This window comes from Sturnus vulgaris, chromosome Z (assembly GCF_052056855.1).
Source record: "Sturnus vulgaris isolate bStuVul1 chromosome Z, bStuVul1.hap1, whole genome shotgun sequence".
NCBI classification, from domain to species: domain Eukaryota; kingdom Metazoa; phylum Chordata; class Aves; order Passeriformes; family Sturnidae; genus Sturnus; species Sturnus vulgaris.
Window position 1 is genome coordinate 77,956,279 of NC_142283.1, and position 260,386 is coordinate 78,216,664.

Consider the following 260,386-nt stretch of genomic DNA (forward strand, 5'->3'; position numbering starts at 1 on the left):
GTTGCTAAAGGAATTCTTCCCTGTGTTGTTGGTGGCACAGGATGCCCAGAGCAGCTGTGGCTGCCCCTGGATCCCTGGAAATGTCCCAGGCCAGGTTGGATGGGGCTCAGAGCAACCTGGGATAGTGGAAGATGTCCCTGACCATGGATGGGCTGGAGGTGGATGATCTTTACAGTACCTTGCAACCCAAACAACTCAAAACTTTCTATAATTTTATGTATGAGTAGTAAAACCAAATATGCATAATTTGCTCATTCAACCTGCCCACACTAAGAGTTCCTCCCTGAATGCACTGATCCTCTAATACAGAACAGCACTAATTACCAGGCAGGGATTGTCTGTGATTTCCTGACATGATTAATGAGCCTGATTTTCCACTCTGTGATTATTGACTGGAACCACAGTGGTTTTGCATGGATTTACTACTCCAACTGCTCAAACTTTTCCTAAGATTCATACAAGCTATGGAAAAATTTAAGTCATGTTTAAGTCAATGGATCAGAGGTTAGCTCACATGCAAGAAATTGCAGGGCTGATGTTGAGCACAGCAGAACATTTGCTGCCATAGTGTGGCCTGCAAGAACTGGTGAGTGCAGAACACTTCCAAAAGGTAAGAAAGATCCTTCAAATCCTTCAAGCTTTCTATGCAGTTACTGAAGATTTACAGGATATATTTTCCATCTTTTGCAAACAAGGTTTTGCAGTAGAAATGAAATTGGATTGGACCAGCAGCTGGCTCCATCAGGCATAAGAGCTGAATTAAAAAAAAAAAATAAGGAAAAAGAAAAAATTGTTCTCTGTAAGCTTAGCCAGATGGCTGACAATCCAGACTCATGTCAGAGTAGAAATATATATAGCTGATTTGTCCCTGCATTTTTTTATTTATTAACTAGAATTGTCAGTGGAATAAAGACAAGGGGAAAATGAAGATGCAAAACCACAAATTATATAAATACACCAAAAAGGATCATATCAGAGCAGATAGTTCACTTGTACTGGCACCACACACAGCCATGAGGAAGAAATGCTGCAAATTGTCAAGAAAAATATGTAAAAAATGGATATGCAGCTGACTTAAAAAAAAAAAAAATCATATCAATGCCTCAAAAAGACAAAGAAGCCTGACCAGTGAGATTTCTACAGGAAGAGAGATACAGAAAAAGAGATGGCAAAAAGATAAAAGATGCTGCAGATGTTGTAAACAGTGAACTGGGTAGAAAGACACAAGAGAAGGGCATCAGAGAATTGAAAGGATTAGAAAATATAGGTGTAGAGGAAAGAAATGTTAGGAAAGCATTGTGTTGTGTGTGCCATTAGAGGTTTGATCAGTTCTCAGGAAACAGCTGCTTCAATGCAGCCCACACCACTGCTTGTATAATGGGTAAAAGAAGTGACAAAAAAGTGAAAAAAAAAGTTAAATCAGTAAGAGCTCCATAAAAGGTACTGGATTTGAGGTGATGGTAAATGGAAAGAGGAGGTGTCTGAGCTGTTAAAAAAAGAGGATGTTTACAGAGAGAATCAGCACCTGCCTTTTGCTAGTCAACAGAGACTGGTTTGAAGCCCAAGGGAGGCATTTTGAGCTGGACAATGACAGAAACCATCTCATTTCCCAGCAACAGAAAGACACTGAAGAGTAGAAAAGATGAGTTATGCACATTGTAGAATCTCAGTGAAGGATATGATACAATAAATAGCAGGAACAACTGAGGACAGGAGACCAGAACATGACAATGATGTTGATCACATCATTGTAAAAATCATGTCCATATAGCTCTGCCCTTCCATAACGATCCAGAGACAATATGAAAGACAGAGGAAAATGGTCTTTTTATGACAGTGGCTATTTCTCACATGGGGAAAATCCTGAGAAGAAAAATAATAGTGTGAGTTGTTTTCCAACAGCTGGGAAAAGTTTTGGAAAAAGAAAATTAAAAAAAATATATACATAAAAAAATAGATACCTAAAAGAAGTTACCATAGCCAAATGCTCCTTAGCTCTCTCCAACTGATTCACAGAAATTTGATCTCAACTCTACTGAAGAACACAGAAGCATTACTCTACTTCTGACAGCTTCTCCTTTTAAGTGTGGAAGCAAAGAACACATCCTGGTAGGTAAAAGCAATATTTTTCCCTGTGTGTAACATAAAGATCCACATCCATCTTGATAAAACTATCCCCTTCATTTAATGTTGCACTAACTCAATCTCCCTACCATGGATAATCATGCTTAATTGTAAATGTTTTTAATTATAGCAGTAAAAATCCAATACAAACTATGTATTTGCAAGTAAAATGCTTCAGCTCAAAAACTGTACTCAGCACAAGGAAAAATCTTGACTCAAGAAATAATGGCTAGAAGCCATAGGTACAGGAGTAAACTCTCTCATCCAGTGGTCTTTTCCTACTTAAACAAAATCATTCTTTAGCATACCATTATTTATACCACTTGTTTACATCTACAGTGGGTGTTAACATTTTTTCACATATTTTCAACTTATTAATTTTTCTCTTTTACTTCAATATTTCTACTTCTTCCTGTCAGCCCTTCTTCCATTTTGAAGCTAAATTGCATATTTATGCCATAATTTGTCATGGTAGAAAAGGAAAAACTTGCAAAAAACCAGAAATGCTTATTATCAAACAGGTTCAATAATAATTAGAGGTTGATTTGTGAGTAAAGAATTTAATGAAACTAGCTAGTCTTTTATGTCATTCATCTCCTTTGCCACTTTTCTGGCAAAAACCCCTACCCATTCTACTGTTTCCAGTGATTCTCAGTTTTCCATTTCTGTCAGTACTCCTAAGCTTATCCATAAATAAGTACCATACATAACTCTGCCTAATTTCTCCTCACAATGTCTAAACTCTGCCCCTCTTCTCTGTGTATAGATTTTTTGGCTTATACCTGGGAAAGATTTGCAGGCAATTTGCAAGCATGCAGATTTTTATCTTCTATTAACACACAAATTTAAATGGATTAAAGCTGAGGGGGTTTCTACCTTTTCTCCAATAGTAGCTTCCAATATTTTCTTCACCTAGATGTATAAGAAGTTGATGTCTTTCAGAATGCTGTCTTTCTCTGAAATTTCATTGAATCTGACAAGAACATTAAAGAGTATTAGAGGAAGTTAAATTTACTGACAGTTGGACAGGCAGAATGAGATCATAACTTCAGGAAACCTTTTCCTTTAGGAAACCAGGCTAAAATATGTCACTTCAGAAATGCAAGGTCTGGTTCTTCTGGGCTGCTGAAGAATTCTTCCAGAGATTAAATACTTGGGAATGATGGTGCAGTGCTGTCAGGATTGGCTGACAGACAAAATGATTGCAACTCCTTTTTGGGAGGCTTCAAAAACCTGGAAAAACACACCCATGGGAATCTTGTGATGCTCAGCAAACGGAAATGCAAAGTCCTGAGCCTGAGACTTACTTTTCTCTGTAATAAAGGACTTCAGGGTGAACAGCAAGTTGAATAAGAACCATCAATTTCCCCTCTGTGGAGCTGCCATAGAAAACCTGAGGAATAAAAAGTCCTCCTCAATTATGGTACTAGTTAAAGAGGGCTACGAAATATTCTTTATGTTCACAGATTTTATGATAGCGTATTCTAAAAAAATTTGATCCTAAAGAGAAAAATAATAAGGAAATAATTTCAGCTTTCAATAAAATTTTCCTTTCCACGGTACATTTGTGCTGTCAAATGTTTTAAATAAGCAACTTTGAGGTTGGGCTTTTTTCTCATGTTGCCTTGCACACATAGGAAAAGCTCAACATAATGAATATTTGCTGAGACACTTCATTAACCTCCTTGAAGCCATCTTAAAACCCCTGCTGATGTAGAAAACTGAGATTTCAGCAGCTGTATGCTGAGCTGACTGCTCCAATTGTCTTGAACAAGTAGCCCCTACAAGTGGTTTTGCTCAAAAGGTGTGATTTAAGATTTTGGTGTGGACTACCCTCTCTTTTTCTGCACTTTAAGCCACGGTAATTATAATAATCATAATAATAAGAAACGTAATAATAGATTTTCTGCAACTCTGCATTGTATAATTTTAAGTATACTATTTGAAGACACTCCTGTTAATTTCTAAGAAGATTACAGTCAGAAACTAAGAAGGTTGCAGTCAGAAGCTGCAAAAATTGTTACGAGTGAGCCCCTCTAATTGCTCTCCATAATCTTCTGTTCTTCCCCAGACCTACTTTTCTGTTCACATTTGAGTTACTGGGTCCTTTCCTCTTCCTCAGTGGCCAGCAGTGGCATATTTGGTACAATTTTGGTTACAATTATTGCATATTTGGTACAAAGTTTTCTTTCTGGCACTTGTTTTCTCTGTGAGAAAATGTCAGAGACATAATTTAAGAGGCTTTATCATGGAATCACAGAATGGTTTAGATTGGAAGGGACCTTAAAGATCATCTATTTCAAATCCCTTCCATGAAGGCTTCACCTACTGAGCTGCCAGGTTAAAGCAATGCCCTGAAGGTCAAAAGTGTTAAGAGAGTTATTGGACTGCAGCACAAGGGGCAAAAGCTCCTGTTTACCCTGATATGTTTTGTTTAATCAGAATTTCTCGTCCTCTAATGAACGTGTGCCATTCCATACATGGGGCTAGAAAAGGAAGAGCTCTTGGCCTCACACAAAGGCACTGACCTTGATCTCCACATGGAGCATTCCAGAGGAAAAGTTGGCAGTGGTGTCTGGCCACTCCACAGGACAGTCAGGCTGACAACAACAGCCTGAGAGCAAGACAACCCCACCTTTTACATTTTCATGGATTCAGACGAGGTCACAGTGAGTATGTAAATACCTGCATGACCCGAGGGTGGAATAGGGAAACTTGGAAATCCTCTGGGAGATTGTAAAATCCATGTGCCTCCAAAGCTGGGAAAGCAGAAGAGCTTGCTGTTTGCATGCAAAGCATTTATGCACTCTGTAGGCAGAAGATATTTTTGTACCCTCTTTCATTAGAAACTCTAGGTACACTACCATCTTTTCAGGAATGATTTTCTCTTCCTTAACGTTCTCTGAGGTTGACTGGTCATAAATCCTTGCTGGAAAGGGACAGAAGTAAAGGGATCACAAGCAATGAGCACAACTTAAGCTTTCTCTGTTTCTCCGTGGAATTCTTCAGTTTGAGGGAGATGCAATGAAAGAATGCAGCACTCCCTGCTCTAATAAATATTTAGGATATTTTTCCCATGACTGAAGAGCTTTGATACAGATTCTTGCCTTGCTGAGAGAAGTTGTGGCTCCTCTGTCACTTCAGGGAGCAAAACTGTGAGACTGAGCTCCTGAGAAAGTGGCAGGAAGGGAAGAAACATTCCCTGAGGGTAAGTGAGTGAAATTACAAGTCCAGATATCATACATTTTAGCGCCTGCTGTTTTACGGCAATAAACAATTGTTTTTTTGTTTCCATCACAACCCTCATTATAAGAAAATTCTCTTTGCTATTCCCTTTAGGAAGTAAGTACCACCTATCAGCTTCATGGAGAGTCATCCCAGTGAGACCTGGGATGAGAGCACAGCTGGCTGATAAAACAGAGTTGCTGCTGAGCAATTTCACCACTTAGGCTTTTGGCTGGCTTGATGCAAATGGGATGCTTCAGTAGCCACGTGGCACAAGGGCTCCTATCATTAGTTTCTTGTGCATGTGCTTAGAGGAAAAAGGTCTGAAATAAGAAGCTTTTCTTCCACAAATAATGTTTTTGATGTTTGGGGTTGTGTGGGGGTTGTTGGTTTTATTTTGCTTTGTTTTGTTTTGTTTTGTTGGTTGGGTTTGGTTTGGTTAGTTGTTTTGTTTTGTTTTGTTTTGTTTTGTTTTGTTTTGGTTTGGTTTGGTTGGGGTCGAGTCAGGTTGGGTTGGGTTTGTTTGGTTGATTGGTTTTTGGTTTTGTTTTTTGGTGGTTTTTTTGTTTATGTTTATGTTTATGTTTTGTTTGGTTGGTTTTGGTTTTGGTTTTTTTTTGCTGTTGTTGTTTTGGGGGTTTTTGTTTTGTTTTGTTTTTGTTTTGTTTTTTGGGGTTTGTTTTTGTTTTTGTTTTTTAGTTTTGGAGGTTTGGGGTTGGGTATTTTTGGCCTGGAGATAATATTCTATCCCAGTTTTCTTCTAAATTTAGGAAGTGCAGGAAAAGGAGGTGAAAGAAAAAATAAGACAATCAATATTATCACACTGGTCTACATCCAACAGATGGAGAATATGAATAATGATTAGAAATTGTGTTATCATGGCATTTTAAATCTAAAGACCATGACGTTTATCAGCAAGTTCTTAAAAAAGGAAAAACAAAATCAAAAATTCAACCAAAGAAGCAAAATAAAAAACCGCAAACTTCTGAAAGAGGCAAATAAATACCAACTCAAAACCTAACTAGATTTGAATATCCACGTTTTGGATGTCTAACTTCATATCACCAAGTACCTTTGTTTTTTTTAAACATTGGATGTCCCTTTTACATTCTGATGCAGCAAAAATTTAATGGTCACAGCAAAAACTAAAATGCCAGGTTTACAAGATATCGATACAGCAAGTTATAGCCATCTGTATTATAACTTCTCTATTAACAAGGACTCCAGATTTGCAATTAGTTGTGAATCAGGCTTTAATTTTTAGGGAGAAAATACAAAAAAAACCCATAAATGGATCAAATCTCCATTAAAATTGTTGGTGATGGGGTCTGAAGTACTAAATTAGTGTGCAAATGAGGCTGGCAATAGAAAAGGTCAGTCTTTTGCATATATACCTAAGTATAAATAAGAAAGAAATATGCAATGCCCTACTAATGCAGAGATGGCATAGTCTGCCTTGCACAGAATGCACAGCATGATATTTCTGAAAAAGGCAAAAGTTCCAAGTGTTTTTTTACATTGAACCATAGGCCTGGAAGCTTACCTTCAGAAATTTAACAAATAAGGTCATAGAAGAAGCCTTGCTATAATATTTAGTAACAGATTTGAACCAAGCTGAACTAGCGGGATACCTTTCACTGAGAAGATAATTGATTTCATCTGGGGAATATGTTAGATCTCATTTGTTTGGACTTCAGTGAAACACTTGATATGGTATGCATAGGAAATACCAGTGATATTTGAGAAGAAAAGCATGAATATTATAATTGCCTAATGGATAATATGTTGGCTAGCTAGGCACCCATTATCTTTTTGAAAGCTGAATTGTATTACTAGAGAAGAGTTATTAATGGTTCTTCTCCAAGACTATTCAAGACAGGCATTGATGGTGCTTTTTATTTATTTGTTTATTTTATTTTTATAATAAAAAATTGAAATTAAGTCAAATTAATAATATATGATGAAGTTTAGTGAAACAGTGGTAAACATTGCAGTGTCTTTCTAGTAACATGTAAGTGTAAAGTCTGGATGTCATCTCTTTTTGATTTTTTTTGTCCAATAAATTAATTCATTAATAAGAATTCATTCTCTCAGGAAATAATTTAACAAAATTCCTAAAGACCTTAACTATAGCCTTTACTGCCTGTGAGTCCTGGGTCATAAAAATTTAGTTGCATACAAAGCATGAAGGGAGATGAAAGGTTTAGCCAAAAATGACAATGATAACTTGAATATAAATAATATTAAATGAACATATCTAGGCTGAAAATTACAATGCTCCTTGCAATAAAACCAGTGAAGATAAATATACCCCATTTTAAGGAGTGATTTGTTTATGAAAGGGATTATATGAAATGGCTGTTGGAAAACTGGTTTTGAGGCAATCTTTGTTTCTCATTATTTTTAATGTTTCTGTGTCTTGCAATTGCAGAGTTCTAAAATGTGCCTAAAGAGGCTTATTTAGAGGACTTTTACTTACTGAATTACACCATGAGAAGTTTTACTGGTAATTAACATGCTCCAGACACTGCCGGAAATTAATTTCCACAGAGGCATCCTATGGCTGATGGGATCTCTGAGCATTTGCTGTGTCTGGTCAGCCTTTGGCAAGACATCAACTTTGGGTACTCTCAGTGGAGGCAGGCAAAAAGGCACGTGTTTTTATTTTCTTTTGAGATTAGGAAGGTTTAGAGATCATAGATGAGTCCCACTTTCAATCAAGGCAGATTTAGCACCTCCGAAACGTGGTTAAATTATTCACATACTTGGCTTAAACAAATGCCAACTTTAGGCTTGATGCTAATATATGTATTATTATCTGCTTATTTCCTCACTGCTTGTTTGCAGCTGTAACTCAAATTAGTATAGTCAAAATTATTTCAATAACTCTAACAAATTATGGATGTAATTATTACGGCTTGCATCTCAGAACTCAGCTTTATTTACAAAGGACACAGCGTTGATTAAAACAGCTTGAATTATGCTAACTACAACACTGAGCTCTCTTTGCAAAACCATCTGAGGAGCACAGTAATTTGAGTTCAAGGGAGAAGCAGTATTACAAGAAGGCTAATGATAATCGTGTTTAAGGTCATTGGCAACTAAAGTACTTACAGTACAGGAGCCTTCTGTCAGAGACAATTATAGTGAAGGGCCTTTGAATGGGGTCGAAACACTCCGAGTGTGTTTCTGTGACAGCTTTGTTCTTACAATATTTATTCTGGTTTATCTCTAGCTCAGTATTAAATTTAGAGTGTCACGAGCCGAGGGGCTCATGCAAAACCAAATTGACAGTATGCAATGATGTGGTAGTTACACCACAGTCTTTCTAATAATGGCACTGCCTTGTTAGATCAAAAGCATCCCCCAGGACCCAGGAGGCAGCACTGCTAGTCCTGTTCACATGGATTATGAAAGCACTGTTGACTGCACAAAGCTGTCAGAAATAAAGAAATGTCTGCTAGGATCACTTTCTTTTATGTCTGGTCATCAGCCCACAATAGATATTTTTGAATGATGTCCCGTTTTTGCTTGTGGTGCATCTATTTTATTTCATTTCACTTTTGTTTGTGGGGAAGGAGGAAGTGGGTGGGCTGTTTTAGCTTCACGTGTTCTGGTGTATCTAAACATCTTACAGCCTTCAATTAGTTTAACCTCATCACAAAACTCGATGGCTCTGTGAATATTTCAGATTCTTTCAAAAGTTCTGAACTTTGGAGATTGTTGTTTATATTACTTGCTATCAAATAATGACAACAATGTTTGATGTAACCAAATTGTCTATCAACATATATTATTTTTTTGTCTTTGAAAATAAATATATTATTATATTACTGCTTGTCTGTTAAAATCAAACACAGATCCAAGTGAGGGTTTTCATGGGAAACTCATTAGAAGCGAGCTTGCCTATTCTGTTTTTACAGCAGTCATTTTGCAAACTTCAGTCTTTGCAATTTTCATGAGAAAAATTTACTCACCCGGGTCTTGTCCTCTATGAGGATTAGTCAGAATTGAAAGGAAAGATTAAAAAAACAGTCTATCATTTTGACAACAGCTTTTTAATTAACATCTGGATATACGGATTTAAAAGAACCTCAGTATTGTAATGAAAAAATAAGGAAACTCATAATAATGTTGATTCATCTTCAATCAGGTTTAGGATTAACTTTGAAAAATTAAGATAGCATTTTCAAATGTCTGACCAACTCCACTGTTTGTTTAAAAGTCTTTAGTGCAACCTGATTTAGCTTGAATTCTTATGCTTATATCACAATTTTGAACCAGACTGTCTTATCAAATAATAATTTCCATTATTTTGCTCCTTTAGAGAAGTGAGGGAAATAAGTGTTTCCTTGAGCATGTGCTTCTTAACAGACTGTACACTCAGAAGATATGGGAAGACAAGAAATAAGAAAATTATTTCCATAATGAAATGCAAAATTTTTTTCATACGTTTGTCACCTTCAGTCTTCAGCCAGTTTACTGGGGCTTTATTTAAAAACAAAACAAGCTGGACTAGCAAAATGATACTTTTCATCCTGGATTTTTGAAATTGAAAAATATAATTAATAAAAAAAGTAGTTTTCCATCTAAAAACCATAGTGACAGGCTATGTCACTATGGGTTTTAGATTTGAATTTTCTTTTTTACAGAACCTAACATGAACACTTATTACTTTACAGCAAACTTTGATACACTTAAACATAAAGATATGGGGAATTATTCTACTTTTTAAATTTTAAGCAACAACCAAGAAGAGCAAAATCTAAAGTACATACATTACAGTGTGCATTAGCCACAGAAATCAAAAAATCAACCACTCCTACTGTAGCAAATTCATACAGAATGCTAGGAAAAAGTTGCTTTTTTTCCTAATGGTATATAAGAAAAAAAAAGTAAACTATACTTGGTGTTCCCTGGTGAATGAACATAATTTCCCTGTGTTTAAGCCTGAATACTTTTTATACTTTTTTATGCATTTACACAGTCCCATTTACATGGTTTTGAACAGATGTCAGGCTCAAAAATAATACACATGGCCAGGGGTTTATTATTTCATTGAATGATCCATTTCCTTCTCCAGAGGGGAAAAAAAAAAAAAAAAAGAAAGAAAGAAAGAAAAACAACGCGGGGAAAAGAGGAAAAGAGAAAACAAGGAAAACCTTATCCTTTAGTGCTTGGTCATAAAGGCTGAGCTGGGAGGGTAGAGCCATTTGAGGAGGTTTCACTGCAAGGTTTCAGGCAGCTCTGGGATGCACACACAGCGACTGGCATTTGGTTTCATCCTTAATGGTGCCATCTCCTCAGCACCGACTGAGAGGCATTAAATATTCATGAGTTTCTTAAAGGCTTTTGGGAAGAAAGTGCTAGAAAGGAGCATTAACATGCTGATCTTTTTTTACTAGCCTGTGTCAATGAAGGCATATTAAATAATTAAGTCAATCTAAGCCATTTTTTGCACAGAAGGAGGTTAAGATTAGCAGCCCCTGTGTGCTGGGAGATGCCACCTTTTCCACTGCTGGTGCTTTTAGGATAAAGAAAACAAACACAGAATGAAGGGGACAGGTTGAGTCTCAATTAAACAAGGCACTAAAGCACCATTTGTTCCATTTTGTGAGCCCCTGTGTTAGATTAGGAGCGCCTTTTTATGGCTCCAGATGGAAATGTGACCTCGTAAAAACCTCTCTGTAGACAATACATTCTCAGACCTCCACCTATGAAAAGGCTCATGCAAAAATTAATCGTGCAGAAATTACTTGGTTTACTTGTGAAAAAATACTGATTCTCAAAGGGCTGTCCTCCCCATTCCTGCCTCCTGACACCTTTTATTTTATTTTCCTTTTCTGTGCTGAGCCTCAGAGAGTTGAAGCAGATGGTTCTCAGAGTCTGAACATCAGAGACGCCAAATCTCCAGGAGGGTGCTTCAAATGCCTTGGGGCATTTGTATCAACAGGACAGGGATAATTTTAACTGAGTCAAAAATGGGTAAAGCATGTGTATCTAAGTCATGCAAACACATTTTGGGGAGGTCTACTCCTACAGGCACTGACACAAACACGCACACACACATGAAAAGGTCAGAACTACAGGCTGTAAACCATCAGGCACTTTCAGGAATTATATTCTATAGTTTGAAATTTTATGTCCTCAATGAAATTGAGCTACAGAATGCAAAAGATTGCCTTGGAATAATTCTTAAACCTTATCTCATGTTGACATCTGGCTTAGTTTCCATCTTTAAATAATATTCAACTGTTTGGATAAACTGGGAATATTTCATGTAGGAGAGTTAGAAACCTCTTTCTCTTGTAGTTCATATTTAGAGTTTGATACCCCACATTGGAAGGTTCAAGGCTTTGATCTGTAAAAAAGGAGAAAAGAAATGTAAAATATCTCTCTGACATGGCAGGTGATAGTTGGACTATTAGCTGTTATGGATAGATTCAGGTCTCTAACCCTCATTCCTCACAGTAAATTTGACAGCTCTTACAACAGTCCTGAGACAGACTGGAGGAGGGGAGAAATATTAGATGGGAATTGGTTTCCTCACAACTCTTCCAAATGGTTCTGTTGCAGAACAGAAAGCATTTGAAGTCGATCAACACATTTTTTTCCCCTCAAATATATTTATAATACTTGCTTGATTTATATCCAACTCGTTAAATTCCACATATTTAACTGAGAAATAAAAATAAAATAAAATAAAATAAAATCATATAAAATAAAATAAAATTTAAAAAACCTCACCAAACTTCGCTTAAAGGGACTGATTCTAACTGCATTTAGACCATAGCTAACAGAGAAAACAAAACAAAAAATAATACTGTATTATCACAATATTAAATGCAATATTAGCTGTAAAAACGGAAATCTCTGTTTTAAGGATGATCTAAGACAACTAAAGTCAAGTTTGTGACATGGGTATCAAATCAATCATTTTGTAACCAGGCTGCTGGCTGGAGAGGTTGCTTCTATGGGTGTTATTTTAATGTTTTCTAAACGTGGGATTATTTCTATACCAGCCACAGGAGCACAAGTGCATATTAATAAAGAGTCCTTTTTACTCAGCTTGTGATTTCTATGCAGCATTGTTACCTTCAGCTTTCTTTTTCATTAATATTTAAGGAGAAAGTCACTTCACTATGATATTCACATTCCAGTGAGATCATTCCTGAAATATTTAAAGTGAATAATGCAAGTTTCCAGAAATAGTGATAAATATAGCCTCAGTCTTCTGACCCCATAATACCTGCAGGTGGGGAAATATACTGGAGGCATTTTTAAATCCACATGCCAGATTGACCCCATTTTTTATATCAAGAAAGAGAGACAAACAAGGACAAAGCCATCAGAAGGTTGTCTGATGTATTCTGGCCACTGTGAAGGTCTTTGCAATCTTTTCTGAGAGCATTTGCAAAGAAAGAAATCTTCACTGTGACATTGGGCTAGAAATATAATGTCCCTGTGCTTTGGTTTTGCATCAGAAGTTGGTGATAATAACTACATCATATTAGGAAGTGTGGATTTAGTATTTATCATAAAAAGAGAAGAAAATAATGAACTTTTTTCAGAGATCATCTGTTCTGGATGGTCTTCAAATATATCTTGAAATACAGCTTTTCTTTATTAGAAAACTTCATTTTCCTGTTTCTTCCCCTAGAGAGAGAGAAAATAAAATAAAAATGTATTTTATGTGCCATAGGGGTTTTTTGGTACTCTCTTCCCTGCTTTTGTGTCATAGGTTTTTACTGTAGTGTTCACTACATATCTTTACCTGATTGTGGTTAAATTCCAGGCACTAAAGTAAGAAATAAAATTTTAAGAGATGGGTAATCATCCATCCATGAGTCTAAACTCAATCCGTCTGGAGCTGATATAAAAACTAGAAAAGTCATCCTGAAACTCTGCGCCCCTCCAACTCCCCTGGTGGGCAATATGAATCTCTTCTCACATTTTTTTCTGGTCTGTTTGAGAGAAACATAAAAACTGATTGGGAAAACTGTACAGAGGACACAGAACTCTGAGGGGATGTCACATCCTGGAGGGAAGAGATGCCATCCAGGGGGATCTGGACAGGCTGGAGAGGTGGGACTGTGTGAAACTCCTGAAGTTCAACAAAGCAAAGTGCCAGGTCCCAAACCTGTGTTGGAACAATCCCAGGCACACCCACAGGCTGAAAAAGTGATCAGGAGAAGGACTTGTGTTTGTGAGTGTAAAACCAGTATGACTGAGCTGTGTGCACTGGCTGCCCAGAAAGCCAAATGAATCCTGAACTGCATCCTGAGGAGCCTGGCCAGCAGGTTAAGGGAAGGGACTCTCCCCCTTTTCTCCAGTGAGATCCCACTTGCAATACTGCCTCCAGCTCCAGGGCTCCCAACACGAGGACATGGAACTGTTGGGACAAGTCCAGAGGAGGCCACAAAGATGACAAGGGGGCTAGTCTACCTCCTGTGTGAAAGACAGGCTGAGAAATTTGGGCTGTTGAACCTGGAGAAGGGAAGGCTCCAGGGAAACACTGCAGAAATATTTCAGTATCTGAAGGGGGCTTGCAGGAAAGCTGGAGAGAGACAATGCATGAGGCACTGTTGTGACAGAACAGCAGGAATGGGTTCAAATAGGGTGAGGGAAAATTAAGATTATACATACACAATAAATTGTTGTCTGTGAGGGTGGTGGGGTCCTGGCACAGGTTTCCCAAAAAATCTGTGGCTGCCCCATCCCTGGCAGTGTCCAGGCCAGGTTGGATGGGGCTTAGAGCAACCTGGGATAGTGGAAGGTGTCCCTGCCCATGGCAGAGGGTGGAACCTGGTGATATTTCAGGTCCCTTCCAACCCAAACCATTCTGGGGTTCTATTACAAACAACCTGCTTTAAAAGTACCTTTATGTTCAAAAGAATAAATAATACATTTTGGAGGTTTTTGGTTTTCCTGGCTGTTTTTTTGTTTGACTGAACCCTGTTTAGTGCTAAAGTGTGCTCAGGGAATCAAGTGGTTAAAGACAAGAAATTCATGTCATTATTGCTGTTCTGATGCTGGATTTTTCAGGTTTCTGGGCTCTGGCTCAGTTTTAGCAGCTGCAGGTGTGAGACGGTGTGAAGCCTTTAAGGAACATGTCTTTTGCTCATGACTATATGAAGTATTTTGCACTCAGCAACATCTCATTTGGCTGAATAAATAAAAAATTCTAAACAAACATCCTTTGCAAAGGCAAAGTGCTGCATATTTTTGTTTGTGTTTTGGACTCAGCACTTACTGAATGCATAAATATGCATCAGCATGGTTTGTGGTATATGTGATTAGATGCTACATGGGGAGTTTTATTGTTTTATAGTTACTGCAGCAGCAGCAGTGGAGCACAAAGTACATGAAATTTAGATAATTGTGGATAGGAAACAAGGAGCATTAGTTACAGATACTGCCTTATCCATAAGTGAATCTATAGCTTTTTGCTGCATTGTTTGAAACAAGGACTTTTAGAAGAGCATGGCTAGAACTCAGTGATATTTTCTGCCTCTCCTCCTGTATGAACATGCAAGTATAACCCATTGGTACAAAAATATGGGACACTCGTTTCATGTAATATGAAGTTGACAAATGACCAGATACTTACATAAATCCTTTAAATGACTAAGGGAAGCTTATTTAATGGTCTCAACTGACATCCTCATTACTGCTGTTCAACAACACCAGGCTATTCATGCAATCTGGCTCACATGCCATTGTTTGGAAACCATCAAAACCACAGACAGCCACACGCTGAGATACAATAATTATCAAGTCTATAGTGCATATTTTCTAGAATTGTTTAATGCTGGCACAGTGTGTGTGCCAAAAAAATGCATAATCAAACAGGCAGCACTCTTCACTGTGGCCATCCCATTGAGGTTTGAAAATTGCTCAAATCTGACCCAGTAGCAGAAAATGACAAAGGGGAGACACATTAGGACTTTGGATAGAATCTACCTAGCAGAAATTGCAAGTATACCATTATGTCAGAAGGTTTTTGATCCATCAGTGGAAAAGTTCACCGTTGTGTGTGGATGAAATCAACTGCTAGTAAGCAAGGGTAAAGGAAAGTCTTTCAAATTTCAAGTTTAAAGGAACAGATGGAGGTCAGCCAAAAGTATCAATTATTGTCACAAGTCCCCTGAGGTGCCTTGGCCCGGATTTTGTGGATCATTTCAATGATTAATACCTGCCAACAGCTGGTATTACTGGATGATATGAGCAGATCTATTTGGGTTTTGCACACAGTTTGGTATCTCTTGTTCATTTGTCCAGGACATATTAATGATCAGTCCCAGGACATCTCAGCTCATCCACATCTGGGATAAAGGAGAGAGTGACATTCATCACACTTCTTTTTAGGATTGTCTTTTTTTGTAATATCTTACAGTAAAAACTGAAAAATAAGCCAGTTGTTCATCCTGTCTGTGCTAAATCTAAGTCAGAGGATAAAGGTGCACAGGATCATACGGCCCTAAATAGAAATATTGACCAATGAGCTCCAGAAGGTTTTTAGGCTCTCTGGAAGATGAGGAGTACAAAGTCAGCAAAGACGGGAATTTTCCAGCAGCATGGTTTTATGTTTGGCCTTTTTTTTTTCTTTTTCCCCTCTATCTGAAAAAGCTGAACATGAATGGAGATTCTATTGTTTGGCTGGAATTTTTTCTCCATGAGGAAAAATTTCTTCAGCATGGCTGCCGGATAAGGAAGAATTTGTGACATATGCCCAACACGTGTGGAAAAGAACTCTACACACTCACAATTAGCCTGACACATCTGGGAAATGTCAGACTTGCAGAACAAAATATCTGTGCATCATGGATGTCTGAGCACAAACAGAGGACACAGGAAGAAAATGTCCTGCAGCTGCAAACCACTGGACCCACTGAGTGCCCCAAGAATGAGCATACATTTGTTTCTGGGGTTTAAAGGGAGTCAAGAGACATTTGAAGACAGGACTTACCTGACCAAGATCCCGACTCAGCACAAATACAGCTTCATCCAGATCTTCCTGGCTTTCATTCAGGCAACTTCAGGTATTAGAAAATTCCACTGAAACTTCTGTTGGAATTCAGCCTCCAAAGTTTTTGCTGGTTTTAACAATTTATCTATTACCATTGCACAATGGCCACGAAGATTTTGTCCCAGGCTCGCTGTGAGTGATATCACATATGCATAAGACTGAAGATGGAGAATTTATTATTAATATAAACTAGCAGACCAATCAAAAAAGGATAGATTCCTTTCAGTAGATTTATTTTCGTAATGAAATAAATAAACACATTTTCCCCTCAAAAATGTTCAGAAGACTGAAATAATAAGAATTAAATTTACTTTTTCTGGGTTACTTACATAGATGGAAGTAGGTCAGAAACGAGAATGTCTTCACCATTATTTGTCTTTTAAAGCTAAAAATCTTCAGCTTTCTCAAGAATTAAAAAAACCCAACAAATCTTTCTGGTAACAATACCAAACCTTTTTACTTTTTTTTCCAGTGGAGATGAGAAAATGTTGTGTTAACCTTTTTCTTGAAATTTTATTATTTTCTTCCATTTTCTTCCATATGTTTTACTTCATGCCTAGCCTAAGGAAAAAAAAAAAAAGAAAAAAAAAAAAGGCAGCTACAAGTAGAGAACATTGTCTGTCTTACCAAAAAAGAAAACATCAAGAAAACAAAAAAGAGAGAGAACACTCTTCTACTCGTTTGAAGCCTTACAGATAATTCAGAATATACTGTAACACAAGTTTAATTTGCCACGGAGGAGAGAAATTAAAGTGAAGTGCCTGTTCACCCATGTGTAAACCTAAGGTTAATAATTCATACTCCACAGAGTTGTTCCAGTGAGATGTGATTAATTAATGTTTATAAAATACTTTATAAAAATCCTTGAGTTTCCAGAGTCTTACTATATATAAATCTGGGTGATGATGGAGATTAATCTTGTGGATTTATTTCTGCTGCTCTTTGTGTCTGATCTCACAAAACTTCTGAAATTTTAAGTTCAAATTGAAATGTTAGTTGTCATCTGATTTTGGCATCTTTGCCTATGGTTTCATCAGTTAAGAGGGCACTAGAAAAACAGATTAATTCCAAAAAACTGAAATGACTCATGTTAACACTACAGTCCCAGAGCAAGACAGATCTTTATAAAGAGCTTTGATAGAATGTGAACAGTGTGACAGCTGTTTTATACTATATTATATTCTATCTCACTAAGCCTCAGAGATTCTATCCAGAAGTAGAAGTTGAAGATGTTAGTGAGCTTCATTTGTGGACCTCCAAAGAACAATAAGTGACAGAACAAAATTTTTTCACTCTTTTTTTCTTCTACTTTTTATTTTTTACAATTTTAAATTTTTTGCTATATGAACCATAAGCTAAAAGACAACATTTTAATTCACCAGTGCGTGTTAACTTTTTTTTTTTTTTAAACAGCTAATGAAATCTTCAGTGTTATCATGTTGGAATAAAAGACTCTGAATAAGCTAGATAATAAAAACTGTAAGAGGATTTGTCATTTGCTAAATTTTCTAATTAAAACAATTCTTGTGTGGCCCAGCTCTGCACAACTGCACATGTGGCTATGCCTTTTTTGATTTACCTGCTGCTTTAATAACTTATAAATCAATTTGCCAAATAGCAACCATATTTGATGAAAGAGTGGGTACCTTAGATAGAGAAATTTTAACAAGGTTCATCAAATTAAGTTGGCAGGGAGATGAGAGAAAGCCTGCCAGTATTCTAGCTAAGGTTTAGCTGCACTGTAAGCTCTACTTTTCACACACATAGCACACAAGGAACAGCTCAAAAAGTTTATGTGTATGAGAATAAATTTTTCGTTCTTTCATTCATTTTTGCCCTGGAAGAAATTAAGAGATTAATTACCAACATCAAACAATGCCAGAAAGTAAATCAACAAGGCAGAAAGTCTCCTTGCTTCTGATCCTTCTTCAGAGACAGACGTTTTGTTTTGCTTTGTAAGTGGATGTGAAGAACTGAAGTCAAGAAAGATCCAGAGCAAGAGAATTTCAGGTCAGTCCAATATCATATATTGAGTGTGCATGAGAATATTCTCGGACATGGAGGTCAACAGAAACCAAATACCCCATCCCTAACCCAGGAAATTTTAAAAGCAGGGAGGCAATATGTTAATTGTTTACAAGGAAAGGTCCTTCAACTGTTCTAATTGCCAAATGATGTCTCAGAGTCACTTATGGAAGGTGTTCGGAATAAAGCAAGCTGGTAAATATTTTGTCAGATCAGTAGCATAAAAAATAACCTTCCACTGCCCATGAATATTTCCCATCTCATCTCAATTTCTATTGTAGACACAGACAATGCATATTAAAATGTTTTTAACTTAATCTAACATTTACTTATCTTGATGGCATTTTGCTGGCTTATGATGGGTTTTGTTAGCTGTAATGAAAAGGAGTAAAAGTGGATGATAGAGGGAAATAAAAGCCCAAAATGGGTGTTAGGAAAACAAGAAAGATTTGACATTCCTGCCACCACCACGACAATCCTTCATGGGCAAGGAGATTGCATTTCCTTCCCTTCCTTTGAAGCCTGGGTTTGCTGATGGGAAAAAAATAACTATAATGGATTGCAACCAGACATACTCAAAACATAAACTCTGTTTGAATGGAACTGAACTCCCCTCCTGAAAATAAAACGCAAATCAGGAACTTTTGCACATTCTCCACAATCCTTTGGATCTAGTTTTGGAAATATGCTAATGGAGTGGTCTTAGCAGTGCTGTGGAAATCACTGAATCACTGAGCAGCAATAGTTTGAAACATTCCCAAAGGTGGTGCAAAGTGAGCCAGGATTGCGCAGAACTAATATTTGACTCAGCTTTATTATGTGATGTCTCAGACTCAGATCCCTTGCTGGCATTTAATCAAGGTTATTGAACATTTTGGTCTCAACAAAATGAGGCTGAAATTTGGAAGTCCTAAGAGATCTGACTCCATGTAATTATTTGTATCAGTATTGAAGATAATAAAATACACATTAGAGTGTTTTTGGCTTATAGAAACATAGCATGCTTGGCTAAGGTGATGAGAAAGCTGAATTTTCTCTGCATTTTTGGATTTATTGTTAATTACTATGAAGTTTTGCTCTATAAATTGCACTGACACTTAGAATTTTGAGATGGACGCCAATTTTCTGTAATAATTTATTAAAAATGTGCAGAAATGCTTCACAGAGGAAAATAATAAAACTATTTAGAAAAGATTTATTGCACTTCACATGGTGGAGAATCTATGGCTTAAGATCATTATTATTTTGCCTTTCTGCTCCCACATCTGACAATGCATTAGGGCAGATTTACCAGTGGATATTCAACAACTAAGGCTTACAAAACACATAGATCATTTGTGAAAGATTGTTTACAATGACAAAAAGTATGCTGAGACTCATCTCTTTTCCTCCCAAAACTCTCTTGTTCTTGTATTTAAACATTCCCCATAACAGAGGTGCACAGACAGACACATTTAGGTGCAGAACTGAACCCCATCAGGGCAAATCCCATAATGAAACAGTTCCTTAGTCATCAGGCAGAGCTGGGGGCAGGAAAATAAATAGTTATAAACTCATGAAGAATTTATGAAAATAATGATAATAATGCCATTGAGATTAATGAAGTACACAATGTTCCTGTTCAGGGTTCACTTGTTTTACTCCAAAGAGGGAAATTAACAAGAAAGACTAGAAGACAGAACTGGCAAATTTAGTAAAAAGGTTGAACTGGTAGTAAAGATTTTAGGCTGAAAGAGACAAGAAATGGATGGTCTTTTGCAAAGAGCTCTTTTCACAGGTTTCTGACCTTTTCAGACACAAAGCTTCCTACATTGCAACAGGATGCAAAAATTTGCCAACATCTTGGTGAATCTTCCTCACTTAATTCTTCCCTAATTTCCTTAGCACAGTCTTTTTTTTTTTTTTATGACTCAGAAATAAAATCTAGGATTCTTTTAAGCAATTTTTTACCCTTTTAAAACTGTGTCACACCTATCCAGTGTCCACTTTTGGCTGCTCTCCTCCCCTTCAAAAAGACATGATGAAAAAAAGACAACCCCAAAATACACCCAGTCAAAGGAATTATTATAAACTGCAGTTGCATAAAGCACCTGCCTTGATTCCTTTCATACTGGTGTCAAGAGGAAATCACCTATTTACTTTGGTGAAAACAGAGTTAAATCACTTATCAAATCCTTGTTATAGGAGCACAAAATATTTAGACAACATCATCTACTACCAAGTGCTTGGTTTAGAATGTTGGATGAGCTGCAGGAAGTATACTAATGAAATTACTGCCATTTGGGAAACAGCCCACTCTCTGGAAGCTTGCCTGGATGATTTGATCTGAATCCAACATAACTCGGATTTTTTATCTTTTTTTTAACTGAAACATACAGTAATGCAAATATGTTAATGAACACTATCTTCATAAAAACCTGCTGCTGTACTAAGGTACTCCAGGTTGTTCAAGAATTTTAATTTTTAAGTCTGTAGGAAAATCAACTATTTTTGGCCCTCTTACCTGGAATTATCGTAGTAATGAAAGTCCCAGTTTCTCAGCTGAGAGTTGAAATGAAGCTTTTGTGCCCAGCAAGATTTAAGCCTTTGTATTATAGTGTTTTTGTCTCACCATATGTTTAGAATATCACAAAAAACAGAATCACCTTGGCAACGTTATTTCTACTGCTCCAGTGAGATAGTGGTTTTATGTAACTGCTAGTAGTGGTCAGTGCCTCAATTACAGCAGAGACCTGATAAAAATGAAACATGTTTTTATAACAGGCAGCAGCATCCTTAAAAAATGCTTCTAATCTTCATTTTCACATCTAACTGTTTATGGTTTTCTCTTTAGGAGAATGCCCAGCCAGGTAATGTCATTTGAAACTTTGCTAGGAGCTGCAGAATGGAACTACAATGCTCCAAGTCAAGGCATGTGAACTGGAGGGTAGCAAATATTCTATTTCTGCCATGGAATTTAGAAACATAAATACACGCACCAAAATGCTCGCCCAGCTCCTTTGTTGCATGTCATGTTTACTTTCATAGTTGTCTTAGTTTGGTGTATGCCCAGACTCTGAGTACAGCAGAGTCTGGAGCCATCTCAGATGCGTGAATCTGGACCCGTGGTTGGATTAATTCTTTGCCTCATAGCCCATGAATCAAGAGTGATCTTCATGTGCTATCCCAGTCTGCTCTTCCCAGTCCAGTTCAAGGAAGAATAAACATTTTTAGGTTATTAAATACAGCAGAAGGCACTAATACAGGTGTTTAACTCAGAGTTTTAAACAAGCCCCTAAATTATTAAATGAGCAGGATCTCATACACTGTCCCTGAACACTGTTTTCTGTTGACTACCTCAATTATTTTTTCAGGCCTGGCTTTTAAATCCCATTGGTCATCTCCCAGCACTTTTTAGGCTTTGATTAGAGTTTAGAAGCCCACTTTAGACACCAGATTTGGCAGATTTGGAGTAAAACTGGAATAGCCTCAAGCTGAGGGAGAATACGTTTACATTGGATATTAGGAAGAAATTCTTCCCTGTGAGGGTGGTGAGGCCCTGGCACAGGTTACCCAGAGAAGCTGTGGCTGCCCCATCCTTAGGAGTGTTCTAGGCCCCCTCTACTTTCAATGGAACACTAAAACTAAAATCCTTCCATGTTTTCTATGTAAAACTTGAACTGGACGCAAGAAAACATGCAAAAAAACCTCCTCTTTAATATTTTCAGTCAAAAAGTAAAAGATTTCTAGTTAATATATTGATTTCATGCATATATAACTTCACATTTGTAATGTTTATATCTGATGTGCAAAAATTATGCTCTTAAAATCATATATGTCAGAATGCAGAGTTAAGTCACTCTATATTAAAAAAAAGGAAAATTCTCACTGAACAGACTATTGTCATTAAAAACCTTCAAGAAACCAATACTAAAATTAATTTTACAATCCTCTCTCATTTTTCACAAAAGGTTTCCTATTGAAGTGGTTACAAAATCAAGAACTTATTGAACCTGAATATTCTAGCTTCATTCCTGTTTTGTCAAAAAAAAAAAAAAATCTTGCTATTTTATGACACTGTTGTATATTTATATTGCTTACATGTTTGGGGGATTTTGAGGTACTTTGAAGGTAAATAGCAGAGAATATTTTTATTTTATTGGACAGTGACCTTATTTGACTCTTGGCTTGACCTCTGAGGAAAGGACACCTTCCCCTAACAACGTGATCTTGTGGAATATGTCCCTGCTCATGGAATGGGGCTGGAACTGCATGGTCTTAAAGGTTCCTTCCAACCCAAACAATTCTGTAATTCTATGATTCCATAAAGAGTCATCACTTCAATGAATTCCCTGATAATTTTATAACTGACTTTGAAAAAGCTCTAGTAAACAGAATTTGGAGAGGATTTTTGAAATATCTCTAAAGCTTGGATTACACAACCCACACAAATAATGCTGTGTTTTTAATTTAAATGCTCAGATGAGGCAATTAGAACTAAGGTAAAATAAACATTACTGGAGAAAAGCTTGCAGAGATATCCAAAGCCAGTGTGGAACAGGACCTCAAGATTCACTCAAGTAAATGAGTAGCTGCTATAAACATTTTTTGTCCATTGGAGAAAGCCATTTATTTTTCAATGAGCTTGCTCAATTCAGTGCTTCTTCTAGACTCTGTAGTATTCGTTTTCAAACTGTAAACTCAAAGGCTACTCATATTTCTTCCTGATGGCCCAAAGAAACTGAACTTCTATCACATCTCAGAGTGGCTGCCACAATTCTCTCAAACTTATTCTGTATTTACAAGGCAACGAAAGACACATAAACATCTTTGGCATAGTGTAGTCACTTGGAAATATGTCAGTAATGATTTTGTGGCTGCACTGGTCCTGCACAAATGTCACACATGCACTCAAAGTTTATTCAAGGAGCTGACAGGAGAAATGTGAGACAACTTCTTCCCTTTGCAGTGGGAAAAACAACAGTTTTGAGTTTTTTGATAAAGATTATTTTATAGTGTTAGAGTATATGGCCCCGTGGCACAGAGTGGGTGGATTTATATGAGCCTGTGAGGATGGTGAAGCCCTGGCACAGTTTGCCAGAGAAGCTGTGGCTGCCCCATCCCTGGAAGCATCCCAGGCCAGGTTGGGTGTGGCTCTGAGCAACCTGATCTAGTGAAAGGTGTCCCTGCCCATTCTAGGGGCCTTAGAATGAGGAAATTGTTAATATCCCTTCCAACCCAAACCATTCCACCATTCTGTGATCTAACTCCTCTCAGAGTTTTGAGGGTAAATCCTTCTCAGTTGGGTTTGGCACTGTTTGAACACTGTCATGGGTCAAGAATCATCCCATGTAAGCAGGACACGATGAAACTCCTTCATATGGTGGGGTTTTGTTTGTCTCTTGTGTTCTCACAAATACCTACCTGCCCAAGAATCCTATTGGGATGCCTCAGGATGCTGTACAGAGCTTCCAGCTTCTTCTATGGAAAGCCTTGTGTCCCTCAAGATGCAAAAAAAGACCACACATAGCTATGGAAATCACGCTCTAGTGGTTCAAATGCTGTTTTCTGCAGAGAAATTTGTGAACTTATATGCCACTTTTGTTTATTCTGAAATCAGATAAAAAGAGGAAAATCGTTTGTGCTTCTCAAGGTTTCTCAGGAGGGTCTTGTGCAACTTAACTGGATACAAATGGTTTAGTCTTTTGCTTGGATGCCAAAGTTTTTACGGGTCGAAAAACAAGTTGCAAAACAATTTTATTGAAGAGTCTCACTTGAGAATCCCTGGTTTCTCAGATATAACTTCTGACTCAGGTGGTTTCTACTAAACAGTGAAGGAGAATAGACAACATACCTGAGTGTCTTTTAATCTGCTTTCTGGGAATTATACTTTGGCTTCAGCAGTAAAGGTCATTTAGGTGGATACAGTATGAAACATACATTCTGTTGTATTGTAAACCTTTAATTAAGGTAAGAGATTGGGAAATATACCAAAAAGAGAATCTACAGAAAATCTCATCCCTTAAAAAGGAAATCCATGGTAAATATTTGCATTACCTAAGTCACTGCAATTGCTGAAACCCAAAAACGGAACCAAAAAATATTCTGCAAAATATATTATGAGTTGGAGAAAGTGAAGTATACCCCTACCCTTTTCATCTTATCATTTTCTAAAGATAAAAGCAATTTATTTTTAGTTAAATCATACTCAGATTTATTTCAAATCCAGCCATTGTTTTGTAGGCAGCAGCACAGCAGTCCTCTGCAGAAATGTGAAAGCTGGGTAGAGAAATGATCTATTAATCTGGGACAGTTCTTAGTAGGACAAGACATAGTGCTTTATCTTGTCTAAATATAGGTGACCTAAATGTAAAGGCCTTTACCAGTTCTCTTGCAAGCCTTGCCTACCATCTAATGTGTCTCAACAGTTGGAAGTTAGCCAAATATTGAACCCCTATTTAATTTTTTCTGCTAGCTCTGATTAATGTACATACCTAAAGTCATCCCAGCAGACTCCACTCTCTCACTGGCATACTTTTGTTACAGAGATTAAAAATATCTAGGAAAAATCACATGCAAGTACTCCACCAAGTGCCAATAGCTTGCTCGTCTTCACCATGAATTATTGCAACCCAAATTTGATGCACTTGAACAAATCTAGTACTTATTTTAGGCAAATATGGCCACATTAAAGTTATACATTTAATTTAAGCATGTTTTTTCTGGATTTCTTTGCAATGAAAAGAAGAGTATTACAGTTTCTATGTTTAGAAAATAATGACTGAAAGATACCCGATGGGGCACATATAAAATAGATGCTGTGGGTGTTATTAGTAAAATTATGAACCATATGATCCCTTTTTCTTTCCTCGATTAGTGCAAAGATGTGAAAAAAAAAATAAGCCTAGTTTTACAATTTTACTTCAGATGCAGGCTGCATGATAGATTGTCACAGATTAAATTCTGGGGTTGGAACACAAGTGTTTGCATAAATGTCTCTGAGAATATTTGGGGTGTATAGGGTACATATTTTTCAGTGAGAAAGCAATCACATAGTGCCTGCCCTGCTTTGCAAGATAAAAAGAGCACATGCAGCTCTAAAATGGTAAAAAATGGTACATTTTATTTACTCTGCCCTTCTAACATTTTCTGAAAAAAAAAAAAAAAAACAAAAAACATGCCAAGAAGAGCTGTAACTCCCTGTTTGATCAGCACAGGTCAGGGACGGTTGGAAAGGGCATCTGCCTTCAGATGCCTTCCCAGTGGTGATGGTTCTCCTGCTCCTGTTCACACCCACCCCAGGGGAAAGGACCTGCTGCAGCCCAGGGGGTTGTGATGGATGAAATTCCTCCTCCAGCCTCTGACTGGGTGAGACCCACAGGTGGCCAACAGCAGGTTTGTAGGGCAGAGCCTGAGGTTCAGCACTTGCTCACTGCTGGTGAACCATTTGGCAACAGACAAATACATGGGGCTGCAGGTTCTGGGCAGTGTCTGGAAGATGCTGGCCAAGGAGGACAGGCTGGTTCACCATCAGGCTGACAAACAGCACAGTCACTTGAAGATCAGTGAAATAATTGTCACCGATTTATGTCCAAGGTGAACTGAAGGCTCTTAATTTACAAAATCTAAGTCATGGTGGGCAATCTTCAAACTAGTCAGACCTCCTTATCCATTAAAAGTGAAGATTTTTTGTGACACAATATAGCTTTTCCTGTCCCATCTATCTGAGCCACTGTGATTCCCTGTAAGGATTTTTATTACTCAGTGACAAGTGGATTGAAAAATCTCTATCAGGTGAAAGAACAGAGATAGTACTGAGTGTTCTCAAATTTCTCTGCAGTCCCTGAAGGTCTATCCTGGCTCAGAACTTTTATCACAGCAGTATTTTACAGCTTCTATAACTTAAGTCTTTCTGAAGTTTTTTGTTGGCAGGTATAGCATATTCTCTTAGGCTTTATGGTTTCATCTATTTTTCTTCTCATCTTTCATCCACATCATGGTAATCAACTCCTCACAGGTCAAAAAACTCTTCAAAGTACTCCTTTGAACATCTGCCTCCTTAAAGACATCCCTGCTGTATTCTCTGATAACTTGGATTTCATCCAGTTTTGCTAGATAAAGACTTAGGAGTATTCAGTGAACACCCTATTAACTAAACAGGAGAGCAGAAACAGGTTCCTACATTTTTCACTAACATCTGGTCTGAGCACAGTGGGAGGGAAAAAGCCAGCAGCGAAAGATCTGCATGCACTGGTTGCAAACTGGTAGCTGCTCTCCCAGATGAAACTATATATTTGAAGTATCATTTAAAATCTTCAGCAGGGAGCTATCATGCCATCTTTTATATTAGTTATGAGGCATACAAATGAGGGTTTTGCTACTATCCTTCCAAAAGTACAAAGCTGAGCATCCTACTTTTTCCCCAACTGTTCTGTTGAAAAGAGTTGCTTTCAGTTCCTGAAGCATTCACAGCACAGGGAGACAGCAAACACCATAGAGAGATTTGTTCTTTTAAGTGTCTAGAGAAGTTTCAGTGAGGGACCAACTTATTCCATAGGCATCTTCAAGCAGATTCTCATTAGAAACCAGATGAGTGCTGCAGAGAGGAAATGCAAACTTCCCATTCACTTAACTGAGTTTTGGTATTGTTTCCTTTCACTCAGTTTTTCCATTCTGTGCTGTGTTCTTTATATCTGTTTTACATTAAAATGTTCCTAAACCATCTTGCTTACTCACAGCAGTAGTAACTTCTCTGATCTCTCCCCTTCATTTTCTAAGCCAACCAAATTTCATCATTCACATGAAGGATGAAGCAAATCATCATCAATTTCTGTTTCTTTTAGTATCACTCATCCTGTCTTAATATCCTCCACCAAACTCCTATGGTGTGTGCTCTTGAACCAAATCTCTGGGGCTTGCTTTATATCTTTCTGTCATTTTATCTGCTCTTGATCCCCTTCTAAAAGCAGTTGTTAAGGCTCATCTAGAGTGAAGAATGCTGTAAGGCTTTCCAAGTTCAGTTGAGGTAAATGTTACTTACCGAGGTGGTAGATGCCACATTCCTGGAAAAATTCAAGGTCAGGTTGGGCGGGCTCTGAGAAAAGTAATCTAGTTGAAGTTGTCCCTTTTTAAAGCAGGAAGGGATGAACTAGATGACCTTTAATAGTCCCTTCCAAGCCAAACCATTCTATGATTTTACGATTTTCCGACATTAACTTATATTGTATTCTCCTCTACTCCTTCTGCCTATCCTTGTCATTACTAATAGTCTGTTTATTCTGTCTTCCTTAAATTGTCTTGTTTTGGGTTATGGATTTTGTAAGTTTTCAGTGACTGAAACCTCATCTTCCTCTGTGTGATTGAAGTATATTCATTATCATGCCATAATGTGCAATTTTGTTCTGGAGACGGATGTGAATCAACCATAAGATTTCCTTCAGAAGAGCTGCCCACTTATGCTGGCTGAATGTTTTATGTGTTCAAACATATTTAGTCAATGTCCTACATAAAGAGGCATCTGTGATTAGTCAGCAGTGTCTAGCACTGGAGGCAAATTCAGTTTTTATTCACAAAGTTGAGTGACTTTACAAAACTTTATCAGGGAAAACTTTGCTCCTTCTCCTCAGTGTAAATATTAATGAGAAACTTATGAAGAAGGCAGAAGACTCTGTCTTTGGTTTGTCAAAAGCATTTGAGGCTGCCTTTTAAATAGCTGGGGCTGATGCAAAAGAACAAATTAATTAAAATCATAGGATTATATAATGCTTGGGGATGGAAGGAATCTTAAAGCTCATCTCATTCCAACTGCTTGCCAGGGGAACATTTCACTGTCCCAAGTTGCTCCAAATTCCATCCAACCTGGCCTTGGGCATTGCCAGGGATGGGGCAGCCCAAGCCTCTCTTGGGAACCTCTGCCAGAACCCCACCACCCTCGTGGTAAAAAAATAAAAAAAATAAAATAAAAAAAAAAAAAAAAAAAATGCACCTAAATTTATTATAAATCTAATCTCTCTTAAATTTAAATTCATTTCCCCTTGTCCTGTCATGTACATGCCCTTGTAAAAATAAAAGAGTTTATCTGGATAGAGCTCAACAAGATAGGTTGCCCTTGGTGTTTTGGGAGTGCAGAGAGACAAATGGATGGAAATGCATAAGAAACTTTTTGAATGGGCTAAACGAAGTGACAACTATTATTTATAGTAAAATTCTTTAATCTACTAGTTTTATCCTGATTTTCTCTTTCCAGGAAAAATAATTTCAAACTATCTTGTACACAGAATGCAGGAAGGGCATAAATATATATGATTTTTCTCTGATGAATTTCACAGATGTGAAATTGGCTGCCTTTCTTTTCTGTTGATTATACCCAATCTACAATCTATTGATTATACCTTATCTATGATATTGGGCTTTTTTTATGCAACTAAGGCAACAAAAGATTATTATAAGACCTGCTTTACTTTATCCTTCTAAAATTATTCTTTTACTGGAATTCTGTTCCAAGAACACCATGAAAAATAATGGCTTTCTAGCTTGATCACACAGCTTTTGAAATAGTTCTAAGTCCAAAAACGCTGTAAGAAAATGATGCATGACAAAGTGCGAGAATGGGAAAATCTAATTGTCACATTAATTATCTATTGACAGAAGATATACAGCAGGTGATGCAATGGTTTTGGATGTTCTTGTCTTTATTACCTCTTGGGGAAAGAGTTCAGATCACAAAATGAGTTTGGTGCTCTTGAGTGGACATTTGTCCTCATCACAAAACAACCCCATAATTCAGCTCAATGTAACAAAATTGGAGAGCTCAAATTGAGGAGGTTTAGAGCCAAGAGCATCGGGGAGTGATAAATCAGGCTAGAGGTGCAGGGCAATGCCTCTTGGGGTGACTTTCACAGTGTCTGTGAGACAATGCCATCCCCATTACAAATCATTTTGCCAGGCAGACATCCTTACTCCACATGCTTGAAGGGACAGACCAAGCTAGAAATTGTACTAAGAGTGAGGTTGATCTGGTCTAAGACACCATTTCATTCAACTGCCATTAAGTTATGAGAACAGTGATTTTCATATGGCATTAAAGCCACATTCTGTGATTTTGCCATTCCTCTGCTAATTTTCAGGGATTTTTTTCAGAGTCATAAGTAATGAGCAGCGCGTGATGCACACTAAGATTCCCTAAAGGCAATGTCTAAATATGGCTAACTGCTGTAAGTATACTTAATTGAATTATATTAGCATAATTGCCTACGTTAGACATCCTTCTTTCGATTGCTAGTACAAATTCAGGCCAACACTAATGCATATAGCTAGCTCTAGGAGCTAACCATCAACCTTTTGTGATTTACATGAAATACATGGACAGTTTTCAGTTTAACACTCATTATTTCAGCATGACCTTCTGAGGTGGCTGCAGCAGGTACTTTTGTTTACTGTTTCTACAAGACGACCCATTTGCAGCTATTTTGCTTGTCACAAACCTCACATCTGGGCCACCAAGAGAAATGTTCATCCTGGGAGAAGAATTTGACAGAGTTGTCGGTTTTAAATCTTCAGTATGAGACCCTAAGCACTGCTGAGCCCCATCTTTTGCTTTCTGCATGTCTTTTGTTGTTGTTTTGTATTTCTGTGGGGTTTTTTTCTGTCATGATAGAGAGAGGGCTCAAATATCTAAGCTTCAAATAAGAGACATTCAGCAACTATATATATTATAGTGTATGCATATTGCCTATATATTTTTGTATATTATATATTTAGTGGACAAGATAAAGATAACTAGTTCTTTTCATTCTAGCTATGCAGTCTTACATGTCAGTCTCAAAATACGCATTTTTTGGGTGTATAAAGAAACTATTTTCAATCATTTGTAAAGACATCAGACTGCTAGCATAGTTATGAACTGCCAGTCTGAGGGAACAGAGGTAGATTCTACACAAGAGTTCTAAGACTAGTGTGCCAAAGCCACGTACAAAGGAAAACTTAAGTTCTGCAATATTCTACCTTGACTTACAGCCTTCCCCAGATCACTTCTCAACTAAAGGCAACGTGATCTGCCACAGCTGTGAAGAAGGGTAATTAACTGCCATATATTATGTATTTCTGAGAGACATCAAGGATACTTTTGCAAATTGTTATTACTTTATTTTATTTATTAGCTGGCTTTAATTATATTCCTGTAGGAACCTGAATTATGGTCCAATTGCAACATAGTCTGACGGTGGAATAAGTTATAGCTGCCACCTTCATGGGACTGTGGGCAACATAGCAAAATAAAATGATCTGTTTCCTTCTTCAAATCTTCCATACACGATTAGATGAGAGAATAGTCACACATAGAAAAGTCTTCAGACACAGAGCTGCTGTTTTTTAATTCTCTCAGTCAGCTAGGTCTGACAGCTAAATACAATCTTCTGTGATGGAATCAAAAAGATTAATTAGGTAAAGGAGCTGCACCCAGCCTTTTGTGCAGTTATGACTTATGTTATCCTCACTGACTCTAACCTCCATCAGTACTGCTCAATTAACTGAGGTTAAGCATTATAGATTATTGAGGAATTGGGTCATAGTAAATCAGAATTACTTTTGCAATTTATAAGTAAAGGATGGTGTGGTGTTTCAGAGACAATGCCTAGGATTTGCAGAACTATTCTCTGCTGTTGATATTGAGTGGAAAAATCTTTACGGATGGAGTTTATCCTACCAGAATTTAGACATCAAAATGGGAGACTGGTCTGGTTTTTGTGAAGTGAAATATAGCCACTGGAAAGAGACAGCCAGTTCAAGGGGGATTCCATGTGCTAACCATCCATGCCATAAGGGAAAAATCAAATCACCAAAATCACAACTCTCTGTATTAACCAAATAGAGGATCTGAATGACTGGATGTCATCCTCAAGTTCAACATGATCTAAGTGGAGGGAGATAAATATAGACTTTTCTGCCTAAGACATATTCAATGCCTGAAACTGCTCATAGAAGATGGAGCAGAATATCCTCAGAGGGTATGAGACTTCATTCTTCCTGAAGAGACTAACCTGGTACCAAATGTCTTTCAAAATGATCATTTTGGGGCTGATTGTGAAGACACGCAGAACCTGGAGTTCTCATGGGCTTGCTACATCTGAAAATATAATGATGCAACCTGTGTCTGTAGCACTAATTTGAACATATCCCAGGAGACAGCTGAGCACATCCATACTGCCAAAATGTTTGAACGATGCCTATATTGATTTCAGACTACAGAAGAGCAGCACTTTTCTGACCCACTGATCAGCATGGCGAAGAACCTGGCACAGTCCAGGAATCACTTCCAAGAGCAGCTTGTGTGTGGTAACCCTGCTGTGAAGGCTAAGAGAGTTTAACAGCACACAAAGATGCTGCTCTGTGCCAGATGACCTTAATGCCAGCGAATAGTTATATTTAATCAAGTTAATCCATTTAAGATTTAATGTTAGACTGTATCTATGCTGGCTTCTGCTTTCTTTCTTTATCTTGCAAACTGTCTTGTACCAAGGTACCCCTAAAAATGCAGAACCAAGTCCATACTGATATTATTTGTCCCTAAGTAAGGGGGGTGTGAAATGACATAACAGACACTAAATGCTTTCAATTGACACAAAACTCAGTCATCTGCCTGAAAAAAACAAAGACTATCCCTCAAGGTTTCTCAGGGTGGTAATTTCTATGGTCTCTTACACAGGGAATGACTGCTTCGTTCCCCTCTGTGCAGTGTGCAGGATTGGAACAAACACAGATGTTTCCCCTTGTTATTTATTGTCTCATAGCTGCCATCTGTTCAGTGCAGCCTCTTGTTGTCCCTCCACCAATACTTGGCTCATAAACCCTTTGGACAAGTGCATCTTTTCGTCTCTAGGACACTTGACCTAAAATTTCGGTGGCAATATAGATAAAATAATAATAGTAATTGCAATGGTATAAATGCAGGCTTCAGCTTTCAGAGGCAGGAAACAAAAAATTTACATTGAATGGGTATAGGTGTTTGTATTCCTCCAAAATATTCTTTCTCAAAAAGAAATATAGCCACATAGGATCTAAAAACATACAGCAAAGCATTACTTTTGATGAAGGATTTTTGACAAGTTACAAAATATCTCCCTTAAAAGGAAGGGAGAGTGGAGAACCAAACATCAGATTTTAATGAACTAAAGTTGTTCACAATACCATAACATTTACAAGTTTTTACAGAGGAAAACAAGTCCACTCCCACCCAGATTATGCAAAATATAGGTGGTTGAAACTCTGCAAAATAATCACAGAAGAAAAGTGAAAAAGGAACAAGTAATAACAAAGATATGTGTTTTTTGTTTTAGCGATTATCACTCAGACACAAATGACACCGACTACTAGTATGGTTCCATGGAAATCACAATTTTTATTTTTGACAAAACTTATGCATATTCTATCTGTAAAATTTATAAATAGCAACAACATTAAAAGAACTCCAGAGGGAAAAATGTTTAAGAGCGTATACTCTACTTCATGCTAGCTTTAAAAAGGAATATTTAAAAAGACTTATCCAACTGCTTAATCAAGTAGTTCAGTTGGATGGTCAAGGACTGTGAAAATGGTGACTGAGCTGATGCAATTCTCTAGTAAGTCAAGGGCTGGATGCTACATCACAGATGCTATTACATGCTGGGACAGAGCTGCACTGCTCCAGGGAGGGCTCTGGGACTCATTGGACTGACAGAGCAGTTGTGAGCTCCTTGGTGGGACAGGGGAGTGTGGCTGATGGTGAAGCACTGGCACAGGATGCCCCGATTGGTGTTGGATGCCCCATCCCTGGAAACATCCAAGGTCAGGCTGAACAGGGCTCTGAGAAACTTGATCAAGTGTAGGGTGTCCCCGTTCATTGCAGGGGTTTGGACCAGGTGACCTTCAAAAGTTCCTTTCCAGCACAAACTCTTGCAGGATTTCCATGCATATCTGTAGGACATGGCACCTCTGCCAGCCAGCCCTGGCAAGTACAGATCAGAAGAGACAGAGCAGAACCCCTGTAGCCTCTGCAGGGCTGGTGCTTGCAAAACCTGCCTGCTGACTGGAGAGGACACCACGGGGATGGGGCACCACGGGGTCAGAATGGTGAGTCCCCAGGGTTCCCTTTGGGCCTGGCTCACAGACACAGTCACACACAGACATGGGAGTGCAGGCGAGCACACTCTATCTAACCCTAAACCTACATGGGAATGCAAAGCTGAAGGTCACATCCCAAAGTCCTTAAACAGTCAAAATGTCCATTGACATCAACGTCATTCATTCGTGGGATGGTGAAATGACCTGTGCATGCAGAGGAGGAGGCAATAAGTGTATCCATTGCCCTAGAGCTGGTGTAAGCTGGTTCTGCCTTGGCTGCTGGCGTAATTCATAGCATTTCAAGACCAGCCATGGAGCACATGTTAAAAAAACACAGTATTTTCTCCACTCAGAGTTGCAGAAAAAGTATGAGAGGGTATGCTAAATGACACTATAGAACAGAAGAGTCACAGGGAAACCATGAATTGGGCTCTCAAGGAGCAACTTCTGTGTGAGAGCTGAAGGGAAGGAACTCCAGGACCTGGCCTGGAAGATGCTGTGTCAATGCTGCCTTTTTGAACTATTACAGGTTACTGTGGTCAGCTCTTGATGAGTGGTTCATGGAGAACTGCCATCAGGTTGTACTTTCCTTTTTTTTCTTCAGGGATCCCTTCAGTTTCCGCCACAGACTATCCTTCCTCTTTATCTTCTTCTCTATCATGGACAGTGAGGACTCTTTCCTTCGAATTTCTCTCACTAATCCGTGAAAAACATCGTCAATGTAGAAACGGAGAGCAGCTGAAGTCTCAAAAAAGGAGCAGGAATATTCTCTGGCTAAGCTCATTCCTTCTTCCGTTGAGACCTACAAAGAAAAGAAAATTCCATAAATATTGGCTAATGTACTAAACATTAATCAACATGAAAACATTAAAATACATATAGTCTGACTCCTTAGATCCTGCAAATAACTGACCAGGAAAATAATCTGGCAGCATCCAACAGATAAGATTCAAGGGTGAAAGGATCAGGCTGAATTCATGAGGTATTTTAACACAGTAGACTGGCAAGATTCATTTGCTCATGTAGGCTATGTCCCTAATTCTGATGCATCAATTTTTCCATGTATTTCCTCTCTTTAATACAGTAATCCTTTGGTTTGACAGTGCCTGTACTTTTATTCTATAGGCTGGAATGGATGACTAGAAAGACTTACAAAGAATTAAGGCCCCAGAAAATCCTGTTGAGCATTAATCTAATCCTGGAGGCAACTTGACTCTTTAAGCACACCTGCTTTCATACCCTTATATTTCTCAGTCACATTAATTTCTGAGCATGCCTTGGAGTGCTTTGGTCCTTGCAGGCTGTAATCCTATCACTGAGCTCATACCTGAGCAATATTTAGATCCAAAATCTATTTGTTTTTCAACTCATCTTCCCTAAATGGCCCTGTGTACTTATTGTTCTTGTAGAATATGTGGGAAGTGTGTCTGTATTTTGAGGAACTGTACAAGCCTAGAGGGAAACAAGACAGTTTTTTTCACTGACTTCTGAAGCAAGGATCATTTTTTCTGAAATTTCCATATTGGCTACCTCTTGGCATTTGACCTGCCAGCCTGCTAAATGGAAGGGTGCTCAGAATGATGATTAATGTGTGCATCAAGTAAAGCTTAAATGCTTATCATAAGGGCTGTCATGCCTGCCACTTAAGGTACTTTCTACACTTCGAGATCTCATCCAATAACATGCAGGAAGTCCACAGCAAAACAGAGCAAATCCTGTGAGCTTCTAAATGTTAACCCACCTTCCCAGCCAATAGACTGTCCTTTCTTTTCAGTATTTGGACATAAATCTGAATAAATGAATTGTACAAATTGCATGTATGATGCCTATTCAAATTCTAGGTCAGAAATCCCAGGCTTTGCTTTTATTTATATTTGTATATCATGATTTATTCAAGTCACTTTGCAAACATCCTTATGAAAAGGCAAAACAGTACTTTGAGATGGCCTTGTGAAAGGCTACATTATAGGATGTGAAAAGTCCTAATTGCTGCTGTCTGCCACAAGACTCATCTTAGTGCTTTGTTTTTGTTGTGTTTGTTTTGTTTTTTTCTGATTTCTAGCTTCATGCACCCAAAATCCCATTTATCTTTATTAGGGAAATAAAGTCCTGTGACTCCAGATACAAGCACATTCTCTCATACCTAAGAAAATGCCTTTTATGATTAAATTATGACACCACCTCATTGCATTTATTCCATCTATGTGTAAGGCTGAATATGGTGAGAAACAGGATTTGAGATTAAACAGAAAATTGGTTCATTCCAGCCTGGAGGTAAATCTGCACAGAGCATGTACCTGCATAACACAGAGCTCAGAATTCCTCACCATCACCTTTTGCATCGAGTTACAAACTTTGTAGAATTTGCAATGATCAGGCCTCTATGCTCCAGGTACAATCTTAATTTAATTAAGAATATTGTGAAGGTAAGCAGGGAGGTTGTATGCCAACCTGAGTAATACTTACTGACACAATGAAAGATGGTTACCATTTTCCAAGAGCTATAATTGTCAACCTTTTGCAAAAAGGGATGGGTAGCAATATGGTTCTTGTTTTTCTCTGGGCTGCTGTGTAAGCAAAATGCATGATTCAATATGTCTATTGGGCACCATTGAGAAATTGATTGCCTGAATAGAAGACTATTTCGGTTTATTTTGGACTTCATAATGACTTTTTTTTTCCTTGCTATGCCTTGTTTGAGCTGAAGGAAGAATTTTTAAAATTTTGTTAAAGATGCTGCAGTTCTAAGCAAATGATTGCTCAGAGATGCAGTTTCAATGAAGATTTATATATTCATTACCTAAGAGGAAGAAAAAATCCACGTGAACTAAAACATTCTTATGTTAAATAATTGCAAGGTCATAAATATAATAACGGTGTCAGTTCAAGCATACTCAAATTAAAAATTGCTCATTCTTTTTCTGTATGAATTTCTAGTCTTACCCCACTTTGCTCCTCCTTTGTTCCACTTTTTCTTTCTTTCTTTCTTTCTTTCTTTCTTTTTTTTTTTTTTTTTTTTTTTTTCTTTTCTAAGACTAAAGGTATGCTTTCTCCATCCTATAAGGAAGAATAACTGCAGGGAAGACATGCTATGCTCTGTAATGAAACAAGACTGCTAAGAGCTGTGAGAAATGGAGAATACTCAGGAGAATTAAATAATGCAGGAAAACTTCCTTCCAATATCTTTGTGGCTGGAGGTTAGCAACTTGGCCAAATTTGGCTGGATTTCTTTAAAAAGCAAGAAAAGTTTGGTTTTGGACTCCAGTTTCCTGCCAAATTACAGACACAACGTTAAAGTTATTAATGGTGATAGTTCATTTCAAAGCATGGTATTTTTCTTAAATCTTGCCCTCAGGAGATGATTAACTGCTTCAGCAAAATTTTAAGAGCTAGTTCACCATGAGGAGGACACCTGGCACAAACAATTTCAGGATGATTAGCTGATGTTTTTCAGCTTCAAGGCTGAAAACATAGTTGTTTTTTTAAATAAAACATTTTAATAATTATCATTACTGCTTCTAGCACCAATGAATATAGCTATAGTAATTTAACTAATCTGGTTGCTGAAGAATCTGTAAATATAAATAGATGTCTAGTAAAAAATACACATTTTTCTCCTGGTTCATCATTCGGTCAAGGGGCTAGACACCTATGGAATGAGAAACAAGGGATAAAGCTTGATGAGGTGACTGAGGCCCACATAATTCCGGGGATTTAGCCTGTTCCCATCTTATAGCCAGAAGAGAAACTATATCATAGAAATCCATTCCAGATCTGGACAGCCCAGGGACTTGTTGACAAATTGCAGTTTCCATGGGTCTGTATCAGTGGAAGATAGGATCTGTCAGCATGACATGGACAGACAGGTCAGGGAGAGAGGTCATTCTATTGAATATATATCTGGGAAACAGAGCTTTATATCTCATCCTTAGAGTAACCCTTCTTGATTGAATCTGGCATTGTTTCCAAGAGTATAATTCTGGTCATATTGATTCCAGCTTAGCTCATTTCTGTGCTGGTAAACCTCAAGAAGGGAAAGAAGGTGGAAGATAGGTGTAGTGAGCACAATGAAAAATGAAAATTTCAGAGCTGGCAGAAGTTTCCTGAATTTAGTTCAAACTTTTAAAAACTGTGTTTGTCTGGGTGGGGTTTTGATCAGGATTTACAGAAGGACTTGAAGCTTGCAGTACAATCAATGAGCAAGATCTCCCAAATCTATAAAAAGGGAGTGAAGCCGCATGGATATGATATACCATTGCCTGGTGTCTTGGTTGAATTTGAATTTCCCTGTCAATGCACCAAATAATGTCAAAGTTTTGATTTGCCAATTTAAATATACTCATTTTCCTGTTGTGAGACAGAACCAGGAGTAAAAGAGCAAGGCAGGCCTAAAACTTAAAAGGGGTATAACAAGAAATTTATTAACTACACAAAGAAAGAACGAAAGAAACAAATTCAGAATAAGATTTTCAGACCACTCCCTCCTCCCTCTTCCCATTCCTTCTTAAGAACAGCACACAAAGACACTTCAGTCAGTTCCCCACTTAAATAATCCTATTCAGCTCACTTCGGAGAGAGAAGTTTCTTCTTGTCATGCCACAGGAACTTCTCCACAAGGAGGGGAAAAAACCATTTCTCTCGTGGTTTCACTTTCACAATTTGTATCCGCCCGGGAAAGAACTTGCAAGTCAGGAAGCTCCTCCCATTTTCACAGCTTTCCCAAAGCTGTGCTTATGGGCCATGTTAAACTCATGGGGTATTTATTTTTAAGAATTAACTGTTCCAAAACAAAAATTCTCTTCATCTCTCTTTCTCTCTGTTCATGCTTCATCTCCAGAAATAGAGATCCCCTTTTCTCCTCGGGGCAAAGGATTGTCAACATAGATGCTTTTGATTAACAGTCTATCAAATGGAACATCTCCAACCCTCCATGTCTTTCTCCATGGTTTATAGGAATATTCAGTGCAATATCAGTTCATCTCTACAATCTTACAAAAGGATTTTACAGCCATCTTCACATAATCTCCTCATTCTCCTTCCATCTAAAGAAACTTTAGCTCTTTTATTTTTCCCTTCTCACTCCGGGGAGTATTGAAAAGTCTGCAATGCTCTTATCTGAGCATTGAAAGAGTTAAGATTTCACACGGGGAAAGCAAGGCTGCAATGGTGGAGCTGTGCCAGGATCTCGGAAACTCAGGCTGCGCTGGAAAGGGGAGGAAGGGGTGTAGCTGGGAACTCACTCAGCCTCCCTGGGGCTCAGCTACAGTACCCACTGTCCATGGCCACCCTTCTTCCCTGCTGGGCCATGCCAGCTCCCCAGACAGGGGGGCCCACCCTTGCCCATGGCCACCTCTCCTCCATGCCAGCTCCCCAGACAGGGGGGCCCACCCTTGCCCATGGCCCCCTCTCCTCCATGCCAGCTCCCCAGACAAGGGGGCCTGGCCTTGTCCATGGCCACCTCTCCTCCATGCCAGCTCCCCAGACAGGGGCTCGGCCTTGCCCATGGCCACCTCTCCTCCATGCCAGCTCCCCAGACAGGGGCCCGGCCTTGCCCATGGCCACCTCTCCTCCATGCCAGCTCCCCAGACAGGGGGCCTGGCCTTGCCCATGGCCACCTCTCCTCCATGCCACCTCCCCAGACAGGGGCTCGGCCTTGCCCATGGCCACCTCTCCTCCATGCCAGCTCCCCAGACAGGGGCTCGGCCTTGCCCATGGCCACCTCTCCTCCATGCCAGCTCCCCAGACAGGGCCTCGGCCTTGCCCATGGCCACCTCTCCTCCATGCCAGCTCCCCAGACAAGGGGGCCCGGCCCTGCCCCCTGCCAGGCCCACAGGCCTGCAGTGGAGCCAGGCCCGGGCCCTGTTACCTGCACTGCTGCTGGAAAAGAAAAAAAGCCTTTTTTCCAGGTTACCTCCTTCAAAATGTGTGTTCACGGTGCGGACTAACTTTCTCCAATTGGTTCCTCAGGCTGTCAATAACCAAACCAGCCCCCAATTGGTCCCATCAACTCACAGAGGAAGTTCTCATACAGAAAACCTCTCTATGAGTCTGCCCTTTCCTGGTGAAATCAGGACAGCTGAAAAAATCTGCTTTTGTGAAGTGCAGAATTCTGAGTGCTCATTTCTGAGAGCACGTGTGAGTTGAGACAGAAGTACACCTGTGACAACATAGAACTGAATCTTGTCTAGAAAATGTATACCTGTTCCAACAGCACGTGGACAGCACATGGGACTGTAGGCTGAATTGGGAATTTCCCATCTCTGCAGAGCTGAGGGCAGCTAGAGCACATCCCAGCTTCCTCCTGAGGGGAAGCATTCACTGGCTACTAACCTCATTATATAGCATTAGGATTCTGTTTGTGGCTTTTGCAAACCTCCCCTGGAAAATTACAAGTGAGATTAAATGCAACGCTGACAGCCTGCGAAGGCTGTGATGGATGAGCTGCCATCTTTACGACAGCCAGCTCCCCACTAAGGTCAGCCCCTGCACAAAAACACCTGGGCTGGGTGGTGGGTGTGGAGGCACTGGCAATCACTGGTCCCCATGGGCAGACATAAAAATACCTGAATACCTGTGTCTGAGATGGAAAATGCACAGAAACTAAACTGATCAATAGTCTGCCTCTGCCCTTGGACTGTCATTAGCTGGAAAACCTCCATCAAGATCAGATTATTTTGTGTTCAGCTTTGTTACCTCCATTGGTCATGGCAGCATCAGAAGGATCCCAAAGTAGATTTCATTGAAGGGGATTTTACTATCAGAGTCAACAGCTTGACTCTGGGTGAGTTAGTGGGGGTCTTCAGGCTTGGAAGCAATGAATTTCCACTTGTGCATCTCATCCTTTCTACAGTATGGTCTACTTCAGATGGCTTTTGCAGTTTTCCCCTCATAACTGGGACCTCCAGATTGCCATGGAGAAATCTGGAGGCTGCAGGTGGAGTGCTAAACATTGCAAGAACTCGACTAAATTTTTCTTACAGACTTCTACCCTGGTAGTCATCATATAACTCAGTTATATAATTCCAGATAATTAAATATTGAGAAACCTTGTTCTGTAAGTTGTTGGTTTTTTTGGGTTTTTTTTCTGTAGGCACGTGATCTAGATCAGAGACGGGTACACGTTGCTAGAAAGGGTGCTCATCTAAATCCCACTGAAGGAAATAGGAGGAATTTCCATTGGTTTTGATCATGATTTGCATTTTTGACAGGCAGTAATTTATGAGAGTTGTAAGGAAAAGATACTGAATAGGGAGGAAAACAGCATATTGAGCAGCCTTGTTTGCATCAGTAAACAGTAAATAATAAAAGAAATAGGAATATAAAAATAATAGGAATAGTCACGAATAGGAAAAGGAAAAGTTCCGAGTAATGTCCCAGAAAGATCAACACCTTTCCCCTTCATGTCTGGTGGGTTTTTTTCTGTGTTTCTATAAGTCTCATTCCAGAAAAGAAGAACCAGGTGGCAAATTGTTTATTAGCACCTAGGTATCAGTTTAGAGATAAGCAGGCAACCAAGAAGAGTCCACACACATGTTTGGGTCCCTCCTCATCAGCATATCAGGATAAATATAGTCAGCTTTTGGTACAGGTGCAAACCCATAACATATTAGTGGAAAGACCTGTGGAGATGAAAAGTATTCCCATTTTTCTCAGTCTCTAATAAGTAACTTGCTCAAATAAAAAAGTAATCTCATGGATCTAGAAAAAGAATGTCATCCTGGAAACAAAATGGAAAAGAATCGCTGTAGACTGACATGAGCAGTGATTTTTTAATCCTAGCACTGACCACCAATATTATGCTTAAGACACTCCCACAGAACAACTGTGAGTTTTCTCATTAATCTTATAATCACAGAATCATTTAGGTTGGAAAAGACTTCTAATATCATCAAATCAACCCGTTAATGTAACAGTGGCAATCTCACCATTAAACCATGTTCTGAAGTGCCTCATCTACATGTCTTTCCAACAATTACAGGAACAGTGATTCCACCACTGTCCTGGGAAGCCTCTTCCAGTGCCTGACCACTCTTTCAGTGAAGACATTTTTATTAATATCCAATCCAAGCCTTCCCTAGTCAGCTTGAGACCTTTTTCTCTCATAATTCTGCTTGTTTCCTGGAACGGGGAAAAGCTCTTCACTTCGATGGATGTGTCCAGCAAAGGCTGAGCTGCCTGCTCCTATATTGCCTCCTGCCTTTCTTTCAGCCAAAGGCATTCATTGTAAAAATTGGAATGGTGTTTTGAGAAACATGCAGTGTAAACCACTAACCAAAGAGCAGATCCATTATACCTATGTCAGTTTTGACAGTTATTAAATTTTTTCCTTGGACAAGCGTTGTATCAAGAGGCGTGGTGGCAGAGACTTCCTACAGGCTGGTATAGGGATCTTTCCAAGTGTGAAATGCTATTCTTCAGGTCAAAGCTCAAACATTTGGCTATTACAACAGTGTCTGGGGTTGAAAACATGAGCAGAAACATTAAAAAACCCAAGAAAAATCAATCTTTCTGTCTTAAGACAAGCAGTGCTGTTATTGTTCACATAATACATGCCATGGAATATCTTTTTAAAGAAAATGAAAGAAAACATTCCAAGGCATTTTACCCTTCTCTTTCTTCAGATCTTTGCATTTACAAACTGCCTATCATATTCTTGCCACTGAGCAATGATGTTTCTGAAAGAACGGGAAAAACCAAGATCAATTAAAAATCAATTTAGTCTGAAAAAAATGTTGAAGACTAGAGCTTGTGTGGAACCAGCATGACCTTTTGTGGCCAGACATTCAATAAGACCATGTTTCAGTTCTAAACAAGTGCACAGCAAATGCAAAAGTTAAATGGAAATCCTTTCCATTAAAACCTCCAGTTTCTGTCTCCCTCAACATCAAACATTTTCTTTTCTTAATTTTAACTTAAAGGGAATTACTGTTTAAAAGTATAATGCTGAAACTTTTTCTTCTGAAAATAATAAAAATAATAAACATTTTAGCTTAATGTATAGTCCCATCCCCAAATGTAAACACTGCAGTTAACCATTTGATTTGTCCAGGATTCCACTGGAGTTCACAACTAGTTTCTACTGTCACAAAACAGCATTTTTCATTCAACCAAACAAGTGTACCTTACTTTTTCCCCTCAGTCCCTGGGCAAGCAGTCCTCTTTTCAAGAGCCTGCACAGTTAATGAGTAACATGGTACAGAAACGTGAAAAGAGAATTTCATGTCAATACCATTACTCTTAAATGTATTTGGAAATCTTCAGAAGTAATTAGTTGGAGAAACCTCACTCCGACTTCATGGCAGGCAATTCTGCAAGCTCATCTTTGCAGGCATTCAGGACTATGAGACCACAGAATTCATTATTATCATGAAGGTGCTGCAGTTAGCTCTGTTCCTCTTTCTCCCTCTCTAGAGTGACATGTCTTGTAAGAGTTTTCCATGTTTTCCTTTTGCCCTTGTCACTCTGTGACACTTTTTTGCTGTTTTACACTAAAGCATTTTTGGTGACCAGAATGGGGTCCAGCTAGAATAGCCATGGGTGTAGGCAGGATTGGCAGACTGGACCATGGAGAAGATGAAGTTTTGCTGTGTGAATTTGTGCCTGAAGAGCTTGGATGACATGGGAATAGCACATGGCCCAGCAATGCACATCTCATCCTCAATTGCTCAAACCTCTGAAGAAATTCACATTACAGAGGCTCAGAAATTCCTTCCTTTCCCCTCATAACTTGGGGTTTGCTTTAGGAAGGAAGGAATGGACAGGAAGGAAAATGCAGCTTTAGCAATGCAGAAAATAAGAGAATTCTGTGATGATCTTTGTGCATTATTTTTAGTGGATGGAGTGTGGAGACTGTGGGATTGTAAAATTAATTGGTCATTTTACTAAAGGAAAGCCATAAATTTTTTTAGACAAAACCAGAGAGATTGATCTGTTCCAAATAATGTACTTCTCACCTGGTTAGTCACAAAGGTGTGACATGAAACTCTACCTAAAGTCTGTTCTGAGCACAGAAGAAACATATTTTATTTGATCCAAGGGAACTGCAAATTGTTGGGGGTTTTCAAAGAAATCTGATGAAGCATCACTGAACACTTGTTCTCATGCAATTCACTATTGACCCCTGTTAGATTAGACTGACACTTTCTCTGCTATAGTAATTTCTATACTCTTGTGAGAAAACTCTAAGCTAACACTAGCTATTTTATTTAAATATATATCTCATGCATTTTCATGCATATAAAATTCTAGATTCAATTTAAATTTTGATAATTCCTGCAGATTTTTAGCATCTTTTGTGATGAAGATTACTGTATAGTCATTCTCTTATTTTTGGAATTTTATTATTTTTCCACCTTTTGGATCCAGAATATTCTTGTGACATAGGAGCTATTCTTCCAGGTAATTTCATGCCTGCTTTGGGCAAAATAAAGATAAACATCTTCCATGCAGTTGCTTAGCTGCAAATTTAGCAAAATACATGTTTTGGTCTATTGTTTCCAACTGGTAACAATACTATTTCATTATTTCACAGATAAAACACTAAATAGCAATCAACATCTCATTTCATGCAAGAATCACAACAAAATCAGGGTGCTGTCTGCAGGTTAGACTTTGAAGTTGTTCTTCTCCACTACAGACTGTACTCTTTTGACTTTATCTTGTCAAAAGCATGACTGATGAATGGGTTAAAGCATCTTTACATCAGGAAGTGTTTCTAAAGAGATGGCCTCAGGATCTGACTGAATTGGATACTCAAAGCCACATGATCCTGCATCAGTCAGCAATAGCTCTGGGTCTAATTTGAAGAGAATGTGGAAGTGTTAAATCCTTAGCATCTGTCTTCAAGATGAATAAGTTCAGGTCAATTGCTAAAAGCATTTTTCAGAGATCTGACAATTTTCTAAATTGTCCATCATCTTTAAAGGTTCTTTGATTGCAATGCTCGGCTAAAGGCATAGATGGCCATAAGATGGTTGCAAAAATAAGACATTTCTGCATCAGTTTCACATGGACGTCCACTGCTTTTTGTAAGGGGGAAAAAAAATCTAGGAACTGCAGTGCTGTTTTCACAAGAAAGTAATTTTTTCTTTTTTTTTTTTTTTTTTTTGAGCAGCAAGAACAAATAAATCAATTATCATCTGCTCATGGCAGATGCTTGTTTTAAAAAATTACACGTAAAAGGAGCTGCAAATGTACATTTTAGCCTTCTTTTTAAGCAAACGGAAAATTAGTGGCATTCAACTCTTATTTTAACTCTTGAAGTGGTTTCTATTGCTTTGTGAGCACAAGTTGACTATCAGTCCAGTAGAGACAGCCTCCATATCTTTTATCTATCTGTAAACTTGTGTAAGGTATTTTCAGTCATGTGTTAGGCATTAAATTTCCACTCGACTTCAGTTCTTCATCAAGACACAGGCACTAAGCACACTGGGAACTGAGTAAATAAACTTAATTCCTGGTAACCTTTACAAATCTCTCTGAGATTATATTACTTTGCCTCTAACACCAATATTTTGTCCGAAAACACTAAATTGACATGAAAAGATAAGACAATAAAGAAGGAGTTAGTAAGAGGGGAAGATCAGGAGTCTGTTTTCAGTGTTCTATTCTCCTCAGTTGTCTACTGAAGACTGAGAAATGTGATTCAAGAAATTTGGAGGGAACCAGAAAGAAATCTGGAGACCTAAATGCAAATCAAGGAAGAAGCAGAAACAGGTATATACTTATTTGTGCATGTTTATACATATAAACAAGAACTGTAAATTAAGAAAAAGAGAACCACCCAACAACCAAAGTATTAGTGATTCACAGCAGTGGAATAATCTTTTCAGCCAAAGTAGCCAAAGCTTATGTTTAGCTGTCTCGTTTTTAGTCACATGGACAAACTACTCTAATTGAGTTCTGAAAATCCTCTTTTTCCTCAGCTGAATATGAGTTTCCAACACTGGAATAAAAGGGTCACAAAAAAAAAAGCAGTAAGGAGTGTTTGTCCTAACAGCACACATTGCTTCCCATCACTTTTGAGTGCAGCACACATATATTCTGGTATACAGTTTTTACATCTAAACATACTCTCAGATCCAGACTGCAGGCAGACAGGGAACATCATCTTAAGTTTCTGGCAGTGAAAAGAAAATTGCAAGAAACTCTCCTTCTTCCTTTCATTTCCACACGGTTGTGGTCTGCTGGTATTCAGAGATTCTGTCCAGGCTGCTGAAGGAAGTGTTTGACAGAGGGAGGCAGAGGAAGAATTTATAATAGATTTATAAAGATTTGGGCTACAATGGAATTTTTCTTTTTTTTATAAATCATTTACTGAAGCAAACACATTCTGAAAAATATGAAGTATCAAAGTGTCTTATGCATAGGCTACAGAATAATGTTTCACTCTTCCATATTTACCTTGAGTTGCTTTTTAAAGAAAAAAGTCAATCAATGCAATGAGATGAGGATTTACTTGAGTTGCTTTTAAAAGAAAAATATTACTGGATGCAATGAGAGAGGGATGAGCTGTCAGAAAATGGGAGTGGTGAATCATTGTGGTTGTTTGTCCTGGAACATGTAATTAATTTTGAGGGTTTAGTAATTTTGAAGTTTATTAGAAAGGTCTGTCAAACAATCTCATTACAGGAAATATTGCAGAGTATCTTTATTAAACTAATGGCAGTGATGTTCTCCATGTCAATATTAATTCAGGGAAAGTTTTACACTTTTCAGAATATGAATTGATTGAAAAAATTATGAGAGCTTTATGGAGCCTTTCTTTTTCAGCTCCTTTCTAGTGTGATGAAAGGAGAGCTTCATGGAATAGCAGAGTGGTTTTTTGTGGTCAGGGGAACATTTGAAGCAAGAGACCCATGGCACAGGAATGTCAAACCAGGAATGACAGCTGAAAAAGGAGCATCAAATTCCATCGTGTGATGTGATCTGCCACGTGGACAATGCATAACAAAAACTTGAATCTGGGCAATTGCATATGAAGGGGCTAACAATGAGAAATTAATGCACAGAGGGAGAAAAACTAAAAATCTTAAATGGCCGATGGGTAGGAAGAGCTGCAAGTACATATTTAACTAATTAGACATAACAAGCTCTCTTATTGCCTGCTAACCTTGCTCAAATTACCTGGCGTCTGTGGCAGGTTAGGATCATGGACTTGGATGGTTTCCATGGTTACTTGTTCACATGTCCATGGTTAACTTGTCCTGTTCAGGGCAAGCTCCTGTGCAGGGGCCACTTTCTTTGGAATAACCCTTCTGTGGTCCCTGTCCATGGGTTTTGATTTGTAATAAGACTGAACACCCTAAAGTAACCAAAGTGGCAGCTGACAGCTGGCAGACTCTTACCTTTCTGCAATATAGCACCAAACTTGCTTGCTTACATCCCCCAGGAGGCGTTGGATTCTTTACTAACAGAAACTTAAGCAATGGTGATGCTTGAGGGTTAATGAGTATATATATATATATATATATTTTTTTTTTTTCTGAAGCCAAACCAAGAATTCTTCTTCTTTTTTATTGCCTCAAAGAAAAGATATAATAAGCAAAGAGAGAAGCAGAAAAGTGAAGGTAGAAAGATGGCAGGGAGGAAGACAGATTACATCTTTATTATTCTAGCTTGAGGGTAGAATGAGAAAATAGAGTCTTAACAAACAAAATGGAAGAAATTCCTTGCTAGAAGCATCTGTTTAACCTCTTCTATCTGTGATGTATCCTTCCAATTATGCAGATACTCTTGATATATAAAAGCTACTATGTTAATACACCCTGCAAGCCCAAATCATGAGTATAACTGATAAATTCATATTTTTATCCAGAGTAGTAGACTTTTCAGCCCACCACTGATAAAGCTGTAGCTCAGTTTACCCAGCAGCACCTGTGAATATGCATCTACACACACCAACACACACACACACCCACCACAAGTGCTGCTGGGATCTGGCTGAAACTCTCTATTATACCTGGCAGAAAAGGTTGGCCTTACAACAAAACTTTGGTGTGGATTCTGACAAAAAACAATTCTAAAGAGTCCCTTCAGTACTGGGAGGCATTCAGCATTAGCTGCTCTACAGATTAAAAATGGTTTCTGACATTTATTTATTTCCCATGTTTCATGCAACTGATTCATTCCATGCCTTCAGTCTGGACAGGCTCTGGAAATGGCAGTGAAAAGGTGAAAGCACCTTTCAGAATGGGAAGAAAAATATATCACAATGTGTAGATGATGCAAGACAGGATGCCCTTTTCTCAAGGTTTTCCATAATTTTTTTGTAAAGGTAAAAATGGTTAGCTGTAACCAAGTGAACCATTTCTTCTGCTTCCCTCCATAGAGAAAAGAGTGAAAATGAAAAAAGAAAAAAAAAAAAGTTGACAATGAAAGACAGGAAACAGATTACACAGAAGATACGATAAATACATAAATAATACTATTAAAATAATACGTTAAGTTGCATATTCCAATAATACATTAAAACATGAGTAGTATTAGGGTGGGGAGATGAAAGATCTAATTTCTCAGGAGTAACGTGATATTATCAATATTTAATCACCAGCAATCACAGTGGGTTCTTAAAAAATCTGGAACCTGAGCAGATTGACTTCCACGCCTGAATGAGGAACACCACAGCTCAGACAATGGAGTGGAAATCACAGAATCATCATAGAATGGTCTGGGATGGAAAGGACTGAAAAAATCACCTTGTTCCAATCCCCTGGGCAAGACAGACAAGACACCTTCCACCAGACCATGTTGCTCCAAGCCTGTCTCATTTTTTTTGATGCAGCCCAGGACACAGTTGGGACTTTCTGGGCTGTGAGTGCACGTGGTTGGGTCATGTGGAGCTTCTCCCCAACCAACACCCCCAAGTCCTTCTCCCCAGAGCTGCTCCCAAACCATTCTCTGCTCTGCCTGTATTTCTGTGTTGGATTACCCCTGGACTTGGCCTTGTTGAAGTTCATGAAGTTCCATGAGGTTCACATGGTCCCACCTCTCCAGCCTGTCCAGGTCCCTCTGGATGGCATTCCTTCCCTCCGGCAAACTTGTGACATCCAGGTATGACAGTGACAAACATTTTTTTCCCCTTCTTTTTATTTTTTTCTTTTCTTTCATGAAGCTTTCTTACTTTTCCCCAATGGCTGTTTTTCTCTAATTTTCTTAAACACTTAAATAAGAGTATATTTGGGGGAGCAAAATTGCTGGTGCTAAAAGCAACAACTAGTGAAAAACACTAAGTGCTTGAAGACTTAACAGTTACTGTCACTAGCAATTCAGTACATGTTATCACCCCATTATTTTTTTACCTGTAGAAATAAAATGAGTGTTATCAAATGGTTTGGAAAATGACAACAGCCTGTAGTAAAGTTTTGTTTTATGTGGTGAAAGGAATATTAATAAGAGGACAGGAATAATATCTTTGAGAAAAAGATGTAGAAAAGTAAATGTAGACCCTGAGATAGAGAGGAAGCAGTCGCTATGGTTGACACAAATTTTCAAGGTGCAATTAAATATTTTCTGCTGAAATATGTATGGAAATCAGAGAATCATAGAATAGTTTCATATGGAAGAGAACTCAGTCGGTCATCTGTGTTTGTTTTTCTTTTTCTAAATACATGTCACGCTTTAAAAACTTCAAACCCTTTTTTCTTGATAGTTTTTTTAATCCAAAAGAGTTCAAATCAAACCAAATCACATATTATCAAGGAAGGCAGACCTTGATAACATGAGAAAATAGGCCTCAAAACTGGAGTCATAAAAAAATAGAGTAGAAGCACTCAACTGTCCTGCATATGGGCATGAAAAAATAAAGCAAAATTACTGAAGTAAATGGAAAACAAGTGCTGTTTCACCTTAGTTCAGACCCTAAAGAAAAAGCAATGGCCCTTACACCTGTCCATAACAAATGAAAATGGGTAGGAACATGGACACAGGGAAAGAAAGGAAGAACTTCAACCATAGATGGCTGAAGATGATCCAAGAGAAAATTTGTTTTATATCCAGAATGACTGCACCTTTTTGTCATATTCAACCCTGGACATTGAGGTCTACCCACATTAGAAAGGTTTGTTTGCCCTCGTTTTCCTATGTAGATTTGACATTTATGGCAACAGTCATTTTTCTCTGATGTCTCTGGTGAAAGATGAATGATTTTGATCTATATCCACTGTTCAATACTACTTTCATTCTGGAACATACACTGAACTTTGGGCACCATAATGTGATGGTGGGACACACTGCAGACTGCAGAAAAGCTGTACCTATGGGATAAGTCAATAGCTTAAATGAAAAGTATACTGTAGCTCGTCCACAATAGGATTTAGCAGTTTTCAATTTCTTTGGTCTTCTAGGGATTAGGTGGCTGATGATGACTCACTTCCTTTTCAGTTACTGGTGTTTTCTGCATTTGTAAGCTATGCAGTGCTGTGAAATCAATAAGGCTACTCCTAGAAAATACAAATGTTTAACTCTGCCCATCAGTTATACAAGTTTTCTTGTCTTGGGTAAGGATCCTTTTAGCTGTCTTAGGTGCAGCCCAAAAAAGATTTTCTGAGCTGGTTGTCAGCAGTTACAATGCACTGATAACAGGAGACTGAGAGATGAACATCAGCGACATTTTTCCTGGAGAGGAGAGGTTTGTGCTCCATTTGTTTCTCAGTGAACAACTGCTCTGTACTGTCATGAGTGGGGCAGCAATCACCACCTAACTTCTAGGCAGATTGTGTTCCTTGCAAGGAAGCTGCCATTAGATATAATTCCATCATTGTCCTTTTGTTTTGAATCGTTCTTTCTCACAATTCTTTGTGTTCCATCGCTTCTTATCAGCATATATGTGTACTTTTTTCACATTTCGACTTTCATTTACCTAGGCTAAATAAATTAAACTGTCTCTAATTTTCTCTGATAGGACCAGCTTGATACACATGCTCTACATCTGTTTCAATTTGAACTTGCCATCATCATCCATAAGCATCTACACTTAATCTTAATTGAGTTTTCACTTATATATTTTATAATACCTTCAATGCTTCCATGTCCCTGATAGACAAATCACTCCAAACATCTTCTGAAGTGGCATTTATTTTATGCACAATTTCATGATGTTTGTAGTCTATAATTACCCTGCATGTGGCTGATATATCCAAGATTTCTCTCCTGCCTCCAAACTGATGTGTTATAATAAACAGCCTTGCTATTAGTCCTTAAGGACATGGCCTTGCACTTTTTACAATTGCATTTAATTCTACTTCTATCACTCCTCTGGGTCACACAGCTTTTCCTCTTCAATAATCCTGTCTCTTCTAGATAGAAAATGTTCCCACTTTGTGTTATCAGCAAATTGTGTCAGAACTCTCCTGCATTTTTATGCCTAGGTCATTAATGAAAAAGTTAAAGATCAGCAAATTGAAGGGTAATGCCTAATATTCTTAGGGCTAGATCCAGTTCCAACTAGTGGGGTCAAAACCAAATCCTCTCTTTCTCAAATATTACTTAAATTTAAGAGTGTGTGTGGTTTTATATGTGTGCAATCCAGCTGTCATAATTTTTTTGCCAGTAAATCACTCGTTTCTGTTGGCCGATCTCAACTAACCCATCTGTTACGGTTGTGCAGAACATGGTGGAGAAAAGGCTGATTTATGAAATGCTGGATGGCTGTCCCTATTTTTATTAATGTGTGATTATAACTTCCCAGCTACACTGAGTGAAAATAGTCTAATGGCATTGCTTTCCATGTAAAAATGCCGAGCTGACAGAGACTAAATGCTGGATGGCAAGGAGCCATAAAGCTGTTCTGCTCCAGACACCCCACTCTGAGAGTAGCCCTCCATTTGGCTCCCAGCACTATGGGGGGCCTGGTTCATGACCCAGGCTGGTCGTCAGCACAGCTTTAATTCCAATAATCCAACGCCTTCAGGCTTCTCTGTGAATTAACTGCACAGGCTTGCCATTTTTTGGAGATGGGGATGGAGCAGATGGGGAGTTGGAGAGGCCAAACTGTTGAAAGTCAGTGATAAGGCAATGGAGGTGGGGGGAAGGAAAAAAGAAAAAGAAGGACTGGGGATTAAAAAAAAAAAAAAAAAAAAAAAAAGAGCTGTGAAAGACAACCCTGTGGTTTGTGTGCCACCTGCCAACCCCAGGCCTTCTGATCTCCTCTCAGTGAACCGTAGAGGCAGCAGTTGGAAAGATCAGATACACGCTCAGGGCAATCTGTCAGAAACAACTCTGTCACATTCCACAACACTAAAACCCACAGAAATAAAATCTGTGTGTTTAAAACTACTACTGCCCCGTATATATGAGAAGTACTCTTTTAACATAGAAAAAAAGCCATTTAGACCACTCCTATCCTGATATTATTTATTTTTCTTTTTAACATCAGTAAAATAGTGCCTCTTTTTTTTTTTTTTTTTTTTTTTTTAATCTCCCTTAATCATCTGTACCATGTTTGTTTGCCTCTGGCAATGCAGTTGTAATGTCATTCTCATGACACTACACTGAATTCCATTATACAATAAATGAATTAAGAAATGGCAGAACAAATCAACTTATAAATCCAGCAGTTATGATTTAAGTTATTTAAATACATTATTTTTCCACATTTTTTACACACTATCAGCCATATTTGGGTGAGTATTTGGCTATACTTTGTTTTTGTTAAGACGTAAGACAGATAAATAATGTGTGTGTTTGTTTTCTTAAACTAACTGCTGGATTTTTTTTTTAAGATATATTTAAGAATGTGCAGACTGTCCTTGAAGAGCCAAAAAGTTGTGAGCAAATTCCTGGCTTTTTTTTTTTTTGTTCCAGAACACTTCCATGCAGCACACACAATACACAGAATAGCACACCTCCTTTCAAGTTCAGAGCCCTCTGTAGATATCAAATCAAGCTTTATATCAACCTGTTGAATGAGATAGTCTTATAATACCTGTTAAATATAATTTTAATTATCCAAAGCATATTTTGATAGTGAGCATTAAATAGCAGGAAATAAAATAATTTTTGATCTATACAGTGATCCTTAAAAAAAAAAAAAAAAAATTAGCTATATTAAATGGAGCATTCCAGCTGCAGTGGTGACCACTTCACACTGGTGAAGCAGAGTACAATGTCATACCTTTTTACCTGTAGAGTAAATGAAATCCCCATCTTTATATTTATACCTTGGGGTGGATGTCCTATCTACCCTTCCATGTGCTAAGTGGGGTATAGGAATATTTTCTTCTCCCTCAAACCTAATTTTGCCTGGGTCGCCCACAGGAATAAACTTGGCATTTCATCTGAGTCTCTATAATGAGACTATCTTGAGCTGGCAGAATTTGGCAAAGCTGGACTGTTTTTGTTGGAGGGAATATAGGAATTATAATGAGGTCAGGGCTGGAATGTACAAGGCTCTATATCAGAATGTTTTTACAGCATTTCTACAAACTGTGCTGGAGTATGCTCAGGATGGTTCAGTGAGTTTCAGTGCTTCTATGATGCCTAAATATAGTCACATCTTTTGAAAGGTAAATTTAAAAGCCATCACCCAAGCAGTGTAACCTCTTTGGCAGTCCTTGCTACACAGTGTTGTTCCATAGTGCCCAGAGATCCATAAATCTACTGATTGACTGCACTGTCTAATATACTCTCGGTAATATAATTTCTTTTATTTTGTACTAGAAAGTAGCAGATTGTTAAAATAATTATCAAGTCTAGCCATTCTTCAGAATACCATGGCTTCTGAATAATGTAGTTTCACTGAAATTTATGCAAGGTGAGTTCATCTCTGTGAGAATATAATTTCAATTTCTTCTCATTACTGAAGCAAAATTTAACATACGTTTTCAGAGTATTATTATTTTTTTTTTTAAGTATTATTATTTCCATGTCTTGGCCAGTACTTTCAAAAATTACTATTCTGAACATCTCAAATCGTTATACTGGTGAACCTCTGACTGGTTTTAATTTTCAAAGGTCAGGTTCAACTGTGCTCTAGATAGAAGATGGTTTTCAAGTATTCCCTGAAAAAAATCTCAAAATATATTGTGCATGGATTTTTTTTTCCCCTCATTTACTCATCAGTGACTTAATTTTACTCTCACTACAATTGTGTTATTGACCTGTAATACTTAAGAGTGAGGCCAACAAGAAGTGTTTTTGAAAATCAAGCCACATATCACACATACACCATCATCAGAGTCACTGTGAAATCAATGACAGTCATCAGTCACCCACAGAAAACCTAACCAACCAGCCAAAGGTCAAAAAGACAGTCAAATTTATTTAATTGTGTGGTGTCATGCATATTGTTGAAAAAAGTAATAAAATTAAGTGATTAGGCAGCAATATTAAGTCTTTTATCAAAAAAGATTTAATCTTTACCATATTTTCTTTTTATTTTGTGCAGTCTTTGTGATGCATTAAACTAAATTATATTTTCATAGGCTGGTTGTCCTCCCCAACCCCTTTTCAGATATTTGGTGGCATGTAGCACTAGGAAGAAAAGAGAAGTAGAGTATTTTAGAGGTAATATAGATCATATCGGGCTCTGGTTAGTTGTCCTTACATAGAAACATGTCACTCTCCATTTCCCATTGCCAGTAATCGTGGTTATCAGATAAAGCAGTCATCAAAAAAGTGTTTTATGAACCATTGTGCTTATAGAAAGAAAGCTGCTGCTTTCTTGCTGAAAAAAAATCAGAATTATCCATTTTATATAGCCTGTCACAGTTAGTTTCTTAAGAGTCTGTAGATCTGCTTTCTAAGACTTGCAGATGTCTCCCTCAAAGCAAAAGTCTCTCCAACAAAGAAAAATGTGGTAAATTTTGACCTCTATGACTGTGCTTGAAGCAATAACAATAATGATCCCAGTAAGTAGCTCTTTCCACTGAGACTCTTTGCTCTTTTGGACTCATTAAGCCTCAGATTGAACCTATTTATTTACTAGGGGTTTCTCTACTCAAATATTAAGAAATAGAGGTGCCAACGAATTTATAATCTGTTTCAGTGTTTTTCTCATTAACAGAGTCTCAAATGCACATTGTATGTAGACATATTAATATATAATATTTTCAGGTTTTAAAGTACAATTAATTAATCGGACCACCTCCAGAGAAACACAAAGGCTCTACACTTTTATTTTTACAGTTTCATCTCAGCACCTTGAAAAGAAGGAAGATTTGAAGTTTCTGGGGTGTCACATTGTCGTGGTCAAGCACTTTAGAAAAGGCTGAGCCTCTTCTCAAGTACAAATGGGCTTCAGCTGCAATTTAATCCAGCTTCCAGTCATTGCTGCTTGTTCCAATACTGGATGTAGCAAAGATTTTGCCCACATCTCTATTTCCACTAGGGTATTTAAACTAAGAAAGCAAGCCACCCCCCAACCTTCTGTTTAATAAGCAAACAGACTGAGCTCTTTTAAGTATCTCATGGTAATATGGCCTCATCCTTGGGATGATGATATATATTTTATTAAATTAAAAAATATATTTTTTTTTAACCCATTCTGTTTCAATACAGTGTGCTATAGAAGCTGTTCTAGCAGTCAAAAAAGTCGTGTTCCAGAGTAATACTGGAAAACCAAAGTAAGGACAACTCAGTTTCACAGCACAACGTGAAAATGGGTAGATCTCTTATTGCTGCAGGGTCTGGAGACTGCACCAGTGTTAGGCTGGATTTCATACTCCATTTCATACTTGACACAGCCTAGAGACTGGACAACTTGGTCTGCAGAGGCCAGAGAAAAGAAAGATGAGCAAGAACAAGACACAAAGAGAAAAGAGTGTCCATTTGATTCACAGGAAAAGGTCTATATGAAGGCAGAGAATTAAAAAAAAAAACAATTTTCCTAACTCCTGGTGGAATGCCCCACCTGCTTCCATATTGCTTAAAATTAATTTGCAACTGTGTTCTACAAAGTGTTGCTGAGATTAAGATCTCTTTAGCTCAGTCGCTGTGCTGGCATATGGCCCTTTGGGTTTTTGTAGTGCATGTGTCTGATTTTGCTCTCTGAGCTGCTGCCTTTGGTCTTGGCTATATTCCCTGCATTTCTCTGGAGCACGATTGAGGAGAGCACAGAAGGAGCAGTGGTGATCTACTCTCCTTTTTCACCAAGGCCAGTATCTCCTCTGCAGTAGTAGCCAGCTGATACCAGAAGAGGACAATAAATACGCTGGCTGCATTACAGCACAATTTGTAAGCTGAGGTTTTAGTTCTTTTTCCTATATAACGTGCTATATACACGTTGCTCCTGATGTGTGTACTGGAGATTTTCTTCATTTAGTCTCCTGCCCAAATTCTTCCCAACCATTGAGTTGTGGGTAAACAGCTTTCAGGTAAAAAATTAATTCATTTTTCCACAGCCAACAAAGTAATAAATTTTTAAAATATCTATCAACCCACTTTGGCTACTTGGTGAGCTGGTGCAGAGGACTTATTGAAATTGCTTGTACTGGGCAGTATCCCCATTATCAAAACCTTTCAAATCACAAGAATGGCAACGTTTTATTGCTTATGTATCACCACAAAAGTTAAATCCCGTGACTATGTCAGGCAGTCCCTGAGGCAGGGGAACAAAATGTGTCGACCATTTATTACCTATTGCAGATTCAGTTTTTTGTTTCAGAAATTACTTGCCTCATCTAAATCTATCTCAATAAATAAAAGAGACCGTTCTCTAGCTCTAAAGTGATGCCACTAAACTAATCCTGTACCCCAAAGAAATTCCTTTTGTCTATAATACTTTGCTGAGATAGCCTGTAGCCTTGCACTCCTTCAAATTTCCCATGGACATCATCCTGACAGTTGTTATTCCCATGCATCATTGTTTCTGTGTGCCATGGAATGCCTTGGATTGTTGTGGCAGATGTTTGGGTGAATTTATTGTAATTTTTTACTTTATTTGGTGCTCAGGACTGTTTTGGGGGAGAAGAGACAGAGGAGAGCTGCAGACACTGGGATGGCTCGTGTTGATGTGCAGACTCACTCATCAGTCCAGGCAACATCTCTGAGAGTTCTCAAGTCTTCCATTCAGGAGACCTTGTACTATCATGATTGTTTTAATTTATTATTATTGCTATCACTGTTGTTATTATTATTTCTCATACATTTAGTTAAAAGTAGAGTCAGCCACTTTTGTGGACATTACCACAGACTTTGCTTCTGTCAGGGAAGCTTTTGCACCTGGTATTTGCAACTATGAAGCACATCCTTGCTTTAAGTCACTGGCATTTTCCCTCACTCCTGGTGGGAACTATCAGCTCAACACAGCCTTCTTACAAAGCATTTTTGTCTTATCCCTACCTTCACTATGAAAACAGGTGCTGAAAGCTTAGGAACGTGCATTTTACAGCTGTACTAGATTTGATAGTTGCTGCACCAGATCCATTTAACACATGAGACTGAACAACCAATATCCAATAAAGCTGATAGAATTATTATTTGTTGCACTTTTACTACAGCAAAATGTTTCACAATGTGCAATATACCCTGATTCATATCCTGTCATTTATCAAGAGACATCCTCTTCTTAGACCCTGTTAACCAGAAAATAAACCTTTTTTTCCACTTTATGAGGAGTGAAACACGATAAATAATAATGGGAGAAATAACTGTCAAGCAATTTACAAATGATATGTTGTGAAAATATGGCACCTTGATGATTTCTCCTAGGAAGACATATGCTGCAGCAATACCGTGTTTCAGAAGGTCCTTTGCTTATTGGGGATAAAATGATGTGGATGGACAAATATCAGCTTAAAGTTCAAGTTCAAGCTCACAGAAACACAAAATTATTTGAATTGGAAGGAGCCACAGTGAGGTTATCTGACCTCGCCTCTTGTCTCAAGCAGGGCCATCCCAGAGCTCAGGGCACAGGGTTGTGTCCAGAGGGGTCTGGAATATCCCCAGGGAGGGAGACTCCATCCCCTCTCTGCACAATCTGCTCAGGGCTCGGTCACTGCCCAGGACAGAAGTTCTGCCTCATGTCCAGGCAGAAATTGCTGGGCTCAGTCCCTGCCCGTGGCTCTGGGGCCATGGCTGGGCTCTGGAGCAGAGCCTGGCTCCTGCTCTGAGCCTCCCTGCACACAGGGACACCAGGGATGGGGTCCCCTCTCAGCTGGGGCTCCTCTCCAGGCTGAGCAGCCCCAGCTCCCTCAGCCTTTCCTCACCAGGGAGATGCTCCAGGCCCTTCCTCACCTTTGTAGCCCTCTGGACCCACTCCAGGAGCTCCCTGTCCCCCTGTCTGAGGAGCCCAGAGCTGGACACAGCACTGCAGGAGTCTAATGACAAACACGATGTTAAAATCATGGTGTTTATTATACCTGTTTGTGTTACGTACACAAGAAAAGTTATGCAGACATAATTAAGGAGGTGTCTGTGTAGTCTAATGATTTTTTTTGAAGGCTTAAATAGGCAGAATTCACATCAGATCCTGCTGTGCTCCACAAAACTGCCTCTCCTCTCAGTGCTTTTGCACTTATAAGTCTCTTAAAGTTTGCACAGTGCTTGGGAAAGGCTTTTCCTCTACATCAGAAAAAACAAAAAAGTTGCTTCGCACAAGATTACAGAGAATTGAATGTGTCCACCTTATTTTTCTCTTGAAGAAATATAGGAAGCCAAAGTGAGAACCTTATTCTGGATGCCTAATCAAATTATACAAGATTTTTTAATACCTGAATAATGAAAAACTATTTCATTTAGTCATATTCATATTCAAATGAGTAAAATTATTAAATTAATGAAACATTAAGAACGTCAATAAAAATTCATATTTAGACTCTGACTTGGATTATCTGGACAACTTTCAGGTATTGGTAGTCTTAAACAGGTCGCCTATACCCTTATACTAAATTGACTCTAAGAACTTTACAAAATCTTTATCACAAATATGCTATTTTATGTAATTTTTTCAAATGTGCTTACATACACACACACACACATTTTCAGGAGAAGGGAGGAAGGGAGAGAAAAGGAAGCTCAAAAGCAAGGCAATGAAAAAGTAATTAAACAGAAAGCAATTTGGGGCTTGTTGAAATGTTGGAGGTGGTGGTTTGTATCTGTTGATTGCTTCCACAGTATCCAAGTGGAGTACAAAGATTAGTTTCTTCTACCTTCTTTAGTGGTAATTTTCAAACCATACTGAAGATAACTTGAGTTCCCTAAAGCACAAGATGATCCTGACAATTTACCCCTACAAAAAAGCTGTATGGCCTGAAAACAAAAAAACAACATTAGAATCTTATTACTGACTTGGGACCACTTTGGGGTGTAATGTTATTATACCGATTCTTTTCTCTGCAGGATAACAGAGAACTAAAAAATATTATCTATTGTCTTCAAGATTGCAGTACAGCAGAAAGGAGGAAAAAAACCTCAGCAAAAATGTAGCTATATCTTTATAAGAAAGTAAGAGTTCATGAAGGTTTCATTACCTATTATTTAATATATTGAATAAAAAAGACTTAGATGGTGAAGAGAAAAACAATTACAATTTCTGGATCCTCACCCTGGTATTTAAGTACTTAAATTTTAATGTGCTTCATTATTTCATTTTCCTTTGTCTTTCAGAAGATGTCATTTAACATTTTTCACTTAAACTTACATATTTCTGCTTTATGCATGCAAGGTTATTCCTGTGCTTTAGAGCTGACCATGAATTAAACCACAGAGAACTTCTGAGATATAGAATACTTAGATTAAATTTCAGCTAGGGTCCCCATATTGAGAATATCCTTGATCCAGAATACATGCAGAATGCAATGTATGTATCTGTTTTGATCCCATGATCTTTCAGGACTTAAGTAATTTAATGGTGTAATCAGTTCTGGCTGCCTCTATAGTTAAGAACAGAACACTCAGTTCACCTTACACCTGAATTGCTCTTTCAAGGACCCATGTAGCCCTGTAAAGGTTTTAAGCCACAGTGACTTCATTCTTAATTGCATATAATATTTTAATTATCTAAGAAATTATCTAATCTAAGCTGAAGTTCATCTCTATTTATATCTTTATGAACACTCATGAAAATAGCATCTGTCATAATGTTGTATCATGAAATATCAAATCAAATTTCTTCATCTAGGTGCAAATAAGTGGATTTGCATTTCTCAGATTATTGTTCTACTCACATTGCTGGAATAGATCTAATTAGGCAAAGGAGGAGCACGGAAGGGAAGGGAAAGGAAGGGAAGGGAAGGACAAAAGGGAATAAGAGGAAAAAAAAATAAAGGATGAAAAAATAAAAGGGGAAAAAAGAAAAAAGGAAAAATAGATTTAAAAAACAGATAGTTTTGGGGGTTTTATTCACCAACTATTTTTAATGTCCTTATGTCTACTCAGAAATTCATATTGAAAACCAAGCATATGACTTTCTTTGTTTTTATAGATCCAATCTTCCCTTTTCTTTTATAATTAGCACTTAATATGCTTCATCCAACAAGCAGCCCTAGGAAAAAGGGAATAGATCTTGCAATATTTGTGAAAAAAGAAACACAAATACACTTCTGGGGCTATTTAAATAATGGAAAATGTTAAAATAATATATGCAAGGATCTTGACCTGTATCAGAATACATTAGACTAGAACTTTACTGGAAATGTGCTTTGCAGTTTCACTGGAGATTCTTTTTCTAAATGAAACAGGTTTTAAATTTATTCCACTGATCTTTTGGGATGAACTTTTATTGTGATGGTTTTCTACATCCATAAAATAGCACAAATACATCTTTCTTGCCCCTTTGAAGTTAGATTCCTATTGATCTGTTCATATTTATGCTTCTGCCATGTACATTCATACTTTTCACATGTATTGGAACCATTGCTAACTTTCAAGTTTTTTTCTGACATGGTTGTTATCAAAAGCAAATACAGAACCTAAACTTGATTGAATTTCCACTTGGTTGTTACAGTAAAGATTTTGCACGGGTTTTACAGAAAGGATTATTATGTGTTTCTTATCCTATCCCTTTTGCAATATCTTTCTAAAACAAATTGAAATTACAGAATTTCCTGGAGTGATGGAAGAAAAAATAATCAAAGTTGCTACCTTGAAAAACCTGACCACTGACCACTGTAAAACTAGATTTCTTATACTTCTGGCTGCACCTGAACTCATTATTTATTTATCTGAATCTGAAGAACTTCTAGTTAAGGACAGGGTGAGATGGGCTTGGTGAAGTTGCAGGTATTTTTTAACCCTAGTGATTCTGTGATTCTATGATTCTTTACTGTGAGTGTGATGAGACAGTGGACAAAAATGCCCAGAAAAAATTATGTGTTCTCTGTCCTTGCAGGTATTCAAAACTGGACACAACCCTGAGCAGCCTGCTGCAGTTGACTCTGCTTTGAACATGGATACTGGTCTTGATGATCTTCAGAGGTCCCTACAAGCCCTAGGTAGGGACACTTTGACTCTATGAATAAAATAAATTATGAAATTAGTCACCTGTTCAGAAAGAAACACATTCTATAATAATCTCTTTGTACTCTTTGGAACTATTCCATATACCTGAAGTAGTAGGTCATTGCAAGGATAATTTGCCAAAAAAAGCTTTGTATTTAATTTTTTATTTTAGCTGAAAACAATGTGCTCCAATTGTATCTGGACAAAGAAAAGCCAAATAATTTTTCCACAGTGCCAACAAGATTCAAGCCTCCTGTGCTATGATGATTCCCATGTTCTGTGTTTTATTTATATGGAGATGTTTTTTACAAAGTAAATATGTCATGAATCTGAAGACACAGGATAAATATGTGCAGAACCAGAGACCAGTATTTGATGAAAATAATTTTTCCAGTCTCAAGGTAGATTTGAAATCAAAATCCCAGAGAGCATCCTGCTGAAGTGCTGTACCAGAAATTTACAGTCTGGAATTATTCATAATCTTTGAAGAATGTAAAATTAGGAATGGGCCACTTGCAAAGAGTAAAACCAATCTAGTGAGAACAAAGAGATGGATTTTTGGGTTCACAAGGTAAGAGGAAATCTCCCATTAATCTTGTTAATTTACTGCACTAGCAAGTGTTGTGCATCTTGGTTCATTTCTACAGGGATTACAGGGATGTATGGCTTTGGCAGAACCGCTTTAATTTGCTTGTATAAAACAAAACTGTATCTGAGATACAAACAGTGATTAAAGACGGCAGTCACACAAATGCACAAGTTATAGAAGATAATATGCTTTTCTGCAACATATGTGCAAAATCCCAGAGAAAATCCTAGGGACCTCAATCCGAATAGGATAAGAACATATTAAAAGAAGTTGTCTCTGAAATTAAAATATGTTTTTTCATAGTTTTCTCATGACTGTGATTACTGAGGAAGAGTTAACAGCAATGTTCAGCTGCACAATTTTCCTGAGTTTTCCACCCAGTGCTGTCCAGGGTAAGCACAAACCAATGTCCCTTCCCTTGAGAATTTACAGAGTGATGTCCTGAGGAGTCAAACAGAAAGTGAGATGAAGAAAACACTGAAGTAACTGTACACAAGGCACTGACATTTCCAAAGGTCTATTGCATAGGCTTTTATGTTCTTTTCATTGTTATCACTGACAGAGAAAATACTGAGATGAACAAATAATTTATTCAATAAGAATATATTTGTTATTGCTTTTCTCTTAGGTAATCCACTTCCCTATGTGCATTCTGTAAGTAATGACACTCTTTATCTCGATCAATTCTGAAACCTTTTTTCCTTTTATGTATGATTTTTGTGTTCACTATCTAAAACTATCTTCACCCTTTAGTTTTCATAAATCAGGGATATGCATTAGCCCTATTCTCTAGCAATGACACTTTTCTTCTAATTCGTTTTCCATGAAGCGATGCAAAACTGTCAGGATATTACAAGAACAGATTAAAGTATCATTTGGTAAAATTACAATTGTTTAATGTTTTTTAAATACCTATGAAATACCTGCAATCATATAAGATAGATACAAAAAGGGAAAAAAAAAAAAAAACTCCAAAAAGTTATAACCTATTTTTAGAACTCTGTATATAGTTTATTCAGTTGCCAAATTAAGCAAAAGAGAATATGTTCCTGTTATAGAAAAAGAGAAAGAAAGATTAAAATGTGTCTTGGTCAGTGTCCAAATACATGAATGTTTAGCTGTTAAAACTATATTTTTTCTTTTATTTTCCCTCCTTCTATATTCTCTGTACACCTAAGAGTTTTAATTTTCTGTTCTCAGTGCTCAGTCTGGCACTCAGTCTGGTGCTTGAGGTTGTACACTCATGGATGGACACACATGGTGATGGAAGGTAATGACATAAGTTATGTGGTTCCAAGAGTATATTTCAAATCCAAATATGTGATTTGATTGAAGGATTTAAATTTCTGGTGTCTGGTTTCACCAGGTGTCTGCTAAGAAGATTCATTTACTGGACTTAAGTGCCTGGGTTTATGTCATTCCAATGACCACCACTTTGATGGAGACACAGACTGAGTAACTTCTCATTAAAATCAGTAGTTGTAACTCTCCTTACACCTCCTGTGTTCTATCCCTCCTGATATTCTTTTTGTTCCTCTGTGAATTCTCCAAGCCTTTATCTCTGCAGAAATCTCCCGAACCTTACAGCCTTTCTGTTTCTTATACTGAGCCTGTTTTTCTACCCTGTGATACCACTGGTTCCATTTTCCAATGTTTTCCACTTACTATTGACCACGACCAGTCACATTATTCAGTGTAATTTAAGTGTTTGATGCACGTAGCCCATCCTCTATTTCTCTGCTTGCAAACACATCCCAAGCAGAGTCATCATTTGTCATTGTACACCAGCAATCTGCAGCCATCAATTTGCAAGGCAAGGTTTGCTCCTGAATAGTTTATCTCAGCAATTACGCACTTTGAATTCAAGGAGTGTAATTTCTAACCTGCAGGAAAGAGATTGAGTTCCAAGAGGAAAAGTTCTGAGGTCCTTGGGCTAGGAATCTGCATTCCAGGTCACTCTCTGGGATAAAAAAAGTTTTTGCTGTTAGTGTTCATATTTCTTCTTAGTCAAGATGGCAGAACTGAACTAATGTTTTTTTTCACCAAATCTTGCTTGGCATAAATTATCATCAATTTTTTATTTTAGCAGTGCCAAAAAAATTTCCAAAAAATTAACAGTACCTGGATTTTTTTGTCTTTCTATTGACTGAATGTAGGAAAATAAAACTTCCTACTCTGAACATTTATTTTTCCTCTTTGGCCTTATAAGAATAATCATTTAAAATCAACACCTTAAAAGCTCCTAAAACCTGGAACTGGAATTTCAATTCCTGAACCAGAGAAGCATTCACCTGAAGTTCACCACATTGCTATTAACTTCCCATTAAAAAAATCTGTCTGGGAAACACATAGATATGATTATTTAGAAATATTTCTAAGTAGTGATATGACACTCTCCATTGTGCTTTCTCCTCCTTCTTTAAGGACACAGTGTGAAAAACAAATATCTACCAAAACAAACAAACAAATCTGTAAATAAAATCACCTGGGGAAAAATAATACAAACAAAACAAAACCACATCACTTTATCAAAATGCCTAAAAATTGAATTTGCTTTAAAATCTATTCCAGTAACAAAATTCATAGTATTATTTTGTTGTAGAACTCAAGGTCAACCTTGAACATCTGAAGTAATGAGGTTGCTGCATACATTAATTACCCTTTAAAACAAACTCGTCTTACAGCCTCAATTAATATTTACTGCCATGAATATTTTTGAGTGACATCATTCAGGAACTATTGTCCATGGTGTGATTCTTCTGATCAAATGTTTATTTAATGGGGAACTAAACAGTAGAGTTAGATTTAGAAGGTTCTATGTGTAATAAGAGAGGAAAAGTCAGCCCTTTTAGGATGGGTTTGATCCTCTCATAATGTAATCATCTAAATCAGTGAAGAAGTGAATTTGTAATACTGTGTGTTTCTTGACAATCGAATACTTTAAAAATTCCCCCTTAAACTTTTAAGTCTCCAAGTTATAAGTTAGATGATTTTCAGCCCTTAGTTGTACAGAAATGTTGATTATTTAGCTCAGTGAAACAGGGTGATTGCTCGTGCCCCTGCAAGCAAATTTAAATCATCACCCAAATTGTCCCTTCTGCATTGTACAGTGCCATCTTTTATGGCACTGCTTTGAACTGCAGTTCAAAGCCTTGTTCAGGTCCTCTAATTATGTTTTAAATTTTCAATTTATTTTCATAGAAATACTAAATAACAAAAACATTTCCAAAATATTAGAAATCTGACCTCTGTACACAGGGGAAGTATACTTTGACATGAAACCTGCAATAAAAATAAATGCATTGATGTACACATGTAGATCAGAGCATGCAGAAACAATTTTATTTTCTTTGCTCAATGTCATATTGTAGATAGAAAACAACATGTATTTGATGGTCATAGATCTGCACAGACCTATATAATTTTTCCCCTCCACTGTTTTAAATAAAGGCACTTAGAAAAACAATCATATGTGTCTTGACAGGGGAAAAAAAAAAAGGAGATTTTAGTTTTACAATGCTATTAGCTTCTCTGATGAACTTCTAAAGTAATCTAGGAAAGACATGTTCATTAGAGTCTCATTACTTGGCTGGGTAATTGCTGTTCGTATCAGAAACACAAATCACAAGAAAGGCTTATTAAAACAACCTATTAAAAATCTCAGACAGACAGACTGCTCTGCACTATCTGCCACTAAGTCAGGTAAGTAGTCCCAAGGAAATTGCAAAATTGGAAGGCCTTGTTAAGGGTATTTTGTTGCCTTTCTGCTTTAAAAAACAGATCTTTTTCTTCTCCTACTATTGTCTGTTTATGAATACCTTATCCCATCTAGTGTGCAGTGAGTCAAAAAAATAGGATATCTATAATTTCCTATAGCAAATAATTTCATACACCTAATAGACTTTGGTGCTAGGAACTGTATTCGTGCTGTCTAATCTTTATTTTTCTTGGTTTCATCCTCTCACTTATTAACTCTTTTTACTCTTATCTATCTGCCTGCTTTAAGTGATCATGCATTGTCACAGCTGGTCACTGCACATCACCTGTCCTCCTGCTGATCTAACTCTCTCTCTATCTTTATCCTCTTAACTGGTTCATATTTAACATATATAGTCTGATCCAACAAAGCAAATAAATACTGATAAATGTTAAGGCACACTCCTTATATTCCTTAATAATGAGGTGATGTTAGTTGTTGTGATATTTTGTTTTATATATTCATTAATTAATTGTATTTAATTAATTAAAGGACATAATTGTGTCTGCCTCTCATCATTTAAGTACTGAAAGGTGTCAATAACCCTCCTATCCAGTATTCCCGAGCACCACCCCAACACTTTAATGTGTGAAGAGGACACCTGGCACATGTGAAATCTAACTTTTAACTCAAAAACCTGCAAGACCTGCCCACAAAATACCAGAGGGACATTCTCTTCTTTTTTTTTCTTCACAGGTTTAGTGCATCATGACAACATTTATAGGTAATGTAATGATTTTGCAGTCAAACTTATAACACTGTTGACAGCTTTTAAATGTTTCATCAGTTACATACTAAGATGATGTGGAAGGACACATTTGGTAAATATTTGATGAATGTCATCAAGGGCAGAGTTGCATTTCAAAGAGCTTTAATATTAGTAAAAGAAAGTTGTAAGATTTTTTTCCCCAAGCCACAAATTTTCTACTGTACAAAAGGTACTAAGGGTTATTGTAGGAAATGTTTACAAGGACAGTTGTTCATAACTAAATTCATGCTATTATGTCAGGAAGGAAAATGCTGTTATTTTGATCTCACTGGGCACTTTAATGAGATTTAAAATGTCGGAGGTAATAAACATTCTTCATAATCTCATGATAAAAGTTTAGCATGGCATTAGTTTATCATAAGACTACAGACAGAATTTCACTAACAAACTGTTTCTGTTCTGATAAAGAAGTAGCAAAAGTGAGATAAATTTGAATTTTCTTTTTATTTTAAGATGAATTTTTTTCCTCTGCAGCAAACAAGGTATGACTCTGCTATTTAAACAAGAGATCTTTTTACTTGTTAACAGTCATTATTTGTAGGTAAAAATGATTTTAAAAATAACTATCAGAGATTATAGTTCCATTAGTAAAAATAAAAATGGAGTGGAGGCAGTTAATGCAGAATAAGCTTAAAGATCTCAACATGAGATCAATAAAATTAATTAAAAGATACAAAGTTTTATCCTTAAGCTATAGCTCATATTCAGGTATTCCACTAAGGTTATGTTCCTTTTTTCCACAGTCTCTGACCATCAATTATATTTGATTTTAGGAAAGTAATATGAAGAATTTTACAATGCACATTCTTATGCAAAAATTATTATTAATAAAATTCTTATTTCTCATATGTCCACTTTTGTATATGATTATGTATCATATTTTCCATGAAGACTGCCCATCTATCTGCTCATTCAGCCTCATTATCCAGATCAATAACACTTTCTTAGCTGAATTACTCATAAAAATACTCCTCACTCTAAAATTTTGTGAACCATACTTTACAAGGTTGTTGGATAGAGACTTTTACCTTCTGGAGAACCATGTCTACCAATGAAAAAATGCAGCACCAGCTCCAAAATGTTCTATCTCAATGCTAGGCTCTGCTGAGGATCTGAGGTTCTTTGTACTGCCAGCTGGGCCCAAAATTAATGTGTAAAGATACTTGAAAAGCAACACAGCAAGAGACACCCAAAATGTTAGAAAGGAAGAATACTCTCTGACACTCCAAGACCTATCCATGGATCTGCCTTCAGTGCCTGATGAAAAAAGGTCATTTGGACTCTCTCTAAATCTGTTTGGCAAGAAAAAAAAAAATGTTATCTGCAAGTTCTTGCTCAGTAGGTAGACGTTAAAATTCACAAATTTAACACAAATGGTGTTTTGCAATAATTATTTGACTAACTTGAGCAGCTACTGTATATAGTGCCCATGGTTGAAATTAAAAAGAGACAAATTGAAATGAAAAGCTGAGTCTTAGCCAAAGCTGAAGGAATGCTGCTGATACCATCTGCTTGTACAGCCCACAGGAACCAGGAAACCACAGAATTAGCTTTATGTGAGGAATTATGTTTCATCTGCTTTTTAGAGAAGATTAACAGGAGCCTGTTGTCCTATTGCAATATCAATACCGATTTAATATTGCTTCTGATTTCCCTAGGAGTGATTTTTAAATCTCAGTTGAGAAATATAAATGCTTTTTCCAAACGACACAACTCTTGCTGCATTGAAAACCTAGGTGAAACCAGTTGTCCTGTAAATTTTCCAGATGTGCTACTAATTATCCAGTCCTAGGAAACCAAAAATTATTAAAATCTTGAAAACTGTTATATGCGAGAATGAAGGAGCTATAGTTTAGAGGATTTTTTGTTTCTTTCTTTCTTTCTTTTTGTTCGAGTCAAAATAATTTTTTTCAGATATGAGGTTTATTATTACAATAAACATTCTAAAGATGATTAAAAATGTTTTTGGTAGACTGTGGTGAAGTAAGACAAAAAAAAGAAAAGTAGGCTTTTAGTTCTTTATGAAAATGATAGAATATTGTAATCCCTTTGATTGAAAAAGACCTCCAAGATCATTGAGTTTATCACTGCTAGATACACTGCCAACCTAAGTGTCACATCTACCCTCCTTTCAAATCTCCCCTGGGATGACTGGTGACTCCACAGCTGCTCTGGACAGCCTCCTCCAATTATTGACAGCTCTTTCTGTGGAGAAATGTTCCCTAAGATCCAATCTAAACCTCCTCTGACATGACTTTAGACCAACCTCCCCTCATCTTTCTGCCTCTCCTCCTGTCCCTGTCCCCTGGGATAAGATCCCAAATCCCCCCCGGCTGTCCCCTCCTGTCAGGGAGTTGTGCAGAGCCACAAGGTCCCCCCTGAGCCTCCTTTTCTCCAGGCTGAGCCCCTTTCCAGCTCCCTCAGCCTCTCCTGGGGCTCCAGCCCCTTCCCCAGCTCCGTTCCCTGCCCTGGACACGCTCCAGCCCCTCGGTGTCTCTCTTGTCCTGAGGGGCCCAGAGCTGTCCCCAGCACTGCAGGTGTCCCAGCAGTGCCAGCACAGGGGACAGCGCTGCCCTGGGGCTGTGTCACACCCTGGCTGACACAGCCCAGGGGCCTCTCGCCCACCTGGGCACCCTGGGCTCCTGTCCATGCCCTGTCCCCAGCAGCCCCAGGCCTTTCCCAAAGGGCCCTTTCCAGCCCCTGTGTCCCGGCCGGAGCTCAGGGCTTGGTGAGAGCCAAGGGCAGGAGCCGGCCCTGGGCCTTGGTGCCCTCCCAGCACTGAGCCCAGCCATGGATCCAGCCTGGGCACATCCCTCTGCAGAGCCTTCCTGCCCTCCAGCACATCCACACTCCCACACAGCTCGCTGTCCTCCGTGGATTTACCACGGGCACGCTCGATATCTTCATCTGGATAATAAACAAAGATATTAAACAGGACCATCCCCAATAGTGAGCCTTGGGTGACACCACAGTAATCAGCCACCAACTGAATTTAATTCAATTCACCACCACTCCTTGCTTTGACCAGACAATTTTTTACGGCACAGCTCTGAGGCTTGGGGGTTCAGATGTGTCAGCCCAGGCCTGCTGCAAAGAGAGCAATGGTGCTCTGTGCAAGAATATAAAAATTCCTCCAGTGATTTGGGAGACCAGCAGAACATTAATACGAAATGGATATGTTATAAAAAGAATGGGAATAACTCTAGTCGTACTTATAAAATAAGCAGAGGAGGTGACTGGAAGAGATTTTTTGGCTAGTTTTATCATGGAAGACGTAAAATGAACTTTACATGGGCAGAACATTTCCAACTAAATGTCTGATGTTGAACCTGAACCCCAAACTCGTGGATTCTGTCTCTGATGGCTCAGTGATTTGAAATGGGGCCTGAATTATGAACAAAGCTGGATACTGGCCTTGGCCTTAAGAGCTCCAGGAAATCTATGTCATTCGACTCCAGAAATTCACAGGGAATAAGTGAGGTTTATAACATTCAGCACTGGGATTTATGTTTTCCTAGCTGTGCTAATATCATGTGCTTACCCAAAAAAGCATCTGACACAAGGTAAAGTGTGAGCTAGGCTTTTTATATTAGTCACTGCCAGATGCTGGTTTCTCAGCTAAGTGAGAGCTCCTGCTATCTCCACAGTCGATTTTGCTAACTGCTGTATGGGTGCACTTTTCTCCCAGAGAAAGGCCCTAAGGCTTATTTTGGTATTCCCTTGTGTTGTGCTTTTGTTTTGCTTTCTCTTCAAGATTAAAATCTTTACTTAAATGTAACTGTATTTCTTTGTGTGTTTGTGGAGTGGGAAGACTTTTAAAAATCATATTTCGGGGTGTTTCCCTTCAGGGAATGTCCCAAGCCATTACAGACTGTAGGATAAATAAGACTTTGTGTTATTCATCTAGAAATGGATGTGGAAACCCCGGTGGTGTTGGTATGGGACAAAATAAGTTTTCAGCAAAGAACAGTCATGGTTTGCAGAATCACATTCTGCTTTTCTAATAAATTTGCACATAGAAACCCATCAGGAGTTAATCCATTTTCTGCACAAGGTCTGCATTCCCATTGCACTATATTTTAAAGAAAACCAGGACTGGTACAAAATGGGAAAACTTTCACCAAAGGAAATAAGACCTAAAATAAGGCATTGTGTCAAGAATAGGATAAATTCAGGGCTCCAATAAAGTCAATTGCCAAATTTTGTAAATTATTAATTAACAGCACAGCAGACCTTTTTGTCTGCTTATTCTCAGTGTGAAAAGATCTCTAGCAGTAAGAGCCAGGCTTCTGACTTTCATGCTGTATAAAGGGGCCTACAACTTCAGTAATTACTAACCCTGCAATTCCTCACTTGCAAAAAATGTTGCCAGTAATTTTTTTCTCACTGCTCAGGGTCTGGTCAAGATATTGTTCTTACCCACAAAAGATTTTTACCTAATGTACAACCTGTAAGATTAATATCCTTGTGCTCTTTTATGGGTAATATACAGTTTTCAGTTTATTTATTAGCAGGTATGGACTACATTGACTAAGAATGTTGCTGAAAAAAAGTTACTGTATAGTAAATTATTTTTGAAGTACCCATTTCCTGGATTTCCATTAAACAATGAAACTATTTAAAATTACAATTACCAGCACTATGATATCTTCTCTCAGGTTATGTTAATCACAGAAAATTTAACTCAGAGTGTTGCTCCCTTTTCTGGCAACCTAATTGAAATAGTACCTAGAAAATTCCTATTTCTTTTCCTTTTGAACCTATTTTAGAAGTTGCATAAAATTGTATAACAATCAAAATATTAAACAGGAACATAGTAACTGACATTTCAGATCTACTAATGCATAGTTGTAAATCATAATTTTATATCTCAGCAGATTTATAAATCTGAACAAAAATAATTTGAAGCAGTGGAATTTTAATAATGATATTCATATTTAATTACTTTCTGAGCCTGACCTTATCTCTAAATATTTTTTTAATTCTTTAATAAGCAAGAAAATTAAACAAGAAAAAGAAAAAATAAACAAACAAACAAACAATAATAAAAAAACGCAAACCAAACCAAAACAAAAAAAAACCTAAAGAGCATCACATAACCACATTGTTGTAATTTTTATGAATAAGGTACACCCTTGTTTCACCAGGCTGTCTGTGCTACTTTAAGCCCATTCAATATTAGGAACAGGGACTTCTCATCACACTGTGCTAACGATAGGTGTGGAAGATGGGCTCAGTTTAAGACATGGGACTGTTTTCACTGACTTCAGTGGAGTTGGGATTTCTCCCCTTGAATTCAGCTTTTAGTATCTTCTTGTTTTCACTTCACATACAGCCAAGAGCAAGGGCTGATGTATGAGTAGCACTTAGACAGCAGTAGCCTGTGGAAGTATCACTACACATCTAAATCATAACATCTTTCCTGTTTCTTCCTTGCTTTAAGGGGTTGTAATTTGCTGGTCATCTACAACAATAATAAATTGCTTTATCCATCCTTCACACACAATGAGCAACTCAAGTTCTCTACACTGAATAGTGGAGATATAGGTTAGTCTTAAACTTATTTTCAGCCTATTCCTCATATGAGCCTTTTTAATCTCTGGGAAAGGAATTAGTAAGCTCGATTTGCTTTAGAATGAATGCAATATCTTCAAAGCCAAATAATGAATTGGGACAAAATATTCCAGGACAAGTCTCCCTTTCTCCTACTGTAAAACCATTTCCAGAATAAAATAAAATTAAAAAAAAAAAAAAAAAAAAAAAAAGTTTTTTTCAATAGTTTGACTACTTCAAGAAAAAGAAAATTAAAATTGCTTATATTTTATGTGGATCTGGTAGTAACTCTTGCTTCTATTGCAAATTAATGCAAAAGCTTTATATGATATGGAAACTGCTTCAAAGGGAATTGTAATTCTACTCCAAAAGATTTCCTTTTCCTTGATATACTCTTTAAGAAGAAAAACTGCCAGTTTCAGCATACTGGGTTCCTCATTTAGAGACTGAATCTAAGGTAGGTAAGTAGGATCAATAACACCTATCATGACTCACGAACATGTGATGAAATCTGTCCTATTTTAATCCTTTTGCATCTGAAATATTTCCAGTCTCAAGGAGTCATGACAGCAGTAAATACATAATCTACATTCAAGTCTTCTCTTCAATACTGTAACAGCCAAGCCACACTGAAGAGAAATATTTTATTCAATTTTGAAGTGAGGTATCTTCTTTTAATGTTATATTTATTGAATACAGTGACTTAAAGGAAGAAATATGAAAGGCATAATTTGAAGCCAGTGCTGGAGTTACCTGAACTGTACAGAGGCAGATAGAAGAGCAAATACTCTTGGGGAATGATGTGGTACTTCAAACACTGGGGATGTCTCCAAGGTATCTCACTACAAATTGACCTGATACTCCACAGGTCATGCTTCAATAAAGTGGTTTTATTACATGTTTTGGTATGTAGGACTACACTGACAGTCAGGTCCTTCAGTGTTCTATGAAGGAATCAAAAGAACTAAAAAGAAATAAATTTCCTTCTTTTCATCTCCTGTGCCCATTCTGAGACTGTTATGGAAATGATCCTTCCATGGTGAATGAGAAGTGTCTCAACACAGATTAAGAACTTAACATGAACATTTATTTACAGAAAACCCCCAAAACTTCAAGCTCACATGTACATTTCTAGTCATTTTTAAATACCTAATGTTATTTGAAATATTCTTTTAACTGGGAGTCTGAATCTTCCTGGATGAAAATTTTTTAAATTGGTGCTGAAGCATTTAAATTACTTTGACATTCTTACAAATATTAACCATGGCCAAAAAACATGGCCACAGTCCAAGTGAAATAAATTAGTCATAACTTTTCATTCGGGTTCAACACTGTATTCCATGGCAATGACAACAACATTGTCAATGTCATATGACAGCTATCTTATAAGCCAGCACACGTTCTTTTCCTGATACAATAGAAATTCTCACTAGGTTTTGTCTTCTTATCTGACCAGGAAAAAAAAAAATATGAAATTGTATGTTACTGCACTATAAAAGAAAAAATGTAAAAGGATTTTCAAAGATAGAAAATTATAGTAAGTTCTCAAGAAAATCTACTTTGTATGTTGAAATTCTGCCATATTTTTGTTTCTAACATATTTTCTAAGTAGAAAATATATTTTTTATGCTTTGCTTGTTTAAGTATGCATCTGTGTATTGAATGGCTGGTAACTAATGCCATACTGGATGCAGTCCTTCTGAAAAAGCAATCTTGACATGTTTGACATAAATTAGTCATATAAAAGGCATCACTGCTAAACTGTCTGAACATAAAACAAAGTTCACTTAATATTACTGAATGAGCTGATGAGGTGAAAGTCCTCTAGGTGACCTTATTCCATCAGTAAATGCAACTAGGTAGAGCCCAGGCAAGATGCAATATACCTTTCAGATCAACAGAGTTTAGTGAACCCAATCTAGGGTCTGGTGCTTCATTTTGGACAAGGCGTAGTGGGAAGAAGTTTAAATCATCAGTAAGAAATTCTCCAGGTGCTGAGGCCCTGGCACAGGTTGCCCAAAGCAGCTGTGTCTGCCCCATTCCTCAGAGTGTTCAAGGCCAGGTTGGATGGGGTTTGGAGAAACCTAGGATAGGGGAAGGTGGCCCTGGCCATGGCAGGGTGTGGAATAAGGTGGTCTTTAAGGTGTCTTTCAAAATATTGGTCCCAAACCATTCTATGACTCAATGATTCTTTTTTTCCAAATGTGCTTATAAATCGATGGCAGTTCTTGAGTTCTGGGCACATGAGATTTTTCATGCTCTTTAGTACTTAACAATATGAGACTTCTAGTAAAGTCTGTAGTGATATATTTACCAAACAAATTCTTTATCTTTGGATGTGTGACCAGGATAATCTGATAGATAGTCCTAAAAGGAACAAAGCTCCATCTCATACCTGCAGCAAGAGGCTGTGTGAAAGGGTGGCTGAACAAGTTCAGGGTCATATTTTAAAAAATACTTTGCAAATTGAATATCTTTCAAGTCTGTCCACTTGGAAATTCAGAACCACTTATTGACTCCTCTAGGTTCCTTTCTCACTTAAGGCAAGAGCTAGATACAACAGGGCCATGTGCACCACCTCTTGCTACTTTTGGAATCTGTACTTTTGGAATCTGTACTTTTGGAATGATTGGGTTATCCTCTGAAAGTGCTTGTCTCCATTGAGAAAATTATCTTGAAGCAAAATATTTGCTTAGAAATATATTTTAAACCTTCTTAAATGCAACGGCATGATTTCCAACTTGGGTGTTTTAATATTGTTTTCCTGATAAGACAGCACTGTAAGATAATTTAAGATACTGTAAGATAATGCAGTGAAAAATGCATTTTTCAGGCACCCAAAGAACAGGCCATCTGATTTTTTTCAAAACCACTTAGAGAGCTGAGACACATTCTACTTTGTTGCTCTGCCCTAATCCTAAGAGAAGTTGCTATCTGCTGACCTCAGCCACATGGGCTCATAGTCAGGCCCTTTCAAACATTTCTGCAGCCAGGAAATTAGCTGGCATCATGTATAAGCAAAATAACTCTAAATAACTTAGAGGGTATTTTCAGTGTATTAAAATATTCTTCTTATAGAAGATATTTCCTTTCCTTAAGTAGCTTTCTTAATGTGTTTATTAATTTATGTCCCCTTTCTATATTTTGTAGTCTACATTTCTAAAATTTCTGCTTTGATTAATCACTTTAACTAGAGCTCATTGAGTCCTGAAACTGAATATAAGTAACAGCAGCTGACTGTTGGACAGAACGAAAAAGCCTGATTTTTTCACGCTACAATGAACAATGTGTTACCTCTGGCCCACACATTTAGCACAAGAAATCATTTTATTTTCTGCAAAATATCCCACAGGCATATTTAGTTTTCACAGGAGGCTGTTACGTAACAGCAGTCGAGGCATATTCAGATAGCTAATGAAAGGGAGTCATGCACTAATTCTGTTCTTTCTTTGCAACAGCAAGACTAACATCAGTTCTGGTCCAGGAAACATGTATCTGTGGGCAAAATTTCAAGTTAATGTGCTCTTCAAAGAGGAATTGGGTTGTTTTTTTACCAGCTAAAATTGTCTGTCCATGTCTGACTCTATAGCTACTCTCCCAGAGGATTAAGAAAGTGTCTCCTAGTGTATAGCTCTTTCACAGAAAAACTTTCTTAAGATGGGTGACTCAAAAGGCAGAGGTTAATGTTAAGACTAGGATAACCTAGTTATCCTAGAGACCTATGTGAATCTCTAATGCACCTTTATTTTTTCTTTTTTTTTTTTCCTTTAACTTTATTTTGTACATAGTAGCAGGAGTAAATGCTTGAAGGGATTTTCACAGTTTTTATAAAAGAAATATGACACTTTGGCCTTCCTCAAGAAACACATTCTCATATGATTTGTCATGTCCAAAAGATCCACAAAAGGCATGTCATGGCCTTAAAGGACAAATTAGAAAGGACTCAGTTTGACTGACGAGAGGAAAGCAGCTTTTGTCTGCCTGACCCATGTCAAGTATGGACAATGAGCCAATGTAAAGGTCAGTGTGAACAACAGCCACAGGGAATTCCAGCCTTCCAAAGACAAAGCACTGTAGCCAGTAGTTCTGAAGTCTGGACAGCCTGAAATGAATGAAACACTTTATGAAACCTGTTTTATACTTAGCAAAGACTCAAGAGACAAACATGTTTCAATATATTTTCTGTTTGGTTTTTTTTTTTTTTTTTTTTGAGTTTGCATCATTTGTGGCAATTTAGGTCAAAATATCCTTACTGATAAAATTATGTGCTTAATTATTTTCTATGTGTAAGTCAGATATCTTCTACAATGATCCTAATTCACAGAGATGGATTCAATGTTCCCACAAACATGTCCCGACTGCTTAGTCACTCTTTAAGCCACCAGTAATACAGTTCTGAACTGCCTGGAGAAGGAGACAACTAGTAATCATTTTCTGTGGAATGTATGAACACATTCATAGCATAGAGTTACATAAAAGACAATCCAGATAAGAATTTTTTTTAATTGTTTCATATGAAGAAAAAACTAATTTGTGGAAATTAAAGCAGTTTTAGCTGTCTTTCAGGTATCTCTGTTCCATGAAATGTAGATATCCTTTGTCTGTGTGGTCATGAAAACTCAGTTAAACATAGAAGTCTGTAAAAAGCAAAATAATCTCTGATTAGTTTTCTTGCCTCTAAAATTGCCACAGAATCACAGAATGAACTAGGTTGGAAAAGACCTTTCAAGATCAAGTCTAGCCTAGGATGTAACACCTCCTCATCAACTAAACCATGGCACTGAGTGCCATGTCCAAGCTTTGAAAAACACATCCAGGGATGGTGACTCCACCACCTCCTTGGGCAGATAATTCCAGTGCCCAGTTGCTCTTTCAGTGAAGAATTTTTTTTCCTGATGTCCGACTTATATTTCCCTTGGCGCAGCCTAAGTGTGTGTCCTCTCGTTTTGCCAGTTGTTATCTGGGAGAAGAGACCAACCCCTACCTGGCTACAGCCACCTTTCAGGAGTTGTAGAGAGTGACAAGGTCACCCCTGAGTCTCCTTTTCTCCAGGCTAAACAACCCCAGCTCCCTCAGCTGGTTCCTCACAGGGTTTGTGTTCCAAGCCCCCCACCAGCCTCGTTGCCTCCTCTGGATGTGCTCAAGCATCTCAAGGTCCTCCCTAAACTGAGGGCCCAGAACTGGACACAGCACTCAAGGTGTGGCCTCACCTGTGCAGAGTACAGGGGAAGAATTACCTCCCTGCTCCTGCTGGCCACACCATTTGTGATCCAGGCCAGGATGCTGTTGGCCTTCCTGGCTATCTGTGTACACTGCTGGCACAAATAAACAAACAAACAAGCAAAAACCCAAACAAACAAAAAATACACACATACACACACAAAACCAAAACAAACAAAAAAAAAGCAAAAAGACCAAATCCCCAACATTTTTGCACCCAGTGCCATGTTTACTACAGAAGCAAGATCCCCAGACCCCTCTCCCCACAGGCCCTCAGCCCAGGGCTGTATGTCACCCACTTCTGTCTCAATTCAATGGTTGAATAAACTCTATTACTGCTTATCATAACTTCTGTGGCTGTGTCATCTCAAAGACAAACTTGGTGATGATCAGGTCCCTGGTGTGTTTGGTCCATTATAATGTGAATTGGAACATATGACCTCTCCCTGGAAGTACTCAAGATTCAATTTCAGACATAGCAGATAAGTGTAACAAATAATATCCCCATCTCATGATTTTATCTCTAATTATTTGCTTGCAGAGTTTAATAATTTATTGTGGACCCACACTTCAGTAGTAAATTAATACTCCCACACCCTATGCTGGCTCAACTTTTGCAACTATAAGTCCAGAATTAAAGTTCTGACCCACATTTTCAAATACAATCCTATCCTACTCCCACTTCAGTAGCTTCTTTAAGAAGGTGAATTCACTATTTATTCTTTTATGAGAGGAGAAGTAATCTGAGTTACATCCTATCAATTGCCTAAAAGGGAATCAAATATAAAAACAATATTTCTGAGGGTTTTTTTTCTTTTTTGCAATAATCTTCTTTCTTTTATTTTTGCACTTTAGATTTTATGCAGAAAAAGCATATTGGATTCTTGAAGACCAAAATATAATAACAGTCGAAATAGGTATTCCTGAAAGAACTTATAAAGTTGAAGTTTCTTCACGGGTTGTAAACAACTTAAATATTGCATGACATGTAAAAAGGCACAAAAAAAGGAAATCAATCCCAAAACTGAAAATGAGAAAAACAAAATCCCAATAAACTAAATTAACAAAAATCAAGAAGGGCAAGTTGGTACTGGTGACCTTAGCTGACCTACATTAGAGGGTAATTACTACCCAATCAATAGTCCTTATGCAAAACTACGGACATAAATGGTCAATGGAAAGTGATAAAGGAAGGTGATCAATAAACATTACAGTCTAGCATGCAGTTGTCCAAGAAGTGGGGGAAAAGTTATTTTTGGATTGCCAATATACCAATCAGGATCCATCAAAACTTGGGATTTGAGCATTTTCTGCGATATGCTACATCATTGTTCTGTTTTAAATCCTTCCCATAAAACTGACTTAAAGGACCTGCTTTACAACGTGGCTACTTAGTGATCAGCTTCAGTGCAATTCCATATTATTGGCCTATGAACTGCCAACATTCCTGAAGAACATCTACAAATATTGTCTTGGTGCTTGTAAAAATAGACATGTTCCTGTTAGCAGTTTGAGATCAGAGTCAAATCAAAATATTTCTTTGCCAGGACAAGAGAAAAGAAAGAAGTAACCCCTTGAGCTTAAGAACTTTTATTAAGATGCTGAAACTCCTGTTAATGGGTGATACATAATTTCAGGTTTCTAATACAATCTGCAGTAAAATACCTGATGAAGGAACTTTTAAAAATGGAATCCAAGCAATCTTGAATCTGGCCCTTGATGAAGACCCAAGGGTGCAAAATAAGTTAATATTTCTCCCTGATCACTGCTAGTGAATCAGCCATGAGCAGTTATTTATAGCTGCACATAATATTTCAGAAAATATTCCTGATTTTTAATTTTTTGCGGTCTAATTTACATTCACTGAGAGACACCAGTCAGTCAGCTATGTAATATGAAACATAATTTACCACAGCTTTACACATATGCACTCTTCCTCCTGCAATCTGAGAACGTTCAATGAAATTATATCCAGGATGTGTTTTCTATAAAGAGTACATGAACTTTTGTACAGGAGATGTTTAAGTATTCCTTGTGATCCTGGCTAGGATCACTCCTAAATGTGTGTTTCATCTGAATAAAAAATAGAACCCAAAAGTGTTCACATAGAAGGATTATGATTTTATCAATTTAGAGCCAGATTAAGAAGCTTTTTCCCACAAAGATGACACACTTACTTTTAGAAATAAAGCAATCTGGCCAATGGATCTTTCTAAAACCTTCTCATTGTATGTTGTCTCAAAAGGATCTTAGATGATTTCAAAGTAGATACACTGCTTTATGTCAAGAGAACATACACCCTCTTGATCTCCTCAAAAATTACTTTTTAGAAGAATTTTACCAATTTAAATAGTCACCACAAATTATACTATAAATAAAATTACAATTCTATTGTTAACACTGCTTTTAGATCTCATCCGTTTGGATGCCCAGAGCACATTACCCTGATTCTTTAGTTACATTAATAACATATTCCATATTCAGATTGGCGAATGTTGACCCACTGGTATGGTTCCAAGAACTTCAGCAAGACTAGTTGCCTGCCATGGGAATAAGAGTTACAATGTTCCAATATCAAACAAAGCTAAATAAATTTACCTTTTTCCTCCCACCTGGTCAGAGCAGATGTACTTGGATTTCAGAATATGACAACAACCTTGATTGTACTTGGATTTAGAATGACAACAACTTTGATGATCACCACCCCCCTCCTCCTTCCTTTGGCTTTCCCGTGATTAATTTGTTGTTATGAATATATATATTATTTGTTATTATGAATAGTCAGCTTACATCTGGGTATGAAGCTCAGAGTGACACAAGCCTCTGAACCATTTTACCCTGCAGTAGGGCTAATGTCCCTTCCACCATGACACACATTGTCTAAATTGCTTGAACATGTTTATGCACAGCTAATGCGTTGTGTTGTAAGGAATAATGTTTTGGCTACACATAAATCTGCCTTTATACCTCATTCCATGATAAATATGTTAGTGGCTTTTGCACATGATTTGTTTGTACCTCAACACAGTGCACAATTGGCAGGCAGCATGGTAGGTGACTGATAGCATCCTTATAGCGTTAGATTTGGATGATTGTGGCCTTTGATTAAAACACATTAAATTTTATGTGTGTGCTATTCCCTGTTTGGGGATTGATTAAAGAAGTTATGATGTGCTTTATTGGGTATGGATATAGAACTAATTACTGGTGGTTCTCTTTGGAAAAAACATGAAATAGTTTGACCACGATTTACAAACTTAATTTTTGTGATTTTTACTCAGTAAAACAAAACTTAGTCCTGCAAAGCCAACAGGGCTGCTTCCATGAGCAGCCTTAGACAGACTCAGACAACTGAGTTTCTCCGTCCAGAAAAAAAAAAAATGACAGAGATTTATTTAAGGGTAACATATGCATTTGATAGGAGCTCTAAAAGGAACATATTTGCCTAAATCATGGCAATTTTCCTTGGAGCCAGTGAACAGACCATGAGGCCTTTTCTTTCCTGCATTCTTCACCCCTCACTGTGAAATTTTATGCTTCCAGCACTGAAATGCCCTGTTTGTTCCATGTCATTACATTACAGTAGTAGCCTCTGTATCTCTTAACTAAAATTAAATTTTATATATTCACATATGCATATATTTTTCTCTATATATAGTACACGTATACGTGTGTGTGTTTTATTTTTCAGTGGTAACTTGCAGATCCTCAGAAAAGGTGGTTCTGCATGCTTTCAATATGGACTTGCAAAGCTAGGTAAAGATGATCTCACTATCCCCCAAGCATTGCTAGACTCCTCACCAATAACAAAGTTCCAGATGTGAGTTTACAGAGGAGCAAATGTTCTGTAGCACACCGCACTTAGTGTGCTTCCATTACTCCTCTGTGACTGCAGTTTCTGAGTGTCTTCATTTTTACTGGGACAACATTCCTCCCATCTGTCCACTAACTTGGTTATTAGCAACACACAGTGGATATTTATAATCTAGAATAAATTTAGGTCTTTAATGTAAAGGCCATTATGATCAAATGTGACAGTACCATGAGAAGGCATTATCTGATAATATCTGTAATGTGTGACAAAAGGAAATGTGTGTTCCTTGAGCATTTATGAAGTAAAATCAACCTTCTCTTCCCCACTTTCCATGGATCAAATATATGTGCCTTGCTGCAGATGAGTGATAGGGGAAAGCCAAAGTATACAGACTATTAAAATGTTCTATCTCCTTTCTTCTATTGCTCTTCCTAATTGCTGTAATTGGATAATGTCATTATCTGAAAACTGCCAAATGACAATGTTTCTCTCAAAGAATAACACTCCCTTTATTTGTTAATATTTTCAATGCAAAGACCTAATGTTTTAGAGAGAAAAATCACCCTGGAGGTCAGAACTCAGGCAAAGTAAAAGCAAACAGTTTTACAGGCCAAATATTTTAATTGTGCTAAACACTTCTGTAATCGTGACTTGCAGCATCGTTGCTTTCTTTAATTTTTCAAGATTACTGCTCAGGGGTAGCATTGTCTGATCACAATGTGCACTTAAACATGACCTAACTTAGTTTTTTACTTCACTGAAAAGAGTCATCTTTGATTTTGTATGCAAGGAAATAATACACTGAATTCCTGTGAATTGCTTTGCATCCCAGGAACAAGTCAAACAAGTCACACACTATTGAAAGAGGTTAAATGTCCTCTGAACAGCCATAATTCACCAAATACATCAGGCAATAAAATCCTGTGATAATTCACTTTTCATGACAAATCCTGTAATGAGAAGTGAAAATGGGAAAAATTCATCTATTCACTTGACATAGATTGCAACTAGAAAGAGAAAAGCTAGACCAGAATTAACTCATTCATGCAACGATTACACAGGTGCAAACAGACTTTTCTCCTCGGTTGCCTTCTTGACTTTTTTAAAATTTATTTACCTTTTTTATATATTTTTTTTAATTTATTCGTGAATAGCTCTTTAGCAACATTACTAGAGAACAGTAACTAAAAATTAATAAAATGGAACATTTGAAACTGTCTACCCAGCTAATGTCTATTTCCATTGAGCAGAAGAGCAATCCAGAATTCCATTGAATTTAAATGCATAATTGAACCACTGCCTAACAGTTATTTCCCCTTTAAAGAAACCTGATTTATTTTAGAGTTTATAACTCACTAAATCCACATATGCTTAGCTGCCACAAACAGATAACTTCTCCCCATTTTATGTAGATGCTGGAGGTACAGAGCTCATGATGCATTGAATAATGGACTGCAAGGTAATAAGAAAATGAGGGAATTAGTCACACTCATCTTTAAAAAGTATTGTGCCATGATCCAAATGCCTATAGTGAGATCCTAATACTGCGTAGATGATGGAAATAAATATGCCAGAAATCAACAGATATGAATAATGCAAATTCTTCATATATTTGCAAGAAGCCATACAAAATGCTGTTGAAATAAGGCTGTTTCTGACACCTTTGCTGTATACAGCATTAAAAGACTCTCAAGGGGGCTGTCAAATGGCGAGAGGGGCTTTTACACCTTTTTCTCTATAAACGAGAAGGTCTAAATGCCTGAGACACCTCAGGAGAGCAGAGCGAAATAGTGCAGAGCATATCACAAAAACGTGGGGATGAAGCAGGTGTCTCAGCTTCATAAAATTATATGACAGCAGAAAGCTTAAAAATTATTAAGACTATGGCGTTCCTGGCACATTTCTAGAAAGCTGCATCATGTAGTATCAAAGTGACCTCTGCCCATCCTGTCTCACCACATCAGCCTGTCTTTTGTTGCTATGCCTATTGACAGCACGTTCTGTGATGAAGCATGACATAGTATGGAGGACAATGAGAAATGAAAAGCTAACCTTTTGTGGCACATATTGCATTAAAACACCAATAATACATTTCCATCTCCTCATAGGATCAAAATGAATGCCTCCCATTGTGGCACAGGAACACATGTTTACAGATTTGAGTTAAAATAGGTTTTCAAGGGAACAGTCCAGTATCCTGTTATTTTGAATGAAAGTGAGATCCTCTTACACTGAGGATTATTTTCTCTCACAATATATGCCATTCTGATCTCTTGTATGGTGTCAATAGTCAGATCTGTTCCCTGCCTTACCCCTTTTCAGGGGAGAATAGAAGTGATTTGATATCTACTGTGATATGTACAGGAAACTTCTGAATGGAAACCACAGGAAAAGGTGTCCCACTCTCTGCAGAGCTGGAGTGCTCAGAGGGGCTGAGCAATCCTCTCTCTGCCTTTCACATCCAGTTAAAGACACATCCAGTGTCTGTATCTGGGAAATTTTATGGGCATGAGTGAAAAATAAAGGCAGAAACAAAAAGAAGAGGAAGCAATACAAAAGAAATATCAGGAGAAGAATGGTGCCAAAGCAGCAATAAGGAGAATGAAAAAAATTCTACTTATTGGACAAAGAATAACAGAGAAGCATGTGACAGAATTTGGAAAATGTAAAAATGTGCTTGGAAGCAAGCAGTACAAACAAAAATGCTGATGTGAAAAATAAAGCTGGAAGAACAAGGGGAGTCAGAAAGATTGAAATATGCAGAAGAGAAAAAAAGATTCTGGTAGCCTGTAGCCCAGAGGTTCATATTTCAACTGCTACTTACACCTCATCAGGTCTATGTAACAGCAAGTAATACATTATAACGCATTCTTTTTAATTTCACTATTTCTCAACTACGAAACAGAACACTGGGACAAAGTATTCTATCATGAAATACTTCATTTATTACTAGATGATTTTTTTTCTAGATTTTCCTGACACAGTCTACAAGAAACTGGTTGTGTTTTCTTCCTTCTTTTCTCATGCACGGCTAACCTTCAGTGCTATCCTTAGAATGCATACCTTATTATTTAGTATGCCACCATTATATATATTTTTGTTTGTTTCTGAGGAGCCTACAATTTTTTCATAAATCTTAAGTGGCCCTAAAGAAGCCATTTCTGAAAAGCCTGATCATTTGCAAGGGCAATGATACAGCTTCTATTATTTGACCTCTCTTTGCATTTGTTATTTGAACAATTAAGTTTAATGCTATCACAGGCATAAATTTATACAAATATGAGTGGTAGGAAGAACAAGATGAAAGAAGGACAATGTCTCACGTTCAAAAGGCAAACAGAAAACAACAAATTAAACCCGGATAATGATTGTGTAAAAGCATTGCTTTAACCCAAAAAGAGTTTGAACAGCCTCCTATGAGAAAAATTCACTGAGGACTCGTACATGCAGAAACATTCACTTGTGACCAGAAGCTGTTTGAGGACGAGATTTGTCCTGATAGCAAGGTCATTATCAGTTTTGCTGATGTCCCTGGGCTGTGCTGGAGGGCACTCTTGGAGGCTGTGGTCTGCCCTGCAAGGTCACATCATCTGGGCTGTGCCACAGGGAGAAGTGGCTGGCAATGTCTGGGATAAAGACTCATGTCCTGCAAAGCAGAAACAACCACCCTAAATCCTTAGCTGCCGCCAGAGCTGGAAAGAATATGGCTCTATCAACATGGCTCTGAACACAGTGTAGTTAAGCAAGACTAATTAGTGCTTTGGGCAGTGTCTTACAGAAGAGGCTAAACTGTTTCTGGACTACAAATTATCTCCATACTTCTTATCTGTACAATTTCTGTTATTTTATGTGAGGTCTGATGTCCTTGCCATGACATTTTTTTTTACCTACCAGTACTTAAATGAAGAAAAAATTAATTTAAATTTGTGTATCTAAATATTTTACAATATATGTACGCTTAGCATTATCTTGTGTATATTCTTCTTCAGACAGGTTTCCAGTCTGCATTAACTAAAACTGTCATCTTATATATAAAACATTTTTCAGATGTTCTTTCATCATTTGCAGCATGAGTCAAACTATTCATCAAGCCAAAAATGGATCCCTTTCATTTCAAAAGAATTGGCATTCATTTCTTTTTAATGGACTGGCTGAATAACGCATATGATCATTTTTAGGAAATGGATTTTTTTGTAAATTGTTTTCCACAAAGGTTTGGGCTTAGGTGATAGAGTTATTCATCTTACATTTTGTCTTTGTTGAAAGGGTTTTTTTAAATTAATTAATTAGCATTTAAGAATTAATTGTTTAAGCAGATATAAGATAAAAATAGTTGCATCTCCAATTATGGAATTAGTTATAATTCAGAATTATATTTACCTTTACTTTTTGGACTGTATAATTTTACAGAAAGGAAATAAAGACATGCTGTTAAACTGCAGTAAATTTGGTCATGTATTTTGCCAAGCTACAACTCAAGTTCTATAATTTTATTTTTTGTTTTGTGAATTCATCTTCTCTACATGAAGAAATGATGGTGGCAAAAAAATAAATATCAGTCTCTGAAAGCGAATTTACTATTGAGTAGGAGAGCACACTTTTGGTGTCACTTTCCCTTAGAGCAAGGCTCTTTTACTTTGCATTTCAAAGCAGGATAATGTGGACGATTACAATTGCTCACTTTGAAGACAAGATAAATAGTTCTGAACAGGAGAAGAAGAGAAAAGAACACATTTATTCTGTATGAGTTCAACTCCCCTTAACCCCATCATGTCTAAAAGATAGCCTGAGTTCTGAGGCAGATAATATTTTTCCCCAAAAATTCAGACCTTTTTGCAGCTTTGCTTTTCAAATTGAAGAATCATGATTTTATTAATGCTGTCTTCAATGGCTGTAGTGTAATGGCTTCAAACTGACAGGGGGCTGGGATGGATGGGAAGAAATTCTTCCCTGTGAGGATGCTGAGGCTTTGGCACAGGTTTCCCAGAGAATCTGTGGCTGCCCCATCCCTGGAAGTGTCCAAGGCCAGACTGGATGGGGCTTGGGATGGTGGAAGGTGTCCCTGCCCATGGCAGGGTGCTGGCATGAGAGATGAGCTTTAAGGTTCCTTTCAACCCAAACCATTATAGGATTCAGTGTGAATTGGTAACTCCTTTTAGCATGAGCAAAGCCACTCCAATGACTATTAGGTTTTCACAAAATACGCTGAGTTAAAAACATCCAGAAGGAAATAAACCCACATTGAATGAAAGAACTGGAGAACAGCCAATATCTCAAACGTTTAATAATTAAACCTAACTGCAAGTGCTTTTTCTGGCCCTAGCCCAAGCCCAGCCTTGTTATTACCTTGGTCCGTCTAAGCTGATGTAATATGCTCTGCATGTTATTTCAATCCTCAATAAGTTGTTTAACATATAGTGAAGTAAAGAATTTTTATAAATTTGAAGTTATGAGAGCGGGATGGGGAAAAAAGAATTCCCGGGTCTGATGAGCAGATGAGAAAGTAGAAATGAGACTATAACGCTAAATATTTAACCAAAATATCAGTTTCTCTGAGAAGGTTGTTTTGTTTTCATTAATACTTATATTATACCTTTATACTATACTTATGCCTTTTTTCTTCAAAATTCCTTTACAATCTCTTCCTTTAAATACAGCTGGAATAATTCCTTCTGTTTTTCCATTCCTTGTTTCCTCCATATTAGGATAACAAAGCAGCACTATGGCTTGCCTGAAGCTGCAAAAGCTGGGACTGACTGGGTGTAGAAGCCCTGTGGGCACAGTGATACTTGAAAACACAATTTAGTTCTGAGGCTCACGTTTTGCATCATTAAGAACTGATGCTTGGGTGGCATTATCTAATCAATGTTCCTGTCTGAAATGTAATTAGTCTTAGGACTGAAAGAAGCAAACTCAAGTCATCATAAAAGTCAATCATCCAAGATATCATTTCTGTAAAACTACTAAATAGATGATTGTTTTCATTCTATATGAAGGTTTTAGATAAACTTTGGTAAGAGACTGTAGGTGCTTTCATTTTATTCTTTTTAAAAGGGCCATTTCTCTTCTGTATATTCTAACAATTAAGTGACGATGAAAGCTGTCAGATTGACAAGCCTGGAATCTGATTTTCTTCTTTCCATAATAATCTCCCATTAGCTTTTGTTCCACCAGAGTCAGTGGATGTGATCCTAAGAATTCCTGAGAGATGGATTAGCCCCTTCAATTTTTGTGACAGTATATCACATCCAGTGGAATTTTCTCCCTCTCCTAAAGTCTTTCAGTGCTTCAAGTTAGTGAATATTTGCTGAATAACTTTGCAGTTTATCCTTCTTTTTCTTTATGAGTCTGTGGTCTCTTGGCTTTTCAGGGGACAAGTGAACATCATGGAAAAGTGACATCTATACAACAAAGTGTTCTCTCTCTAAAAATATATATTATTATTAAAAATATAAACTAAGCTATTTAAATATATTAATAAATATTTCATTTAAGATATATTAAAGAATACATACTTTTGGTTTCCAAATACATTTCCAAAGCAATGCTTTTTTTCCGATAAAATTTGTTCATGGAAATTCCAATTCCTCAAAACACTATGAATAGAATTATTTAAAATTTTATGGTACTATCATCCTGTTTCATGTTGGTTAATGAAGCAATGTTAGATTCTTTCCTGTGTTATTGCAGATTGCCATGATCTCAAAATGCCCTTTGAAAGGACGTTATAGATTTCAGTCTAAACCCGAGATGGTGGAAAAAGCATCTCATCACAATAGGCTCCACAGATCATGGCATAATTAACGGATTGTTGTAACATTCTTGGGCTTGATTCTGAGGCTTTTTACTGCCAGACACAGGGTGTGATTAAAGTCACTGGAATTCCTTTCATTTACTTTGATGAGCTTTCTGTCAAGTTCATAATATTTACAGTGTTTGAAATTACATGATTCAGTCATAACTATAGCTGGCCAGAATATATTACTTTCGTTTCCAAACAAATTTCCAAAGCAATGTTTTTTGGTAAATGCTCTTAATTGAAAATCCAGCTTCCCCAAGTACTACAAATAGAATTATTTTCACTTTCTGATGGAAAAATTTGTGCTATTACTGTGAAAGGAGGTGAAAAGTCCTTATAAAAATTAATTCAAATCTCAGTGTACATTAAAAAAAATCCAGCTTAAGCAGAAATATTCCAGCCATACCTACCCATTCCAAGAGGCAACAAACTATTAAATAAATATAATGGCAGGATATATCCCAGCTGAACTGTTAATAGACAAGGGATCATTAGTTGTAGGGTTAGATAGCTTTTACAGCGATCCCTTAGCTTTTTACTAATTTCCTGGCCTATTTCACATGAACAGACAACAGTGTTTTTCTGGCAGCCACTCTCTACAGATGTCCTTTTGTCCCAAAACATCTGCAGTTGCAAAGGAATCCACTCATGTTCCTTTGTAGGTGCAAAGATTACAGGAGTGGTTAATGAGATTTTCAATTTGCTTTTCAATTTTTGCTTTTTTCACCTTAGGAATTTGAATAATTGAAAAAAAAGTTTTGTGAATTACAAGTCCCATTGAAACCCCTGTGTACAATAATCATTTAATTATTCGAGTCTTTCTACTGTTATCACGGATTCAGTAATTGGAATTTCTTTTGCACCCTGTATGCTGATTACATTTCTAAGAGAAGGAAAGCCTCTTTATTTTTTATTTCTTTGCTGTTCTTTTCCATTATTCTTTTTTTTTTTTTTTTAAAAAAAAAAAAAAAAAAAAAAGAAAGAATACTTGGAATCTGCCTGAACATTTCAGAGCAGCTAACCCTTATCATTACCCATAAGGCAAAATGTCCAGGCTATTCATACAAACAGAATCTATTCACAAATGGAGAAGGAGAAATGCTGCTATTGCCTGATTTCTGAGGACCAGGGAATTCAGTGTCACAGAGTGGGTTGGTTTGTTTGTTTTGTTTTTTTTTGTTTGGGGTTTTTTTGTTTGTTTGGGGCTTTTTCGGGGTTTTGTATTTTTTTGTTTGGTTTTGTTTTTGTTTGTTTGTTCATGGGGTTTTTTGGTTTTTGTTTTGTTTTGTTTTTGTTTTTGTTTTTTATTTTGGTTTTGGTTTGTTTGTTTGTTGAATTTGTTTTGTTTTGTTTTTTTTTTGTTTTTTTTTTTTTTTGTTTGTTTTTGTTTTTTTTTTTTTGTTTGTTTTTTTTTTGTTGTTTTTTTTTTTTTTTTTTTTTTTTTTTTGGGTTTTTTTGTTTTTATTGTTGTTGAATTGATATGTTCTTCAGTTGCCAAAGGTTGTACACATATGGTAAAGAGTAAGAACAAGTGAGATGATATTCTTTGGGCTAAAGGACAGGGGCTGACACTAAATGTGGTTACTTCTCAGAAGAGTGTGCTTTCACATCTTTGCACTGCACCTTGCATTTCACTCCACAGCAGGTCTAAAACAAATAAACAACCTCAGGTGAAAGTACTCAAAAAATCACTTTTAGCATGAGTTATTCTGCAAAACACTGGAGCATACCACCCTGCTGAATTGGCATCCCTGTCATGCATGGCCATCTTCCATGAATTTTAGAGTCCTGGCTTGAGCTATAAAGGAAAAATAGGTTTTAAAATTAAAAGGACACGGGAAAGGAAAGATAGACAGACAGACATGGAGATAGATACAAGAGAGGTGTAGATGGACTTTGTACATGGACCTGGAGTGACAGAACAAGGGGGGAAATCTTCACACAGACAAAGCACAGGTTTTTGGATAAGATATTTGGAAAAAAAATCTTGGCTGTGAGGGTGGTTAGGCATGGTAGATGTTGTCCAGAGGATCTTGGCTGCCTCATCCCTGGAAGTGCTCAAAGCCAGGCTGGATGTGGCTTGGTGCAGCCTGGTCCCTGCCCGTGGCAGGAGGGTGGGATGAGATGATTTGTAAGGTCCTTCCAACTCAAACCATCCCATGATTATATGAAAAGAGAGAGATGAAAAGGTGCTGTTTTGATTTCTGTTGCAGAGTAACACTAGCAACACTGTTCATGGACTAGCATGGAAACCTCTGCCACATGCAATGAACCCCTGAATGTCACTACCAGCACAAAAACCAAGAAAGAATGGAGTTTCATACCCATTTTTCTACCTGATTTACAGTTTTATCACTCTTTGCTACACAAGAAACCTGTTTAGAAAAGCCCAGGTGTCTATGGGCCCAGTGTTGGACCAAATCCCTGGCTGTGCCACCTGGAATTCCTGCACCCAGGGACTGGTTTCCTAATTTTCAGCACGCAGTGAGTCAGTCAGCTAGTTGTTCAGTAAAAATTGTTCTATGTTTAGAAAAATTCACAGTAGCCATATAAAACAGATTATCTTGTTAAGACCAGCAAAGTGAACACGAGTGCTTTTTATTGAAAACTGTTTTTTGCAAGAAATGTTAACTTCACCAGCTGATTGAGGGAGGGGAAAAGCTATAAAATGAAACTGTATCTACAGGACTGACTAATAAGAAGATGAAACTAGACTTGACATTCCAAAATAGTAAGGGTACCCAGATAAGGGTTGAATATATTAGCTTAAAATATCGAGATGATTATTTGTGAAAATTAAAACCCTAATTAAAAAAAAAAAATCACTTTGCCAAAATTATAAGATATAGCCTTGATCTCTCACTGGCTCTCCCTGGAGGAAGACTCTTTTTTATGGAAATTATGGATACAAAGCCAAAGCCTGCCTAGAGTTTATATCATTAATTTTGATATGGGAGAAATAAGAATAGTGAGATAACTTTTCTCAGACACCAGCATATAATTTTGCATTTGTATTATTATTATTATTATTAATAATAATAATAATAATAATAACTCAATTGTGAATATTTATGAATACATATTTAATAATTTTTTCGATTTTTGATTCAGACTTATCAGACTCTCTTAAAACTTAGCAACTCTTGGTAAAAACTCATGAGACTATTGTGAACCTTAAATACAGATTATCTATTTCCCACATCTAGATCTGCCCAACAATGCCTCAAGCAAAGAAATGAATACCAATATCTTCAGCTATAAAAATTCAATAAGAAACACTCTGAATAAGAGCAACAACAAAAATGCTAACTATAAAACATTGCAAAATGAAACAGCTACAGAAGCTCGCAAAATTGAGATCCTTAAATAATCAGAATGAAAGAAAAAACCCCTATTTTCATTTCTCAGATGATTTGAGCAGAAAACTCGTGTATGCTTGAAGCATGGGTCAGTTTTGGAGCTTAGTCATTATTTTTCTTTCAAGAATCAATTATGAAAAATATTGAAAAAAAATAAAAAGCAACAAAAAGCCCCAAACATTAAATGAGTCCAGATGCTGTACTGCAGCATTCTCTGTCTTGGGCAAACTGCTGGTAACAAATGATAAATCAACAAAACCCCATCTCATCTCTGAATTATTGAGTCCAGAACTAAGACCTTTGAGAACCTTTAACAATCTACCATTTTCCTTAGAAAAAAATATCTCATGATGTGTAATGATCTTGCCTATGTATTTTAATTATTCTTAACTTTTAAAATACACTTTTGAGTAATAACTTCTTAGCATTCACCACAGAAGGTAACTAAATCTTTAATGGACTCCTGGTGCAATCAGTTTAATGTTGCAATTTAATTGAGGTTTATGCAAATAAAGGAAAAAGGAAACCAGAAAAGAGATTTTCTTCCATAATGTCCAAAATTGTTTCTGTATTTTCACAGGTTTAGAGAATCACAGAATATCTTGAGTTGAAAACGACTCATCAGAATCACTGAGTCCAATTCCTGGCCCTTTCCAAGGCAGCCAAGAATGTATGTTAAAAAAGATATTTTCCCCTCTTCCTCCAGTTTATATCTGCTCAGCTTCATCTCCAATTGCACTTTGCCCACAGAGATTTCCTTCCTGCAGTGGAAAGAGGCATCTCTGTGTTTCTCCAGCATCACCTGACTTTGCTTCTCTAGAACACACACTTCCTTTTTTTGACTGAGCTCCAAAAAAATTCTGCTTATCCAAGCTAGCTTTTTGCTTTCTCCACTTGAGTTCCAACATTTTGCTTGTTCCTGTGCCCTTGTGAGGTCATCACAGCACCTTCAAAAGTATTTTTTCACAGGACCTTAATCAGTAGTTCCTTGTGCAGCCTGAAGCTGTCACAAAACTTAAAAAAGAAATTTTGGCAACTTTGTTGTTTTCTAGATCATCAAATAATGTAGCTTTAGTCAACTAATTTTGAGAATTTAAAAATATTTTATTTTATATACGAACTATCATTCAAGCTTACAGAACTTTCTCCCTCTTTTCCTTAAGTACAGACATGCTTGATATCAGTTTAAAGATATTTACTAAAAACCTCTTTGTGCCTGTTATTCCATCTTCCACTTAATTTTGAATTCTATGACGTAGATGTCCACTTCTTCTGATTCAAGGAGATTTTACTTTGCAGGTTTAGTTCTAAGCTTGGCTATGACAACTTTCATTTCCAGTCCATCAACTCCTGCACATATTTCTCATTTTCAACATGAATTCCTTTAAAATATGAGCAAAGTAAATTTCAGCTTTGGGACCACAATTCAGCAAAGTATTGTGTCTGCCAGTCTCTCAGAATGATGGATCCCAGTCCATCCTTTCTCATATTTTTTTCCAATTATCTTAGATTATTATTTTTGTACTGTTTATGTTGATTTATTTTTTTAAGACAGAATAAAATGTTTTTTGTCAGTTCTTCCTCTGTTTGCTTCTTGCCAACAGATTCTCATGACTGAATTAGTTTTGAAATAAGAATAGCTCTTCTTCCTCCCCAGCCCCAAGTGACCTCTGACACTTGTTTTTGAACCTGAAAAAATCCCAAGCTTTCCCCACCTTTTTTAGCCAGCTAGATGTCAGGTTTCACTCTTTGAGAATTGAGATAGTTCTGAGGAACCAGGTGAATCCATAGGTCGGAAAGCAAACCTGGCAGAAACAATATAGATGCAGACCAAATATTCTTATGTAGCCTCTCACTGGTGAAGGCAAGCATTTATTTTCCTAGCAGCTGACTGTATTTTTCCAATCACTCTAGCTGGAGCTGAATCCTAAAGGTTTTTCTGCTCAAGACATAAGTGGTGACCCATTGAGTGCACGGCCACCTGTGACTGCTGCGTTTCTGGGGCTTCACGGCCCATCTCTTGTGCTACATTTAAAAGATTAAACTACCTGTTAAACAAACTTGTGCAATTTCTGATGGGCCATGCACGGTGCTCGTTGGGGAAATCAGGGGCAGGCTTTTAGAGGCAGAACTCATGTTCCCATTTCATGCTTGTGATGCAGTAAACTTTAGCATGAAGCCATCAAATGTCGTCAGTTTTTCTTCTGGCAGAGATTGCACTGGACCTGCTTCCCAGCCCATGGCATCACCTTCTCAGATATCCTCAATCTCTGACATTATACCCAATGAGTTTGTGACAGAGATTTATAATTTCTGAAATATTCTGAGTCTGAATAGCAATGGTAGTTGATAATTTTAACTCTTAAATGCAATAAAGGTTTTTAAACTACCCCTAAGTTTCTCTCCAGGTACAACAAACCTTATGCAAAAAGCTCCTTGAGCCCAGAAATAACATTTTTGAGGATCTAAAATTGAAATCTCTTGTTGTATCCCAAGATCATTTCTCCTTAAACTGCTTTTTCTAAGATAAAAATAAAAGAGAATCTCTTTAAAAAAATCTAATAAAATGAAACATTGACAAAACAAAGCATATAACTGATCATGTATTTCTTCTCTTGTGCTGAGAATAAACTACATGAGGCAGATGGTGGATATTTTGCTTATTGTGCTACAGGAAACCAGTCAGACATGCATCAGTGAGAGTCACATAAATACATACTTGGAAAGGAATGAAATTAAATAACTTAATAAATTAAATAAATAAGTTATTATGGAAGAAAACCATTTCCTATTTGTACTGAAGAGCATGTAAATCTTCAGATTCCTAAAATAGTTATTATGAGGCCTATCACCAGGCTCAGGTAAAAGTTTTCATTCTGGTGAAAGTTCAAAGCCTGTAATGTTTTTCCCCTGTAGAAACTGTGAGATTTTGACAACTTTTTCGGAATTAAGGAAAAAAAATATAAAATAAAAGGGAACCTACCTGCATACAGATCACCCATATTTTGTACAGTAATCTGATGACTACCAGCAACAAAGGAGTTAAGTGGGAGGTTGATACAGCACTGATATCTTCATACCTTTTACTATTTTGGGAGTGCTATAAAACAATTTTCACATTGGTTAGATTGTCTCCTCAAAATACAATTTTTGTTGTATATGATCTTGAAGCAATGCATTATTTTGAGGTCACTCCACATAATTTAGTCACGTTCAATTTGAGCACTAAATTTAAAAAAAAAAAAAAATCATAATTGTTTCTTGCGCAGCATCACAAATAGCTCAGAGAAGAGCAAACTCTTCTTCAGAATGGAGGCTTTGGTGGTTAAAACCTTTAAATTAGAAGCCCATGCAAACCACAGACTGTTCAAGAGTCGCTTTAAAAATTAACAGAAAAATCTGTTTTCTCTTTGACCCACACGACTTCCTAATGCTATTATATAACTTCTTCACTGTAGTTTTGAATTTTTTGAGTCTGTTTATGAACTTCTTGTGATTCCCAAATGTTAGACTCAATATAAGTATGGACTGTTATTATTGCCATTATTCACATTTGTGGAACTTTTTTAAAATCTAATTCTGTCTCCAGGTGGTGATTGACTCAGAAAGGAAGTTTTGCAGGAAGCAATTAATGAATAGCGTTTTCATCACTGTCCTTCTCAAACCATAAGTGCACCTGAAATCAGCCACAAAGGATTTGCTCTGTATTGTTTTATTATTTCTGATCGTGTTTAACAGATGGTTTCTGAGACTCATTCAGAGTCTCCCTAATTTTTCTCTGTCTATTACAGATGCTCTTGAGTACATACTTATTGTGCTGTGCTCTTACAATTGTTTAATTTAAGCACAGCACACATACCATACTAAATTACAAACACAAAACCTCAGGAGGAATAATGCAGCAGTTTCTACCTGTAGGCTCTGACAGATGGGCTGCTGTAAATTTCATTTTCACTGGGATTTGATATGGTTTTATCCTAGTTTTTAAGACTAGTTAAGGCAGACAAGATTTTCAGTATTTGAAGGGCGGCAATAAGAAAGGTGGGGACAAACATTATCAGCACCTGTGGCAATAGGGCAAGATGTTATGGTATAAAGTTGAGGGAAGATCCATTTTTATTATAAGATAATGAAATATAAGGAATAATATTTTTACAAAGAGGTTGGTAAAACCGCAGAACAGGCTGCCCTGAGATGTGGTGGGTGCCCCCAACCCATGAAAGGTTCAAGATCAGGTTGGATTCAACTCTGAGCAACTGAATCTGTTTGAAGATGTCCCTGATTACTGTAGAGGGACTGAGCTCGATGGCTTTTAAAGGTCCTTTCTAACCCAAAGTATTCTGTGATTCTGTGAGTTTCTACGACAATAAAACATAATAACCTTCCATCTGAGCTAGTCATCTTGACTCCATTTTCTCTTTATCAGTGAAAGGAAATCAACATTCCCACATATGGTTTACCCAGAGAGGCTCTTTAGAGTGCCACTCATCCTGCTGTAGAGCTCTACATTTTAGATTTCCAAAGACAGGAGAGATTTTTCCCAACCCTAACGATGTTAAGGGTTGTGGATTTAAGATCTGACCCTCTGAGCACAGTATAAGGGCTCTGTCTGCTTAGGCAGACATCAGTTTCCTTCTGTGTACTTCCAGACACAGGTATTGAGGGAGGAATGAAGATTCATTTGAAATCTAAATACAAATGTGAACAGACCAGGGCACTTTATTGCATAAATATAATTATACAATACCCAGACAAGAGCTTTTGTCTGGATATCTTGCAAATAGGCAAATTTAGCTCTGTTTGTTTGAAACCACGGTTTTCTATGGTATCTTAAATTGTTAGCATTTAAAATAAGGGAGGGGAAATCCTTGCTAATCATAATTTAGTAAATGGTAGAAATTGCTTAATACATAGATAATAAAGTACATTATTCCAGCTGATTACAGCCTTGCACATTATCACTTCTCTTGAAAATGGTTAAAACAGAGTTTGGTGAGAGAGAAGCCAGACCCAGACGTCTTTTGTTGAAAAAGTGAAGGTTTTCTGTGCTGTGATAAAATCAAATGGCTCTTTGTTACCAATTTCCTGATGTAAGCTCTAAAATATTAATTTAACTAACCTGAATTTAGTTTTATGTGACAAACTACTAGTTTTACTGAGATGAAAGGCCCTTCATCTGCAATATAGGCTATAGGGTTTTCTTTATACTTTTCTTTTGTTTTCATTCTTAAATTATTTGAATATTTACTCTCCTTCTGGAGAAGAGCTATATTCCTCTGAGCCTATGTTAAACAGGATGTACCTGCAGGTCTAATGGACTCTCTTTTCTGAGGTAATTGCAAAGCAATGAAACTGTGTAGCCAATTTTATTAGTTATTAATAATCACTTTAAACAGATCACTTTCTAAATTCTATTTCTGCTGTCCTACAAAAAAAAAATCCCTCTGAATCTGCATATTATTGAGCCAGAGACACATTGATCTCAATAGCTGTCCTTAAAGTATAAATATTGATGCTGTCTGCACTGTGTTAGTCAACAAGACATAACTGTGAAGGCAACTTGGAAAGAAGGAAGTGAAGAGAGAGGAAAAAATCCTTTCTGCAAGTTTTTTTCATCATTTTGGTTACACTATCAGTACATGATAGAGAATGAGAATAAAATTACTACATGCAACAGAAGTTACATCATCTTTGTAAATATTTTGATACACACATAGTTTAATTGCTACTAAAAACAGGAGGCTGTCAGAATCACTAAAAGTGTGCAAAGTTTAGACATAGACCTGCTTAGTATTTAATGCAGTGCCCCAAAGCACACAGTAATTACTATAGTTTATCACAGATACCATAAACTACTATAATTTAGTATAACAACATGGATATTTACCATTCTAGAGTGCTAAGTTTGAAAGTAGAGGAGGGAAAGATGATTTGACATCAGAATTCTGAGATCCTGTTGTCAGCTTCACCAGCCTATTTGAAAGGCTACAATCCTGATGGTTACAAGGTGCTCTGAGAACCTTCCTCAGGGACACCACCTGCACACTGAAAATCTCTGTGAAGTGGATGCAAGCATATTCAGGTGCTAAAATCTAACACTGAATTTAGACTCCTTAAAGAGCTGGAGAACTTAAAAAACTGACGGCAACATTGGGGTTGCTATATCCCTCTTTAGAATATTGTTTTATGTGTAAGATACCCTCGAAATCTTGACTATTCTGTTTTCCTACATATGAAATAACCATCTCTGTGGCCTTTCTTGGTGATCTCTGGACAGGGGTTGATGCTGGTTGTTGTCAGACGTGATCCTGACCCTGCCTTTGGAATTCTTGCTTCTGTCCTCTTGGATGTGCCTCTGGACTCATCCGAGGGTCTGGACTCTGCTCACCTCAGGACTATGCTGCAGGACAGCCTTGTGCTGGTGTACTGCATTTGGCTGGGGTAGAGTTAGGTTTTTCCCACAGGCTGTGTTTTGGGTTTGCACAGAGCCAAGGCCTTTGCTGCTTTTGGCACTGCCAGGCTGGGCAGGGGATGGGGGTGCTCGGGAGATTAGGGGCAGACACAGCCAGGACAGGTGACCCCAAGTGACAACAGGGATGTTCCAGACCGTGTGACATCATGCTCAATGTGCAAAGCAGGGGGGAAGAAGGAGGAAGGGGCAATGTTTGGAGTGATGGTGTTTGTCCTCCCCAGTCACTGTTGCATGTGATGGGTTCCAGCTCTCTGGAGGTGGCTGAACACCTTCCCATGGCAAGCAGTGAACTAATTCCCTTTTTTGCTCTGCTTGTGTGCAAGGCTTATATTTTCCCTATTAAACTGTCCTTATCTCAACCCATGAGTTTTCCAGCTTTTACCCTTTCAATTCTCTCCCTGATCCTGCTGGTGAGAGAGTGAGCAAGATTCTGTGGGGGGAGCTTGGGGTTTGGATGGGGTTTAACCACAACAGTTGTCTAAGCCACAGCCTTGTGATAATGTGCAGCTCCTCACTAGTGATTCCTGCTTTCCCTGCCCTTACAGAGCATCCAGCTCTTGCAGCTGCCTAGCAGTAACTAGCCCAGCTCTGGTTTTTACACTGAACTCACTGATGTATGTAATGATCTTTCATTTACTTCAATAACAAGAATTCGTTCATGGGTGAATACTTTCCTTGCGTGTAGAAAACTTATTACCTGAATTCTCATCAGCTTAGAAAATGAGGGGAATTGGCTCTTAATCTCCACTATGAGGCTTCTCAAAATAAGAGAGGAGTCTAGCAGGACAACATCTCCCCAGGTCCCAGCAGTGGGGACATGCCTGTCTGCCTCTGCTTCAGCTCCTGCTTATGGGCCTCTTACTGGGGAAATAAAAAGAAGCAGAATCAGAAGCTCGTGAGTGATGCAATCCATTAAGCAGCAAGAATTTTAAATTGTGATGAGCCAGTATTCTTTGTAATAGTCATGGAGCAAATTGATGAACAGTCTCTAAAATAAACTGCATTCTTATTTTTTGAATGATAAAGAGATTCACGCAAGGAAAAGCATGTTCAATGATCAATCACAATGAGAAACAGGGATAAATTTGATGAAAATTCTACTGTTGATTCTCTCTTACGAGAGAATGCTGTTTGTTGTGAAAGTTCTATGTAAGGTAAATTTACGTGCAGTTGAAACAACAATTAAACTAGAAAGACAGACTCTGTTAATTTCTGGGGATAGGGCTGGGACTTCTTTTAGGAATCATTTCCTTTGGGCCAAAATTCACCAAGTCAAACTATTTTTTAAACTAAAGCCATATACTTTGCAGAACATACTTTTTTTTTCCAAAATATCAGTCTCCCTTCACAGCTAAGAGCACCAAAAAGAGTCAATGCAGATAGGTACTCACTACATGGCAAGGAATTATTTTTACATAGGACAGATGATTATATGATTGCACAGAACATTTATTGCTTCCCTGAAACAGTGATGGATTGGGTGAAAAGACCAAATTTACACAACTGAATCACAGATTTTTTAGGTTTGGCAGAACAGGGGAGTTCTACCCAATGAGGATCTACTTCTAACAGTATCTTTTATGCTGATGTCGATGTAGTACTGTAACAAACTCCAACATTTTGCCCACCATTTTTCAGTACGACTGGAAATTTTCATGAACTTCTCAATTAAGAATAAGATTGAATTCAAACAGCTTGTGCATGAAGTGAAATTTCACTCAGGACTGGAGTCTAATTTGTGCTCAGAATATAACTATATCCATCTACTGCTTCTCCCTGGTAATTAGTAGTTTTATAGAGATCATTTTTACAGTCATGTTCTTGCATTATGAGATACGTGGAATACAAATTTGCTTAACATTACTTACACTATAAAAAACAGAATAAATGCAGGGAGCTAGTGTCACTGCTCCTCACAATCCAGCACATTTTGCATATCGATTTAGAAGAAAATTCTAACTGCTTCTTTGAGTGATATTTTTTTTCACTGAAAAGCAAACGACAATATCACTTCAATGACAATGCATCAGCTAATATTCATCTATACTAAAACAACTCCAGCCCAAATAATTTTGGTTTCAGACAATCGACTCTGTACTATTAGCCATAGGATAATTAGAATACAACCAATCTTAGTATTATAATTACTTGCAGTTTAATTCTCACATTGACCTGATATTGCACACCACTATGGCTCATTACACTTGTTTTATTAACGCAGTGTACCAAAAATTATGTTAACATTCTTGCTAGCTACAACATAATCTTCTGGTTCACCCACACACAAAATAGCCTCTATTAAAGGTGAAATAATAATAATAAAAATATTGCAGTAAAATGTAAATGCTTAGTTAGATTCTGATTTCCAAGAGTCAAAGCAATTTACATAATTGCTCAGATATTTTTCGCTGCATATTCTTAACCATTATATTTTGCTTAGAAAAATATATTTATATATGCTTCTCCAACATTCAAAGACACTTTTTTTGTATGACACAAGGAATTTAAATAAAATGAGTTCATAAAATCAGTGATGCCAAAGTATTAGCAGTTTGCCCTCAATATTTCTCTATAATGGTTATCAAGACTGCATTAATCTCTCTCATTGAAAACTATTTATACACCCCTAATCATCATTAAAATGTTATTTTGTCTTCAGCACAACAAATTAATCTTCTTTTCTATGAAAAAGAAATAATCTGATTTTTTTTCTCAGGCTTTGCCCCTTAATGATGCTGTGAAGCAAACACAAGACAAAACTTAAAGATAAAAAATTAACAGAAGAAATGAAAGGAAGAAACTAGAGACTGTTAATAGAAATTGCAGACAAGGTTTATCAGTCTCCACATTAATGGTCTATTGTTGCTGAAGGCTCTTTAAGTGTAACACACAGAGATATTTACTGATTCTTAAAACTGATTAACAGGCAGGCCACAAAAGCAAAACCTGAGGATCAGTCATGGAAGAAGCCACACTGCCCACATGTCTGAGTAAAAGAGGACTGAGGCAACAGCTGTATTAAACTCAAAAGCTATTAAAATTCAAAGTTATTAGATTAGACTGATTTTTTTTAGGCCCAAGTCATTAATCTTGGTCAAGAATTCCAGCCTTTACTTCGAGACTCTAGAGCCAAGAATAATGAGACATAGTACATTATGGTACATTATAACACATGACAGTACATCCTGTGAACACCTGAAGTTATTTAGTAAGACTAGCAACTTAAGAAATTCACACGGGATTAAAAAAAAACACAAACAAACAAACAAACAAACAAACAAACAAAAAAAAACCAAAACAAAACAAAACAAAACAAAAAAAAAAAAAAACAAAAAAAAAAAAAACAAAAAAACCCCAAGCAAATACTGTAATATGCATTATACATATATATATGGAATTTTCCTGATAAAAAGTTTACAAGATGGCAGTTATTAGGAAAACAAACTATATAAAGAAAGAAGCAGTTAGAGTAGAACAAGCATCTTAAATTTGCCTGAAATATTAATATTTATTCAATAGAAGTAGTCTGCTTTTACAGATGCAGCATCTTACAGGATAATGACTACAATCATACAGACTCTTCCTGAACAATTGAATGCAGAGGTGGTGTTTACAACTTTGGGAAATGAGAATAAAGTGGCAATTGCCAACCATCTCTAATGTGTCTCTGCCGTTGAAAGTTCAGCTGAAAGGCAACCAAACATTTAAGTCTTAGTTTGGCAGCTTTAATTTGCCAACATCCAAAATACATTATCATACTGAAGATTCTGTTCTGGTGATCTTTTCATTATTCCTCCTGACTGAAGGAGCAAGGAAGTTGTAGCAAGCAAGTTGAATAAATTTTGCCTTGATGAAGTCGAGGACAGTAAAGTTAATTTTATTCTGACCCCCTGCCATGGGCAGGGACACCTTCCACTATCCCAGGTTGCTCCAAGCCCCATCCAACCTGGCCTTGGACACTGCCAGGGATGGGGCAGTCACAGCTGCTCTGGGCAGCTTCTTCTTCTCACAGGGAAGAATTTCTTCCTAGTACCTAATCTGAAGTTCCCCTTTTTTTAGTTTAAAACCATTGTCCTTTGTTCTGTCATCCCAGGCTCTTGTGCAAAATTCCTCTCCAATGATTCCCTTCAGGCACTGGAAGGGGCTCTGGATCCTTCTCCTCTCCAGGCTGAACATCCCCAGCTCCCCCAGCCTGTATCCATAAGAGAGGTTCTCAGCCCTGGAAGCATCTCTGTGGCCTCCTCTGGACTCGCTCCAGGAGCTCCACACCTTTCCTGTGCCGGGAGCCCCAGAGCAGGATGCAGCTCTGCAGGTGGGCTCTCAGCAGAGAGGGGCAGATTCCCTCCCCACCTCGACCTGCTGGCCACACTTCTTGTGATGCAGCCCAGGACACAGCTGGGGCTTTCAGGGCTGCCAGTGCTGGGTCATGTGGAGATTCTCCCCAGCCAACACCCCCAAATCCCTGCTCCCAGGTTTGCTCTCAAGCCATTCTCTGCCCAGCCTTCACTTGTGCTTGGGATGGCCCTGACTCTCCTGCAGGATAGATTGGCTTTATTAAACTTTGCAATTTTTAGACAGTTCCACCTCTTGTGCCCATCCAGATCCCTCTGGGTGGCCTCCCTTGCCTCCAGAGTGTGACTGCACCACACACCTTGGTGTGATCAGCAAGATTACTGAGGGTGCCTTTGGTTTCATTGCCCACGTCACTGACAAAGATCTTATCCAGACTCCTCATCCTAGGAGAAAAAATTATGTAACACAAATACCTTAGGAAATATCTTTGATTTTTCATTCCCAGCATGTCAGATAACTGGGATAATAGCTCTTTCTATGCACCTAGTATCTTCCCCACATAGCTATAAAGATCTCAACTCTGTGTTATGGGAAGCAAACACTTTAATGTTGCTCTATATTAGCCCTTAGATTCCAATTTGTCCCTCACTATCTCAGACAAATGGGATCAACGTAGATCTTTTGCCTTCTATTTGACTAGTCTTAATTATGTATTTTCTGTCATTCAGCTTTATGACTGGGTAATAAAAGACAGGTTTAATGGGCCAGTAGTCCAGGATGGGAAATCATCCAGCTAGTGAAGCATTGAGGACATCAAATTAGTGGCACTGCTGATCAGTTTTTTCCCCAGCCTGACATCTGTTTGTAAGCACTCATAGCCAAAATTGTTTTGAAAGGGAATGTCAGCCTTAGGCTTTGGAGCTTGCATCAGTGAATCTCTCCACCTCTTACTACTTGTTATTTTCTGCTGTGAAATGAGACAATGCATATAATCATGCATGAGGGAGACAAAATTATTTGATGTTTGATCTGATGAGTAGAAGTCAGGGTTCCTGGGTTGTCTTTAACACCATCCCCGATTCTTGTTTTATGTGTGTATTTAAAATGTACTTTAGGTTAGAGAACCTAAACCACCACACATGTAAGAAAGGTTTCTGGAAACGTTTAGTTTTAATTGAATTGGTTTTGTTATCTAATTATTTTATTTTTTTTTTAAATTTCCTTGCCAGAAATTATTCTAATAAATATGACTACTGCTAACAATCTCCCTGAACTTAAAGATAAAATGAAAGAGTATTAAAATATTCATAGACTTTTGCAAAGAAAGAACTCTTGGGACCAGTGTTCTGGACTGTTTTATAGTGCAGACTGAACATCTGCTTCAAGCTAACATTTGCTTGGAAAATAGAGTGCCTCAGAAAAAGAGACAAGGAAGAAAACTGAAAGAATCCCAGAGGAAACCCATACCAACCATCGTTAGCAGTAATTATCATACAATATCAATGATTATATAATAATCCTATGATCATAATATAACTACAGTGATTACTCTATATTAACACTGTGTTAATACTGCTGTACACATTAATGTATAATATATGAGTGCATGAAAATCTAAATACTTATGTAAATGAATGTTTTCATGAGACTTCTGTGTGTTTGCCCTCTCAAATTCAGTTGTTATGGTTCATTTTATATACGTGTTATAGCAGAACAGCAGTGACACTGAATAAATTAGACCACAGCTCTGTCTTGTCCCTCCATACTAACATTAACAGCAGCAACTTGCTCAGAGACAGGACATGAAAGTAGATGAAACATAGGAAATGCTACTGCTGTCTCCTTGCATCTTTGGGGAATCTAAGGCTCAGGCACTTCTTGAATTAGGAATGTCATGTTTTCCTTTAAAACTCCTAGCATATCTGGCTGAATTACATTTTTAACCCATAAGAAAGTATTTTACATTCATAATTCCTACAGCAAAGAATTTAATAGTTGAGTTTTGCACTCAGTAGGAAAGCATTTTCATTTTTTTAACATCTAATGTTCTTAATCAATTAATTCTTCCCCAATCTTGTCATGTTAGGAACAATGAATACTCGTTATATTAGAAATATTGAGAATTAATCTTAAACCTTTAAATATATTGAGAATTTATCTTAAACCTCATCATGACATTTTTACCACCCAAAATAGAGTTAATTTCTTACCAAAAGGGTTAAATAGAAAGTCTATCACCTTTTTGTCTGAACATTGATGGATCTATTTCAAAGAGGAATATCTATATCTACCTAGACTTACAAAAGTAATCACTTTTCATTTTCCACCGTTTATTCCTATCTTTGTTAGTTCTTCTTTTGGATATTTAGTTACATCTTGTTGAATCCCAGAAATCTGGAGTTTTTGAGCTTTCTGTGCTTCCAGGCACAGACCCTCTGAAAAACACTGCACAGGACCTGAAACCTTGGAGAATATTTGTAAATATAAATAATAAGTTAGAAATCATAAATGTGTAGTGGGTTAGAGGTGTGTATTTTCACTGAGTAATGGGTTTTAAATTTGAGGTTTTTATGTATAGTGGTACCTATGGGACAAGATGGAGAATTTCGGGTGGTGTCTTTCTTCTTGTTCATCTTCTCTTCCTTCTTCATGGAACTTAGGTAGATTCCTTTGGATTGGTCAGTTGAAAGTCACTCTAAGGATCATAGGAATCTATTATTGGGTCAAAAGTATAAATAAGATAGGTGTAAAACTTTTATTGGTCTGTTTAGCTTTAAAAGGCCTTGAAACAGGCTCAGCTTGGAGCCATTTTTCTTACTTCTAGCAAGGAGCTAGAAGTGCTGCTGTGCTTTCTGTAAATTTTGATAAGGTACAATAAATATCCAAGTCTGAACACGAGAATCCAGCTCGACTGCCTTTCTAATAATCCTGGCTCCAAACTGAAACAGACAAGACTGAGACAAACCACTAAATAGTGGTGCAAAAGCCTGGCATGCTCTTAGACATCTGACATATCTTCCTTCAATTTTTTTTTTTTTTTTTATTCTCATAAAACTCTTTGGAAGTTTATTAAACTTATGGCCATAATCCTGTTCTTTGTATGTTTGTTGACTCAATTTTTCAGGCGCAAGTTACCCTTCTGAAAGCCACAATGACTTTTGCCTGTAAATTTATATTTATTCACATATTTGTTATTCCTATTTATATGTGTATATTCATATATTTTTTATTCCTATTCTTTCTTGTAGTAGATATGAATTTGCTCAGCAGAACTCGGATTTACTGGTGTGCAGCTCCCCGGACTGCTCTGCACGTGCCATTTTCCATTTCCCTCTTGCTGATTCCATTTAAAGCACAGTTAATAGTTCAGCAATTTTATACTTGAACTCTTTTGGAACTCTTGGGTGAATACCATCTGTTCCTGATGATTTGTTACTAGATATATTATCAGTTTGTTCTAAAACCTCTCCTTTCTAGAATTTTTATAAGCTGCACAAGTACTGAATTTAGAAAGCCTATAAAAGAGCCCTCAAGCCTAAAGTCCTAATTCCAGATTTTGGGAAGCTTATGTTCTGACTGAAGATCTTCTATACCAACCACTCCTACCCTGAAATAAATAATGAGCAAAACTTAATTTAATTACACCATTTTTTAGTATGAAGAACCCACATTTCTGTCATTCAAAGTCACCTGTGATTGTTCAGAATACAATACCACAAAATCCCGTTGTTTAGGTGCATTATTCATCTAGATAAAACCACAGATATTGAGGCAGGTAAAGGCAGAACATTAAGGTCTGACTTTGTTCAGACTGCAGGATTTCAATGACAAACACACACAAGAGGAAAAAGGATATAATATAGGCACTGTTGATATTTCCATCACTATAGAAAAGTGGAGATAACCTAAATTATCTATTTTCAATCACTATCTAGACTAATAAAACCATGCATTGAAGAAGTTGAAGGCTTAATACATTTAAGTGGATAATGGCCTTATGGAGTTTCTGAGTAACAGGTCATTACTTAATATCAGGTACCATGGTAATTTTTTTCATTGCATTTCATTCATTGCATTGTGTTAATTTTCTGTGTAAATATAACTTTTTTTTTTTTTTGCAGTATTTTCTGCTGAAGATTTCAATACTGTGAAAGTTTACTGTTCCTTTATGACTTTAATTTTTGAAGGAAAACAGCTATTCCAATCCTATTTTGCTTTAGTGAAGCACACTTCTGAAGAAGAGCAGACAATCTAGTCACAAGGTTAAGGAATGTGCTGATTATAAAAATAAAGATTTCTGCAGTACTGTGTAATTTTGGCAAAACAACAAGCCTTTAATTTTATTGCACAAGTAGAATGAAACAGATTCCCATTGGAACTATTCCACTATTTTTTATGAGGTTTCTTTTTTTTTTTCATTAATTATCTTCAGTTTCCCTCATGGCCTTTTTACCTGTGCTCCATAAAAACCAATTTCTCTTTTTACTGATGCTCCATATTGAAAATGCCAGACAATTGGGACAAATATAAAATTATTTTTTATATGATAGGGATTTAAAAGTAGTCAAAGCAGTACTTTTTGAGTGTGTGAGTTAAATTTAAATGAAATCAAGTTGCCAGGTTGACAGCAATGGAAAGTATGTCAGTCTTTGTGTTCACAGAACAATGGTATAAACTGTGGGAGATTCTCCAGCAAGTTCTGAAAAATTAATGGTGCCTTAGATAGACCTGTTTTGGCATAAAGAAAAATCGGTTATTAATAATGTGAATGTCTTCACTCCTGTTAATAAGAATGTTGGGAAAGATTTCAAGAATAGAGTAGAAAAACATTTTTACCACTATGCCCCATCTAGCCATGGCTTTGTGCTCCAGATTCTACAGCAAGTGAGGAATAAGTAACACTGAGTACAACAAAATTCTTCTCCAGAAATGTAGTAAGTTCAATTCAGATTTTTTAATCTAGGAACTAGCCTTGCACAAAGTCATCTTACACAAAACTCCGTCCTTATAAAACACAAAGGACTGAAGTGTATGCTTTAAACAAGGAAAAACAGTAATTAATGAACTGTTACCTGTGAACCACTCCCATATTTGACTTCTCTCTCTTCACAAATAATCATCAAATAAAGTTAAAACCCTAGCAAGAGCAAAGACATCAGACAGTGAAAGACTCTCTGTCTCAAAATACTAGAGAATTTTAACATTTAATACTTTAAAATTAATATATTACAAGAAGACACGACCATGTTGGAAGCTCTTATGTTTCCCAAAAGACTTTAAGGCTTCAGTGCCACTGATCACCAAGAGTTTCTGACCCATCTATGATCTGTTTGACTCTACCATTCTTTGGTTTGTTTGCTTGTTTGTTTGTGGTGTTGGTGGTTTTCTGTTTGTTTGATTTGGTTTGGTGTTTTTTTTGTTTGTTTTTTTTTTTTTATTTTTTTATTTTTTTTTTTATTTTTATTTTTTTTATTTTTTTTGTTTTGTTTTTTTGTTTGTTTTTTTTGGTTTTTTTTTGCCTTTTTTTGCCTTTTTTGTTGTTTGTTTGTTTTTGGGGTTTTTTGTTGTTTTTTTTGTTTGTTTGGTTTGGTTTGGTTTGGTTTTTTTTGTGTTTCTTTTTTAATTTTGGTTTGGTTTTGGTGTTTTGTCTTGGTTTTGGTTTTTGTTTGTTTGTGTTTTGATGGGGATTTGCTTGTTTGTTTGTTTGTTTCTTTCGTGGCAGGTGTCAGGGGTTCTCAGCATTGCAGATCCTCAAAATCAAATCAAACCATTCCCAAGTTCTAACCCCCTCCTGGTTGTGAGAACATTATAAACTTGAAAAGGTTACCTGTGATGACCAGTGATCATCAGTGAAATCATATCATTCAGATGGGAAAGAAAATGGGGTTAAAAAGGAATACAACCAATCCTTCAGTGGGTTGCACTGGGAAAGGAGCTGCATGGGTCTGTACCCCAATTCAGGGCAGAGCCCACAGGTCTGGAAGTGCTCAAGGTGTATTTCACTCCAAGGAAAGCATAAATCATCTCTATTTTCTCTTTCACCCTCATCTTCTGTTTCCTTCTTTGATTACACAAATACCTTCAATCTCGTCCCGACCTCTAGCAAACAATCAATTAATAAAAACAATCGGGGAAAAAAAAAATCCCTATTTTTAATTAAACCGAGCAAATCCAGCCAGTTTTCCCCAAACAATATGCTGAGAAAGAGGGCAAAAATAGATCAGAGGGATGCCACTTGATGCCCACATTCCTGCATCAGTTCAGAATGAAGTGAAATACCTGGATAACTCTGAGGATTTGAACATCCCTCTCAGCCTGACCCCCTGCACCCAGTATAATCCTGGGGTTTGGCTTCAGTGGAAAATATTCCAGCACTCAGTGACAGTAGCTGGTGTGGGGTTTAATTGTTGGGAAGGATTCAAACAATGATAAGAAGGTCACGAGGTTTGGTCTTTAGTTTATGCAGCCCCAGACTAAGCACATCTGGTATAATATCACTCAGATATTGCAGCAGGCTGGGTGTAACACCCAACAAAACAATCACCTCATGCTTCCTCAGGTTTTAAAACCCAAGAAATTGTTAAGACCTAGAAACGAATGGAATCTAGTGATCCAAGGCAAATTTTACTTTTTTTTTTTATTTTTTTTTTTTTTTTAACTAAGATATTATTTTAATCAAATCTAGGAAAAGAATGAAAGAATTACCCCATGGTTTTGCTAATGAAAATCATCATTAAATGTAAAGACATTATATTCCCCACTAGCTCAGAGAAAATATAAGGTGAATTCAAAATTTCAGTGTCTACTTATGACAGGAATACCCCAGGGGTGGCCCATGGTGCTGATGAATATCCTGTACTGAGCACAGTGTTGGTGTTAGATTATGGTGTTAAAACAAGAAGACAGTCACAAGCACAGAGAAAACCCTGCATATTTGTGTCAGTGCTTGTACCAGATGACTGAAAATTTACAAGTAATTTTTTTCTCCTTCTTAACATTTTTTTAATTGTAGTCAGTAGGAAAAATTACATAGATGGAAACAGAGAGAAAGAACATTTCCTGAGTGACACAGGAAATAAATACAGTAGTGGTGTAAGAAAAGTCCCTCCTTTTCTACTTTTAGCAACAACACTCATCAGGAGAAGGTGGATGAGGATACCAGGCTGTATCAAACCCAATAGAGATTAATTTCAAATAAACAATACACAATATCCTAGCTCCCAGACACGCTCTGGGGCCCTGATCAGCAAAACTATCTGATTAGTAATGTAAATGACTAACACTGAAACTCAATTTTTGATATTTTGTAGACTTTAACATCTTGAGTTTCAAGTGCAATAATGTGCTTCCATTTCATGTTAAAATAGGCAATTTTCCTGGATCTTCTTGAAATAACCGTGCTATATCAAACCATTTACTCAGAGGTTTTGAAGTTGCCATTTTGCCTAGATTTTATATAGTAAAATTTGGATACTGTGGATGAGGTATTAACATATGTTTTCCCTTCATTTACTTTTTCCACTATGTATTTGGGAGGCGGGGGGGATATGGGAGGGTTTTTTTTTTAATTTTTTATTTCCATGACTGCATAGCTTAAACAATGTCACACTGCATGAAGTTAATGTTGCTATTCTTAGCCAAGTTGTTAGATATGATTAAAAACAAATCTTACGAACTTACTAACTCATCTGGGGGAAAAAAAAGTGAGTCATTAAGACGAGAATACAAGCACATCTTAAAAAAATCAAAGATTATAAACTGATTAATCTTCATTCTTTTAAATGATAGGTCATGCTCTTATTATTAATAACACTATAATGAGCTGTAATTAAATTCTGGTAAAGTTTCTACTTTCAAGTAGTTTGACCACCTACTGCAAAAAAACACTTAGGAAGTGTTGCCAGAAATTCACATTTTTGTACAAACGACTCACTCTGTAAATATGTCTGCCTATATTAATATGCTACTTTGCAAAGGTACTTTTATTTTTACAAAACTGCTCTTTACTGTCTTGCTTTCAGGACAGCATCTTCACTCAAGTGCAGATTAAATTGAAAAACACTTACATTAGCCCCACCCTAACTAAGCATATGCTCAATTTCCCAAACTGGAACTGTAGTAAATGACATGTAAAGGTTGGGCTGAAACCCTGATTTTGCTGATGTGAAAACAGCAACAAGTATGCCCATTTCACACATGGATGGGGAAGATGGCAGGATAAATCCTGAGGCATGGAAGGGCTGTGCTGCTTCCAGGCTGGAAGGTGCAGGGGCAGAGCTGTGCCCCAGCCAGAGCTGCCTGCTGTGATCCTGACCCTCCCTTCTCTGTGCTAGCAACAGGTTGGTGCCTGGCTTCTGCACACTGCTCAAGAGAGCTAGATTCACAGGGAAATGAGGACTTCAGCAAATGCGTGGAAAATTAATAAAATGGAATTTTGCACTCAGCTCTGCAGCAGGGAAAGAAGTGGAGTGAGAGCTCTGCACACAGCTTTTTCCTTACAGCTTGCTGCACCGGTGTAAGGAAAAATGAGCTATGGAAGTCCTTCAGGAACTTCCTGAAAACTTTCTCCAAAGTTTTCTTTTGTCCTGGTTTCATCCAGGTTAGAGTTAAATTTCCTTTTAGTAGCTGGTACAATGCTGTGTTTTGGATCTAGAATGAGGATAATGTTGACAACACGGTGAAATTTCAGATGCTGCTCAGCAGTGCTCACTCCAGGCAAGGATTTTTCAATGTCCAATGTTCTGCCCATGAGCAGGTCCACAAAAAGCCAGGGGAAAGCTGCCCCAGACTGGCCAAAGGGATACTCCATGCCATGGAATGTCATGACCAGGACATAAACTGGGGAATTTGGCCAGGAGCTGCCTATTCCTGTTTGGGGACACAATGGACATCGGTCAGTGGGTGGTGAGAATCACTTTTTCCCCTTGGGTTTTGTTCCTTCATCTCTCTTCTTTTCATCATTATTATCATTAATATAATTAAAAAAAAAAAGAAGTTTCAATTATTAAAACGTTTAATTTTTGTTTGTTTGCTTTTAATTTTCCTACTCACCAGGAGCAGAGAGGTATGAGTGAATGGCTGCATGATGCTTAGTTGCTGGCTGGAATTAAACCACAACAAATATCCAGCACAGGCATCTGTACAGGGTCCTGACAAATACTAGCCACCCAATAAATGATGACACTGTGTTTGTAACCAACATATTTCCCTCTGAGGGATCCTAAGGAAAGCTGCAGCACCCTGAACTCCCTTGCAGTCAAGCCCTACACTCCTCCAACTCTGCAGGAGTTTTGTTTGGAAGTTTTATAACATGACTTGCTTGCTTTAGTTACAGAAAAAGATCTTGCTGGCACGACTGTCCTATGTAAATCTCCACAAGAGTCAATCTGTGTTAATTTGCAGGACAGCCAGAGAAGTCTCAGCCCAAGTTCACCTTGAGGAGGAACCTCTATGGATAAGGTGGGAGAGATTCCCTGTACCTTCTCTTCCAAGGTGTTCTCCCACCAAAGTTGCACACAGTCATGCCAAGCCAGGATTCAGTACGTGGGGACAACAAAAATCTCTGAGGTGGATGCTGAAACAGGTAGAGATAAGAAGTGCTGGGAGCCTTTCAAAACAATATAAATTATGCTTCTGTTTAATATCCCTAGCAGAGAAGTGACCTTGCAACACCCCCTCCTGTGTATACCCTTGGTTACACGTCCTGCTTCAGCTACAAGCAATTAGATGTCTTTTTTAATCTCTGAATATCCAGGTTTTACATTATAAACATTTTATTATCTGCAGTGCAGCTATTGTTTTGCTATTGTTTCTTCTCCTACAGAGCAGCTTGTTATCTGAATCTTAGTCCCCTTCAAATGTCTTCTGCTCCATGTTGAAGAAATTACAGGACTTACTGGGTGGTTCACTAGAGGTTAACACAATTATAAATTGAGAAATGAGCCAACAGTTTCATCACAATTGTCTGTGTGTCTGATGACATTTACTGCAGCCTGGGTGAAGCTGTGGTTGGGAGGAAGTTGTAGAAACATGAAAGCATTGTAATGACAAGGAGGTAAACTCTGTATAAATTTGTATTTGCTAAAGACTGTTGATAATGATAGAATTTCGTTCCAAAAGACTACAGCTGCCAAATTTTCTACTACAATTTATTTGGCATGAAAAAACACATGCATTTTTAAATTTTCTTTTTATTTTCTTTTTCTTTTTATTTTCTTTTTCTTTTTCTTTTTCTTTTTCTTTTTCTTTTTCTTTTTCTTTTTCTTTTTCTTTTTCTTTTTCTTTTTCTTTTTCTTTTTCTTTTTCTTTTTCTTTTTCTTTTTCTTTTCCTTTTTCTTTTTCTCTTTTTTCTTTCTTTCTTTCTTTCTTTCTTTCTTTCTTTCTTTCTTTCTTTCTTTCTTTCTTTCTTTCTTTCTTTCTTTCTTTCTTTCTTTCTTTCTTTTTCTCAGAAGGGAAAACACTATAAAGATTCTTTTTTAAAAACTATATGAGAAAGACTTCTTAGGACAATGACCAGTGTAAAAGAAATGTTGAAAAATCAAAATCAGTATCAATTAAAAGTAAATAGAAGTTAGAGTCATAGGAGAACATGACAGAATCCAAGTATGCATTTTGATAATGCAAGAAAGTGATTATTCAAAGGTCTGACAGTTTTCTAGGATAATAAAACACCATGACAACTTCAGTAGTTTTAATTCCAAATATTCAGACAACTGTCATAGTTCCATCAAAACAGCAAAAACGGGTTATATTGTACAGACTTTGAAGATCAAACAAAGAATATGCTGTGATATCATGTGAGAAGGTAATATGTAGGCAAGTGCAGGCAACTGATGATGGAAACTCCTTAGAAATGTAATTCATTTTTGTCAGGCACAGATGGAAAATGGAACTACATGAATATGCATGGGAAATGAATAGTTAAATGGAATCAAAATGGAGGAAAGAATTAATCATAAATTCAATAAAAATTTCAAACAAATATAACCCTAGAATCACTGAGGCTAGAAAAGCCTTCCAAGGCCATTGAGTCCAACCATTCCCCCAGAACTGCCCAGCCCATCTCTAAACAATGTCCCAAATGCCACATCCACAAGGATTTTAAATCCCTACAGGGATGGGACACTTCCCACTGCCCTGGGTAGCTGTCCCAGGGCTGGACAGCCCTTTCCATAAAGAAATCTTCCCTCTATGTCCAGCCTGAACCTCCCTGGCCCAGCCTGAGGCCATTCCTGTCCCTGTTCCCTGGGATAAGATCCCAAATCCCCCCCGGCTGTCCCCTCCTGTCAGGGAGCTGTGCAGAGCCACAAGGTCCCCCCTGAGCCTCCTTTTCTCCAGGCTGAGCCCCTTTCCAGCTCCCTCAGCCTCTCCTGACCAGACTTTTGCTCCAGACCCTTCCCCAGCTCCCCTTTTCTGGACACAACATAGTTTTGAAGAATTTACTCTTCTGTGGCATATTCTCCTCCAGATTTTTTCCATTAAATTCCCATTATGATTTTGTAGTCATTGTCTAGGATCTTGTTTATTCAAAAATCAAAGGAAAGATGAGTACGTGGTTCAGAAGTACAGTCTGTAGTTAGCAGCAGCAATAACAGAATGAATCAGTAAGTTTGTATTCTGAACTGAAAAGATGTCAGAAACAATTTTATAAGTTTTCATCTCACCAAAACACCACGGCAAAAAGGCAAAGAAGATGGCTGTCTGAGCCTCCCCGTGCTGTCAGCAGCAAGACAGACTTCCTCCCAGGCAGATACATCTAATTTTATGAGACACTTCTATGGCATGTGATAAATCCTTGTTTTCTGCATGGATTTTACAGAGAGTCTGGCCAAGTCATTTAATCTCCCATTTACAAAGTCTGTAATTAACACAAATGTATACTATTCTTTGTCAACAGTCTGCAAAAAAAAAAAGTCGCTTGACTTGCTGTTCAAGTTCAGAAGAAAAATTGAAACCTTTCATACTTTGTGTAGAGAATTGGCCCGAATTCAGTCCAGAAACTTCTACCTACCTTGTGTGTAATGTTTTTAAGAGAAAGTGGAACTTCTGGTGTTAAAGTACAGCTACAAATTTCAAAGCAATTTTAATCCCAAAAGCAGCAGAATTCAGCCTGATGCTAAGGTAAGATATTCATAAAACTACAGTTTCATGATTCATAATATGAGTAATGGAGCATCTAGTAAACACTGCTTCATAGTCATGCACTGAAAAATAAAAATAAAAGTAAAATATAATATCATATTCTTGAAGTATTTTCAGTGTCTCAACCAGGCACCAGAAGGAACAGACTGACAATTTTTGATAAATATACCAAAAAGTTACTCACACAAAAGAAATCAAACCAAAACAAAATTTAAGGAAACAAAGCTAAACAAAACCAAAGCAAAACAAAACAAGCCAAAGCAAAAACTTTTATCTGTCTCAGACTCAACTGATATTTCAAGGTTTGAGAAGCATGAAAATAGAGCAACTGTCAAAATGAAAACCTAAAACTTGACACTCACATTTTCTGTTATCTTGAGCAAAATACAGTGTAAAATCTCATTCAAGTGAGAATATTCAGCTGGTTCTGATCATGAAAACTTACTGTAATCCTGTTTAGGGAATTATTTTCTGGTATAAAAAAAACTCAGAGAAAAAAAAATACAATGAAATTTCTGTAATAAATTTGCACTCCAAGTAATATATTAGTCCGTGTTAAATCATAGAATCACAGAACCACAGAATGGTTTGGGTTGGAAGGGACCTTAAAGAGCACCATGTTCCACCCCCTGCCATGGACAGGGACACCTTCCACTATCCCAGGCTGCTCCAGTCCTGTCCAGCTTGGCTCCAAACATTCCCAAGGATGGGGCAGCCACAGCTGCTCTGGGAAACCTGTGCCAGATCCTCACCATCCTCACAGGAAAGAATTTCTCCCCAATATCTGATTTAAACAGACTCTCACTTTAAACACCCTCCTCCTTTTTCTACCACTACACTTCTGAATGAAAAAGGGAGATTTCATGTTGATTTTTTTTTTTAATGTCATACTAAAGGAGAGGGTTGTAGAGGGAAATGCTTTCAAAGGCACTGCTCCTCTCAGATTTTGCTTGAAGCCAATAAGACAATCATGGGTGGAAGGGTAAACAACTGCATAATTATTTTCAGGAGCAAGACTGTAGTGGCAAAACTAACAGCTTTGATGACAGGCTTCCCAGAGAGGCCAGGAGCTGGAAGAAACATGAGCTGCCCTCCTAACTTCAGGCTAAAGGGACATGAACATATTACCCATGGACTCAACTGAGCCCATGGTTGATTTCTCTGGGGTCAAAAAAATACATGCAGGAAAAACTTCTCCATGAAAGGTATGATATTCCTGAATGGCTAGAATTTCCAGAGGGGTCCTAACATCCACATTAAAAGTGGATCAAAAGCATTTTTCTAGGAAAAAAACTTATAGAAAGAATGTTTTACAGCTCAGACTTACAGCACATTATTCAAAGGAGCTTAGCTCCCCTTTGAATTTGTCAATGTAATTAATATTTTGCAGTGATTACCAGGTAAATGCTTTTGCATATTTTCTAAACAACCTTTCAGTAATGACACAGGTCCTAACTATTAAATATTTTATATAAAACTGCAATTTAACATTAGTATGGCATGAGCTTGAATACTTTTAATGTATTTTATAATGATGTAGATACTCTAATTAGATATTTATCTGTCACACATGTTTTAAATAGTAGGAATCGGGTGTTCATCTGAGGTAAAGTGGCAAGGTTTACCTAAAGTGAAAATATCAGCATTTTGAAACACCTGCTCCTACGTGTTTCTGAAAATCCGATGGTAATTAATGATGTACAAGCATACATTTACTGATCTAATGACTTTGCTATTTGAAAACACTGAAATTAAAATGCTACCTTATAATTTAGTTATGTATTCCTTCTATCAAATGCCTATGGAATATATGGAATATAATGCATAGAATGCTTAAATATTTCTTACAGCAATGGCTGAAAAATCAGGGAATGGACACAGATAAATGTTCCAGGCCAGGTTGGATGGGACTTGGAGAAACCTGGACTAGTGAAAGGTATTCCTGCCCATGGCAGAGGTTGGAATGAGATGATCTTTAAAGCCCTTTCCAATATAAACCATTTCATGATTCTGTGAATGTCTTAGCAATTCACTAGTGGGGGATGGTGGATGCCTTGCCACCACATATACATCAAGATAATTATTTACTCTGTTTTCCAACGCAGTTTTTGCACAATTTCCCCCACGTTATGCAGAGAAAATTGAAAGTGTTTATTCTTTAGGCTGGTGAATATAACTAAAACTTGCTTTAAGGAGTACAGACAAAACAATTTCTTAGTACACTAAAGATCACAGGCACACATGAAGACTATAATTTCACTGAAGCCATCGTAAAATAAAAGTGTCATTTAAAAATAATAAACTCATTGTTTTTGTTTTCCAGCAGTATTTCTCTTAAATCACAATTTTAATTGCAGATTAGTTTTGTTTTTGTAGTCCTGTTGATAGATTTGAGGAAAGCAGCATACATCATTATCTGTACTGTGTAGGGATTCACATTTCAAACAACAGTTTTGTCTGGCCAAGCCACTACAGCCTCTCTGATTGTTGCAGAATTGTCATTAAAAGGAAATGAAGCCTGGGAATATTGAACTTAATGTTATGTCCTGAAATAACATGAATAACATTACAGTTGTTTTAATGAAATTCATAGGAGAAAAATGACATTAAACAAAGCAACAATATTAGCCCTGGTGCCCTGGTCAAATTCCAGCCTGGCTGATTGCATTCTGACACCCACTATTTTTCAGCTGTTTGAATTTGGTGTGCTTGTGTACCTCCCTGTTGTTCATTGATATGTTAATGCCCTGCATCACCAGCTCATAGCTGCCTGTCACTCCAGAGTTAGCTGGCTGTCACTCTCGACCATCCAAAGGCTTTTAATGAAGCTGTAACCTCAGAGCACGACCTTGAAAAGATCCCTTTCAATCTACCTTCCCATAGCTCGTCCAGCTACTTAGATATTGCTTAACCTTACAAGTGAGCACAGATAAAATTCACTTCAGTGTTTGTTAAACATACAGCACAGCCTCATGTCCCAGTTCTGGAATAATGAAACACTGAAGAGCATTTAATCTGGGCACAGAATTGTCCTTGCACACACTGGGGTTTCAGTTTATGTCAGGAAGGTACTCTGAGCAGAATCTGCTCATCACCCCCCACTTGACCATGACTTGCTTTGAACTGTGGAATGGAATCTGAAATGGATGAAATTTAGGCAAAGATACATTTTGGGAGCACAACTTATACACCTCAGCACCAACTAATTGTGCAGACAATAGCCATGGAGCAGAGATAGTAGAAATTTAAAAACAATATCCCAAAATACAGACTCTGTGAAATTTGCTTTTCTCTACAGCTGGTTCATGCTACTTGCTTATGAACACATAGTCATATTCAAAGGCTTTATTTAAACGAGCAGATACTCTTTGCACTACCTTACATTGCCAAATGTGTTGGCATTTGTAGAGGGCTTTTGGAGGAAAACATTCTGAAGGCCTAAATTCTGCTTCATTGAAAACTTTTAAAAATGTAGGACCACAATTTGGAATTTTCTTGTTCACATATTTAGGCAGGATCATCAGTGATGACTTCAGAGAACAGTTTTTAGTGTCTTAATCACATTTCACAGGCTTAATTTCAAATATTATGCCCAAGAGCCTCCCCATGGCCCTTGATCTAAAACGCTGTAGGTGAAATCCCATCCAGACATTCATGCACAGTAATTTTCCTGTTTGTGAGACCAGAGGAGATCACCAAGAAACATGTAAAAAATATTTAAGCCAAGCATAGATTTTTATATATGTTGCTAGTGATTAAAATATAAAAGTTGAACAAAAGGTAAGATCAGAAAGAGATAGTGCCAAAGATCAGTGAAAGAATGTCTTTGTACCAACTATGAAACAGAGCATTGCTGAAACTTCATCTAAGGGTAATTGTAGGTAATCAATTGTATCCTGCTTTGAGATCAAGTGAATGTCTAGTTCTCTCAGCAAAATAACTGAATCCACATCCTTCTCCAAACCCACATCCCTCCCTGGTGTATAAGCACATGGCACTCGTGTTTGAAGCCCCTGTTAAACTGCAGCTGGATTGTCACCATTAGGGTTTTGTCACAGCCTGATTTAGGGAGGAAGCCAACGGTGTGGAAAACAGATGTGAAGCTTTAAATGCACATAATCAGGTCTTTAAGACTAATTTCAGGCTCAATGCTGTCTTGGATTTTCTTCAGGTAGAATAAAGAAGACAACGAAATGGAGAGAAGAGTGACAGGATAAGTGGAAAAGAGTAGATAGGAATGTGTGAGCACAGATGCTAATGAACCAGAAAAACACCTCTTTATTTGAGTGTTGCATATGTCTGCACAGAAGTCAGATATTTGAAAGCAGTTCTAGTTGTAGATTTGGCATATTTTCTGTTCAGTATCAGGTCATAACCAAGCCATTCTAATGTGATCTCTCTGTGGCTCACCAGTACAAAGAGTAAGGAAGAAGTAGAGGGGAGCAAAAGGAAAAGAGTGAGCAAAAACTATTAAAGACATTGAGAGAGCCACAGTCGTTGACCCTGTAGTCGAAAAAAATCTGTTGGTCTATGGGGGATGGCAGCTGAAATTTTGTATACAAATCAAAGTGAATTCAAGTCTTGCATGTCCCCATTTTACCTGAACACTCTGGTAATGTAGTCATTGGATCTTCAGGCAAATGCAGTCATGTGTATATATATACATAAAAAATATATATGTCTATGTATACATATATATGTATATATTAAATATATATATATTTATTTTTTTTATTTTTATGTCTGAGGTTGAAAACTTTACTCAAATCTAATGTCTTGGTGAAAAAAGCAAACCTCTGTTTAATGGCTGGCAGCGTCAAAGAAACCCAAGGTTTTTTCCACAAAGATCCTGCTTGAAGCTCTATGTTGAATATATAGATTATATATGAATATATATATAAACCTTTTGACAACAGTAGTCAAAGTTTTTCAAGTAAACCCAGAAAGTTTAGATGTGACTTGCCAAGGCTACTTCAAGTTCCACAACACAGGAATGAGAAGCCCCACGAAGACTTTAATTCATTACAAGTTTGTCACTCTTCGGTTGAACCTCTTCCTGTGCTACTCATTCTCCGTAGCACTGTACAACATGTGCTGCAGAAAACCCTGAGGCAGGCAAGGAAAACCAAGCCAAAAACAGCAGAGAAGTTGCTTACCTGTCTGAACTCCTCCAGGTCTATTTTGTTCCCCACCAGCACCACGGGGATGTCGTAGGTGTGCCGGACACGATAAATGAGCTCCTTGAACTCGGCTGCTTCTTGAAAGGACTGGCGGTCTGTGATGGAGTAGCAGATAATGAAGCCTTCTCCTCCTCGCATGTACTGGTCCCTCATGGCTGTGAATTCTGCCTGCAGAACAGGAAGAACCTGCTCAGTAATTTGGCAAACAAAATTATCCATCTGCAAATAACAGACTTGCAGAAAACTTCCCCGATTCCCTACACGAATTCACATTGCTTGCTTTACTGCTTGCTGAAATTTTTGCATCCTTCTTATTATCCCCAATATCTTAGGTCTTTTTTTTTTTCCCCATCAAGGGAGCTCTGTCCTCTAAGAATATGAACTTATTATGCAAGTGACTGCATACAGAAAATACTGTCTCATGTATTACCAGAGACTTCTTTGGTGCTGCCAGTAAAAACGGATGACTTGCAACTGAATTAATATTAACAGGTGCAAAGTAAACTATGTCACTACCTAGGAATTGAAGACTGGTACAAATTCCTTATTATGTACTCAATTCAAAAGCTCAGTAGTATCAAAAAGACATTAATTTGTTTCCACAGCTTTGGAAGAGTACCTAAAAACCAGGAATCTGATCTGCAAAAAGTTTTATTTTTTTCGAAATGTCTCAGAAAAGACGGAGGTTTCACTTCAGTGTGGGATAACATCATTAAATGAAAATGAACAATTTCAAACCATGCAAGAATTGGCCCCATTTTCTCCTCCTGTTTCTTTCTCATTTTATTTAAATCTTTATTGTCACAGCAATGCTTCTTGTTACTGGTATGTTTTTTTGTTGACTTTTTTTTTTTTTTCAGAAGTTTTTAATAACTGCCACATTGTACAAAAAACCCCAAGATTTCTTTTTCAAAAACTAGTCTCAGGCACTGTGGCTTGAGAATATGTTTTAAAGCCAGTTTCTTTCTCAAGTTTGTTTGCTTTTCTTGATCACAGCCCAGAATAACCCAATACCATGGCAACAGTCGGTCAGGATCAGAATCCTCCTGACAGAATCAGTTCTCCAGAGATATTAAGATGCAGGAAGGTCTGATAAAAAAGGAATACACATATCAACATTGGACCATTTCTGTGAGCAGCAGGATGCAGCATCAAATCCTGTATTTTTTACTCAATTGAGAATTTAGGCTAGGATTTTTTTTAAATAGTTTAGTTTACATATCTATATATTCTCAGCCCTTGCTGAAAATTGAAGGGAAATGGATTTCTTATGCTCTTTTAGCAGTCTTAGCTTTAAATCTCTCTCAATAGTTGCTCATGTTGATTGACAATACTTCCTGTGAATAGACTTTCATGTTGACCATTATAATTTATTTATGATGTATCTTTTACCCAAGGGCTTTATATATCATTCAAAACATTTCACCTGCTGCAGGAAAAAGTTCATCCAACTAAGCTTCAAAATGGGAGACTAATAGGGAATTTAAGGGTAGGATTCTGCTTTGAGACTTGCTCAGAATTTGAAAATCTCTAAATTATCACCCCATAGCACCCCAGGAGAGTTTATTAACTACCAAGCTACAAGACAGAGTGGGTCAGGTCATAATGTAGCCCATCCTCTGGAAACTGGATGTGCAAAAAGTAGGGCAGCTGAACACTGAAGATATCAAACAGAAAGGATTCCACACTCTGTGGTTTAGACAAGACACTGGAGAGCTGTGTCTCTGCTGCCAGATCTTTCCCAGCCATCTTAGATAGCTACTAGATTAATAAATGATGCAATTCAAAACTATAGATCACATTCAAAGTCTCCAAGTTGAGAGTAGGGAGTGTTAAATGCCTAAACATAGTGATTAAATCCATTATTCACCCTCAGACCCCAGGCTTTTACACCAGAACAAAGATCTCACTGCAACCCCCATCCCATGTGATCCTGATTTTCTCCTCTTTGCACCAGTCCCTTAGAACTGTTCTACACCTTTATTAGGAGGCTAGTCTCCTTTACAGAACTAGTCCAGGATTCCTTCAGGCTGAGTAGGCAATAGAAGCCTTCAGGGAACTTAAATTTATGGATTAGGCTTCTGAATTTAGCTGGCTGTGCAGCTGCACATTGTCCAAGCTATCTTTGTAAAAAGTGGCAAACAATTTAATGCTATTAGTGGACTACAGGCTGCTTCTAAAGCTGGAGAATAGTTATACCATTAGTTATCTAATTATCTATTTTTTGCACCTATTATTTATATTTAGAGAGTTTATGCAACTGAGTGGAGCTGATAGGTAAAAGTACGTGTTTTCACAAGGAACATTACGCCCAGCCCAGATGACCTGTCTCCTTGATTTAGAAAATTCATATATCAACTACTGTAACCACTGTATGACAGCTCTGCACAACCTTTGACAAAGAATGAGCTCTGTTTAAGTGAGGTGATCCACCTCTCGGAAGTGCTCAGAACTTTGTACACTCATTTATAGCCATTTATGGCAAACCAAGAAGGAATTAGGTCACATACCCCTGTTTAAGTTGCTCACAGTAAGTGATGTTCTGAAGCACGAGTATTCCCAGGATCACTCCCCAGGGATGCTTAATGGCTTTCCCTGACTGACAGGAGGGCCTGGGTTCCTAATTTCACACACTGAATCATTCCAAAGGGACAAAGTTCTCAGCTTTTAGGGCTGACACTTCTGAGTCAGAATAATCTACCTACACTTTCTGGTTCATGCTGGGGCATAGTTAAGACTTTTGGTTATAAACTCATAGGCGAGTTTACCTATGCAATTTTTTATTATGAGACCTTATTACTGCTGATAAATTAGACTAAACAGGCAAAATACTTTAGAGTCATGTTTGCAATGATCCATTTTCAGAGACATTAAGTATTCTGTGCAAACTGAATTGAGGACATAGGCTTGGTTTTCTGTTGTTAACTCAGCTAGTAATTTCCATTCCAATTTTTTGATGTTGACTTTCATTTCTCAGCTTTTTCCCCTTGGCATGATTGCTCAATATAAAGTCAAGGACTCTAAGGTCAAATATAAATAAGCCTTTTTATTTCAAAAAAAGTGTTTTGTTTCTTTTTCCTTTTCACCAGGAACCTCAATATAATAATATATACTAAAAGAAAGAATAAATTTAGTTACCAACAAATATACTAAAATCTTTGCAAGTCTGTATGCATGTTATATATGAAAGACAAGGACTGAGAAGAAATTACATCTCTTTGTTAAGTTTTAACTTCAAGTCTTACTCCAAATTCCACTTTTTTCATGTTTCTCTACAGTAAGCAGAGCTAAAATCCAAGTTGAATGTTCAGATGTAGATAGAGACAAAGTCTAAGGTTTTACAGATTTTTCAATAGATTTATTTTTATATTTTGTCTGGTTCCCTTATAAAATAAGTTATGTATCTGACACACTAATATATTCTTTAATTGTTTTTTGCTGTAAAAAAGACCTCTTAAAAATCATTTGAGAATTGTACTGGATAAGAATTTCTACTCAATAAAGGTAAAATACAAAACATTCCCAAGTCAGTAAACACCAAGGGTAAAAGACAGAAGGAAATCACATCCCCTCAAAAGGAAATAAATTCTGAAAATTAAAGGGAAGATTTGTCATGCTTATAGCACTTTGCAGCTTCACATCAGTCTCGAGTACTCTCTTGTGTATTATGACTAAGACTTAACTGAAAAGTGTGGTAAAAACTCTTTTGAAACCAAATCATCATGCTTAGGAGATGTGATACTTGAGACTAAGCATCAAGTTTGGATAGAAACAAAACAAAACTTTTCTAAAAGTTGAAAGAAAGCATAATAACTTTTTCCTTTTCTTTTTCCAGTGTAATTGAATGCAGGAAAACAAACAAAAAAAAATCACTAATCCTCATAAGGCTGTATATTCCTATCTGTTGTTGAAGAAGGTTGACAAGAAAGCCTCTTGATGGTTGCTCCTAGAGAGATGTCACATTTGCCTTTCTTCAACAATCAAATATCTGACATGATTTTTCAAAGGTACCATAATGGCCTCGCAGTGATGTTGGGCAGCATCCTCAATAATCTGCCTGGATGTGTCTCATCCTCTGGTGCCAAACTGCCTACACCCAGCTCGATTCCCTTCTCCCTTCTACTCTCTCTCTTCCTCAAACCTTCCTGGGAGGCAGAGCTTGCCTCTGAGGGCTGGGAGAGAGGGAGCTGTGAGTGTATTTGTGCATTCCATGCTCCTCATGGACACTCCCTCCTTCCAGCAGCAGCCCCACATTGCTCCTGCTCTGTGTGGAATTGACAGCCTACCTGTAGAAACCTATCTCATTGCCTTTTAATCCCTCAAAATTCTAAATTCTAGCAACACTTAGTCTTTCATAGTCCAATCTATTAATACCAAAGGAATACTTCCATACCTACCTTTGCGAGAGTGTTCCTACTTCTGCATTTCTTCCTCCTGCATATTCTTGGCTTTTCTAGCAGCTTTTGAGAAAACAACTCAACAAAGACAAAATGCCTATCCTCCGTTTTCTCTCTTTCAACTTGATATATACTCTTTTATCTCACATGTCATAATGCACGAGAGAAAATGTTTCATAAAGAGCAATATTTTAATTAATTTTAAAATTCATACTGTTATCACAGATATATAAATAGAACTTGTATGTTGTTTTGCTTTTTTTTTTCATTAGATATCAGAATATTTTCCAAATAATATCACTATCTTAATGTCTCCAGAAGAGGAAACAAAGTAATTGGGCAGTAGAGTCACACTACACTTAGATATCTAGATCTTTATGAAAGATTGGTCTGTGTGTTGTTATCAAACATAACTCTGGGTCTCATGTTCATCTCAGGACAGCCCTGTCTTGCTGACTGAAAGAGCCTAGGATGATGTACAATAAAGTTCAACAAAGCCAGTTTGTTTGTTTATGTTACCAAAGTAATTCCTCCTGAACAATGCTGGAGAAGGAATGATGGGCTAGAAAAGCTTTTATGCAACTCAGAATAGAAGTTGTTTAGAAGCAGCATCTCCCACATCAGCACTTTACACCAGCAGAGCTCTAAAGTGAAGCCATTCCTCCCAAATCCCCATGCTGGGCATAGCTAAGAGATGGCTTTGTAAGCCCCAAAAAGGATAAAAGGGAAAGAAGAGAAAAACACACACAGAAAAAAACCCCAAAAAAACAAAAAAACAAAAAAAACCAAACCAAACCAAAACAAAAAAAACCCAAAAAAACCAAAAACAAAACAAGACAAACATACAAAAAAAAAAACAACAAGGCATGAGCATGAGCAAATCCTTGCCCCTCTTTTTCATTATGTGGTGATGTGTTTGAGCAGTAAACACAGCTTGGAAGTGCAGTCCTTCCCCACACTCCTCAGAAGTGTGGTGCTTAGAAATTTAAAGATGCGGCACCTCCAAAACAAAGGTGTCATGTTTTTCAAACTACACACACACACTCCACATATTTTGATGTCTGTTCCTTTTTTTTTTTTTTTATGATCTTGGCTTGTATCTCTGGAAGAGGTCAGAGCCTCCCCAGGGAGACCAGCCTCACAGTTTGAAGAATGTCACTTTCTATATCTTCTTGTCTTATGTTCTGCTTGACTTTAGAACCAGGAAACTGCTAACAGATGTTCTTAATCAAAACTGTCTCCCTGATTACCACAGGGGTCGTTCTTATTATAAACTGTTTTTTTTCATATTTATAGTGAACACTTGAGGGGTGGGATATGTTTTTGCAAACAGGCAGGATATTGTTCATCTATGGCAATGAACAAACAAGGATAAAATGAACTAAAAGGACACAGAAAACTCAGTGGGAGGGGAAAAAATCTTCAAACAGTGAGAGAAGAAAAAATTAAAACAATAAAAAATACGTGAAACTTATTTGTTCACTCAGAAATTTTTTATTAAAAATAAGTTGAAAATTTCTTCTGTCTCAGGAAATCTTTTGCTAATATGGTAAAATATTATTTTATTAGCAGCAAATATATTTCAAAGCCAAAATGCACACCTCCCATATCTCTCTGTTCGTAAATTCTCTTACACACAAAATCATCACAGTTGACTTCATCGGGATTGCATAACATCCACCTGGCACTGCTTGTCATAAAGTGTGCTTTTCTTTTACCTCTTGAAATAGATTTAGCTAATGAAAGTACAGCGGTGAGAAGTGCTGTGATAATTATCTGGTTTTCATGAACTTTTTTAGTGGTTTATTTTTTGTGAGGGGAAGAGGGGACAAAAGTAAGTGGTTTTTTAAAAACTTATTTGTAATAACAAGTAGTGAGAAACCTGCAGTAGTTACATTTCAAATAAGAAAACATCCAGATAAGATGCTAGCTCAATATTATACCTTATAAACATTGTAATACCAGTACTAATCTAGATGCAAAGGACAGGCCTTATTTCGTCTGGTTTCTGCCTCCTGAAGAGGAAGTCGGGTATTCTAAATTTAGAATCATAGCTTTATTTAGTCTTCAAATCTCTCTCTGTACAGTCCTTAGAGAGATAGGATTGACTCCAGAGAGTAACTTAACCATCCTCGGGGAAGTGTTTAAGGTGCCAGGGGTGTTTTTCTTTTGTACCTCTCTCTGTACTACCTCGACAGAGGCTAAATGGAGAGCCCTGCCTCTGATGTCCACAGCATCAGCCAAGCCCTGCCCAGTCATATCCTTCATGCATTTGCATGATAAGGCTACTCCTCCTCTCCATTCAAACTTCTCATGTAGCTTCTACAAGGCTGTTTCATTTCCAATGGAGTTCAAAAGATCAAGAGAATGTAGAATTTAATGCCTAAAGCCAGTCGAGGATTTTTCCCTTCACAGCACGCAGCAGTGGGAAATGCTGCTCCTCAGCATGGGCTGAGTAACACTATGAGATAATAAAGGTACACTTTTTCCACCACAGATGCCAAAGTTCCCAACCTGCTGCCTTTGCTCGCAGGAGCCCTGCCTGCAGCAGGAACATGCTCCCAGCAGTGACACAGCAGAAAACAAGAAAGCACAGAACACTGTCAACATCGCTTCACACTCTCTTCTTATCTCACTCATTTCCAGCCATCCTTTGCAAATGACAACAACAACAACGAGAGGGGATACATAGCAAAAGATAGCAAAAAATTTGCAGCAGGTGGTACTCAGCCACCTGTGCCAGCCTAAACCATCTGCCACATCACTGTGAGGAAGGAAGGGAGCTGAGTAACAGCTCAGAGACAGACCAAGGAAAATGCAGGGGCTCTGGCTTAGGCACTAGAGGACAGAGATTGATTCTCTACACTGCTCTGGTTGTACAGCAAACCCATCTCTCACAACCCTTTTTGCCCGTTCTAGTAATGATTCAGGAGCAGTTCAAAATGGGATTAGTATAAATGAGAATTAGCCCATGCGCCTGCAGTGGAAGTGGATTATTATTATAATCAGTCCCTTGATTAATGATCAGTCAGTGTCTCACGCCTTATAATTACAGGAAAGAATTCTTGCTTCTGTTGTAAAACAGCAATATCCCTTTCCTTCTGTGAATTAGTACTGGGGACAAAATGCACATCACTGATGACGGGAGAAGTATGAGGATAAAAAAGATTCAGTTCCAAGTTCCTAGCAGACTAATAGCTTTCTGAGCTTTATCTGACAGCCTTCCAAGGCAATATTACGAACTCCACATTGTACAAAATCAGTAGCCTTTTCTTAACTCTGGGAATGTACAAAGATAAAGCTGAGACAGGCACTGAAATTAATCTGTAATTTAGAAGACAACCGTCAACCCCATTTAAGCAAGTTTATTTATCTGGAAAGGGAAACAGAAGAAGAAGGAGAATATTCATGATAGGTGTTATTTCTGGAAGATACAGGTATGATATCTATTTCTGTGACAAATAGCAGCATCACTTTTTAGCTGCTGATTTTAGGGGTTTTCCAGGTTAGCTCACCTGGGTGGAGTGATTGACAGCACCTCAAGACCTTGCCTATGGGCAAGAAAATGGTCCAAGCTTAGTGAGTCAGCAGCTTCAGAAACACAATTAGACATTCACTGATTATGAAATTCAAGCATAGATTAACATCCCTGATTTTCACAAAATTTTGGCTGAAAACTTTCTAAAATTATTTCCCCCTCCTAATTTCCCCTTTACTTATGTTCTTCAGGAGAAACCTGCTTACGACAGAAACAGGTCTTCAGTCCCAGGAAGGAGATGATGTTGCATGAGACCTCTGTTCGAGATTCTTTCTGGAAACTAATGTGTTCTCATGGAAAGAGATGGATTCCTTCCCACTGGTTAATTCATCATTTATCTCTGAATACAGAAGAGACTTTATGCACAACTAAAGTTCTGAATGCAAAGAGAAATTAATTAAAAATAACGATAGCAGTTTCTTAATAAGGATTATTTAATCTGGGTAATTCATGATGACATTGCTCTCATCTTCATCCAGCTGAGTCTGAGACTCTGAACTGGTATGTTGAGCTTTCACCCTGTCTGAAAACATGGATTTGTGAGATTATTTTTCTACTGACTGTAAATCATTGTTAAACACAATCTATTTTCACCATCTGTGAAATCATGTTGTTTCCCACAAGTAGACTTATAGATTCAGTTCCCCTTCTCTTTTCAGCTGTGCTACTGCTTCCCATGCTATCTGGCACTGCTCTCAGTCACAGACCATGCAGGATTAAGCCTCATGAAAAACAGGTGTCAGTGTTCCTTTGCATCCTGGGCACTGATGGATGACTATTTCACTGCCCCTTCCCTAAGTGCAGAGCATTTTATATGCATTCACTATTCTGTATTCACATGTCCTGCATCATGACTTATGCAGAAAGATTGAGCCACACCAGCCTGATAGAAAAAAAAGTAAGTAAAGGGAAATAAATAAGGTGGAGAAAAAGACAGATTTGAGCAACTTCCAATAAAATAACTCAGGACTACAAAATATAACATCACTGAGTGACCATTCTTTCTTACTGAAGAACTAGTAAATAACCTGCACTGACGCTCAGACTCTCCCTCCAGATACAGCTTCTTTTCAGTAAGATTCCCAATGTTCTCACTCTAATTGCCCTCCTGCCTCCACATAATAATATATTTGCCAGTTTTCTGCAACTATGCTTTTGTTAACTTTATTAATCCTGCTCTTTCCAAGATGGTTTGTCATGTGCAGTAATGAAAAGATGCAGTCCATCACGTGGGAGATGATATCTACTTTTTATTCACCCCTAAATATGGATTAAATCACCATATCAATTCTCCACAATGCCAGTAAAAATTCCTCAGTGCTACACTCCCTAACTCAGAGAACTGCCTTTTTCTTTCATATTCATGCTAATGGTCTGTCTCTGAGGGATAAACACCTTAGCAATTTTCTTCTAAATGCAGGCACTGAAGCAATCTTCATTGTTAACTACCTCTAAAACCCCCAAATGCATTTGGTTTATCATGCACCACATAATACTTCTCCCCCACTCCCATTGATATGCAAAAAAGAAAAGAGCCAGTTTTCACCTTTTATTACAAATGCATCATAAATGGTTAAAGGGAAAAATTAATAGCTTGGTAATTACATTTTAGTAAACAGCAGAGATTAAAAAATAATTTTAAAAAGGAACAACAACCCACAAGTGAAGAGGTAATGACTGCAGCAGCAAGCAAGGGCTTTGCAAGGATTCAGACATGCTCTTGTCAGCTCCCATGGTCATCCCAGGGAGGGAGGCCTGGTGCAGCCTTGCAGAAGTAAACCAGGAGGCTCTGGAGTCAGACACCTCGTTGCTCTGATAAATGACTGCAAATTATACTCTGGCCTGCATATATGCTCTCTCATGATGCCTTGCCCAGCAAGTGTGTGCTGACCTTAAAAATTCCACCACACAAGTTTTTGTCTTCCATCCCCTGTGCCCTACTCATCAGCAGAGTTATAATTTAATCTGAGAACCTGAAAAAGGGGAAAGGAAGAAGCAAGCAATCTGCAGAGTGGCTATTTTAGACTTTTGTAACATTTAATCAATAGTGCACTCATTTCTGCAACTGAAATTTAGCTCAGTGTTTGTCTGAGGAGTGTGTTCCCTGAGGACCACATAAATCACTAGCAGAGTGAATGCAAAATACCTGTGTTACAATCCTGCATGCATTCGGTGTTGCTTAAAAAGAGAACTTGTGACACGAAAGGACTAAGTTGTCATGTCCTGTGACTTCCCAACATGCTTTTTCATTTCCATGTGAACAAATAATTGTTATTGCATTAGGGGAAAGAAAAAACAAACAAACAAACAAAAAAACCCAACCAAATAAACAAACAACAACAAAAAAATTAGGACAAAGGCAGAGCTCCAAAAAGTTTGGTCATGAGGTACCTTGTTTGGATCAATAGATGAAACAGAGAAAGTGAATGATCCAGGGAGACCTTGGCGGATTTCCAGGAGGGTCTACAAGAGCACTGGAGAGGGACTTGGGAACAGGGCATGGAGTGACAGGATGAGGAGGAATGGCTTTAAACTGACAGAGAGTTGGGTGGGATACTGGGAAGAAATTCTTCTCTGTGAGGGTGGCACAGGGTGCCCAGAGCAGCTGTGGCTGCCCCTGGATCCCTGGAAGTGTCCAAGGCCAGGTTGGACACTGGGGTTTGGAGCAGCCTGGGATAGTGGAAGGTGTCCCTGCCCATGGCAGTGGTTTTACAGTCACTTCCAATCAAAAACATTCCATGATTTTATGATCCTGAAAGACACTGAGTAACTTCTGAGATGTGCAAAATCTCTCCTACACAGGAGCAAAGCTCATCTTCATGTCCAAAACTTAGAGGAGTCCGACTCCCTCAGGTCTGTCCAAGGTGTCAGTCAGATACCACACTGATTTCTGTCCCAGGTATGGTCAACGTGGCCACTGCTAAGCTTTTGAGTTTTTCTGTCTTATTGCAAGAAAAGATAATTCCCTGATATGGTTTGTCTCACGTCATCCCACCTCTCTGATAACTACATGGAACACTCATGACAAAAATTTATTCTCCTCATCCAATAGGCACAAATTAAAAACAGGCACAAAAATCTATGCAAGCTGTGCAAGCTTTCCTCCATGGAAGTGAGAAAAATATATATCCAAAAATAAAGCTTGTTAAGAAAAGGAAAAAAAAAAAAGCCCAAGAAAATATTTCATAGTTTCACTAATTATTTTATTGCGTTCATACTTTGCTCTTCAATCCTTCTTTGAAAAAAATACCTGTTTGAAATGTTATTGATGGAAAAACATTTCTCAGACTATAAAGGTAACAAGCAATGGCATTTAAAATTTGCTAGTTTACTTTTTTGTTTATTTGTTTGTTTGTTAGGAGTATTTGTGTGTTTGTTTGCTTTGTAACATGGAATTTCACTTCCAGTTTCTGGGGCAAAACTATTGAAACTCCAGCTTGAAAGATATTACTTGGTTTTAGGTTTTTCCATTCCCCCACCTGCTAGCAGGAAATAAAAATTACATTTTTAGAAAGCCTTTTCCAGCAGTCTTTCTCATGTGGTTTAGCCAGTGAAATGTTTGGATGATTCAGATAACACTGTGTAGCTTTTAGCTTTTGTTCTCTTCATCTGGACACCACCATTCAAAGCTTCAGAGTGGCATAAAAGACACTTAATTTTGAAAACCTCATTTTTGGGGGGCAACCTACTTTTCCTGAGAAGCATTAAAGCCCTGCTCTGCAAAAGAACCTTTTCTTGGTCATTTGGTGAGGGGAAATGGGCACCATGTGGTGCTGTAATATGTGCTTGTTTTCTCTGCATTCAAGCCAATTTTTTTAGTCCTGGAAATATCATTATGATGTGAGCTTTGTGAAAACTGATAGAGGTAGAATACAGTTTTCTGCACACTGGTGTCCCTGGTTTATGTACAGCTGCTTGGTAGCAAGTAGCTTTTGATAGCAAACCTCTGCAAAATGGAATTCCTAGTGAGATTATCTAGGACAGCCACATATATATATATGAATCAGGACACACTTAGAGTGTGTGCAATGTCGGCTGGAACTTCAAAGTATTTAAGTACCATTCACTGGTGTAAAGAAAAGGTGCAAAATATTTGCCAGTGATGGTAGAGAAGGAAAATTTACATTATCATAATCTTGTGGAGGATCTGGATGAAGGTTACTCATATGGAATGTATTTATAGAGATGTTTTCCATACAATGTACACCAGAACAAAACCAACCATTCAACCAAAACCACATCAAAGCCAAATTAAATAAAATAATGTAAAACCCCACCACAACAACAACAATAACAAAACCAAAAACCTACAAGGAAATACTACAAAGAAAGGCTTGCAAAGAAGAAAAAAATATTTTGTTGTTTTAATCAAAAATTGCAATAATAGAGTCTCTTCTCTTACATGTTATCATTTTATTAAAAAGAGAAAAAAAAAAAAGGAAAAAAAACCCAAATCCATAAACCTTTCAGCAGCATCACTGTGTATTTATCTGGTTTTAGAAGTTGCCAGTTACAGAAAGATGAAGAACAGTAAGAGGGAAAGCATTTCAAGCTAGAAAAGCGAACCAAAAGAAAAAGACTTTGTTGAAAGCGAACAGCAAACACTGAAAAGTTTTCCACCACCTGCAGTATGGAACCACTACCACTGACTTTGCTGAAAAGGAATGGTAGCACTGGGCAGGAAATCAGTTTTGTCAGACTCAATAAATGCTGATGTTCACCCTAAATGCTTGTTCCCTGCAACGTTTTATTGCACCTGTTTGACAGGAAGATAAATGCAGGCCTAGAAATACAAACTGATCCACCCTTTATTGCATCATGATTCACTCATGGGCAGGGATGAGAAAGGAAGTTGGGAATCTTGGCTGCCAGTTGCCTGTTCTTCCTTTGGAAATATACTCCTTTTTATCAGCATATGCCTAGATCTTTTCCTACTGAAGTCAAGGAATAATTTGCCAATGATCTGAAGGAAATTGGTGTCAGGTCGGCAATTTCATCTGTGATTTACTGCAACTGTTTTTTCCACTCTGTATCTGTGCCAAATAAGTGTTTCTCCACAATCTGTCCATTGGCAAATAAAATGACTAGGTCAAGGGAGAGAGAGATTTTAGTTCTTCCCAGAAAGTACAGAACAACTTGTCTTGAGATCCTAGGAAATTTTCAGTGTTATGATTTGACTTTCTAAGTATGTTTTCAACAGTCTATGGAACAACATAAAAAGGAAATAGATCTAATGCTCTTCTCACCTAATACACTGTGTTAATAGTTGCTACTTACTTCAATATCCCTATGCTTGAAAAATAAAGTGGATTTCATTTATGCACTACAGTACCTAGCAGAAAGTGCAATAAAATTATTTTCCCCTTATAAGAACACGCTGTAAAGGCCCATTAAGACATAATTACTGCCAAAAAGGCATTTTACATTTCCTTGAGATAAGCTGCACTAGTGTACTTTGAGATTTCACTTCCATTGATTCAGGATTAGAGCAGCATGTTTAGATAATAAGCAGAAGGGTCTCAGATAACAGCCTGAGTGAATCATCGGACTATAGCGTTTAGTCTGAGAAAGTGTGTTTATCTGAAGGGCTCTTGGGACTAATATGGTTCCTCTTCAAAGCTTGAAGCAGGGGGTAAGAATCATAGTCCTGCAGGTTGGCAGGATAAACATGTCCTGTGATTTGCTAGCAATTTGAGAGATGGATTTCAGTACAGAGCGCACTGTTGTTGTCAGGTTGAAAAGTGTCTGCCTGGAAATGAATTCATGTGCACACAACTCCAGACAAAGGAAAATCTCCCTGAAATGGCATGCCATCACATTTTAGGGCCAATTTTTCAAGTCTCTGACTCACACCTGGGAAATATACTGGTGCACTAAGTTTATCATAAAAAGCTCACGTTTTAGCAAACAAAAATTGGTGCAATAATCTCAGAATGTACTGCCTCGCTGACAGGTACTGAAACCCATTTTTCCACATACTCGCCTGCTTTGTATCTGAGAACAATTTTTGCCTCTTTTACATATCAGATCAGGTTGTTTTTCAGTGAAGGGAACTCTGCTGCTCTTTTGGTGTTCGGCCTGAGGTCTATGCAGGGAGATTGGGGTAATGTGTCATACAGGGGGAAAGCTGTGGCAAGAATAAAAGCTCCTGTGTCAGTCAACAGTTTATAAATACAGCAGGAGAGATAACTGCTGTGCGTGCTCCATGCGGAGCATACTTCTGGGCTCCAGAAGTAGCAACATATTTTTAAGCTAGAAGAGAGGGTGAGAAAGCGTAAATGAGCGAACAGAAGGTTTCTATAACTCTGTGTGGAGGCTTTTTGTGCTCGGTTGGAGCAGTTGGGGGTTGTCACTCTCTGAGAATAATTGTGAGGGAACTGAATGCAGAATAAAGCGCTGGAGGGCTGAATGTCCTTTTGCTTGCACCTGTAAGTTTGCTGGAAATCAAAGATTTTGTGTCAATTTGGATTAAATGTATGTAAAAGCAGATTATTTTTATGGCGCGTTGGTTAAGAAAAGGGAAACCCCAGAATTACCTCCCCTAGCACTGCTTCCAAACTCAATGGACATGGGTGAATTTTAAGGGAAAGTTACTAAAAAAATGTCCCATATGAGTAAACAAGGAAGTTCATGCTATCTTTATGGATACTAATTTGCATTTGCAGATTTCCATCAAGTTTGTCCTATGCACTCCACATGCCAGATTGCAGCTAGCCATGGGAGTTAAAAGCTAAAAAATAAACTTCCTCATTTTTATAAATATGATCTCAATCTCACATTTAATGTGTTTGGCTTTATTTGCTTCTTTATTTTTTTTTTGTTTTTAATTGAAATGTAGATGCAAAAATAAAAGTTTTGGATTGAGAATAATACTTCTAGTTAAAGAGCCAAAGGCATCATTGATAGCTAACCAAAGGAAGTACTGACAGCTTCTTCTGCATTCGATTGTGGCACTGGAAAATACTGCCAGCATCAATTTTTTGTTCATTCCCTTGCAGCACACCACATTTACAAGCTTTTTTGGTAGGAATAGCTCAGGTTTGGTCTGTTTATGACAATCCAGCTACCAGGAGCTACATCAATACCTGCTCTGGAAACTCTCTGAGGCAAACATATTCTGTCTGAAGCTGATTGGGATGAGAAAACACAGGCTGCCCAACAGGCAGGTGTAGAGGGTGGTGAAAAGCAGGTGTAGTGAGTTCAGTGAAGCAAAACTGCTTGCACCAGCCCTTACATTCTTGAAGAAAATGCCTCTTGTTGTGCCTTTGGTGGAAAAGCAGTATTGGAAGAGCACAAAAGGACAAACAATGGTGCAGAAAATATGTATTCAGAATCCATAGAACATCAGTTTACTTCCTGAGATGAGCAATTGGTCTATGTTATAGTGTCAATGTACATATATAAGAGAAAAATCAGTAATTAGATGAGTGAGTTTGTTAATGTTTCTGTTTTTTGCATTGTTTGAATTTTTTTGTTGTTGTTGGTTTGGTTTTTTGTTTTTGTTTTTTTTTTGTTTGTTTTTGTTTGTTTGTTTGTTTTGGTTTTTGTTTGTTTGTTTGTTTTTCTTTTTTTTTAACTTCAGAAAGTTGAGAACATAAATGTATTTTTGAAGCACCATTTATGTTTTAAGGGTTTCAGATTGGACCTACCAGTTAAATTTTTGAAGATTTTTATGCAATGTCAGGTATAAAATCACATGTGGATTTTAAAGTCTAGATTTGACAATTAAAAACTGTGTTATTTATTAGTAGTCAGTTCGGTCAGTGTTGAAATTCTTAATTAGTCCATAGGTACAGAAGGGAAAAGAGAAACATATTTGTTGAAACACATCCTCCAGCACAACAAAATATGTTAAATTCATTCAGTTTCTCTATCGACTTCTTGTTTCCCAATTTTAGCTCCTTGATCTCCTGAAGTGATTAAAGTCATTATTCAAAGTTGATGATGAAGTATTTATGATGGTGAGGACACCCAGGCAAATTAGTTTTACACTGCCTGATTTAGAAGCTATCTCTGTGCCATCTCCAATTTGACATAAAACCCAGGGGAATAAAAACAACCAGGTACCATCAAGGCACACATGAGCAGCAGCACAAATGGGTGCTTTGGATTTTTACCCTGAGTCACCAAAGTCAGAGCAGAATTTGTGTGAGCTTCAGTGAGAGCACCATTAAGTCCTCTGTGAAGAAAGAGCCTATTTCAGCTACTGACTTCAATGGGAGTTGGATTAGGTCTTGATTTATTCTGGAGCTGTGTAGTGAAGATAAGAGAGGCAACAAATCCAGAGGCATCTGCAAAGACAAGCAGCTAAATCCAGGACACTTAGAACGGACAGCTCCTGAAAAATTGTGGGGAGGGAAAGTGGGAAGAGCTTCCTAGTTACACTGGAGACGTGTTTTGGTGAGGGCAATCCACACTGGAACAACAGAAGAATTTAAACCAGAGATTTGCTCATATCAAATCAACTTGGTTGGTTCATCTCAACATTTCAACAGAAGTAAAATAGCTATGCCCAGGCTGTAAAATGCCCTGGGATGATAAATCTCCTGAGTGTGGTGCTTCTGCCATAGGCTTGCTACAAAAAAGGAAATGATGAGGCAACAGGGGAGGTTTAGATTGGACATGAGGAGAAATTTATTTTCTGAAATTATTATCAAGCCCTGGCCCAGGATGTCTGGGCAGTGGTGGAATGACCATCCCCTAAGGGATTTAAAAAATGTGTGTCTTGTCTTAAAAAATGTGGTACTTGGAGACATGGTTTATTGGTGGGCTTGGAAGTTTTGGGTTAATGGCTGGACTCAATGATCTCAAAGATATTTTCCAACCTTCAAAAGTCTATGATTCTGTGAAATATCTACACCAAGATTCACTACATGCCATGGACCTCTAATATTGTAGATGTTTTGCTTCCTAATAGAGATAAAACTTAGAGATAAAACTCTAGCTTTTTTCTACTCTTGTTCTCACACCTTTTCACTAACTGAATTATCCTGATTTCTTTTCTTACCTGGCAGCTGCCTGTTCTGAAAAAATGCATAACCTTGGCAATTGGAACCTCCTCCCATAAATTAAGAATGCGGTTTAGTTCTAGCCTTTTAATATTATTTAAAATTTTCCTAAAATTTTTAAAATAATGAAAAAATTGTACATGTGAAAATGACTGACAACAGCTGAACTTTCTTTAAATTTCTGGCAGATGCAGCAGATTTCATTTGCCACTGCATTTGCAGTGCCCAGCTTAGGTGCATTCAAACATCTGGGAAGCTGAAAACAAGGTTACAAGTCTTTTGCTTCCAAATATTTATTTGCTTACTTCAGTAGGGTTAGATTCCTTGTTGGTTATCTTGTGCACACACACAAAACTTGAGAAGCTACAAAAGCCTTCAAACAGACCCTGAGACACACCTGAGGAAAAGATCAGCAAGTGGCAGCACTTTGATTAAACAGTAAAAATACCTTGAGGTGGAAAGGAAATGAACTGAGTCAGGTAGAAGAAATTATTCCCTGGCTGATGTTCACACAGCAGACAGGCTGTCATAGAAATGGCAGAATCAGGGGAAGGTTTGGGTTGGCAGGAACTTTAAATTTAATTTCATTACAACTCCTTTCCATGGGCAGGGACACCTTCCACTATCCCAGGTTGCTCCAAGCCCCATCCAACCTGACCTTGGACACTTCCAGGGATTGGACAGCCACAGCTTCTCTGGGAAACCTGCATTTGTAACACTGTGTGTCACTTTTGGCATTAAGATTTTTTTTTTTTTATGGGTGAGCATTTGATATTTAGATATAATGCAGAGAGAAGACAAAATGTAACAAAATATTTAGTCTACAAGTAGACCAGAAAATTCTTGTAATACATATAGAAAAAGAGAAATGAGAAAGACATAAGACAATCAACAGAGAATTTATTCATTTCATTATTGTGATAGATGTTCCTGCATACAAGAGAAAAAAACCAAACATCTTTTTATCTATTGCTCATTTCAGCGTGCCTGTCTCCTCTGATGAGATTTGGAAGTTATACTGTTCTATACTGCAGCACTCCTTTAATCTTCCCCTTTGTTAATTCCTCTATGTTATTCTGCTACTGCTTCTTTTATGTTTGAATAAGGAACTTTGTTTTCAGCACTGTGACCCATGTCTCTGAGGTTAAAATCTTTGAATTCATCTCAGATTGAATGGCCCACATTGGAAAATTACTCACCTGTCCAGCAGTGTCTAGAATGTCCAAATAGGCTGGCTCATCATCAATTCTGACTTGAGTTTTATAGGCATCCTCTGAAAAACACAGTGCAGTTTGCTTCAGCATACGAGTGGCTCAAAGAATTGAAAATGAAATGGCTTTGCTAATTTGGAGTAGGCTTTTCAAAAGCTCTCCCATCTGACCTAACATTGCTTTATTTCAAAAGTCCCTTTCTGAAATCCTATCATCTCTACAATGTATTAGCAAAAGAGAGTCACTTCTATCACATTAGGTCAATATACAAAAATTAAATTTTCCTGTCTTTAAAAGGGAAATATTTGCCTTTCTCTAAACACAGACCCCAGGTGTTACTTTGGTCATAAAGATTCTGAGGTGTTATGCTGGTGCAGTGCAACAGAGTTCTTATTTACTTACCACAATGACATATTCAAAGAGGTTTTTTTAGCAAATATTTTCAATTTAAAGATTATCTACATTTTTGGAATAGATTCCCTATGTCTGAGCAGGGTCCTATCTCAGGTATGTCAGAGAAATTATATAAACTTCTGTGTATATCCAGAAAGACTGAGAATAAGCTTCTTAAAAGTAAATTCTGTAATCTGTGTCCTCACACTTATCATAGATGCAGGCAGAGGAGGAGAAACTCTTCTTTGTGGACCCTTCCCTTACCTCATGATTTTGTCAACTAAATTTAGAAGAATAAAAACAAAGAAAAGGTGAACTACTATTTGCACATGCTGTTTTCCTCACATTTCAATTTAATTCCCCTCTCAACATTTGTATTGTCTTTGTAAGATTAAAAAGCGTGTAGATACTGGCCCGTGTTTATACTTGAAATAGTCTTGGAAATTATCTGTGCTCTTTAATTGAACAATCATGCAGAGCAGCCTGAGTGGTTTTTGTGACTGACACTGTGCTCTGGAAGTGCACTGAGGCGTGAAGACAAGACAAGTGCATTTGTTGTAGCTGAGAAATGTTGTTAACCACTGTGAGCCTGTGGCTGGGCTGTCCTGAGAGTCAGTCCTGGCAGAGACCCTCAGCAACAGGCTCTCAATCACTGCTGAAATATTGAGATTATAATATGGGATTATACGGCAGGTTGTTGGAATTCTTGGGATGTTCCAGTTTGTGCCATAATAATATATTTTCCACCATAACACTTTATAAAAGCGTGGAAAAATCTGATTTCTACCAGCAGAAGGAAAAAAACCTAAATCATTTGGATACAAATCTGTATAACTTTAACTCAGACCCCTCCTGTACAGCCAAAAGATTGCTGTCTTTTATGACAGTCACATCATATATTTTCCTCTTTATTTTAGGCTTCAATTTAGCAAATAGGCACATGACTTTCTTTAAACAAATACCTAATCCCATTGATATTAAGATGGCCCAGAGGCTTAATTAAATGTATATTATATTACCTTGCTGAGAAAACCAGAACACTCCAACCACCATATGTTTTGGTTAATAGATCTTTTTTTAGGGATTGCTGAATAAGAAACTGTATGGCAAAGAGGGACCATGTAAAGGGATTTGGACTACCTGCAGTTTAAGTAATTTATTGTTGTATGACAATGTGGTCTACCTGCAGTTGATTTTTTTTCCTTTTTATTTTTTTCTTCGTTTTTGTTAACCAAATATTTAAAGTAAAATGGTCAAATATGAAAAATCATATATGACATTTCCTTCACATGAATTCTATTGATACTATCAAGTATTATTAATCTACTTCCATGCAGGTGGGTGTCCATTTGCATTACATTACTGTGTACATATTTATCATATGACTTCCATAAATTTAGGTTTCATTCTTGGCTCTGCAGCTGGATTCTCTAAAGCCAGTAGTCCTACTTCCCTTTTCACTTAGACCAATATGAATCCTTATACAGAAGTTTTAAAACAGTTTATGTGGTGAAAAATTTTCCTACTTAAATTTTTCTTGGATAAAAACGAAGCTAGATAAATCCTATCTTCTGTTTTTTTCCAAGGAAAGGACTTACAAATTCAGAGTTAGTTATAACTAAAAGACCCATTGGCCTCTGAATATAAGCTTTCAGTAAGTAAATGTAATATCTACCCTGCTGAGCTACTCCAGGTATACCCTGATATAATGTCACTGTCATCAGTAAAGTTTCCACTCTTAAAAGCTGGAGCCAGAATATCTTTGTAATATTTTTTACTTTGCAAACATAACACTGAATGCATAAAGATATTTTGTCATTTTCATTTATTCTCCTTCCCTATCTACTGACCTTGAAACATTTCACAAAAGAGTGTTAGAATCACTGTCCCATTTTCACTGTTGATGTATGCTGATGTCTTCAGCTGGTGGTAGAGGAAGATGTTTTGTTATGCTTTGACCAACTGCATGAATGTAAATGGTTGTCTAGGCAGATGCTTTTCACATGTAAGATTTGCTTTTGCCCCAAGGAATGTAGAGATGAAACAGGAAGGAGATAGGAGTTTCCTTTGTAACATTCTCTCTGCCTGTGTTCAAAAAGCAGGATAGTACAGATAATAAAGAGGAGCCTAAAAACTGTGCTCAGCTGAGGTGTGATAAGCAGGGGTATTTTCAACCTGCATGTAGATGGAAAACAGGAGTTTTTACCCGTAATTTTCTTCAGGTACACACATAAGAGGAAGTCCTAAAGTGCACACTCGCCAAAGAAATCAGTCTTGAGCCAACACACCCTTGCACCAGAGAATAAATCATAGCACCCACCCATGAGCTATCACCTTCTTAATGCTCCAACACAGTCACTCTCTTGAGGGGCACTGCCTTTCCATTTCCCTGTGGATCTCCTGGGCATTTCATTCCTTGCAAGGCAGCAGGCAGAAGCAAGATGCATAAATTGAAATGCATGTTTCCCATATCATGTCACAAAGACCAAGAGGAAGAGCTGTACCACTTAGTTCTGCTCTACAATCAATACTTTTAAACTGGGATTTCATCTCAGAAATAGTAATGTAATAGTAATATAAATAGAGGTATAATTCTCTTCTCTGTCTATTACATGGGCAAACATCTTTATTTTATTCAAACTCTGAGGCAGAGGCATTAACCTGGAAAGAAACCACTTCCTAGTAATCAAGAGTTGGATAAATCCATATCTTGAACCCATATTTTTGTCTCATTGGTAGCTATGAGGTTAAGCAGAAATCCTGGTATTTATACACATTTCCCAAAGGATTTCAGAAGGAACTACTGTGTGGCTGGTTTTTTAAGTCCAGGCATCATGGTACAATTTAAAATCATGGTAAGGGAAGTTCTGAGACCTTGCTGTAAAGAGCAGGAACAAGCTGCTAACAAGTGGAGAGAAAAGAACAGAGGCAAAGATGTTCCTCTGAAACAGCATCTAAATGTATATGAAACAAAGGGGGAAAAACCTTCATCAGGAACCCTAATAAACTCACACTCTAATATCCTCCCTTTAAAAATTTTCTGCATTACAAATGGTATCTGGTGTAGCTGCACTACTAGCAATGTTTGAGTACACCACACTTTCTTTCACCTAATTAATTTATAATGTGAATATAATGCTCCCTTTAAAGCTAATTTGGGGGCTGCTACACCACGTGTATCTATACTTAACACCCTACAACTCTAAGGAGTGGTATTTAACAAAAGGTCAAAATCCATCTGCTATTTCAGTAAAACATTAAAAGAACATACAAAATAGACATGAATGTTAATAAGACATCAGACAATAAATCAGATTACAACTATATTGTTCATATTAAGCTCAGGATAAGTCTTTTTCTATGAGATTAATTGTAAAGGCCCAGCTTTTTGGTTTGGGCAAAATTCTGTAGAAGAGTAGATTATTACATGAAAAAAAACTGTGGATGGAGTTTACTGATATTGCTAATTGTGTTTCAAACACTGACTGTAAGAATAAACACTTTTTAGGGTACCAAAGAGAAAATAAAACAAAACACCCACATCCTTGTAAAGTGAACAATCCATGGATATATATGAACTGCACAGTTAAAGATAATTTATTTTTTATTTTTCCTACATATAATGTTGCTTTTGTTAGAATCTTATTTCCTACAAAGATTAAAAATAAAAATTAAGATAGATACAAAATTCTTCTCAGAGGATGATATTATATGGCTTCAATGAATACTGACTGTTTAATGTATTTCTGAATGGGGCAAAACAAATAGAGATCCAACTGTTTTCTGAATGGTACCTATTTCTTTTTAATTTTAAATTCTTTCCTCCTTTACTGAATATCTAAATTAAACCAAGAAAGGCTCTTGGAAGGCTGTTTTGTTTTTTGGGTTTTTTTGTTCATTTGGTTTTTTGTTTGGTTGTTTTTTTGGTTTTTTTTTTGTTTTGTTTTGTTTTGTTTTTGTTTTGTTTTGGTTTTTTTGTTGTTGTTATTGGTTTGGTTTGGTTGGTTGGTTGTGGTTTTTGGGGTTTTTTTTGTTGTTTTTGGTTTGTTGTTGTTTTGTTTTGTTTTCTTTTGTTTTAGTTTTTTGTTTGTTTTTATTTTGGTTTTTTTTTGTTTTTGTTGTCTTAACTTCTTTTTTTCATTTTATAACTGCTTATTGCAGTGTTAGGCAAAGAAAGAAAAATTCTTTATGTTTTATGTTATCAGGTTTTTTTTGTTTGTTAGTTTGTTTGTTTTTTGGGGGGTTGGTGTGTGCGTGTAAAATTAATGCATGATCTTTTTTCAGAGTTCTTTTTATAGGACATAATTCTGGAGACAGAAATACAGTAATTAATGCAAGGTTGTGTTATGATCAGTTATCTTAGAGAAGCTCAATTCTTAAAAAATATATCAAAGTACTCTTTTAGTTATGAGCAGGTAACTGCTTCACAACAAAGAGATTTGAATGATGTGCAATTTAAAGGGCAGTTATAATGGGTTTTTCATCTGCATTACAGACATATTCCAGTCCCTGAGATATAGATCAGATGCTTCTTTTTTCCATTTGTTAATTCTGCTTCTATACCTATTAAATAAAATCTCTCTTCTTCTCTGTCTTGTACAATACCAGCAACAGTTAAAAAATATCAGATTCAAAATTGCATTCAAAAATTATCAGATAGGTGAGGCAAAAGATATTTTATTTCACTGAGAAGGTGTCAAGCCAAGAGAAGGAATCCAAGTTCAGTCAGCCACACCTGGAATTCTGCCTCTTGTTGTTCTCCCTGTGTGCCAAAGCAACAGCAGGAGACACAGCTCTTGGCGTGCTTAGATTATCTGTCACAAATGCATTTTAATTTAGCAATGCTCCTGAATGTAGGATGGGCATGAGTCTTTGGCTGTAAGGGTGCTGTTTCTATTTACAGCAAGGAATTTTTAAATTAAAAGACTGAATGAACAGAGACATAAACCACTGTACCAAATACTACACATAAACCCCTCCTCTTTGAGATAAGAATATGCATGTCATAGGAATTACCCATCAAAATACATTGCTATTAAAACCTCCCTTAGCATATAATTATTTTCCTGGACTATGAGTGTTTTACAATTTGAGTGAGCGTTGCTATCAGCATTTTGCAGACAAGGACACCAAGTCACAGAGGTTGCCTTCCTATAAGCTCTGCACACATGATAAGCAATGGGTGGTTTAGAGGAGCAGGACTGACAGATTTGATTGCCTTGTATTTTGTAAATACTCGTGTATATAGCAATATCCTTTAAAATAATGCAAGTAGGGATATTAGTACCAGGGTATTAGCTAAGATATTTAAATATTCCAGTTCCAGCTCTGTTGCATCATTCTGTGTGGTGTGATTCTTGGGGATGCCCTGTATAAGGCCAAGAGTGGGATTTGAGCCAACTTCATCTTTATGGGTCCCTCCCAGCTCAGCTTATTCTGTGTTTCTGTGATTCTATCTGCAATTAGGAATACTTCATATTTTTCTTCCCAGTGATGCTGGAGTTTTTTGTTTCTCAGCATTGAGTTGTATTTGCCACTTGTCATTTGTTTAGCTTTGTCATGTCTTTGTCAGATCCTTCAGGTTTCACTCAGTTTCCTGTTAACAGCACACATTGCCTGTTACCAGCCTACAAAGTGATGGTAACAGACAATATTATTCCAGGCAGAAGAATTTTGATGATGATTTGCAGAAGAGAGAGAAAAAAAATGCCTCTGCCTTTCTAAATCCACAGCTAGAAACACTTCCTTCAGTAACCGCACATTTGGAACCCCTCAGCTGTTTCTATAAAGGAGATGTAGGTAAGTAATGCAGCATTTAATGTAGATATTACTTCTCTGCTAGCCTATAAAAAACCTTTAGTGTAGGCCTTGGGAAAATTAAAATAATCTGAGGAATAAAAAAGCATTATTCATGTTAAGTGTTTATCATATAAGGAATTCATTCATTTATTCATTACACATTCAATTGCTTGATAATAAATACAGAAATCTCTGTCTCTCTGTTTTCATTTTAGTATTCAAATTGCCTTAAACATATTTATAGATAAGATACAGAACCAAGGTTTTGGCCACATATGTTTTCAGAAAATATTCTGTAATGTTTGCAAATGCCTTGCTAAATTCAAATGCATATTACTGTTGTAGATTCCATCTCTCCCTAGTTTCAATTGACAACTCAATGTTTCCTTTACTTAGCCTTTGTTCAGTGTCATGACATGATTTTAACTAACTGCTGTGTTCAGTTTTAGAGGTTTCTGTTCCTTCAATGACAATATTATCTCTGAATTCTCAATGGCTCATGTTCCCCAGGCTAATTGTGTCTGCCCCATCCCTGGAAGTGTTCACTTGGACAGGGCTTGGAGAAACTTAGTCCAGTCAAAGGTGTCCCTACCCATGGCAGCAGAGTTGGAATAAACGATATTTGAAATCCCTTCCAATGAAAATTATTCTGTGATTCTGAAGCTCATAAAATAATTTATAATTTCAAGGAATGAAGATGCAAATAAAAATAATTACAAACAAATAAACAAAAAATGTAATGATTCTATTATCTATGTTTGAAAACAAAATACCAGAACGACTTTTGTCCTCCTTATATAAGAACTGCTAATATCTGCAATGGAAAGCAGAAGCACAACTAGATTATATCCAGACCTTCAAACAAATCTCTGCATTTAATCCTAATCAGTGAAAAGTTGTGTCTAAAAGCTTAGAGGGGCACGGTGCATAGAATCATAGAATTGTTTGAACTGGAAGGACCTAGAAGAATCTCATTCCAGCTCCCATGCCAAGGGAAAGTCACCTTCCACCTGGCTAAACTTGCTCAAAGCCCTGCCCAGCCTGCCCTTGAACATTTCCAAGGATGAAGAGTTCAAAACCCCCCGAGCAACCTGTTGAACATCCAGAATCGTTGTAGGAGAATAAAAACTTCAATTTCGGCCCGGTAAGTCCCACTCAGCCTGACTATTCATTATTAGTAGTTTTTAACAGCCACCTTCATCATACTCTTGTCTGACTCCTTTTCCCCAGGCTTTGGCTGCATCTGTTTCCAATAATTCACCTAAAAGCTTCCTCAGCCTAATGGGCATTTCTGTTCAGCTCTCACCTCACCACAGTGCTCCTCTCCTAATGCCATTATGTATCTGTCTTAAAACAGCTGCTCTCAAATTAACTTTCTCCCTCTTGTTGGGCTGCCTAATGTTTCAGATCTGTGCTCTGCAGGGCAGGACTGATAACACTGAGCTGCTGAAGCAGCCTGATTGATTTCCAGCTTTGGGTAAGTACATGCCAGCTTTCTTGGTGACCTGAAATGCACCCAGTGCCGTTAAAATTGGGAAATGGGTTATCCAGTGCATACTCCATCCTTTTTTTTTTTTTTTTTTTTTTTTCAGTTTTTCCCTGTAGATGTGTGCAAGAGACTCTTCTTGAATATCAGCTTGCTGTTTCATTACTGTGGTGCCCTTTCATTCTTTGCTGAAAAGCACTGGAAGCAAGAGCAGCTTAATTTCACGTAGTCTATGGTAAATAAGTTAAAAAAAAAAAAAAAAAAAGAAAACCCACCAAACAGCATCATATGTGCTCTAAAATGTTTTGTGTGATCAGAAATCTAAGGGAATTGAACTTTGAGCCAGTTAAATTTAGTTTCTCTTCTTCCTTTGGGTTCTCATGATCATGAAGCTTATTAACAAATCAGCTGGAAAAAGGAGGCAATGGCCTGCGCAGCTTTCAAGAACTAAAATTAAGAATGGTTGTGTTGAATAGTTTTGCATGGGAGAGATTTTCTTCTATGTGGAGTAATCAACAAGGATGCAAAGAACAACGTACAATAGAAAATTCAAGGTAAAACAGCTATTTTCAGACAAAGGAGGTAAAAATATAAAACCTTGTTAGCCAGCAAGGCAAACTCATTGCTACCTTGTCTGGTCCTGACTGGCACCCACTCAGACCTCTGTCATCAGTGCCCAAAGTTTATAAATTATGCCAGGATATATGAGCATGACAGTATATGTGTGTTTATCCACTCGTGAAAAAAAAAAAAATGTTAAGACCATCAGGAGATTGAAAATTAAGAACAAATTCAAATATCTCCTTCTACAGAAATATGAGGTATTTTTATAATACTATATTATATATTAATTTTCTAATGTTTGCAACATTCTATTTTCTAGTTGCAGATACGCATTTCCCCCTCCAGAATAAAATTAATTAAAGCAGTATGGTTTTTCACAAGGTTACAGAGTGGTTACAAGTTCTGATAGAGATTAAATTATTTTACATTTTATATAACCAAGGTGAAATCTAGAAAACAATGCAACCCTCTTCCTTCATTTCCCCAAACACATGGATGGAGAAGCTCATTCCATTCTTTCATGACAACATATCGTGAAACATAGAATTCTTCTGGGTTGAGTCACCTCCTTTAAATGATAACTTTCTGCTGGGATACACATGGACTTAAATGAAAGACTGACACAATCAATCTGAATAATTTGGTCTGGTGAAGCAGCTTTCAGTAACAATGACAATGCTGTCATCAACAAAGCCACCATTTATTATTGTAATCTGCAAATATACACATATGTGACTAAATTGGTATTATTGTATAGGGCAAAGTTTGTTGCCCAGAAAACTTTTTCAGCTCTTCTTCAGAACTCGCAGTGTTGCCTTCCAAATAGCCTAAATTTTACTTGTTAATGTCCCCCACCCAAGTGAATAAAGCTATTTTTCTCAGAACTAGCTCTCGCAGAGAAATTGCAATTTCTCTTCAAAAGTTAACAATTTTGCAACTTAAGGTTAAAGACAACTCAGGCAAAGCATTACACTTGCTGTTAGGAACTGCTTGCAATGTAGATAATGCTGCTAATATTTAACAAAAGCATATCATTACTTTCTCTGCTACCAGAAAAGTTTCATTTCATTTAAAGGTGTACATGAACAAAGTGAACAAAGTACTTCTGTTTAATCAAAACATGATAATTAACAGGAGTCCAAGTACCCTTATCTTGGGGAACAAGAATAGAAGGTAGCAATTTCACCACTCTTTCAAGTCTGTGCTTGTGTTGCTGGGTGGGAGGATCTGACAGCTACGAATTCACTTCTTGTCATTTCAGGGGAAGTAATTAGCGAGTTGGCTACATCTGCATGGTTATTAGCATGGATGGTGCCTTGGATTTAGTAAGGTGTAGATGGATGCTGGCTTCCATGAAAGAAAGGTTAATGGAAACATTTGTCCTGGGATGAAGAATTTTGGATTGAGCGTGATAAATCAGCCGCCTCTAGGAATCCATGGCACAGGTGTCTCTTTCAATTTCAAAAGTCATTTATGGAGTAATTTTGCTAATCACAATATTCAGGATATAGGTAAACAAGTTTTCCTTATTCTTGGGCTGCAAATCAGGTTCTTCTAAGTTCATGGCCCTAATGGTAATAACAATTACTGAATGGGGGTTGTGACACCCAGGGCAGAACCTCTGGGCTGAGGCTACAGAGTGAGTTTGGTGTTCACTCCATCTCGAGCCATATAATTCCCAGGACATTGGACACCCTCAGCTGCCACATAACATGACACTCCACTCCACTTTAGCCCCAGGAACCCAGGCTTTCTTCATTGTATTTTACATTTGGGACAATTATTCATCTCACTAAAATGAGATGCAGATGTTAGGGTGAGATAATCATGCTCTGTCACTTTGCATACTTACATTGCTAGTTAGAAACTACAATATGTATGTGACTTCACTGTGGATACCAGTTCTGGGTGAACATATAAACTCTCCTGCTTTTGATGTCATCATCCAGATGCAGATCTTGCTTACAGCCAAAATCAGTCAGGATCTAAAGGTTCAGACCTGAATTCCACAGCTCTAATGAGGGGCTCAACACAATGAAATTGTGCCAGTGAAACTCTACTACATGAGAGCAGAGAAAAACCTAAGAAAGAGATATTGCCCTAATTTTCCTTTTTGGATTAATATTAGGGTCTAACTGTAGGCCTGAAAGAAGGACTGAAGAGCTCAGCTCTGAGGATATTCTCTTCTGTCAGCAGAAGAGCCATTTAAGGTCTTTTTCTGCTTCAAACTAATAGATGGATCAGTCAGAGACTTGGTGGATCAAAACAGGGGGAAGAGAAAGTTTTCGATGGAGTCAAACCAAAACCACTCATTGCTGAATTGGAGGTCTTCTGCCCTGTACAAGGCTGGCATGAAGGAAAAAAAAAATCTCTTGTGTAGAACAGAAACAAAAAAGTTTAATAATGGTCGCTATTCCAGGCTGACTCTTTCTACATTCAGCATATAGCAGAATTATAAAATAATTTTAATAAAAATGTTTCATTATTATAATTATTCTTACTATTACTTTTATTATAAGAATATACCACAGAAATGCTTTTATATTGTCACATTCATAAGAAAAGGCTTTTGTCTTCCTTCCTCAGTTTTAATCTAACTAATCAGTGCTTTAGAAGAGCAACCATAAGGTCACACTTTTATACAGATTTTTGTTATTTTTCTTCTCTTTGTATTGAGCAGATACACAATTAATCTCAGTTTCCTGGAAGAAATAGAAAGGTAATATAACATACTTTGATCCTCCATTGACCCTTTATTCAGTGAAGAGAAGATGGCCAAGGCAGGAATATATTTTACTTCTAACACAAAGAAAGTCAATGGAGTATGAAAAATAATAAATATTAAGCATTAGCAGCTAAGGGGTATTGGTGGGTTTTTTTTGCATGTGAACATGAGGCAAGCATAGATCTCTCATGACAGCACACAGGGTAAACACTTTTCTGTCGTCTTCCAGCCATGGTAAACACTTGTTGAGCAGAGATGGTGGAGAAATAGAATCACAGAATCACAGCACCCCTCGTAGCTGTCTTCCAACTGGATTTAACTCTTCTGATCACCACTCACCACCTGCCAGGTTCTACTCTTAATAAACAGAGTAATTTATTTGTTTCTTTAATTTCTAAAACAATGGAGAAAGGGAAGTCATATCACCAGCCAGATTATCAATTAAGGTAATTTTGATTAGATAACTGCTCCAGCTGAGAATATAAAGATCCATGAAGGGTCAAAAGGCCATTTAAACTGTTTTCTCTATTTGGAGATGGACAATAGCCACAGGAATCCCACTCCATGGCACAGGTTATTTTCAGTGTTATTTTTGATAACAAGGATCAACTTGAGAAGGAATTTTGTCTGAGAATGAATACATCAGATGCTTGACTGAGTTTTCTCTCCTGTCCCAGAAATTAAATCATTTCTGTTCTCTTACATTCTCACTTATACTCCCATTTCCACATATTTGTTTCTATTGACTTTTTGAGCTTTAAGAACTAATTTTTTTACCAAAGTTATTAAACTCAGTAACCTGGTAGACAGCTATGCCATGTTGGGATGACTTAGTTTACTTTTGGAGTACTATTGAATCAGCTTGAAAAACTATACAGTGGATGCCAGAGAGCCAGTAGGACTGGGAAAAGGGCAAAGAGGAAGAGTGGGGTTTCCCCTTTTTCTTCACAAATAAGTTTTAAGATTTGGCTTATTTCATCTCACCAAACTAGACTGTTTCAGAGTCTTGAGTGTCTGTTCCTAGCAGGTGATAGCTCATACATCATTCCTTGTCCATGCTTTAGGGTGAAGAATAGCTCCAGGTATTAATAGCTACATAGAGACACTAATATCTATGTCTATTAATATATTACAATATTAATAGCTCTAGATAGAGAGCTCTACACTTTATCTCTACACTATTTCGTCCTCTGAGACCTCACAGCATGGTGAAGCAGGGGATTGTAGCTGTAGCTGCTGTCTGGCACTGCTGTGCCTGAAGTGAACCTGCCAGCAGAGCTGCTGTGTTCAGTTTCCTAAGGGCATGTGAGATGGACACAGGCCACTGCATTGCCAAGGCTAAAGAGCAAAACCAAAATCATCTTCAAAGTGTTCTGACCAAACATCCAGACATTGAAGAGGCGTTTGGTGACTTGAGAGGGGAGATGGTGACTGGAGGGTCAGCCCTCTGGGGTACCTACTCCCTAAAAAGACACTGACTGCATTTGCTTCTCTAATATTTTTTGTACCAGAGATGTTTCTAAAAGGAAGTTCGTAGATTAAACAGTGACTCCCGGGTGCTTGAAAATGTTAATCAAAAAAAGAACTGTCACCCGATGTAAACAGCCCTCAAAATAATTCCATGAGTTGTATTTGTAAGAAAACCTGAATGTTGGACATTAAGATTCTGACCGGGATTTTAGGAGTGATTCCCCTTGAGTACAGACAGAAAAATTCAAGTTGTTGATTTGATAATTTCTTGCATGAGGTCTGAAGACAATTTAGGACTGAATAGCTGTTTTATGAAAGCAAAGTTCAAAGAAAGCTTTAGATCATGTATCTGAGTAACACAACATGTTTAGTATATTGTGCAGACTATTCCCTTAATAAGAAAAATACTGAAGTTCTCAACAGAAAGAATCAAAATTCCTCATGATCTGAGACTTCATCTAAGACAAACAAATCTCAGACTGAAATGTTGAGATATTATCCAGTTATCATTAATGTGCACCTTGGAGGGAAAATACCACCTTTTAAAAAGAAATATCTCAAAGGGAAATGGGATTATCTTTTGGTTTTCAAGTCGAATTGTTTCCATCAGAGAGAGAAAAATCTGGTTAGATTTTCCAGTCTTCACTCTCTGTATTTTCAAACAATTTGTATTTCTTTTCACAGTAGAATGTAATAGTAACACTAAGCAGAAGGAGTGTTATTGCCTCCTTGAAATCTAAATTAATTGAGCAGTTTGGGCAGTTCTTCCATTCTTAACTTTTTAATGCTACTCCCTACTTTTCTATGCATGGCTTATTTTTTCTCTTACTATGGAAGAACCTACACTGCCAGACACATGACAACCCTTCTTTTGTCACCTTATCCAGACACTCGGAGGGGTACCACAGTGATTTATGAAGGTCCTTGCTCTGACAAGACACCACAATTCATCTTTAGGCATCTAGATTTAGAAACCTACAAAGTATGTACCTGTATGCAAGGCAGGTAGTTAAAAATCTCCTTACTCTGAAGTGTGAATGCTATCTACTTGCCCCTGTTGGAGTCTGGATGTTTGATACGCTCTGGGGAATATTTTCTGTATTTTATTCACTGCACTAGTAGGGCTGTGGTGATCCATAGATCCTGTGTCCACAGGGATATCAGCCACACACAGCCTGTGGAAGACCTACAGCCCTCTGGGTCAGGATCCTGAGCCAAAGCAGGACTGCAGGGCACAGAATCCTTCACAGAACGCTTTAGATTGGAAAAGAGCCCTCAGATCATTGATTCCAGCTGTTAACCCAGCACTGTCAAGCCCACCACTAACCCATGTCCCCAGTGCCACACCTACAGGGCTTTTAAATCCCTCAAGGGATGGGGACTGGTGGCTCCACCACTGCCTTGGCAGCCTGTGCCACTGCTTAATACCATTTCAGGGAAAAAAAATACTTTCTATCCAATGTAAACCTCCTCTTGAGAAAATTGAGGCCATTTCCTTTTGTCCTGTCCCTTGTTACCTGGGAGAAGAGCCCCAACCCCTCCTGGCTGCCCCATCCTGTCAGGGAGTTGTGCAGAGCCAGAAGGTCCCTCCTGAGCCTCCTTTTCTCCAGGCTGAGCCCCCACATCTCCCTTGGTCACTTCTCATCAGACTTGTGCTCCAGACCCTTCCCCATCTCTGTTCCCTTCTCTGGACACGGGCCAGAGGATCTCAAATGGCTCCCACAAACTGTGACAAAGGAAGTGAGGAAGCGAATTTCCACTTCTAAATCTCCCTGAATCTCACATAATTGGAACCAAGATAAATGATTCACGTGCAGACATTATAATTTGGATGTCTAAATGTGAGCCTTAGTCAGAGTAGCCATAATCTCTGCTTTTTTTGATGTACATAAGTCAAAATGCTTTACACCAAAAGTGGCTATTAATCTCTTAGTAATGCAAATAATACCAACAGACAGTAAAATGAAAAATAAAAACACTAGTTTATGAAAATTATTAAAATGGACACACCAGTATTCTTCTAAATTCTTCATTTCTTGTTTTGAACAATGATTAATATGGAAAACAAACACAGGCAATATTGCTACATCTACATAATCAATCTGAATACCCTTGGGAGACAGTCCTTGGAGACAAATTGATCATTTTATATGAATTTTTTATCCCATCTCAGATAAGCCTAATAAATATATGAAGAATGATGAATGAAAGAAGAAAAAAAAAGAAAAAAATAAAACAAACAATTTGAGGCTCAAATCCAGTTGTGACGTGCTAAGTCTAATCTAAATGTTTAATTTTCTATATAAAAAAGAGAATGAGAATTAATTTAGGGATGGTCTAAACATGCATTCATGTTTTATATAAGAGCAGAAATGTCCTAGAAACTTTTTGTACCCTAAATATAAATGTGAATGGAACTTTTGTGGCAAAATGCCTTTCTCCAGATCTAGTAGATGTGTCCCACCTTTGTCTTCTTTAATTTTTAATGAGTTTGTATTTCTCTTGTTTTATCCTTTTTCATTATTGTGCCTTCAAAACAGAAATAATCTTTATATCACCATCATTTTTTAGTACGCATTATATAAACTTAGACTATTCCCAGCTACATTTTATATTTTTTTCCGTCTGAAATTCACCCCCACGCTTCCAACATCTTATTAAAGATGAGTAAATGCATTTTGTTTGATGCATTGGTGAATGCACCACTTCGTTAGGAAACCTCATGGAAATTCATGTGCTTAATGCTAGAGTGCTTTCCATCCCGCACCCATTTCAATTAGAGTTTGACATTGACACAGCCTTAATGCCCTCAACTGCTCATTTGACACAATCTCATGCAGTGATATCTCACCAAAACAGAGAAGCTGCTCTCGCATCTCGTTTGCATTATGTATTCATTTTAAGATTAGTCACATGGTTAATGAGCATCTTGGAGCCTGTCCAGTTTTCTGCTCCGTGTCCTGCTTCCTTTCCTGACACTCCACTTGCATTAACTCTCTGTGATGTTGCCAAAGACTGTGCAGACTGTAAATTGATCTTAGCCATTTGTTCCAGAAAATTATCACATCCACTGCCATTTGGATTTTATGCCCATTGTTGACTACAATTAAATATTAAATGTGTGCTAAAATAATTTCATTTTCACAAAGTGCTAAGCTCTGATTTTTTTTTTTTTTGCTTCATAAAGTCTAATGCTAAATTTTCCCTTCCCTCCCCCTTTACTTACAAAAGTAATATGTTTCTGTCTCAAAATTTTGAACTGCAATGCTTGTAGCAAGCCTAAAATATGGCCATTATATCCATTTGATCTTGAACTGGCATTAAACTCAAAGTGACAGCATTAAAATTAGCAATTCAGGTAGCATTTAACTTTTTAATCACTGTTTGCTCTTTATTTTAAATGAATACTGACACATCTATTTCTGCATTTATGTGTATACACACTTATTTATATCTATACATGACGTCTGGAGTCTGAGTTTCTCAAAATCTTGTCAGTTTTTCCAAACTAAGACAATCAGGTGAAATAAAAGAAAGTTTCCTACATCTGAAGGGAACATTTATTGCACAAATTTATTTTGACACTTAATGTCTGTTCCACAATGTACAGGGAATTTATTCCAATAAACTCTTATGGTAATAAAAATGCTCTCTGTACTTGGAAAAGCAAACTAAAAATCAGCAAACATTAACAGGAAAAAAGAAAATTAAAATTTTTAAAACAGCAGCCTTTTCCTTTATAAAATAAATTTATAGCAGTCTTCTGTAAGAAAATCTTGCAGTTTTGTGACATCACAACATCCATTAAATTCTTCAAAAGTGTAGGTATTCCTTTCATAAAGCATAAATATAGAGAAAAAAATGTAAATAATTCTAAACCTATTTGCATGGCCTTTTCAAAATCAAAATTAACACATTTGAAGTATAGGTATGTATAACATACAAATCTATAAACATATGTATCTCGTAATGTAGAAACTGAAATAATTTTTTTAGAAAAAATTCTGCATCATCTCACAGTAGCAGCAGCAGCGTTCTGTGATCAAGATGCCCTGTAATATTTCAGAAATGTCAGTGGACAACAGAAGAAAAAGTTGCAAGTACAAAGCACCACTATATTCTTATTGTATATTTCTACTGTATTGATAGAGATATGAGTCATTGCAGAAAGGGAAAAATCTGATAAATTGGTAACATAATGGTGAAACACAATGAGAAGGAATGAGAGGGAAAATCCATGCTCCTGGGGACTCTCACAAAAAAAAAGTGAAAAATAACACTCTACCTCTTCAAAGTTGCAAGATTATTACTGCACAACATTTAGGATAAATCCCCAACTGTGTGTTCAGAGGGGAGCAGAATTGGGAAGGGGAAGAACATTTGGCAGCATATTAAAGTGAAAGGACTCTGCATTCTCTAGTCAGTATCATTAAGCAGTTTTCACCATAGCCTCATGTTGGATTAGATTTAAAATAAAAACAAAAAAACAAAACAAAACAAAAACACAAAAAACCAAACCAAACCAAACAGAAAAACTCACAAAAACAACAACAACCCCCCCCCCAAAAAGAACAAAAAAGCCCACCCAAAAATAATAAAAAAACAAAAACAAACAAAAAAACCCACCAAAAACAACAAAAAACCCCAAAAAACAAACAAACAAAAAAAACAAACAAAAAAATCCCAAACCCCAAACCAAACCAAAAGAAAACAAAACACAACAAAACCAACTTATCTCTCCTTAAAGTTCATTGTGTTATCAGTTTATAGATAAAGTATAAAATGCAAATAAAATAAGGAGGAAAAGAAAAACCTTCTAAGAACCTTCATAAACCAGCTGTCCATGTGTATGCTTCTATAAAGAGGAGGTCAGGACAAAAAATATGTTAATTATACAAAAAAAAAAAAAAAAAAAAAAAAAAGAAATTCAGAACAATTCTTAATATTGAAAAGATTTGATATTTCATGAAATAAAATACGAAACCAAATTAGCAGCCATTTATTTTTAAGTCAATGCAAAAAACTACTGTAGATTCCTGGTTTCAGGGTTTTTATGTGTTCCTAATTGACCATACAAGTTGGGTTTGTATTTTGTGACTGAATGTGGTTTGGCTCTGCTTTCCAATTAGGATATCAACCAGATTGTATCAGTGCTATGCTCATGTGTTTTGGGAACAGTTTATTGTCCCTTGTCTTTACCTAGACGACTAACTATTTCACAGGGAGCTACAGAAGTGAAAAACAGCCAAAATTATTATTCCACTTCCATGCCAGCGCTAAAAGTGGACAATGGAAAGTTAAAAATGACAAAGTGATTATCAATATTTTGGTAGCCCCAGAGACATCAACAACTTTCCCTTAAAACTGAAAGTTATAGACTTCTGGGATCTCAGGGACAATGACGTTGTTTACAGTGGCCCCTCTATTTCACTATCCCCACGTTCATCTTTTTGTTTTAGGAGAATTAATTAGAAAAAGCACCATCAATTATTAGGAGGTACAGCATCAAATCTGTCAGCACTACCTCTTTAAATCTTGGCTAAATTTGCACAGTTAAGCATCATGGTCACTGCCAGCACAGTTTCACACCATAGGAAACAAAGAGAGTGTAATAGATAGGGCAAGAACATCAGAAAAAAATTAGGTGGGTGTTTATTAGATTCTTATGTGCATGTCAAGAAAATGAGACAATCCACCTTATCTTAATGTCCTGCTAGAGAACTGCAGTCTCAATACGTTGGTTAACACTGGGGATCTGTGATTATAATTTAAACTCACTATAGACCTTTTCTTCTGGACTATATCACCCATTCAGTGCCTTCCATAGAAAACTCTGTTCCTACTTCCAAAGAGGTACACACAAGGAAAAAAAAAAAAAAAAAAGTGACGTCAATGTGCCCATAAAAGTTCAGGACATCCCATAGGTTCCACAAACAAGATAAAAAATGCTGAGGAATGGATGTGGCCTGAAATCTAAGTCACAAGGGAAAAGCAATAAATTGGTATCCAGAGAGATCAGGGGCCTCAGAGAGAAAAGAAAAACTGTGTTTAATCTGTGTTTAATTTTCTGCTTTGTCACTCAGCCAGCTTGAATGTAGATTTTATAAGTGGCCTGTTTTGTAATTTCTGCATCATTTGCTGCTGGGCTACAGTGAGAAACAAAACTCTGACTAGAGAAATCTCTGCTCTAAAGTTAAATGATAACTTGCCCATGACACAAAGGATCTGTATCTATTGCCTCATGACTTTTGAGGAATAGCCTTTTCTCTGGTACCTTCTGAAATCAGCAGTGGGCTGTCAATTGCAAATTATGTGTTTGTAATTACAGGTGTGGCAGTAAGTGATTCTTTCAATTTGTTTTTTGTTTGTTTTTTTTTTATTTCATGTTCAATTTTAAGAGGTCTTATCACAGATTTATCACAGATTTATCACAGATTTAAGAAGAAATATGCATATTTAGCCCAAGATTATTCTGTTTAGTATGGGTTTGGGAGCCCAGAGAGTAATAAGACTTTTTCAGGATGTTCTCATCATGTTCTGAGAAAGAGAAGTGCTGAAGAGAAAACCTCCTACTTCCAGTTCTATGTCTAGCCAGCTGGGTGAGATGGTATTCTGTAATTCCCTGTTCACTTTTGCCCTCTCTCCTCTGCTCTAGTGTTGGTTTTACTGAGCAGAAACACTTTCTCACTCAATCACTTCATCCTGATCAGGTCCTCTAGGCATTCCTGCAGTAAGTACTTAGAATGCATCATAAGCTTTCCTTCTCTCTGTGATTATCTATTATTCATATCGTGGTGGTGTCTAGAGACCAATAAGTTGAGATTATCATGCGATACAATATAGGGATAAATACTGATGGCAGGTGGGTAGCTAATAATAAAGATGGATGTATGTACATAACTTAATGGTGTCAATAACTAATAATGTTCCTCTTTTCCAATTGGATTTAATGATTTTTTTTTTTTCTGAGAACAGAAAATTAATTTGCAGCAATTTCACAATAGTTTTGCCTTCTTTAGAGCTGACATATCCCATTGCTGTTCTGCAAATTTTTTTAACAGTTGTAAAATTACCAGTGACATGAAGAGTTTATATATATTTTCATTATTAAAATTATGACCATTTACCAAGAGTGAAAATCCAGGAAATGTGGAATAACATAGAAATAACAAATAAAAATAAAAGCTGTCATTGTCTGCTCTCTATAGCAATACAGTATTTTTATAGAAGTTAAAGGCAAGTTTGAAATATTTGAAAATTTCAAAGAAAATTTTGAAAAAATTGATTGAGAGGAATTGATTTTTTTTTCCCTCAAAGAAGTTTCTCCACTTACGGGCACAAATTCTTTTTCTTGTTATAATTAAATACTGCACATGGATAGTGTGTATACATGCAAGTATAAGTAAAACTAAGTAATAAAAGCACTCTTAAATGAATAAACATAAAATTCTAAGAGTCACTCAGCATTTAAATTTTATTTCAGATAAAGACTTGTACTGTAAGAAAGTGTACATATGTGTGAATTTCTGTTATTACCAAAGTTTATCAAGTAGGTAAACCCGACAAAATTAGCAGGAGTGTGTAAAACCAGAGCATGAGTCTTAAATTGAGTAGTCTTTTGATGTTCCTAGAGAAGGTCAGCTAAGACTTTAATATGGGAAATAGCACTAAAATAATAGGACTTAAAAAAAAACAGACAAGCAAACCCCACTCCAGATTGGAGTTTTCACATTCTTTAGTAATTTTGTTTCATATTCTGCAGTTATAAATGCACGACATTAATAGTTATGGTGCATGAATGCAGAATCCTGATTTTTTTGTATAAATGAAAAGAGATTTTTGTATCAAGAACATCAGGAACAAGTATCTATGGAATGACCATAACACAACTCAATTATCATCACAAAATTAAGGTGTAATCAAAATTTTGAAAATCTTGCCTCTACCTAAGGGCCTTTTAGAAGCAGATTCTCACTGTCTCACAGTCTCATACAGGCAGAGAAACTGAAAGGGATGAAGGGGAGAAAAATCTGTACTCACCTATAGTTGGGTCATGGTAGTCAGGGAACCGATGGCTGATGAACTGCATTGTCATTGCTGTAGAGGAAAAAGAGAGAGGGAAGAAAAAAAAGTTATATCACCACCATTAAATAGAAACAGGCAGAATAACACAGGCATAACTCGCTCATGCAAGTATCAGCTCAGATTGTGAGTGCAAAGTTTGTTTTATGTCTACTGTGAAATGCATTGACTCTACATTGATAGCTCAGAACTGATAAATGAAGAAAAATATTAAACCTCTTTACTTTTCTTCATTTCTTAATTTTTAAATTTCATTGTATCAACTCTCATGTTAAAATCTTATATATTTTTAACACTTGGTAAATACTGTTAATTTGATATTGCATACAGCTGAAAATTGCCAAGACAAAAGCATAAAACATGATTTACAAGACTGATTGATAAAAGTTTTCACAGTGCTACAAAATGCCACTAACTGGAGTGCCTAATCTGATTCCTAGTGTATTTAAAGATACCTGATTTATTGAACTTTGTGCAACAGATGGAGGCTTCTCTTAACCACCCAGAGAAGCTTTCTTCTCATGAGACTGTTTTATGATTGAATATTAAGTGCTTTCAGAAATTTTAGGAAAGTTACATGAGACTTCAGGAAAACTGCTTTCTGCCAATTGGAATAGGTGGCAAGCTGAAAGTGAAATTCTAATTTACGTAGAAAGACATAAACTTTCATATCCTGTCCAACATGACATCTGAAGTTCATTGGCCTTGAAAAAACATGAAATAAACTTGGGTCTTCAGTGACTTCAGCAATTAGAAGAACATGGGAAGTTACATTTACTTTGTTGTTTTTTTTCCTCATAAGTTTGAATTTCAAATAATTTGTAAAGCAAATGTCTCTCCCAAACAATGACAGTTGTAAATAAAAGCCTCTCAAAAGTTAAATATGTGAAATAAGTAGAAGGAAAAAAGAAAAAGAAAAAGGTAAAACAGAATCTTTTAAATAGCTTTGATCTTTAAAGCATTTTCTTTCAATTTTATTTTTCTGGTATTAAACTTCATCTACTATATAGATATATATTAAAAAAAAAAACCAACAAAACAAACAAACAAACAAACAAACAAACAAACAAACAACCCCCAAACAAACAAACAAAAAAACCCCACCTGAAACATAATTACCAGGCACAACACATGAAATCCAACATGAGATTTTGCCTCATGTCTTATACAACTCTGCTGCTTTCAACAACATGTGCAACAGAGGTTATGAACAAGATGTGAGACTTTTTAAAAATCTACATAAAAATACACTGACTTTTCAAACATCATTGTGTTAGTATAATGCTTGTCCTTCTCATATTTTCAAGAAACAGAGGCTAAGGAGAGAGTTTTATAAAATGATAAAGAGAAGAAGTATTAAACATTTATTAGCATGTTAATAAATTATTGCATCTTTAGTGTAGACAAATATAAATGCTAAGAAGCAGCATTATAAATTCATAGATATTCAGAGAGGGTAACTATGTAAGAAAAAGCTCATTCAGTCCACATATATTATAGAGCAATAAATCTACTGCAGTCACACTCATGTCTTCTGTATTGTCTGTTTTCAGATGCATTACTTTTAAGCACTGTGCATGTTTGGACATTTTTATTTCTGGGACAGACACCTGTTTTGTTTTTTTCTCCTTTTTTTTTTTTTTTTTCAGTTGTGACAGATTTTTAGCCACCACCATCTGAGTTAGTGATTTATGAAGAGCAAATCCATGCCTGATGAGATCTGCCTAGTTTGCTCTTAAAAGCTGAGGCAGGTAGCAGAGATGTTGTCCACATGGTTTATGCCTACAAACATCCAGCTTTCTGAGGCCCTGTACCACAAATTAATTTAATTTGCTTCATTACCTGCTACTTTCTCTTGCCAAACTTTATTTTTTTTTTATTTTCAAAGACACCCCAAATTATTCTGCATCTGATCTCATTCTGTTTCCTTTTGGAGCTATGCCTGCGTCACAAAATCTGTAGCTATAATTGAAACAAAAATTCTCAGAAAACAGGCAGAGCTCATGGTAAATGGTTTTGCTCTCGCCTGAGACAGCCACGAGTCAATGCATCATTTATATCCTCATCAAATCCACAGGATTCAAGAGGACTGAAATAATTTGAAAGCATCGTGTTGTATTAAATATCAAGTTTTCTATTGTGGCATGCAAAAGTGGAAATGTTCCAAAGAAATGTGAATGTGAGGACATGGTTTAGTGGAGGCCTTTGTAGTGCTGGGTTAATGGCTGGACTTGATCTTAGAGATCAGAATGGTTTTCCAATCAGAACGGTTTTGTTTCTATGATTGCATATAAAATCAATTTGGAAAGGTACAGAATTTGAGTAAGATGTCAAGAGAAACACTCAAAGTAATGAAGTGAGAACACCTTGCATTCATTTCCTTGGGAAAATGATGGATAAAATCTCCCTTCTCTATATATTTTGTTCTACAGTTTCTCCCCTGACAACCTTTTGTCATGGGCTCCTTCTTATCACCAGGGGAAGGAACTTCTTTGGCCTCTTAGTCTTTGTCACCTCTCACACTGGGATTCAACTCTCACTCTCTGGAATAGGGTATAGAAGGAATTGAGGCACACTGATCTTTTTAATCAATGAATTACAATGGAAGATAAGGAAATTGGTGTATAAATAGCAGGAATTGCAACCTGTCTTTTTTTGTTCCTTAAGATAAGAATTTGCATTTTCTTCTATACCCAACTTCATATTAAAGCAGAAAGCATTTGGAAAGCATTTTATGAGCAGGCATAGCTGGTCACTTCATCTAAGGAAAAGGAATAACCAATTTGTGGCTACAAAAACAATAAGTTCCTTATATCATGAGGACGAAGGACAAAGAAGTCTCCAAACATCTGATGCACAACAGCAGCTCTGTCCAGCTTTACCAGGTATTCCACGGACTTGGCTGCTGGATGTGCAGAAATTAGTTCTGAATGATGGCTGGAAGTTGGTGGAATGCTTCCCAGAGGAAAAGGACCTTCAATCAGCACTGGCATGAAACCACATAGCTCAGCTGGAGCCTCGGGAATTAGACCTGCCTGTAACCAACCCTGTCTGGGCTCCCCAGCAGGACACCTGCCTCAGCTGGAATATGCTCATTGCTACCATCATCAGCTCCAAAGTCATTTTCTAGAGTGAATTAATTTTGAAAACTAACACAAAAATGGTATTGGTATTTCCTGCTGTGTGTTGAAAATATTCTCCTTGGTCCCATGGTTTTTCCTCATCCATTACCTTTCTTCCATACAAATTAGTGCTCACACCTAACAAATTCAAACTGTCATTGAATACTTTAGTGACTTTTCCCCTTTGGAAATTCAAATTATACTACACCAAATTTTTGCAGGTCTATAAATTAGGGACACTTGATTCTGATTTATGCCACACACAAAGCACAAAATGTGGCTTTAAGGCAGGATGTGAAAATAGAATAAAATGGTAAGACTGTTACTTGATTAAATACATATACATGTGAAAATAATGTCAGTTAAGAAATGGTTAAAAAAAACAAATCAAACCAAGCAAAACCCTTTTAATCCATAGCAGATATTGTGAAACATTTTGAATTGCAAGTTGCCTGAAAATTTTTAATGAATATTTTATGACACTGTGAAGATCATTTCATTTAAATGGGACATGTACATCACACATCAGCTATGATAAGTAAAAGGATCATTGTTTCAGATGAATAGCATCTTCTTTATATCCATCTGTGGCTAAGCAAATGCAGGTTGCCCCAGCTGAGCAAATTTAAGCCTGACATGGATGAGTAGCAATGCAACTTTAAAGTTCTCCTGTCTTTTTAAAACAAGAAAGGGGTTCAGATCCTTCAGATGAAATCCTTCCGAATTTTTTTTCTAAACATGTTCATCCAATGTTCATAACTTTCTAAAAAGCTGTACATTATATCTATGCTCGCATAGAAATAGTTATGTTTTCTTTGAATAACAAACTTAGTCCTGTCTTCTATTTTCAATATAATTCTAAATCCCTCTTAAAATTATTTTATTAACTACTGAGTAGAAAATGTCTTGCTTAGAAAAAGGCTGAGGTCACATATTTATTCTGAAGCATCCTTTTTACCAGTAGAGCAATACCAAATTTTATCTAAAGAAAGTAATAATCTTAAAAATATATATGTGTGAGTGAGCTCAAAAGCCAATAGGAAAAATGTTTTGGTACTCCTACAACTGTGAGAGCAGAGAGAATAGAATCCCACTCAGCTTCTAATTCGTTCTAAATTTTGTTTATACTAAAAACTTTGAAAGCAGTCTTACTATTAGATAGCAGTCCTATCTATTTTTCAAGGTTGGAGAGTACATTGCAAGCTTACACAATATTTGTTATGCTAATAGTATCCCTGATGTGAATATCTCATCCTGAGCTTCCTATTCCTCTTTATTCATCCAAGAGCTTCCACATATTCACACTCTCCTGGGTGATGGTGTGATAGTATAATAAATCTGTTTCCAACCGAATTTTTACCCTCATCACAAAATCCTACACTTTAAACATTCCAACAAAATCACCACAGTAGTTGCAAGTCAGACATCAGTGAATCCATACGGTTGATTCACATAATTTTAATTTAGATCCACCCTTCCAGTGCATCCTTAACTAGTGTTTTTTATAAATTTCAATGAGACGAGTGTGGAAGATGGACATTAAAAAAACAATATGGTAAAGTCAGTGGATTTGAGGATTAGTTCATTAAGTTCGTAAGAATAAAGAGAGCACATAGATATTATTAGAATAGAGAAGATGGCAAAGAAAGTACAGAGTCTAAAAACAAAGAGTGTATCATAGAAGAGACATTATCATGGAAAAAGAAAAGATAAATATGCTTTATTTTAAAATTTAGTGTGCCACATTGTCTCTGTCTATATATAACATTAAAAAACTTTTAAAACATGGTTAGGGGATGTTGAATATACCTTATTTTATCATTTAATAAAACATTTGCATATTAATAAACATATGCAAATTATATTGTATAAAAATTATACTATTTCAATAACTAGTAAATCATTATACTATTATTTTATTTCTAAAATACTAAAGAGTTTGAACAGTTCTGGTCTTCTGATGGTTTCATACTCATAAGACATAGGCATGATCTTCTAAAATGTGTTGTCTTTTCAAAAGTTCGTGCTTGAAGAGTGGAGTGTTTATTTCTATTTTGTTAGCTTGGAAAAATAAACAAACGTCCCTATAACTAACTATGAATTTTCAGATTAGCACGGCAGATAAATCATCATTTGCAGTTGTTTTTCTGCCCATTGAATCTTAACCAACAGACACCAACCATGCAAAGTTCAACAAGGACAAGTGCTGGGTTCTGCCCCTGGGATGGGGCAACCCTGGATGTGTGGACAGACTGGGAATGAGATGATGGAAAGCAGGGCCATGGAAAGGGATCTGGGAGTCCTGGTCAGTGGCAAGTTGAGCTTGAGTCAGCAGTGCCCTGGCAGCCAGGAGGGACATCCCTGTGCTGGGGGACACCAGGCACAGCATGGCCAGCTGGGCAAGGGAGGGGATTGTCCCACTCTGCTCTGACCTGGGGCTGCCTCACCTGGAACACTGTGAGCAGTTCTGGGTGCCTCCAGAGAAAAAAGGTCTCAAGGCATCAGAGAGTGCCCAAAGGAGAGGAACAAAGATGGTGAAGGGTCTGCAGGGGAAGCTGTGAGAGGAGAGGCTGAGGGCACTGGGGCTGTCCAGCTGGAGAAGGGGAGAGTGAGGGGAAGCCCCAGTGCAGTTACAACTTCCTTGTGAGGAAGAGGAGGGACAGGCACTGATCTCTGCTCTGTGGTGACAGGGACAGGACCCCAGGGAATGGGCTGGAGCTGTGTCAGGAGAGGTTTAGGTTGGATATCAGGAAAAGTTTTTCACCCAGAGGGTGTTTGGGCTCTGGAACAGGCTCCCCAGGGAATGGGCACAGCACCAAACCTGATAGAATTCAAGGAACATTTGGACAAAGCTCTCAGGGACATGATGGGATTGTTGGGGACGGTCCTGTGCAGGACCAGCAGTGGGACTCAAAGATCTTTGTGGGTTCCTTCCACCTCAGAACACTCTTTCATTGTTATTCTGTGAATAGTAGGAGGTGAAGACAGAATTTTTCAAAAATCTAATGAGCTCTATGAACTGCATTAACACTCACAGCAACTTTGTCTAGTTGGAGACACCAGTAATTATGAAATATATTAGGATGAGACCAAAAAAAATGATATTCTCTAAATGCAATCTGAGAAAGATTTCATCTGTGCTCGGTTTCTACAAGTTTAATGAGTCAAGGTCAGAAAGAATGAGAAAAGGAAAAAGTCTTAAAATTAAACAAAAAATTTTGCTATGAAACAAATGAGAAATATTAGCTATGAACTAATTTAGGCTATGGACTAGAAAATATTTTTAGACATCATATGAGGGATTTTCTGGAACAAGATTCAAACATGGAAAATGGAAAAAAACCCTCTTATTTTAAAGAGTTCTTTAAGTGAAAGGATTTAACCAGTAAAATGTTATATACTCAAGGAGATTTTTTTCTCCTCTATTCTGTTTCAGGTAGGGAAAATGTTAATTTAATGTATGACATTTTAATAAGGGTAACATCTATAATCAGATGCACAACTAATATCAGTTCTGGAAAGAAAGGTTTGTTTTCCTGAAATATTACATGCCTTAGATCTCAAAAACTTTATAAAGCTTTTTACTTTCCAGGAAGAAGGTTTTATATGGAAAGCATTGTGTCATTAAACACAAGGATAATTTAAATGGCCCTAGATTTATGATCTTCTTGGAGTGGGAGGGTTAGCAGGACTACCTGAAGGAGGTTCATATACAATTTATGAAGTCACAGCCAGCCCATCTGCAGCCGTTTGGTTTTGAACAAAATATGCTGCATTTCTAAATTTGTTTTCCTACAACTTCCTGAGAAAACTTTTCTCTCTCAGATAGGTGACAGGTTTCCAAAGACTATGTGATTGGAGTATGTATGATATTTCCTTTGGTTTTGTTTGTATTTAATTTATCTACACATGTTGCATGTCGATTACAGTATGTGTTAGAATAAATAACTGAGAGGTTTAGTCACCTGAACAAAACAAAGGGAGTAATGAGGAGCATTTATTTGGGCCAAAAAAGATGTGTGAGAAGAAGAGTGATGTCTAATGCTGGGTAAGGGCAGGTACCTAGAGATACAGGGCAAATTGTCAAGCAATGAGGTATTATAGTTATTGTCATGATTGCCCCATGACACTGTAAATGTTAGACTAAAAACTGATTTTTTAAAACTGGTTGCAGTAAACTCCAAGATCTCACCCCACGAAAATGCACTTTTATCTTCATATTGCCAGATTATGTGAGGATTTCTAAGCAGAAGTTTTAATGTCTTTTACTTTGTTCTTCCCCAAGCACCATTACAGACTAGATGCACTGACAGATCAGCCTAAAGACAGCTTTGTTGTGGCCCAATATAGCCATTTTTATATTGTCATACCCTTTAAGGAATTGGCCAAAAGCTTTGTTTCAGGACTGAATGCTGCAAGATCTGTGAGCTGCAATTATCAATTTTTTAGGTTTACAATGTATTATTTATTGAGCATTAGCTCTGAAATGAAGGCAAGCTGAATTTTATTTCTGTGTTAAACACATTTTGGTGTACTAGAAAAATTCAGAAGCTTTCTGTAACACAATATCCTGCATAGGCTGGGACACTGGCACAGCATTGGTTTTTATATATTTTATTTTTTTTCTGAATTGGTGGGTGCTTTGTTAATCTATAGAAGCTGAAGTTCACAGAAAAGAATACCAGGCATTGGAAAGGAATAACCTTAAAATCAAAAATCTTTTAAATAAAATCTGTATTATTAGAATGAAAATTAAACACACAAAACACTATGCAAATTTTAAACAGAAAAAGAAAATCTAGTTACTAGGGCATCTGGAGCAGAAACAGGGAGCTCTTCCTTATCCACTGTAACCCTTATCCACAATAAAGTGAGAGCAGACTGTAATCAAAATATGTTGAGGTGGAGTTAGTGGTAACAGAGAAAGATAGATTATTTCTTTGGAAAATATTCAGTTCTATTATTATTCCTTTTCCATCAGAATGAAATGCAGGACTTGATGCAGAAACCTATATGTTGAGACAATGTGTTCCCTAAGAGTAAAAATAAAGAATTAGGAAGAAGGTGAGTGGAAAGAAAAGACAAAAAAACATATTTTGTCTTGGATGATCTTGGATGAATAAATAAAAATCATTAATCACAGAGCAGTTCTTACCCTGGTCCTTTCTATAATCATTAGATGTGGAGACATGAGTTCTCATAATTTTCTTTTAAGGTGTCATTAGTGGAAAAATGGCAAATACTAGGCAGTGGTTACAGTTTTCCAGCATAGACTGAGGGATGAACAGAGAAATTGCTCAAAAAGTTCATCCTTAAACATGCAAAACTTGTAGGAAAACACCATTCAGGAAAAGTGCTCTCATGGCAGAAAACCTCCATGTCTTTTGAATCAGCACATTCGAGTGAAAAATGGCTGTACTGAAGACTTCTAACTACCATTAATATCTACATTCAGACTCAATTCCAAATCAGAAGGCAGAACAAGCTGAATTATAAAATTTGTGTTAAAAATTCCATTTAGTGGTTAAGGAAACAAGGAAGTAGATGAGAGTTGCATTCATTACCCACATAAGAGACATCATCATCATATGAAACAAATTAACGATAATGATAAGGCAGGTTGCTGCCACTCGCAAACCATCCGTAGTGTATCCCTGCTCCCTTCCCAAAAATTCCCCCACAAAAATACTGAACATTCCCTACCCTGCTCAGCTTATGTGACTTGATGAGATGCCTTAATAAACAGAAATTACTCCTGGTAAATGCTACCATTAGTGCATTTTTCCACTGTGTTTCTTCTATCAAGTTAAAATCAGAGAGAAAACTTAATGTGTCTTCTACTGTTCTTCAGCTATCAAATCCAATGGCAACTTAAGCCTTCCATTAGTGAGCAATCCAAAATTTAATGACATAAATAGGTTTTAAAGCAGGCTCCAGGATAATGTGATTTTTAAAACGGAATACATTAAATAAAGCTAGAAAGACTCAATTTTCACATATTATTTCAGAGAAGAACAGAGCTGATCTTGAACCACTGCAGATAGACACGTTTCAATTAAAGTCCATGGGTAAATCTCCTTTTTACAAAAGGAATACAGCAAACGAGAAATATGAGGTTGTTCTTCATACAAGTAGACTCTGGCTTGCTGCTATGAGCCTCAAGTATCACTACTTCACTGAGAAAAGTACTTTCAGAAAAGGATTAAGTAATTTCATTCAATGGGAAAAAAACCTCTCAGCAGCTACGTTTATTTCTCTCCCATTCTTTTTTTAACTGTTGACATGTTTCCCTGTAATGACAACTTGAGATGCTCAAGCTTGGTTTGCTGCTGTTTCAGATAGTGGCAAATGGAGGTTTTTTGCAGGTTTCCTAGCATAAACTAGTGGTTAGCTCCTGTGGTATCTTCCACGTGAAATTACATGCCATGCATCAAGCAGTGAGGAATTGGCAGTGACAGCAGCTGCATTTTTTTGTGAGTGGGAGAGAGTAGCTGCTCCTCTGTAATGTGGTACCAACTCTTCTGTACATCAAACCTATGGTCTGGAAAATTGATGACACATCAAAGAGGAAGACACAACTCTTTCCTTTAAATCTTCACAAAAAACTTATTCAGGGTTAAAGCAGAGATAGTTTTTTTATTCATTCTTTCCTTTCCAGTGCCAGTTATAGTGAATTGAGGATAACATCCAGATTCACAGATAGTTTTGGCAACTAATTCCCTTTGACTAAACAGGCTTTAGGTGCTTATCTGCCCATGGATATCTGAACTACAATATTTTGTGCCTCTCTCAAGCATTCAGATTCCTATAAACTTTTTGAAAGTTTATAGAACCACAGACTCTTTTAGGTTGGAAAGGACCTCCAAGTCCAACCATTCACCCAGCACTGGCAAGGCCACCATTCACCTTTGTCCCCAGGTGCCACATCCACGTGGCTTTTAAATCCCTCCAGGGAGGAGGACTCCAACCTTGCCCTGGTCAGCCTGTGCACATGTTTTACAAACCCTTTAGCAATTACATTTCTCCCTAATATTCAATCTAAGCCTTCTTTGGCACAACTTCAGGTCATTTCTTTTTATCCTGCCACTTGTTACCTGGGAGAAGATATTGACCTCTGCCTGGTTCCAACCTTTTCCCAAGGCAGTTGTAGAAAGTGATGAGTGCTGCTGATTAAAGGTATGATCTTGTTTCCTGCTGTTAATATAACTTCCATTGAAATTAAAATACTTCACTGTGAGAAAATTGGTTCAGATGAAATTTGAGACAGGAAACTGTACCAAATAAAGGCAAATTTACTGGTTTGTATTGATAGCATCAACACTTTCGAAAGAATGAAACTGATTTACTAACCAAAACATACTGTCATATATTTTATAATAAATTACAGATATTTACCCTTCTACTATAAATTAACATGATTTATAGATAATTATGTATCACTTTCATAAGTTTTTTTCATTTCTGTTGATTAAGGTAGCTTAATATGCCAGCTTTCCTTTTCAACAAAAATATAAACAAAATCTAAAATACCGTATTTTTCTCAGAAATTCTCTCATCTTTTCTTTCAATATCTGACACACGTTTTTCCATAAATAACCACGGTGGTCAGATCATATTTAAAGTAAGTAGACTAATAAGGAAAGAAGAATTTGTTGAATCTTAAGTCAGAAATCTGACTCCAGAATATTGCTAAAATCCCAATAAATATTTCAATTCCTCAAGAACATTTGATTATTCTCAGAATGTTGTCCTCTACAATTTGTTTCCTACTCCTGTATTTCAATTTACACTCTCTTGGTGGAGTTCTTTATCTCAATGGAGCTAAATACCACATCATTTGCATTATATGAATAGAAAAGTGTTCCTCACTACTGAGGTGACTTTGCACTCAGCATATTTTCCTTGTCATATCTCAGATATTTTCCTTCTCAGCTAATTAGGCAACACTTCATAACAAAGTCAAACCTGCCACATTAACTCTTACACCAGCATGAGTTCTTAACGTCTTTGCTACCTGTACTGAAAGAATTTCTGTAAGATTTGGGAAGGGTGAGGCTCCTCAGTTTACTCCCCTTGCATCCACACATGAACATGCCAAATCTAAAAGCCTGGTAATTATGAACTGTTCCCCAAAAGACAAATCAAACCATTGAGAAAGCCTGGAAATTAGGAAAATGAGATCTTCTGGGTGGAGAAGAAGTTTTGTGTTGTAACTTAGAATATGGTTATGCAGGGAAAATGAAAATCACAAAGGTAAGAATATTCATAGAATCAGAGAAAAATTTGGGCTTAAAGGGATTTCAAAGACCACCTCCCTGCCCTGGGCAAGGACACCTCTCACTGGCTCAGGTATCTCAAAATCCCATCCAAGCTGGTCCTGAAATTTCAGACATGCTGTAATCGATATCCAACAATTCTAAATAGTAGATTTAACATTTTAAGGATATGGAAAGGAATATATTATCTTAACATCTAAATACTTCAGAGGCTAGAGTTAATTGGTAAGAAGAGAGTTTCTAGATCCAGAAAACAACATGTAATTTGGAGACAAACTAATGGGAAATAATGAATTATCTCAGAAGGCAATACCAACCCTTATGCCTTCTGTTACTTTCACTTTATGTAGTAATTACTGAAAAACTCCTGAGGAAGTTTTTTTTTTGATTTTGCAAATCTGAGGAAAGGTGTTTTGAGCTTTTGACTGTCAGTCCTTTGATTATCACCAACATCTTTTCTGCCTCAGTTTCCAAACCTGCAAGAAAACCAAGGCAACACCAATATGGGCGGGAAGCTCTGAGATTTACAGGATTGCAGCATAAGATTTAGATGTGAATGCATGCCTTTACTGTTAGTCTAAAATCAAGTTAGTAAAACCATGACATTTCTAAGAATAGACTTAACCAATCCCTCCAACATGAAATTATGTAGGTGAAAGGAGGTAGGGGGCATGATATCAAGCATTTTGCACGAGACACTTAAGATAATGATAGAGATCAAAAGACTAAGAAGTACAAGGACAAAAAAGTGAAATGAGGTCACTCATCCTCTTCCTGCTCTCTCAAGTACAAACTTGACTGGAAGTTGACATCTGCCAAAAGCACATTCATATTGCTTGACACGTGTACATGCTACATTATGGTGATATATTGACAGCAGGCACAGTTGCCAGACATGTTTGGGGGTGAAAGGTAGTACTTCAGGCACTAAAAGAGGTGATTTATTACAGCATTAGTGCGCCACTGAAAAGGTCAGAAGGCTGCAAAACACATACAAAAGTTCTAGAGGGCTGATTGTAATTTCACAGAGAAAACCTACATTATCCTATTCAGTCTTGTATTCTCGGTGTGAATAAGAAATGTTACAGCTCTCAATACCAACAGCATGGAAAGACCTGACAATATTATTGGCTTTTTTTTTTCCTACAGCTAGAAGGAGATGACTCATGACCCGGGAACACTTAGGCCTCAGAACAGGCTGAGTTTCAGTCTTTCATTCTTCTGGGGTAAACTCACTTTTGTGTATTTTGTAATGCACTCTCTGCCCTTGGTGTCATTTATTCTGGTGTGAACCAGCTGTCTTAGAGGTTTATGGTGCTATGTATCACCTTCACTTGGTGGCTGACAGAAGCCCAATTTGGTGACTCTAGACCTTTCCATGAAAAACCAGCAGCAGGTAAAATACTCCAACCAAACCACCAGCCTTCCAAACTGAAACAACCTTCCAAATCTTCCCACTCTCCTCAAACAAGCATGGTGTCCTTATGCAAGTCTTGAAATTTACATTGGATACAAAATTCTTCTCAGGATTTCTAAATTTAATTTGGAACACAATATATTGGGGTGAGATAGATTAATAAAAAATTGGTTTTGAATCTTGAAAAAAAAAATTCTTAGAATCAAAATTAACTTCTTAGTCATAAAAGGCCATAAAAGATGGATATATGTAGCCATTTCTGGATTTTCCTAATTACTGTGGAAACTGGTTCTATAATCAGATCTCCTTAACAAAAATAACTTTGCCCCAGGGTCGGGAGATTTACTTCATGTACTCCATCGTAGGACTAGGATTTATGTTTTCCCAGTCTCTATAGTAATTATAACACTGAAATTTTGTGTTGGTGGTGCAGGGGCATCATAACTCAGCTCCCTAAAAGTCATGATTTTGCTACTGAAAACCATAGAGAAACTTTTTTAAGACCCTCATAAGCTTATGAGTTCCTTAAACACAAAAAACCCCACACATCTTTAGGTTACAACAACTGGAAATATTTCCTTAAGTATATATATTTAAAAAAAAGGACTTAGGAGGACTTTTAGGGACTCAGTGAGTAAGATGATACTGAAGTACACTGCATGCTAATGGTGTGATGACATTGTGCTGTGCTGATTCAGAAATGACTCAGCTCTGTTACCAGAAAAAGGGAGAATCAGGTCCTTTTACAAGGTACAGTGATATAGATGTGACAGAATGACTCATCCGTCATCAGTGTTATAGTCAGCAAAGTCTTTGGCTGAATGGCAAGTATTTATAACAGGAAAATAAAGTCATTCAATCAAAAGGAAGTAAGCAAAAAAGATCTGGATATTAAGCCTGTTTTTTAAAATCCAACGATGAGGTCATTGCATTCCATAACCTGAACACCATTTTATTGCAAGTATCTGCCAAAATCTAATCCATCAAACAATGTGCTTTTTTGCATTGCTATCTGTTTCTGATTCAGAGAACTTATATTCTGCATCTCCCACCTAAGCACAGAGTGAAAATATCTCTGTCCATTTTCTTGAGAAAATATTTTTTTCTTCTTCAGTATTTCTTTCACTCCAGGCTTTGCTTCAGTTTTACACAGGGTGCATTATAGGGCTTGGAAACTCTTCCTTTGAGAGATCCTCTTATAAAAGTTTTGAAGGACATAAACCAAGATACATAGAAATTACTGAGAGCTTCTCTATTGATAGTCTGGCATTTCATGTAAGTTTTTACTTTTGCAATGCTCTTTCCACAATGTCCTTCAGAAGGAGTATTTAAAAATCTTCCAAAAGAAACCATAGTCAGTGAAACTGTGACTCTGAGATAAGTGGTAAAACATTCTATTTAGGCTGAAATTTCTCTTATATCTACATATAACTGTGGTTATTTGCCTTTACGCTTTGCAAATGAATACACTTACTACCTATAACTTTGCTTTGGTGCATGCATAATTTCATTTCTTAAAATCTTGATGTTTTTATAAAGGGGAAAAGAAAGAAGAAATATTAAACACAGCTTCCTGCTTGAAATTTTTTAGTAAAAAAAAAAAAACAAACTCCTGATTATTTTTTCAATTGAAAAAAAAATAAAATTTCTGCAAATAAATACATTTTTATAACACTCAGATCCAGAACTCATCTAAGTCCTTTAGCCAAGGCATAAAAAAAAAAAAAAAAAAGCTACAATTCTATAGGATCTTCAAATTTGTTCATAAGAAACCTAAGCAAATATAAGATTATATGGGCAATGTTCAAATTATTTGCTGCCAATTGCAAATTGACTGATTTCACTTAATGACCAAACCGGATCAAGAGCTGTCAGTGGTGTTCAGGAAACCTTTATTCTCAGCCGGGCTATTTCATTCAGCAGATTTTATTTTTTCTCAGAAGTTTTCTAACAATGAGAGAATTGATACAAAGATAGATAGATAGATAGATAGATAGATAGATAGATAGATAGATAGATAGATATGTACAGAGAGAGAGAGAAAGAGTGAGAGAGATGTGTCAGCATTTTCTGGAGGAAGAAAGAAAAGACACCTACAAAATGGTTTCATATTCCAATTTCTCATCAAAGGGATGTAATTTGTTAGATGCCTGACTGTGTAGGAGCTGAGGAGACTGGTCACAGTGTCAGTGGCTGTGCATGTGAATTTATCGTATTTTCTGTGTGACTTAGCTTTTCAAAAGCCTTTGGCAAAAGTTTTCTCCTTACTCTGATATAACTTTTGAAAAATAACTTCATGTGACATCTTTAAATGCTTTTAAAATTGTCAAAGATGTCCGAAAAGCAGACACAAAAAGTCAAGCTGAAATTATGCAAAAAATTCAAATAATAGAAGTGAATTAAACAAAATCTTAGTTACCATCAGTATATTGAAATGTACAATTTCATAAGGCATGTTCATTGCTACCTTTAATCATATATGCTTTTGAAGTCAAAACTGGAGCACTTGCTTTACTTTAAAGGCAATGAGACCATTTGTATGTTTAAAGACAAAATTATGCTCATGTGAATTGCCAGATTTGGGTATAATCTACTAATTTGCAAAATTTAATAATCCTCCGTGAATTCTCTTAGTGCAATTTTGAGTTAGCAGAAAGGTACAAGGTTGAAAATCAAATGAAATCAAACCAAAATCTATTCTGGAGAGATCCAGATATTTAGATATTTAGAGACACTGTTATGAAAACTGAGTATTTAAAAAATAAATAGTGAAAGAATATAGAAAAAAAATATATCATGAAAGAAAGCAGAACTTTGTAAAATCCCCTGAGAACTTACAACTCAGGAAGACTGCTTTGTGATGGTCTCTGAACTGGTGCATGGAGGCCAGAGGGCATTTTTTGAAGAGCTAAATGCAGTGTGGTAGAAGGAAAAGATAAATTTACCTCCCACATATGGGTTTCCTTTTCACCTAGGTCAAAAACAAGTGCTTATGCAGCTGTACAGAAGATAGTTTTGCCTCCTTGGCAGTTTCAACACTCTGAACTAAACAACTTCTTGTTTTTTTAACCATACCAAAGGTCAGACAAACAGAAGGTCTGACAAACCAGAGAGATAAATAACTCAGGGAGTAGGATGAGGAGGGAAGCTTTATTATTACTTTAAAGATTTCCGGCTCACGGTTTATAGGGAAGCCCAGTAACAAGTAGCAAACAACTTGAAATGTTTATGCATGTCTGTGGAATCCAGTTATTCTCCTCTGTCTTTCTGCCTTCCCCTAATTTACTGTTCTAATCAACAGACCTATTTTCTGCCCCCTTGGATACCGCCATCCCCCTCACGGGGTTGGTGTAAATAACAAACAGCTCCAGCCCTTGGCTTCACCAATATGAAACACTAGATACAAAATGAGTTACTGTAAATAACGCAGGGACTGGCGCTGTAAAGCTGTCACCTTTGCCTCCAGGATTTTCCTTCCTAATAGACCTACACGCTTCCCTGTTATCATCCACAGTAATTTTTTTTCTAAAAAAGCTGAAGCTGCTATTAGTCAGATAGAAAATCATTTAGGGGCAGCAAGCAAAGGCATGTTTCCTTAATAAGCAGCAGGGTCGGCAATAACCATTAGGAACTTTGAAGCTATTTCTCTGAAAGGGAGGTTCTGATTCTGCACTCTTTGGCTTTCATGACAAAACTCCTGAGTTTTGGGGAGCTGGGAAACATCTGACTAAAGTCTTTAATAAAGACTTTTAGGCCATCGAAATTCTGAAGTGCTGATATTCCAATCTACAGCCGGGGATTTATTTATTTTAGGTGGGTGTATCTCTGCTTCCACCCTACCTATTTTTTTAAATTACAGCTTGAATCTAATTAACCAGTTATAAATAACTGCAAAATTAAGCAAACCGTGTATGCAGTGCAGTCAAAAATGTACAGCATAGCAGTTTGAAGCTGACATTTGGCTTATTAAGGGGGAAATCTCAGACAATTTTTTGAGGTCTGTTTGCATAAAACAGTCAAAAGCTCAAAGACATCGTGATGTAGTGTGATATTATGAATTTATTACATAGAAATGCAAATGTTTCAATGGGTGAGTTGGTTCAGCTTTATGTGTTCTTTATGGCCCTTTTTTCTTTTTTTTTTCTTTTTTTTTTTAATATTCATAGTCACACTGAAACCCATGCCTATAATAGGGAGTGACCCTGCAATTCTAGCCTTTGCCTACATATAGACATCTGTGTCCAGTCCTAGAGCTGAATGACTTTCAAATTTGTTTTCTGTCTTCTGGTATCCTGATGTTCACTGAAGCCAGTTTAAAGTGGTCCTTGGGTTGTACCCACAGCCCTAAAGTGAACATTCATTTCAGCAGCTTGGGTGCAGATGTTTGATAGGGCAGATGTTTGTGCCCAGGTTCGGCAGAATGAACATCCCAAATGTCACAGTTACCTGCAACTGCCAGTTTTTTACTGGAGGATCTGCAGCAGGTAACTTCACCTTTAGAACAGGTGCAGCAGCTTGCACACAATATTTAGAATTTAGTTGCATGAGCCATCTGAGCACAACAAATATTACAGCAACAGCCTGAAGCTCAGAGCACTGCCAAAAACTGAGACTCACCATCTGGCCCAGCACCCATGGCTGGGCCATTTCTGGGAAGAAACAATTTACAGATTGAGCTCAGCTAATAAACGTCATGTCTCTCATTATAATAGACTTATGCTGAGGGTGAACTGACTCAGGGGTTACAAAAACATTAAGCCACTAATCCTGCACTGATCCTCACCTCTACCCAAACTAATTGCTCAAAAGTCTATTCAAGCTTCTTCTGTGAATAAAATTTAATTCAGAGTTTTCTAGCCCATTTTATTTTTTTATTTTATTTGATGATGTCATCACTCTTCCCTTTCATTTCAATATTTTCTTGTGTGAATATTACTTATGATTTTTTTTAATGCCTTGAAGAAATCAAAAAGGAGCTGCATCCTAGACACCAGCAAGGAGCTGAATTTCCACTGCTTACTTAGAAATTAATGCTGTCTCACAATTCTTCAGAGGAGCTATTTTTTCTCTAATTTTACAAATATAATGCTGAAGGCACATAAAACACCTATCTAGACACAAGAGGAAGACTACTAGCAAGAGGCTGCTCTTATTTCTTACCCTTTGCCATGCTTCCTAAGTGCCATGAAACTTTGGGCAACAGCAGCTTGAGTTTCCCCTAATATCAAATGAAAAAATGTCACTTATTTTAACTACTTTTAAAATAATTATGTAAGAGGAACATTGCATATAAGTAACTCAAAAAGAAGTGCTGTTTATCTTTTCTCGATTTTTTTTTTTGTACATTTGAGAAATGTAGACAAAACTAAGCATTCCATTAGTTATCTGAAGTTTTTCTTTAGCATAAATCTTGTGGTTGAATTTGCACTGCGTGCAATGATGAATACTGAATAAGCAGCTAGTGGCATCATCCAACAATAAATCATGGTTTTACCTGCCCAACTTTATATTTCATACAGAAATGTTAACCACAGGGTGAAAAATGGTGCTTATATATGCAATCATTCACATAATTGTTCGTAGAGACACACATGAACATATAAACACAAACACACACACATGTACATTTACATTCCAAAGATACAGACCATTCATTTCTGCATTATCATAATGCCCCATTTGAACCACTATCTCTCAATCTCATTTTACGTCTGGTATTCAGGTTGGATCAACAGGACAGAATGAAAATCTATTCATGTACAACTTAAAAAACACCAACTTGTCTTTCTTTAATGACAGTACTACTACAAAAATCTATACTCTGTGCCTAAAAGGAGTATTAAAATACACTTTTTGAGGGAGCACAGGTAAACAAATACATCTTCCTTTAAGATTTTGTAGAACATACAAACTGTACACTGATTGCAAACAGAAGTTCATTATAATTTGTGTGACGTATTATTTTCTGTTAAGAAGGCAGAATGTATATCACATGCAATCAGTTTTATTTACTTATTATATTTCCTGACTAAAAAAAAACAGGGTTTGCAGAAAAATATTAGGAAAAGTCAAAGATTATGAAATTAAATTTCAAGATAAATCAAGTATAAGTGTGTTATTTTTTCTGATTAACCGAGAAAATGTAAAATTAACATTTTAGCTTATGACAGCATTTATATGGGAAATATGTTGATTACTGTGAAGTACAACATATAACCTGAAAATATGGTGAATGAGATCAAATTAAAGATTCTTGTATTTGGAATATTTACAGACTTTTGGGTAGAATATATGGACTAACCCCTAAATTTTATCCAGTACACAAGGATGTAACTCTGACCTTCAAATACCATCTGCTGACATGAAATATCCTCTGCATAGTCTACAAACTTCTCTTTGTTCATACAGGAGGTGCTCTGAAGTCTTACTTCATGAGTCCTTCTTGGAACTAATTAAAAATATTTCAAGACAACAAAGTTTCATATTTAAAGTAGACACGTTTTTAGTACTTTACAGGCTTTGAAAAGTGACATATCACTTTTATTTCAACCCCAGGTACAGTGCAAGTGAATTGTCTGTAATTCTGGCTTAATGGCCATTATGGTGACACCAATAAAACTGTATATGCCAGCAACCAAAGAATAAAAAATGTTTTTTAAATCTGAAATTGCAGGACTTGACAGGGTGGCTTGTTACTAGCTGACAATAAAAGCCTCTAAGTCAATATGATTTATTTTCTTTGAGTGATGTTTCATGGTAGTAATTGCTATAAACAGTGGCAGTTGTGATTTCACAGCTTGTGCACCATTAAGTTTCATGGAATCAAAGCATCATAGAATGATTTTGCTTGGAAAGGACCATAAAGCTCAACCAGTTCCACATCCTGCCACTGCCTTCCACTATCCCAGGTTGCTTCAAGCCCTGTTCAACCTGGCATTGGACACTTCCAGGGTTGGCACAGCCACAGTTTCTCTGGGCATCCTGTGCCAATGCCTCAGCACTTTAATCGTAAAAAGAATTATTTGGAAGTATAGCTCTGAATTAATCCTTTCTGTTAAAAGCAGTTAGTCCTCATCTTACACCTGCAGGCTCAGTTAAAATTCTTTCTCCATCTTTTCCTATAATTTTTTTTTTTTAAGAAAGGCCTCAAAATGGTCTTGAAGCTGAAGAACACCAGTTTTCAGCCTCTCTCTATAGCAGACGTGCTCAAAATTTCTGTTTTATTCACCAGTGACTAGGAAGCATTCTAGAAATCTCTGCTGAGTTTAAAATAAAATACAGATGGGCAGAAGAGATTTTCTCAAACTTGGAGGAGACTACTGTTGCAGTGACATATATAAAAATATATTAAAAATAATTAACAACAATTTTTATATTTGTCACAAAATAAAAGATTCCATATTTACATTATTCCACAATTGCTGAATCACGTTTTAGAATTCTTACTTTCTCCAGTGAGCATAAAGGCATTTAGATTAGACTAGCTGTAAACAGCTGTTTTACACGTTCAAAGTCTCACATAGGTAAAATCCTCTGCAAAAAGCCATATATCCTGTTTCTTTAAATTCTTAACATTTCAAATATTCCCATAATATCAGCCCAAGAAATTACCTTACAACAGATAAACGGCTGCTGGAATATTGCCACTGTTTATTATGCTTAGCCTTAAATTCTCCTTTTTGACTTTTTCTTTCTTCATCTGCTTGTTATACCTTCTCTATTATTTAGGCTGTTTAGGAAGACTTGTCCTAGATACATCTTGCTGTAAATACCATGTGGATATTTATCTTTAGAGAGGCTTTTTATTGTCAGAGGAAATTGGATAAGGAGAAACAAACAAAAAAACACCAAAACCCCAAAGAAACCAACTACAGATATATGTATTATGTATATATAGCCACCAATATTAATTTTAAAGAATTATCAGTCCTCGACTACAATTGAGGCTTTAGAGTTAATAGCAGTGAAATGAGACAGCATTTTAACTCTATCCAATTGTTTTCTGCAAAATAGGCATACAGCTCTTGCCAACACTAATGAATGTGTTTAAGATGAAAAGGACAAAAACTATTAAAATTATATGGAAAAAAATAAGTTAAAAGCTGTCAACAAAAAACTGAAACTTTGGGAAAAAAATACATTTTAGGCATTTTTCTCTCTCATTCTTGCTGAAATAATTAAATTATTTGTCCTTACTGATCAGACCTAAGCAACTTTGGCATAAAGCTGTGGTACAAACTGATTTAATTTTTGACCAATTCTGTGTGTTGGCAAGACTTAATCCTACTAAGAATTGCTGGTGTAGAGATTATTCAGCAAAACTGCTAAATAATTTATTTATTAAAGTGTTCAAACATATAGTTAAGATTTTTTTTTTCAGTAGAATTCAAACATACAGTTATAGTTGAATGTGTAAGAAAACTTACAAAACTGTTTTGAATCACTGAGAGATAATAACAAACTTTATTTTAATGTCATAATTTTCAAGTATTAAATACTAAACTGGGGAAGATTTGAAGATGTGTGCAGTGAAGATTATAATTCAGCCTTTTAGGGTGAATTTAGTATTTAAACTATTTTTTCTCATAAACGTTTTTCTCCTTTTCCATTGCTGCAGCATTTTGAGACAACATGCACTAATTTTGTAGATAAGTCTTTTCTTAGCTCCCATTACTAAATGATGCCATTTTACTCAGCATGACATATGAATTAAATAACAAGATATAATTTCAGAAAGAATACTTGGCATCATCAGATCTGATAGCACTGTGCCTCTTGAAGCATTTATAGAAGATAGGTGCGTGATCCTGAGAGTGATTGCTTTTCCTACTTTAGTTTATTCATGCTCTCTTCAACACTGAAATACATTCCAAAATAAAGAACTCACTGAATTAAGAAATTGTATCTCTGCATGTTATTTTGGTTTTTCTTTCTAAAGTAATCATAACGTGGATGTTTATAAGACTAATATTTCACATGCTTATAATAATTTTAATGATAAAACCACTTCAGAAAATCTGGATACCATGATGTTCAAATTCACAGGTAAAGAAGAAAACAGACATATTATTGATTTATGGCCACTTGATCAGGTAGTGAACTTGGAGAGATGACTTAATATTAGTAGGAAATATACTCCAGAGTACACAGATCTCTGCAATGTTATGATTTACCTGTTCAATACCATTCAGCACTTTATCATTTCAATAGAATGGCTGGAGCAGTGATTACTGATAATTCAAGGAGTATGGGAATCTTTAAATGCTGTGAGGTAGGTGAATCATGTTTCATGCAGAACCGACATGGGATTGTGTTCATCCAGATACCAAGAATAGCTTTCCGGAGGCCTTCATGAAGTGAAATACACATTTTTCACTGCCTGCTGACTTTGTGATTGTGCAAATATGTAAATTCTTTATATGAGCCTTCTTTAGTAAAAACATTTACTGTCCAGGAAAGGAGTTAGAAGACTCTAAAACTGTCAGATGATCACTTTTAACTAGAGTTTTAAAACCAAAGCTGCTTTCTTCTTCAAGAGGCCTGCAATCACAAAACAGGATAACATAGAGAGAATTTCAATAAATAAGCTGGATTTCACATGGAAATCATGAGGGAGTAACATATTTTTAATGCAAACCATATTGTATCATACATCATAAATCCAGGGTATCCCTGAGTTTTATGTATCAGAGTTCATGTGCAAGATCTTGTAGCCATAAACCTCATTGTGAAAATTATGTTCCAGTTTGAAATTTGCCTTTAAGATCATCAGTGACAAATAAATGACAAAATCTGTGACAACATGGCATGTCTTTTGACAAATATCCTCAATATTTAAAATAGCAATACAAGATGACATATGCCAATGACAATTCATTTTGCCCTTCATCATTACTCTCTCATGATGTAGCACACCAGTCAATGGAAAAAAAAAAAAGAAAAAAGATATATAGAACCATTTCACATTGATCCAATTGATTGGCATATATAGAATCATTGACCATGCTGTGTTTGATGGGTCAGCATTTGTCTGCCTGTCAGTTTTATTGTGTCTGCTATCAATGTGATTGGACCCTGGGGCTTTCGAATTACAGTAACATGGTGTGCCATACTGGGAGGAGAAGATCAAACTGGAAAATAAAGCAGTTCACAAACAAACTAAGGGAATGTCTTCCCTGTGTATTAGCAGCTCAGTATATGCAAAGATAGATGGCATGTGTCTTGGATAAGTGCCCAAGCTGAAAATATGCCACTCTAAGATTCTCACAGCATAAACAGTGAAGTGCAAGAAGTAAATGAAGAAATAGGAGCTATGGAGTCCAAATGCACACCAGCACAAATAATGGTTACTGTTCCTAATGATCTGTTTGGGAAAGATTGCAAAACAAGGTTGTTGGCTGCTAGATTAGGCAAGGCAGAGTCTGGGCTTGGGAATATCTGCCCTGTTCAGTGTGCTGCACACAGCTGAGACTCCTTTCCTCCCTCTTCCTTAAGAATGGATGAATTTCCCCTTTCTGAGTGGAAAAAACAGACACATTTCTTCTGTGTTCGGCAAAGAATGGTACTCTGTGTAAGCTGATTTACTTTACATTTTCTGCACAGGTGTTCCTTGCTGTGTAATTATAGTCTGTCCCCATCTTAGCATGTTATTAGTCGGAGTTAGTGATGCTCCTTCAGAATACTTCAGAAGGAAGAAAATAGTGTGAAAGATTCATGAGACTACAGAGCAACAATTTTACAAAATTATTCCTGCCTTCTTCTTCTAGGTTTTGATCTGACTGTTGCAAAGTGCAATGCAATTAGAAACTGCATGACCATTTTTATTACAAGGCAAGCTATGCAACATCAAAGAAGTAAAATTTTCAGTCCCACTGAGCTACACAAGCTGAGGATAATTGCAGAGTTTTACTGGCCAAGACTTGAAAATGTGAGCAAATACCTTAATGCACATCACAAGAGAGCTAAAATCAAAATAACATACATAAAAAAGGCCAGTTTCTGGAATACAGAGGAATTGCTGGTTATGCGGATGAGAGGTTAAATGACTCAAAACAGGGAGATTTTGACTCATCTGCAGTATCATACAATTTTAAAGATGCACATGTCTTTCAAAAATAAGTCTGTGTAGAAAATTTGTAAAAGCACATTTTATTTTAAATAAATACATATATTTGCTATTTAGTGAACATGGTGAAATTTAAAAGATCATTCAAAGACTATTATAAGATTTTTCCCAGCTCTTTCCTAAAAGTCTACTATGAAAATAAAGAATATATTTCTCTGGAGAGCTGTAAAACCAATAGACAAGTTTTCACACATTCATTTTTCTTTCTGTCCCACAAGTAAGTGAATAGCATTTTTTTTATTGTTAAGAATCCTCTCTGTAAGAAGTATATCCAAAGAGAGCACCCTGGTCTAGTGGAAGGTGTCTCTGTTCATGGCAGGGGGGCTGGACCTAAGTGATCTTTAAGATCTCTTCCAATCCAGGTCATTCTGTGTTTCTATGATTCTGTGAATTTATGATCACCTAGCAACAAATCTATTGGCTAAAACAACCTCAGTTCCAGAAGATTCGTTGGAAGTTTTTAGATATGATACAGCAGGTATGTGGATCTATATTTCCTATTCAGGAAATATTTAGAATTATGAATTCATATCATTATTCTGTTTGGAAAATATGTCAGAAGGATTCGAGATCAGAATACTGCTCAAAATAATGTGATTTTATAATTATACGCATTTTATGTACAATTGATTACAAATCATGCAGTCTAGTTCCCAAGTATTGCTCTAAACTCTAATATATATGTCCCTTTAACAAATATTGTGATAATTCCTGTTATAATTGACTTGCAGTTACACAGGGTATGGCCGAGAACAAAGTTGGAGAAATAATGACTCTGGGAAAGTTAAAACTGCATTTAAATGTTGCCAGTTAAAGATACTTCTACATCACACATAAAGACAAGACATTTAAAAAGAAAAGCATAATTAAAAAGACATATAAATAATTTAGGCGCCTGAAGACAACAGATGCTGCTCAGGCACAGTTTCAATAGATCTGCACACTGAAAATGCACGACTGAAGCCTTCAGCAGCAGAGCACAGGTCTGCAGAGCTGCTCTCAGGCACCAGGAGCTTACAGCTGTCCACAGTTATGGTCTGGGCCAAAGGCTCCCACGTACCAGCCACCAGGTTAATGAGCTCTGTGCCAGTTACTCGTGCCAGAAGGTAATGCATTCCTGTCAGCAAGCTAAATTATCAATGAGAAAATAAAATAGCGAGTGGGAAGTGCAATATCGCCCTTTCTGCACCTAAAAAGCAAAGCAAAAAATGGATTCAAGTCCCTAATGAAAAATCGAAGTTTTACAGTAGGTCTGAGCTTCTGCCACACTGTTAAAATAAAAAAGATAATGCATTGCAGAAGGGCAATTTGAAAATTCTTGATTTTTGCAGAAGGCATTTGCATCTTTGATAAACCTGAATCAAAGGACAAGAATTCGAATATTTGACTAGGAGGAAAACCCTGAGTAAATCATAAGAAAGGAAATTACTGTTTTCCCTATATTTCAAAGGTGCTCACTGTCAATTAATGTAGTTTCACTTTAACTGTAGGTTTTTTTGTTAATTAAAGTCTTTTCTTCTGCAAAGTCTCTATGGAGTGTTAAAAATGCTCTCTCCAACAGAGGCTTGAAATCACCTGAAAATAATGATTGTTCCTGGCTCACAAAGAGAAGATTCATTTTTAAAAAAGACAGACTGGTCCTAAGAGCATAGTAATAGCTACCACTGACCATTTCATTTGTAAAAAAAAAAATGATTCCTGTTTTTTTTTTTTTAATAATTGCTTGCTAAAGGTAGCTTTGATTAGCTTATGTTTATCCCTTACCTTGCAACATAAAGACAAAGTATTCATGTAAAAATCAGCTGTCAAATGTTCCTCTATAGAATATTCTGTAAAAGAGGTTATCATCCAGCAAAACTAAAGTTTACCTTGCTTGATTTTATGTCCATTTATTGTGTTGAAGTATGGAAGTATTTTTTCTTTCTGTCATATGTACTTGCACAACTATAATTTTATTTAAACACAGAGTTCCATTTTTTCTCAGTTTAGATGCTGAGCTAATCTAACAAAGAAGGTTTCACCAATCCCATGATTTTAAATGATGGTTGCCCTGTCTAAAGCCTTTCACTAACATAGGATCTACTCCATATTCATTTATGTCCATGGAATCACCTCCATTTATTATATTGAGCATCAGACCAAAAGTGCTATAAATTATTTATTATTTCAGTTGTTGGCCTGATTATTAATTCTCAGTATATGTACAAACTGTGTCGGAATATGTTTTCCTATGGAGAGAATATTTCTAAAAGAGCCTGCAGGCTCATACATATGTTTTCTATTAAACAGTCTTTGAGTATAAACTTAAGTAGGAGCCCCCACCTTGATTTTCAGATAACCTAGGCCTGTTCCCCAAATCATAACTCTCCAAACCCTCACTTCCCTGGAGAAACATCCATTCCCAATATCTGAAGATTTTTCCATTCAGTTTTCCTTGTTCAAACATCTGTTTCTGGACCTTCTCTGAAGGAACTGGATCTGAAATTTGCTCTCATCTAAACTCTTTGGTGATTCATAAACTCAAGATACCTCAGCAAAAAGGCTGTTCTGGAAGGATTTTAGAAGTCTTACTTTGTTAACTCTGAAAATGCATAAGAAGAACATAGCAGTGCTGTGATGCTCTTTTAAACAATCACAAAATCCCTTGAAAATAAAGGATTTTTTCATCTGGTTTCAAGTTCTTTGATTCAGACCTCTCAAGTGGAGGATTCAACACAGGTACTCTTTCTACCTGAGCAAAATGCTTCTTGAGATTCTTTATTTTTGTGCATCTCCATTACTTCAAATGGGTCAGAGGTACAATTTATACACTATGTACTCTGAAGAAATATTCAGGGAATGAAATACATAAAATTTACTCAACTTAAGTCTTTTCATCTAGGACAGTCTTGATATTCCCCAATACTTCAGATTCTTCAGGTGTCTGCATCCTAACTTAGTACATTTTTTTCTCAGGATCGAGTCACTTGAAACTTCCAAATAACCCTTCTGCACAGAGAGATTCTGCACAGAGAGAAGTAGATTAGGACTTAGGAGAGCTATGAGAAGCTGCTTCTTGTCAGAAGAAACCTTAAGTGCATTAGCCCCCTTCTTACTCATGCTTTTCTTTGCTCACCTATGTATGAAAAATACAGGGGTCAATCAAGAATATTGCAAACAAATGCAAGTAAATGTATCTGGAATAGAAATTCCAGTGAGTTCTCCATGTGCTATTCCTTACTGCTGCCATTTAGTTCAGTCTTTCCTCCCTCTGCATCTCTTTTTTTCTTTTTTTTTTTTTTTAAATGCAAATTATTAGAAGTATATGTTCATACAAAAGAAGACCAGAGCTTTTAAAACAATAGTCTGTTTGGTTTCCTCTAAATAATCTAGTTCTTTTATTCTTTTAAATACTCACTACATTAAACTTTTTATTACCACATGATAAATAGTCAAATGCCAAAATCAGAATTAAATAGATGGTATCATATATGATCTGCTCTCTTTATATGCTCTAGAAACATTTTCCCAGCTCTTTGGTAAATAACTCCATTCTCTATTAAATAAATCTGCATATTAAGATGAAAGAGAAAAATATTTAATATCAAAAAACCTCTCAAATGTGGGAGGTCATTAAACTATTCTGTAGCTGAGCTCTCTAATTGCTCTTTTGAACACGTGAGGCTCATTAGTTTACAAAAAGGTTTTAAAAAGGAGATATTAGAATGTAATTCAATTTATCCATTGACATAATGTTTGAATCCCTATTTATTTTTTTTTCTTCCATGGAATTGCTGGACTTGGTTATGTTAAGAATAGAGATGGCTTTCCAAGGCTTTTCTTGATACAAGAACAATCATTGATTTAGCTACTGGACAAGGATTATCTCTTTCCCCCAAGACAGTAACTGCACAACTGCACCCTTAAATGCTTCCTTCAAGTGAACTGCATATTTTTGTACCTAAGCCCAAAAGTGAGATCTTGGGTGCATGGAATGTAGGAATTCCTCTGTCGTCCTCAGCCTCTAGATGTTACAAGCGAGAAGTTTGTTTGATGTATGAATACTAAGATAGAGATCTGTCCTTTTCTAAGTAGGAAAAGACTTCTGTACCTGAGCCTAAAACTTTTTTGAAAATAATAAGTAGGTTTCCATCCTGTAAGATGTCAAAAATAATTCTCAGTGATTGAAATTGGCATTTTGTAGTGTTTCTGTATTCTCAAACTGGGCAAATTTTAGTCTTATTGCTTCTAAGCACTTATAAAAATTTGAGATTCTTCAACTGTTTTGTGAAATCAAAAAAAGAAAGAAAAGAGAAATTATTATTTTGAAGAACACTGCATTTCACATAAAACTGAAAATTAACTTCTATCTGATGTCAGTGGAGAAAGGCAAATCCTGTAAAATTTCTGCTGTGTATTTACCACTGCATGGGAAAAACTCTGAGAACTGCAGGAAGGTTAAGGGTAGGTATGCATATAAATGTACAGTGAAACTTCTGGTGCAGTTAAATAAAGAGAGGGTGAGTATTACACCTCTGTTCACAGCACAATGAAATCAAAATAAATCCTGCCACTATCTTCAGCTGGCTTTGGAGGACCCTGTTAACCACAACCTTATGTAACAAAAAGGAAAATCAACCAGTCAAGCTGATTAATTCAGTCAGGCTGATCCAACCACTCACAGAATATCCAGAAGAGGAGAATCACCTCTTTTTTTTTTTTTTTTTTTTTTTTTTTAAACATGGAGTATTATATTGTTGGTTCCTTTGATTATTGTTGAATAAAATTACCCCCAGAATTTGTTTTTTTTACCTTCCTTTGACAGTCTGTTATCCACAAGTGTATAATGAAAAGGCAGGTGCACAGTGTATTTTTTACACATTTTGCAATTACTGAATAGATTTTTATAAAGAGCTTGTTTTGGAGCAACTGTGTATCAGTTTTGAAAAGTACAATATTTAAGGGAAATTGGGCTTTAGCTTATTTATATGTATTTCAAGACACTTGACAGTAGTAATTTCTCTCATAAAGGGACTTTGCTGTAATCTTCTCCACAAATCTTGCAGCTGTATTGATGTTCTATCAAATGGGATTTGGGGACAGGTTTCATCTGCTTTGAATCTGGCAAAGGCTGGGTGGTTTGCATTTGTCTCCTTTGCAGCCTTTTGGAAAGTCATGTATTGAAGGTGTTGAATGCCTGATCTCATTCCCGGTATGTTTCTGCTAAGTAGCTTTATTTGGTGACAAAGGTCAAGAAGAAATGCTGATGTTTTTCCCAGTACTACTTTCATTCTACAGGGCCTTATTTACTCCTGAGGTCTGGCTATGCACTGAGTGTTCTAATACAGTTGTCCAGAAATAAATATAGAAAAAAAGTCAGGGAAATCCCTGTGGTTGGTCCCACAGCTGATGGAGACCAAGATACTCAGCAAATTGCTACTAAAATCCAATTAATTTTTATGTCTGACTTTCAAGATGGTGTATAGAGGAGCAATGGAAACTGAATTCTTGACACAGTAAGAAGATCCCTCTTGGTTGACTTTCTTAAGGATGAGGGCCCTTGCAGAGGCATCTACATAGACAGGAGTATTGGGCAAACATCACTGCCATGGAATTCAAAAAGAGAAAATGACAGATTCTGCATCTGAGACAGAGTAATGCTGGACACAAGCATAAACCTGGGGAGGAGTGGCCAAGTAGCAGCCCTGGGAAAAGGAACTTGGAGTGCTGGGGAAAAAGCAGGTCCAGCATGAGCCAGCAGTGAGCCCTGGAAACCAAGAGGACAAACTGTGTCCTGGGCTGCATGAAAAACAGTCTGCAAATTAATTGACTTAATCAAATAATGGTCTGACAGAAAGAGAATTCAAACAGAGGAAGAGTATCTTCAAACACAGGCAGACTTTCCAATATACATCATATGATAGGAAGCTCAATTTGTATGACCCATTTTAATGGTATGGCCAAGGATATTCCTTTCATGGAGCCTACCACACATAAGAGAGTGACATGACATAATTCAGCTTTTGGAAATCTGGTCAACTGAAGAATTACCCAGTTGCGTGTAAATATGTGCTCCTGCTCAATGTCTTTTGACACTTTAATGGAATACAGCTCATTACAACCACAGCATTGGTCAGGGGCGACTGGAATTAACCTGCAGTGTTCACTAATGGAGCTGCTGCATCCCTGAACACACATAAAGCAATTGTAAATATTGTTTTCCAATAAATTATTCTCATCAGACTTATGTCAGTTCTCAGAAAGTATAAGGGATGTAGTATGAGGCAAAATAACATAAGAGGAGTTGCCCTATATTGCAGTGACACAGGAATTGTAATATGGCACAGCATATGGAAATGTAAAGAGAAAACCCATATTTTTTGCAAAATAGAAAAAAGAAATTGACTAGATGTATCTATTTAATCTGAATATATGGTGACAGAGAGGAGCAGAACCAAAGGCCAGAGTTGATGAGAGCCTAGGCACAAGTAGGTGCATGATTTGGACCCCATCACCTCAGTTATGCACCTCAATGCCCAGCCCCATCCCACGATGGGGCCCATCCCACAGCACGAGCTGTTTACACTTATTGCACCAGACCATTCCACTGCTTGTGGAGGAAAGTAATTTGTTCAACTCAATTACTGTAGTCAGCCACTAGATAGCTTAAATTATATATCATCTGTCTCTTATGCAAAGTTCTCACTTCATTTGTCTCTTTGATTGTTTCAGATGCCACTTTGTCTTACAGAAAGTAACATAAAAGGAATCAGACAGCATTTATCAAATATCACATTTTCTAGGTCTAATGATCTGCAAATTTGACTCCCATTCTCAAAGAGGAAAGGTAATCTTAGGGATAAGATTTTGGCCTATGACTTAAGAGCTATCTATTTATCTCTTGGACCTAATAATAGCTGATTTCATAGTTTTCATTTCAGATTTTCCATAGTATCTAGAGGCAGAATATTATCCCAGTTCTTTCAGGAGGAAGTTGTAGTGAAAAAGCTCATGTCAACTGCAACTTTAGAGAGAAGTACACTTTACAGGAGTATTATGCTTGTGAGAGACCAAATGTAATGTAGTCAACTAAGCATTTAACAAATAAGGTATAGAAACACCAAGACATATTGGAATTTAGTTATCTAAGTAAGATAAGTAGTTTAAAAAGGGAACTCTCCTTATAAAAAATTGCTGCTGATACAGAGCTATACAAATTTCTGGAAATTTAGTACATAGTATTGAGTAGTACTTATCGTCAAGGAAGAAATAAATTCCTTTGCACACCCTCTCAGATGAATTACTTTTTGATAATTTAGATAATTCATCTTTGTAACACGCTATCTTTATTCTTGTATGAGAGGATGGAGACACATAATTGCACTTGCTCTCACCACAGAAACGCCAGAGTTGCTATTATCCGTAAGTTTTCTGCTCTCTAGAGGAATTAATTGTCTTGAAACCCGAGGGAAAGAAATATCATAAGGTACAAAGTATTTGTTGTCTCGGGATGAATTTTTCATGCCCGAGGATCGCTGACCGTGATGAATCAAGTGGTGCAGAACAAGAGATCAATCAAGAACAAGTGCCAGTGAAAGTGAGAAGCACGGCAGACAAAGTGATATCGATGTCAGAAGACATGTCTGCTCCACAAAGCTCTGACTCATCATTCACCAAACTCTCTGAATATGGTGATACCATTTTGAAACTGTTGACTTAACTTGCTTCAGTGAAACTATGAATATCAAGTAACTGTCTAGTAAGAATTGAATGCCTGAATGCAAGCAAAGCAAAGTCTTGCAGGCTATTAGCTGCCTTCAATCCTACATTTCTGGAAAACCTAGCTACTCTAAGATTAAAAATATTCCTTGCATAGATGTACTTTATGAAGTTGCTTCCTTTCTATAAAGATCCTTAAAACTATTTGCAGTAATATACATTTTGTAAAATTTCTACAAAACTTCTGCAGACAAGATTAAGACTGTCTAAATAACTGATTCCCCTTTTTGCCATATGTAGGAGCTAAATTATTTCCCTTGCAAAATGGATGAAAAGAAGATTGTAGTAGGACAGTCAGTGCCTACTGCTTGTCTTGCTGAAAATAAAAAATTCATAATCTAACTTGCTTCAATAAAAGTGGAATGTAACTGGAATCTTTTCCTCTGGGCATGTTGAATGTTACTGTGTTAGGGAAGTCCAAAGTTAAATTCATCAGTCTGCAAGAGCTAAAAGAAACTAGCTCTTTAGGCTAGGGAGTGAAAAATTTCACATGCTGAGTGGATTAAGGTCTGAGGAAGATACACATCAAACTGATGAGTACACTATATATTTTCAATTTAAACAAGTCCATTCTTTTCACCACAGCTATGAATGGGTTTAACAGAACAAAGATATATTTTTTAAAAGTTTGAGTTATTCTATCAGATGCATCTTATATAAATAAGAGGAAACATTGTTACGCTTTGCAACAATATGAACTGTTACTGAATTCTACAATTCATCATTTTCAAAAACTCTTGGTATCAATTACAGCAATCACCCTTTCCCAGAGCTGAATTATGGCTATTCCCACCTACCCTTAGACAGCTTTACATTCCAGTTGCTCACTCATCCAGGTTTGTCTCAAACAATAGAAAACATTAAGAGTCTAATACTGCCCTCCTCACGAACGTCAGAGAGCCTAGACATCTAGGTTCAGAATATTATCTGCATTAATTAACTTTAGTATCCAAATTTCTCCACACAGAATTTATTGCATGCTTCCTTCTGGCAAATCCCATGCCTGCTGAGTCTTGAACACCTAAGAGATGTCCCACATTTGAGTACATCAAAGTTGGAAATAAACAATTGTTTTTCTCTTGGAGTTCTTTCTGTTTGGGAGCAAATCTCAGGGAAAAGAAGCAAAACTGGATTCTGCCCAAAACATGGACAAGAAGGACCTGGTTGTGCCTCCACATCTGCTCAATAATCCAGTAGTTTTACCAACTAAGTATTATAGTATCGTAGAACAGTGTGGGTTGGAAGACACCTTGAAATTCCACCTCTTGCCATGGGCAGGGACACCTTCCACTATTCCAAGGTGCTCCAAGCCCCATTCAACCTGTCCTTGGACACTGCCAGGGGTCAGGCAGCCACAGCTTCTCTGGGCACCCTGTTCCAGGGCCTCCCCACCCTCACAGCAGGAATATCTCCCTAGTATCTCATCTAAACCTGTGTACTCTATTCAAAGTTCTGTTTGAAGAGATAACATGCTGATTACAGAGACTGTTTAATTTACCAGAAAGTATTGTAGATTCTCTAACCTTGAGCCATTATGCCTAGTTGTATCACCTTTACAGAATTTATCATAGTGTTTAGGGTTATTTCTTGGTTTGATTATTGAGGTGGCATTGCTGGATAGAGTTCAAAGAAGTTGTTTCCTGGTACCTGTTATGGAACTATGCTGCACATAATGATGGCTTGTAGCTAAAACATCTGCAAAGTTGCATCACTTAACAGCTTTAAAAAGGTATTTTGCGTTTGAACTTCAGAGAACTTCCTGCATACAAAGGAAGGCAAATATCTCTGATCTCATTTTACTCATGAGAAACAGCATCAGAGAGATGGACACTAGGCCACAAAATAGGACAAAATATGTAAATCATAGAAAAGGTTAAGATTCTGTCTTTCAATGCAAGTTTTGCTATCAGATAATCAGAGCAAAGTCGTCCCAAGTTACAGTGTCAGAAAACTGGGAAGCCTGGACCAGAAAGATATTTACATATACTCATTAATTATGTTTGCAATAGCTTTCTAAGTTCAACCAGCATTTGCACCAGCTGCTGCAATACCAGTGATTTGATTGCTGCACATGATGTAACTTAAATTTCTTTTTATATATAAGTAAATGATGAGCTTATTAATCAGGTACATTTATGAACTGAAAGACTGAAAATTAAAATCCAATAAAAGATTTATGGCTGTCTAGGGGCCATTAGACAGGACGTCACTTGAGCTTTCTGTGTCTTTTCAATGTCCAAAAATTAACAAATAAATATGTATTTTTCAAAAATAAATATGGCCCAAGATGGTGACAGGAGAAACAGCACAGAAATATACCCCCACAAACTACAGTTTTAAGCATTGTATCCAATCAGATGAAATAGGGAAGAAAATAGGGGAGGTGGGAGTTATTTTATATATATATTTTTTTGTGGCATTTATATCTATTAAATTATTTTTACTGAAAGAAAAAGGGACAAAAACTGATCTGTGTTTAATAACTGTCAATATTGTTCACTGCATTCCTCAGTACTTACTACTGAATCACTATTCCCTGCCACTGAGTAGATCTAAGATTTTGCCAAAAATGCAAAAGGCCAAGAAATGACTAGGCCTTTAAAGCAAAAACAAAAAAACCCAACAATAAACACTTGGACAGTGAGTACTGCATCCAGTGTCCAGAGTTGATGAGAGCAACAGCACTGTTGTTGAAGAATCTGTCCCACGTGGCACCAATTCTGCAGGGGGAATGCTGCTGATGCATTCCACTGGACCCTCTGCTCTGTGTTTGACTCCTGCATATGGTTGATGCTGGCCCAGATTTCCTCAGCTGTAATAGAACAGCTGAATTGAACAGCCCTGAGCTTCAAAAATAGCTTGGCCTCCTAGGCTGACCTGGAAGTACTGTACTGTATGGAGAAACTGAAATTAAAAACCTGCTGTGGAGGATGACTGTAATACTGGTCACTATGGGCTTGGAGAGATTCCCTCCAGGAATGGAATCTAACAGATTGAAGTCTCTGTGGAACAACAAGTACTTTAGAAATGGCAAAAAAGATATTGATGATGCTGATCCACTGTCTTAGGCTGCAATACAGGATATGACCAAAAGTGTGTATTCTATCACCATCTGTTGTAACCACGTGGGGCAGTGATCCTTGTCTCTAGGGGAGATATTCTCTGTTAATGGACCATCTGTTAAACCAGGTGGGGCAGTGTTCTTTATCTTTTCACAACCCATCCTTCCTCCAGAAAACATCTTCTGTTAATGGGCCACTAAGTCCTATTGTATGACTGATAAAATTACATCATCCCATTGGGAGATGCTCCAGCCAGGGGAAGGAGCTAAGAATTTCCTATCTAGATAAAATCTGAGATTTGAAACATAAGAGCAGCCTTTTTCCACTGGATCACAGAGGAAAACCAGACCCTTGTACATCATCACTGGATCTTTGGAGGAAAACTGCATCTTCTACAGGAGCACTGCTCTAACAGACCCACATGTGTCACTGCAGGAGGATGCAGCCACCATTTAATGGGACTGCTACCAACACCCTGACTGAGGGGTGTCAGCTTGTATTCTGACTCTGTCAGTGGTTTGGGTTTGTTTTTTGTAATACAGTAATATTTTAATTGTAATATTTTTATTTCAATTTAATTTAACTGTAATATTTAATTTTTTCTTAGTAAAGAACTGCTATTCCTATTCCCATATCTTTGCCTGAGAGCCCCTTAATGTCAAAAATATAATCATTTGGCAGGAGGGGGTTTACATTTCCCATTTCAAGAGAGGTGCCTGCCTTTCTTAGCAGGCACCTGTCTTTCAAGCCAAGACACCCACCACTTGGCAATGATGATTTAATTATGCTTAAATGTGCTAACCTCATTTCAGCTGCAGTAAAAGTACTGTACCATAGACTTCCTCCTGTGTGGAAAAAACTTCAAGCACTATGTAAATACCTCAGCACATGACCGTAAGACTCAGCTGGATTCAGTGGTGGTGTTCCCCAGGAACACAGCTGGAGAGTGAATATTTCAGGTGGCCTTCAGAAAACCATACACGTGTAAGGTGTACAGCACAATTATCTCCATGCCAACAGCAGTCAGTTTCAAACTATCATGTTTCTCAAAAAAATAAGTGAGGAAACAAATGAAAAATCAGTCAAGTTATAAACAAGGAGAGAAGATGTCCTGGTTTCAGTTTGAAACCAGGTGGAAAACCAATTTAGTATAGTGGTTTTGATTTGCCAATTTCAATATACTCATTTCCTATTGTGAGATAGGATTAGTAGCAAAAGCAAGGCAGGCCTAAACTTAAAGGGTGTAAAGAAAACTTTTATTAACAACATAAAGAAATAATAAAATTCAGAATAAAACCTTCAGACCAGCCATCCTTGCATCTCCCATACCCTCTTCTCTTTCTCAACAACAGCATACAGAAACACTTCAGTCAGTTACCAACTTAAGAATAATCTTTTTCAGTTCATTCTAGGGAGAGGAGCCTCCCCTTGTCAGTCTACAGGGACTCTTCCACAGGAGGAAAAAACAGTTCTCTCGTGGCTTCACTTTCCATGAATAGCAGCCGCCCTGGGATCTGCAATTGTGAAACTCCTCCCATCTTCACAGCTTTCCCAAAGCTGCCCTTATGGGCCATGTCAAACTCATAGGATATTAATTTTAAGGATGAGCTGTTCAAATGTAAAGGTTCTCTTCGTCTATCTCTCCCTGTTCATGCTCCATCTCTAAGAATAGAGATCTTCTTCTTCCCTTGGGGCAAAGGGTTTTCAGCACAGGTGCCTTTGCTCATGATCTACAAGTTCCAACCCCCCCATGTCTTTCTCCACCGTTTATAGGAACCTATAGTGTATTACAGTCCATCTCCACAGCTTACAAAAGGATTTTCAGCTTAAATTCACAGCATCACCTCATTCTCCTTCCATCTGGAACCTGACTCCTGCTTTATTGACTTTGGTGTCTTCTCTGTGTTCTTTTTCCCTCTCACTCAAGGGAGGATTGAAGGTCTGCAAGTGGAAAAGTTAAAATCTCACATGGACAATGTAACGGCTGCAGCCAGGCCATGCTGTAGCTGTGCCAGGATCTCAGGAGACTCAGGCCACGCTGGGAGGGACTGGTCAGGATAACAAGGACTCGGGCCAGAAATGGCAGTGGCTGCTCTGGAAAGGGAGGGGAGGGACAGCCAGGACCTCAATCAGCCTCCTTAGGCTCAGCTGGTACTCACTGCTGATGGCCACCATTCCTCCCTGCCAGGACAAACCAGCCCCCAGAAAAGGGGGCCCGGCCATGCTCCCTGCCAGGCCCGCAGGCCTCTGCAACATGGTGGAGCAGGGCCGGGCCCGGCAGGCCCTGGTACCTGCACTCCTGCTGGAAGAGAAAAGGGCCTTTCCCAAGTTCCCTCGCTTCAAAATGTGAATTCACAGAGACCAAATCCTCCAATTGGTTTCCCACGCTGGAAACCAGGCTGTTGGTTTCAATAACCAAACCAACCTCCAATTGATCCCATCAAGTCCCTGAGGAAGTTCTCAGGGAGAAAACTTCTGTGGATGCCCTCTTCTAAGTGCCAATTAATGCAAAACCAGCACAGAAGAGAAGGAAAATAATGCTGATTCCCACAGGATTTGTGGCCTCCAACTTTTCAACAAAACAGAAGAGCATGTTGGTATTAATAAACAGTTAATTATGATGTTATAGACATAAACTACTAAAAAGTTCCATGTTTCCTTCACTCTTTTTCATGCTATAAATAATTGTACTGGAAGTGGCTGTGGTGAAGTCATTTTTTTCATTACAGCCTATATGGTGGCAGGTTTTGGTTCTGTGATTTAACCAGTGCTGATAATTCACCAAAGTTTTGGTCATTGGTGAACTGCTCTGCACCTCATCGAGGCTGCTTCTTTTCCCACTGTGCCTCCAGCAAGAGTAGTCAAGAATCTGTGGGACACACAGCTGAGAGAGCTGATCTGAATTGATTGGAGAGATACTCATATAGTATGATATCATACTCAGGAATAAAAGCTCAAGGAAAGCAGGAAGAAGCAGAATCATTTATGGTTATGGTATTTGTATTCCTGAGCAGCCATTATGTGAGCTGAGGCCCTGCTTTTCAGGAATTGAAAATTGTCTGCAGTGAAAATTAGTAAATAAATTCTTAAATTTGTAGGTATTCACAGCTTTTGCTTCAGCTGTTTAACTGTTATCTCAAGTCACAAGCCTTCCCTCCTGAATTTCCCTCCTGAACTTGCTTCCTGAACTTCCCTTCCCTTCCTGTAGGACTGAGGAGTGAGCTAATAGCTGGATTAATCCACCATAATTGCTTTTGGATGTTGGCTGTGATCAATCCACTGTAATTGCTTGAACAAAGCTTATGTTTTAAACTTTAGAAACTCTCCTGTAGCCCAGAAATATGAATCCTATTAGCTGTTCTCTTCCATAATGTATCAAACACAAAACACTCTTGAGGTTCATTGCCTTTCCAATTCTCTTATAAACTGCGTTATAGTATTAGCTGGACACAATACTTTTTGATGCTTCTCTCCAAATCTACAGAAATTACAAGGACAATTCCTCCTTCTTTCCCTCTCTCTGCTCCATCCCACTTAACTACGCACCATTTTAACCACTTTAATTCAGATATTTCAGTGAGTAGGGCAGAAAATAGGGGTCAAGGCACTCTATGGTAATTTCAAAGAGAGTCAGGAACAAACACAGATTTTTTTTTTTCTTCAGCTGCACAATATTTCCCTGTTTTCCTCCCCTCCTCTCTGCACCTACTCTGGAGTGAGCGATTTCCCCATTAAGATGCATTCATTTGGCTGGAACTCTCAGTGTACAAAAAAAAAGAGTTGTATTCTTTCTGCTCTACTGCTAAGGTCAAGCTGCCAGTTTTCTTTGTGATGTGTGAGGCGGCACAGAACACAAATTGCATTTCCACTCTCTTCAGGTCTTCTTTTAAATGCCACAATACTGACAGTAATCACTGAGCTGAACTGATATGACACATAAAACACTGACAGAACAAATAAGGCCCATCCTATCTTGGTTTTCCACTAAGCAAACAAATATGTATTTGGTTGTCAGTTTAGCTAGAGAGGGTTCTGAAGATAGGTAACTTTTAAACACTGTAACATTGTGAGAAATTCATCGTATGCTAAACATCCTGACACTAATAAAAATACAGAAATAAACTAGACATATAAATAAAATAAAATAAAATGGGAACAGAAAAACCTTTCACCATGGATTGCAAATCAAAGCTCTTCCACATTGCCATATTTCTGGTAAAATATTTTATTAGCAGGAAATACATTTACAGTAAGTTTATGGGAAAAATAAAAATAATTTGGAAAGATAGCATGGACTCTACATAATACATACTAACATACATACTAACATAAACAGGTGGTATTTTACATTTCCTACTTCTCTCCTAAATTCTATCATATACTTAAGGGGAGAGCCTGCAAGAAGAAAAGAGACAAAGTGGGTGGAAAGAATTAGTACGCAGAGGCAAATAGTTCTATCACCAACATCTTAATGATTTTTTTAGCAGCTTGTTATGCACTAAACCTGAAAAGAATTATTCATGTTACTTGTCTATGTCATTGAACTTTGACTGTGAGCCAGGAAAACATTTGATTCCCTCAGAAACTTTCATCATAGTACAAACTGGTATTCTATCTACGTAGGTCATCTCCTGAGCAATGTCTACTGCAATATATCTAATCTGTTCCCAATCCACATCCTTTTTTGTTGAGATTAAATTAACATCAGTGATGCTAAAGATATTCCCAAGTGTTCCAACCCTGTGAAGTACTCACTGTCTATGATTTTTACTAATTTTATTTGTGATGCTTGAAGTCAGAAAGGGAGCAATTAAAATTGGAATAAAAGTTTCAATTTCTGCATTTTTCCTTCCTATATCCAATCAGAAATGCATCTTATTCACAGCTTGAAAATGTATTTGAATTACATCACCTTAAAGCATCCCAACATACAAAACTGGTTAAGTATTGCTTAAAACTTACTATACTCATGCTCATTCAGTATGTACAATGATGCTTTAGAAATATAAATTATATCTTTGCAAATCGATTTGATCCATAGTTGTTTTTAGGTAAATGAAATTGAAGAATTAAATCTTTTAATCAGTAAGTAATCTTATTCTTTAAATATGCTGTCACTGTCAATCAGCACAAGTTTTTAATCTCGCTGGCTTTTGCACAGCTTTCTCTAAATTCTTTGCATAACACATTGGCATTAACAACCATTTTCCTTAAAGAGTGAAAATGCATGTTACTTTACACTGAATAAACCTTACATGAGCATGTTTCAGGGATATGTGTATTTAAATGTGTTTATAGTCACTGGCATTTTGTTTTGATTTTTCCTCCTACTGCCACTTGTTCAAAATTTATTATAGTGAACTAGCAGTTTGTTTATATTGTTATGAGCAGTAAAACCTGGGGAGTGAAAACAAAGGTAAGAGCTGGGTCACAAAGAATAAGAGAAAACATATAGAAATACACATATATTTGTTTTGTATCTTGTCATTTTTATCCAGACTGGAGGAAAACAGAATTTTATTTCTTGCTACTAAAGGAGATATCCCTCTAGCATCTCTGTGATTCATTATTCCACTGAAGATTTTTGTGTGTGGAGGAATCCAGTTCTTCAAAGAACACAGAAGAGGCTGATAAATGCTGTGCCTCCCACTGATTTCACAGGATGTTACATATTGCTAAGGCTGGGACACACAGACTCCTCTCCATTCTGGATGGTTGTCAGAACATCACACATGAGAAGCATCGCTTTGCCTAGCACCCCATAAATTTATATTGCTGTTGGATTTACACAGCCTTGTACATGGCTGAGGAAAGCAAAAAAGACCTGTGCTCAGAAGACTTAGAATCATAGAAAAATTAATGTTTGAGAAGAGCTCCAAGATCATCAAGCTCAGCCGTTAACTCAGCATTGATGGGATCACCACAAAATCATCTCCCTAATCTCCACATACACAAGCTTTAATACTTCCAGAAGTAGTGAATCCAACACTGCCCTGGACAGCCTTTTGCAATGCCTGAGCATCCTTGCACTGGAGAAATATTTCCTAATTTTCAACCTAAACCTACCCTGGCTCAATTTGAAGCCATTTTCTCCTGTCCTATGGCTTGTTACCTGGCAGAAGACATTGAGCCATGCCAGTCTACAGCCATGAGGATGCCTCTCCAGCTTCCTACTCCAGAGAGCCACTGAGTGAGAAACATGGGAGAAGAAGTCACAGAGGCAGGGAAATTATCCTCTAGCATGACCTCTGTGAGCATTTTGGTCACCAGCTTGTGCAGCTGGTGTTGGGGTATGACCATGGATTATTAGCACCTTGTAGGATAACTGCCGTGGAAAGACAGCATCTGAAACCAATGATCAAGTAAAAATTGCTGCATTTTCCTTCTATACTTTTACTCCTTTATCATTCCTTTACTCGTCTGTTTCTAGTTTTCTGTTTTCTCAGTCTTTTTCTATGTCTTTATTTTTTTCTATTGTCTTGTTCTCTATTCTTAGTTGTTGATGTCTGTTAACATTTCCCATACAAACTGCTTGGATTGTTTCTTTTATATCTTCTCTTTTGACTTTTTCGTAATGCCTTCCTCATCATCAAATATCAGAGCCAATTGTCATTTTGAGCATGTTACCTGGGGGGAAAAAAAGAAAAAAAGAGGAAGCTTATGTGATGCACTCCTTGCTAAGTCAGACATTTAATAACTTTTAAGTATCCTCAGAAAGATGTGAAAAATGGAGATTTTGACTTCCACTTTTATAGGAACAGACTAGGGTTCTAGACAGAAACAGAGTGGGCACTGAGAGAGAGATTATATTTCAAAATCACAATTTATTTTTTTACATTGGGAAATCCATTGAAACTGCTTAAATGAAAGAAAGGCACAAGAACCTGATTTCTGAAGCTCATGGGTTTCTGGACCTCATACATTATACATTATATAATTGCATAATATAATAGATTGATATTTTTTCTCCTTTAATCCCAGGGGAGAAATAATGTGTTTCTAGAGTATATCTACAAATATATGGAACCTTCCTGAAGCCAGGAACAAATCTTTGGGCTGTACCCAGAGTCAGACACTGCACAGAGCAGAGCTCTGGCATGCTGTGTGTGATGAGTGATAAAATGACCATGCCACCAGACAGCCCAAGCAAGATTATTCACTGTGAAGAAAATGTCTAATGATTGCTTCTTAATCAAATTGAGAACATCATTTCTATATAATAAAGTCCAGGAAAAATTTAGAGAAGGGAGATTTTTAAAGCCTGCCAGGCGTTCTGGATGACTTCAGAAGCTGCTAGTTTTGAAACAACTGAGAATTTGACAACACTTGGGTTTGGTTTTTGAACATCCTGAATAAAAATCTAAAATAACAGTACACATTTTGCACGCTGCTAAAGAGACATTTCTGCAAAGACACTGCAGATCCTGTTCAGCAGGGAAAAGTTCAGTGTAACCCAACAAGCTGCCATGCAGGTAGTAGGCTAGTAAAGTTACTGAAGGAATCACAGAATCTGATAGAGCAATCAAGTTAGTAAAGGAATCACATTATTTAACAGATAATAAGATTTTCAGCTTGGAGTCCTTTATTCTGGGTATGTGAAAATGGACAAGAATTACAGAATTACATTAGCACTTCAAGGAGATTGCAAGGAAAGAAAATGTACAACAGCTCCTCTCATAACTGTAGTCAGTGTAAGCTGAAAAAGAACTATGTGCATCAGTCTCTCAGCTGATTACAGCTTTTACTTTGCCAAAACTTCTGAAATTAATTTTAAAAACTTATAAACATTTGCGAGCTCACTTTTGGGACTCCTGAAATAACCAGTTTAGTTCTAGGGTTTTAATGAAAATATAAAACATTGACTGAGTTGAAAACATAACTTTTTTGGACACCAAATACAAGACATCGGCAAGAATACATAACTTGGCATCTCCTGAGATAGTCTTTTATGCACACATTCACATGCTCATCTTTTGGATTTTCCCCACCCACCTTGAAACAGAGTGATTTTTGCCAAAGTCTCCACTGCTTAGTGGGCAGGTAATGCTTTAGCAGATTTCTAGGGCTTGCAGAAAAATGTCTTCCCAGGACCCTTCCTCTGAAACTGAGACCCTGCACAACACTCTGGTAACGCCCAATTTGTCACTGGAGCTGTGTAAGCATGATGGGACTTCAGCTTCTAGCAAAGAAAATTAGACAGGCTTGCAGGCATAAAGGGAGACTAATTAAAGTCAAAGAACAAATTAAAAGTGGAAAAGGATTACCAGAGGAATGGGAGGAAATAAAATGGAAAGTATGGAAAGAAAAGAGATGAAAGCAGCAATAGAAAAAAAAAAATTCTTAATTGTGCTTTCAAAAGTGTCCCTAATGGAATTAATCTCATCCAAATTCTAGCAGATAGCACGTGCCAAAAATGCTGCAGATGGCTCGGCTCAGCAGCAGGGATGGCTTGGAAGGGAAACGGTTCCTGTGGCTGCCTCAACAGATTGTTTACAGCGAAGATACCGACAGTGCCCAGTCATTGTCATGAAACAGTGCTTGTTCCCTTGTTTGAGACTTCAATCTGGGCATTTCAAATGACAGATTTGTGTGTGGCTGAAACTAGGAGAGTCCTTGATAGTCCAATCCCTGTTGCTGAGGAATAGCCTGGAAGTTTTTCTGTCTCTTTATAGCATGCACTGTGAATGGGAAAAGATGAGCAGTGCTCAAGTCACCAAAATCTTCACTCTAAGTGAAGCTCTGCTTTAATGAAACACCACGAAAAGCAGACTCATTAATATAACCTTCTGTGAGTACTACTAGAATGATAGAATATCCTGACTTGGAAGGGGCTTACAAGGATCATTAAATCCATGTCCTGGACCTGAGCAGGGCCATCCCCAGTAATCCCACCCTATGCCCAAGAGCATTGTTCAAATGTTTCTTGATCTCTGTCAGTCTGCTGCTGTGACCATTCCCTGGGGAGTCTGTCATTGCCCAAACACCCCCTTGGGGAAGAACTTTTTTCTGATATCCAAACTAAATCTCCCCCACCTCAGCTTCAGGCCATTCCCTTGGGTCTGTCACATAATTGTTCACATAGAGTGTGTAGGTGAAGACTCTGAATCATTAAATTCCAGTTCCATCCCTGGAACAGAGAACAGCAGGAGGTGAGCTAACAAATCTGTTTGCCTTCCATATGCACCACTGCCCAACACACATGAGGCGGCCCATACCTACCTTAAAAGTGCTCTCTCAAATTTGCAGTTCTAAAGGAGCCTTTATACTCAGAGGGACACATTTTAGTTCTGTTTGAGGCAACATAAATGACTTCTTTTGTTTTTTGTACACAAAAACAAATCCAATCTTGAGACTAGCCTGAGGATCTCTGTTTAGCACTCTGAACACAAGAAAACTGCTGGCTATCTACATTATTAGAGCCACATCAGCCAAAAGTCCTGATGACTATTAACACATCTCATAATTTTGAGGATGATAGTAAACCTTTTCTTCTATAAGAGAGTTTGTAAACTCTAAATGCTTTTTCTGTTCTGGTATATTTGCCCTTTAATGTTCAATCTCTGTAATGTGTTCTGTCTTAACGTAAAGCACTTAGACTAACAAAACTTTCACCAGCCTGTTCCTTTCAAAGACTCTTCCACAATCTGCTCCATTTTGCTTTTAAGCAAATCATTAAGGGCATATGCCCCTCATATTGACCAAAGGAAGATTGTCTTGAAGATCTTGTACAACTCTAATTCTACATGTTCTAATTCCAATTTCATCACTTAGCTTGCTACTCTTCATGAAGCAATTCTGTCTGCTTGACTCCTCAAATTTTGGAATATATGTGCTCTTCTCTTGATATTCATTACCTTAAAATACTGTGAGTTCTCCATCCCCTGTTCCAAAGGGGCATGGAAGTGACCAGCTTATTTGCCTTATCCAGGTGGGTATTCATCATCTGGATGTTATGATGGGAGAAGCTGGATAGATCAACCCACTCCCATCACAGCTGCATCCATTTACTGAATGTCTGTATATGTATGCAAGTTGTACAATAAAGAATCATGAATTACTGTCTACAGCAGCTATTTGAATATAGTCATAGTCGTTCGTCATCATAAATCACACTGTGTCTCTCCTTTTATCATCTCTGTTGGTTTTCTTTGAACATTGTCCTATTTATCAGGCATCTTTTAGTTCTGAAGAATCCAGGGCTCCAGATTTCTCAGCACTGGGTTGGTGTCTCACATCACCCTCCCCCCCTCCCCCACCATTAAATACAGAGGGCATAACTGAATCCTCCACCCCATAACCATTGAACTATGTGAACTGCCAAAATAATGAAAACGTCTTTTAATCATTTCCCTGAGGCAGAGAGTTCTGTCCACAAGGTCTGCCCATAGGCAAAAGAAATTGATTAATAAATAATGTATTTAATGCTTTTAAGTGGATAACATATACACTAAAGATAAATGAAGAATATCAGAAAGCGGTCCAGAAACATTTGAATTATCTGATTCAATGGTCCCAAATAAGCTAGCACATATGAAAATGCAGAATTTAGGTCATCATGAGAGATGTGAAAGAGAGCACTAGGGGAAAGAGAAAATAGTTTCAAGTTGCTACAGATATTTCTCTGTATGTGACCTCTGTGAACTACACCTGAATAAAAGAATTCATTATTCTCTGAGGAACAAAAAATAACTCTACAGAGGAAACCAGTAGGCAATCTTTCTTGAAGCAAGGCCACTAATAGAAGAGCATGTCAATTTTTGGAATTCATACTCAAAAAGTTGATGTGGAAATATTAGGCCTCTATAATTAAGCATAAAAGACACTCTGAAAATAAGGTCCTACAAGCAAAGTTTCCAATATTCACTGTACTGCAGTGAAAGAAGATAAAGGGGTGAACTTATTGTCTACAAGTATTAACAGAAAACACAGATTCTCTCAAAGTTGTTAAAAAAGAGACAAGATAAAATGTGTAGAAGTTGGAATTATTACGTAATAAAACTTGAAACAAATTCAATTATCTACCTCTGAAGGAAACTAGAACAAATAGACAGTTGTGTTATCAAAGATCACAAACCTACCAGGAACTCTGCATTTGTACCATCTCTAGAGTTTAATCTGGTTTATGAGAAAACTGGAAGCTACTCATGCTCAGGGATGTGATTGTTTGGCATTGGTGTCCTTCTCTACAAGGTGTTTGTCTGCTTTTTCATGACAAAAATGCATTGTACACCACCATTATTTTGCATGAAGCATCTGCAATTCTGCATCAGAACTGACTGCTGTTCAGTTTGCAACATCCCAGACATGACAAACGGCACTGGTGGCTTAGAGCCTTCAGTTAGGATGTTTTCTCCAAGGATACATAATTGTCAAGAAGTATTACCATGTGCTTTGCAGCACTGTCAGAGTTCTTCTGTCCCCTCCCTTCCTTTCCCAGCCTCACGCTGTCCCTGCTACAGCAGGTCACAGATAATCAGAGGTAGCAGGCAGCACCATGAAGTGACCAAAGGAATTTATGTCGTTTTGAATGGTCAACACCTTTACCGTTTCAGAACCATTACCAAGAAGGAAATTTGCCCGTAGTCAAAAAATATATACCCTTTCATTTTTTTTTTTTTTTTTAATCAGAATTAGTAGAATAATTTCTCTGAAACACTCGAGGATTCGAAAATCTGGGTTACTTTTTTTTTTTTTTTCAGACAGAGAATGATGAGGGAACAAGCAATTCTTTTCAGATGGCATACAGATGTATGTCCTTGTTGACTAAATACCTCAATCTCTTATCCACTTAAACAAAAATCGTCATTTTTGTAGTTAGAGGAAAAGTAGAAAAGTTAGAACTACACTTGTGCTGACTTTGAAGGGTAAAAAAGCAACTTAGCTTGCCTTAACTGCAATCCACAGCATGCCCAAGCACTTGAAAGGAAACTTTTTTTCACCTTGACTCATACTGAGCAGTAACTAAATCCAACACCTTCATCCTGGTGATTGGCTTGCCTCAGGATATGAGAGAAGGCCAGACCCTTTCCTTTGATTCATCTACCAGGCATTTAGGGAAGCACAGCTGTACCTGAGAATATTCCTGGGGAAAATAAGAAACCAAAATCAAAACCAGCCCCCCTCCAAAAAAAAAAAAAAAAAGAAAGGCTGCTGAGGTGTTTGATCAATATCTGGAGAGTGCTCTGTGACACCTGTGGTGGGGTAAGAGCAGCATCAGCAGGACCGAGTGGTGCTTTTCAAGCTCAGTATTTTGATACCAGTGGAATTTCTACCTTTGCCCGTCATCCTTTTCAGTGTAACCTGGATCACACATTAATTTATCTCCAGGGAGTTTACAAAAAGCTGCAGTGGGCCAGCTCTCCAGAACACACTCCAGGGTGCTCTGTTTACTGGAGACTCTTGTTATGAGAACATGCTTGAAAATAATAGGCACATAATTTGCTTTATCAAGGCAGAATAAGAGGTAAAACCATACCAGAAAAAAATGGTAGTTGAGCACATAAATGAAAGAAAATTTCAGATTTAATCTAATTCCTCATACTGAAGTTCTCACATCACAGAGAACATAATTGTTTTCACACATTTTGGAAGTTATTGTGTACACATGATCTTGAAATTAATTGGATGAGTCACCTGCATCTGTAGAAACACAGCCTTTATGCCACACTGGGATAAAAAAAAAAAAAAAAAGGAAAATCAAGGAAATCAATGGGTAAGAATGTCTCCCTTAGCCAGCCCAGTCTGAGAATACATTTCCTCACATTATTCCTCCAATCTGCTTGAGAGAATCTTTTCTTAATTTCTTCTCTTCCATTTTTTCTATTCTTGTTAAGATTGAAGCCTGAAAATACATTTCTAATTACTTTCCAAGTACAATAAAGCAGGAAATGCATTAGTTTTACAAAAGTCTTGGGGCAATTATTTTAAAGCATCTAAAAATTTTGTATGGTGGCAACAGATCATCTGGCAATCAGTTTGAGAAATAAATATTGATAAATGAAAATTTTCTCCAAGAGAAAAAAATCTATATTATTAGCAAGAGATATTAACTAGTTTTGGTTTTTTAAAGAATTCCTTTTCTCATCTGAAATGCAACTTCCATAAGACAGCTAAAAAGAAATTCACTTTGCATCTATGATAAACCTATGTTATGCATAAACATGTAATTTTATTTACCTGGAATAATTGTAGAACATGTTCAGCCTTAAATGAATAGTTAGGAAAAATCAAACAAACAAAAAAAAAACCAAAAAAACCCACTAAAACATTACTTTTTTTCAGCCAAGAAGATGCGCATAAAGGTGGGTAATGGTGCAATCTGATCAGTGTTTAGAGATTGCTTAGGTAATAATTTTTTGTCATAGGGAGGTTTTTTATTTTATTCAGTTGCACAGGTACATTAATTTGCTCATTTTAGCAGTCACTTTGCAACCCGTGTGTTAATCATCACTAATGTTCTGCAGAATGTGTTGCAGTTAGGCATTGTTATCAGTGTAACTGGTTTGCTAAATATAAGGCAGCAATGGATTTTCTCAGGATTGAAAGACTCTTTTGTGAGTGTTTTTTATTTGTGACACTAAAGAACAGAGCTAACCCCAGAGGTCTGATCTGCATCAGACAAGGACCATGGCAGCACCTTGTTTACTGATCTCTGAAGGTATTTGTGAGCAAAATGGGTTTCAGAGTCACCAAGGTTCTTAGGCTTTGAGCCCTATGTCAGGTGACTTCAGGTAGGTCTGAGTGGTACTGAAGTGCCCTGATATTTGTCATCAGAGCAGAGAAGAACAAGTGCCAAATTCTCATTTTTAATTTAAATATAACTATAATTAGAAATATATCATTTTGATATGGACTATAATTGAATGAGACTCAATTCAAAATTTGCTTTATTTACGTCAGTTTAATTTCAAGTAAATTATTGGTTTTAGTATAACTTTGATCTGAATTTGCATCAGCCTATACTTGATGATCCTGACGATGAACACAGCTTACATAACATAAGAAATTAGCACATTGCTCTGAAAACAAAAAGAAATCTATTTTCAGAAGTCTTAGAAGGGATAACTCATTCTAGGGAACCTATACTCCATAATTACTGTACAGAAATCAACTCCTATAAAAATTTACATCTAGCTTTGTACATTTTCATTAGACACAACTATTACCTGTTTCTTCTGAAAGCTGGGTGTTGAGGTGTTGTCTTTTCCTCCTATAAAATAATAGCAGACTTTTTTTTTTTTTTTAATTAGTTTTCCAGAATTGATTTTGAAATGTGAGAATCCTTAAGTAACAATTCTCAGACCCCTTGCAGTTTGCACATTATTACTCTTCATGTGATGGGTGTCAGACTTGGATGCACAGAGTTCATCCTCTTTTACCAATTCCTGTGTAATGTACACCACACTGATTAGCACAAATAAAAGGATGTTGGCTGTCCTCCTGGACTGTCTGCCATCTTGGAGCACAGAAGTAAAGAGACAAGCCTGACTAATCCAAAGAGAATTTTTTTGTAAACACCAATGCCAAAAGAATATCCATTTTTGGTCTCCTCCTCATTCCACTCCATGCACAAGTGTCACAATAAGAGAGCAGGGGAAGGTTGGAAACACAAGATCAAAATGCCCAGGGGGTCTCTGGAAGTGAACTACACCCAGAGTAAAAAGAAATCTAACATTTTTGTGGCTTGGTTCCTATGGAAAATTCATTCCAAACCTGAATTATTTAATATTTGAATGAATTGAGGAATGGAAAGTCTTTCATCCGAAAGAGGTTTCCCACTCAGTAATTTAACCCCAGCTGTTACTGTTTTTATCATGACTTAAAAGCAAAGAAGGAGGGAGAAGACAGGAAAAAGAAGGCAGGATGGTATCAGTACATCAAACCACACATCACTGATTTCTCAAAATCAAAATTGAAAACGGAACCATTTATTTTTTCTTTCATCTGTGTTCTACTCTGATTCATTTTTATGTTTAAATTTATAATTTCCTGGACACATTGAATCTAGGTCACTAGGGGAAAGCACAGCTCATCTTGTAGAATGAAAGTAGTCATTAAGGCCTTTTTCTGTTTTTAATCCAGTGTAAATTAATCCTGCTTATGTAACAGTCTGAATGAATTAATGATTTATGGAGGACAAGTTTTTTTACCTTTTATCTCTCTCTGACTTCTATCAGTTGGACTATCAGTCAGGATTCTACTGAAATATTTCAGGTGCATTACACATCTGAAGTTCATACCTAGTAAATATTGAACTGTCCACCTCCTTTCTTATGAACTCCTAGTATTACTCAGTTGCTGGGGTTTTTTTTTGCTTGTTCTGTTGTTTTTTTTTTTCAATCAGGAATTTCCCTTTTGTGATTACAAGAGAAAGTTTTCATTAATGCCATAAAATTTCATAAATATCCACTTGATCCCATCTTTTTTTCTTTACATCACACAATTCTACTTGTTAATTATGTATATCTCAAGTTTGGAGATGCATCATACGTTGTTCAATTCACAGATTTAAAGGCTTTATTATCATAAAATTAACAGCTAATGTTTTCTGAACACAAAGATTTGAATTAACTAAAGTTTTGATTTCAATTCTTATATAATAGTAAATGGAAATTCAGAAATTTCCCCCATGTACGTGTAAAGTTTGGTTGTTATGATTCAGTAGTGCTATGAATGTAGTATAGTTTGCAATACTTTGTGGTGAATAAGTTTTCAAAATTGCATTATCCCTACAAATGTGTTTGGGGGGGAAAAATTGCTGCCATCTTTTGGATGCACTCAGGGGAAAAAAAAGAAAATAAACAAAAAAGTCTACATCCTGGATATATGGAAAAGATAATCTGAAATTGCAGAAATTTACTCCAAGATTACGAATATTTTTTTCTTTCCCATTTTATATGGAGATTGTATACTAACATCTGTGAAAGAACTGTTTGCTTGGTTAAGCAATACTGATGGGAAATAGCTTTCATTGAAGGATGTGTCACTGAAGTTGAAGACAAATATAACAACAAAAACAAAGATCACAGGTACAAAAAGAAAATTATGTTCACTCACAATTTTTAACTTTTTGCACCTATACTTCGTCTTATTGCTTGAGTACAAATAAAACTTCTTTGATCTACACAGTTATTACAATTTAGTGTCACAGCTATTTATCCTGAAAATTCCTTGGGATCTAGCTGGGATGTATTATATTATATTACACTGCTTTTTGTAATTTTGTTTCTCTTTCTGTTATTCTTTTGAATTTCCGGAAGATGCAATCAAATTCTTGTTGTATGTCTAGCTCAATATACTGACTTCTGAGACAAACTCTGCGTGTTCAGCAAAGTCTTTGTAAGAACAGAGAAAGCTGGTTTCAGTGAGAATAAATCAAAGCTGATAATATCTGGGAGAAAGAAAACACTGTCCGGAGAAAATAATGACTCCTCTGAAGAGATATCATTGTCAGACACTAGCATATCTTGCCAGCTGTAGACAGGGATATTAAAATATGCTGCAAATCTGCCTCACAGCCTGGAGTGAGACCCAGGCTGGCATGCTGTACCTGTCCGGAGCAGAGAGGAGGCTGAAACCAGCTGAGACACAATGACACTCAAAAAAAAAAAAAAAAAAAAATCAACCAAAAGACGTGGGGAAGAAAACAGAGACACTGCAGGCATCCCCCACGCTCTGTACAGCTGACTTTGCAGATAGTTTGATTTCTGTCTGAGCACAAGGACCCCCAGGCCAAGTTACATCCACACTGTCCAGCACACCACCACCCCTCCCCAGGTGGGACGGTGACACGGGCACTTGCTGTTAAAGCAGCAGCCTGACTGCTCTCTCCTCACACACAACAGACCCAAGGTCAGCCCTACACAAATAACCAATTAAAAAGGCTTCCAGCATTTCAGTCTGTAACAAATTAAGCTGACTCATTGCCCCAGTCACGAACTATAGTCTTTTATCCAAGCCATGTGCGAGAGAAAGAGGAACGAAACCCCTCATCCAACAATGTCCTTTTCCGGTGAACTTTACTCTCCCAATTCACCCCTTCTCTCCCAAAATATTGTTGCTGAAACTTACCGCTTTTTCCAACTCCCCCTGCTCCCAGCATCACCACCTTGTACTCTCTGGAGCCTGCTGAAGAACTGCTCGAGGAGCTGATCATTGCATTTTCTAGCTCCATCTTGCACGAAGCAGCAGAAGGGACCGAAACTGAAGAAAAAGCAACTGGCAGGTGTTTTCTCTGATCTTAAACAACTATAAAAGCTGTGTTAGGAGAAAAAAAAAAAAAAAAAAAAAAAAAGGCAGAAAGGGAAGGTATAATGCAAGAGCTATGATTTATCAGCCTCACACACTGCTGTGCCTGTGTTAGCTGGAGAAGGTCTCATAGCAACCACTTTAACAGCTTCCAATAAAAATCTCTCTCTGCCCCCTCCCAGCTCTGTATCGTTCTCTGTTTCTCTTCCTGGACAGCAGCAGTTTTGTGAGGCTCAAGAGGTCTGGTACCTCTGCGGTTGCAGTGTCATTGAACAAATGGATCAGATACTTCAGCAAAATAAAATGGATCCAATTTCTTAACTGTGAAGCTTTTATACTATGTAGTACTTGCTTGAATCTTAAAACAAACGAGACAACCTTCTTTTCACCTTGGAGTGAAATATGCATCCTATGATCATCAAGTCTGCTAGTTTCACACTTAGTGTTATTACAAGTGAAACAAGTAACAACTTTTAACAGCCTTTTTTCTTCGTGAAGCTTACTGAAAACACAGAAGTTTTCTAGGACTAGGTTTGATCAATACACATTTTAGTTCAGCATCCATCAATTATTTGCAGAAATAAACCAGATACTTTTGGGGTAAAAAACCCAAACTTTACTTGTCTTCCTCCTTTTTCCACATACAATTTCCGAAAGAGACAGGGACTGAAGAAAGGGGGATATAATCGTTCTTTCAGAAAAGATGTAAAGGAGAAAATCAACTTTTTGAAAGTATTTAATACTAATATCAAGTGATTTATCGTACCAAGCTGGTGAATGATATTCAGTGTGAAAATCTCACACTGAAATTATTCAGTGAAAACTTACAACAAAATGCAGCAGCTCGTCATCAATTTCATATTTTGTTTTTAAAACATCTGGTCTATTTAAAGAACTTGATAAATAATAAGAAATTTGCCCAGCTTTAACTGTTACTTGATATTTTTGGGGACCAAAAAGCATCTACCACAAAATGAGTAGAAATCAAAACTTGTACTCTTTTGGAAGTGCTGGGCTTTCATGACAGAGATAACTAGTAAGGTGACATGGAAATGGAAGCAGGAGAAACAACAAATAAAGTATTTTGGAAGTCAGACACCTTCGTCTGTCCACTCCTCCAATAATTACGCAGAGTGTAAACATATTGTATTGCTTAGGAATAGTTTAGAACTAAAAATTGAAAAAGAAAAGAAAAAATCATAGACTGATGAAGGACATGATTTAAAGAAAATTAAGGAGAGGAAAAGGTGTAGAAGGGCACATATCATTTAGAAGGGTAGCTTAATGGGCTAAGCAAATATATTATTAAAAAAGAACAGATGCATAAATATGATGATAATAATAATTAGAATGGAGAAGGCGAACAGAATATGAATACTCATTCTCCCTCCTAATAAAAACTTAAGAGACAGTGGATGGAACAGAAAGTAGCTCAGTTCAAAAAAAAAGATAAATACTTAGAAAAGTAAGGACTAAGTTAAGAAAATTGTTGGTGCTTGAAATTGTGGGCAATATAATTGATCTTGTAATGAAAAGTAATTTAAATACAAAGTAATACTCACTCCATCGTGGACTATTAAAATCACTTTTGCTTAAGAAGTACTCACATGAACAGATCGTGCAAAAAACAGAGAGACATCCAAATATGATGGTCTGTTTTCAGCCAGGCAGCAAAAGTGGACAGAGTCACTGTGCTCTGAGAAGTCCTCCAGAGCCAGGATCTGCCACTGTCCTGAAGGACTTCTGAGCTCTGTAGTGCCACAGAAGAGTGCCTGTATTTATATCTGGATGGAAACATCAGAACTCAGAAGGATCTGTTCATCAGAGCATAAAGTAGGACGTAAACAGGAAATGCTGCAAATGATATCTAAATATTGAATTTCAGCAGGATTTGACAGGTAGGTCAGTTAATCCCCGTTGCGATTAGAATTTAATTTTCATTAAAACCATTCTTGTGTGTCCATTATTGATACCGTAGATAAAACTAATAATGATATCAAAACCACTGCTTAGAACAGCTGGGTTTTTCTGGTAATCTCCCATAAACACAGCAACCTTCTCCTGAGGAGCTTTTGTTCCCATACCTGGTAGCAGCATTTGGCTGACATTAAAATGTCAGGAAAGTGAGTGGCTGTGGGCATGACATAAAAGGCAACCTAAGCAAAATATATTTATATAAAAAAAAATTAGTGAACATAATATATACATGATAGACAAGAATGAGTAAATTTTATTTTTCTCAGCTGTTCTGTTAGTCATAGAAAAGTGGAAAGTCCATTTTTTCTTTTGTTTAGAGCTGGAATGTGGGGAAGGGATTTGTGATATAGAAGAGGCTACAAAAGGGAATTAAGTTAGAGCAGGAAGATGAGTTATGACAAGCAAATGGAAAGCCACTTCCTCATCCTTTAAGAAAAACAAGGAAACAATTGACAGCACTTTTTTGTGAGCAGAATTAAGTATTTGTTGATAACTAAACACTTAAAATACTTGTTTTAAAGACACTTACATGTTTATTTAACTTTAGCAGTTTATTAAGTATTATTACATTGTATAAATAAACACATTGCACTGACATATCCCCCTAAATTACAGAGATTTTTCCGTAGTTTAAAAAGGTGGTACTGCATTCTTATTTGCAACACGGGACTTATTCTGATTGGTTTTCATCATGACTTGGTATTGACAAACAGCCTCCTTTGCCCTAATTTCATTCAATTCAGTAGTGGAGGAGACGTAGTTAGCTTTATTTCCATTTGCAATAACATCAATTAGTCTTTCTTCTAAAGTACAAGGGTTTACTTTCAGTCTGCTGCCAATAAAAATTAATACTGAGATTATTTGAAATTACCTGGCCTAAAACACTTATTAATATGGGGGGGGGGGGGAAATTAGCTACATAAGTATTTACAGATAACAGGAATAAACTATACTAAATATAACTATTTAACCTGAAATACTGGAGTTTTTACAGCGTGTGGTGTTCCACTGTAAATTCCAACCGTCTATTTTATCTCTGCTTCACTGGTTTAAAGACTCATTTATCATGATGCAAATTCATAGAAATCTGTCCTTAGGCAAAAAAAGAGTAACTGCAAAGGTGGGAAAAAAGCCTGGAGTACTAGATTGTAATGAATCATTTATTTAATAAATTTATTTCTATTCCTGTTCTCATATTGCTTATGACTTTATGGTAATTCTGCTGATTTTTCTCCTCTTCTTTTTTTTTTTTTTTATTTTTTTAAATTTTCTATTAAAACTCACTGTAAGATACAGCAAGCAATTAAATCATTTGGTATTCAAACTCTAGCAGCTGCTTTGTTTGAATTCATATTTTGTTAGTTAAAACTGAAAAGATCATTAAGGATGCTTAGGTCTTAAGGAAAAGAAAATATAGATATCTTAGAAGAGATGAGCTTTTTTCAAGAGAAAATGCCATTAGGAAACACATATCATTCATCTTGCACCCCCACTTGCTCTAGGGTTGTTGAATAAAATAATGAGATGTTAATACAACATGTAAGTGTTCTGAAATTGTTTCCTAGAGCACTCTATGTTGAGGATATTTTATCAATTAACCTGGATAAATATTCTTGTCGTTAGGCAGGGAGCTCATGAGTTTGAAAACTTGAATAGCAAGCAAAATGCAAATCTTGACTGATTTGTGCTCCATTAAGTGATGGGTTAAAGGCATGTGAACCATCTAATAATAGTGAATATGCATGAGCCCATGGAGGTCCATGCCATTATGGAAACACTGACCAGTCTTTTGTCCCTCATGTTTACATATTAGATACAGCAGAGGGAGGAAATGTAAAAAAAAATATCCTTCACGGAAAGGCATATAAGGCCAACTTGCTGAATTGCTGAAGTGCTGCTGTGACAAGAAAGAGTGCTAATGCAGAAATCATTGCACAGTACTGGAGAACTGATTCAACCTGTTCCCGAGGAAAAAAAAAAAATTGGCACACCAGCTTAACTTGATCAATTCTGACAAAAGCTAGCATAATAAAGTAATTGCTAGGGGACCTAAAAAAATTCTAAACTTAAATTTTACATTAGCGTGTTTAATATATTCAGTCTCAAATACACTGAACAACTCTGAATCGTGTTGCTAAGGGACCTCCAACGACTACAGAAGCATCTCTGTGTTTTTGGAATTCAGACTCCTACTAGAAATACCCAGTAGTTCAATCACTCACCTGCCACAGGCACCCTGACTTTCCTCAATAATCCCTGTCCCTTTTCTATTCTGGAAATTACTCATCTGTGGGATGATTCATTGTGTCACACATAGTATAGTTGATTGGGCACTTGACAGCCTCACACCTTGAAGCTGGCTCCTCAGCTGTTAAAGAGATGCCTTTTGTTCTGAAGTTCTTGTTGCTGTCCCTCGTGTCAGGCACATTTCAGCCCTGCCCCTGCTGAAATGCATTTTAATCCAAGCCTTATATCAGCTTGTCATGGAGAAAAAGCAAATGATAGGAGGAAAGATGCAAGACTGACTGTTAACAGAAAATGTGAAACTACTTCAGAGTCCAGAGAGTAGAGCAGCATTTTGTTTTTGATCTTGTCAAAGAAAAATTGTCACAAAAAACCAGCTCCCCTTTGGTTATCCCAGGTCAAACAGCACAAGTAACACTGTGCTTGCTGTACAAAGGTTTGAGAAGTAGGGGCAGTTTGTCACATTCTTGGGAGCACTCATACAATATTAACTTAAAAATTCCTACAAGTGATTACTCTAACTCCATACAGAACAGAAACATTGAAGGTCATGTCTTAGACTATTTCAAAGGGAAAAGCTATTTTCTCTGGGTTTCCAATAAAGTTTCACAAATGATTTATGATCCTAACTGTCTAGAAATACTAATGATTCTGGGCCATTTATAGATTTCTGTTGAATTTTAATTACACCCACAGATAAGGCTTCTGTACTTTCAAATGCAGATATTCAGAATGTGAGAATCTTAGAGATCTCAAAGCCTTACTCTATATGCACATGTGAGAATGAACATAGGTTTATTTTAAATTGGAACACCTTCTAGTTCTTTTGTTAGGAAGGAAAATTATAAGCCTGAATATGAAAAGAAATACCACACAAATAGCATTAGAAGGGCTCTGAAGAGGTCATCTTTTTCATCCCTGCCCCATGCCACAAATCCATGCAAGCAAATTGAACATTTACTTAGCCTTACATTAAAGTTTCCAGGGTGAGAAATTACTCAGTTTCTGAAATAAATTGCCTCGCTATCCCATTAGAAACATCTCTGAAACCCAAATGTCCTTATTACACAGTAAGATTATCACTTTTCATCCTATTTACTGCAGCTATGAAAATACCAAGCACATACTTAAATATCTGGCTAGCGAATCAAACAAACCTTTTAAGTATGGAGAATGTTGCTCTCCTCAGCATTCCTGTGTCTCCTTTTTCTTTCAGGTTGCCTATTTTGTACCAGAAAAGTTACTCTATGAATTCTCCTCCACAGGTCATTTATTGACCTTTTATGCTACTTGTGTTCCCAAAATCTCTCCACTGTTTGAAGTGTTGGTCCCAACACTTGGTGCACATTAGTGCTACAAGACTTCATAAAATATGGATTTACACCTACTACCAGTACATGTCAAGCCTGATGTAATCATAATAAACACAGCCAATCAACAATAAGAGACACATTTTTTAATTTTATTTTCTGATCTGTATTTGAATGCCTTCAGGGACAGATCTCCATATACTGGAATTGTCAGAATTTCTGACTTTTAATGTTTTGCCACTCTGTTCTTTCCCAGTCATCCTTGCAATATTGGTTTCTAGGGGGAAAAAAAAAAAAAAAGAAAAAAGAAAGACAGAAAAAATCCTACAAAATCATTCTTGCATTTAAGTTGTTACTTTGAAAAAAAAATATAGATTATGATAATACCTGCTTCCTCAAATCCTTCTACTTGAAAATCACTTCCTGGACTTCACCTTAAGCATGTGGATTTTCACTCTGAACCATGTAAAAAAAAAAAAAAAAAAAGGAAAAAGAGAAGGAGTATATAGGCTCTTTAAATTCATTCAAATGCTTTCCACTTCATGGTGTATACTGAGTAAATGTAAGATTAGCTCTAGCTTCACCAGAGAAAAACAAAACAGAATAAAGTTGAATTTATCTGACTTAAACTTTTCTAGTATCATGGATTATTTTCCATTATGTTTTGGGGTTTTTTTTTTCCTAGAAATCAAGTTGTTTATCGGTATTCTGTTGGCTGAACAGGAGGGGGTAATTTAATTCTTAAATACGTTGTGATTAAAAATAATCAGAACTAAGTGCTTAATGTTGCTCAACAATGGTAAGAAAAACGAAGCCAATTCCTTTAAAATCATAAGTGAATTTTTTTTTTTTTTTTACAAAATTCAGGGGTTTGGCTAGCTAAATCTCTCACTGGACATTTTGTTTCTCATGTTGAACAGAGGAACATTTAACAACCTTTGGAGTAACAGAGGCATGGACTCATCTACATAATGGGCTGAACAATGCTTTACAAGAAATAAAACAAAAATGAATATATATACTGCTGTTGTCAGAACAGTAGAGCAATCACTTCTTAACTAAAAGTTTCTGCTGCATATCTGTGCCTGATTTGTGACCTAACTACTTATTTTGACAGCTTTCAATCTGTCTAAAGCAACCAGTGTCATATGTAAAAACAGCACTGGAAACACTGGGAAACCCGTATCAAAGGTATCACTGTGTTTTACAAATCTGAAATAAACTCTCTCATTTAAACACTGCCAAGTGGATTATGAGCTAGACAAGCACTCAAGTGCATTTATTTGGAACGTTCCTACAGAGCTATATTGTAAAAGATTACAAATATCCCACTTGTCACTCCCACTGCAATCGATTTGAGATCTGCTTCTACCAAAGACACCAGACACTGCAGTCTGTCACTAGTTAGTCTGTTAATCAGTTTAAAGATGCTATTCTTACAAAATATTGCAAGATCAATAAGCTTATGTGTTAGGAAAAGTGCTAATCTAACCTCTGTGTAGAATGAAAAGCAAAGCCGTGCAGAAATTTTATAATGTTGTTAATTAACCACTATTGAAAAAAATCTATCACTGTAGGTTTCATTGTATCACTAATTGTTTGACCATAACAAGCTCAGCTTTAGCATTAAAAAAAAAAAAAAAGTGCAAAATCAGAATTCTGGTTCTTTGTAGTTCTTTGTATTGAAGTGCCTAATATGTCTTACTGGAGTCAAATCTGTCAAAGAATCTACAATAAAATATTTTGTATTAGACTAACTTTGTATTTCCATGCTTTAGCAGCAGTTTTCAGGTGTAGTTTTCATTGTTCTAAAAAGAAATGAATTTTCAAAATCCTTTAAAGCTCATATTTGGGATTAAGAACCATATTTCTCTGTACAAAATAAATATATATTATATACTAGTCTTGATGCTAACTGCAATTAAAATGCTAAAAACTACACCTACCTTCCAAATTTCACTCTCCTATGTCCACAAACCTTTGCTAAAATATTTTAATTCTAATGATTATTAAATCTGGAATCAAATGTATGTACATACATATAAAGTCATATACTATAAATATACATGGACAATAGGACTTAAACAGCACACTGTAGGACTTAAAATGCTACCCTGAAACATTATTTCCCAACCCACATTCCCCTGATGCAAAGTTTCACTATTTTCCTAGTGGTGATGCTATTCGAGGACTCCAGGAAGTGAGAATGATATTATATAGCTTTAAATTGCTGTCTTTTAAAAGATATATAGAGAAAACAAATTTTTAAATTAAAATCTTGGATTTTTTTCTTATGACAAATAAACAACCAACCAAACAACCAACCAAACAAACTTGAATGGTAGGCACATATGGTCTGCTCTCAAGTCCAAGACACTTTTTCTTTCCATAAGATCAGGTTCAGAGCTCTGTCACAAAAAGCCCCAAGGATCAGAACACCTGTGTCAGACTCAAGTTTGCAGAGCAACATAATTCTGTATGTGGCCATAAGACACTTTTTGTTACTTTTTGCAGTCTCTGGATACCGATGTACCTGCAAGGCATGAGCACATGAAGAGGAGGTAGACTTCAGAATTTCTTCTCCTAAGTTTTGCTGTGGCTGTTTGCTGCAGATGGAGCTTGACAATATAACAAAAACAAAAGGCTGAAACAGCAATGGATCCTTAATAGGAAGAAGCACACAAATATCATGTTAGATAGAGGCCAACAAAGAGATCAAATGAATTATGTTCCTTCTATTAACTATAGACAGTAAAGAATTCTTAAATAGTGGCAATCAGCCAAGTCCCTGATACACACCAGAAGACACAGCTCTTCAGCTCTTCTAGGACCTTAAGTTGATTTCAGGAAACTTTTATTAGCTGAGCACCATCTTAGGACAGACCCTGTTTTATATATATATATAATATATATTTGTTTGTTTGTTTTTGTTTTTTTTCTTTTTTTAATCGAGTCTGCATTGTGTTTCTATTTTCTATATTTATCCTTCAGTCTTTGGGACAAGAAGGATAAACAATTTAATTTTGAAAATCAAACTCTAACTATTGCTTTGACTATTTTCTATGGTATTCTTTACTTCCATGCGGATTTAATTAGAATTTTGGGTGTATTTCATATGAATCCAAACTTTTTTTTTTCCCCCTGTGGAAAGATCTTTCAGGTCCTCAAGTGTGAATGAAAAGAAACACTTTTCATTCACACTTAAATGACTTTAGAACTTGCCCCTTCTAATAGTGTTAGAATGCATTGCCCCTCTCTACCATCATAACTGGAAAGGCCTTTTCTTTCTGCATTGCAACATATCTTCATTTTTTACTGAAAGTTTCTCAAAAGCACATTGAGATATTTCTTTTTCCTCTTTCCTCTTATTGCTTAAGGTTTTAGAAGAGCATTTAAGTGGTTTGGCCCTGTCTGGGTGCCAGGTACCCACCAAAGCCACCTTTTCATTCCCTGTCTCAACTGGACACAGAAAAGAAAGTATAAGAAAAGATTCTTGAGTTGAGATAGGACAGAGAGAGATCAAAAATTGATTATTGTGATGAGCAAAATTGCCTCAACTTGGGGATGTGAATTCAATGTATTACTAACAAAATCAGAGCAGGATAATGAGCTGTAAAATAAATTTTACAAACACCTTCCCACCACCTCTCCCTCCTTCCTAAGCTTTCCCTCGTCCTGCAGTAGCACAATGAGACAAGGAATAGAGGTTGTGCTCAGGGCATGACACATTCCTGCTGCTGCTCAGGGACAAGGGTCAGAGCCCTTCCCCTGCTCCAGCGTGGGGGAATTCTCCATTAATTTCTCCTGTGTGAGCCCATCCCATGGGCAGCAGTTACCCATAGGCTGCTCCAATGTGGGGCTCTTCTCCACAGGGTCAGTCCTTCAGGAGCAGCCTGCTCCAGTGTTCCCCATGGGGTCACAGTCCTGCCAGCAAACCTGCTCCAGCCTGGGCTCCTCTCCCGTGGGTCTGCAGGTTCCTGTCAGGACCCTGCTCCAGCACAGGGATGCTGTGGGGTCACAGCCTCCTTTGGGCATTCCCCTGCTCCAGCCCGGGCTCCTGCAGGGCTGCAGGTGGATCTCTGCTCCCCCGTGCCCTCCCTGGGCTGCAGGGGCACAGCTGCCTCACCATGGGCTGCTCCAGGGGCTGCAGGGGAATCTGAGCTCCAGAGCCTGGAGCAGCTCCTGCCCCTCCTTCTGCACTGCCCTGGGTGTCTGCAGGGCTGCTCCTCGCACACATCCTCACTCCTCTCTTCTCTGGATGCAACTACAACCGTGCAATAACTCTTTTTTTCCTTCTCATATCTGTTATTCCAGAGGTGTCACCAACATCAGTGGTGGTCTCAGCCTCGGCCAGCGAGGATCCATCCTGGATCCAGCTGGCACTGGCTCTGCTGGACATGGGGAAGCTTCCAGCAGCTTCTCACAGAAGTCACCCCTGTAGCACCACCACTACCAAAACCTGGCCATATCAACACAAAACAAGCATTTATGCCTCCATAACGCTACAGTAAGCCTTGTGCTCATCTAAATGCCTGTTCTTGGAGCAGTGTTGCCAAAAAAATCTATCTCAGCATCATAGATACCAGATACGCAGCAGACTATGGCTTTGACATAAGCGGTGCCTGACAGCTGTCAATATTCTTCACAGCATTTAAAACCCCTCATGCTCCAGGAAGATTATGAGATACACTGACTTTGAAAGGAAAATCCTCCCAATCATGTAGATTTAAAATGAGAAGTTTACTTTTCTTTCTTTCTTTATTTTGTCTTTTTTTGTTTGGTTGTTTTTTTTTTACAGACAAGTAAACTTCTCTAATGCCACACCACTCTATATCATTATCCCGAAAACTAATTCTTCTGCCTTGAAGAGAACATTCTCACATTCTTTATTAAATCAGCTCCTCTTTTGAGATGAAGACCACAGCTATGTCTAATTTTTTTTTTATATAAAGGAATAGATGTTCTGCTCTTTCACCAGGCAACTTAGTCCCAAGCTTGCCTGAAGTAAATGGTGTCTAGATTTATCATGCACCTCATTAAATACAGTTAAATTCTTCCATGTATTAAGTGATGTTTCTTTGTGAAATACTGACTGAGAAAAATGCTACACGTTAGCAAAAACCAAAAAGAAAAGGAAAGCAAAAGACGGCGATAAAGATTCATTGATGGTAAAGGTGAATTTGAGAGATTGCAAATATGGTTACTGTTAAGTAAGAAAGATCATTTCTTTAAAGTTATGGTTATTGCTACATAACAAGTAACATAGTTTAGCAATTATTAGGTTATATTTAAACATTTATTTTAATTTGGCTGTTAGTAACATCTGTGTGGTTATGTAGAACATGTCCCTGACAATGGCTGTTATCAAATAATAATGAGTCAAAGTATGTTTGATGATTTTTATGTCATATTAATTTGAACTCACAGTAATGAAGAAGCATCTGAAAAAAAAATATCACCACAAATTTCACTTTGATTTTTAAACAACTTTACTCTCCCAACTTTTTAGTGAAAAATATCTTTTCTCTGACCCACTTCTTAGAATCTCCAATGGAACTTTCTCTTAGTACTGCAAAATGTCATTGCAGCTTGAGTGCTGAATGTGCACCAGCTTTTTTTTTTTTTAATATTATTTTTAATTATTTGTGTTCAATGTCAGCATTTATTTCTCTGAAAAAAAAAAAAAAAAAAAAAAAAAAAGAGATAGGATCATCTCATTTAAATGTTCCTGTAAATCCTATTCCAACAGGTGCTACACAATTTTATTCTAAAAAAAGGGAAGTTTTAATGGCCAGGTTTGCATACAGAGTTTACATACGGAGGACTTCGGAGCAAGTTCTTGCCCTGAGCCCTTAGAATCTTGGAGAAAACATTCCCAAAGCAAATCTGGAATACTGACTTTGCCAGCCTGAATTTCTTTCTCTCCTCATGTATATGCAATAGCAATTCATCTGGCAGGTATGGGCCATGAACCATGCTAAAGAATCTTCCAATTGCAGCAGAAATGCACTATAATGAGTCCCATAAAAATCACTAAGTCTGACATTGGAAGGACATTGGGAATATTAAAATTGAGATTCAGGTGTCTGGAGAGCATGGGTGCACATTACCATACATTTCCCTAAGCCTGTAAACTATTCTTGTCCTGCTGCAATTTGCACAGTGCAGCAATTAATTGTGGATTATTTTTATAGGATAATGGTGAGCATAATCAGTCAAATTTAATTGACAGCCCACTGGAACTTAAGGAGATTTGATTTTTTAGAGTTTTGAATTTTGGAAACCTCAAATTAAAGGCAGACAATTAAGACGGATACTGTCAAAGACTGTCCAATTAATCACAATTTATTTATCAATGCACACATCCTGTTGTACCAAATACAATAATGGCAAGTACATATTTTCTTACCACATTTTATTTTTAACGTAATCTTTCATTTTCTTTCCTGTTCCTTTAGTACCTTATGACTTCCCATGTTTTGTCATTCATGTATAATTCTATTAATATTTTATTTTTATTTTTATTTAATGTACTTTATGTGGATAACATATATAATAATTATAAATTTCTGTGAGAAATCTTTCTAATGTTTCATGAACAGAATCTTATCCACCTCATGACTGAAATTACATTTTTATTTCGTGCACTACCCCATTATTAGTTTGCACATAGGTCACAGAAACATGTAGCAGAAGAACACATGATAATTTCCCTGTTCCTTACTGCTCCCCAAATCTTTGGCAGAATTATTCAGTCACATAGACTGCACTTATAAAAGTGTAGATGTTCTTTTTCTTTTTCTTTTTTTTTTTTTTTCTGTGGACTTTGTACTTGGTTCATGTGAAATAAGAATAATCATAAACTGGGGAAAATGAAATGAAGTCTGAATCATGCAGTTCTTCAAAGCACATGGGCTTCTCCCATCTACTTGCTCATGCTCAAATTGATGAATAGTAAAACAAAAGTCTGATGTTTTAATCGGCTCCAGAACAATCACACGCATCACACTTCTTCCTCAAAATTAATCACAGAAGACTTTTGCATTGATGTTATCCCACAATCCTCTTCAACAGCATTATTATGTGACAGGTGTGTGTGTGTTTGTGCCTCTGTGTTCATGCACATATCCCCATCAGGCAAAAAGACAAGAGTGGTTCTTCAAGGCATTTGTTTATATAGATAGAGATTTTCTGAAAAGGCATCTTATTTTTGAGAATGATAATTTCTCTGAATGCTTATTTTTACCCAAACTGAAGTTATTCTGCACTTATAACAGTCTGGTTTGAATAGCATCCTTATCATGAACATCACACTGCTTTGAATTCCTGTTATTTTGTTCTTTGCCACTCTGGCTGGAATAAAGAAAAGGAGGGCAGCAGAGCTGATCAAAGGCTGGAAGGAATATCTGTGGTAGGTGGCTGAGGACTCTGGGCTTGTCTAGATTGGAGAAAAGGGGGTGAGGGGTAATCTCGTTGGTCTTTGCATCTTCCTGAGGAGGGAAAGCATTGAGGGAGGTGTTGAGCTCTTCTTCCTGTGATATGACACGTGGGAACAGATTACAGCTGGACCAGGGGAGATTTGGATCAGTCATCAGGAGACATTTCCTCACCCAGATGGTGGACAAACACTGGGGCAGGCTGCCCAGAGAAGTGGTCAATGAGCCAAGCCTGTCAACGTTTAAGGGTTTTTGGACACTGCCCTTAACTACACACTTTAACTTTTGGTCAGCACTGTGTTGGTCAGAGAGCTGGACTGGATGACCACTGTAGGTTCCTTACAACTGAAATAATCTGTGCTATTCTAAAGTCTTTGAAGGTGAATCCAGACTAACATGTTTGTTTGGACTAGGAACATGTTTTTGAATTAAATTTCCTGACTGGCCTCAGTGACACATTTAGCAAAGATGTTTGGAGTGATTCACTCTGCAGATCCATTCTTTTGGGATACATGCTCATTACCAATGTTACTGCCTAGTGTCACTTCTGCTTGCTGAGAAACAAGGAATAGGGAAGGTCAGGGAAGTGCAGTGAGTTTTTTAAGGTAAACAATAATTGGTAGTTTGGGTTTGGTTTTGTTTATTTTCCTCACTGCAACTTTTGCATTATCTTACTTCATGAATTTCAAAGACCTAGCAGACTCAAATATTGAACAAAACAGGAAAAGGTGTTAAGATATAACTGAGTCTACGTGTAGGAATGTCAGTTTTAGGCACAAGAGTTTCACCAGGGCTTTGCAAAGTGCTGATAAATGTACAGTTCCATCTCCAGAAAAAGGAGGCTTTTATATTCTACCGAAAAAGGAAAAATATAGAAAATGCAAAAATGCTTTCTGTTATATTGGCTTAAAAAACGGAGTATTAAAAGAATTCTTCCTGAGAGAAGAGATACAGAGAACTGCAAGGTGACTGATGTTATCAAACACAAAATTTTTTAAAAAGCTGACTTGTTGCTTCTCGTTAAGATTTTAACACCTGGTTTCCCATGTTCCTTCTTGAGTGCAAAAGGAAAGACCCTTTCTACTTCACAAAAATGTCACATGGCCTATTTGAGTAACAGCATTTGCCACGTGCTTTGAGACTAAGCCTGTAATGCAGCTTACATATCCAGTCAGCTCATCCAAAGCTATCCAAGTCCCAAACAATCAACCCAGTGGAATATCTTTTACCAATAAAATTTATCAGGGAAATGATCTTGGGTCCACTAATAATACCTATGGTTTTTGTCTCTAGGAGAACAAAAACCCTGTAGGTTTTTCTTGACTCTTGCCTTGATTCCTGACTGCCTGACCTCATGTCAGAAGTCTTTAAGAAGTATTTTAGTGAAACCCTCAGAGTGCAGAAATCTACTGCAGGAAACCAGTCAGAAAAGCTCAGAGAAACCTCGACAGTTCTTAAGCTAGGATAAAACCACTTTTACCCTTTAACCTTGTTTTGGAATAAGACCAGAACAAACAATACAAGCCACTGACTATTACAGGAGGAAATTATAAATGCTTTGCAGTCATATCCTTCTTCTGAAACTACCTCACATTATCCACAGACACTTAGTTCCAAATTTACATCATGTTTACATCACCTAATTAAAATTTTCTAATAAAGACAAGAGTCAGACAAGTCCATAAATCATATTCCCATGTAGTCCTTTCAAAGTCTGAACAGTTTATAAGGATTTCTAGCTAACAGGTGTCTCTGGAATTACCTGAAGTGCTCAGGGACCCAAAAATATGAGAACATGACAGGTATAGATTTCTAACTGGAGTTTCATTTTACATCTGACACTGGAGGCTATGCACCAGTGCTGAGCTGAACCCACAGAGCAGTCAGAGCATATGGGCCTAACATAATGTATGACAAGTCCTAATTTTAAATAACATCCCTCCAGGGCCTGGAAGAGGGCCCTATAGCAACACTCTTATAATGTTTCACTGCCATTCTGGTTGGGCATACGAGCCTATGTTTATGTCTATTAATCAACACAAAAGTAGTAGCAATAATAGAGAGAATTTGCAATGGAATTCGGGAGCTCCTTGTGGAAGAAACACTATGGTAAAAGATATCAGAGTTACTGCTGTGCTTCCTAACCTGCTGCAATGTGAATGGTAACAGATTCTCCAAATATCTCAGAAGTGGCAGAAGAAAACTCAAAATTTCATCTTTACCTGACAGAATGGGTAGGTTTATTAAGGCAAAGGCACAGATGGAGGCAGAAGCAAGTAAAAGAGAGAAAACAAAGAAAGGAAGAAAAAGACAAAGAGGAACAGAAAGACAGAAAAAGACATAGAGCAGGAGGAAAAGAGGGTTGATTCAGATTCCTCGTGGCTAAGAGTCCAGATTGTCTAAATTCCACACTTGCACATATGTCTGAAAGCTGGTACCCAATATTACCTTTCCCAGGGCAAATGGAAAGTAATTTCTGCCATGGCCTGTTCAGATGTTTCCCACGGTACTTATCATGCCCACAAATGCTGTGGCATGGACAATAAGGTAATCTGAAACTCCGTATTTTTGTTTCACCAGGTATTTCTCTTCAGTTTCTCCATTCAGTCGGTGTGCTTAAAATCACACAAGAAAGAGTGAAAAATGTCATTATAGCTACAACTCATTTTATGTATAAACCTTTCTTCCCATTAAGGTTTCAAACCTTTCTGAAATCACATTTCCTGTACCCTAGAAGAAACACTTTACTTTCAGTCCATTTCACAGAAAAGAGAAGCATTTCCACTTATTGTGCCAGCACTATACCACCCAAAAACGCAGGAGAAGAACCAGGAGTGTTATTCCAGCTCTGTAGGTCTCTTTAAAGAATTAAGGAATGTAATCGTGTAGCTCATATCTTGCAGTGGAACATATTCAACTACGAATTATTGGCTGCCAAGACAGGTTCCATTTATTTTACTGTGACTTCACCAGTAAAACAAGTGAAGTAAAAATGGCACTACTAGGTCAGTATGCTTAAGAACATACTTTCATCCTGTTTGTTTGGGACCTTAAGCTAAGGATGAGCCCTGGGTTCCAGCAAATGGTTTTTTAAAAAATCATGTTAGTAATACTAGAAATTACAGTGTCTTACCCTGAATTAGCAGAATGAGAAAGAGAATATCTACCAAAATGAGATAATACTTCAGCCATCTGCCATCTAACCTTGTCAACATGTAAATTCATTCTCATTTCAGCAAACTTCCAAAAGCTTCACCCAGTAATCACACTGCATGTACATGGAATATTTCTGTAATTTCTGTAGAAATAATCACAACTCTAGATACAGTATTCTACTGGGCCTACATATCTCTAGTTACAGATTCATGATTTTCTACCTTCATTGCATCAAAAACCACATTTACACTCACTATAAGCATTTCAGATAAGCATACAGATATTGAACTTAAATCCTCTGTGGACTGGTCTCCTGCTTCTCATCCTTTATTTTCCTGAGATAACATATGTTTGTCAGGAAGTTTAGATTTTTATTATCACTAGTAGTGTGGATATGAGTGATACTGATGTGATAAGCTGGACATCATGTTCACCATCATTTCCTTGGGTAGATAACATACATTAAATAACATGATGATAGAAGGCACAAAACATGATATGCGGTTGTGGCAAAAATAGTTCAGTGATTGGCATTCCAGCAAAATAAATGGATTACACTTAACCAGCTAAGAGAGAGAATTCTTCCAGCCATGAAAGAAACAAGCTCTTCAATGATTAACGAACCCCTGTAGTTATTTAAGAAAATAAAATCCTTTCTTAAATTATATTCTAGGCCAGGCTGAATGGGGATCTGGACAACCTGGTCTAGTGGAAGATGTCACTCACCAAGGCAGGGGGTTGGAAACAGGTCATCTTTAAGGTCCCTTCCAACCCAACCCATTCTATGATTCTATGAAATATAAAGTGAATATCCAGTAGCTTGCTTATTCCTCATCTAATGGTTTGTGATTTGGTACAGAAACTTTTCAGAAATTCAGGTCTCAGCTCAGGCTTGAAATATAAAAAATCGTGAGATCCCAGATTATTAGTATCCACTGATGCCTGGGTCAGCATTCATTCCTGTGACTTCCAGTTCTCCCCATGTATCATTTTTAGTAGCATGAAGCTAAAACAACAAGCCAAGACAACAACATGCACTTCAGCAGATACTTGGGCAATAAATTCTGACTGCAACTCTGAGCAAATAACAGAATCAATAACATGATGGGCTCTTCTCCCATCTCCCACACTTCTCCAAATTTACTCTGTTAGTGAATAAGTATTTCAGCACATCAGATTCCTGCCTGGGTGTTCACACAGCACAACCACCACAATCTAAACTAGAAGATATGAAAAGGTTTGCTGGATGGATAATTCCAGTCTTTGTCTTCTCAGTTCCACTTTCATATTCTTACTGTACCCTTTCTTTCATGCTTGCTCTGAGCATGTTCATTCCATTGTGTCATAAATTAAGATGTAAATAGCCTATAAAACTCTATTTAGGATGCAAGTATATAAATGTGCTCCCTTGCCCTACCCCAATTCTTCCAAGCACAGATCCCTTTTTACTGTGCTTTTGTGTTTAAAGAATTGCAAATGGTAAAGAATGTAGGGAAACGACCACTGCAAAATTCTCAGTTCAATGCAGACAGATATTGTAGAACCCTTCAGTTATACACCCCAAAAATCAGAAATGGAACAGCAATGGAGCATAAAAAGCTTTGCAAGACCTTTAAGTGTCTACTCAATATTGTTGTAGCATTTAATACACTTGGGAAAATATATCTACAGGAAATGTGGGATGTATAAAGGATCCAGCTGCTTAAAAGATAAGAATAAAATACTATTCTATGTATAAGTGGAAAGCTGACAGATTACCATGGGAGCTGTAGAGAGAATTAGCTTCAAAGTGTACAAATGAAGAAAAATGTCCCATAACAAAGCACAACAATATGTACATAAAGCGAGTAACAACTGTTATTGCCCAAGAGACGTGACTGGTACTAAATGTTAGTGGAAATGGATCTTTACTTTCTCCTGTAAATCTGAATTCCTAATTAATACAAACTAAAAGCCCAGCAGAATCTTGAGTTCGTACCTGTAAACCATCATGGCAGCATCTTTCAGTGCCTGGAAAATACACTTATCTTCTGTACAACAACTTCTACTATGAGCAATAACTGCACAGATTTAGAGGCTTAATTTCATTTAGAGGTGACAGAGTTTAATGGCCTTTCCTTGTAGAAGAGACAAAGCAGGAAAAACAAAGGTGAGAAGTAACAGAGGACGTGCATTTACTTGCACTTTCGTAGTATTTTCCATAACAGAATCTAGGGATGGCTGCCACATGGACAGCAGTGCTCTTAAACACGACTTTAGGAAGCAGGCATGATTCCTCTCTTACCTAATTTTAGATTATAAAAGGAGATCAGGAGACTAGCTCCTTCATATATTTACACAGTAAAGGAACCATCCCCCTATGTCTTATTTTAAGATTCCCAAGGTTGTTGTTTGTTTCCTCCTACATATTCTTTGAATGTGACTTTTCCAAATGGATCCTAATGCATGTCTAGTGGTGAATACTTAATCTTTTTTGAGAATTTATTCACTGCTACCCGTAGGCACTCACTGAGAGTGTCCCTACATTTCAAATTTTAGTGGAATCTGTACCTGTTTCAGTTAGAGGGAATAAATCTGTAAGGGTTACCAATGCTAGTGAAGAAAACTGTAACCTATCTAATAATGTTGTTGCATTCAATTTATTGAACAATCTGGGTGATGTTTAGCAGGATAATAATCGATCAATGAAAAATAAATCAGGCAGGTTCGTTAAATTACATATTCAGGTGTTCCGTGTTTGGGCAGCTGATTTTTATTTTTATTTTTATTTTTGAACACTGACTTAGGAATTATAGATCTATAGAACTGGGCTTGGTTCATGGTATGTGTAGGACAAGCAAAGAAGCATGTTGGACCTTTTGTCTTGTCAGCTTCCCTGAATAATATTTACAGAGACATCCTTCACACACACTGCCCTCTTACTAAGTCTCCCAAGGAATAATCCAATGAACTACAAAAAATCTGCCATTTTGTAAAAGGAATTAAAACCCATTAAACACCGGTAAGAACAATGTATTTTCATGTATTTTCATGTAAATTTGGGAGGAAAGAGGAGGGTGTAAATGCAGGTGTTTGAGATTTTTTTGAGTTTTGTTGTGTTTTGGGGTTTTTTGGGTTTTTTGGTTTTTTTTTTTTTTGTTTTTTTAACAGGAATTCAAGCTACAGGGCAAAAATGGTAGGGTTTTTTTTCCCACTAGAATAACAATAGAAACAAACAAACAAATAAACAAACAAAACCCAAAACAACAAACCCACACCAGCAGAATTCAATTTGCCAAGACAGAGATTTCCTTTCATAAGGGAATTCTGCATTTTCATAAATTGAAATAATTAGATCACTTTCTTGGTATATAATAAAGAATAGAAGTTTCTAAAAATATAGTAATTACTATGTTTTGATTAAGTTACATTGTTTTTATACTTGTTACTGGTAAACGTTCATTACAACTTTTGCATTGGCATAGGAAGCACAATTTCTTTTACAAAACTCTTCTTTCTTTGTCAAGAAAAACACCCATCTCTTTACTTTTAAACCATCTAATCCTTCTTTCCTTGGTAAAATTTCTGTGTGGCTGTCCTAAAATGGACGTTCTTCACAAATGGCCTATTCACTGCATGGTGAAATCCAGAGGAATTTTTTTTTTCTCCCATCAGCTTCAGATTTCTGGATAAGAGCTGCGTGCTCAAAGCATGGTTTGGAGATATATGGAAATCTTATTGACTGCTAGGATTCATGTGACTAATACCCATACACACTGACTTGAACACTTAGGACTAAGTCATTGATTTTTTGCAACACGCTTGGATTATAAACTGCTGTAGGATTTCAGCACCCCATGTCAAGCCTTATGCCTTAGTATTAGCATATTTTTCTGTCCTTTGTTAAATCAAATAGATTTTTTTTTTCCCCTGGCTATCCAGCTGCTTCAAATTAAAGCCCTCGTTCCCTCATGGACTTCAGCTTGCTATAGATTTTCTTAAAAATGTCAACAGCCTCCTTGCTCTGAAGAGATGAGCTCAGGCAAGATAACCTTTGCACAGACAAAGCACCTGTATTTACTGAACCTCAGTCCAGAATCATCTGTAAACTGCACTTAGGAAATGCCACATGTTTTTATTTTTTCTAGACAGTGGACAGAAAACATTCTTTTTCATTTAAACTGTGTAAGAATTTTTATAGTTTGAAATTACCAATCAATTCCTTTTTATTTCTTTTTTTTTTTCTCTGTTTCTCTAGGTTAGCAAAAGTATGATGAAAACAGCCCAAATTTCACCCAAGTTGAGTTTTTTAAATCTCTGAAAGATGGGAGATTTTTAATGAAGAATGATTGGCATATTTAAATCTGATATTCAGTCAAAGGATCCCTATTGCCCATGTATATTCTTCATACAGAGGTTAATAATGATATAAACCATTAGAAGAAAAATTCCATATATTAATAAACACAGAAGCAACTGAACTCAACAGCTTTGGATGCTGGAAACAAAAAACATAGCCCACTCATCCCAAACATTACAACAGAGAAAGCTCTGGCACTGAGGGAAACCTGTGTTCATTCACAGACAAATTTATTCTAAATAAAAAAAAGTCATTAACAGAAAACTAAATTTGGAAAATACTACCCACTGTTCCAATGCTTCCTTAGTTTACAACATCTACCTCTCAGCAGTGTCAAAACACAGGTTTGTATGAATAACTTGGGTTTTTTTAATTTGGTGGTCAAATCAACCAATCACAGGAACAGCACAATTTTTTAAACCGTACTCATGTAAGAATAGTTGAATTCTGTTTAGAACTGTAAACATCTTCAGACTCTCCAAAACTAATGTTTTTTCCATAATAAATGAGACAGTCACAAACATTTTTAGCCTACTAGAAGCAAAATATGTCCCAAAGTCATGCATTCAGCCTTTGTTAACATCTTGATGATAATCTTATATGACTTCATCCCATAATCAGTGCATCTGACATTAGGGATTTAATTATTTTGTTTGTTTAGCTTCTTGTTAGGGAAATTATCAGTTAGCTTTGCTTTAAAATACCTATTTGACAAAGCTGAAGTATGGATTGCCTTTGGTGTCTGCTGGATATGGAAGCAAAATCTTTACAAAATGCTGAAGCACATCTCTGATAACATTGACAAATACAATTTATGCATAAAGATATTCTAAGAAAAACAGAAGGGATAAATAAACTTTAACAAGTAAATATTATTTCCAGACTTCTTTGCTTTTTCAAGTTTAGCTGAGAATTTAAAAATAAAACAGAGTATGTAAAATATCAGTTCAAAGTAAGCTGAGTATCAAAACCTGAATTTTACCATTGGTTTAAATTGAGGGAGAAAAGAGTCCATTTTACTGTAATGGATCACTAATGCAAAATTTAACTACTAATTTTAATAATACTGGTGGAAATATCTAGGATTTTTATGCAATATTTCAGGAATAGAAAATAATGTTGTACTTACTGAACTTTGATAATCAAACTCCTCTCCCTTTCTAAAAGAAAACAATCTTGTTCACAAGTCAGCTAGTATTTGAAATTTTTTCTTAAGAATTATACAAAAGTCAGAGGGTCCACAAAATCTTAAACTGATTTTATGAGTAAATCCCACACTTGGCATGGAAATTGGTGTGGTCTCTGACTTCCAGCATAAATGCACAGCAGTGAGTTTGGATAAAGGCACAGGATGAAAGGGGACAGGCAGGGAGAGAGAGAGTAAAAAGAAAGGCAGAGGTCGCCACTCCTGTTCCAGAATCAGCCCAACTGATGGGATGTCCAGGGTTTTGGGGCACACCACCAGAGCTTGGTGGGGGCACCTTTCATAGGAAGGTTTCCCTGTCCTGAAGATAATTTTCTTGATTTCTATGCAGATCATTTATCCTGCACAATCCACTGCTATAGACCTTTCTGGAAATGAATCAATGGGGTGTGGGGGTCTTTGGTGGTCTTGATCCCTACAACCCATGCCTATTTCTTGATCTCATTCCTCCAATGGTGCTATATTGTGTTGTGTTTATCTCCAGGAGACAGAACAAGGATGTTTATATCAGTGAAATTGTGTCCACCTTTTGTTTGGCTCTTCCAGCCACATCCTGTCCTTTCCCACAGAATATTGTTACCAACCATCCATAGTTGGCTCAGCTTCCATTTGGCTATTGCAGTTTGAGACACACAATAACCCCTTCATCCTTTCTAGGCTTCTATATTATTTTTCTACCTTGACAATAATGAATTCAGCTTCAGTTGGCACATGGTCACATAGTTGTCAGAAACAGATTTAGCTAAACACACTCTGTAGGTGGCCAAAGACAAAAATACAGCCCATATTGTTACAACAGAAATGAGAAGAGTCAAGGCTTGATTTTTTTGAGGCATTTTTTGTTTTCAGTTTTCTATTTAACTTCTGCAATTATTTGGAAATTGTTTCTCCAATAAGCGTGTTTTTCATATCTGTATTTGCCAGCTGTATGGGAGCCTGTTGTTACCAAATTATCAAATTAAAGTTACTTTTGGAAGAATCCCCTGCTCCCAGTCTACTTCTATGAGTTGGAAGTATACCCAGTAAATACTTGTGGCCATTAATTTGTAATTTAGGCTAGAAAGACTGTTAATTCAAGCAACAGAAATAGAATTGGCAAATTATTATCTGTCATAAATACAGTAACCTTGTAAAGTTGTAGAGCCATCACAAAGACAATTCTTTAGATGAAAAAGGACTTGGTATTAACGAGCAGCAGGGCACCATCAGTCTCCCTAAGAGATGGACACAGATTAATCTGCTGCTCAGTGTTCACAGCAAATCATGGAATGTCTACCCCTCTTTACACTAAGAATGCTACTCCTTCTACTTGTTAGGTCTTTCTTTTAGACACAGATTAACCTCTTCTTTCCTGCAGTGGTAAATTCAGCCTGCCCTTCCTAAACTCCAATTACTGCCTTTTAATTTTATTCTACTGCATTTTTTTGATTAAAAAAATCACTAAATATTATATTGGTTGAATGGTTTTCAATTTATTTTAAATGGATTAAGTTAATAAATAGGGGCTTTACTGTATTTTGATATGAAGAAATGGAAGTTAAATTTTAAAAAATCTTTGTCTTCTAGCTTTTTTTTTTTTTTAAATGCCTTCTGTTGAACTACTTAACTTATATCTTCCATGTATACATCAATCAGATCACTTGTGAGCACCACTTAAGAAGTAAACAAAAAAAGTTCATACCATATTTTTAAGTCCAGGAGTACAATTGAAACTTTCAAATTGTTCTTTTTCAGCTTGATCATAAGTTTTTACAATGCTGCCAGCTAGGAGTTGAATTTGACTTTGTCTAGAGGTTTCATCCATTTTCCATTGGCAACTAAGCCTGGAGCCCTGAAATATTTCCACATTATTTCACTGTCATATAAACCTTGAAATATTTCAATAAATTCATAAATTTCAATTACTCAAATTTTATTTGACCAGTTTTATTTTTATTTTTACCTAAGTAGTCCAGCACTTTTTAATGGGCATTTTGAACTATATGCATGAGCACAAAAATTTTAAAGAGTTTTCCCAAAAAAGTGTGAAAACACTGAAAAGTTTGCCAAGATGCGAGCTGAAATTGAGCTCATGTTTTATTACATCAGTTATTGTTGTCTATTGACACTCAGATATTTTTTCTCATAGTTTCTTCCCTTCTGTACACTTAATTCTGAGAATGCTCTCTATATATTCCGAGTGTTTCATTTATCTAGTTAATGTAATAGTGATCTGTTTGGTTTTTGTTTTCTTTTCTTTTTTTTAATATATTTTTGCTTGTGCAATGCAATAATTTGGAAATTATTATGCTTCAAAAAATAGTAACATCTTAGAAAACAATGATACTTGTTGCAAGTTACAGCCTGGGTTCAAAAACACATGGTCCAAATTGAGGATTAGCTTTCCTTCAATTTGTTAGGATTTTGTTTGGGTTTTTTTGTTGTTTTGTTTTTGGTTTTTTTCCTAGACTTGGGGTTTTTGCTGGTGTTGATTAGATTTTTGTAAGTAAAAATTGTCTTTTACACTTTTTTTTTTAAAGAGGAAATATATCTGCCACCCAAATAGACATAAATATTTAAAGAAAGTCGTTAAAAAATTGAACAGTTCTAAGATAACAAATATATTCAATTAAAAAAAAAAAAAGAAAAAAAAAGAAATGTAGAGGTAGGATTTATTAAAATATAGCAGAAATCAATGCTTTATTCTGGCTTCCCAATTTGTTAGTCAACATACTGAAGAATTTTCCTAGTTTTCCTTTATTTTAAAGGCAAAGTAGAGCTTCAATGACAATGTGGAAGTTGATTAGCCATATTGCATCATAGTTCTTCCATCATAATTTTTTCCTGATTTAATCTACATTAGACATTTTTGAGAAAGCTAATTTTCTCTGTATAAGGTCCTACTATGCCTGGAAGTTTTGTCCTTTTTTTTACAATTTATGTCTTTCTTTTTATATCATCTCTTGAAATACAACTGTGTTAAAATAATGTTGCATAATTTAAGTATAAAACAAAAACAACTTACTTTAAAAAGGAAGTATTTCGTACTTTAATAGTCCCTATGAATGTCTATAATCAGAAATGTCCAGCTAAGATTAAGAGACCTGTAAACCTTTGCTATCAGCACAACTGAACAGAATTTATGGAACCCACTGAAGGGTGTTTGAAGTTCTGACACTCAGAATCTGTGTTTCTGTCACACACTTCTTGAATAGAATCTTAATATCACTGTTGCTCTTCTCCAGCACTAAATGTAGCATTATTAGATATCACACTCAGAAAACAAAAATTATGTCCTTTTTCAAATGTTTTCAAATGTATTTTACTTTAATCAGGCCTGTAATAATTTCATGTTTGTTACATGACTACTTGAGGTCTTTAATTTCAGTATCATGTTTATATATGGACACGATAGTGTAACTAAACTCATTTGAGTCATTTAAAGCTGTTGAATAGTCAAAATTTAGCTATATGATGTCATGAACTCCAACAGCTCTTGTAAAACCCTTAGAGCCTTATAAATCCTTGCACTTTATATCTCTATGCATAAAATTCTAATAAACATTCCTTTGTCGAGTAACTCTACAGCAAGCCAGGGTGAAAAACTGTTTAAAGCTGTATTTTCAGCTCTTAGAAAAGCTCTACCAAACTTTTATAGTTTCTTATTCTTGTGATTCAAACTACTGTGTGTTATATTCAGTTTGATGGACTCTCCACAAGTTCACTTTAAGCATTTCAATGAGCGATTTCTCCAAGCACCATAACAGAAATGCCTGCTAAAATATTTATATAACTTTATATAACCACCTCAATGATAGAGGCAAGAATCTGACTGTAACTGTTAATACAAGAGCAGATTTAACAGATCAGTGTTTCACATCCATGAAGTCTTGCAATGCTTTCTTACAATGAGTTAGAATGACTTCCTGTTTTATTTATAATCTGAAGTAAAATATGCTTCACACTGATAGCACAATTGGAGTTCTAACAGCCAAGGGTTCTTTCTAGTAATTTAAACCCGAAAAACAATCCTTTTCTAGGCTTTATTACCAAAGCTCATGAATGGACTATTCTTTGCTCGCATGGATAACAATCCTGCTAAGAATCACAAAATTCTGAGTATAGTATTAAAATGCTCTTGACATCAACCACTGGAGCAGCAAATAACCTGAAATTTGCCAAACCCTCTAGACCTGAAAACTTTTTCAGGAATCACTTAGTCATCTATATGCTTGTGGATGACAAGCAATTATTCAGAAATGCACAGTATTTTACTTAGAAGTAGCTGAGAGTCAAGGATTTCAGAGTTGCCTGCCAATACTCTTCAGACTTATAAATATCAGTAAATGCAAGAGAAATAAGCTTGTATTTTTCTCTAAGAAATAGTCTCAGATGTTGGTCTTCTGTTTTACTTATTAAAAATTATTTTATTTTTTATATTACACAAACATAGCTCTCTCTTTTTCCCTCCTCCTCACCTCTCTTAACAAGAGTGTCTTGTCAAAATTTGCAGCGAGGCATAAGATGTGTGGCTGCTGTGTCATATTTCTCTAACCATCACAGGACTTCCAATGCTGAAGTTTCTAAATTTGCTATCAGCCTCTTCCTCCTGTCAGCTGAACTGCCTTTGAGCATCCTTGCTGGTCCTCATCCCCTGAGGGATGTTATTCACACCCAAGAGCCAGTTAAACTAATCAGTGGCACTTACCCCCTCAGGCTCTACAGTCCTGCCAGTCCCCTGCCCACCTCCTAATTCACTAGTCCATATCTTGGCATTCCAAGTGGAAATTTCCATTTCCAATGGAAAGGTACTGTCAGACTGCCAGGAGATTTGCTGGTATCAAGGTGAGCCACTTTCTTTGTCGACTTGCTGTCCCCAGATCCAATAATTTCTGCTACACCTGTCTAGCACAATTTAACCCTGGAAAATCCGTGGTAGCTGTTCTCAGCCACTTTCACGTGCCTGGAAATTTGTTTCCAGGGTTAGAGATTAAACAAATCAACCTCTAGTTCCCTGACTAGGAACTAGACCAGGAATAATTCTTTATCTTTTTTTGGGACATGGCACAGGTCAATGGACAAGTACTGACGCCTCATCCCTTCCACTTCAGGACTGAATTGATCAGATAGGTCAGATATCCACCTGTCCTCACTGATCACAGTGTGAGCAAGATAATCACTGTCTAGACTGTCTAACTTGATCAAGCTGGATTCCCTCCTTACACTGGAATATCAACCTCTGAAACAGACTTTATGCCGGTTGAAATTTTTCCTACAGCTTGACGTATAAACAGAGTAGAACTTAACTTTCTGTGAAATTCTGCATTTCTGGAAAAAAAAAAAAATCTTTTATACTTGTATTCAGATTTTCCACCAGTCCTTAGTCTTTCCTCATGCTGACAGATCAATGTTATCATTGTCATCACACAATTCTTATACTTTTTTCCCTGCTGTCTATTGAGACTTCTTTTCTAGTTCACACAAACCCGTGCAAGATGCAATCTAAATTTTTTTTGGCCTGCAGTTTAAAATGTCTACAAATCCTCTTGGCCACATTCGTTTGTTTAGAAGTTTATACAACTGCAATAGACATTTATAAGATGATAGTTCCCATTCATATAATACCACAATTAACGCCTTGGCTAACACATTACCTTTCCTGCTGGTAAACTCAAAGAAATGTCTTCAGGAATAAGTAGAAGAGCTCCTTCAAGATTTTAATTTTTTCATAACTTTTTTTCTCTTTTCTATGGTTCTACTGAGGTACAGAAGTTTTCATAATCTTAATATTTTACCTTTTTCCATTATCATGCATTTTGCTGTAATTTAATTTGTATCTAAGTGACTGTTTAAGTGGTCATTTAGTGACCTGTTGGCACAGAAACTCAAGGAATTGAAATCCTTTTGAATTTGTTAAAATCCTTAATTTGTTCTATGTTCTTTTAAATATTACATGCAAAAAAGCAGGTTTTTTAGTCTAACTTTTTTGTAGTCTAAGCGGAAATCTCAGTTTCTTCAGTTGTGAAACTCTGGATGCTTTATGTGTCTAAATTTAGGCATTTCAACTGGAAAATATTGGTCATTGGCAAAAGACACACATATGAACTAGATCAATGTCACTACTGCATTGGAAGACAGATGTTGAAAAAGAAAACTGTGTCATGTGAGAGGAGTTAATAAGCTTCTAGATAATAAAAGACAACTAAGTCCTTAGAATTTGCCCAAAATAATTGATGCAAAACATAAAAAACCTCTGAAAAGATGGGCTCTATTCTACTTTTTTTTCAAAGCAAAGGTTTTGTCAAAGATTTTGGGGGATCTATTTTGGACTTTTTTTTTTTCCTGACATAGCATGTGATATCTTTTGGTATTCACATCATTGCTTCTCACATGGACAAGCATTTTCAACAATTACAACAACAAAAATATATATCCCAATATAATCTGCAAAATAAGGCTTGTAGGTGCTTTTTGATACCAGAAACACATCTCCTGCCTTTTGAACTGGAAAAAAACAACAGCTGTATGTTTTCGTCCCTGACACTCTTTTAAGTGAAATATAGTTCTCTGTATATATCCTTGATTAGTCAGAATTGATCAAGGTAGGATAAAATACTCACTGGGAATAAGGAAGAAAATTTTGTGAGAGGGGTAGAAAATAGAAACTTTAAAAACTTATCTAAGCTCTCAAATATTTCCTGATGTTATACTATTCATATGAAGATGCAAAAGCAAACGTACCCTTTGATATTAACACAGAGTAAACACAATATCAACATATAAATTCATATCTTCATTATAATAGATAATATTTAGTTTATCTAGGAAATATAAATGCTTAATTTAAGAATGAAACTAAGAAAATCCTAGTGCCATACCTGAGAACATGACTGTTGTTACTAGATTTTAAGTTATTTTAAACTGTTATTTTCAAAGAAAATGCAGAAAGAGATTTGCTGCCCTCCTAGAGTATAATGCAAAAGAATATTATTTCCTTAACTATCTAAACTTCAGAATTATGCTAAAATGTGGAAGGTAGGAAAGAAGAAAAATATCAGAGAGAAAGAAAGCTGTATGACTAGAGGGAAAAGTGCAGGGAATTCTGAAAAAGAGATAAGAACATGTTCCATTCTGCACGAACTTTCTTCTGGTCATCCCTAAGGGTTCGATTTTTAAAGCTGGATACATAAAACAGCCTCATCCATACCCCAAGGCTTGTAGGTGTCTTCGTGGGTGTAAGTGGACCTACGAGGCACAGAGATTTCAGAAAACCTGTTTGTGTATTGCAAAGAGATTAATTCCTGTTGAGTAGAGCCTACTTCACTGAGCCTGATGACACGGTGTTCCTTGGTTGCTAGGAAAAGCAAGAAAAAGAGCTATCATAAACAAGCAAGCAAGCAAGCACCTAGCTTGGCAAGTCAAGATATCATCTCACTTGATAACTGACTTGTAACTATAAGTTACACTGACATTTTCTTCTGCAGTACGGAAAAAATAATGTCGTTCCCAAAGCATGCAATAATACTGATTTTTTTCTCCTTTTTTATGGGGACTTGGCTCTTTGAAATGTAAGAACACAGAATATCACTCCTTTCAGAAAAAGCTGCAGAATTTAATCATCTGGAATAGACCCAAATTACTTGAAACAAATCCACTTTATTCATCTCAACTAACAAGAAGTTCTGGAAGATTTTGAAGGAAAAAATACTTAGTCATACCAACCAGATCCTTGAACCTGTGCTATAGAATGTGTAAAAGTTCTAGCTTATCCCCTAAATTGTGCCTCTAGGAGTGTCTTTTTCTTCTTCTTTACTTCTGTCCTTAAGAAAAGACAAAAAACTTCAAGTCCTAGGTCACACCCAGACACTTCTAAAGGCCCTGGTACATACAGTCACCTCTTTCTTCCTGTCAAACACTGACAGAGATGTAAGTTCAAAAAGCTCCACAGGACACTTAAAAAAAAAAAAAAATCCTTAAAACACTCATATAGTGTTTATGCATGGACCCAATAACAAAAACATCAGTTTCTGGGAAGTGTTTGCCAGATCTAAAGTGGTCCTGCCAATCTTTGCCTCAGGCACATTGATTGCTTCAAATTTCATAAAATTTGTCAGCTGCAGAACAACCTTTCAATTGCAAGACAATCAAAAGTAATTATTTTTTGAAATGCAAGCTGAAACCACAATTCTGTTTCATGAAGTCGTATTCTTCTGGTCCTTGACATGCTAGATGGTCTTCTAAGCAATCCACAGAGACTCCTCCTCTGATGATCCAACACCTTTCATATGCAGGATTGCTTAAACAGTCCAGTCCAACCACCAAAAAAATCACATCTTTCCTGGCAGGCTGGGCAGCTCTCAATGGTATCCCTGCTCCTACATCTTGTTTAAACAATCAGCAGCCAAGGGTCACAGATAACAGGACCCAGTCATGCAGCAGGAAATAGAACCACACAGCACTGGCTAACAGGAAAGCCTGACTTTTTGACTCTTTAATGGTCTGGCAAGCTGCACAGAGCAATTCCTGGGACTTATTGAGTTGTAAGAGCTGTAAGAGGAGAAGGATTGGGTACTGCTGTCAGAAGAGAAAATATGTCTTGGGCAGGAGGGAATACTGTATAGAAAAAGAAAAAAAGAAAAAGGAAAAAGAAAAAGAAAAAAAAAAAGAAAAAAAAGAAAAAGAAAGAAAAAGAAAAAGAAAAAGAAAAAGAAAAAGAAAAAGAAAAAGAAAAAGAAAAAGAAAAAGAAAAAGAAAAAGAAAAAGAAAAAGAAAAAGAAAAAGAAAAAGAAAAAGAAAAAGAAAAAGAAAAAGAAAAAGAAAAAGAAAAAAGAAAAAAGAAAAAAGAAAAAGAAAAAGAAAAAGGAAAAGAAAAAGGGGCATTTTAGAGGCCTGCCAATATGGACAACACTGAGTTTAGAAGGCAGAGGAATATTGACATCAAGGAATCTGTAAGAGAGAGGGGCAAACCAAACTGAATTCTTTTGACTGATTCTCACCTTTCATTCGCTGAAGTTCTAGCACAAGGGTCCTACAACAATGGGTCAGTGATATATTAATGCATGTCAGAAAAACAGCTCATCTCAAAACACCCTGTTGCTGCATTGGTTGCATTCTTTTGACTCATCTCTGGGGGATTTCTGCCGTGTGCAACTACACAGGCATCTCAAAACTTAGTGACTGTCACCTTGAAAATGTGCAACACACTGTTATTTTTATACAAGATAGTGGCCTCTTCAACAGGAAGTGCTTCCATATTCCAGGGGGTGGGTGCAGACTTCTGTATCCCACTGGACTGTGGCTCTTCCAATCCTTTTTTCATGGCCTTGATAATTTTCCTTCTTCACAAAGAGCAGTTTGTCCATCCCTCAGCAGGAGGTTGCACTTTTTGAGTGAGGAGAAGAAGAAAGCTGAAATCATCAGTGACTCACCCTCACAACTACAGCACTCAGTTGACTCTCCAGTTAAGGCTTACCTGTGATATGGCTGTCTGTAAAGAGAATTCTTTCTAAGCTTTTACCTCGAGGCTTCTTTCCACCAAATAGTCACCAAAAAAACCCAGCAGCTGACAAGAATAACCAGTAACTTCTAAGTTTCCCAGTAAAATGGAAATAAACAGAGAAAAAAACCCCCATAAAGTTAATTTTTCAGGTCCCCTATTGATAATAGGATACTCCTACCACTTGGACAGTGAGGTCTGTTGACTGTCTGTACATATTAAAAAATTTTGTGACTTTTTAGTCTCACGCTGTGAATGCTGGCTGTTTCAAACCAAGGTGTCCCACAAGATGAGTTAGAAGCATGCAGCATTTTCTAATATGTTTGCTGCTGCTGCTGGATATATCACATACTTTTACTTCACCAAAAGATGTCATGTTTTTTTAGTTGGATTAATGCAGAAGTTGAAAAAGTTTATAACTTCACTATCAAAGAAAATTAAACAAATCTCTGATACTGTAAATCACAACAGGATACTCAAAAATCAAATCTTCCTCATAGTCCAGTGAACATTTTTTCAGGTCTTTGAGATATTTTTCCACTACGAACAAGTAAAGGATGTGGAAGTTGCAATTACAGACTATTTAAAATCATTAGATAATTTAATTTCTACTTACTTCCCCCCTCCCCCCCCCCCACTGGGTGTTAATCAAGAAAATGTGCATTAACAATATTTTTCAAGTTATTTTCTGCATACTGAAAGGTTAAAAATATATCCTGAGATAATAACTCAAAAAAATAATGGTTTTGAAGTCCACATGAACATTTTATCCTCAAGCTGTGAGACTTCAGGAAGAAAAAAGGAGCATGAGATTGTTATATTTTTATATTACTTTTACATTGTATTCTATTTCTCAAGATAGATGAATTAAAGATCTTGATTCACATGTTAAAACTAAAGGCAAACATATCTATTTCTCATAATTGTTGACCCTTTCTGGGCTGAAATGATGCATAATAAGCAGAGAAATTAAACTAACTTCATTTGAAATATTTCGTATTTAATAGATATTTCCTTTTGACTGTAATCTTACAAAACATTACAAAGAATATGTATTAAATAATATTAGTTCTTATTCTGGACATGTAAATAAATTTATGATTTAGGGGTTCTGTTTTTCTCAGTTTTTTTCCTCGTTTTTTTTTTTTTTTTTTTTTTTTTGTTTGTTTGTTTTCTTTTGTTTGTTTGTTTGTTTGTTTTATTTTTCCAAAAACATGAAGTACTTTTGCAGGCATGCATCTTCTTCAGTTTTGATAAATAGATTGGATATTCTCCATTAATAGGTTTTGAATTTACTTGTCATGAAAAGCAAATTGCTTCTAAGTTTCAGTAGCATTTTGTGCTCCAATATTTATATAAAGGTCTTTCTCTTAGTGAACACAATTACATTATCAGTGCAAAAGGGTATTAATATTTTCTCTCATAATAACACTTTTGAAACTTCTGTGCCAACACTTTGATGGGGATTTTTGTAACATTCCTGGTAAATTAGACAAAGGTAACATAGAGGTGAAGTGCCTACAGACTCTTAATTGATTTACCATTTATTTTGGCAAAAATGAAGAGACAAAACCATGAAGAGAAATTATTTATAAACTTGTCATTGTCACATTTTTTATACAATACTAAGGTTTAGGAAATATGAATTCTATATTTAAATAGATAAATTTAAATAGATTGTCAGGAGAAGGTTTGGATTTTAGTTTTGGTTATTATTTCTAAATAACTTTAGTAATTAATAATTTAATCTCTAAACCAGGGAAAAGAGCAGCTGATACCTTTTACAGGAATGAGCAGCATCCTTCTTTTCCCCCAGTTCCCTGGAATAAGTTTCAAAGGTAATTTTGCATCATTTTGAGGAGAATTCTGCTGGGAACACATAACATTATAATTCAAAGAAATACACCTCTCAGAAAATGTAGATTTAAGTCACATTCCTATCCCCATTGTTTCCCTAGAAAAGAGTTAAACAACCAACCATAAGTATCCATTACTGTGTGTTTGATTTCCTTTCCTCAGGTAATGACTGTAGACTTTAAAGATTACTTCAGGTCTGTAATTCAGCTTAAAAGTATTAAACTACCTGCACATGAATATGTGGATTAAACAGAAAAGAATAACAGAACTTTCTAATCTTTCAGAGAGGCCTTGAAAAGCACATTCTTCTTTCCTTTTCTCTGGCATTTCATGTTTTCTCTTCCCAAGGGTGATGGCATTCACAAGCAAGGATTCATTAGAACTGCATATGTGAATTTGAGTATTCAAATTTACCAGCAGTATAAGATGTAAGGGTCCAGTAGATCTTTATCACTTTCTATTATTCTGACAAATCTCTCTGAGCAACATGAACAGATGTGGAGCAGCTTTTGCATGAGAGGGCCAAGTACCTGAACAGCCAAAATTCTGTGTATTGAAATGAGTTGAAATATGGATATCATCTCAAAATGGAGAAAGCTCTTACCATTGTCTCAGCTCTTCCAGAATCTATTACAATAATTCCCACTGACTTCAGAGATACCTAGCTGATTAAAGAAGAGCTGATGAATTGAAGGCTTCCCAGCTGCTGTGCTCAGACACAAAGTCACTGATGACTTCAACAGATGGTCCTGCTTTTAGGCCATTGAGAACTTTATGAGCCATTTATCCTCCTTCAGGCAGCTCATCATGTGAAATAAGGAACAGAATGATGTACTAATGTGTTTTGTAACCAAATGCTCTGGGACATGTCTTTCCTGAGTGGCATCCAAATCCCCTCCATTTGAGCAATCACTATAGATAAAAAATTAGCAGACTTATACAAAAGAAAGAAATCAGAGAAACGTTTAGAACAGTGTCACAAATACAGACTTTTCTCACCTGAAATAAAGCTAGGTTTGGATAGTTTATATAAGAGATATTATAAAGGTAATGAAGGCTACAACTTTCTTTTTCACCTCCATTTTTGTTAAATTATATATCTGCAACAAAGTGATTCACTGAACATCATCTAACTTCAAAATCACTCCCTAGGTTTGAACCTGACTACATTTGTTCTTTCCTAGAGTCAATCAAGACAAAAGCATCCCATGCAATTTTCAGAGCATGGGTTTCTTGCTGACATATGACAAAGCTATTGAGACAAACTCCAAAACAGTGTGCATCATTTAAAAAATCAATTTTTAAGGATTTGCTTTCTTTTTTTCTTTAAAAAAAAAATCAAAGCCACTGTCTCTTTCATTCAAATATATTTAAATCTACCTGTATGTGTATATAAATCTACATGTATGTGTATATGAATATGGGATATGTTCCAGAAAAATCCACTGGGTCACATCTAGTCTCAATTCTACCAAAATCTTCAGTGAGCTTCCCCAAACAGGATATTTAAATCAGGGACTTGCTTTCCCAAAATGCATATTAGTGTTTATGAGTGCCAGATCTCTTCTGTGCAGAGAAAGAAGGCCTCTGTGTATGCTGGGACCAGAAAAAATTAGGAAGTTCTGTCTAAATGAACACATCTAAAGGGTTACTAAAAGAGAACTGAAAGAAGGAAGTAAAAATATTTTAATTAGCTGATTCTTCTGTTTACCACTGTTAATCCAATCACAATCTGAAATAGTACTAAGGAATGCAGTGAATGTATGCCTTTACACTCACCCTTTCCTTGCCTTTACCTGGGCCAATGAACAATAAAAGTGCATCACATGCAAGGTACTAATTTCCTTCTCATTTTTAGATAAGGTTGGAATTCATCCTCCCTATTTATTTAAAGGTTAATCTTCTAAACATATATCACAAGCTCAGAGAGCAGTACTGGCGAATCTAACTCCTTCTCTGTGTTTTTTTTCGGGCACTTAAAATGCATTATTATTGCAATGATGATGATTTTAGTTCAGGATGATTGTGCTCTAATCCAATTGCAAACGCATGTGTTGAAAATGTCCAGTTCTGTATCATCAGTTGTTTTGTTGAGCTTATTACTATGGCCTCTGTTGAACCCACTGCAAAGCTAAGGTTTGATGATACAAAGGCATAAACAACTCTCAGAAACAGAACTCTGTGACTTTCAGTGAAACCACAAGACTTTGTTAGTTGTAGGTGGTAAAATCGCTGATTTCTAATGCTACATTGAAGTTGCAGGTCAGCATTTCAAGTCTGTACTTTCATAAATAATTCATTTCCTATTATTAGGCGTTTACAAAGAAAGAAAGAACAAGGAAATCAACAGGAACAGCAACATGTTCCAGTCTTGGATGAAAAAATCACAAATATTACTCTCTGTCCCTAGAGTATGTTAGTAACAGCATAACTCGAATCAAAGTTGCTGTGGGGTTTCTGACAAACTATTTATTGCTTAGTTCTTTTTCCTTTCTGCACCAATAAAATTGTTATTCTAAACATTTGCTATTGAACAATAGAAGCCTGCTGTGAGATCATTCCCACTGATTTAGGGCTGATTATTTTCACATAGCAGCTGTCACTAGGTATTCCACATTCTTAAGCTCTATCATTAGAGAAGAATCACAGCCCCATTTCTGACTGTAGATCACGGCATTCTGGTGACTCAGAGCCTGCTGTGCTAATTTCTACAGAGGGGAAGCAGGAGCTTAGCTTAACAAATAAAAAATCTGTTCAAGTTCTACTGGTATTTAACTGAATAGAATTTAAGGTGACCAGATAACATTAAGAGGCCTTGCATTCTGTACTCATAATTTCTTGGCTTGGACTATATTTCTTATACTTGTTCAGCCTGGTAAATATTCTGGTATTCAAATGATCACTTATAATTACATATTAATGAAATGCATGACTTATTTCTTACCACAGTCCCTGAATATACTAATAAAAATCTCGACAGTCTACAAGGTGTACTAGCAGATTACAGGTTGTTATAGTTCTTAGAGTAAAGAATTTATAGTTCAATATAAGTATACACCATATAAATCCTCATGTAAGTGGGGGTAAAAGTGCTTTTGTGAAATCATTATATTTCTGGTATGTAGGAAAGAGTCATTATGCTTCTTGGAAGTGTTAACTAGCTTGTATAGATAATTTTAAAATCACAGAATCTAGAATAAAAGTATGGTCTGCGTTGGAAGAGACCTTAAATATAATCTAGTTCCAGTCCTCCTGCCCTGGCCACTTCATTTTAATGATGAAAAATAGGTGCATATACACTGTTCTGAGAAACCATGAAGAAGTGAATGAGGAGTTTTTCTCAGCCAAAAAGTTTTATAGGGCGTTGGCTTGCCTTAATTTCACCTTGTCAGTTGCAAATATACTTTTACAATATAAAAATAGCAATAAATATCTTTCAGAGAGGAAACTATGATTAAGAGCCAGAGAAGGAATCAAAGACATACATGTCTTGCTGTATGCAGCTGTTGTCTGTGTGGCTGTATCTGTGTGTGATATGTAGATGCACAATTTGAGGATTCTTGATTGGAGGGGATAGGTTTGGTGCAAATCACCTCTGTGATCCATCAACATAACTCTCTTTCTAGTGATGAATATGTTCACTGTGTCCTGGGGGTCCTCATAATGTCAAAATAGTGGAAGTGGGAGAAAACTTTTCTTCACTATGTTTAGCTTTTGATATTAAATCCCTAAGGGTTAAGCTAAGGCTATAAAATTGTAGCCTGAAGCCTGAAAGTTTCATGAAGTTACAAACAACTGAGTAAGTGTAGCTGTTGTTGGCTCTCCAGCTGTGATGTTTACCTGGAACAGTATGATTTATATTTTTTCCTCTGGAAAAAGTTATTGCAGGAACTAAGGTGCAGGAAAGAATCAGAAAGCAATTTACATTCCTTAGTATTGTCCATTTCTCCCCAACACACTTATAAATTATATGTTAAAATCCAGTAAACTGCTAAATTTGATGCTGGTTGTTTTGTTTATCTATTAAAGCCTGTAGGCTGTGAGTAGTGATTTTCAGTCATTTCGTTGTGCATCTCTTTTCTTTGACTTCTAAACAAGAAGCTTGTCAAGATGATCTCTGTTTCTCATGCTTTTTATTATTTCTACAGAAACAAACACGTTGAGGATGTCTGATGCTTCAATATGAGAAAAATTAAGTTTTAATATAAACTCTTAACCACTCAGAAACTTGGAAGTCATTTGAGTTTGCAAGCATGAATGTTCATTTTTATACAAAGGATGGAACTACCAAAGTTTTCTCAGCACCAGCTCCTCTACTCCAGCTGATGTGAAACAAGGAGGAAAAAGGAAAACCTTGACCTATTCCCTTGTACAGAGAGAAGAATCTCATACCAACTTTTTGAACACCAACAACTTTTTGAACACCATTTTTTATTATTTTTTTGTAGAAAAAGAAAAATTATAGCAATGAGATAAGTAAGGTCACAGTGTGAGTCCTAAGAGAATTAAAAAGTGTGTACTTAACATTCTCACACTGACTCAAAATAAAAAATGGGGGGAAAGAAATGGACTACCCTTAAGAGGAATGATGGACTGAGGGGACACCAAGAAATATTCAGATGCATTCTCTCTAGTGAGAGGTTGTTTGACTGTGACTAAACTGATTGAACTTGGACTATTGATCGATTCTATAGAGAAAACAGAGATTTGACCAGGGCACTGCTGGAAGCTCTGAATCACTGTTTTCTCCAAAGTTATGTTTATTCTGCACAATTCAACACGCGATTAGAGAAAACATCAAACACTTAAATGAAGTTGCACTAGAGCAGGAAAATAACACTACTTTGCTTAGCCAATATGTGAGACACTGCACTGGGAACATCTTAGGACTCTCCTGAGGTCTTTGTTAAATCAGCCTGGCTGAGACAAGCAGTAAAGACACAAGTTCTCACCCACAACACTGGTTTTGGGGCTATTTGTTCAGAAAGCTACAGTGGAATTGTTGAAAACAGCCATGGCAGCAAGGTCTAATCCAGCTACAAGGGACACATTTGAGTAATCTTCTTCTCAGTCAGTTGTGTAGGATGGGAGCCTTCATAGTTCTTTATTTACAAACATTAAAACCATTCAGAAATATCCTCCACTGTGTTTGTTCATCTATCCAAGTGGAGAGGATGGCATTGGGCCAGACACATAATCCATAATGTGCTCATTTGATGCCAGGCACAGTTTAAGCCATTTTACAGTTTATAGTTCCATTTGAATTTAACATAGCTGCTCTTTGCCATTCCAATGATTTGCTTGGCTGTTATGCAGAGGAACATTATAGCTCCGTGAGAGTTAAAACCAGAAATGTTTCTCTCAATGTAGTTAATTAGGAGAGAAAATATTTCTCTATAAAATTTTGATACTCACCTCTGCCCTTAAAATGCACGATTATGATTTCAAAATGGACTTTTTGTTATTGGTGGGGCTTTTTGACCTTGGAGCATAGACTAATGATACATTATAAAAATCACTAAAAAATTGGGACCAATGCATAAAGTTAAGGAAATACTTTCTCTCTCCACCTTAAAATGAAATCTTGAGTGATGTAGACTTCTTATTTTTCCAATTGTCAGTTTAGGTTTTCTTTTTTCATTTTTTTTTTTTTTTTCATTTTTACAATTAATTCTTAGTAATAGATGAATACATCAGATCAGTACAAGAACACCTGCCGGAGCATATGTGAATGAGCTTCTGATCTTGCAGTAAAATCTGACAATCAGATTATATAGCCTCTCAGATTTCCCTCTAAAGGTCATCCTAGTAGCAATTCCATTTCTGTCTAGAGACCACTGAGCTTTTCTTCAGGTTACATTCATGTCTTTAGTTGTAGTTCTGGTAATTGCAAGAGAAAAGGAATTTTTTTTTTTTCTTTGCAGGAACGTGATGGCAAGGTAGACCCATAAGTGAAGTGAAGTAAAGTAAAGACAACGCTGAATTTCTTACAAAGATCCATTTTGGCTATCACCTTCCGAAATTAATTTCTTGCACATCAAACTGCTGGTATAATTAAGCCATTTTGAACTTATTATTTTCAATGAACTTAATTCAGATTTCCTAATTTTATTACTGGCATGCGTTTTTTTAGGGTTAAATAAATAAATAAATAAATGTAAAATTATTTATTATAATAAAATTATTATTAAATTTCAAATAATGATAACTTTCCTGTTTCATTTTTGAGAATAATTTCTCCAGCCAAAACATACTTTAATTACATCTCCATTGATCTCCTCTGAAACAAAGGATGAGGGTCGTTAAATATCACTTCACATCAAAAGCATCTGGGTTCTTCTGCCTGTTGCCTTTAATTTTATCACAACTAAATACCAAGTGCAAGTGGAAGCTCATGACTGTTCAAGCCAGGAAACTCTAATATAATTTAGGTTATAGGTAAATGGAGGTTATCGCGTTTACACAGTTTACTCTTCCTGTTGCAATCCTGATTGCCTGTCAGACACTTGGAGAACACCAGACAACTTTTATTGCCACCTGGTTTCTGAATTCCCCTCCTTATAAACTTGTAAACCTTCAAGCTCTGCTTTTCCTATTTCATCGAACCTGTGCAACATGGAAAGGGAGCAACACAAGGCTTGAGATACAGACAGGCCCTGTCCAGTGGAAAAAAATGACAATTATATGAGAGGAACACTTGAACTACATCTCCTTTGTCATCCCAGTTATACTCACAAAAAGAGCATCTACTCGTACTCAGGAGAGTGCAGACTGTTCTGAGCCAAGGTGCTTCTCAGTTAACAAACACATTCACACCTAAGCTATTGCTACTACAGTACTATTTTTTTTTCCTTTCCAGTAAAACCAGAGTGGAAAAAAAGGAAATTTAAACATTGTTTCTCCCAGTTCACCAAGCAATGCCATGAAAGCTGGACACAACTGACCTGAGTGGCATCTTGGCTAGTCCACAGGATGACATAAAAAGTGTTAGATATATACCTCTCTGATTAAAATATTAGTTAGCAGCATTTCCATAAAAACTTTCTTTATCAGATTATCCTCAATTTTTTTTTCTAGTATCAGATATCTGTTTGTTCCACAATCACACTGAAAGGAAAATCTAAATTTCTACTTAATTAATGACTGTAATGGCCCCTCCCTGCTGAGGGGAAACTGGTTAAGCATGCCCTTATAAAATCTCCAATTATTCTTCTATATAAAACTGAACCTTGATAAAAGTAATCCTTAAAGGGGATCCAGAGCACACACTCATTAAAAAGAAACTCAAACCCTCTAAATAAGGCTCTTCCCTTTATTATACAAGACCTTTGACCAAAATATATTTCCTTATGAATATAAATGTTCCAACGAATTTTTAAACTAATTCAAAATCAATAATACGGTATATTAATTCTAAGATGAAAATTATCACTCTATAATATTGAAAATGTTCCTAAATTGCATAATTCTCCTATATTGTACTCATTAGACATTTTCAAAAATAACTGCTGTGGTTCCTGTATTTTCCCTGAATTAACAGTTATTTGGTTTGGGCATCTTTACAGAGAATTCACTTGAGGATAATGACAGTAACATCAATAACAGTTTTGTTCCTTCAGCCTTCTCTTCAGTCAGAACACCAATCCAAACAGACTATTTTTTCTGCATTATTTATTCATTTGTATGTTGGTAAAAATATGAACTGTTCTTAAAAACAGTGATAACTCAGAATATCATAGTTATATTGCTTTCTGTCTTTTTTAATGCTGTGCTTAATTTCCTTTTCAATATATTATTCTGGAAATAATATTGTTTTTAGATATTATCAATAGCTATTTTTTAAAGTCAGAAAAATGGTGTGTTTTATTTAATTAGGACAATCAAGTGTTATTTTTCATACTGAAGGGCACCCAGTGCATATCATCTGTATAGCAAATGAGAAAGAAGTTTAATCCACAATGCAAAAGTGACCAGATTTTATCTTTTCTGATTCATTAGGTAAACAAATACCCTGACTATTCGGTCTGATGCTGGAGACTGGGTTAAAGCCAAATTCCTTCTCTGAGCAGGGGGAAAAGAATGAATGAGTTTATAAAGAGAATTTCATTTGCACATAAGCATTGGCTTAGTCCTCAGGGACTACTGGGAACACTTGGAATGTAGAGACTCCAATAAATTCTGGAAGAAAACCAGCAGAAGAAGTTGAGAAGTTTCAAAGTTCATTTTAATTCTGTATTTGTGCTCTAGTAATAGTGAACTAAGAGAGTGAGTAACTGCATCATGATCATTTTTTGAAGGTCATAAAAATAAGAGTTTCCTACACTTTTTGTCTCTAATGTACAATAGGTTAATGAATTATTCTTTCTGAGGGTCTCTTGTGATCATAGTAAGGGAGAGCAATGTCCATTTATATGTGGTAAAATTCACTGATGTTACCTTTTAATAAGTAGGGTCTAATAAAGTTTAAAATGTTCAGGTGGAAAGCCCAGGAATGAACATTGTTTGCATTGCTTAGCTTGCTCTGCAGGACATTTCCTTTCTTCTATTCAGCTCATATTATCAAGTCCTTGAGCATGGAAAGCAAGAGTCCTTATATTTTCCACCTTGTGTAAAGTAAACTCAAAAACATTGGTCCAGCAATCTGGGGATCCAGTTTTATCAGAAGTAACAGCTTAACCCCGTGCACACAGTGTTTCTCCCTGGCAACTGGTGATAACACACACTATATTGTTAAAGTGCAATTCTGAGAAAACGAATCACAGCCCTTCATTTTGGACTCTAAAACATGGAACACTCCTGAAAATCCAAAAGCATCAACTGGAAAGTTTGCGGTTATTTTTTTGGATACCCATCTGGTGCAGCTCTGCTAGCTTCTAATCATCTCTTTCATGATATATTACTGGAAATGCTCTATTGTATTGAGGAAAGTTGTGTAACAATTTCATGTTAACTCTTATCTTGCAACCCCTGAGGCTCAGAGTCCTATTTCATCACTGGGCTGAACAGGAGAACAGCGTAAATCTCTTTGCTAAACCATTGGACTTCAAACAGAGAAGAAAGGACATGTGTTCTGACACCCCTGAAAACATTGAGGAATATATCATATCTCAATTCCCGTCGCATTTTAGGAGTAGAGGCACAGTCAAGTTTCTTAACCACAGCAGCAAAGCTTGAGTTCAAAGACACAGACACACCTCTGTGTGCCCTAGGAAAAACACCCATTAAGAGTGGTCTGTAAAGGATGGGGCTGTAACCATCTTAAAAAACTTGAGCTTACCTACAAACTGTCTATGTCTGCTTTTACTCCATGCAGTACAACAGATAAAAAGGCTTCAGTGTGGATGCTGTTTTGTTACCTTTTATAACACGGTAGAATATATTAACATGAAAAAAAAAACAATAAATGCTCTTGGAAAAGCCCTGGAAACTAAAAGGTTCCTTCAGGCTTGTTCATTCCTGCAGGTTGCAGTTAATCTATCTCGCTTTAAGTGTGTTAAATTTGCAGAATCAAATTCCTAGGAACAAAGTTATTCAGAAAATATAACTTAAATTTTTCAGGAAAAACACTCTTTCAAAACTGCTATAATTTGAAACTAGAAAACCATCCAAATTTTCAAATCTTTGCATCTGTATGATTCTTAAATATATAGTAATTTTATTCAGAATCTCTTAACCAATGTTTTTATAGTGACAATATATCAAGGTTTATTTCCTACTTATTGTGGTATGCAAATGCAAAATTGAAAATAGTGTAAAACTTTGATGAATGAATCAAAGCAACAGAGCTGTAGTCAAACACCAATACTACCTCAGACTATCTTCATTTTTGACATATAAAATAGTTCCAACAATATTATTTTTTTAAAAAAATTCACTTTTGAAAATATCATCATAGTAAAATGAATTGTCTCTCAAAAACTATATTTTTTCCTTTTCACCTGACAGAATCTCATCACTACCTGTTTTGACTAGCCCCATCGATGGATTCTGGTGTAATCCTGCTTTTCAAGCAAAACCCATGTAAGGTGCTCCTGCTCCCACTCTCTCACACAGCACAATATTGATGGGAGATCTCTTCTCTGGCATGGTTCAGAGCTGCTCAGCACTCTGAGCACAAATCACCTCCAGCTCACTGCAGAATGCTGTCTTGGAGGTGCATGGAAACAGCTGCATGCAGGAAACAATCTGAAATTTTAATTTGCAAGCAAAACCAATGGCCAGAACCAACAAACCACAGGAGTGAGCTCTCCACAACCATATTCCAGTCACATGTAACAGAATATGGGTTTGCTGGGCTGGTCAGAAATATTGCAACTACACAGACAGAAGCCATGGCCCAAAGATGCTGTTAAAAGAGAATAATCGAATCAATTAAATTAGAAATGGTTTTCAAGATCATCAAGTCCAACTTTTGACTGATCATCACCACCTTGTCAACAAAACCATAGCACTTAAGTGCCCCATTCAGTCCTCTCTTAAACTCTTCAGGATGGTGATTCCACCACCTCCCTGCGTAGCCTGTTCCAATACTCAACCACCCTCCAGTGAAGAATTTCTTCCTGGTGTCCAACCTGAATTTCCCTTGGCACAGCTTGAGGCCATTTTCTCTCCTCCTGTCCCTGTTTCCTGGGAGCAGAGCCCAGCCCACACCTGGCTACACCTTCCTGTCAGGGAGTTGTGCAGAACCCCCCTGAGCCTCCTTTTCTAAAGGCTGAGCCCCTCCTCAGCTCTCTCAGCTGCTCCTCACCAGGCTTGTGCTCCAGTGTCTTCACCTGCTGACTGTGTGGTCTGGATGAGCAGGACTCTTTTTATTTTATTCAGAAAATGACCAGCAGCACCTGTCCTGGGCACTGATTTCACGGGGCAAAATTTAATTTCCCCATTCGCAGCCTGATATCTACATGGCTGCTTTAGAGGGAGTTACCTTTCCCCAAGTTTTCTTGGGTTCAGAGCAATTCCTATACCCTGAAATCATCAGGAATTAGGAATACAGGCTGATTAATGTTGTTCCAGGTTGTGGAAGATCAACATTTTAGATGTTTTTAATCAGAAGTGAGGAAAAAGATTAAAAATGTGAAGCACAATTGGGGTAATATAACATGAAGATTGCTGCAGAACGTCTGTTTTCAACCCAGACAGAAAACGCCACTTCAGATAATGTGTATTTCATTTAAATTTATTGCACAGAATAAATGTGACATGATTGCTGTATACCATATTATAACTCTCTCATTTATTCAGCATTACAGGCCAGTTTTGGCATTTAACACAAAAGTATGAGGAAAAAAATAGGAAATTCATATTATAGACCTAAATAACTTATTGTAAATATTTTAGTTGCATTGACTTTGTTCCTGTTTTGTATCAGTTTTATGTACCATATTTCAGAGAGGATTCATATCAAACACTGCCTGCTTTATATAGGTATTATATATTGCAGATTTATGCAAAGGGCAAATTCAGTTAAATGTCTGTGTGAATGCTATTTTGCAGTGCCATGTATATATAACAAAGTTATTGTCAAGGGGATTCTAGGACAGGCATTATTATTGCATCAGATTTTAATCATAATAATTGGTGTTGGCTGACAGTATAATCTTTTTGCAGATATTTCTTAGCTCTGGGTATCATAACTCTCTTGCATTTCTGAGTTGCAAATTATCATTGAGAGGGCAAAAAATGCCAGGCAAGCACAAGCTCTGACTTGATCACTTTCACAACAATTCCTAGCAATACTCATCTACATAGGGTTTGCAAATGCCCTTTCATGGAGATTTTAAATCACCCTGAGAAGTAAAAAACATTAACATCTCCTGCTTTTGAGGGCAGATTGACCCATCATCCCTCAGGAAAACAGCCAGTTATGGTCAGAATAAAATAGAAATCATCAGATGCATGCACTCTGACCACATGCAAGTGCTGTGGATAAGTCCTCACCATTTAATTGTGCTCTTTTCCACAAGGATTAAGCACATTCTCAAATGTAATCAAGTATAAAATAATAGATATTTTGGGTCAGTAGAATTCCTGACCCTGGAGATGTGTCATCTGTTAATTTACACATTATATAACATATCTATAGTAGCCCCTTTATGTCGCCTCTACTTTCAAAAGATCAGATATTCAGTTTTCTAAACAAGAAACTATCAAGCCATAATGATGCTTTTGTTGCTCTGGTTTCTAAAGAATGTACTAACAATCTTGAAGATAATCGGATTTTAATCTCCATCCTGACCTAAGAAAGTTACTTGAGTGTTTTGGTATGTGGGGATATTCATTTTTCGTGTTTTTTTTTTTTTTTTTTTTTTTTTTTTTTGCATTTTTTGCGTGTTATTTTCATTTTGTTGGGGTTTTTTTTGGTTTGGTTTGGGTTTTTTTTAGTGGGTTTTGTGTGACTTACTGGTTCCAGGTTTTTCTTGTGTTTTTGTTTGTTTGTTTATTTTTATGGGAGTTTTCTGGTTTGGTTGTTTTGGTTTGGTTGGGTTTAGTTTGTTTTTTGTTTTCTGTTTTTTACTTGCTGTGGATTAACTATTTTCTTAGCTCACAGCAACAATTTATTTTCTTTACCAGAACATTAATTTCCAAATCGCAGAACCATTTAGCTTGGAAAAGGCCTTTAAGATCATCAGGTCTAACCATTACCCCAGGACTGCCAAGTCCCTGATTAAACATTTTCCCTAAGAGTCATATCTATGTCTGCTCCTAATTCTTATTAATTATAATTAGGCTTAAAAAGGAGGTGGTGGAAAGAGATGTCTGTCTAAGTACTCAGTGATCTCAGAGGTAGAATATTTACCTGAAACTGAGGTAAAGTAACAACTTGAACTAGGATTCTTAAAGTCATAAATGCCTTAATGATTCAATTAATGTAAGAGATGTTGAAATACTAACATTCCAGCTTCAATTTACTTCTAAATAACTATCTGCTGTAGACCATGAAAAGTCTGTGAAAACAGTTTCCTTTCCAAAATATACTGATCTTCTAAACAGGAAAAACCACCAATCACAATAAAATTTCTGTCACTAGAATACATTTTCTGAGCTCCATATAGTTTTGGTAACAATTTCCACTCAGAAGGTGACCTCCAGTAAAATGCTGTGTGAAGCTTGCCTCCATGGGCAAAGAACACAAACTCTTGGTGGAGAGGCATGTCCAGCAGGGAGCCATAATATGTGACAAGAACTTTACATCCTGGGTAAATGTGAATAATGAAAAAATATCAGTTGAAACATTAAGTCCATAACAAAAATGATCAGCAAGGTATTACCCCTTCCTGAAGAATAGTTTTATATTATTATTCAGCAGTCACTTCAAGCTGACTTACTCTGGGATTAGGCACAATTTTACTGTCACCTCAATTGTATTTTTTAGTTTTTTTCAGAGATGAACAAACTTCAGTTTGTGAAAACCTCAGAGCTGCCCCAGCTCTGTGCATCAAGATTTTCCTTTGAGTATTGAAGGATCATTTCTATCTCAGTCTCTGGCTTTGTAATGTAGGCTGTAGGGACAGAGGGAGAAAACAGAAGTTTTCTGTTGACTGTACTACAGTAAGGGATGAATTTTTTTCAGAATCTGTACATTAACTGTGATACAACAGAGTTCATCCAAATTAACAATGAAGGAACACACATGGTTCAACAAGGAAAGGCTTAGGAAAGATTCAAGACAGGCACAGTTTGACCCACTTAAATGAAGTGTTAAGAGGTATCACAGTATTCCATACCTTAATGATTTAGGCCAGAGCTAAAATATCATCCGGTGGTACAAAGGCAAAAAAAAATCAACTGCTTTTTAAACACAGGTATATTGGACATCAACAATCCAAGCCTAATTCTTGTATTCTTGAAGCTTATTTTCTATCCCAGAATAACACAGGAATAAATGTGGAACAAAGCAGTTAATGTTAGACCATGGGCAAATAACCAGTGACCAGGCATTGGTGTGAGGCTTAGCCAACTTAACAAGAAAACTACTGATGCAAGAAATTGCTCAGTGTGACCAGTTGTAATGTAAGAAGATGCATAAAAGTCCAAGAAAGCATTATGGGGAGGGCTGGATATCACAAGTGATTAAGGGACAGTCACAGAAAAGGCATATTTTGACAGAGAAGCACTGGAGACTTTTGTGGGAGTGAAGTTTGGCAGTGCCATCCATGTCCAAGAAAAGGTCTCAGTGGAAGCCTGTGAGGGTGTGGTTACCTAGGTAACTGTATCAGAAATTCAAAATTTGGCTATGGATGTAGCAGCACCATGACTGTCAGAAACAGGGGCAGGGAGAGTAACACATGTAGGTTGTCTGTTTGGGTGAATAACAGAATATGTGGGTTGGAAGAGACTTTAAAGATCAGCTCATTCCAACTCCACTGTCATGGGCAGGGACAACTTCCATCATACTAGATTGTTCAGAGCTTCATCTAACCTGGCCTTGAGCACTTCCAGGGATGGGACAGCCACAGTTTCTCTGGGCAGCCTGTACCAGGGCCTCATTACCTTCACAGTATAGAATTTTTTACTAATATCCAATCTAAAACTGCTCTGTTTCAGTTTAAAACCATTCCCTCTTGTTCTTTCACTACATTACTCTGTAAATAGTCTCTCTCCAACTTTCTTTTAGGCTCCCTTCAGGTACTGAAAGGCTGCAATTAGGTCACCCAGAAGCCTTTTTTCTTCCAGCCAGAACAATCCCATTTTTCTTAGCCTTTCCTCATAGTAATGGTGCTCCATCTCTCTGATTATCCTGATGACTTTTCTCTGGACTCAATCCAACAGGTTGATGTCTTTTATTTTGTGCTGATCCAGGGCTGGATCAGCACTCAAGGTGGGGTCTCATGGAAGCAGAGAAACAAAATCACCTCACTCAACCTGTCTGGATGCAGCCTGGGATGGGATTTTCTGGGCTGTGAGTGCACATGGCCAAGGCAGATCCATCCTCTCATCTGCCAGCACCACAAGTCCTTCTTGGCAGGGCTGCTCTTGATCAGTTCACACCTATGAAAAGGATATATATACCAGGGCAGGAAAACTAAGGTAGTTTTAGTAGCTACTAAAGAATTAGAAAGTACTGCAGTGATTCAAAAAGCCTAGAGCAGAGCAGTAAACCAAACCTTTTGTTTCGAAAATACCCTTGGTCAAAATTTCCCTCTTTGTGTCTCCTAAAAAGGAACAAAAGCAGAAGAGTTTTCCTGGATACTAGAAGAACACTTGAGACAAAGAGAGCTTCCTGATCACTGTATCATTCCAGGCCTGACAGCATCAGTCTTAGCCCAGCACTTCCTAATAGCAAAACAGTTCCTTAAGCAATTTTTGTACAAATAAAAATGTGCAATACTCAACCCTTGCAGCCTTTGTTCAGGAAAGGCCACACCAATAGCACACAGTGAGCACAGTGTGTATCAAAGCAGGCTAAAATAAGGATTTTCTGCTTTCACTGAGTGAATAAGGCAAAAAAACAACCAACACAAATCACAGAATCACATAACCTCTTAGGTTGGAAAAGACCTCCAAGACCATCATGTCCAATCTCTGACACTGTCACCCCGACCAGAGCACTGAGTGCCTCTTCCATTTAATTCTTAAAGATCTCCTAAGAGTGGTGACCCCACGACCTCCTTGGGCAGCCTCTTCCCATGCTTAACAACATTTTCTGTGAGTAAATTGATCCTGATGTCCAATCTAAACCTCCCCTGGCCCAGCCTGAGGCCGTTCCCTCTCCTCCTGTCCCTGTTCCCTGGGATAAGATCCTAAATCCCCCCCGGCTGTCCCCTCCTGTCAGGGAGTTGTGCAGAGCCACAAGGTCCCCCCTGAGCCTCCTTTTCTCCAGGCTGAGCCCCTTTCCAGCTCCCTTAGCTGCTCCTCACAGGACTTATAAATGTATATCAGGGCCAACTGCATCTTGGTATTGCTTGCTCTGTAAAAGTACCAAACTTCTCCTCTCTTTCTCTGCTGACAACATTTTACTCATCTGCACTTCAAACTGATTTACTTATCTGTACCTTTTATATAGATATAATTTCTAATTTTAGCCTGGGATAATTCTCTATTGTTACATGTCTTTTTATGATTCACATCTACTTTCTTCTCCATATATATCCATTCCAGCATATAGCTCTGAGGGATTTATCTCAAGAAAATATGGTCCCCAGATCAGCATTACAACCCTGGAGAACAGCAAAAACAGTAATTCATAACAAAAGTCATGAAGTTAATATCTGCTATTGATGTTGTTAAGCTTTACCCCATGATACTGAAAGGAAAATTGAGGCTAGAATACTGTTTATTTGCCCCACAAATCAATGTACAGAGGCACTTCAGATGCAGGCATGCAGTGGTTTCCCTCTTCAACTAGAAATTTTCATTCACACAATCCTAAAGGCTATTTCATTGAGAGGGTATTATGGAGATGCAATCAATATGGCAAGTGATACTGTGAAATACTTCTTACTTGTTTCTATAAAAACAGTTATGTTTCCTGAGCCATGTAAAATATTTACAGCATCTGTCAGAGAAAATTCATGGTTATCCCTAGGGTCGCCTTCAAGATTAAATTAAATATCACAGTCACCATACAGCACCCTTAGTTAGTTAGAAAAAAAGAACTGTAACTGCTATGATATTGTTTCACAATGATACTTTTTCACCTGCAATTTCTAAAAAAATAATGTGTTTCGTTGTGCATTTTGAACCTCTGTATCTTGGATTTCATGCTTTTTTTTCTTTGTTTCTTGTTTTGCTTTTTTGTTGTTGTTGTTTTGTTTTGCTTTTTTTGTTGTTGTTTGCTTTTGTTTTGTTGGGGTTTTGTTTGGTTTTTGTGGGTTTTTGTTGTTTTAGTTTTTTGTTATTGTTCTTTTTTGGGGGTCTTTTGTTTGAGTTTGTTTTGTTTTTTTTTTAGAACTAGAGCCTTTCATAACACAGTATTTCTTACATGGAAGAAAGACAGCGACCTTTTTTACAACATTAACTTATATTGCAAGCAATCTATTCTAGTTGAAGTCACAATCCAAAATGCTGTGACTCAGAACTCCTGCACATGACTGCTACCTCAGCCCTGTGTGCAAGCACGGCCCCAGTGAAGCTGCTTCCAGCAGCACAGCACTTACCTGTCACCCAGTGGGACCCGACATTCCTGCATGTTTCACTTAAACCCAAATTCCATGCCACGACATCCACTTACAAAACGCAAAACCACATTTCTTACAGTTCAGTCACCTATTAAAAAAACCTTCTTGAGAGACTGTCCAAAGAGGGAGAAAAAGATTCAGTGATGAGTGAAATTTCCTTCGTCAGGATGAGAGGAGGCTGAGCGTTTTCCAGTCAGACTCAACCTGTTCTTTACTGACCTAAGAGCATGTTGCTGTCAGAAAGATTCACAGCAAGAAATCCTGCAGGATCTGCAGGGTGAATGACATCCTGCTTTTTTAAGGGGAAGCAGCTACACAATTAAAGAAACTTTAAAGTATGTGGGGGTTACACGGTTGGAGCTGCTGTATCTTCAGGAGCAGTGAATAGTGAGGGTGGGCATATGCCAGAAACTGGTGAGATTTTCAGTGTCCAGGGATGGGACACGGGAGCGAGCCTCAGCCTGGAGCAACAAGCTATCTGTGTTCACAGAGGAGAAAAGGAGGGTGAGAGACACTGGAGACAGCATCCCCATGGGGAGGGATGCCCAATCTGCCAACCTGCCCTGCTGATATCTTGGGAAGTCTGGTCCTTGCAATGAAACCAGGACCCAGGTTGTTGCCGAAGCTTTTCCAGCCCTTGGAGTATTGCAGCTCTTCCATCTGGACATGAAGAGTACTGCTAGGGTTTTTTCAGAGCATGTCAAGGGTAACTGCAGAACACTGAGGGAAGGGGTGATGTGTGGGGGCCTAAATGGTGTCTCCTGCTGCAGCTGAGACTGAAGGGCTCAAGCA

General features: G+C 37.0%; 1 protein-coding gene and 2 long non-coding RNA genes across 3 annotated transcripts; all 3 read right to left on the reverse strand.

Moving 5' to 3' along the window:
- Positions 1-9,447: 9,447 nt before the first annotated feature.
- LOC148219952 (uncharacterized) lies at positions 9,448-21,016 on the reverse strand. Its single transcript, XR_015799266.1, has 3 exons — positions 20,907-21,016; positions 16,319-16,939; positions 9,448-13,005 (listed from the first exon to the last, which is right to left on the reverse strand). It is a non-coding gene; the product is annotated as an uncharacterized LOC148219952 (long non-coding RNA).
- Positions 21,017-32,752: 11,736 nt separating this feature from the next.
- RIT2 (Ras like without CAAX 2) lies at positions 32,753-209,677 on the reverse strand. The gene is made up of 5 exons (XM_014894850.2): positions 209,303-209,677; positions 157,431-157,487; positions 136,942-137,015; positions 118,776-118,967; positions 32,753-34,280 (listed from the first exon to the last, which is right to left on the reverse strand). Exons 1-5 carry the CDS (start codon positions 209,403-209,405, stop codon positions 34,053-34,055), a joined length of 654 nt encoding a protein of 217 aa, XP_014750336.1. The 5' UTR covers positions 209,406-209,677; the 3' UTR covers positions 32,753-34,052.
- LOC148219953 (uncharacterized) lies at positions 196,434-201,360 on the reverse strand. The gene is made up of 2 exons (XR_015799587.1): positions 201,266-201,360; positions 196,434-198,859 (listed from the first exon to the last, which is right to left on the reverse strand). It is a non-coding gene; the product is annotated as an uncharacterized LOC148219953 (long non-coding RNA).
- Positions 209,678-260,386: the final 50,709 nt, after the last annotated feature.

Excerpts from the sequence above, each read along its gene's own strand:
- RIT2 (XM_014894850.2), bottom strand. The coding sequence starts at position 209,405 with ATGGAGCTAGAAAATGCAATGATCAGCTCCTCGAGCAGTTCTTCAGCA. Across the intron at positions 157,488-209,302 it reads AGGGGGAGTTGGAAAAAGCG|CAATGACAATGCAGTTCATC; the intron begins GTAAGTTTCAGC and ends TTTCCTCTACAG. Across the intron at positions 137,016-157,430 it reads CTACCATGACCCAACTATAG|AGGATGCCTATAAAACTCAA; the intron begins GTGAGTACAGAT and ends TGTGTTTTTCAG.